Genomic DNA, 266,095 nt, shown 5'->3' on the forward strand with positions numbered 1-266,095 from the left:
GAGTTGATGTCTCGAACATTGTGGTGGGGCAAGTTCTGCTTAAAAACAAACTCTGCGTAACAATGAACCCTACTGTGGTGGGTTGACCCTGGCTGGAAGCCAGGTGCCCACCAAAGCCGTTCTATCACTCCCCCTCCTCAGCTGGACAGGGGAGAGAAAATATAACAAAGAGCTCGTGGGTCGAGATAAGGACAGGAGAGATCACTCACCAATTACGGTCACAGGCAAAACAGACTCAACATGGGGAAAATTAACTCAATTTATTACAAATCAACCAGAGTAGGGTAATGAGAAATAAAACCAAATCTCAGAACACCTTCCCTCCACCCCTCCCTTCTTCCCGGGCACAACTTCACTCCCGGATTCTCTACCAATCCCCCCCAGAGGCACAGGGGGACAGGGAATGGGGTTTAAGGTCAGTTCATCACATGTTATTTTCTGCCGCTTCATCCTCCTCAGGGGCAGGACTCCTCACACTCTTCCCCTGCTCCAGCGTGGGGTCCCTCCCCTGGGAGACAGTCCTCCATGAACTTCTCCAACGTGGGTCCTTCCCACAGGCTGCAGTTCTTCACGAACTGTTCCAGCATGGGTCCTTTCCACGGTGTGCAGTCCTTCAGGAGCACACTGCTCCAGTGTGGGTCCCCCATGGGGTCACAGCCTTCTTCGGGAACCCACCTGCTCCAGCGTGGGGTCCTCCATGGGCTGCAGGTGGATATCTGCTCCACCGTGGACCTCCATGGACTGCAGGGGGACAGCCTGCCTCACCATGGTCTTCACCACGGGCTGCAGGGGAATCTCTGCTCTGGCGCCTGGAGCATCTCCTCCCCCTCCTTCTTCACTGACCTTGGTGTCTGCAGGGTTGTTTCTCTTACATGTTCTCACTCCTCTCTCCGGCTGCCGTTTCCGTCTGTCCCAACTTTTTTTCCTTCTTAAAAATGTTATCACAGAGGCGTTACCACTATCGCTGATTGGCTCGTCCTTGGCCGGCGGCGGGTCCATCTCAGAGCCAGCTCGTATTGGCTCTGTCGGACACAGGGGAAGCTTCCAGCAGCTTCTTACAGAAGCCACCCCTGTAACCCCCCCCCACCCCCCCACCCCCCCCCCCCCCCGCTACGAAAACCTTGCCACACAAAGCCAATACACCTACCCAGGAAGGAACCAAGGTGAAAAGCAGCCGCTAAGCACCCATCAGCACAGACATCAGCAACAGGGCAGGGAGGGAGTGCTGGAGGGTGCACAGTCTCCTGTTCTGATATGCTGTTCTGATACAAAGATCAAACAATGGTCAGGTCTGCAGGGAAGGAGAAGTTACTCCACAAAGGACACCCAAGCCCACCGTCCAAAGATTACACCTAATTGGCCTAATACGTTTGAGTGCCTGCCCGTAGAAGGGGCAAGGATGATAAAAGGGCATGAAATGAAGCCCCAGGTGCTCAAGCCCAATGGAACTGGACCTCTAGGCTGACTGGCCCTCTCAGCTGACTGAACCACCGCTGGACCCAGAACCGGTGAAATCTCTCTCTTTTCCTTTTTCTCTCTGTCTTGTTCTCTCTTTTGTTTTCCCTTTCCATAATCCCTACACCTCATCCCTTTAAGACATAAAACTGTTGACCAAGTCTGGGACTAGGAGTAGTTCCAGCCGCCCCTGGGCCCTGCTCTGAGGAGGAGTCTAGAAAGCAAGGGGGTCTGCTCTGAACCTCGTGACTCAATGGGAGGGCTCTCCTTATTCCCTGAATTGATGTATATGGTTACCACAAGTTACATGATTCACTGAGGTAGTTCCATGCCAATTCCTGTTGTGAGAAACCCCACCACCTACTGTTATACCTCCCAAGTTCAGTTTGCTTCTGTCACGAATAAAATGTTTAACTGATCGTTTGGTGTCGTTTCACCTTAATTTAGCCCGAGTGAATTCCAAATTCAACACAACTCCCTGGTCTGTCCAGCCCAGGTCGTGACAAACATATAGAAAAAGCATGCTGTCACCCCAACAATTCCAGGGAGACACAAATCCCTGCAATGTGCTGGGGCCTGGCCCATGCCTGTCAAGCTATGTTCAACACCAGTCAGTAACCTCAAGGGGAAGAGAAGGTCTCTGGATCTAACAACAAGGAGACAGGCACTGCAGCCCCTCCAGCCCGGGCAACGAGCACTGTGGCCCCTCCAACCCCAGCGATCAGCCATGCAGCTAAACCAGTGAACCAACCCACACCAGTATCAGTTGCCCCCGTACAGAAAAAGAAATACACAAAAAAATTAGTTCGCTTCGCAAAGGATGAAGATGAACCAGGGTCATCACAGGAACAGGAAGAAGAGGCAGAACCAGAGGTAATCACCCAATCCCTATCCCTGAGTGAGCTGTAGGATATGCGAAAAGATTTCAGCCGTCATCCAGGTGAGCACATTATCACCTGGCTACTTAGATGCTGGGAGAATGGGGCTAGTAGCCTGGAATTAGAAGGTAGGGAAGCCAAGCAGCTGGGATCGCTTGCCAGGGAAGGTGGCATTGACAAGGCAATTGGAAAAGAGACACAAGCCATCAGCCTCTGGAGGCGACTCCTGTCAAGCATGAAGGAAAGGTACCCCTTCAAGGAAGATGTCATATGTCAAACAGGCAAGTGGACCACCATGGAGAGAGTTATTCAATATCTGAGGGAATTAGCCGTGCTAGAGATGATTCATGATGACCCAGACAACGCACAATTACCCAAAGATCCAGATGAAGTCCCACGCACACGACCCATGTGGTGGAAGTTTGTACGGAGTGCACCATCGTCCTATGCCAACTCACTGGCAATAATGACCTGGAAAGACAAAGAGGCACTGACAGTGGATGAAATGGCTCGCCAAGTCCGGCAATATGAAGAAAATCTCTCTTTCTCCCTACAGGCCTGCATCTCGGCTGTGGAGAAGCTGTCCGAGGATTTCCAGCAATTCAAAGAGGATATGTCCTATTGCCCACCTGTAAGGACCAATGTCTCAGCTATTAGGAGTGAGCGCTCCTCTGCCCAAGAGAGAGAATATAGAAGGTACACACCGCGAGGTGCCCTGTGGTTTTACTTATGTGATCATGGAGAGGACATGAGGAAATGGGATGGAAAACCTACCTCCGTCCTAAATGCACGGGTACGTGAGCTGCAAGGAAAAACCACCACAAAAGGGGATTCTACCAGGAAAAATGCCGCTCTGGTTTCCAAACAGAGTAGAAGGGCTGATCTTACTTCTGATCCTCTTGAAGGGACTTTTGAGCCAATTTTATGAGAAGTGAGTACTGGATACTCTGACCAGAATTAGAGGGGCCCTGCCTCCAGCCAGGTGGAGGAAAGGGATAACTGGGTCTATTGGACTGTGTGGATTTGATGGCCTGGCACGTTAGATGCACAGGAGTACAAGGCTCTAGTAGACACCGGTGCACAGTGCACTCTAATGCCATCAAGTTATAAAGGGGCAGAACCCATCTGTATTTCTGGTGTGACAGGGGGATCCCAAGAGTTAACTGTATTGGAAGCTGAAGTAAGCCTAACTGGGAATGAATGGCAGAAACACCCCATTGTGACTGGTCCAGAGGCTCCGTGTATCCTTGGCATAGACTACCTCAGCAGAGGGTATTTTAAGGACCCAAAGGAGTATCAATGGGCTTTTGGGATAGCTGCCTTGGAGACAGAGGGCACTGAACAGCTGTCTACCCTGCCTGGTCTCTCTCAAGACCCTTTGATTGTGAGGTTGCTGAGGGTTGAAGAACAACAAGTGCCAATTGCTACCACGACGGTGCACCGGCGGCAATATCGCACCAACCGAGACTCTCTGATTCCCATCCACAAGTTGATTCGCCAACTGGAGAGCTAAGGAGTGATCAGCAAAACTCGCTCACCCTTTAATAGTCCCATATGTCCAGTGCGAAAGTCTAATGGGGAATGGAGACTAACAGTTGACTATCATGGCCTGAATGAAGTTACACCACCGCTGAGTGCTGCCATTCCAGATATGCTAGAACTTCAATACGAACTAGAGTCAAAGGCAGCCAAGTGGTATGCCACAATTGACATTGCTAATGCGTTTTTCTCAATCCCTCTGGCAGCAGAGTGTTGTCCACAATTTGCCTTTACTTGGAGGGGCATCCAGTACACTTGGAATCGATTGCCCCAGGGGTGGAAACACAGCCCCACCATTTGCCATGGACTAATCCAGACTGCACTGGAAAAAGGTGAAGCTCCGGAACACATTGATAATACATTGATGACATCATCGTATGGGGCAACACAGCAGAAGAAGTCTTTGAGAAAAGGAAGAAAATAATCCAAATCCTTCTGAAAGCCGGTTTTGCCATAAAAGAAAGTAAGGTCAAGGGACCTGCACAGGAGATCCAGTTTTTAGGAATAAAATGGCAAGATGGACATCGTCAGATCCAAATGGACGCGATCAACAAAATAGCAGCTATGTCTTCACCGACATAATAAAAAGGAAACACAGGCTTTCTTAGGTGTTGTGGGTTTTTGGAGAATGCATATTCCAAATTACAGTCTGATTGTAAGCCCTCTCTATCAAGTGACCCGGAAGAAGAATGATTTTAAATGGGGCCCTGAGCAACAGCAAGCCTTTGAACAAATTTAACGAGAGATTGTTCATGCAGTAGCCCTTGGACCAGTCCGGGCAGGACAAGATGTTAAAAATGTGCTCTGTACTGCAGCCGGGGAAAATGGCCCTACCTGGAGCCTCTGGCAGAAAGCACCCGGGGAGACCTGAGGTTGACCCCTGGGGTTTTGGAGTCGAGGATATCGAGGATCCGAGGCTCGCTATACTCCAACTGAAAAAGAGATATTGGCAGCATATGAAGGAGTTCGAGCTGCCTCAGAAGTGGCTGGTACTGAAACACAGCTCCTCTTAGCACCCCGACTGCCAGTGCTGGGCTGGACCTTCAAAGGGAGGGTCTCCTCTACACATCATGCGACTGATGCCATGTGGAGTATAAGTGGATTGCACTGATCAGACAACGGGCTTGCATAGGAAATCCCAGTCGCCCAGGAATTTTAGAAGTGATCACGGACTGGCCAGAAGGCAAAGATTTTGGAATGTCGCCAGAGAAGGAGGTGGCACGTGCTGAAGAGGCCCCACTGTATAATAAACTGCCAGAAAATGAGAGGCAATATGCCCTGTTCACTGATGGGTCCTGTCGCATTGTGGGAAAGCATCGGAGGTGGAAGGCTGCTGTATGGAGTCCTATACGACAAGTCGCAGAAACTGCTGAAGGAGAAGGTGAATCGAGTCAGTTTGCAGAAGTGAAAGCCATCCAGCTAGCGTTAGACATTGCTGAAAGAGAGAAGTGGCCAGTGCTCTATCTCTATACTGACTCATGGATGGTGGCAAATGCCCTGTGGGGGTGGTTACAGCAATGGAAGCAGAGCAACTGGCAGCGCAGAGGTAAACCCATTTGGGCTGCCTGTAGGAGTCAGTCAGAAAATCAGCATTGTCTCAACATTGTCATCAGGAACATGAACAGTACGTTACCTGACAATGGCCTGTTTGGAGCGCAGCGGCCGATCCCAAGGACGGAATGCGGTACAAGGCTCCTGGAAGGTACCTGGCTAGAGCCGTTAGAGATAACCGCATAGCTACTGTCAAAAAAAATGGATTGCAACTGTTGCCATAACATCGATGAAGAAATTATGAACTTCAGACGAACTTTGCTTCATTATAATACCAAAACACACCTCCTGGTCGAAGGCTACCCGCCTCCAAGACTTACCACGCCTCGGATACTGACCCTGCGCCTGCGTGATAGCCTCGCTCGAGAAGGGCGGAGATATGATAATTGTATTCTGAGAAGGGCAGAGACTCCTGAGGCAGAGGTGGAGCAAGGTGTGTTACTAAACATAAAAGATGACTTCTGAACAATGGGAATTTGAAGCTTCCCCACCAAGGACCACGATGATCGATGACGCGGCATTAGCTGGACCCGGGACCGTTAGGACGTCTTGAGATCAGCGGTGGTAGCTATAACCTCTCTTTCTCCTCTCTCTAAACTTTACTTTACTTTTCTCCTTTCTTTCACCCATCTCTATCGCGTGCCTCTTCACAGGCAATACAATAAAGTTTTACTGTGTGATTACTGCTATCCCCTTTGGTGTTGGTCACCTTAATTTTGCACTTTCGAGATCGTACCAAACGAACCATCACGAGTCCACCGAGTGGACCGTGACACTGCAGCACTGTGGCAAGACATTGCGTCTTGGCTAGAGAATCTGGTTGTCAAAGTATGTCACATAGATGCTCCCGTACCCAAGAGTCAGGCCACTGAAAAACATCAAAATAACCAACAGGTGGATCAGGCTGCCAAGATTGAAGTGTCTCAGGTGGATCTGGACTGGCAACATAAGGCTGAATTATTTGTAGCTTGGTGAGCCCATGACACCTCAGGCCATCAGGGAAGAGATGCAACATATAGGTGGGCTCGTGACCGAGGGGTTGACTTGACCATGGATACTATTGCACAGGTTATCCATGAATGTGAAACGTGCTGCAATTAAGCAAGCCAAGGGGTTAAAGCCCCTGTGGTATGGAGGGCGATGGCTGAAATATAAATATGGGGAAGCCTGGCAGATTGACTATATCACACTCCCACAAACCCGCCAAGGCAAGTGCCATGTGCTTACAATGGTGGAAACAACCACTGGATGGCTGGAAACATATCCTGTGCCCCATGCCACTGCCCGGAACACTATCCTGGGCCTTGAAAAGCAGGTCTTGTGGCGACACGGCACCCCAGAAAGAATTGAGTCAGACAACGGGACTCATTTCCGAAACAACCTCATAGACACCTGGGCCAAAGAGCATGGCATTGAGTGGGTGTATCATATCCCCTATCATGCACCAGCCTCTGGGAAAATCGAACAATACAGTGGACTGTAGCGTTGCTACATATCAAGGTGCCGCGATTAGATCACTGGTCGGCCCGGACCAGGGAAGAGACAGATAACACACATGGTGTGAGCGCCAACTCCGTCTTTTATTGCGCAGTTAATTCCTTTTATACTAACAACGGTAGGTGGGATTACTGATATGTCATAGGGAGGCGACGACTAGCCTTCTACCTTTCCGTGACATCGCGAGATCTTCCGAACGCCGTACCCTACTTTTCCCCCTCCTCATGTCCAACTAGCTCCTATTGGTTACACACACTATTCACACATTATTCATGCACTGTCCACGCGTCCAGTTGCACTTAATGATTGGTTGTATCAACACTGTACACGCGCATAAACATAAAATATAATTGGTTATACTGACTAAAACATACGAGACTTATCTCAGTCTAATTGGTCAAGATAAACTGCCGAATTGAGGTTGTTTGTGCCAAGTTCTCTTTATCGTGGAATGTGCACCTGTGTTTTTCTAATTGGTATCTTTCTTATTTTTGTCTTTTTGTTTATTCTGTTCAAGGCCTTCTAAAGGCGTCTGGAATGCTCTTGTGACCGTTAGCTAAATATGTTCCCACAACAATTCCCCCTCCCTTTTTCTATTAGAAGAGCATTAAGAGATTTAGTCACCACCGTCCGTGAACTCAGCCCAGCAATCAGTAGGTGCCAGCTTTACGTGGGCGTCCCCACAGAGGCAACGATGGCCTTGCCGTACACCAGCCCGATGCTCTTCAGAAAATCCCGGTATTTGTACATTTGCAGAGGAACAGATTTCAGCACACGTGGCCAGCGGGTGCTAAAATTCGCCTCGGTTGAAACATAGGGAGCCTATGGCACATGCGGTTGCTGGCCAGACGTGCCACACGAGTCATAGCCATCCTGTCTATTGGTTCACGGGCTTTGTGATGTGGTTGCAGTGCACAGAGAATCTTGACCTGTTATGTTGGCTAAGGTGACTTACAAGATCTATGAACACAATTAATTAAACACAGTAAAAGCAACATTATACCTAATAAAATATAGAAGAATAATAGAAACCCCGATTTTTAACAAAGATACAAACCAACTCCTAAGTCCCCATCCCGCAGTTAAATGCTCTAAGCCGAAATGACAGTTTTCTTAATTGCTATAAAGCTCTTGCAGCTCCTTCTTGCCTCTGCAGTTCTGTTATCTTGTTTATTAATTGCTCCAGTGTCAGAAATTCGTAGCAGATACCCAAGACGTCACAAGCCAGGAAAGGATAACAGTAATCTGTAAAGAAAAACACTCAAACACTACGAGGTTAGGGCAGGACGAACCATACGACTAGGGACCAATTTCAGTAGCCCTTCAGGCATCTGTACACAGGTGTACCCCCGCCCGAGGCAACGCAGCTCAAATGGTCCGTCCCATTGGCGTGTCTGGGGATCATGCACATGGACCAACGGGTAGGGGCCTTTCTCTTCCGTACTCGTAAAATGTCGTTGCGCCGTCATCTGGTCCAGGTCCCCCCGAATTGTCTGATTTAATGAAGTTAACGCAGTTAACAGGAGACGCTGTGTACGGAGAACAGGTGAATTATCCCGTAAGCAGGAGGGCTCCGCCTGGTCCCCCTCCCTAAGACGATCTAGCAGGGTCTTTAAGGTTCGATGTGCTCGTTCTACAATGGCCTGGCTGGTGCTGTTATAAGGAATGCCATGTACAAGGGCTATACCCCAGGTTGCACAAAATCGTTTCACCTTTTCCGCAGTATAAGCTGTACCATTATCCGTCTTGATCTGTCGTGGAATCCCCAGTTGGGCTATGCAAGCACACCAGTGTTGTACAACTGCCAAGCTATTCTGCTTCCTGTGCGCTGTAGCGAGAATATATTTACTATAGGTGTCTACGGTTACATGCAAATACTGTAGTGGCTTAAAGGGAGCGTACTCCGGTCCACTCATGTTGACTGCGAGCTACTTATGCTAACTCTAAATAATCAGGCTCAAAGAAATGTTCCCCATTTTCCATGAAAACTCCCACAATTTCCCCTTTTTGTCTTTTGTGCAAGCAAGTTACATGAAATGCTTTTGCAATTATATATTCAACTATTTTTATGATACATGGTACAATCATTACAACTGCTAATATTACAATTAAAATAACTAAGCCATGCATAAGCAAATCATTTAATCATCCCATAATTCCCAAACTTGTTAGCCATCCAGTTAACCCTGTGCCAGTTATCGTGAGCCTTTTACTGTGAATCATATTGATATCGGGTGTTAGTAATGTAAGTCGTCCGAGGCTACATGGCCTCCCATTAAGTTTCGATGGAATTCCTCTCCCACGCTCTATTCCCACAAATTAAGAACATCCCCGTAGGTAAAGCAGCTGGAATAGAAAAAAGAGTGTGATATTCTGGAATAGATATAGTTACACCAAGCTGTAGCATTTCTATATACAGGCAAAATAGCATTTACATTCTGACCCTTTCGAGTGGTGTTATAGGTGTAATTAAACATCACACAGGGATTCATGATAACTGATCTTAACAACTCTAACTCTTGAGGTTCTTGTAATACTTGAGGCAGGTGTGCATACAGCAGGAAAAGTAAACATGGTATCTCCTTGCTGTAGAGTTTTTTTCTCGACAGCGTTGCATCAAACTATGTGTATTTTTTCCCAAATCAAGTGAATCGTCATGGATTAGACAGAGGCATAGAGTTAGAGGGATTAGCAGGAGAAGGAGATACAGGCAGTGCAGCAAAGTCAGGTTCTAAGTTCTGCAAACCCTGGAGAGGGAGTACCAGGCGATTGGGGTGGGGGGGGTGGGGGACGGCGGCGGCACGGCAGCGGCCGCAGCCGCGCAGAGGCCGTGGGAGGCAGCGGCGGGACGGCCGCGGCAGGCAGCGGTGGAGATAATGAGGGATATAAATCCGGCTCTTTTCCAGAGTCCACCCTGCCTGATACAAAAGAATTATTATCAGAATCAGAATCCTGCTCATTAGCGGCCGGCTTACAGACTGCCTCCTCAAAAGCAGTATCAGGTTGTACCCGCCTGCAAAACTTGTTGCAAGGCCGCCACTATCGGACGCGCTTCCCGGTGTTGCTCTCTCTCCAGTACATGGCGTATCATGTTACCTAGGGACGAACCCGCTGGCAAATGAGAGACAAGCGCCGCGCTCTGTGCGTTAGCTTGAGCCCTAGCACATTCAAGCACAATCGCCTCTTTAGCCGTCTCCGGGAGGTTTGCCGCCTGCACAGCAAGCTGAAGCCGTTCTAAAAAGGCAGTAAACCTCTCGGCAATCCCCTGCCGAACTTTCACGCAAGGGGGGGGGTCCGCTCTATCCGTGGCCACGACACGCCCAAGAGCGGCCAAGGCAGTTGTTGCAACTGCCATAAAGTCACGCCCGCACATGCCCTGTGCCTGTGCCTGAGGCGTTGCAAACCGTCCTTCCCCCATGAGCTGCCGAACCGCCCGCCGCAACTCCTCTCATGGATACTGGGGGGGGAGGCGGGCGCATCAGGTCCCGCTGGTGCCGCCTCTGCAGGAAAAACCTCCGTCTCCGCCGCACCCTCCGTGCCCATGTCCGCAATTAAGGACGGACCACTCTGCGAGCCCCGCTCCACGGTCGCCCGCTCCGTCTGAGTCCGACCCGCTGTCCCCGAGGGCTCTGTCCCCGCTGTCCCCGAGGGCGCTGTCCCCGCTGTTCCCGAGGCGGCGCTGCATCCGCAGACACAGCAGCTCGCGCCGCCAACCAGCACGCCTTAGCCTCCCGTACCGCCGCGACCACCTTCCCCCAACTCTGCAATATTTCAGCAGCTCCGCGCTCGGATCGGAGCAAGGACTCCCGAATCTCTCCCCAATTTGGGGGGCTCAAAACTTATCTAGGAGACCCAATGTCTCCCCGGCGCAGCATCCATTGGATGCATTTGCCCGTGGGGCCCCTCCTAATCGAACCGCGGGCACCCACTTCATCAGCTAACTCCTTTAATACCTTAATCGCTTGCGCAAGCCTCATCGTCGCATGTGCGACCGATCACGTTGGGTTCACCACTATGTACCGTTGCTACATATCAAGGTGCCGCGATTAGATCACTGGTCGGCCCGGACCAGGGAAGAGACAGATAACACACATGGTGTGAGCATCAACTCCGTCTTTTATTGTGCAGTTAATTCCTTTTATACTAACAACGGTAGGTGGGATTACTGATATGTCATAGGGAGGCAACGACTAGCCTTCTACCTTTCCGTGACATCACGAGATCTTCCGAACGCCATACCCTACAGTGGACTGTTAAAGACTACATTGAGAGCAGAGGAGGGTGGGACCTTCAAACTTTGGGATACACATTTAGCAAAAGCCACCTGGTTAGTCAACACCAGATGATCTGCCAATCGGGCTGGCCCTGCCCAGTCAGAATTTTTACGTACTGTAGAAGGGGATAAAGTCCCTGTAGTGCACATAAAAAATATGTTAGGGAAGACAATCTGGGTTCCTCCTGCCTCAGGCAAAGGTAAACCCATTCGTGGGATTGCTTTTGCTCAAGGGCCTGGGTGATGCGAAAAGATGGCAAGTCCGATGTGTGCCTCAAGGGGTTTTGATTTTAGGTGAGAATAGCCAATGAATGAAACTTTATGATGTTAGTTACTATATAGCCCTGCCACTGTATGTTATCATTACTATAATTGTTATATGCTATATCCATAGTATTACAGTAAGAATTACTTAGATCAAGCAAGAATGAACTGTGATAAAACTGAGCAAAGCACAGTAGTGATGGAACCAGAACTGACTCCAGCATGCAACAATCCAATGGTGCACACCATCCTCCTGCTGTGTCCAATGTCACCAGCTCACCACACCGCACTGAAGCCCAATCCTGGTCTGCCGACTGAGAGGACTTTGCACCATCCCTCCTGCCCAGAAAGACTGGTATGACAGATGGAGCACAGAGTTGGGACTATATGAACTCATTGGACATTTTATAGGGATGGCCCATAAACTAAGGGAATGATATCTTTATGTGTACATATGTATATCTCAAAAACCAGGAATGGTCATGGTAATTAATTGGGATGTATTGGAAAGTATGGGACCTGAGCATGATGTAAATGGTATAGAATAAGGGGTGGATACTGTCCTGGTTTCAGCTGGGATAGAGTTAATTGTCTTCCTAGTAGCTGGTATAGTGTTATGTTTTGGGTTCAGTATGCGAAGAATGTTGATAACACTGATGTTTTCAGTTTTTGCTAAGTAATGTTTAGACTAAGTCAAGGATTTTTTCAGCTTCTGTGCCCAGCCAGCGAGAAAGCTGGAGGGACAGAAGAGTTTGGGATGGGACATAGCTAGGACAGCTGACCCAAAGTGGCCAATGGGGTATTCCATACCATGTGACATCAGGTCTAGTATATAAACTGGGGGGAGTGTGGCTGGGAGGGATCGCCGCTCGGGAACTAACTGGGCATCAGTTGGTGGGTGGTGAGCAATTGCATTGTGCATCACTTGTTTTGTATATTCCAATTCTTTTATTATTATTATTGTCATTTTATTAGTGTTATCATTATTAGTTTCTTCTTTTCTGTTCTATTAAACTGTTCTTAACCCACGAGTTTTACTTTTTTTCTCTGTTCTCTCCCCCATCCCACTGGGTGTGGGGGGAGCGAGTGAGCTGCTGCGTGGTGCTTAGTTGTTGGCTCGGGTTAAAGCATGACACTACCCCACCTTCCCAGGTGCCCTTGCATAATAGGTATGAGGCTCTGCAAGTGGAACTGAACAGTGACAGGGACGATGGTTCATCTAGCTTGGTGGTGTCACCAAGGTTAAGGTGGCCTATGCCCTGTGTCAAAACTGCTTCTATAAAGAAAAAAAGACAGGTCATTGTCATAGGAGACTCTCTCCTGAGGGGAACAGAAGGCCCAATATGCAGACTGGACCCACTTCTTAGGGAAGTCTGCTGTCTCCCTGGGGCCCGGGTTAAAGATGTGAAGAGAAAGCTTCCTACCCCTGTACGGCCCTCGGATTATTATCCATTATTGATTTTTCAGGTAGGCAGCGATGAAGTTGCAACAAGAAGTCCGAGGGCAATCAAGCGAGACTTCAGGGCCTTGGGATGAATGGTTAACAGATCAGGAGCACAAGTAGTCTTCTCCTCTATCTTTCCATTTGCAAGTAATGATGAGGGAAGAAACAGGAAGACCTAGCTGGTCAATACCTGGCTCTAAGCCTCGTGTCACTGGCAGAATTTTGGGGTTTTTGATCATGGCTCAGTCTACATGACACCAGGCCTGCTGGCAACAGATAGGGTATGCCTGTCTCAAAGGGGGAAAAGGATCTTTGCACAGGAGTTAGCAGGGCTCATTGAAAGAGCTTTAAACTAGATTTGAAGGGGGAAGGGGATAAAACCAGGCTCACTAGAGATAAGCCTGGGGACAGCATGCCAATGTTTGAGGGACAGTGTGCCAGCAAGGTCCTTCAGTCTGCCATCTCAATGGAGGTAGGGGATGGAGATCCACGCGGCAGCAAAGACGCAAGGGTTATCAATGTGTTGGAAACCATGGAAGCGCCTGAGAACAGTCATGTAGGAATTAGGGCTTTTCCCCCAAAAAAGGTGGCAGGATCAATAGCCCAAATGAAGTGCATCTACACCAATGCATGCAGCATGGGCAACAAACAGGAGGAGTTGGAAGCTGCTGTGCAGCTGGAAAACTATGATATAGTTGCAGTCATGGAAACATGGTGGGATGATTCGCACAACTGGAGTGCTGCAATGGATGGCTATAAACTCTTCAGACGGGATAGGCAAGGAAGGAGAGGTGGTGGGGTAGCCCTGTATGTTAGGGAGTGTTTTGACTGTCTAGAGCTTGACAATGGTGATGAAAGGGTCTAGTGTTTATGGGCAAGAATCAGGGGAAAGGCCAACAAGGCAGATATCATGGTGGGAGTCTGTTATAGACCACCCAACCAGGATGAAGAGGCAGATGAAATTTTCTATAAGCAGCTGGGAGAAGTCTCACGATTGCTAGCCCTTGTTCTCATGGGGGACTTCAACTTACCAGATGACTGCTGGAAATACAATACAGCAGAGAGGAAATAGTCTAGGAGGTTCCTGGAGTGTGTGGAAGATAACTTCCTGACACAGCTGGTGAGTGAGCCAACAAGGGAAGGCGCCCCGCTGGACCTGTTGTTTGCAAACAGAGAAGGACTTGTGGGTGATGTGATGGTTGGAGGCCACCTTGGGCATAGTGACCATAAAATGATAGAGTTTTCGATTCTCGGAGAAATAAGGAATATGGTTAGCAGAACTGCCATCTTGGACTTCCAGAGGGCAGACTTTGGCCTGTTTACAGGCCTGGTTGACAGAGTCCCTTGGGAGGCAGTCCTGAAGGGCAAAGGAGTCCAGTAAGGCTGGACATTCTTCAGGAAGGAAATCTTAAATGTGCAGGAGCAGGCTGCCCCTATGTGCCAAAAGATGAGCTGGCGGGGGAAGAAGACCGGCCTGGCTGAACAGAGAGCTTTGGCTAGAACTCAGGAGAAAAAAACCCCAGATTTTATGACCTTTGGAAGAAGAGGCAGGCAACTCAGGAGGACTACAAGGATGTCGTGAGGTTATGCAGGGAGACAATTAGAAGGGCCAAAGCCCAACTAGAACTTAATCTGGCTACTGCCATAAAAGACACTAAAAATGTGTCTATAAATACATTAGCAACAAAAGGAGGGCTAAGGAGAATCTCCATCCTTTATTGGATGCGGGGGGAAACATAGTGACAAAGGATGAGGAAAAGGCTGAGGTACTTAATACCTTCTTTGCTTCAGTCTTCAATAGTAAGACCAGTTGTTCTTGGGGTACCCAGCCCCCTGAGCTGGAAGACAGGGACGGGGAGCAGAATGAAGCCCCCATAATCCAAGGGGAAATGGTTAGCAAACTGCTACACCACTTGGACACACACAAGTCTATGGGGCCAGAAGGGATCCACCCAAGGGTACTGAGGGAGCTGGCAGAAGTGCTCACCAAGCCACTTTCAGTCATTTATCAGCAGTCCTGGCTAACTGGGGAGGTCCCAGTTGACTGGAGGTTAGCAAACGTGATGCCCATCTACAAGAAGGGCCGTAAGGAGGATCCGGGGGACTACAGGCCTGTCAGTCTGACCTCGGTACTGGGGAAGGTTATGGAGCAGATCATCTTGAGTACCATCACGTGGCATGTACAAGACAACCAAGTGATCAGGCCCAGTCAGCATGGGTTTATGAAAGGCAGGTCCTGCTTGACTAACCTGATCTCCTTCTATGACAAGGTGACCCACTTAGTGGATGAGGGAAAGGCTGTGGATGTTGTTTACCTGGACTTTAGTAAAGCCTTTGACACCATTTCCCACAGCATTCTCCTGGAGAAACTGGCTGCTTGTGGCTTGGACAGGTATACTCTTTGCTGGATTAAAAAAACTGGCTGGATGGCCAGGCCCAAAGAGTTGAGGTGAATGGAGTTAAATGCAGTTGGCGGCTGGTCACAAGTGGTGTTCCCCAGGGCTCAGTATTGGGGCCAGCTCTGTTGAATATCTTTATCAATAATCTGGGTGTCGTGGTTTAACCCCAGCAGCAACTAAGCACCATGCAGCGGCTCACTCACTCCCCCCACCTCAGCCAGTAGGATGGGGGAGAGAATTGAGGAAAAAAAAGTAAAACTCGTGGGTTAAGAACAGTTTAATAGAACAGAAAAGAAGAAACTAATAATGATAATGATAACACTAATAAAATGAGAATAATAATAATAATAAAACCATTGGAATATACAAAACAAGTGATGCACAGTGCAATAGCTCACCACCCCCGACCGATGCCCAGTTAGCCCCCGAGTGGCGATTCCCCCCAGCACCACTCCCCCCCCCCGCCCAGTTTATATAGTAAACATGACGTCACATGTTATGGAATACTCCGATTGGCAGATCATCTGATGTTGACTAACCAGGTGGCTTTTGCGAAATGTGTATCCCAATGTTTGAAAGTTCCACCCCCCATTGCTCTCAATGTAGTCTTTAACAGTCCATTGTATCGCTCAATTTTCCCACAGGCTGGTGCATGATAGGGGATATGATACACCCACTCAATGCCATGCTCTTTGGCCCAGGTGTCTATGAGGTTGTTCGGGAAATGAGTCCCGTTGTCTGACTCAGTTCTTTCTGGGGTGCCATGTTGCCACAAGACCTGCTTTTCAAGGCCCAGGATAGTGTTCCGGGCAGTGGCATGGGGTACAGAATATGTTTCCAGCCATCCGGTGGTTGCTTCCACCATTGTGAGCACATAGCACTTGCCTTGGTGAGTTTGTGGGTGTGATATAGTCAATCTGCCAGGCTTCCCCATATTTATATTTCAGCCATCGCCCTCGATTCCACAGGGGGTTTTAACTGCTTGGCTTTCTTAAATGCAGCACGTTTCACATTCAGGGATAACCTGCGCGATAGTGTCCATGGTCAAGTCCACCCCTTGATCATGACCCCACCTATATGTTGCATCTCTTCCCTGATGGCCTGAAGTATCATGGGCCCACTAAGCCATAAATAGCTCACCCTTATGTTGCCAGTCCAGGTCCACCTGAGACACTTCAATCTTGGCAGCCTGATCCACCTGTTGGTTATTTTGATGTTCTTCAGTGGCCTGACTCTTGGGTACGTGGGCATCTACGTGACGTACTTCGACAACCAGATTCTCTAGCCAAGACGCAATGTCTTGCCACAGTGCGTCAGCCCAAATGAGTTTACCTCTGCGCTGCCAGTCGCTCTGCTTCCATTGCTGTAACCACCCCCACAGGGCATTTGCCACCATCCATGAGACAGTATAGAGATAGGGCACTGGCCACTTCTCTCTTTCAGCAATGTCTAACGCTAGCTGGATGGCTTTCACTTCTGCAAACTGACTCGATTCACCTTCTCCTTCAGCAGTTTCTGCGACTTGTCGTATAGGACTCCATACAGCAGCCTTCCACCTCCGATGCTTTCCCACAATGCAACAGGACCCATCAGTGAACAGGGCATATTGCCTCTCATTTTCTGGCAGTTTATTATACAGTGGGGCCTCTTCAGCACGTGCCACCTCCTTCTCTGGCGACATTCCAAAATCTTTGCCTTCTGGCCAGTCCGTGATCACTTCTAAAATTCCTGGGCGACTGGGATTTCCTATGCAAGCCCGTTGTCTGATCAGTGCAATCCACTTATACTCCACATGGCATCAGTCGCATGATGTGTAGAGGAGACCCTCCCTTTGAAGGTCCAGCCCAGCACTGGCAGTCGGGGTGCTAAGAGGAGCTGTGTTTCAGTACCAGCCACTTCTGAGGCAGCTCGAACTCCTTCATATGCTGCCAATATCTCTTTTTCAGTTGGAGTATAGCGAGCCTCGGATCCTCGATATCCTCGACTCCAAAACCCCAGGGGTCAACCTCAGGTCTCCCCGGGTGCTTTCTGCCAGAGGCTCCAGGTAGGGCCATTTTCCCCGGCTGCAGTACAGAGCACATTTTTAACATCTTGTCCTGCCCGGACTGGTCCAAGGGCTACTGCATGAACAATCTCTCGTTAAATTTGTTCAAAGGCTTGCTGTTGCTCAGGGCCCCATTTAAAATCATTCTTCTTCCGGGTCACTTGATAGAGAGGGCTTACAATCAGACTGTAATTTGGAATATGCATTCTCCAAAAAACCCACAACACCTAAGAAAGCCTGTGTTTCCTTTTTATTATGTCGGTGAAGACATAGCTGCTATTTTGTTGATCGCGTCCATTTGGATCTGACGATGTCCATCTTGCCATTTTATTCCTAAAAACTGGATCTCCTGTGCAGGTCCCTTGACCTTACTTTCTTTTATGGCAAAACCGGCTTTCAGAAGGATTTGGATTATTTTCTTCCTTTTCTCAAAGACTTCTTCTGCTGTGTTGCCCCATACGATGATGTCATCAATGTATTATCAATGTGTTCCGGAGCTTCACCTTTTTCCAGTGCAGTCTGGATTAGTCCATGGCAAATGGTGGGGCTGTGTTTCCACCCCTGGGGCAATCGATTCCAAGTGTACTGGACACCCCTCCAAGTAAAGGCAAATTGTGGACAACACTCTGCTGCCAGAGGGATTGAGAAAAACGCATTAGCAATGTCAATTGTGGCATACCACTTGGCTGCCTTTGACTCTAGTTCGTATTGAAGTTCTAGCATATCTGGAATGGCAGCACTCAGCGGTGGTGTAACTTCATTCAGGCCACGATAGTCAACTGTTAGTCTCCAATCCCCATTAGACTTTCGCACTGGACATATGGGACTATTAAAGGGTGAGCGAGTTTTGCTGATCACTCCTTGGCTCTCCAGTTGGCGAATCAACTTGTGGAATGGGAATCAGAGAGTCTCGGTTGGTGCGATATTGCCGCCGGTGCACCGTCGTGGTAGCAATTGGCACTTGTTGTTCTCCAACCCTCAGCAACCTCACAATCAAAGGGTCTTGAGAGAGACCAGGCAGGGTAGACAGCTGTTCAGTGCCCTCTGTCTCCAAGGCAGCTATCCCAAAAGCCCATTGATACTCCTTTGGGTCCTTAAAATACCCTCTGCTGAGGTAGTCTATGCCAAGGATACACGGAGCCTCTGGACCAGTCACAATGGGGTGTTTCTGCCATTCATTCCCAGTTAGGCTTACTTCAGCTTCCAATACAGTTAACTCTTGGGATCCCCCCTGTCACACCAGAAATACAGATGGGTTCTGCCCCTTTATAACTTGATGGCATTAGAGTGCACTGTGCACCGGTGTCTACTAGAGCCTTGTACTCCTGTGCATCTAACGTGCCAGGCCATCAAATCCACACAGTCCAATAGACCCAGTTATCCCTTTCCTCCACCTGGCTGGAGGCAGGGCCCCTCTAATTCTGGTCAGAGTATCCAGTACTCACTTCTCATAAAATTGGCTCAAAAGTCCCTTCAAGAGGATCAGAAGTAAGATCAGCCCTTCTACTCTGTTTGGAAACCAGAGCGGCATTTTTCCTGGTAGAATCCCCTTTTGTGGTGGTTTTTCCTTGCAGCTCACGTACCCGTGCATTTAGGACGGAGGTAGGTTTTCCATCCCATTTCCTCATGTCCTCTCCATGATCACATAAGTAAAACCACAGGGCACCTCGCGGTGTGTACCTTCTATATTCTCTCTCTTGGGCAGAGGAGCGCTCACTCCTAATAGCTGAGACATTGGTCCTTACAGGTGGGCAATAGGACATATCCTCTTTGAATTGCTGGAAATCCTCGGACAGCTTCTCCACAGCCGAGATGCAGGCCTGTAGGGAGAAAGAGAGATTTTCTTCATATTGCCAGACTTGGCGAGCCATTTCATCCACTGTCAGTGCCTCTTTGTCTTTCCAGGTCATTATTGCCAGTGAGTTGGCATAGGACGATGGTGCACTCCGTACAAACTTCCACCACATGGGTCGTGTGCATGGGACTTCATCTGGATCTTTGGGTAATTGTGCGTTGTCTGGGTCATCATGAATCATCTCTAGCACGGCTAATTCCCTCAGATATTGAATAACTCTCTCCATGGTGGTCCACTTGCCTGTTTGACATATGACATCTTCCTTGAAGGGGTACCTTTCCTTCATGCTTGACAGGAGTCGCCTCCAGAGGCTGATGGCTTGTGTCCCTTTTCCAATTGCCTTGTCAATGCCACCTTCCCTGGCAAGCGATCCCAGCTGCTTGGCTTCCCTACCTTCTAATTCCAAGCTATTAGCCCCGTTGTCCCAGCATCGGAGGAGCCAGGTGATAATATGCTCAGCTATACGGCGGCCAAAATCTTTTCACATATCCCGCAGCTCACTCAAGGATAGGGACCGGGCTATTACCTCTGGTTCTGCCTCTTCTTCCTGTTCCTGTGATGACCCTGGTTCACCTTCATCCTTCGCTAAGCGAACTGATTTTTTTGTATATTTCTTTTTCTGTACGGGGGCAACTGATACTGGTGCAGGTTGGTCCGCTGGTTCAGTTGCATTATTGCTCGCCGGGTTTTGGATAACCGCAGCATCTGTCGCCAAGGTTTGGGTAGCAGCAGTGCTCATCGCTGGGGCTGGAGGGACCGCAGTGCCCGTTGCCAAGGTTCGGGTAACAGCAGTGCTTGTTGCCGGGGCTGGAGGGGCTGCAGTGCCTGTTGCTGAGGTTTGGGTAGCCACAGTTCTCATCACCGGGGCTGGAGGGGTTGCGGTGCCTGTCGCCAAGGTCTGGGTGGCCGCAATGCTCATCGCCGGGGCTGGAGGGGCCTCAGCGCCTATTGCCGAGGTTTGGGTGACCGCAATGCTCATCGTTTTGTTGTTAGGTCCAGAGACCTTCTCTTCCCCTTGAGGGTACTGAGTGGTGTCGAACAGGGCTCGATAGGCATGAGTCAGGCCCCAGCACGTTGCAGTGATTTGTATCTCTCTGGAGCTGCCGGGGTGACAGCATACCTTTTCCAAATATTTTACTAGTTCTTCTGGATTCTGCACTTGTTCAGGGGTGAATTTCCAAAACATTGGAGGTGCCCACTGTTCTAGGTACTTGCCCATACTACCCCACACACCCTGCCACTCATCATTATCCAGCCTCGGGGCAGATCTCTGGGTGATCTTCTTAAATAGTTGTTTAACCTTAAACAAGAGCTGAACCACATTCAGGAACATGCTAATTCCCAGCAGTAGGGCTAGGACCGTGCTGGTCTCAACATCCCAAGAGTATTCAAATTTTTCAAAATTCCCTAACACCGTTGTAACTGGACTGAAGGAAAAAGGAGAGGGGAAGAAAGGTACCCCACCCATAGACTGGTTTTCCAAGGAGGAAAGGTAAATGGTATAATTATTAATAGTTTCCCACAGATGGCTCCCACAGTATAAAAGTGACAATGCTGAGTGTAAATACTGGATTAATCCCACAACCGATGACTTTATCATACCATAAACCAGTGTTACACAGTACATCAAAGCGAAAACCTTAATCCACCTCCCATGGATGATAAGCAGCAGAAGAGGGACTACATACAGCAAGCAAGGTGATACATAACAGAACTTTAAAAACCAGAGCAACAACTCTAAGAACACATAAATCAACATAATGACCAGCGACTATTAGACCAATATAATGAATGCTTATAACAAATTTGTTTTAACAAGCTCTGGTCAGGTTTGTTGTTATCTCAACCCTTCGGGCCCCACGTTGTGCGCCAAAATGGACTGTCGTGGTTTAACCCCAGCCAGCGAGTAAGCGCCACGGAGCCGCTCACTCACTCCCCCCCACCCAGTGGGATGGGGGAGAAAATCGGGAAAAGAAGCAAAACCCATGGGTTGAGATAAGAACAGTATAATAGAACAGAAAAGAAGAAACTAAGAATGATAATGATAACACTAATAAAATGACAACAGCAATAATGAAAGGATTGGAATATACAAATGATGCACAGTGCAATTGCTCACCACCCACCGACCAACACCCAGCTAGTCCCCGAGTGGCGATTCCCCGCCCCCTTCCCAGTTCCTATACTAGATGGGACATCACATGATATGGAATACCCCTTTGGCCACTTTGGGTCAACTGCCCTGGCTGTGTCCCCTCCCAACTTCTTGTGCCCCTCCAGCTTTCTTGCTGGCTGGGCATGAGAAGCTGAAAAATCCTTGACTTTAGTCTAAACACTACTTAGCAACAACTGAAAACATCGGTGTTATCAACATTCTTCTCATACTGAACTCAAAACATAGCACCATACCAGCTACTAGGAAGACAGTTAACTCTATCCCAGCTGAAACCAGGACATGTTCTCCATAATTCTTCCAGGAACTGAGGTTAGACTAACAGGTCTGTAGTTCCCTGGTTCTTCCCTCACGCCCTTCTTGTAAATTGGAATAACATTGGCTAGCTTCCAGTCAGCAGGGATCTCCCCAGACTCCCAAGAGCTTTGGTAGATGATCAGGAGGGGTCCTGCTGTAACATCTGCTAGCTCCTTCAGTACTCTGGGATGAATCCCATCAGGCCCCATGGAGTTGTAAATATTCAGCTGATACAGCTGGTCCCTTACAATTTCAGTGTCCACAAATGGAAAGTCACTGTTCCCACACTTGTGGTCCTCTGACTCAGGGGACCGAGCAGCCCAAGGTCTATCAGTATTATTAAAGACAGAGGCAAAAAAAAGCATTGAATGCCCCCACTTTATCTTCAATCTTCATCCCTATTAGTCAGGTGACCATCTTGAACAAGTATCTGTCCAATGTTTTTTTTAGACCTCCTCTTGCTATTAACATACTTAAAAAAGCCTTTCTTGTTGTCTGACACAACACTGGCCAGTTTCCACTCTAATTGAGCTTTGGCCTTTCGTGTCTTCTCCCTGCATATACGAACCATGGCTCTGTAATCTTCCTGCAAAGCCTGACTTTGCTTCCAGAGATCATACAATTTCTTTTTCCTCTTAAGCTCCACGAGGAGTTCCCTGTTCAGCCAAGCTGGTCTTCTGCCCCACTTGCTTGACTTGCGACACAGTGGAATTGTCTGCTCCTGCGCTTTTAAAAGGTGGTTCTTAAACACTAACCGGCACTCATGGACTCTTAAGCCATCAAAAGCAGATTCCCAGGGTAGCTCCCTGAATAGCTTAGTATGCTCCCTTGAAATCCAGGGTAGCAACTCTGCTGACCTTTTTTCCTTTTTTTGTAGTTATACAGACAGCTCCAGAAATGCTCAACCTCTCCTTACTGGAAAGTACATATTTTTAAAACACAAACATAACTTATGGGACCAAGAATGTGACTGTATTCTTTTTAATTTCATTTTGGGAGGATTTCTTTTTGCCAGCTAAAATAGCTGCATTCTTCAAGGGCAGGGCTTGCCTAAGGACTCTGTATTTGTTGCATTATATTACCTGAGGCCTGATGCAGCTGAGCTTAAGATAAGTTTTCTTTTTGTGCAAGTAATGCCTTCTGTCATTTCAAGCTGTTCCTCCAGTCTTGCATACTTGTAAGGTTTCTACAACTTTATTGATTACTGTATAAAAAGTAGAAATCCCTGCATAACAAATAAAGGTAGGATTGTTATTGATCCATTAGGCACCAGGTATTCCTGCTATTAAGAAAGCTTGCTCTACAGAAGTTCATCTCAGTTCTTAGAAATTCTTCATACTTTAGAAAAAACAAGTTTATCCTCTGGCACTCCTCAGTCCTGGATCTCCATTCTTCCCATGGAAATTTCCATAATGTTGTTAATTCTGTACAGAGACAAAAGCTTAAATACAACTTTGGAAGTGCTCTATATTAAGACTATACTGTACAGGAACATCTTTTAACATGCCTCTGATATGCTAGCGCAAAATGAGCTTTTTGATATGTAAACTAATGTGGCATTCAAGTTTTCATCTCCATAACCTCAGTAATACAAGCAAACTGCTTTCCTGTTAAATGTTTTCCATACATTATAGTATTGTATATAACTTTATACACAATCTAAAAGTTGGTGAAAAGGTAAAATGTTTTAAATAAGTTTCTCCAAAGCACTGAAAGTTAAAAATAACTACAAACCAGGATTTTTCTTCAGAATTTTTAATACTTTTCACTTTTAAATACTGGTTTAAAATTTATGATTGTAACATGGAAGAGCCAACTTCTTTTAATTTTTTAAAACTTATCATTAGGATCATAAAGCTATTACAGAACAGTTACACTCTATACATTCAAGGTACTAAAAAAATATGAGTCATGTTTTGAGTCTGTAGATGAACAGTGGCAATTCAAATACAGCATTATCTGTACAACTTGACAAAAATACAGGTGGACAATCTGATTAGTTTAAAGAGAATCTGCACAACTTCAGACAAGCCAGCTCAGCCCAATTAAGTAAAAGGTAATTTTTTTTTCCCGAAGTGCATCACATATTTCACAGATAAATTTATCAAAATAAGATGTTCAGGTTCTCAGACAGGATAACAATGACCATCTCTCATCCTCATTCCCAATACAAGTTCTACCAAGTCATTTCCTTCAGATCTAGTTCAGCAACATCCAAATTCTCCAAACGGACACAGATATTCAGAGAACGATATCTGATGGAGAAGATAGCTATGTTCTCAGCCCTTCAAATTGGTTCAGTTTATAAAAACAGCCATTCTAGAGTCATGAGCTGCTTCTGCAAAGACCACAGCTGTATAAATACTACAGATCCATTAACAGGAAGAAGAGAACTCAGAGTGCACAGATATGTGGCAGTGACTGGAAAGAGGGGTGGGCTCAAGCGACAGGGGAAATTTTATAAAACCATAAAAGGAAGATCCCTTCTGGAAGAAAAGACCTAATGGCTACTTGCACATGGGCAATGTGAGAGGCTGATAGAGAGCTGCCTTTTTTCTTTTTTTTTTTAAAGAGGCCAATTAATACCTATTTCTCAATCTTGCAACTCCTTCCGTATTCTTTAAAAAGCCTCTTGCAACTCTGGGCAGGGCTAGCTGTAGTGAAGTACCAGTGCCTTTATCTAAAAGTAAAATATTCTTTACAAATAGTATCTGTAGTTTAATTTTATTTACAGAATAAACTGCAAAAGTACATCACATTTAGTGCAAATGCAACTAATGATATAAGATTTATATACTGCTTTGTAAACTTTCCACACCTTTGTAAAATAAATCCATCCAATTAAATTAATAAACAGTTGCTTGCTTGTGTTCAACAATTACAAGAAATGGCAAATAAGGAGTTAAACTCTTTATATTTTGGACCTTTTTTTTTTTTTACATTCCCATCAGTGGCTATGGTGGAATGAACCATTGCTTGGTTGATTGTAAAATGATGAAGTACATTTGAGATAAGATTTTTTTTTTATTTAACATCACTATATAAAGTATTCACCAGTGATATAGTAAACGTACAAATTTTCATCTTATTTGCCTTACTAGCATTAACATATAGGCACTTTTCTACATATTCAAATTAATGGAATAACTCTGTAATAAGGCATATTCCATGCACACCGTCAGAAAAAGGCAAATAAAATGGAAGAGTTATGGAGCATGATTACATGTGTTATGCATGATTTCATCGCTATAGAGAAGATGAACAGATAAAGTAGTTTTTTCAACACTGTGCAGATCACATTTAATCATTCACCAAATCTTCATTAAGTTACTATCTTTTATTTATTTTCAGGTACCTACCATACTATATGAAATAAGACTTTCAGTTTTCTTTAAAAAAAAAAAATCTGAAACTTTTTTCTTGAGTTACACGGGTCAGTGAAACACCCAGCAGTCTCCGAAGAGTTTCCAACTACAGGACATGGATAAAAGACCTCAAAGTCAGTACCAGTCTGCCAGAGTCCTCTCTTAATGAGCATCTCCAGAATCAAAGGCAGGCAAATAACTGACATTTAAATTCTCACAGCAACTAGAGGGAACTTTCCAATAAGAACTACACATCCTTATAGCTCTGATGGGTTTTTGATCAAGAGGCAAGTATCAGCGCAACTCATTTTCTACATGAACCTCATAGCATGGCTTTATTAAGATGAGGAAAACACATGCAGGATCTGAAAATAATGTACTCATCCTCATTCTAGGCTGGGAATGTTGTCCTATATAGTCCAAATTACTTCAATAAATATTATAGTGTACCTTCTCACAGCTTCGGGAAAGTCCCAGATATCATGCAAGAAAGCAGTCCACATATACCATGGACAGATGACTTCTAGCTTTCAGGCACCCTCTTGCCCTCTAATACAGAATCTTCCTAGAAATTTCTGGATCATGTTTAACAACAAAAATTCTGTAGCACATATTACATAACTAAAAAATACAATAGAAATATAAAGATATCTGGAAAAAAATAAAGTTTTTCACACTCTTACTCCTTCAGAGCCAAAGATCTTCATAAGAGTAAGACAATAGAAAAGGCAAAGTCATAAGGATACTGACAGCCCTCAATTATTAACTGACATTTTATGTAACAAGATAATTCATTATAGAAACAAACAGCAATGAACTATGATTATACAAAGCAAAACAAAACCTACCAATAAGTCACCTAGGCTTTACTGAACTCCCTCCCTCTCCCCCAAAATACCACATAGATTTTTGTGCATATAAAGCACATACGGTATGCTATATGTGCATTTGTCTTTTGTGCTTTTTAGACATGCACAAAAGCTGTGCACGAGTATCTTATATGTATGTATATCTTATATGTATATGTTGACAGTGAAATTCTGCAAGTTGTTTAAAATTAAAGCAGTAACCCATGTTGGTGATTCAAAGTTGTACACGTTCTGCCTCTTCTAAAACAAGCAAATAAAATAGCCATATACATGTTATCAATACATCTATTTATAATTACACACTGATTCCGCAAGAAACTTTAGGAGAGAGCTAGTGTTAAATATTCAGCCTCATGGTGTTGCAACACTTCTTTACTTCAGTATACAAAGCCTAGAACTTCGGCCATAAAAAGACTGTAGATCCTTCGTTCCAGCATGGAGTGCTCTATGCATGATCACTTCAATGTGGAATGCTCACCCAGTCTTGTTCTGATCACTGCAGGTAAGCAAAGACAAAATATAGTACTGAAAATTTTGAACACTAATAGGAAAACAAGAACTTGTTAAATCCCTTAAATAGTATCAGCACTGCTATTATCATGTTTGAACTGTTGGCTCATGACAGCCATGCTTTAAATGGTTCACCTACACTAGTTCTCTAACAATATACAATAAAAATGTGAATCATTACAGGGCTACCTGTTACAGAAGGATCAAATTACTAAGACTTTTGGAGTCTAACATAATAAATAGAACCTAAAAATAGAGGTAGCCTATGTCATGCATAGAAAAGTGATAAAAACTCATTTTCAGATCATGCTCTAATAGTCAAGCTATCAAATGCTACTTTGTAACAGTTATACATAATGAAGTATACGGCAAGAGTCTACACTAACAAAAATTAAGCAAAGCCTTACTTAGCACAAAGGCTTACGTCTGACAGATTCAGACATCCCCAAAAGTGATCGAGAAATTATTTTCTAATGTCACATCATCATTTAAACATTAATATAATTTTAGATTAGCCCAATGACCTATACCATTAAAATACATCCATTAACTTCAGAAAGCATCTGTAAATCGCTTTTCTTTCTTAGGCTTATCAGAAAGACTAAAAATTTAAGTCACAGTCTTTTAAATACTCTAGTAATTGACACAGGTTTGTCAGAAAAGTTCCATTAATAAAAATCCTAGATCTAAACTATTCTGTCAATATAAAAGAATACTTTGACCTTCATAATATTCTATCAGATATGCAATTATAACTAGAATTTAAGATATCAAAATCTCATGAGGTTCTAGAGAAACTTCAGTATGTATTCTTTTCAGAACAAGTGCCTGTGATAGCTGTGATAGCTGAGAAAAAAAAATACTTCATCCTTTTATACTTCTACATAAATTAAACATGCATGCAAAAACTTGCAAGATGAACTAGTAAAAGTCTACAAAAACTAATGCTTGATAACTTGTGCAGCTCTTATTTTTCATGCTAATAATAAACACAAATTACATGAATGTTTTAAAAAGTATATTGCATACATATATTAAAACTAAGCACTGAATTCATGCTAATTATAAGACATTTCTAGATTGCATACTTCTGTTTGGCTTTAAATATTTACAACAGTGAATCAAGAATAAAAAAAAAAATGTATACCTGCTAATACTAGAATAAAATAGGCTTTCCTGCCGTTTTCTCTTGCACGTATGATGTAAAACGCTTTAAGAATTTTGGATATTCTCGTTTTGCCACTGCCCGTAACACTGATGCTGGTGCCCATCCTCCTGGGTTCACTAAAAGTAGACAGGGAGCCAGACATTGAAATACAGCAAATCTGCTAAAAGCTAGAAAAGAAAACTTAAGTTTGTATTCCTGCAACTCTTTCTGAAGTAACAGGAAAGAATAATCAGCAGAATATACACCCTTACAGCTTGTATTGCAGCACTTTCTACTCTTAATACTCTAATTCAGTCTAGTTCTATGATGTCACTATTTAGAAAACATTAAACATGATGTGTTGTCTTTGGGGAATGCCCAAATGAAAGATGATATTCTTTAAGTACTTCCAAGAAACAACAGAAAGAGAGACTCAAGTTACTTCTTATTTCAAAGAAAATAGAAGTCAGTCTTAACTTTTCAATAACTGCTGCATTTGCCTGCAGAATTGCTAGATAGCCAATGTCTTACAAATTATTTTTAAAGCACTTTAAACAAAATTTGAACTGATTCTAAAATATGCTTAAATTCACAGGTCAAGTACTTTGCTGAAAAAGCTGCCACTTCCCATATAATCACAGTTCAGAATTTGTCAATGAAAATGTATTTTTTAAATAATTGGGAAACTTCTAAACAAGAAACAAAGCAGCTTACCCCAGAGTTTAACATCATATAGTATTATTTGTACAGGATTGAATACAAGTTGCATCACTCCTATACAGCAAAGATTTACTGAACCCATTTTTCATACTTTGATTCTTTAGTAAGCATTGTAATAGGTGGTCCAAAATAATAAGCAGGTGAGATACTCAAAGTGTTTTGTAGCTGCAGGAAAGGAGCTAATAGGTATGTGGTTCCAATACTATAATACACTGCTAAATACTGGGTACAGTAACAATACAGTTTGGATTTGCTAACTTTGCAGTCAATACCAAAGATTCTATCAGTTAAAAAAAATTTAAAATATGTAGACCTGATTATACAGCTTGCAAACATCCTCATACAAAATTTATTTGTCCCTCCTTAATACCGAGAGTAAGAACTGTATCTTTACTATCAGCAGCTTTTCAGCCTAACAAGATGTATAGGGGAAAAAAATTGGCAGCAATACATGAATAAAAAAACCAGACTATTACTGAAACTAAAAGCTTATGCCAAGTCATCCCAGTTGCAGACATTTCTTCTGCCCACCCCCCTCCACCCCAAGGTTCTGTACTTAGGACTGAGCTATACATTACTTTAATTTATTCCTCCCAGAATGCCACACAATGAAAGATCCCATTCACTGATTGATGTAGTACATTAATTCGAGTCTTTTTGACCATGAGGACCACAAGTGTGATCCTATATATAAATTTAACAGAAAACTGCATCAACCTTTTTTTTGCCAGTATTCAGCTCCCCAGAATTAGCATATATCATGAATGTCATACTGAAAAATTTTAGACTTACCATTAGCTACATATGTAATCTTGCATAGGATATTGTCCCTGCTTATTTCCTTGTTCCCTTCTGGTGGGCTTACTAACGTCTGACAAATCATAGCAATATTTATTTTGGCACGGACACAGCGATTATTCAGCTGCCAAAAAAAAAAAAAAGAAACAATTGTAAGCTTCAAACTAAGGTTATTTCAACATACTTGACTGCTAACATTTTAATTTAGTATAAAGTTTAAGACACTCCAAAAGTTGTGTTTCAGGGAGTTTGCATTCTAGTACTACATGGATGTAACATGAATGTGAATGAAATGAAAGGTACATGGTGAATAGGGAAAGAGTTAAACTGAAATGCCTGAATCTCAAGTTTCTGTTTGCTTAATACAGTGAATTATTTCAATTATTGTGACAAGTAAGGAAACATCTAAAGAATAACGCATCAGCATTTACAAATATCAGTTAGTAACTTTTCCCTTGTAAGCAGGCAATGGCATAGCAATCAGCACAGAAACACTCCAAAGGAAACAATCATTGCTATTATCTAACAGAACTAAGGCAGAACTGTGTAAGCTGGAGGTTTAACAGATTCCATATCTTCAGTTATACAAGCCTATTCCCATATCTGACAATACTGAAGAGTTATTGATTTGATTCCATACGAAGTAACCTCAATTCCTTAAAATGTTTTCACATCTCCAGAAATTTTGCTTCCATTTTTCTGCAACACCTTAGATCTGCCAACTGTTGAGATAATGTAAGAAAGCTTTTGGCTCAAAATGCCTTCATCAGATCATTGTATCATCGAGTTGAAACAAACTGTATTTTTGCATACCCCCCTGTCACGACCGGTGCTGGACAGACCAGGGAGCGGTCCTGGTGAGTTCAGAATTCCCTCGGGCTAAATTAAGGTGAAACGACACCAAACGATCAGTTAAACATTTTATTCATGACAGAAGCAAACTGAACTTGGAAGGTGTAACAGTAGGTGGCGAGGTTTCTCACAACAGGAATTGGCATGAAACTACCTCAGTAAACTGTGTAACCTGTGGTAACCACATATACATCAATTCAGGGAATAAGGAGAGCCCTCCCGTTGAGTCACGAGGTTCAGAGTGGACCCCCTTGCTTTCTAGACTCCTTCTCAGAGAAGAGCCTAGGGGCGGCTAGATCCACTCCTAGTCCCAGACTTGGTCAACAGTTTTATGTCTTAAAGGGATGAGGTGTAGGGATTGTGGAAAAGGAGAAAGAGAGAGCAAGACAGAGAGAGAAAGAGGAAAAGAAAAGAGAAAGGAAGAGAGAGAGATTTCACCGGTCCTGGGTCCAGCATTGGTCCAGCTAGCCTAGAGGTCCAGTTCCGGTGGGCGCGCACATGTGGGGCTTCAGTTTGTGTCCTTTTATCATCTCCTTGCCCCTCCTTTGGGCGGGCACTCGAACTCATTAGGCTAATTAGGTGTCATGTGCGGTTTGTGCTTTCAGAACCTTCGGGAAATGGGTTGGTGGGCTTGGGGGTCGTTGGGGAGTAACTTCCCCTTCCCTGCAGACATGAACATTGTTTGATCTTTGGCCATACATGGTGAGCTGCCCTGCTCAGCATATCAGAACATGGAGCTGTGCATCTGCATCCTCCGGCATGCCCTCCCTGTCCTGTTGCTGATCTGTGCTGATCGCCTTCGTTCATTGTTATGCAGGGTTCGCTGTTATGCAAAACTTTCCCCACTACAATGTTTGAGACATTAACTCTTTCAGTCTCTCACACCCCCACCTTACACTAGTATTGCAATACCATCACCACATAATAGAAAAATGGTATCTTAAAAGCAGAACTTGATAGAATGAAAATAACACTTACAGGAGCACTGTCATGTTCCACAGAGAAATTGCACACAATCCATGTTTCAGGATCGTTTTCACTGAATGCTGGTATCCTTCTGATGGCAGACAAATACAGCACATCCCTTTGAGAAGCTGGCCACACCCTCTGCAGAGAAACACCTGAATATAAGCTTTTCCACTTTTGCAAATTAAATACTTACTATCCTTAGATAAAGGAAAAAAACAAACAAGGCAAAACAGGTCAGTCATTTACGTTAAAAAGTTTCTTCAAGTTAGTAATTTCATGCAATTTTCAAAACTGAAACAGAACATAGGTGTTGTACAGATGTGTATCAGGTTATATGGCTACACTTAATTTTAAAAAAATTAAAGCAAATTTTAAGGCCTTTGAAAGGTAGGGAGCCAATATGCAATGACTTTTTCAGTAGACAACCAGGAAGAGGCACTTCCCCTTCTGTTCTCTCAACCTCAGGTTTACATTTTAGTTAATACTTGTAAGCTATAAACTGAACTAGTGGTTAAGTATAAATAGATGCATCTACAGTTATTTATGTCTCCATAAATATGGAGAGAGAGAGAAAAAAAGAGAGCAAGAAATATTTATAACAAATATTTCAAGAAGCTACTACTTTAGTGAGACAGATATGGTAAACTGATATTATCTAAGAGAAAGTTTCAGAAGCAAAGTGTCTGATAAAGTAAAACTATACAGAAGCCATTTTCCTGACACTCAATAGGGGAAAAAAGTCTAGCTTTTACCACAACACTATACAGTTCACACAACTGCCTTATTCAAAAATCAGAGTCTGCTGTTATGGCAGTTTTAAGGTAACCGCATTACTAGTAAAATTGTAAAAAAAAAAAAAAAGGAAAAAAAATTGTTTTAATATTTGAATATACTAATACTTGGAATCATGCAAGATTAAAGATGAATTTGTACACTTCATTCCCATTTTTTTGGAACCTGTTAGGTTACAGTTATTGGGTTATAAATCAAATGAACGTTTTAGTAAAGCTACATCAGAACTGGTTGGGGTAAAAAACCATAATGAAGTTAAAAGAACAAATGTACCAGCAATTATACCACCTCAGAATGCAAATGCATATGTCAACTAATTGTGGTCAACAATAGCTTGAATTATTGCAACAAAACATATGATACAGTGGTATGGGTTTCTTCCTTGTAGTCAGTGTCTATTTATTGCTTCAGTTTGCTTTAGATGACCCTTGCCTTGCTGGCAGTGATATACTTAAGAGATTAAAAACAGTCCTCATTTGTTATTACAAGCTCTATCAGACACATACACAACCAATTATGCTATCAAGCCAAGTTTGAAAAATTGACAAAGTTGCAGTTTAATAGAGAACTTGTTCTGAACTGTTGTTTTGAAAAGTATTTTAAGTTGTTAAGACGTTAAAGTATTTCAGAATAGATCAGAATACATATGCCCCAGACTGTCTCATTAAGGTCTGTATACAGGTGAAGTGTTATTACCTTATGCATCTGGTAAATGATGATTGCATTATCAGCTAAATTTTCTACAACATGGAAATTTTCGATTGTTGCTAAAAGAGGGGAAAAAAAATAATCCATCAGTAAACAGCACAGATATTAGGTCAATGTTATAAACAATATGCTTGCTGATAAACATGCAAAACTTAAGAACTGATTCCTTACTTTCCCAGTCATTACGAACATCGACATTCCAGAAGTAGTGGCAAACTTCATGCCCTGTTACCCCTTTAACAGCATGCGTTGCTTTCAAAGGATCTAAAACTATTCCATTCTCTTCCACCTCTCTTCTGTACACCTATGGCCAAATACAAAGAAAGAAATGCAGAACAGAAATTGTCAAAACTGTTCATGTTTTCATTGTTTAAAGTTTTATCAGCTTTGATAAAAACTTACCTAGAAGACTACTAACACATGAATAATTAATTTGCCATGTCAGTGTTCTCTGGTAACTACCAATGCAGATGTTCTTGCATGGCACTTCACATTAAAATACCAGTATTTTGAGAATCTCTACTCCAAAAATGATTAAGCTACCTTATTCATCACTATGCACAAGAATGCATACAAGCACAGTGGAGTAGCCGACAGTAACTTGCTACCATATAACATTTTCATATATTGAATTTACACACCATTTTGATACCAAGTTTTAAGTAGGAGAAAATGAGAAAAGAATCTGCAAAGACAAAGCTATGGCAGGAGTTGCATAAGATTTTACATGAATAAATATATTAGAAGATGCAGCTCTTGTGGACTCCAGTCTTAACTTAAACAATGCTATTCTCAGAGAGAAGTTTTAACAGCATAACTTGCTGAGTGATAGTATTCAAAGAGAATAAAAATATCTGTCTTCACAGCATATCATCTTATATAATTTAAGCAAAAACCCAAATGCTTACCTTCATTTCTCCTTCTTCTACCACTAGCTGCCAATTGGCATCTCCTCCTACATCTTGCAAGGAATATGTCATATGGTTTTGTACCATCTCTTCCACCTTTAAAGGAAAAAATACACATTTTAAAATCATTCCTTCCATCTTCTTGGGTAGGAGACTGTACAGTATTGGAAGCCACAAGTCAATACTTCAAATCCTGTGCAGGAGCTGAACTTGGACGATAGAACCTTCTATCACAGGTTAAGAACAAGCAGATACTTCTGGCCTTCAGAAACAAAAGCCAAAATCTTGATTCAAATTCCAACTTCATTCTTTCTGGGTACTTCCCTATCCTTCCTTTGCACCTCTAAACTGTCAAAACTCACTATTTCTACCTAAGACAGTTTTATTTCAGCATGTAGGAAATTACTTCAGGTATCTCCAAATAGAATTACAATGCATTGTAAGACTTGAAAGCCAATATTCACTGAAAAGCATTTAAAAAGCTGAAAAATGGGGTGGAGGGGGAAAGAGACAGACAAGCTCTAAAAAAGTGAATGCATATCAAAAGTCATATTGAAACAGCAGTGAAAGAAACAGTCACGAGCAAAGCATGCCTATTCTGTTTCATTGGCATCTTTGCACAGTTGCCAGCTAGAAAAACAGAACAGAAATGCTTACGTTGCAAAAAATTACAATGATGCAGAGACTCCACTATTATAAAATACTCATTTAAAAATTACTTAGCTAGACAGTTGTGTGCTTTTCTTAAAGGCCAAATATTTGATTCATTTTTATCAAGCTATGTGAATACCTTTTTTTTTTTTTTTTGTTCCAAATAATGTGCATGAAAATGGGTGGTGGGACAGGAAACGGATTTTTATTTTAAATCTACAGTCTTATTCTGTTTCTTTTGTTTCCATCCCCCCCATTTCCAAATCCCACTCTCCCCCAAATAAAAATAGAGACAAAAATATAAAGTAACCATTGCTGTGTAATGTTTACAAGTGCTGGAAACAGTTTAATAACTTTTTCCACCTAAAAGGTAGGCGATTACTAAAACTCATCACAGCAAATAATTCCATGTATTTTCCTGAATTACTAGAAATAATTTTTTTAAAAAGGAAAAGCACTGCAAGCAAAGGTTAGTCAATTGACCAGCATACAGATTAGTCTAAGAAGTGTACAATCACAAGATTAATAGCCTGAACCTATAAGTGTTTTTTGCACAACTTACAAAAATATTTTATATGCACACTAGGCTTCATAACCTATAAAACATAACTGAGCAAGTAGTACAAGTATAAAGCAAAAAATAAAGAATACTTAATGACCTTTTTCTGATATGATATAGAATTGAAAGATGTTATTTACTTTTAATTTAAAGCAGTAATTTTGTTTGTACAACGTACTCTTTAGGCAATACACTTAAGACCAGGAAGAAAAAAAGTAATTGAATCAAGTCAAAATCCTCAAAGTACAACATAAAAATAAAATCCTTTCAATAGAAATTCTACTTTATTTTATTTTAACTATAGAATTCTCTACAGAAACACAAGTTATCAGTCCAGTTTTGGGTGTTTTCTTTGATTTTTTTTTTTTTTTTTTTTAGTTATAATGAACTATAAACACTCGCAAGATTTGTGTTTCTGCTTTTAGACAAGGCCATCTTTCCCTGCCACTTACTAATAGGTTTCCTACAAAATATTCTTCTAATTATTTTTTTTCCAGTGACACGATGACAGTACAATCCAAGCCAGGTAAGAATGTGGGCTATTTAAATATTCAATTTACTAGCTCTAGGTCACACTTCTTTCAGAAAGGAATTCTCGCCATGCTCCCAACCTTTATCTGCAACACTTTCAAGGTCCCTATCTCTCTTCTCCCCTAGCTCCTAATCTATTAAGGACAAAGCTGGCTTTTATATGTTTGTTTTGTATTTTGCTGCTTTTTGCTTTATGCTAAATGCAGAGGGAGGAGGGGAATAGCAAAGAAGAGAATGAGGCATCCACAGGAGTGCAATCTAAACAGTTTAAGGCCTTTGGAATTGTTCAGCATTTAGCCTCCTGACTTACTTTGAAAACTTGAAAGGCATTTTTAGTTTGGTTCTCTCCCTCTCTCTCCCGATAGAGTTTCATTCCTGCTAATACAACATCTTTCAGACAGTTTCCCCTTAGGTTTGGGGAAGGAGAGGTATCATCATTGCAGCTTTCAGAGGAGAGTGAATGCTGTTTTTCTCTAACAAGCAATTACTTATACTTCACCAAGTAATTGCAGTGCCTACAACTGCCTTGTGCATACTACCTGTCCAAACTGCGATCTACCTGCTGGTCGTTGTCTGTCAGCCTGCACCTATTTCAGGTACCACATTAGGTAGAGTCAAGATTCACAGCTTCCTTCCCACTGGGGAGGCCACACTATTACCTCTGGGTTCCTGGCAGACTATAGGAATGGTCTGAAAAATACTTGCAACCTCTATCACATGCAGCCTTGGCCTGAACATTAAGTGGGCAGTTCTTCACTTAAAAGGCCCTCAGAACAGCTCAATCTATTTTAAAATCTGATAGTCCTTTAACAGAGGAGAAAGTGATCTGCAAAGAATCTACAGCGTTTTAAGCCCACAACCTCCCACTCAACTGGCAGAGACAAATCAATGCCTTTCTGAAGGCACACTGAAGAACCAGCTCCCATCACAATACATGTTTATACTTCTCAATCTTAAAAACAAAGCTGCAAGTTTCTACTTGACTTTTTACTAATACCAAAATTCCCTTGGTATGAATGAAGTCTAGAAACAAGTCCCATTTATTCAGAATCAAGATATTAGCTTGCCTTTCCAAAAGCCAAATCCTCAGCCTGGGTACAGAGGCCAATTTCCTATTAATAAGGTTGTCCTGGTTTCAGCTGGGATAGACTTAATTTTCTTCCTAGTAGCTGGCATAGTGTTGTGTTTTGGATTTAGGATGAGAATAATGTTGATAACACACTGATGTTTTCAGTTGTTGCTAAGTAGTGTTTATACTAAGTCAAGGATTTTTCAGCTTCTCATGCCCAGCCAGCAAGAAGGCTAGAGAGGCACAAGAAGTTGGGAGGGGACACAGCCAGGGCAGCTGACCCCAACTGGCCAAAGGGGTATTCCACACCATGTGACATCATGCCTAGTATATAAACTGGGGGGAGTTGGCCGGGGGGACGGATAGCTGCTCAGAGACTAACTGAGCATCGGTCGGCGAGTGGTGAGCAATTGCATTGTGCATCACTTGTTTTGTATATTCCAATTCTTTTATTATTATTATTATTATTGTCATTTTATTATTTTTATTATTATCATTATTATTTTCTTCCTTCCTGTTTTATTAAACTGTTCTTATCTCAACCCACAAGTTTTACTTTTTTTTTCCCCCATCCCACTGGGTGGGGGGAAGTGAGTGAGCGGCTGCGTGGTGCTTAGTTGCTGGCTGCGGTTAAACCACAACATCAGGTTTACCATATGGATCCACAAATGTTATCACAGGCATAAGAGATGAAAATGAGAAGGTTCGCATATTTTAGTGACTATGAGTTTCCCTTACATTGAACTGGCCATGTACCCCATAGCCTGATAGACAATCAATTCTATCTTTGAAATCAAACTTGCTTTCTATTACTTGATTTCCCCCCTCCCCCCAAACAAAACCAAACTTGAATTACTAACGTGACTACTGGAGTACCAGTAGATGAGCCTATCAGTGTTGTGCAATATGACCTGCATACTTTTTCCCCTTGCGATAAGTTCAAATTCCAGAAATTAACTGACTGCAGTAGGTTAATGCAAGTGTTGGGATTTCAGTCCAATAAGCAAGTCCTTAAATGTTAGGGTTCTGCTCACAAAGCTGGTGGCAAAGTCTGCAGGTAGTATGATTCCAGGCTCTGGTAATCAAAAGAAAATCCATTCCTTCTATTTGAAAAAGCAGGCTGTTTGTAGTGTTAGTTCATAATCGAAAAAACAAACAAACAAAACCCAAAACAACAGATCCCAGAAGGGAGCCCCATATTCACAATCATATATGGACCACAGCAGAAGGAAACTAATGGCATGAATGCTATGTCTGAATGGATTTTTTGCGGGAATAAAGACCAAACACATGTACTCATTTATCTAATTCAACTCTAAACTATGATCTTCAGAGCAAGCACTTAGAGTAATTTTGTACATTACTGGAATATGTCACCACGACTACATTCACATATTCAGGATGTCAGACATTTTCTGAAGAATAATTGAATGTATTTGAACTCTTCAGTAAAAATTCTCATACCCACAATCTCATTTGTTAACAACATACTTTATGACCTTTCAGTAATAAAACTAGTTGTAGAGGTAAAAATGATAATAGAGAACCTTAACATTTAGTATCTTAGTGTTATTACAAGTGACAAACAAATTTTAAAGACAAAATTAAACCTTTGATTTAAAAGCAAGAAAAACTATTCAATTTGAAGCAAAGACCATCTCCATCCCCCACAAAACAGGTGTTATTTTATTACTTTTATTATAATCAGAAATGCAAAATTTTCAAGTTGTAGGCATTTTTATTAAAGCTACTGAAATCAATCAGTTTCACAAGATTTGGGCCTCTGCACAAGTGATATGCATGCAAGCAGAATGTAAAAAGACAATCATTTAGTATAGGAATAGAGAACTCTTTTTTTTTTTTTGTCTCAACATACTAGTTTAAAGCAAGCAGTGATTTATGTAACAAAAAACCCAAGTTCTAGAGAAGAGGATGAAATACAGCAAAGATATGCAACCCCCACTCTACACATTAATACAGTACCTGGGTGCTGAATCTGTGAACATCAGAGGCACTGACTAGATCAATGGAAGACATGGAGGAAGAGCGACTATAAGGCTACCAGAGACAGACAAAGAAAAAACCAAGAAATCAGAACAAAGGCACAACAGAGCATTCATTACCAACTTGCAAGCACAAGATAATGAAGAAAAGGAAAACAAAAGCATCATAAGCAGCAAGCACAGCAGTGAACGCTGATTTCATGCACCTATTATGTATTGTGCTCCCAGTGTAGCCCTAAGAAGAGCATAGTGTTTCCAGTAACACTAAAAAAAGTCAACTGATCCTAATGCAAGAGACTGGATTTTTAATTTTTTTAAATCAATTAAATGAATTTTGGTGAAGGTATCTTAAAAACAGTGAGGTTAGCAAGTTGGGATTTTTTTTCCTTTAATATAATCTCTGACAAGCTTGATACAAGTCCAGAGTATTCTAGATACTGAAATCGGTATTTTTCTAGCCAAGACAGAAAACAGTCCTTCTATTCCAGCTACTTCAATTGAAAATGAGTAAACCATTGAAAGTTATACTAGAAACACCTAAAAAATTAATAAAATAAAAAAAAATAAATCTTACCTCTCCACATAAAATATTATATAGAAATATGTCAGCCCATTATTCAGAGGAGATCATGAGAAATATCTTACCTTTTGGACAAATCTATGAGTCCCCACAGCAGAATATTCATCTCCAGAAGGTAAGGATGTTGGCCAGTGTAATCTGACCTTTTCACTTTGGGACTGCAACAAAATAGGTTTAATTATTGGTAGTCAGCTGCTACTGGGTGGACTATGAAACAGTGAGGCATCCTCAATCTATATAGTGGCTACAACAACTAATGCTGTCCATGACAGACATGAAGTTGTCATCCTGCTGGAGTTCTCAGGAAGTGAATGGGCCTGGAGACTGAATATCCATTCATGTATACTTCAAGGTGTATTTCCAGGTTAAGCAAAATAGATTGGCAGCATTAAGGATGTTGTATCCGTGTAGTAGTACAACAGTCACTCAAAACTTTTACTTTCTGCTAAGAGACCCCAACATAGATAAACTGTGTTGGGTACTATATGTCCACTAGAAAGTCTTAGAATTCTTAATCAAGTCATTGTATTAGCTATATTCATAAGTTTAAAACCTTTTAAGACAAAGGAGGCACCACTTTGCTATTCCCTCTCATTTTATACACTACTATATATATATGTTCTCATATTCTATATATTTCATCACATGCATTTTATCCCTTTTTGATCCTTGTCACTGAAGTATATTCAAGAAATGAGTTAGAGAAATAGCCAGAGCCTACACAATTTCTTAATAAAAACAAACACTAACAGAACTATGTCTTTCCTATTTCACATACTGCTACAGTCAAAAGAAACTTTAGAGCAATACTTCGGTTTTGAAAAATAGCTGCAGTATTTGATATTCTTATTTGCACAGGGCATCAGTTACATATAAAGATAACAGGACTAATACACTTATTTAGGAATTAGAAACCAGAGACATTCAATTAGCTTAACACTTATACTATCCTTTTCTATGCAAGCTGTGAAGTCACTTTCTCAAAATTAGTGTTAAGCAATGATATTTAACTGTACAAATATTAAGTAGTGAATTCCACCTATAAGTGTCAGCATAAAATATCTAGAGTTTCAGGAGATGCACCCCAGGACTCAGTAAGTCACAGAAGTCTTCCATGAAGTGCCCATCATTAATACATTTTTCAAGTATCAATACCTGTTCTTCCATTTTATCCTGTCTATCGAGAGCAGCTTCAACAGCATCAAAGAATTCTTCTTCATTAATCAGACTATTAGGACCCTCCTAGAGCATAAGAAACAAAACTAGTTCAAAATTTTGGAGACACGAGAGCTCCACTTAAGTTTAACATTAGAAATAGATATTTATATATTATGCATATAAATGACAGAAGGAAATTTCTTCCATAGACCTCAAATATTTTCACCAATATTCTTAAATTACAATTCATCTGAAAACCCTACTTGTTAAAGGAAGTTATTTCCTTTAACTACAATTTATGGGTAGTTCTATAAACAAGCAAAAAACCAGGAAACTGAAGACTGAGTAACAGTGTCAATATGCTTTGACATCAGATTTAGGTTTTAATTAACACATATCTTCTCTTAAAAATGTTTACAGTGTGTCAGTAAAGTAAACATATTAACGTAATTGTGTAGTTAGACTCCTTCCAAGTATTCCAGTGCTTTAGGGTGGATTTCAGACATGTGCTCAAAGCACAAGAAGACAAGACAAAATCCTGGGGATCACTATTGAAAATTCTTGGAAATAACAGTTTAACAATAAAGAGCAGGTAGAGTTGAGTCAACTATTAAAAACTTGTGTCCACTAAGTAAAATGGTAATTTAAGAAAAGTAGGTTTACTGCTTTTATTGTATTGTAAAACAAACTGGTCCAGCAAATTTCAAAAGCCTACTTTACAACAGGGATATCTGGGAGAAGCAGCTGGGTTCATAACCAGGTAGACAAAGTCCAACTTCCTATCCATCTTTTTCTTTTACAGTGCCTCAGTCATAACGGAGAACCTAAGCTCAAGTATCTTTTAAATATCCCAACATATTAGTACTATTTCTCAGGCTATGATTTGTAAGTAGAAACCTGCTTGATTAACATAAATGAAAGGGTCAAGTTCTTAAAAATTATGCAAACTGCATTATAGGTGCATTAGCTTACATTATTCTTCAGAAGGCAGTTTAAGAGCCTTAAAATTTGACTAAATAACCAAACTGAGGAGGAAGCTGCTAAAACATGCAATTTAACAGATGAAGCAGAACCTAAAATCATTGAATTTATCAACACATTTCAAGTGGCGGTGACAAGTTAAAAATCAATTCAAGTTAAACTTAAGATTCTAGGACTGCCTCTGCAGTCAGGGTTTTCATATTTGCATTACATGTCTATACAGCTGACTCAATAAAAAGACTACAAAACTTGCATATGAGCAGTATCAAATGTACAAGAAAAATAATAGAAAAGTCAGCAGAAATATCTGTAAGCAAAATGCTTTAGACAAAAGCAGAATATGGAAACCTGAGGTGAAGACAGACTTCTATTCTCAAAAAATTAAGGATTTAGATTCTTCATTCAGTTTCAGTTTCCAAGGCAGAAAAGTGGCATGAACACACTTGCTGTATTGGGTCTGGCTGAGATGGAGTTAATTCTCCCCAAAGCCAAAGACCTTGATTTAGACACACACACTCCTTTGAGAAACAAACCAATCTTTAAAAGCCTTAGCATTTTTAAAAATTTCAAAAGCAGAATTTGTACCTCATAGTCTGGCCCTCCAAAGTGGGACTTTTTCTTCAGTTCTGTCACAGCGTTTTTGTATGCTTCTTCAATTTTTCTCCTTTTCTCTGTCTCCTGTAAAATTACATGATCATTTGATGCAGCAAGAATGAATTGGCTGATAATAGTAAGCATGCCAATAAATGGAATGACCAGTATAGGGTTTTTTCCCAAGTAACAATTGCAAAGCTGCTGATTTTCTGATTTTATTTGAATGCATGCATTATATGTGCCCATATACATGCATATATAATACAAAGCTTGGGGAGCTAGCTACCTTGAGCATGCCTTCTTTCAGTCATGTGGAAGAAACTAGATCAGCAAGCAAAATCTGGTACCTAGTTTAAGCATAGCTATTCATGGTTTGTTGAGGGTCAGACTTGGTATCTGACAGTTTATATAAACTCCTTGACACAGATGCTTGGGCAGTGATAAAAAAAGGGTGAAAAGTAAGACTGGTAGAAAGCTAACTTGTTGAATGGGGTGAGATACTAGTGAATCACAGCATATAAGCTTGTATCTATAATTAGCTGGCATAGGATCCACGTGAATCATTTTGTGAACTCCATGCAGAGACTAACAACTCAACGTCATTCTCCCATAATAGGTGTGTGACTGTACTAGAGCCACTAATGATGTCTATGTCACTGTATATTTTGAATAAAGAAGTAGTAATGCTGGAATCAGATTAAGCCTAGTATTTCCTCTGCAAATTCTACATACTGCCAGATATTCCCAGAGAAAAAGCTATAAACATTTCTGAAATTCTTGCAGAATTCAGCTTTAGTACATAAGATGTTTCTCTGTTCCCTTTCGGCAACTGGACACCACACACTACTTCTTGCAAATAATAGTATAATTATTCAGCAACCTAATTTGAACTTTAATGATTCAGTGGAAAACCCTTAACAACACTGAAAGGCTGAGTTTACCAACTGGGAATTTGGTGGTAACATTCACTCTGGAACACATGCTTTCCAGTTTCTAAAGAAAAGTTGGAAAAATAAAGCAACAGTTTTGATGCAAAACAAAGTAGTATAGTTCTCCACAGGAAAAAAGCAGCACTTAGATGAAGACAGTATTGCCTTTATCTGTGAATGTAGGCTTTTCCCTTCCTGAAACTATCACAAACAGGTGATAACTGCTAACACTTATGTTTCACAAAATTGTGCAAGTTTACCTATTTTGAAAGTAAATGGAGAGTCCTGAAGATGCATAAAGCATGACTTGAGTGTAAGTCATTGAGAGAAAGCATAGAAGTTTTACCAGAACACTTGGAATGAAAAACAAAAAAAAAAACCCAAAAACAATCCCCCCCCCCCAATCCCCATGCTTTCTGTACTTCAATCTGCAAATTAGTGGTAATTCACATGTGTCAAAAGACAACTCTCCAAATCTGCCAGCTTCTCTTGGCAACAACGTTAAATAAGGCAGAAATTGGGAAATTGTTTGATTGCACAGCAGAAAAATTACTGGTGTATTAAAACTCTGTAAAATTTAATGAGACATTTAAGTTACAATTGTGAAAGGTGAACAAAATAAACTACCCAAACATGTTAATCTTGAAGTAAAATTTAACATTCAGAAGATAAGTTTGCACATTAATACCAATTATTAAGACCAAAGGAAACAAGAATAGAAAAATATTGCTGTAGTCAAGACAAGAAGAAAAGCATCATCACAAGGATTTTGTTGCAAATAAAATAATGGACCAAATACCAGAGATTAAATCCTTTCCCTGTTTATCCATTTTCTTTAAAAAAGTCTATTTTAAAAATACATTCAAGAGGCTTATACTGAAAAATATACTGCACTGGAAAAATAAAAAGTCAAGCTCAAGATCTTAACAGCTAAGAATAAAAGGTCGAAAGCAAAGCTGTAACTACAATTACCTTTAGATAACATTACATGCTTTTGTATTAATTTTATTCTGGCCATCTGACTGTTTTGGTAACAGAAATAAAACTAAATATAGAATTCTAAAATTACAATCACTAAGTGCACTATTTTAGCAGTCTCCTTGAAAATGAAAGATGTTTTTATAATGATTTCTTGCTTTCAAAGGTTTAAAAATAAAGTTTCCAACCTTCAGAATGTAACTTAAAAACCTTTCATTTTTTAAAAAACAGGGTTTCTAGAGAAAGATACTTGCTTCAAGTTCAGCAGACATAAATCTCTCGCATCTTTAGGCTAAATTAGCCCTCTACAAGATGGAGGCTGTATAGTTTTGTGAAGTAGCAGGACTCTCACTAATCACATTTGTGTTTTGCTGTCAAGTAAAACGTGGTTCTGAAGCCAGTGGAGTGAGGAGGCTGGAGAGGGAAGGAGAGCAAGCTGGATTACAACGGTACTTACACTACTTGTAAAACACCCATTGCTTTTAGCCACTGACAGAGATCCTGTTCTTCCTTTGACAAACCTGTACAGCACAGAGCCTGCGGAGTGAATCTGCTGATATACAAAGGACAAACTTCACGCTGCACCTTTCAAGTCTTCTAGCTGGTCTTTTACAGGCACTGGACAGACTTACAAGAGCTTTAAAACCCTCCCAACTAGAACAAACACAAACGGCTGCCCAATTTCATATAATTTTCCCTCTAATCTCTCAGAGAAGATATTCTGAACTTTATCATCTCCCAATATTTACTTCCTTTTCAGAGCAGCGTAAGCATCTATCGAACAAAAGCAAGAGTACAGAGATCAACATCATTCTCCTCCTACATCTATTTATCAGATGACAGAGCAATGTTTTTTTTGCTCAGGCCCATAGTTATAGAAGAGACTTTTACAGAGCCATGTTTAGCCACTAAAACAAGGTAAAAAAAAAACCAAAACAAAAGAAGCCCTACAACTGAAGTGGAATAAATAGCGTTAGCAAAGGTCTGAATACAGTCAACTGCTGTCTTTAAATTCTTGTGCAGGGTGTAGGTGTCAAGGTGTTGGTTGTGGGGGGCTGCAGGAGTGGCCTCTGTGGGAGGAGGCCAGGGGTTGCCCTATGTCAGACACAGCTGGTTCCAGCCAGCTCCAAAACAGACCCACCACAGGACACAGCTGAGCCCATCCACCACATGCGTGGCACCTCTGTGAAAATGTATTTAAGAGCAAAAAACACCCCAGGGAGAGAGGAGGGGGAACAAAAAGTGAGAAACAGAGGGAATGCCAAGGCCAACGGAGGAGGAGGAGGAGTCCAAATAAGCTTGTAACCCCCTTTAAAATGTATTTACTCATGCTGTATGAGGTGGTATGTTGCTGTATGAGGTATCAGTCACATGAGACTCAAAGTGAAATTTAGATTTGAATGTTAACCGCTTGCAGCTAAAAACAAATGCTTTAAAGTTAGTCCACAGAAGAAGAAAAACGTGACAAATAACTAATCTAAACCAATTCAAATTCTATATTAACATATTATTCTGTAATAACATATACTAACCTACTGACAAGAAAAAATTCACTTAATCCATGCTCTAAGCAAAGTCTGATCAGCAAGAGTGAACTGTGTTTGCTCAGCCTGGAGAAGAGAAGGCTTTTGTGGGGGGACTTAATAATAGTCTTCCAATACCTCTGAGGAGGTCATCAAGAAACCGAGCCAGGCTCTTCACAGCAGTCTACAGTAGGAAGATGAAAAACAATAGGCAGATACTGGAATAAGAGCTACTCCAACTGGATATAATGAAAACCTTTTTCACTATAACAACAGTTGAGCAGCAGAACAGGCTGCCCAGAAAGGCTGTGCGGTCTCCAGCCTTGGAGACTTGAAACCAGACTTGATAAAGCCCTGAGAAACCCGGTCTGATCTCAAACCATACTTCCTTTAAGCAGGAGGTTGGACTAGAGGCCTCTTGAGGTCTCTTCCAACCTGAATTACCCTATGATCCTATGAACAAGCTTCAAGTCTTAGGTCTGCTATAATTCCTCCAACTACCTAGATGAAGCAATAATAAATTAAGTGTTGACAGAAGTCACAATACAGTTAGATAGGACCAGGCCTTTGACATATGGACAAAGAAGAGCCAGGAGACAGGGGCAAGGATTCAAATGTGGATGTATTTTGTCTGAATGACTTCATTCTTTGAATTGTGTACCACTAACACATATAGAGTAAGATCTGAAGTGTGATATACACCAGATGGAAACATGTTAAATTACAAACAAGACAACAATGGCTAAAGGACTGTACAGGACACCAGCCAGTGATGGCAGTATTCTAGAAATCAAAGCCTGAAGTACAACCTAGCCATGCTTCTAGCACATCTCATCTGAAGAGAGAAGACACTGCTCCTTTCGAGTTGCTATAGTGGTTGAGTAGGCTTACCATGAACCATCACTGCCATAAGAATAACAGATGTTATAATACCACACACAAAAAATTAACCAATTGGTATAAAACATGACTTAAATTAATCTCTTCAGTCTCCTAAAGGTAAGTGAAATAATTGTATCTTAGACCTTTAAAGTTAGAACTGGTTGTTCTCCTCAGTATTGTCACCATCTCTTATAACAATTAAAACATTTCAGAGATTTGCACATCATTTTGCAAGCCTGGATAATTAGGTCTTTTAGAGGGCTGCAAGCAATACACTTATTACTGTAGAATACTATCAGGTTCTTTATAATTATAAAAAAATATAGGAATACTATCTGAACAAGGGCTGGGAAAAGAAAGAATATGATGAATAATGTTACTGTATCACCAACAGTCAGGATGAGGTTTTAACATTTTATAGGAGTAATAAATGATGAAAGCACCTAAAATTAATAAATGCTGTACATAAAAATAAAAGCAATACCTGGAATAAAAAAAGTTAAAACCAGCTAATTTGAAATTTCAATTTCAAGCTAAAGAAACAATTTTTTCAACAAAGTAAAGGAAAATGATCTTACCTTATCTAGTCTTTTTTGCCAGCTTTCTTCACGTTTTACCATGAGTTCAATACAATGAGAGAGTGTAGCAAGGATTCCAGCAGTAGTTGCCTTGAAAGTTATAGCTTCTCCTTTAAAGTCTATGCCATTAATTCCTTTGGGTGTCACATGTGGAAACACTAAAACCAAACATGAATCATTCACTGATAGCTGCCTTTAACTCAAAGAAGCATTTTACATGTATGCTTTATATTACAACTGTTTGAAGAAAACAGACTTGCTAGAAAGTTAATTTAAAAATAAAAATCAAAAGTGCTAATAATTTTCAGCTATCCACAGGATAAGGAAAGATATTCAAAAGGAGGAACACATCCCTTCAGCTTCATCTTGCTATACTGTATTTCAAGTCTGCTTGTAATGCTGTATTACTCTGCACTCTGCAAATCATGTGGGTGGAGGGAGTGGGAATACTTTATAACAATAGCAGTTTGACAGCTTGAAGTGGGGCCTAATTAACACAGAGCAACCTTAAAACATATCTGATATAGCACTAAGAAAGGAACAATTTCAAAATGCAATCAAACCCAAAAGGTAACATTTCAAGGTTGCTTTAAGCAGGTAACTATAGATTTAAAAACCTCAACATAAAAAGGTATGACATAAAAGTATCAAATGTGTTGAATTATCCAAGTACTGTGGGGTTTTGCAGTTCCCACAACTACTTCATGCTGTCAACCAGGCCATCTGTTGCTAAGCCTATTTAAACAAGTCACTTAATGTGTGACAAAAAGTACCTATTCTATGTCAAACTCATATGTAGGTTGACAGAATAACAAATCAAACACTACACATTAATGTCAGAAAATATTAGAAAGCAGAAGTAACACCCATGTTGAAGCTGACTGAGCCCAGCAAGTTAAAGTAACTCCTGCTATGCCATGGGGCAAGCTAATGACTTATCACCCAGTTGGATATTGCTTTCTTTTCCCGGTCTGTCAGTTTGTCAATGTGCCACTGTTATGGTTTAAAGAGAACAAATAAATATTTGTGTAAATTTATCCAATATCTGTCTGCAAGAGTAAAGCAGAGCTTTCAAGCAGCTCAGTTCTTGTAGGGAAGAGAAATGCAATTGCTGTTCTCTAATGGTAGAGCACAATATCTACACTTAAGGAACAGAAAGCAAGCATCACATGGTCTTAAGCAATGGTTTAAGTCTCCAGAGATTTTATATGTCCTCCTTTCAGAAGGAATCAAACTTTTTCAAACAGATGTTTACACACCACACACTACTTCAAATACCTCAATAAACATACATACTATGGTAGAACACAGCTTATTTTTTTGTTTCATGTTAATCAAGAATACTCCCTAAAAGGTAAAAATGATGGGAGTGAAAGAAAGAAAGATCAATCTGTTTCAGAAGCAATAATGAGCTCTCCTCCCCCTAACAGCTGCAGAGGGAACACAGAAGAGGCTAAAACTGAAAGTGGTATAATCTGGCAAGGAGGCGATGCAGTGGATTCACTGAATAATGAAAACACTTCACTAATGAAAAAAATACAGTTTATACTAATAATATGTCCTGCTGGTGTAGACCATGTTCATGAGCAGGCTTACCAGCACAGCTATGCTACTTATAGATGTGATTTTTCTCTTAAGTACGCAACATGCTAGACACACTGAAGAAATTACCCCTGGCTACAACAGTATAAAATCATTTCAGAAATCTATGGTAGACTGTAAGGGAGATGCAGCAACATAGCCTCATTTCCTGGAAAAAAGCCAGCTTTTGTTCCTGGATATCTTTAGGTCTCAGCTACAACTCATTAATACGTCCATACAGTTTCAGTCATCGTATATTCGAAGTCATTCTTTAATGACTAGTCTCAAAGTAGCAGTGATACATACAGAGTTTGCAGTTTCAAAGTCAGTGTCCATAGTTCCTTTCAGCCATTATAATTCTGGACAAAACCAAACTTGTTTCAGAAAGGCGCAAGGCCTATTTCTTTGAAGATAAGATCACTCAAGATATTCCTTACTGTGGTTGGGAGTATTTTGATTCACTCCTAATCACAGGAGACATTTGTCTTCCCAGAACATGTCAGAAGACAGCCTCAAGCCCTGTCTCGGCAACAGCTGAACTTCAGCACATTAGAAGTATTTGTCAGGAGATTTTTTTCTATTTGGAGAGCCTGAACATCTTTTCTATTCCTTTTTGTCACAACCCAGACTGGACAGACCAGGGAGTCCTGTTTAATTTGAAATTCCCTCGGGCTAAATTAAGGTGAAATGACACCAGACACCAAACGATCAGTTAAAGATTTTATTCATGACAAAAGCAAACTGAACTGGAGAGGCATAACAGTAGGTGGCGGGGTTTCTCACAACAGGAGGTGGCATAAGACTACTTCTGTAAACCATGTAACCATATACATCAATTCAGGGAATAAGGAGAGCCCTCCCGTTGAGTCACGAGGTTCAGAGCAGACCCCCTTGCTTTCTAGACTCCTCCTCAGAGAAGGGCCCAGGGGTGGCTGGATCTACTCTTAGTCCCAGACTTGGTCAACGGTTTATATCTTGAAATGGATGAGGTGTAAGGATTGTGGAAAAGGAAAAGGAAAGAGAGAACAAGACAGAGAGAGAAAAAGGAAGAGAGAAAGATTTCACCAGTCCTGGGCCCAGCATTGGTTCAGTCAGCCGAGGTGTCCAGTCAGCCTAGAGGTCCAGTTCTGGTGGGCTTGCGCACCTGGGGCTTCAGTTTGTGTCCTTTTATCATCCTTGCCCCTCCTTCGGGTGGGCACCTGAACTTGTCAGGTTAATGAGCAGTTTGTGAGCCTTTGGGCTTGGGGGGTCGTCTGGGGAGTAACTTCTCCTTCCCTGCAGACATGGCCATTGTTTGATCTTTGTATCAGAACAGCTTATCAGAACAGGGAGCTGCGCACCCTCCAGCACACCCTCCCCCTCCTGTTGCTGATGTCTGTGCTGATGGGCTTTACACCTTGGCTCCTTGCTGTGCAGGGTTTGTCTTCAAGCAGAACTTGTCCCACCACAATGTTTGAGACATTAACTCTTTCAGTCTCTCACACTTGTTTACACCTTTTTTTCATGTCAGCTACAAGACTGAGTGTTTCAAAATGAAATCTTGCATCAGGAGATCTGTAGGTTCAAGTTAAAGGCTAATAGGAAAGTGTTCTTATCATTGCAACTGCTCTTCTAGCCTGGTGATCAAACTGTATGTAGCCAATTGAAAGAAGCAGCAGTATGATTTTTCTTCTACTTTAACTTCAATTTGAACATCTACCAAGTGGTTCCTTTTTAATTGTCCTGTTTTTAAGCATTTTGTTTTATTTGTGAATTGTTTTCTCTTGCCTTTCTTATAATGGATTTTTCATACCATGCTTTAGCCTTCTTCAATAGCTCTTCAGCCCTTCTCTCCTACACACCTCTATGTCTGTTAGGATAGATCAGTTTTCCCTTCTTGTTCCTACGATGTTATTTGTAATACTTTTCCAGATGTCCCAAACATCACCTGTTTGATCAAATCTGTTTTCCAGTGAAATGGAAGGTTAGTTTTAAAAGAAAGTAAGTAGAAAAACAAAGTTCCTTTATCTTTTCCATTTTATGCCACCTTAACATCTTATGTCACTAAACTAATTCTAAATGAAAGAGAAATGGTTGGGTGCATGACCCATTTATTGATACCTACTGTTGTTGATTTTCTGTGGATAGCAGTAGTATCAATACAATTAGTTTTCCTCCAAGAACAACCTCATTATTTCAGCAATATGTTGGTGAATATTCTTCCTCTATTCAAAGCATAAAAACCCACCACAAATCCCACTGTGTTTTATATCAAATTTCTCTTTCAGCCTCTCTCTATACCATTTACATCTTTGTAGTTCCAGTACAAAACCACCTTCCGTCTTCAAAGAGGTTCCCTTAAGTTTCACCTGTTGCTCTTATTCTTACATAATTTAACCCCAAATACACTCATTTTCCTGAGCAGATGGATGGGAACACTTCTTGATCAAGATTCTACATTCTTAAAATATAATATCCCAATGGGTAAATATGCATCAGCCAGGCTCTCCCTTGGTGCTTTATACAAATGATCAGTTTCAGTTACCGGATTTTCTAATTGGAAAGTGAGCAATAAATTTAAATACCTTCATAGTGCTCTTTTTAACTCTTCACTCAAAGATCCTAGAGAACACAGAAAAGAAAAAGCCTATCCAAAATGTCTTCTTCAGAGCAGTACACAAATCTCTACAGTCATGCTAACTTTCTCCTCCTACCCAGGGAAGGTGCAGAAGGGAACAAATTTCTAAAGACAGTGTGAGTATGGCCCCTTAAATCAGTCTTAAATGTAGTGATTTGAGCACTACATTGGTGCACTAGTGGTTTGAACAGTAGACTCAAACACTCCTCCTTATCATAGTAGGCTAAATAAGAGGTTGAATCCATGCTTCGCACTTCCTGGAGCAGTGACTGCACAACAGCCCCATGTTTAGAATACAGGCAACCACTTCTCAGCTACAGTCAAAAAGACTGTTCCAGTCATTCCAGGACTGGATAGAGACTTCAAGAAGGGAACCTGAAACTTGAGAAACCAAAGAATCTTAACAGCTGCTCTGAGGCAAAGCTTCAGAAAAGGGTGAAGTTTAAGATAAATCTTTCATTATCAGTTAGCCTGAGTAGTTTTCTGCTCAATACACAGGTGTTGTGGTTTAACCCCAGCCAGCAACTAAGCACCATGCAGCCACTCACTCACTTACCCCCCCTAGTGGGATGGGGGAGAGAATCAGAAAAAAAAAAGTAAAACTCATGGGTTAAGATAAAGACAGTTTAATAGGACAGAAAAGGAAGATAATAATAATGATAATAATAATAGAATTAGAATATACAAAACAAGTGATGCACAATGCAATTGCTCACTACTCGCTGACCAATGCCCAGCCAGTTCCCGAGCAGCGGCCCCTGGCCAGCTTTCCCCCTAGTTTATATACTAGGCATGACATCATATGGTATGGAATATTCCTTTGGCTAGTTTGGGTCAGCTGTCCTGGCTGTGTCCCCTCCCAACTTTTTGGGCACCCCCAGCCTACTCACTGGTGGGGTGGTATGAAGAGCAGAAAAGGCCTTGACTCTGCGTAAGCACTGCTCAGCAGTAACAAAAACATCCCTGCATTATCAACACTGTTTCCAGCACAAATCCAAAACATAGCCCCATACTAGCTACTATGAAGAAAATTAACTCTACCCCAGCCAAAACCAGCACAACAGGCATGGGTGTCTCAACCTGAGACACCTACTTCTCCCACTGCATCACTTATGATTCCACTTTAGAGTCTAATTTTTCATTTCTAATCAAGCTTTGCAGCACTCAGCTACTAAATCTTTGATGGATTTAGACCTTAGAAATCAGAGGCATAGAAAAACTAAAATGAAGATAAAGCTTTTAATAGAAATAATTGATGGAAAGTAAATTTAATGGAATCAGGATTCATAAGAACTGGAATTAGAAGTTTTGCAGAAAGCAAAGGGTTGAAGAAATTATTTTCTGTAGTGAGCTATAGTGAGTGAGTTTATATACAGGTACCCATAATACATAGCAATTTCTTAGCACACAAGTTCCTAAAGACTTGATAACAGAACTTTTTACAAGAGGAATGTGGATTATCACTTCAAATTCCTGTTAAACACATGATAAAAAAAATGAAGTCACTTTGTGTTCTAAAATGACCAGATGTACTAAAGATACACTTTCCTAATGACATTCCACATAATGAATGTGTATATATAGCAGATACACCAGAATAACGTAGATATGAAGAAATGTTCTAAAGGTAAATTAAGCTGAAACTCCTACATCATTCTACAAAAATTAAGTTTGACAAAGACATCTTTTTCAAAATGAATCATGCAGTGAAATTAAATTCTCACTTAACATTTTTTAAAGAAGGCTTTTTCAGTTTCCTGAAGTTTGTTCTGACTTAACAGTCCTCAAAAATGTAGACTTTTATATATAAAATAGGGTTAGTGGAACTGTGGACTTGCTTACAGGTGAGTGTTGCAAGCTTGCTTATCTTTGCTGATAAGAGGCAAGAAAGATTTATTCAAAACTTCAGAGTTATACACTACTTAACATCTGAAATCAGCACTACAATTAATCCTTAGCAGAGCAAGCACTTGATATCATTGAAAAAATCTACTCATATGATTAATTCTCTGGAAGTATACTGAAAGCTCCTTCCATTTCCTTTCCTCGTAACAGTTTTGGCAATAATCTAGAAAGAGCACTTAAATACAGCAAGGAAACATGCAACACACGGGGAACTAGAGCCAGTTAAAAAGAAAACAGAAGATAGAAAAGGCTTATTTTGCCCATATATTTTCCAGGTTCTTGAAGAAAGTGTCTACATTTTTAAAAATGCTTTTGGTAAGTACTTCTTTTGGAAATTCCATCAGATTTGAAACTGTACTGCTTCAAAGTTTTGTGAACCAAACTCTAACAAATACTGAATTGTCAACAACTAGAAAATGTAAATACTGAAATAATTTCAGTCAGGAAACAAGAGAAAGTATAAGAAGAATACAAATAGATTTTTAAATGCATACACAACTTCTGGCCTGCCAGAAGTATCAGATTTCTAAAACAGCAAGACTTGCGTGAGTTCTTCACTTTAACTGCATGGATGCAGTGAGTACAATGACTATAACCAGATCATTTAAGATAAGAATAAAAATCAGAATTCTGTTCATCATAACATTGGAAAATACAGTTTAAAAAAGTGCTAAAATTATGATGAGTGAGAATCAGTAACAATGTTGACTTAACCATTATGTAGCCATAGAACTTAGAAAAAAACATAATGGGGCACACCTATCTGGAAAAGCATTGTGCTCTGCCACACTGCTAAAGCAGATAACACTTGCAAGAAAAACTGCAATTGCCTGTTACAAATCTCAGTTCCCAATATCTGAATGATGCAGCCGTTTCAACAGAATTTTGTAGTGGAAATGGCTTTGGACACAGAATAGGAAATTCCAGTTTGACAGGCTTGCATTAATATTTGTGCGAGTTAAGAATAACTCAGATTATCATTCCTTAGTTGCTTTTCATGATTATCTTAACACGAATAAGAACTTCCTGTCACATACATTCAAATAACTATTCTTGTCATTTTCTGCTTAGAAAAGAGCATAAATACCCATCTTGTATCAGGCTTATCATACCATTCATATGAATTTTCAGTGAAAAAGTTGACACACTTACATTTTTCCTTACTGCTGTTACTGTTATGTAAAAAATCCCCATCAGGACGCATTGTAGGGAAATCATCTTCATCATCTTCTACCACTAAATGTGAGAGAGAGAGAGAGAGTGTGTTATGGGAGTGAGAAAGCTTTCCCAATTCTTTAGTGTGCAAGAAAGAACTAAGAGCATCTTCATGGCTAATGGCTAAGCAGCATTTAATATTTTTTCCTATAACAAGTCATGAACCCCCCCCCTTTTTTTTTTTGACCCGAGACCACTATCAACATTACTGTCAGAAACCATCAGGAGACTAACATTTGCTCAGTGTTGAAATTTAGCACTTGATTCGGTGGTAAGAACATCATTATCTCAGTGTTACAACTGGATAAGCAGAGCGCCACAATTGAGCAACTATCTACTCTTTTACACTAGAAAGTTCTCGAAGAAGTGGAATGGTACTTATCTACTGTTTTCTCACTACCAAAAGTTTCAGGCTGCCAGAACAAACGTGGGGATGAATATAAATGCCTCAGGAGAGTGCATGAATATGACAACAAGCTATGCTCTGGGAAGAAACAATTCAGAGATATGTAGACATCCACACCTGAGTCTACTAGGACCTCAAGTGTGCACTCAGTGCTCTAGCTGCAGCCAATACATCTCAGGAGCATTCATTATGGCAGAACCTTTGCCTTTTTAAAAGAATGTATTGTTCCTATCAAAACTAATATCCTATTGTTTTTCAAAATAAAGGTAAGAGACACAGCAGTAAACTAACTTGAATTCATCTTATGGGGGTAAACAATTATTGTTCTATAACATCAAATGCTTAAAAGAACATTTCTTTTATACAGTTGACAGCTACAGGTTAATATTTAAGTTAAGCAGATTTTTATGGGAATCCAACTTCTGAAGTGAAAATAGTTAACATTGTTTATGCAGAAATATCTAGAGAGTAAATTTAAGATACGTATTTTATTTATATGGTATCAAATGCTATAGTAACTATAGGGCTATTACTGTGTAAAAAGTTAAATTCTATGGAGATAAGAGTTTTCAATTACAGTTTTACCTTTATCCCTCTGGAGTTCATCTTTGGAAACTGCATCTGCACAGGCATCAAAGTATTTCTGTAAAGTATCAACTTGTCTACACAAGATGTCTCTAAAGGTTTCCATTTCTGCAAGCTTCTCACGTAAGCTATGGCCCTTCTGAAAACACAAGAGAAAAAAGGCTTAAATGCTTCTACATACTCAGCAATAGTTCAACGCCAAAAAAAAAAAAAAAGGATTTCTGCAATTATGAAGAACAAATTCTTCAAGTACACTAAAGACATTTCAGATATCAGCAGCTATGAAATACTGTTAATGTTAGAACAACATAAGAAACTATATAAAAGTGTTTCTTACTCATTTTGTCCACTGGTCTCAATTTTTCCTCTTGACTGCATCTGCTACTTTAGAGCATTCAATAAAAGCTTATTAAAAACACGATCTTGCATGCTACCAGGTTTATGCCTATTTGCCTGAAAACAGTCAGTTCTAGTTTAAGATCTTTGTTCTAATCTTTACTCCCCTCTTTCTTGTGCTGCTCCTCTTCTGCTCTCCCAGAAGTACAGCCCACCCAAGTTCAAATGTTAAATATTTATACACATGAAACAAGGAAAGACATCATTTGTCAATCAGTATTAATCAAATTTGTTAAGTCACAGAATCAGCATTTCCTTTCATTTAGAAGCCCTGATATTCTCAGAAGTATGCTAGGAAAGGTTAATAAATCTTCCCACAGGTTTGATTTTCTTGCCATTCAAAAATGACACCATAGTTTAAGAGGGACAACTGCATAGAGGCATGAAAAAGCTTCCTGTATGATCTGTTCATCATCACATGCTGAATTACTAATGCTTATAATAAACCAAAGATTTTGGTTTATTTTCCTATAATTGTGTGAATAAGTCTTCACATAGCTTATTTCCTTTCCAGTTGTGTGTGTTATTTACACACCAATACTAAGAAAATGTTATTCACTAACCTTGAATGAAGAGGTGGATGTTGCAGAGTATCCACTTGCTCCAGAAACAAGAGACACCATGGAGCCATGGCGTCGTAAACTTGACTCTGATCCATAGCCAGATTCAGTCTAAAAACCAAACCACACACAAAACTAGAGTGCTGAGGCTTTTAATAAAAAAAGAAATCATGAAAGCAAGTTTAATGTCATCTCCTCTAAAACCAGCCCATTTGTTTCTTGTCAGGAAGCAGCAGGGGCTTAATAACTCAGATTGTTTCTGCAAGTTTAAGATGTTGATGTAGCATCTGTAAAGTTACTATGAATCTATTTCTATAAATCTGGGAAAAAGTAGTTATCTGCAACTTATTATGTGCCCCCAAAAGAACAAGACAACATATATTTAAGGGTACAAAAAAAGGGGTAATGTTTCCATTATTTTGGTATATGTAATCCCTACCAAGCAATTTTCACATAGCATTCGAAAAACCTACAGTACTCTACAATTAATCAAGGAATTAACATGGTTCAGTTCGAAGACAATCAACAGCCTTGGTTAATCCTTCCAATCATTCAAATAGTGCCACTTTAGTTTTAAAAGCAACAAAATAAGTAGAGATCATCAAAAAAACAGATAATTACTGCTATCAATTTTTTTTCTTGTTCCAGACATCTTTAGCAATATTCTTTATACTAGACTGAAATTATTTTTGACAAAGAACAAAAGTCTACATAAAACAAGGTGAGATACTGAAAGCAAGAGGAAGAAGACAAATAATAGTAACTAACTAAATAATGCAAAAATTGAAAAACATCTCTTGATTAAAAGAGCATGAAAAAGATCTAAAAATATTAAGTTTGACAAATGTCCTCACAAGTGAATCAGAAGCAGATACTGAGGAAATGGAAGAAAATTATTTCCCTAAAGGTTAACGTAAAATGGCCCGTGCATGTCAAAGGAGAAGAAAATCACTGAAAGAGAATGTAAGACAGTGTTGGAAAATCTCACTCCCTAACTATTGTATCATTAGTCCTTATAGTATTAAATTGTACGGCATAGTTGAAGCCCTGCCAGCGATTAAGCAGAATTGGGGAAAAAAAAATAAAACTCATGGGTTGAGATAAGAAAAGTTTAATAGAACAGAAAAGAAAAAAAATAATGATAATAATCACAATAAAAAAATGACAATAATAATAATAATAATAGGATTGGAATATACAAGTGATGCACAATGCAATTCCTCACCACCTGCCAACCGACACCCAGTTAGCCCCAAGCGGCGATTCCTTCCAGCCCCACTGCCCCCAGTTTATATACTAGACATGACATCACATGGTATGGAATACCCCCTTGGCCACTTTGGGTCAGCTGCCCTGGCTGTGTCCCCTCCCAACTTCTTGTGCCCCTCAAGCCAACTTGCTGGCTGGGCATCAGAAGCTGAAAAATCCTTGACTTAGTCTAAATATTACTTAGCAACAACTGAAAACATCAGTGTTATCAACATTCTTCTCATACTAAATACAAAACAAAACACTATACCAGCTACTAAGACGACAATTAACTCTATCCCAGCCAAAATCAGGACAGTATCCACCCCTTATTCTATACCATTTATGTCATACTCATTTCCCATACTTTCCATTACATCCTAGTCAATCATCATCACCTTTTCCATCCTTTGATATATATAGAGAGAAAGATACTTAAGTATACACACACAGCAATATAATTTCCTTAGTTTATGGGCCATGATTATAAAATGTTCGTTGAGTTCATTTAGTCCCCGACTCTGGGCTCCATCTGTCATACCAGTCTTTCTGGGCAGGAGGGATGGTGCAAAGTCCTCTCAGTCGGCAGAGCAGGATCGGGCTTCAGTGCGGTGTGACGAGCAGGTGACATTGGACGCAGCAGGAGGATGGTGTGCACCGTTGGATTGTTGCATGCTGGAGTCAGTTCTGGTTCCATCACTACTGTGCTTTGCTCAGTTTTATCACAGTTCATTCTTGCTTGATCTAAGTAATTCTTACTGTAATACTATGGATATAGTATATAACAATTATAGTAATGATAACATACAGTAGCAGGGTTATATAGCAACTAATATCATACAGGTTAATTCTGGCTATTCTCACCTAAAATCAAATCCCCCTGAGGCACACATCAGACTTGCCATCTTTTCACATCACCCACCAAGTGCACCCAGGTCCTTGAGCAAAAGCAATCCCATGAATGGGTTTACCTTTGCCTGAGGCAGGAGTAACCCAGACTGTCTTCCCTAGCATATTTTTTATGTGCACTACAGGGACTTTATCCCCTTCTACAGTATGTAAAAGTTCTGACTGGGCAGGGCCACCCCAATTGGCAGATCATCTGGTGTTGACTAACCAGGTGGCTTTTGCGAAATGTGTATCCCAATGTCTGAAAGTTCCACCCCCCCATTGCTCTCAATGTAGTCTTTAACAGTCCATTGTATCGCTCAATTTTCCCACAGGCTGGTGCATGATAGGAGATGTGATATACCCATTCAGTGCCATGCTCTTTAGCCCAGGTGTCTATGAGGTTCTTTCAAAAATGAGTCCCATTGTCTGACTCAATTCTTTCTGGGGTGCCGTGTCGCCACAAGACCTGCTTTTCAAGGCCCAGGATAGTGTTCCGGGCGGTGGCATGGGGCACAGAATATGTTTCCAGCCATCCGGTGGTTGCTTCCACCATTGTAAGCACATGGCGCTTACCTTGGCGAGTTTGTGGGAGTGTGATATAGTCAATCTGCCAGGCTTCCCCATATTTATATTTCAGCCATCGCCCTCCATACCACAGGGGCTTTAACCCCTTGGCTTTCTTAAATGCAGCACGTTTCACATTCATGGATAACTTGTTGTGAGAGACTGAAAGAGTTAATGTCTCAAACATTGTGGTGGGACAATTTCTGCCTAAAGAGCAACTCTGCATAACAATAAACCCTGCCCAGCAAGGAACCAAGGTGAAAAGCAGCCCCTGAGCACCCATCAGAACAGACATCCTGTTCTGATACAAAGATGAAACAATGGTCACTTCTGCAGGGAAGGAGAAGTTACTCCCCAAAGGACACCCAAGTCCCAAAGGCTCACAAACACCTCATGACACCTAATTGGCCTAATAAGTTCGAGAGCCTGCCTGAAGGAGGCGTAAGGATGATAAAAGGACATGAAATGAAGCTCCATGTGCGAAAGCCCACCGGAACTGGACCCCTCAGCTGACTGGACCCATCAGCTGACTGAACCAATTCTGGACCCAGAACCGGTGAAATCTTTCTCTTTCCCTTTTTCTCTCTTTGTCTTGTTCTCTCTTTCGTTTTCCCTTTCCATAATCCCTACACCTCATCCCTTTAAAACATAACACCGTTGACCAACTCTGGGACTAAGAGTGGTTCCAGCCGCCCCTGGGCCCTTCTCTGAGGAGGAGTCTAGAATGCAAGGGGGTCTTCTCTGAACCTCGTGACTCAATGGGAGGGATCTCCTTATTCCCTGAATTGATGTATATGGTTACCACAGGTTACACAATTCACTAAGGTAGTCTCATGCCAATACCTGTTGTGAGAAACCCCGCCACCTACTGTTATACCTCCCAAGTTCAGTTTGCTTCTGTCATGAACAAAATGTTTAACTGATTGTTTGGTGTCGTTTCACCTTAATTTAGCCCGAGGGATTTACGAATTCAACACGACTCCCTGGTCTGTCCAGCCAGGGTCCTGACACTTGTGCAACAGTATCCATGGTCAAGTCCACCCCTCGTTCACGAGCCCATCTATATGTTGTATCTCTTCCCTGATGGCCTGAGGTGTCATAGGCTCACTGAGCTATAAATAATTCAGACTTATGTTGCCAGTCCAGGTCCACCTGAGACACTTCAATCTTGGCAGCCTGATCCACCTGTTGGTTGTTTTGATGTTCTTCAGTGGCCCGACTCTTGGGTACATGAGCATCTACATGATGTACTCTGACAACCAGATCCTCTAGCTGGGTGTACTGGGTCTGGCTGAGATGGAGTTAATTCTCCCCATAGCAGCCCTCGTAGAGCTGTGCTCTGCATCAGTAGCTAGAAAGGTGTTGATAACACACCAGTGTTTTGGCTACTGCTCAGCAGTGCTGGCACAGCATCAAGGCTGTCTCTCCAACATTTTTGCCCCCACCCTCAACGGCAGGCTGGGGCTGGGCAAGATCTTGGGAGGGGACATAGCCAGGACAGCAGACCCAAACTAACCAAACAGATATTCCATACCATATGACGTCAGCTCAGATATAAAAGCTAAGTAAAGGGAGACAGAAGGGGGGCATTTTTGTCTTCTGGAGCAACCACTACTCGTACTGAAGCCCTGCTTCCCAGGAAGTGGCTAGACATCGCCTGCTGATGGGAAGTAGAAAATAACATCATTTGTTTTTCTTTGCTTTCACGCACGACTTTAACTTTCATTTTATTAAACTGTCCTTATCTTGACCGACGAGCCTTTTGTTATATTTTCTCCCCCCTGTCCAGCTGAGGACGGGGAGTGACAAAGCGGCTTTGGGGGGCACCTGGCAACCAGCCAGGGTCAACCCACCACACCGGGATGCAATATCTTGCCACAGTGCGGCAGCCCAAATGGGTTTACCTCTGCGCTGCCAGTTGCTCTGCTTCCATTGCTGTAACCACCCCCACAGGGCATTTGCCACCATCCATGAGACAGTATAGAGATAGAGCACTGGCCACTTTTCTCTTTCAGCAATGTCTAACGCTAGCTGGATGGCTTTCACTTCTGCAAACTGACTCGATTCACCTTCTCCTTCAGCAGTTTCTGCGACTTGTTGTGTAGGACTCCATACAGCAGCCTTCCACCTCCGATGCTTTCCCACAATGCGACAGGACCCATCAGTGAACAGGGCATATTGCCTCTCATTTTCTGGCAGTTTATTATACAGCAGGGCCTCTTCAGCATGTGTCACCTCCTCTTCTGGTGACATTCCAAAACCTTTGCCTTCTGGCCAGTCCGTGATCACTTCCACAATTCCTGGGCGACTGGGATTTCCTATGCGAGCCTGTTGTCTGATCAGTGCAATCCACTTACTCCATGTGGCATCAGTTGCATGATGTGTAGAGGAGACCCTCCCTTTGAAGGTCCAGCCCAGCACTGGCAGTCGGGGTGCTAAGAGGAGCTGTGCTTCAGTACCAGCCACTTCTAGAGGCAGCTCGAACTCCTTCATATGCTGCCAATATCTCTTTTTCAGTTGGAGTATAGCGAGCCTCGGATCCTCTGTATCGCTGACTCCAAGACCCCAGGGGTCGGCCTCGGGTCTCCCCGGGTGCTTTCTGCCAGAGGCTCCAGGTCCAGGTAGGGCCATTTTCCCCGGCTGCAGTACAGAGCACATTTTTAACATCTTGTCCTGCCCAGACTGGTCCAAGGGCTACTGCATGAACAATCTCCCGTTAAATTTGTTCAAAGGCTTGTTGTTGCTCAGGGCCCCATTTAAAATTGTTCTTCTTCCGGGTCACTTGATAGAGAGGGCTTACAATCAGACTGTAATTTGGAATATGCATTCTCCAAAAACCCACAACACCTAAGAAAGCCTGTGTTTCCTTTTTATTAGTCAGTGGAGACGTAGCTGCTATTTTGTTGATCACGTCCATTGGGATCTGACGACAACCATCTTGCCATTTTATTCCTAAAAACTGGATCTCCTGTGCAGGTCCCTTGACCTTACTTTCTTTTATGGCAAAACCAACCTTCAGAAGGATTTGGATTATTTTCTTCCCTTTCTCAAAGACTTCTTCTGCTGTGTCACCCCATACAATGATGTCATCAATGTATTGCAGGTGTTCTGGAGCTTCACCCTTCTCCAGTGCAGTCTGGATTAGTCCATGGCAAATGGTGGGGCTGTTTCCACCCCTGGGGCAGTCGATTCCAGGTGTACTGGACACTCCTCCAAGTCAAGGCAAATTGTGGACGACACTCTGCTGCCAGAGGGATTGAGAAAAACGCATTAGCAATGTCAATTGTGGCATACCACTTGGCTGCCTTTGACTCTAGTTCGTATTGAAGTTCTAACATATACAGCACGGCACTCCACTCCCCATTAGACTTTTGCACTGGCCATATGGGACTATTAAAGGGTGAGCGAGTTTTGCTGATCACTCCTTGGCTCTCCAGTTGGCGAATCAACTTGTGGATGGGAATAAGGGAATCTTGGTTAGTGCGATACTGCCACCGGCACACCGTTGTGGTAGCAATTGGCACTTGTGGTTCTTCAACCCTCAGCAACCTCACAATCGAAGGGTCTTGAGAGAGACCAGGCAGGGTAGACAGCTGTTTAACTCCCTCTGTTTCCAAGGCAGCTATACCAAAAACCCACCGATACCCCTTTGGGTCCTTAAAATACCCTCTCCTGAGGTAGTCTATGCCAAGGATACACGGAGCCTCTGGACCAGTCACAATGGGGTGTTTCTGCCATTCATTCCCAGTTAGGCTTACTTCAGCCTCCAATACAGTTAACTCTTGGGATCCCCTTGTGACACCAGAAATACAAATGGGTTCTGCCCTTTATAGCTTAATGGCATTAGAGTACACTGTGCACCAGTGTCTACTAGAGCCTTGTACTCTTGTGGGTCTAACGTGCCAGGCCATCAAATCCACACAGTCCAGTAGACCCGGTTGTCCCTTTCCTCCACCTGGCTGGAGGCAGGGCCCCTCTAATTCTGGTCAGAGTATCCAGTACTCACTTCTCGTAAAATTGGCTCAAAAGTCCCTTCAAGAGGATCAGAAGTAAGATCAGCCCTTCTGCTCTGTTTGGAAACCAGAGCGGCATTTTCCCTGGTAGAATCCCCTTTTGTGGTGGTTTTTCCTTGCAACTCACGTACCCGTCCATTTAGGACCGAGGTAGGTTTTCCATCCCATTTCCTCATGTCCTCTCCATGATCACATAGGTAAAACCACAGGGCACCTTGCGGTGTGTACCTTCTATATTCTGTCTCTCGGGCAGAGGAACGCTCCCTCCTAATAGCTGAGACATTGGTCCGTACAGGTGGGGAGTAGGGCATATCCTCTTTGAATTGCTGGAAATCCTCGGACAGCTTCTCCACAGCCGAGATGCAGGCCTGTAGGGAGAAAGAGAGATTTTCTTCGTATTGCTGGAGTTGGCAAGCCATTTCATCCACTGTTGGTGCCTCTTCGTCTTTCCAGGTCATTATTGCTAGTGAGTTGGCATAGGATGATGATGCGCTCCGTACAAACTTTCGCCACATGGTTCGTGTGCATGGGACTTCATCTGGATCTTTGGGTAATTGTGCATTGTCTGGGCCATAATAAATCATCTCTAGCACAGCTAATTCCCTCAGATATTGAATAACTCTCTCCATGGTGGTCCACTTGCCTGTTTGACATATGACATCTTCCTTGAAGGGGTACCTTTCCTTCATGCTTGACTGGAGTCGCCTCCAGAGGCTGAGGGCTTGTGTCCCTTTTCCAATTGCCTTGTTCAATGCCACCTTCCCTTTAAAGCAATCCCAGCTGCTTGGCTTCCCTACCTTCTAATTCCAGGCTACTAGCTCCATTGTCCCAGCATCGGAGGAGCCAGGTGATAATGTGCTCACCTATACAACGGCCAAAATCTTTTCGCATATCCTACAGGTCACTCAGGGATAGGGATCAGGTGATTACCTCTGGTTCTGCCTCTTCCTCCTGTTCCTGTGATGACCCTGGCTCATCTTCATCCTTCACTAAGTGAACTGATTTTTTGTATATTTCTTCTTCTGTATGGGGGCAACTGATACTGGTGCGGGTTGGTACGCTGGTTCAGCTGCAGTGCTGTTCACCAGGGTTGGATTGGCCGTAGTGCCAATCGCCAGGGTTGGAGTGGCTGCAGTGGCGGTCGCCGGGGTTGGAGCAGCCGCGGTGCCTGTTGCCAGGGTTGGAGTGGCTACAGTGCCTGCCGCCTTGTTGTTAGATCCAGAGACCTTCTCTTCCCCTTGAGGGTACTGAATAGTGTTGAACAGTGCTCGATAGGCATGGGCCAGGCCCCAGCACATTGTAGTAATTTGTGTGTCTCTGGAGTTGTCAGGGTGACAGCATACTTTTTCCAAATGTTTGAATGAAGTGTCTGGCTCATAGTTCACAAACAATTTTCACCACGTCTAGTGCACACAGGCGACTCATGGGGGGGTTACAAAAGCGACCCAGCCTTGGGTTGCCTTGATGCCCTGTCTCTGCAGAGAGGACTCACGGGGAGCTGTGTAGACAGCTTAGCCCTGGGTTGTCTGATAAGCCCTAAACTAAACAGGGCAGTGGCTGCACCATTCAAAGAACCAAAACCTGAACTGAGCTTTGACATCCCTTAAGAAATAGTTTGCCCTGAGTCTCAATCCAACCAGTATTCAGTTGCCTGAGGAAGGAAGGTTAAGAAAAACTGGAGGGTTTCAGCTTCAGTTTCAAATTACAACCTTGTGTAGTCAAACAATCACAGACCAACAAAGGAAAGATAAGGGGAAACTCCACTCAGATATACGTAATCCACTCAGGCATCTATCATAATCCACTCAGGCAGTCATACACACCATTCCACAAGTCAGGGGATAAAAACTCTAAGATTCAGGTTGGAAATCCGGGAGTCACTTCTCCAACTATACAGTTGGCTTGTGAAGGAGAGAGACCCTTCCCCCCCTTGATCGGGACGCCGGTCCAGGTAGCTTCCCTGGGATTGAGAGCCCTTACCTGGAGGGGTAAGTGAATATTGTTTATGCTTTAAGTTTGTAAACGCGTGTGTGCTTGTGGTTGTCTGTGAATCGCTTGTGGTTGTAATAGTGTACTACTCTTGCCTAAAAAAATTGCAATAGTGCATTCCTCCATTGTATCTGTAAAACCTGCAATAGTGGCGTGTTAAGTCTGTAAGTGAAGTTCAAATAAATCATTTGCTTGAACCTTGCAGTTAAGTCTGTGAGTGAAGTTCAAGTCGTTTGCTTGAACCTTGCTGTCCTGGGTTCAGCTGGGATAGAATTAATTTTCACAGGAACCTGGGAGGGGGCACAGCCAGGACAGCTGACCTGAACTAGCCAAGGAGCTATTCCATACCATGTGACATCATGCTCAGTATATAAATGGGGAGCGGGCTGGGGGGAGCGCTCTTGGCTTTCGGTGGGGGAAGTGGCGGAGCGTCGGGTTCCGGGTGGTGAGCAGTTGCACTGTGCATCGCTCATTTTGTATATTCTTTTATTAGTACCGTTGTTGTTGTTGTAACTTCTCTTTTTGTGTTGTCCCAGTAAATTGTCCTTATCTCAAACCACGAGGTTCTGGGTGGGGTTTTTTTGGGTTTTTTTTTTCCTTTTCTCCTTTCTGATTCTCCTCCCCATCCCACCGGAGGGGGGCAGGGAGGAGTGAGCAAGTGGATGCGTGGTGCTTTGTTACCGGCTGGGCTGAAACCACGACACTTGCATTTAAGTCTGTAAGTGAAGTTCAAGTCATTTGCTTGAACCTTGCGGTTAAATCTCTTTCTGCCACAATGTTCTACTAGTTCTTCCGGATTCTGCACTTGTTCAGGGGTGAAGTTCCAAAACACTGGAGGTACTCACTGTCCTAGGTACTTGCCCATACTACCCCACACACCCTGCTACTCATCATTATCCAGCCTCAGGGCAGATCTCTGGGTGATCTTCTTAAATAGTTGTTTAGTCTGAAACAAGACCTGAACCACATTCAGGAACATGCTAGTTCCTAGCCATAGGACCATGCTGGTCTCAATATCCCAAGGGTATTGAAATTTTTCAAAATTCTCAAACGCCATTTTAACTAGGCTGGAGGAGAAGGGAAAGGGGAGGAAAGGTGTCTCGCCCATAGATTGGCTCTCCAAGGAGGAAAGGTAAATGGTGTAATTATTAATAGTTTCCCACAGATGGCTCCCGAAGTATAGAGGTGACGACAGTGCTGAGTGCAAATACCGGATTAATCCCATGACCAATAACTTTATCATACCATAAGCCAGTGTTACACAATACATCAAAGCACAAACCTTAATCCACCTCCCAGGGATGATAAGCAGCAGAACACGGACTACATACAGCAAGTGAGGTGATACATAACAGAACTCTAAAAAGGAGTGCCACAACTCTAAGAACTCATAAATCAACATAGTGACCAGCGACTATTAAACCAATATAATGAATGCTTGTAACAAATTTGTTTTAAGATGCTCTGGTCAGGTCTGTCGTTATCTCAACCCTTCATGCCCCATGTTGGGCGCAAAAAAGGATTGTCGTGGTTTAACCCTAGCCAGCAACTAAGCACCACGCAGCTGCTCACTCACTCCCCCCCACCCAGTGGGATGGGGGAGAGAATCGGGAAAAAAAAAAAGTAAAACTCATGGGTTGAGATAAGAACAGTTTAATAGAACAGGAAGGAAAAAAAAATAATGATAATAATATGTAAATGACAACAATAATAATAAAAGGATTGGAATATACAAAACAAGTGATGCACAGTGCAATTGCTTACCACCCACCAACCGATGCCCAGTTAGTCCCCGAGCAGCTATTCCCCCCCCCCCCACTCCCCCCAGTTTATATACTAGATGTGACATCACATGGTATGGAATACCCCTTTGGCCAGTTTCAGTCAGGTGCCCTGGCTGTGTCCCCTCCCAACTTCTTGTGCCTCTCCAGCCTTCTTGCTGGCTGGGCATGAGAAGCTGAAAAATCCTTGACTTAGTATAAACACTACTTAGCAACAACTGAAAACATCAGTGTGTTATCAACATTCTTCTCATCCTAAATCCAAAACAGAACACTATACCAGCTACTAGAAAGAAAATTAACTCTATCCCAGCCGAAACCAGGACAAAAGACTAGCCCTGCCTGATTCTATAATTCTCATATTAGTCTGTGGGTCAAGAACAAGTCTAACATAATAAAAAGAAAATGCTAAAGTTATAAATTATCTTAATACTTAAGTATTTAGACATAACACCTAGTCCCAGATACAGAAAGGAAAATTATATGCATATAGTGCAGCTCTCATCTCAAAAGGCTCAAAGCACTTTAGAAGCAAATTTATATTATGCTAAGAGGTCTGTGCGATTGAGTCTCAAGGAAAGGGCATGTTTGGATATCCAAAAGGATAAAAATTCAGATCACATCCAAGAACTTGTTGAACTACCAACCTCAAGCATGAGAATATACCCTCTCATCATGAGATATCATGACACACTGCGTTCTAACAGGTCAGGACAGGACAAATTAAGTTTCCATACACCCCATATTACTTCTGTGTTAGTTCGTTTATGTACAAGCATTTGAAAAGATACCAGTTCATGTATTTAACCTCCCCAAGTCAATATCCTGTGTGACCACTAGAGGGAAATAGCAAAAAGGAAACAGACATGACTAGGTTACTATTAGTCAAAGCCCAACAGTAACCCTTATCCTCTTTCTGCTTCAGTCCCTGGGCATATAAACCTCATTTTCTTGGCAGACAATTAAAAACAGAGCAGTTTTACCTTTAGCCTTTATAATTACATTTGAGACACATTGCTAAGTGAGGATAAAGTTTTCTGCACAGTATGCAAGAAGTAACAATGACATCTATCGCTGAAAGAATGACAGCAAATTACAAGTTTTAATAGAGATTAATGAAATTAGTCTGAAGTCACACCTCTCAACCAGTTCAAAACAGTGAACCAACTAACAACATGCTAATTTCCAGTTAAGATTGTCCAAAGTCATTAGCACCAAATTAAGCACTTTGACAAATGTTTAGGCACAGATTTCTTAAAACTTCATCTAACATTAAGTAGTTAAACTAGGCTCAACATAATTTAGCTTTAAAAAAGAACGCTTAATATGTGACACAGAAGACTGGACACCTCTGTCTCAAGTACCATGTCCAAGTAGAAGACTTTTCTTCACTTTCAACTGCTCTGCCATTAGTCTGCAGCTGTAAAACATAGAGCTCATCGTGAAAAGGAATTTTATATACCAGCCAGATGAACAGGCACAGGTTTTCTTCATGTACAGAGTATGCATTAAATAGGTTCTCACCAAACTAGTTTTCCCTGTATGCATATGCACTTTGAGAAGCATCAGAAGAAACAAAATTCTGGTTAAACCCTTCCAAACCAGTAAAAAGTCATGCAGTAGTGATACAGAAACATTTCATTTGAAATAAATTATTTACTCCATTCATAACACTTAAGCTTAAGCAGGCTTACTTAGGTGCTTGTAGGACTGTTTTATGCAATGCAACTTTCAGAAATCTAATCTTTGATAATTAAAAATGTTATCTGACATTACACACAGTATCAGTAAACTTATCAGTAAAAATATTAAATTCAACTTAATCTGCCAATACAAAGACACCCCACACACTATCATTACTCATTCATGCGAAAAGAAACAGACTGCTTTTATTTGCTGAAAGCCAACGCTCTCTGTTGAAGACAACAGCAAAAACAACTTCAAGCACAGCACAGGTCTCTACAGTAAGCTGACCTATCCTGCCCTTAAAGGAAAAACTTGGAACTGGTAGAAAAAAAACAGCTCACAAAAGGTTGCTTTCTAGTGCACCAGTGTCGTGGTTTAACCCCAGCCAGCAACTAAGCACCACGCAGCCACTCACTCACTTTGGGTCAGCTGCCCTGGCTGTGTCCTGTGCCAACTTCTTGTGCCCCTCCAGCTTTCTCGCTGGCTGGGCATGAGAAGCTGAAAAATCCCTGACTTTAGTCTAAACACTACTTAGCAACAACTGAAAACATCAGTGTTATCAACATTCTTCTCATACTGAACTCAAAACATAGCACTGTACCAGCTACTAGGAAGACAATTAACTCTATCCCAGCTGAAACCAGGACAACCAGAAGCAAGCAAACCAAAGCATTTAGGTTCTAAAATGCTCCAGACTTTGAAGATAAGCATTATCATCCATTTTATACAGGACTGTAAATACTGTTGGCCATCATTAGGTTGTGCATTAAGCTGTGGATCACCTTTTTTGTTCTTATTGCTTTCCAGAGAGGTAAAAAGTTTGAACAAGACAAAGGATGCCAGTGCAGTGCTAGGTACCAATACAAAAACCTCCCCGCAATAAGCATGAGCTAGAGAATAGTGTACTACTGTTAAAACAAACAGTTTAGTAGCCTATTCTAACTCAGTCTTCTAGTAACTAAACTATCTTTTTTCATTACAGCACCACTGTGTTTTGTACAAACCATAGGAACACTTTCTGCAAGAACTTGCACCTTAACTGCACACTGTACTATTAAAAGTCCGAGCAACTGCAGAAACATACTATATGTATGTCCTCAGAATAAATTATTTTGTAGACCCATATATTCTCTACATACTGCTGAAGTCCAATCCCATTGCTGGTTCCCTTACAGTGGTATATCCCTGCAGAATTTGTCATGAGAAAACTACCTGTGTGTTAAGAGCTCAGGAACTGCTCAAAACACTGATGCCATTGCCTGCAGACACTGGAGTGTGTGTATGGGGGGTGTGGCATAAGACTTAAGGAGAATGGCCATATTCATGCTGTTATCTGCTTTAAATGGCATCACATTAAAAGCTGACTTCTATCCATTGCTAAAGCAAGGGGAGGGAGACTCCCAACTTGATGGTAGGCAAGCAAGGTGTTCCCTGTCCATTCTACACAACAGTGACAAAATTCATATGCTGCCACCAGATCTTCACATTCAGACAGATCTGCATATAGTCCAGTTCAGGCATGATAAAGTAACAGCCATAAAAATTGCAGAAAGGTGAAGCTATGGTATTTTCATCCAAAAGCACTCCAGACTCAAAGCTCCCCCACAGTCTAGGATAGTAAAGGAAAACTTTGCAGATTGCCTGTGTATCATAGGGATCTAAAAAAATAAGACCTTTCTTGAAGCATTTTATAGTGAGACACTATAAATCAATGAGGCTGGCAGAAAACCTTTCCAGCCAGGTGACACACAAGTTTTGCTTCTAATTGCAGCCTCAGGTCACATATTGCAGACTTCCTTTTCATGTGACCAAGCCCAAACACATAACGGAGCATGGGTTTACTCCATGTGCATCACCTGTCTACTCACATGGATACTCCAAAAAGAGGCTATGTATGTCTGGTATTGCTGGCTTAGCACACTTGATCTATTAAAGAAATGAGTCTAGCAGCCACAATGGCCTCTTTTCAAGAATTAAAACACAAGCCAGCCCAATAAGTCTCTGAAGATCAATTAGATACACTTGTACAAACCTTAAGTCCTATGTGTTGTTTGATTAGATTATGGGAAGTATAATCTAATTAGCTGTTGTTGTTTATCTCTGCACTTTCTTTTTACATTTCAAAATAGTAGGTTTACTTAACAGATTTCCTCAAACCTACTAATAACACTAAACAACACACGAAAGCGATCTTTTATTTCCTGCTTAGCCTTGTTTAGCATATTTGGGGGCAGGTATAAACAAGAATGGAAATAAGTAGAAGCCGCACCTTCGAACAGTGCAAGAATAAAGCAAAACTTCAAGGAGACAGTTAAATCAGATCTTTTATTTACGAAGTCTGAAAACTAGCAAATTTGAGGTAATAAAACTTCACTTAGTTAAAAAAAAAGGATCATTTCAAGACAGGAATGAGTCCTTTTGCTGTGAAGTAGAAAATATTATGACATGAGCAAGAAAGAATTTAACTGCTGTAAGCAATGTGGTTTTATCATAGAATCAGAATAACTTAGGTTGCAAGGGATCTCTAGTACCACCCTCCTGCTCAAAGCATATCCAATTAGATATCCAGGCCTCCACTCCATAAGGATGTATTCTTCAGAGAATTATAATATCTACTTTCAAAGCCAAAGTGATTGTTATGAAACATAACTGGAACACACATACAAAGAAAGATTGGGTTGGTCAATATGAAACAAGCTGCATTGTTTATAATTAATCAAGTGTGTTGGGCTGGAATTGACTGAAAGCTTTAGTCCAGCTTTAAACAGTCTCAACTGTAACTACTTATTAATAAAGCTGCAACTTACTGCTGTGGTTGGAACATGGACCCAAGAGTGGTGTTGCCGAAATCCGGAATAAAACTCCTTAACAGCAATGAGAAGTTAAGAAGCAGGCACTCCTTATTGCAGCGCTGGGCACACGGGGGATCGCTCCGGGGGATCGCTCCACCTATCGTGTGCACCTGTCTGGTTTAACTATGCAGGTTAAATACACACCTGTTATACATATTCACTAGATTTCCGAGAAATGTTATACATAATCATTAGTTTCCTGAGAAACTATTAACATATGTAAATGTCCTTTACGCAAGCACGTTGAAGGTCTCTGGTGGTCCTCAGAAGCCCTCTGGTGGTCTTCCATAGTGTATTGGTTTTGTGTGGCAAGGTTTTGGTAGCGGGGGGGGGGTTACAGGGGTGGCTTCTGTAAGAAGCTGCTGGAAGCTTCCCCTGCGTTCGAGAGAGAGCCAATACCAGCTGGCTCTAAGACAGACCTGCCGCCGGCCAAGGCCGAGCCAATCAGTGATAGTGGTAACACCTCTGTGATAACATTTTTAAGAAGGAAAAAAGTTGGGACAGGCGGGATTCGGCAGCCGGAGAGAGGAGTGAGAACATGTAAGAGAAACAACTCTGCGGACACCAAGGTCAGTGAAGAAGGAGGGGGAGGAGATGCTCCAGGCGCCGGAGCAGAGATTCCCCTGCAGCCCGTGGTGAAGACCATGGTGAGGCAGGCTGTCCCCCTGCAGTCCATGGAGGTCCACGGTGGAGCAGATATCCACCTGTAGCCCGTGGAGGACCCCACGCCGGAGCAGGTGGGTTTCCCGAAGGAGGCTGTGACCCTGTGGGAAGCCCGCGCTGGAGCAGGTTCCTGGCAGGACCTGCGGATCTGTGGAGAGAGGAGCCCACGGAGCAGGTTTTCTGGCAGGACTTGTGACCCCGTGGGGGACCCACGCTGGAGCAGTGTGCTCCTGAAGGACTGCACACCGTGGAAAGGACCCACGCTGGAGCAGTTCGTGAAGAACTGCAGCCCGTGGGAAGGGCCCACGTTGGAGAAGTTCGTGGAGGACTGTCTCCCGTGGGTGGGACCCCACGCTGGAGCAGGGAAGAGTGTGATGAGTCCTCCCCCTGAGGAGGATGAAGCGGCAGAAAACAACGTGTGATGAACTGACCGTAAACCCCATTCCCCGTCCCCCTGTGCCGCTGGGGGGGTTGGTAGAGAAGCCGGGAGTGAAGTTGTGCCTGGGAAGAAGGGAGGGGTGGAGGGAAGGTGTTCTGAGATTTGGTTTTATTTCTCATTACTCTGCTCTGGTTGATTTGTAATAAAGTGAGTTAATTTTCCCCATGTTGAGTCTGTTTTGCCCGTGACGGTAAGTGGTGAGTGATCTCTCTCCTGTCCTTATCTCGACCCACAAGCTCTTTGTTATATTTTCTCTCCCCTCCTAGTTGAGGAGGGGGAGTGATAGAGCGGCTTTGGTGGGCACCTGGCAACCAGCCAGGGTCAACCCATCACACATAGTCTTCCTCACTTGTCCGCTTCTTGAACTCTTCTTAGGTGATTCTGCGCAGTACGATTCTTGCCATTATATTAGATTACACAAAAGTACATTCTATGTTAATTCTTTTTCTATGATTGGTCTTCTAATCATACTACCTTATTAATATTCTTATGTTAAAACAATCATTGGTCGATCTCACATAATCCATTAACCGGAACTTTGATCAAAGTAGGGTTTCTAAGCAACAGAACTAAGGTCCATAACGATTTCTTAAAACAAACCACTATAATTAACCAATCTGTGTTAGAATTCTATGGTTAACTGACTGTCAACAATACTTGTATTCTTATGATTATGCTTAGCACATTTTGTAATGTTCCTAAGTCTCTATAACTATGTTGCAAACTTCACACTCCTATCTCACGATTTTGTTTTAATCAAATCTTTATCAAAGTATTTGCAACAGTGGCAAAAGGGTGCCAAGAGAGACAAAGAACTATTTTTTTTCTTTCCTGAAAGGGAAGTTTCAACAGTTTGGAAGTGACAGCATTAAGGTTTGCTGCAGCATATGCTTACGTAGTCAACTGAAACTGCCGATTCACTGGCTTTCTCGGTTATCAAATAGTACGTATAATATGATTGAAATAACCAGAGAACTGCTAAAGACCTGTGTACAGCCCTCATCGGTTAATATTTAAAATAGGGAAACAATAACTAGACATGATTTAGGGTTTAGGAACTAACTACTGGACAATGGGGCTTTATGTTTATGTCAGAAAAGGTAATGGATTGTAGTCTGGTCAATAAACCTTGAAGAACTGCTTGGAACTGCCAAGATTAGGGAAGAAGTAGGTAAAAGGTAATTCCTACAGGGGGAGATCACGACCACCAACTCATTGACCACCTACTCAAAAGAAGACAATGAAGGAAGAAGACAGAGTCTGTGCACTAATTTACATGAGAGGCAAAGAAGAAAGAACCAATCATTAAGGAAAATAACAATGAATATGTATTAGTTAAGCGTATAAATGTGAGAATTTTTGAGACAAGGGTGTGCTGTCTTGAGACAGGCACCCATTCATGTGCATCAATGAAATTAATTTGAAAATACCTCGACTGTGTGTTATTGGCTTGCACACCAGGTAAATGAACCGTTTGTGGGACAACACCCCTAAAGTCTTCTTTCAGGAAATATATAATGTCCAGCAATAAGTGCACTTAGCAAATTTAGTAACATTAAATGACAAGCAATATCATATATATTAAGACTTCCCGATATCAGTGCTAAAATAATGGAATGTGTAAGACAGCCAATCTTGAAAGAACATATTTGATTCAATTTTAAAGAAAGAAACTTTTGTTATTTCCAGTAAAGGACTAATAACTTGAGCAATCCATCTAATCTTCGCCCGAAAGCACAGCTTTTCTACAACATCTACAAGTTTCATTATCAGCATCATAACATACATCAGGGCAAGTAGTACATATCAGCTGAGCAGCCCCAGCTATACTTGCTTACTCAAACCAGCAATTTTAAGGTTATACACAAATCCCCACAAGTTATTTCAGATTACTGGGGGGAAGAAAGATGGACATCTCTTTCTCTGTTCCCCTCCTCCCACACCCCAACATATTCTAATGCCCATGTTCATACCAATCAATATATCTGACATTTAAATATTAGGAGTTAAATATTAAACCTTTCTTCCTCCCCTCCCATTTAAAACAGATATGTTCAAGACACCAGAATTTTGATTCCTCTGCAGTAAGTCCATTCACCTAGATGACACTAAAGAGACAGCAAATGCATATTTTCAAGCTTTATTTGTTTTCCCAGAGAGAAAAAAAAAATCTTTTTATTCTTTTACAATAGAAATTGTATTAGGAGAATTACCTTCAAAGCTTCCAATGAAGGCAAGTGGACACTGAATTAAACAAGCAGGAGATGTCCCAAGCCTTATTGTTCTGTTTTTAAAAGAATTCCCCTTTTCAAAGTCTCCCTCAGCTCTTTAGAGTCATGTTAGCCCCTGCAGCTATTCTCTTTTTTGGGAGGGGCATGGGGGTGTGTGACAAAAGAACCAAAAAGCCAGGAAGGACTTTGAACATTAGCTCTGTTGAATGTTACTGAATATGTATCATTGCTACTTGTGCACCCCACCCATGTGGCTGAGCAGCATCTACTCCCTATGGCTAGGGTGTAACTCTGATCTGTTAATATCAACTCAATGAGTTTCACTCTAATGGAAGCTCACTGAAGAAAACCCACCCCTTACAAAGTCTTTTTAGAAAAAAAAAATTAAAAAAGAGACTGCATTTGGTAGATGAGGCAGAGTATCCAAGATTTTTCTATTAAACTGTTAATGCACAGTACTGTTTAAGCTGATGAGTAATACTTCTGAGTAAACAGCATGCAGATTTATTTAGCAAGTGTCAACTTTTAACTGTTTAACCACTCACTACTTCCACATTGCAGCTCTATACTTTCTGTTCTTGATACAAAGAGCAGCGCTTACCCTGATTTGAAGAGGCATTTACCACTAAAGTCAAGCTTGACACAGGTGTCTCAACGAATGATATTGTTTTCAGGGAGACTGTGCAAAAATGTGCTGCCACTCTGCCACAGAGTGCTTGACTCCTAGAGCTACCATGTATCATTCTGCCAGTTACAAGCACTGACATTCCCCTTATTTCTATGAAATGAAAGTATACATTATCAAAATGATCTACCACAGTTGTTTTCACAAAGTGAATTAATAACACCTTTGAGTTTACTACTAGAGTCCCACTTGTTTATAGAAATGAGACTGGTTATTTACTGCATGGCCAGCTGCATGTTGAGTCTGGTAGCTTAGTTCCTGTCACCTCAAGATTCAGCATTAGACTTGGCACCAAGTTTACTTCAGCCATGTACATAGCCTTTCATTAAATAGCATTCCAAAATATTGATTGACATACTCTTAACGGCTTAGCAGTAGTGTCACAAGCCTTTCATGCTATCTGATATCAAGTTAGCACTTTTCAAAGTGGTTTTTGTTTTATGTTGTTTTGGTTTGGTTTTGTTGTTTTGGGGTTTTTTTCCCCCACATAGTATTGCACCCACAAGGCAATATTCTACTTATTTGCATTTTGGCCTGTAATTTTCAGGCATTCTTTAGACATTTCAGAACACCCTGGGTCACCAATCTGGCTATATGGTGATCAAAAAGTTACTTTAACCTTTAAATACATTTGAATCTTCAGTCAATTAATATATTCAGCTAATTCAAGGGAAAGATAGAAGTATCTTAAGTTCACTACCATTTGGGGGCAGAAGTTTGAAAGGAGAGTTCAAGACCTCTGCTGAGATTATGAAGACTACCTGTTAATGCTCTGACTAGATGGAGGAGAAAACTTTTTAATTAGAAACATATGGCAGTTATCACAGCTTTCATGGATACAAAGATTTAAGATTATCTTAAGTTCACATATGTATACCACTTCAGACTCAGATAAGCAGCTCCCAACAGAATAACAAGCAAGCTCAGCTATCAACCAAGTTACCACTACATGATCTAGCCTTTCCTCAGCCAACCAGTATCCATTCTGACCATTCTTTAGAAAGTACTAGATCAACGAGCACAATCACCAAAGAAACTGAACCCAACCCAAGCAGCACAAAAAATTATTTCTGGAAAGAAACCAAAATCCAAGACAGCAGAGCTGGAAAGACTGAAGTTAATGGAAGAGCAGCAAAAACTTAACACTTGTGTACACTGGAGAAAAATGAAGTTCAAGGTTTACTTGGTTATAGGAAATATTGTACTGCACAAGTACAGGACAGGTAACAATCTGCAGATAGTTCTAGACGTGAATCAGATTTAGTGGTTCTCAAGCAAGAGATTACATACAGATCACTAATATACTAGTATTTTAGGAATACTTTTATCACCAGATTGTTATTCTTTTATTTGTAATTCAGACTTTTCCCCTTTTATCATCACAAACGCTCGGACAGCAAAACACCTGTTACATAAAATGAAAAACACAAGTAACCACATCAGGAATTATTCTGTAAACCTGGATATTTTAACATACAAAGCAAACTGCATTCTAGAAACACTGAAAGATACCACAAACTACATAATTTAGCTGGCTTTTCTTCTATACCAACATTTACCTTCTTTCACAAGGTCTTTCACAAGTACAGTTATTTTAAAGCCTGTTTAAACAACCAACCTTTTGTACTTGCATGCAAGATACAGTTCACTCCAATATCTTGCATCCTGTATGAATATAAGCTATATTAGTACTAGTTGTTAAAGTCATCACAGAAACTAATAGGGTATTCAATACAATCCAAACTGTCAGCATAAAAAAAAAATTGGACTTTGTTGATGTGCTACAGAGCATCAGGCAACAGAACATGACAAACCAAATCAATCTGATAGGAAACAGTAGCTGACACCAAAACTACTTAAGAAACTTGTTCCAACACTTAGGCCACCAATATCAGAGAAAAAGGAGGCCTCATCATCACCCTCCTACAATCCTCACTATGAACTTGTGTGGTGGTGCATTTCTTCCCCCTCCCCAGGCTGATTTACGAACTCGGGAAGGCTTGCTAGGCCTTAGCATAAGTGTAATGAGTCGGGCAGTTAAGTGACCCTTGACTGTGCCAGGAACTCTTACACAGCTAAGACAGGGAGATATGCTGTGCATCTCAAGGACTCCTGCTGCCCGGCGAAGGCAGGGGGGCAGGAGTAGAGATAGACAGTTCTCTTAACAACCTCCAGCCAGTTCTTTCTCATAACAACCTTGAGACATTACAATCCTCCCCTGACCATCTTGGAGCATCCCATATCTATGTTTTGAGTTATTCTCCAACAGTCTTGGAATTTTCCAGTGCAGCTGGGATTCTAGCAATTTGTTAATGATGAAAGTCAATCATCACCCAAACCTATAAAGAGCGGTACCAAGCGAGGCCCTTCGCGCTTTCCTGGACCGCAGCGGGCTGTGACCAGCATCTCCCTCTGAGTGGGATGCCTCTCAGAGCTTGCAAACTTTCCTGTTTGTGAAAATTGGAGGTCTGTCACCGAAAGCCGACACGACCTGGGCTGATTCTCTTCGCTCCTCGAGGCTCGACCCTGCGCCCGTTGAGACGAATGCCGAAGCATTTGACGTGGATATTTTCACTGACGTCGAGGGGAATTTTTAACAGATATACCTCTTTTTCTCTCTCTTTTACTCTCTTATATGCATATCTCTTAGTGTCTTTATGCGTGCGTATGTACTAACCTGAATAATCTATAGCAAGTATATTACAAGTTATTGCTTTTCAAATCTACACTTAAATTACTGTCATGAATTTTATTTGACTGTGAATGAATCTTAGGCTGCTATTATACTCATAATCCCTTTAGATATAAACCGTTGAGCAAGTCTGGGACTAGGAGTTGATCCAGCCACACCTAGACTCCGACAGGAGTTTAGAAAGCAAGGGGGTCTTCTCTGAACCTCGTGACTCAACGGGAGGGTCTCCCCTACTTTTCCATGTTCCCAATCTTTGCACAAATCACAAGAAAGTAATTCTAACTCGATTTTTCTTTGTAATATTTCCTTTTACCCTATTATGTTTTTGGTCTCTATATACATAAGTTTAGTCTGATTCTAACTTAATTTTCCTGTGTGCATTTCATCCATGTAATAGTGAACCTTGCCATACAATTCTGTGAAGTCGCACTTTTATATAAACTTCTATTAAATCATTTTTCTATTGCTAATACAATTGGAGGTGATTCTTTAAGCGATCTGAACCTCTCTTCCCCCCCTGCGACAACTTGAGAAATAAAACCAAGGTTAAACAGTATTTACCTACTCCCATAACTCCTCTGCTTTCCTCTGTCTGCACTGTTGCTTCTGCTCAGGCCAGTCTTATTTCTGAAGTGTTATGGGGGGGGGGGGGGGGGAGTAGGGACAGAGGAACTGGTGTTAGGATGAAATGCCAAACCCCCCCCCCGAAAAAAACAGATTAGGGGACCACATTTTTTCCCCCCTCTTCGGACCTCAGCCACTGCTGCTGAGGAAGCAAATCATTAAAAGAAAAAAATAAAACCACACATTACTGAAATACCTGAACTCCAGGAGAGGAAGTAGAATAGAGTAGAATAGTTCAGTTAGAAGGGACCTATGCTATAATGTGTTTAATGCACCCCAGGATGTGGTTTGCCCTCTTGGCTGCCAGGGCACACTGCTGACTCATATTGAGCCTGCTGTCAATCAGCACCCCCAGGTCCCTTTCTGTAGGGCTGTTCTCCAGCCACTCCTCTCCCAATTTATACTTGTGCCCAGCATTACTCTGTCCCAGGTGCAGGATCTGGCACTTGGACTTGTTAAATTTCATACCATTGACAATTACCCAATGCTTCAATCTATCTAGATCCCTCTGCAAGACCTCTTGTACCTTGAGAGTGTCAACAGCACCTCCCAGTTTAGTATCATCAGCAAACTTGCTAATGGTGCATTCAACTCCTGCATCCTGATCATTGATAAATATATTGAATACAACTAGCCCTAGGACTGAACCATGAGGAACACTGCGCTGGTGACCAGTTGCCAGCCAGATGTAGCCCCATTCACTACAACCCTTTGAGCCCTGCTGTTCAGCCAGTTCTTCGCCCAGCACACTGCGTACCTGCTCATCCCACAGTTAGACAACTTGTCCAGAAGGATGCTGTGAGGGACAGTATCAAAAGCCTTACTAAAATCCAGAAAAAACACATCCACTACCCTTCATCCACTAGGCAGGTGACCTTATCATAGAAGGATATCAAATTAGTTAAACAGGACTTTCCCTTTGTGAACCCATGTTGCCTGTGCCTGATGATTGCATTGTTCTTTAAATGCCTTTCAATAGTACCCAGTATAATGTTCTCCATAATTTTTCCAGGAACTGAGGTTAGACTAACAGGTCTGTAGTTCCCTGGTTCTTCCCTCATGCCCTTCTTGTAAATTGGAATAACATTGGCTAGCTTCCAGTCAGTGGGGAAGTAGTGGAAGATAACTTCTTGTCACACTGCTACATCATACTACTCCACAGGTAGCATTTTACCTCATGTCCTTCATACTGTTTACCCAGAAGCTGATTTCTATTACCAATTGATTTAAACAATCTGACATTAGCTCAACCTTTTAGAATTGGAAGAATTAAAATGGTTTGAGGGAGCTCCTTTAAGAGCACTCTGTGGTGCTTGGGTGTTGGTTGGTTTTTTTTTAATATATATTTAAGATGCTTCTCTAGTGCATAACACTACGATACTGTTTTTAGCCACTGGGAGTTTTGCTTTTGTATGGTGTTGCACTCATGTTTGACTAGGAAAAGCCCACATCTACCCCTTGTCCTCTCTTCAGATACCTACCTACTGCCTTTTTTGCTTCAACATCACAATTACTGTTAGCAGTAATATTTTTTCAGTACCTAACAGCACATTCAATACCTCCTTCAGAACAGTACTTTGACAAGAGAAAACAAAACATGCAGATGACCTTAAGAGTGAAATTAATGACTCTTAGTACTTTGTGCATAAGTAAACAGTCAAATTTTTTTTTTTAGGTTAGGTGGAACCCCCCACGCACATTTTAGATGGTTAACAAGCATTTTGTAAAAATTTCAAGCTGATAATTTTTTTTCACAACAATATTCTAAAGCACCCTTATTAATTGCAATCAAAATTGAGCTGTTTAAAGTTTGCTCTGCAGTTTTCCAAATGAATCTATGAGCTAGGATCCACATTCAGGAAAGAATCTTTTCAAAACAAAATGTCCCAAATCTAGTTTACTTGTTTGGAAATGTATCAGTGTTTAACAAAGAAAGTAAATCAACTGTTTCAATACTTATAGCTAAATTTGACTTTATTAGCCTGCTAAATGCAACTTTTTGGTTCTTCACCATCTTAACTAGATCCATACTTAAAGCAATACAAAAAATTAGGATATAAAGTATCTTACTGAGTTTGTTTTGACAACTGATAATTTTTAAAAAAGAACCAAGTTAAACTATATTAAGAATCTCACAAAATTATAATTACTTACAAGCTAAACTATCTTTGACATGCTGAGGCTACCACATCCCCTCCCCCCAAGCTATTTGGGGAAAAAAGTTGCTAGAAAAGAGACGCTATTTTATAAGTTTTACTCTTCCTGATTTTTCTCTATAATCCTTATTCTAAGCAGCTGACTCCTCTCCCAGTGTCTAATCAACACTAAAAACAATGCAGTCTTTGCTCTTTCAAGGTAGCCACAGGAGAATGCCTTTCACAGTCGGGCTTTGAAATTCATGCCTCTGGCTCTAGATATAAACACCTTGTATACCATCACTTCAAAATGAAAAAGGGAACCTATCTACTCCTGACATGCCAAAATTATTTGATATATAGATATCCCTCTGGAGAAAGATCTTTTCCAGTTTTACACACTGTACTGGGTTTGTGTGGTGGGGTTTTGGTAGTGGGGGAGTGGCTACAGGGGTGGCTCCTGTGAGAAGCTGCTAGAAGCTTCCCTGGCTCCAAGTTAGACACACCTCTGGCTAAGGCCGACCCAATCAGCGATGGTGGTAGCGCCTCTGGGATAACAGATTTAAGAAGGGAAAACCTGCAGCAGAGAGGGAAGTGGGATGTGAGAGAAACACCTATGCAGATACCAAGGTCAGTGAAGAAGGAGGGGGAGGGGGTGCACCAGAGGAATTGATTCCCCTGCAGCCCATGGTGAGATGGCAGGCTGTCCTCCTGCAGCCCATGGAGGGTAATGGTGGAGTACATGGCCTCCTACAGCCTGTGGAAGACCCCACGCTAGAGCAGGTGGCTGCACCCAAAGAAGGCCGTGACTCCATGGGAAAGCCCGCGCTGGAGCAGTCTGCTCCTGAAGGGACTGCACCCCATGGAAGGGACCCATGCTGGAGCAGTTCGTGAAGGACTGCAGCCCATGGGAAAGGCCAATGCTAGAGAAGTTCGTGGAGGACTATCTCCTGTGGGAGGGACCCCACGCTGGAGCAGGGGAAGAGTGTGAGAAGGAAGGAGCTGCAGAAACAGCATGTGATGAACTGACCACAACCCCCATTCCCCATCCCCCTGTGGGGGGAGAAGGTAGAGAAAACCAGGAGTGGAGTTGAGCCTGGGAAGAAGGGAGGGGTGGGGGGAAGGTGTTTTAAGATTTGGTTTTATTTCTTATTACCCTACTCTGACTTTGACTGTAATAAATTAAATTAATTTTCCTGAGTCGAGTCTGTTTTGTTTGTGACTGTAATTGCTGAGTAATCTAACCCTGTCCTTCTCTCGACCCACGAGCCTTTTGTTATATTTTCTCCTCCCCATCCCACCAGGGGGAGGAGTGAGCAAGTGGCCCCACAGTGCTTTGTTGCTGGCTGGGCTTAAACCACTACACACACACACAAGACAGGAAATGTAAGCTCAACATGACTTAAAACAGTATTCCATTTGATAAACACAAGATTTTGAAAATCCAAGACTTAAAACACTGTCAATTTATTTTGCTGAAGAGTCACACAGTCAATAATGAACACATACAGAATCTGTGTGGAAAACTTTAAACTAAGATGGAACAAAATAGGACAAATGTAAGTTGATGCAGAGTTTCTCATGAAACATTCTTTTCTAAACATTCTCAGCAAGTTTTCAACTCTAGTATTAGATCAATGTTACAAAAAATCATTATCTGAATTTCAAGAGTTAAAAAAACCATTTAAGTTAATTTCTAGAAATAAGTTTATTTATCCAGATACTTCTCACAACAAACAGCCATTCACCCCCTCATCTATACCTTTGGGAAGCAATGCAAGTTTATAAGCTAACATATCAACTCTACCAGAGTGGAGGGTAAAGAATGAAAACTTTGGGTAAGTTTAATACATGTAAAGAAATGACTTTCCACTTCAATGAAAAAGTAAATCTTGTTTATTCATACTACATAGAACACATTAATTTTATTTATTAGAAGTTACATACTGCAGAAGTCCATGTCTTCTACATGTAAACCCAGACATTTTCCTCACAGTTTCTCACCGCACAGAACTAACAACATTTAAGTTGGTTTCTCTAATCTTAGGTTAGAAATTCCATACTCCATTTTCAAACCACATGTGCTGGTTTTGGCTGGGATAGAGTTAATTTTCTTCATAGCAGCTAGAATGGGGCTATGTTTTGGATTTGTGCTGGAAACAGCGTTGGTAATACAGGGATGTTTCTGTTACTGCTGAGCAGTGCTTACACAGAGTCAAGGCCTTTTCTGCTTCTCACACCACTCCACCAGCGAGGAGGCTGGGGGTGCACAAGAAGTTGGGAGGGGACACAGCTGGGACAGCTGACCCCAACTGACCAAAGAGATATTCCAGACCATATGACATCATGCTCAGTATATAAAGCTGAGGGAAGGAGGGGACGTTTGGAGTGATGGTGTTTGTCTTCCCAAGTAACTGTTACGCGTGATGGAGCTCCGTTTTCCTGGAGATGGCTGAACACCCGCCTGCTGATGGGAATTACTGAATGAATTGCTTGTTTTGCTTTGCTTGCGTGCGCAGCTTTTGCTTTACCTATTAAACTGTCTTTATCTCAGGCCACGAGTTTTCTCATTTTTACCCTTCTGATTCTCTCCCCCATCCCACTGTGAGGGAGGTGAGGGAGCAGCTGTGTGGTGCTTAGTTACCGGCTGGGATTAAAACACGACACCACAGTAGAGACCAGGAGCCTTGAGTTCCTCAGCAATATACACTGCCATTAGATCCATCTAAGATAAAGGTCATCAGCCATACTAGACTTGACTATCTGTTAGGGTAGGAGAACAGCGAAGCTTCCTAATGAAACACACCCTTACAAACAGATATTTTACAGATAAATGTCTGCTCAGTACGCATGGCAGTACATCCCGCCCCCCCATCCTGCCAGCAGGAAATGAAACTTCTCCAGGCAGGGAGAAGGGGAAGGAAACCCTGGAGGCTGCAGGTTGAAATTTGAACTGGCCAATCGAGATGCACCAGGTACACCGAGGTGACCCTCCTAGCCAATAGGATTAAATGACCACGGGTCAGATTCGACAGGGGTATAAATGGGGTCCCGCCGGAGGACATGTGGGCAGTCCTCCTCGGAGCAGCTGGTCTGCAGTCGGGGACTCCCCCTTGGGTCGGGGCACCGCCCCAGGTAACTCCTCGAGGGAGAGAGCCCTCAGCTTTTAGGTGAGTGATATGCGCATTTTGAGCCACCACTTTAAATCTTGGGGATTCTTAAGTCAGCCGTGTAGTATTAATTCTCTTACATCATTTTGCCTGTGGTTTTATAAAATGTTACCGGACTTCTAACTAACTTTTGCTGAAGAATAAATCTGAGTTTTAACACCTGTTGGATTTGGTTAGTCGTGCATACGTAACATTTTAAATTGGCGTAGTCGGCAGGATGGTGTTAATGGAGGAATTATTACGGAGGCACGGCTGCAGCCCTTCTCCCCCAGGTCTGGACTGGGCGAAGGAGAAGTGGTCCGACCCAGCAGCAGTCGTGGAGAGAGTAGAACTATGCCGCGGAAGTAGTCCGCGAGACAGCAAAGGCAGTGTGTATGCCCTCCTGAGCGCCTGCTGGATTCAAGCACAGAACCAAAAGAGTGATTCTGCTAAAAGGCAAGGGGAAATAGATTATTTGAAGGTGGAATTGGAGGAAAGGGACGTGCGGCCCCTTATTGAAACAGAAGGGCACGTGGGTCCGCACGGTGGGAGCCCCCGGAGCGCTGTTTGCACGGCCCCTTGGTCGGGACCCGAGCTCGGCGAGTTGCAAGCTAAGTTTTCGCGCAAGCCGGGTGAAACCGAAACTGAATATTTGTGGAGAGTTTCTCTAACGGGGAGGATCGGATACTGTTGAGTGATGATGAAGCGAGAGGTTACTGGGGACCGGGAGTGTTTCTGAGTGCTGGACCGGCAGGTGATCAGTCGATAACATCCCGAGTAGCCTACTGGGCTGGGGGTGTGGACCCCAAGGAGAGAGGAGAATCTGTTACTATCCGGGCAAAGGGACTGTCGGAGTTAACGGAGGGCAGCAGGAAGGTCCGCCCAGCCGGTTGTAAACCCCGCCCCGAGCGGTCTCGAACTCGCGGTCGGTCGGGTCGGAACTACGATCCCGGAAGGAACGCTCTCTGGCGGAAGGCACCGGCACTGGGGGCAGCCCGAGCCGTGCTGCACGGGCAGTCCGCCGGCGGCGTCCGGGAGTGGGATTGCTGGAGGGGAAAGCTGGAGACCCAAGGGAAGCGCCAGCAACCCCGCCCCCTTGGGAAGAGAAACGGGACCCTTTCGCGGCACTGCGAGAGGAACTGGACAGGCTAAAAAACTAGGAGCTGCGGTTTGGGGTTCAGGCCGCCCAATCCGCATGGTGAATACCTGCCAATGGTCTGCTGATAAAGAGCCTTATATACACATTCCTGTGGGCCCAAAACAGATAAGTTTGGAATTCTTAATCGATACAGGAACCCAAGTTAGTGTTTGAAATGATCTACAAGCTAGTGAGCTGGGAATTAGGCCATCAAGAAAGGCTATAAACATTAGAGGAGTAACAGGGGCAACAGAAAAATGCCCCATAGCTCGAACCCAACTTTGGCTACCTGGGGAAAAAAGAACGACAGCTGTGGAGGTGGCTTTAAGCCCCTATGAGGGAAATATACTGGGATTTGATGTGCTGGCAGGCAGACAATGGGACCTACCCAATGGCAGGGTGTGGAGCTTTGGGGGCAGGGAGGCAGAGGCTATTCATGTGAGAACCTTGCAGGTTGCTCCTGCACTACCGCAATCTAAGGTAACCCATGTCCCTCAATACCCGTTGCCAGCCGCTGCCAAACAGGGCATTTTGGAAGTAATTAATGATCTGGAGAAAAGAGAGATCATCAGTTGCACACGTTCTCCTTACAATTCCCCTGTTTGGCCAGTCCGTAAATCAGATGGAAGGTGGCGACTAACAACTGATTATAGAAGATTGAACAGTAATACCCCACCATTAACTTCTGCTGTCCCAAGTATTACCTCAGTGATTGCCCACCCTCTCTATGACTTGCTCTGACAAAACAGAAAATGGGATTTGACTTTGCAACATATGGAAGCCCTTAACACTCTGAAAGATGAGCTTAAGGCTTATCAGAAACTAGGTCCATTGCACCCACGAGATCCTTTAAGGGTGGAATGGGGATTCGCTGAACATGCCTCATACTGTGGTGTGTTTCAAAAGGGGCCACAGGGACCAGCTAGACCATTATTATTCTCCTCCACTGCATTCAAAGAAACGGAGCGATGATATTCAGATTGGGAGAAGGGGACTCTTTCCCTCACTAGAGCAGTTAAGGAGACTGAAAAGCTGCGTACCTCACAGGATGTTATAGTACAGGGTCCTTTCCCTCTCTTAAATTCAATCAGTGGGTCACCTCCTCTGGAGGGAGTAGCCCAAAAGGCCACAGTAAGGAAATGGTATGCATAGCTAGAAGGGATAAGCCAATTGCTCCCACTAAAAGAGGGTCCGACTAAGGTTTTCAAACTACAGCAACCTGTAAACCCTGACCCAGCCTTGCTGGGTCAACCGTATAAACCTTCTCCAATTGAGGAGGCACCCGAATTTGTGGCAAGCTCAGATGTGCAGGGAGTGTGGTTCACGGATGCATCTGCCTATCGAGTGGGATCAAAGGGGTGCTATTGGAGATTGGTACTGGGAAGACAGTTGAAGAAGAGGGTGAAGGTAGTGCACAAGTAGGAGAACTATGGGCTTTATTACTGGCCATAGAGAATGGTGCTACCATCGTCTATACTGACTCTTACGCAACCTTTAAGGGTGCTACAGAGTGGTTATGTCAGTGGGAATCTAGTAAGTGGGAAGTAGGTCATGCAAAAGTGTGGAGGACAGAGGACTGGCAACATCTCCTGGTAATAGGGAGATCCCGACCTTTAAAGGTGGGATGGATGAAGGGACATGCTTGGGATGGAATCAGCAGGTGGACCACCTGGCCCAAATCAGGATGGTCACCAGTGAGAAGGAAGATTGGGATAGACTAGCAGAATGGTTGCATATCAAACAAGGCCACTCAGGGAAAGCAGCTCTCCATTATGCATGCTAATCTTGGGGTTGGCCAATGTCTATGAAAACCTGTGAAGCAATTCTTACAGCTTGCCTGCAATGCTGAATAAGGCTTAAAGCTAATCACCCAAACTAAGCTCTGGCGCAGCATATCAGACAAGGCAAGGCTCTTTGGAGCATGTGGCAGATTGGTCTTCTGAGACCATCTCATGGGAGTGGAAAGACTCACCACATCAGTGCCCGGTGGATAATCCTGGACTTCTAATCCTGTGACCCGGTTTTAAGACCGAGGCCTAGTTTGTGCTTTCTTACAGGACCATGAAGGAACGAGTCATTCCAGTCCTTTTGCTGACAGTGATGACGGTGACAGGCGTGGATGTTGAAGATCTGGATGATAATGTCGTGGCAAAATGATGGACATTAATATATCGCGAGTCCTTGACCTCGCATGAGAGCAATGTAACAATTATAGTTGGTCACCAGATGTGACTATATCCTCCAACTAACCCATGGGATAATGGGGTGGAGTTAGAATGGTACTACACTACGCTCTGAAATTCCACGGAGGCAACTGTTTCTGCTACAGGGACCAACTGGTTGGGAAAAGTTTTGATATGTTCAGATTTTCTTTCACGGGATGGGACACCAGCCTTGTCTAATCTTTAATAATGCTTGTAATTATGACTACTATAATCTATATTGCAATAAGTTCTATCAAACGTGTGGTAGTAAAGCCCGTACTAACGGTTAAGTATACTCCTTTAAACTGTCCATACACTGAATATTCCTGTGTTCGATATTCCACTTTAATTCTAGACCAGAAGGGAACGATGACCCACAATGAGCGTCAAACTCACCAAACTGCACCCCCTTTTAACTTTGGAGGCAAGAGGTGACTGTACCACCACTCCAAAGAAACCAGTCAAATCATGACTGTGGTCACGGGGTGGATTGTGGCAGTACATCCCACCCCCCCCATCCTGCCAACAGGAAATGAAACTTCTCCAGGCAGGGAGAAGGGGAAGGAAACCCTGGAGGCTGCAGGTTGAAATTTGAACTGGCCAATCGAGATGCACCAGGTACACCGAGGTGACTCTCCTAGCCAATAGGATTAAATGACCACAGGTCAGATTCAACAGGGGTATAAATGGGGTCCCGCCGGAGGACATGTTGGCAGTCCTCCTTGGAGCAGCGGGTCTGCAGTCGGGGACTCCCCCTCGGGCCGGGGCACCACCCGAGGTAACTCCTCGAGGGAGAGAGCCCTCAGCTTTTAGGTGAGTGATATGCGCATTTTGAGCCATCACTTTAAATCTTGGGGATTCTTAAGTCGGCCGTGTAGTATTAATTCTCTTTACATCATTGAGCCTGTGGTTTTATAAAATGTTACCGGACTTCTAACTAACTTTTGCTGAAGAATAAATCTGAGTTTTAACACCTGTTGGATTTGGTTAGTCGTGCATCCGTAACAGTATGTTTAATGAAACATAGAAGAAAGGACTCCTGGTTACATGCAAACCATTTCCTCATTTGCCTCGATGGTCATTATCACTGTCTTAGACTTTTCCCCCTGTATTGGGTTTGAGTGGCAATGTTTTGGAAGCAGGGGGGCTACAGGGGTGGCTTCCATGAGAAGATGCCAGAAACTTCTCCCATGTCCGACAGAGCCAATGCCAGCTAGCTCCAAGACAGACTGTCCTGGTTTCAGCTGGGATAGAGTTAATTGTCTTCCTAGTAGCTGGTATAGTGCTATGTTTTGAGCTAGGTATGAGAAGAATGTTGATAACACACTGATGTTCTCAGTTGTTGCTAAGTAATGTTTAGACTAAGTCAAGGATTTTTCAGCTTCTCATGCCCAGCCAGCAAGAAGGCTGGAAGGGCACAAGAAGTTGGGAGGGGACACAGCCAGGGCACCTGACCGAAACTGGCCAAGGGAGTATTCCATACCATGTGACATCATGTCTAGTATATAAACTGGGGGGAGTTGGCCTGGGAGGGATCGCTGCTTGGGAACTAACTGGGCGTTGGTCGGCGGGTAGTGAGCAATTTCATTGTGCATCACTTGTTTTGTATATTCCAATCCTTTTATTATTATTATTGTCATTTTATTATTGTTATTACTATCATTATTAGTTTCTTCCTTTCTGTTCTATTAAACTGTCTTTTTCTCAACCCACAAGTTTTACTTTTTTTCCGATTCTCTCCCCCATCCTACTGGGTGGGGGGGGGAGTGAGTGAGCGGCTATAGTTACCAGCTGGGGTTAAACCACAACACAGACTTGCCGCTGGCCAAGGCTGAGCCAGTCAGCAACAGTGGTAGCACCTCTGTGATAACATATTTAAGAAGGAGAAAAAATTGCTGTGCAACAGCAGCCAGAAGAGAGGAGTGAGAATACGTGAAAGAAACAACTCTGCAGGCACCAAAGTCAGTGAAGAAGGAGGGGGAGGAGGTGCTCCGGGCGCCAGAGCAGAGACTCCCCTGCAGCCTGTGGTGAAGACCGTGGTGAGGCAAGTTGTCCCCCTGCAGCCTATGGAGGTCCATGGTGGAGCAGATATCCACTCTGCAGCCCACGGAGGATGCCATGCCAGAGCAGGCTCCTGGCAGGATCTGTGGCCCCATGGAGAGAAGCCCATACTGGAGCAGGTCTTCTGGCAGGACTTGTGACCCCCATGGGGGACCCATGCTGGAGCAGTTTGTGGAGGACTGTCTCCCATGGGTTAGACTCCACACTGGAGCAGAGGAAGAGAGTGAGGAGGAAGGAGCAGCCGAGACAAAACGTAATGAACTGACCGCAATCCCCATTCCCCGTCCCCCTGCACCGCTGGGGGGGGGAGGAAGGAGGTAGAGAAAATTGGGAGTGAAGTTGAGCCCAGGAAGAAGGGAGGGGTGGGTGGAAGGTGTTTTAAGATTTTTTTTTTTTATTTCTCATTATCCTACTCTGACTTTTGATTGGCAATAAATTAATTTCCCCAAGTCAAGTCTGTTTTGCCCATGATGGTAACTGCTGAGCGATCTCCCTGTCCTTATCTCAACCCACAAGCCTTTCATCATATTTTCTCTCCCCTGTCCAGTTGAGGAGGGAGAGTGATAGAGCAGATTGGTGGGCACCTGGCATCCTGTCAAGATCAACCCACCACACCCTCCTTCAGTTCAGGGAGATTAATAAGCATTTTAGAAGCTGTACTTGAGATATTTAATCTGGTCAGCATTTAAGAACCTCAACGCAAGAAAAGACTAATGCAATGATAATAATAGAGCAGCAAATTCTAACATTTTTTATGCTTGAACATTAGATGTTTTACATTTCTCAGCTACCAGCTACTCGTTGGTGTTGCTAAGCAGTAAGTTTTTCTAAGTCTGCTCATACTCAAATTTAATACAAAGTTCATTTTAAACCAGTGTTTTCTCTGTTCAGAGCACAATGAAAAAGTCAAAGTTTCAGTCTTTCATACTCTAAAGATAAACCACCTTGTGATATGCTACAGTAATTCTCTAACATACTTTTGTTAGCAAACAGCTTAAGCAGCCTACTAGAACTACCTACCCACTCAATAAGCAAAGAGCTTAAAAAACAAAATAAACCCAGTACTTTATATAGCAATAGACTCAAGTTAATCAAAATGACTGCTTAGTACAGGAAACAGTTTCCTCTCTCAATTTTATTCAAATTATTATGTATCAGTTCAAGAACCTAGTTCTGAAACAAAAACAATTTTTATCTGATAACAATAGCTTGTCAAGGAACTTTTGCTTGAGTTATGGTAATCTGACCAGGAATGTTCCTTTAGAAAATTTCAGAATAAGCAGATAAAAATCTGAGCTTTTCAGTGAAACAGGATATTTTGCCTCATAGAAGTCCAACTTCTATTCTCAATCAAGTGTTTATATCTAAAGCTTCCACAAGAGCTGAAGAAAAATTAAAGGACTGGTAAAAATTTACTTAAAACTAAGGATCATTGAAGTGTCCTTCGTACAAATTCAATGAAAAATGGGATGAATTTCCAGCCTCCAAGAAAATATATTTTTCAGATCCTATCAATGTTATTAAGAAGCAGTACATTTTTTTCCCAGAAAGATGTATATAAATTATAGGAAAACATAGCACTAACCACCCAATTTGGAAAATATCTTATTGAAACAAGACATTTGGAGACACTTTCTCTAAGACAAATTAATGATAATCAGACTGAAAACTGGATTTAGACATTTCTGGTTTATGTTTAATTACATCAAACACCTATTTATGTGCATACAGCACTTTTCCAAGGCTTCTGGTGTTCAGATTCCTATGTATTTTAGCAAGAACAGTTAGTAGGAACAGATGCACCTCCAGTGGAATTATCCAAGAAACCTCTCATTGCACTCAAATGTGAAGACAGAGATCGGGTACAAATTATTATTATTTTTTTAAGAACCACCAAATTCTTGCAAAGTATGAAAGTTTAAACTGTCCAAACCAAAATCAATATTAAAAGAAGCCTTTTTTTAAAGTGGAAAAACTGCATAATTAATCAGGCTTCTCCACAAAAGGAGGTAATTTTTGGAATGCTAGAACTCATGCTCCTCAACACTCATTAATGATCTGAAAAGGAGGTTGAATAAGATGACTTAAGTTTACCAATAATACCAGACAGAAAAACCAAAGCAAACAGATACCTCATGATAGTGGCTGGGCAGTAAAGCAGGAGAAGAAAATTCAGTGGTGATGCATGCAAGATTTTTTTTTTTTTTTTTACAAGTGACACAGAAAAACAATTCCAAATTTACATGTACAATGGCAAAATCTAAACTATTACCACTCAATACTTCCATATTATAAATAGGTGGTTCCATAAAATTGCCAGCTCAGAACTCAGCAACAGTTAAGGACAGCCTTAGAAGAAGGAAAAGAACAGCATGAGAAAAACTCCCCTTTGAGGTCATGCCAAGTTCCAGAACAGGATATGGGTATTTTCCTCATTCATTCCTTCATGGTAGCATGCAATGACCCAGACTGCATTTCTGCTTAGCTAGACTTCCAGTTAAGTTCTGCAATTCACTAGCTAAATCATTCACCAAACCTAGTCTGAATTTCAGCCCAGGGTTATCAAGTTCCACATCCCCATCACCCCATGCCTGAAGACCCTCATGCCTGTAAAACAGTTTTTGAAATGCCAGCTCTACAGATGTGTAATCCAGCAACTTGTTTGGTATATCCTCTTGAAGCATTTCTGAGGTACTGCAAGAGTAACAAATTGCAGTATTTTTGTCTCAAAGACACTCCATGATTAACTTTGTATTTTTTCACTAGACTACAGAAAAGAATCCTGGTTTTGAAACTTAATTTTGTATGTTTTAACGTTACCTCTGCATCAAAGTTAAAGCAAAATGCCAAGCTATAAAAGGACTAATATTCTAATTGAGATGAATTTTTTTTAGAGGACTATTATCAAAAGACAGCACTTTAAATTTAAGAGCATCTACTGCTTATTGTAAGGATTGTCCAATAAAAGGTGAAAATTCCTAATTACATATAATACTTACATAAGCAATATTTCAAGAAGCTCAAGGTAAAAATATGTACCTACTTGGATATCTATTTTACTTTGCTTTCCTGTAACACCGATGAATTATTGTAAAAGGAATTAAGGGATATCTCTAGATCAACTGCCCTTGTCCTTATGGGTGATTTTTAACTTCCCAGACATCAACTGGGAATATCATACAGCAGATACAAACAGATCCAGGAAATTCCTGAAGCACATCGAAGATAACTTCCTGGTGCAGGTACTAAGGGAGCCAACTAAGAAAGGTGCCCTGCTAGATTTGTTGCTTGTACACAGAGAGGGACTCGTGGGCAAAGTGGTGATTGGTGGCTGTCTTGATCACAGTGACCACAAAGTAGTTAAGTTTCAAATCGTTGGAAATAGGAGAAAAACTTCCAGCAAAACTTCAACCCTGGATATGGGGAGAGCAGATTTTGGGCTGCTGAAGGAGCTAGTTAGTAAGGTCCCCTGGGAATCTGCTTTTGAAGGTATTGAGGTCCATGAATGCTGGTCACTTTTTAAGAGCCATCTCTTAAGAGCACAGGAGCAGGCCATTCCAAAGTGTCAGAAGTCAAGCAAGTGGGGCAGAAGGCCGGCTTGGATGAGCAAGGATCTCCTTCTAGAACTTGGCAGAAAAGGAAAGTGTATGGACATTGGAAGCAAGGACAGGCGACACGGGAGGACTACAGAGATGCTGTTCGCCACTGTAGGGAGAAAATTTGTGTGGCCAAAGCTTGATTACAGTTCAAGTTGGCCAGCACTGTGAAGGACAACAAAAAGGGCTTTTTAAAATACGTTAACAGCAAAAGGAGAATCAGAGATAACATTAGTCCGTTGCTTGATGAGGTCAGTCACCTCACAAATAAGGACGTAGACAAAGCGGAGACATTTAATGCCTTCTTCACCTCTGCCTTCAAAACCGATGATGGGCCCTGAGACCCCCGGAGCCCTGTGTTGTAAGACCATGACTGGGGAGATGATAAACTCCCAGCTGACCCTGAACTTGTTCAAGACTTGCTGCTCCAGCTGGATGTGCATAAGTCTATGGGGCCTGATGGGATTCATCCTAGGGTACTAAAAGAGCTGGCTGATGTCATTGCAGGACCTCCCTCCATTATTTTAACGGTCTTGGGAGTCTGGAGAGGTCCCAGTCAACTGGAAGCTGGCAAATGTTGTCCCAATTTTCAAGAAGGGTAAGAAGGAAGACCCTGGTAATAACAGGCCTGTCAGTCTCACTTCAGTGCCTGGTAAAATTATGGAGAGGGTTATTCTGGGAGTTACTGAAAAACACTTGAGAGACAACGCTACCATTGGTCATAGCCAACACGGGTTCATGAGGGCAAAGTCCTGCTTAACTAACTTAACTTCCTTTTATGACAAGGTCACCCATCTAGTTGACCTAGGGAAGCCAGTAGATGTAGGGTTTTTTTGGATTTTAGCAAAGCTTTTGATACTGTCTCTCACAGTATCCTTCTGCACAAAATATCAAGCACACAGCTAAGCAAGTCCATAATACGTTGGATGAACAATTGGCTGATGGGTCGGGCTCAAAGAGTTATAGTAAATGCGGTTACATCAGACTGGCAGCCAGTCACCAGCAGGGCTCCCCAGGGCTCAATTTTAGGGCCAGTGCTCTTTAGTGTTTTTATAAATGATCTGGATGCAGGAATCAAATGTACTTTAAGTAAGTTTGCCAGTGATACTAAATTAGAAGGAGCTGTGGACTACCTTGAGGGTAGAGGAGCCTTGTAGAGAGATGGGCAATCACCAACCATATGAAATTTAACAAGAGCAAGTGCTGGGTTCTCCACCTGGGACAGGGTAATCCTGGTTATACATACAAATTGGGGGATGAGAGGCTGGAGAACAGCCCTGTGGAAAGAGATCTGGGGATTTGGGTTGATGGCACGTTGAATATGAGTCAACAGTGTGCCCTGGCAGCCAAAAAAGCCAACCGGGTCCTGGGGTGAATCAAGCACAGCATAGCTAGCTGGTCAAGGGAGGTGATTGTCCCCCTCTATACTGCACTGGTGCGACCCCACCTCAAGTACTGTGTGCAGTTTTGGGTACCTCAATATAAGAAGCACATCAAACTATTAGAGTGTGTCCAGAGGAGGGTGACCAAGATGGTGAATGGTCTCGAGGGCAAGACTTATGAGGAGTGGCTGAGGTCACTTCGTTTGTTCAGCTTGGAGAAGAGAAGGCTGAGGGGTGACCTCATCGCAGACTACAACTACCTCAAGGGGGGCAGCAGAGGGGGAGTGTCCTGGTTTCAGCTGGGATGGAGTTAATTGTCTTCCTAGTAGCTGGTACACTGCTATGTTTTGAGTTCAGTATGAGAAGAATGTTGATAACACTGATGTTTTCAGTTGTTGCTAAGTAATGTGTAGTCTCAAGTCAAGGATTTTTCAGCTTCTCATGCCCAACCAACAAGAAGGCTGGAGGGGCACAAGAAGTTGGGAAGGGACACAGCCAGGGCAGCTGACCCAAAGTGGCCAAGGGGGTTGTCGTGGTTTAACCCCAGTCAGCAACTAAGCACCACGCAGCCGCTCACTCACTCCCCCCCCCACCCAGTGGGATGGGGGAGAAAATCGGGAAAAGAAGTAAAACTCCTGGGTTGAGATAAGAACGGTTTAATAGAACAGAAAAGAAGAAACTAATAATGATAATGATAACACTAATAAAATGGCAACAGTAATAATAAAAGGATTGGAATGTACAAATGACGCGCAGTGCAATTGCTCACCACCCGCCGACCGACACCCAGCTAGTCCCTGAGCGGCGATCCCCTGCCCCCACTCCCCCCAGTTTCTATACCAGACGTGACATCACATGGTATGGAATACCCCATTGGCCACTTTGGGTCAGGTGCCCTGGCTGTGTCCCCTCCCAACTTCTTGTGCCCCTCCAGCTTTCTCGCTGGCTGAGCATGAGAAGCTGAAAAATCCTTGACATTAGTCTAAACACTACTTAGCAACAACTGAAAACATCAGTGTTATCAACATTCTTCTCATACTGAACTCAAAACATAGCACCGTACCAGCTACTAGGAAGACAGTTAACTCTATCCCAGCTGAAACTAGGACAGGGGTATTCCATACCATGTGACATCATGCCTAGTATATAAACTGGGGGGAGTGGGGGTGGGGGGATCACCACTCGGGGACTAACTGGGCGTCGATCAGCAGGTGGTGAGCAATTGCATTGTGCATCACTTGTATATTCTAATCCTTTTATTATTACTGTTGCCATTTTATTAGTGTTATCATTATCATTATTAGTTTCTTCTTTTCTGTTCTATTAAACCGTTCTTATCTCAACCCAGGAGTTTTACTTCTTTTCCTGATTTTCTCCCTCATCCCACTGGGTGTGGGGGGAGTGAGTGAGAGGCTGCATGGTGCTTAGTTGCTGGCTGGGGTTTAAACCACAACAGGGAGGTGTTGATCTCCTCTCTCTGGTGACCAGCAATAGGACACGTGGAAATGGAATGAAGATGTGTCAGGGGAAGTTCAGATTGGACATTAGGAAAAGGTTCTTCACTGAGAGGGTGGTTGGTCACTGGAACTGGCTCCCCAGGGAAGTAGTCACAGCACCAAGCTTGTCAGAGTTCAAGGAGCATCTGGATGACGCTCTTAGTCATATGGTTTAGTGTTAGGTAGTCCTGCGGGGAGTTGGACTCGATGATCCTTATGGGTTCCTTCCAACTTGATATATTCTATGATTCCACCTGTATAACCCAGATGCAGAAGTTGCATTGTGCCAGGTATTGTAGTTAAACTCAACACCTTGGAGCAGTGCCTATCTTGTATCTGAAAACATAACAGATGTTTTGTGTGCTACATACTTTAAAAATACCTGACCTTCAAGCCCTTTAGGTAAAATGAAAGTAACAGAGTTCGTTGGAAGAGATAAGGCATAGATCAATAAAGCTGAACCAAAATGCTGATGAACAGTAGGGCCTTAAAAGACAAGGAGACAAAAGCCAGTAATCAGATACAGTAAAAGCAGCCAAGTGATGAAAGAAATGAGCCTAAAAACCAGAATGATAACCTAGGAGAATGGACTCTAAGACTAAAAAGTTTAAAATCTAGGACATCTAGATAAGAACCAATTCAACAATCAGTGAAAGAAGATGGACAAAACCATTAAAAAGTCACTCAAACATAATGAAAGCTTTTTCTTTTTCAAGCTAGAGCTCAAGAAAGGTTCACAGTTGTTAGCTCCTAGTTCTCTAAACTCTTATATACGAAGGATAAGCAAATCAATTCCTTTGGAACATATTTAACACACTGCTTCAATCTTGCAGCTTTTATCTGTCATAAATACCTTGAGTACTTTAATGACTGTACAGTGAAACTTACAACTGTCCACAAGCACCACCAGATCTAATGAGGGAGTGAGAAAGGAAATAAAAAAAAAACCCATACCTTGTGTTGTTCTATTGCATCTACCCACTGTTGTCTGTGGTCTGGGTCCTGAGCTCGGACGTACCAAACGCTATCATTTACACTAATATCAAATCTGCATTCATCAAAGTCATGGGGCTGTGAAAGAAAAGAGTGTAAGAATAGCTAAAATTATCAACATGATCAACAATATCTCACACTCTAAAATACTGTAATTAGAAAAACCGATTTATACTGCCTTGAACTCATCCTAAATTCTAAACTCTGTTTTATGTAGCTGTCTTAAATAATAAGCTAACATACGCTTCCATAATGAAAAATGCCAGTCTTCTGAAACAAAAAAATCTGTTTAATACATTCTTATTAAACAAAATTGTCATAAAAATGTTCCACACGAACAGTGACCAAAACGTCACACTTCCAAAGGAATCCTTTAGCAAAGTAACTAGTGGACACAGCCAGGAAAATACACTTTTATTTTAAATTTCAAAGCAGGAAAAAAATTAAAGTTATTGCTATCAATATTAAGTTTAGATAGAAGGAATACATACATCATAGCAAAAAAGCATCAGGATAGAACCATAAAAGCAAACTATAGCAAAATGACAACGAACTAAAGGAAGCTGTGGCACCCTCTGCCTCAACTATCTTCACTAAGACAGGACTGTCAGATATTGGAAGCAACATGCAATCCCTTCCCATATTACCACTCAAATGCATCATCTTTCAACTCACATATCTCAAATACTAAAAAGCTTTTACTAGCATTACAGTGAAGCTAGTAAGGAAAGTACAAGGGAACAAAACAACCATATAATCTGCCCTGTAACAACGTGAGTTCAAAATTACTCCCTAGCACACATCCAACACAGCACAATTTTTTTCCCCTTCATTGGAAACTATTCTTAACGAAACATAACACAAGTATAGCTGAACACCTTTTTAAATTTGAATACAAAGACAAGTTACACATATGTTGTGGTTTCAGCTGGAATAGAATTAATTGTCTTCCTAGTAGCTGGTACAGTGTTATGTTTTGGGTTCAGTATAAGAAGAATGTTGATAACACTGATGTTTTCAGTTGTTGCTAAGTAATGTTTAGACTAAGTCAAGGATTTTTCAGCTTCTCATGCCCAGCCAACAAGAAGGCTGGAGGGGCACAAGAAGTTGGGAGGGGACACAGCCAGGGCAGCTGACCCAAAGTGGCCAAGGGGGTATTCCATACCATGTGACATCATGTCTAGTATATAAACTGGGGGGAGTTGGCCTGGGAGGGATCGCTGCTTGGGAACTAACTGGGCATTGGTCGGCGGGTAGTGAGCAATTTCATTGTGCATCACTTGTTTTGTATATTCCAATCCTTTTATTATTATTATTGTCATTTTATTATTGTTATTACTATCATTATTAGTTTCTTCCTTTCTGTTCTATTAAACCGTTCTTATCTCAACCCACAAGTTTTACTTTTTTTTTCCCGATTCTCTCCCCCATCCCACTAGGTGGGGGGGAGTGAGTGAGCAGCTGTGTGGTGCTTAGTTGCTGGCTGGGGTTAAACCACGACAGTCCTTTTTTGCGCCCAACATGGGGCATGAAGGGTTGAGATAACGACAGACCTGACCAGAGCATCTTAAAACAAATTTGTTACAAGCATTCATTATATTGGTTTAATAGTCGCTGGTCACTATGTTGATTTATGAGTTCTTAGAGTTGTGGCACTCCTTTTTAGAGTTCTGTTATGTATCACCTCACTTGCTGTATGTAGTCCGTGTTCTGCTGCTTATCATCCCTGGGAGGTGGATTAAGGTTTGTGCTTTGATGTATTGTGTAACACTGGCTTATGGTATGATAAAGTTATCGGTCATGGGATTAATCCGGTATTTGCACTCAGCACTGTCGTCACCTCTATACTTCGGGAGCCATCTGTGGGAAACTATTAATAATTACACCATTTACCTTTCCTCCTTGGAGAGCCAATCTATGGGCGAGACACCTTTCCTCCCCTTTCCCTTCTCCTCCAGCCTAGTTAAAATGGCATTTGAGAATTTTGAAAAATTTCAGTACCCTTGGGATGTTGAGACCAGCATGGTCCTATGGCTAGGAACTAGCATGTTCCTGAATGTGGTTCAGGTCTTGTTTCAGACTAAACAACTATTTAAGAAGATCACCCAGAGATCTGCCCTGAGGCTGGATAATGATGAGTGGCAGGGTGTGTGGGGTAGTATGGGCAAGTACCTAGAACAGTGAGTACCTCCAGTGTTTTGGAACTTCACCCCTGAACAACTGCAGAATCCAGAAGAACTAGTAAAATATTTGGAGAAAGTATGCTGTCACGCTGGCAACTCGAGAGAGACACAAATCACTGCAACGTGCTGGGGCCTGGCCCATGTTTATCAAGCCCTGTTCAACACCACTCAGTACCCTCAAGGGGATGAGAAGGTCTCTGGATCTAACAACAAGGCGACAGGTACTGCGGCTACCCAAACCCCGGCAATCGCACTGCAGTCCCTCCATCCCTGGCAACAGGCACTGCGGTTACCCAAACCCCGGCGATCGGTACTGCAACTGAACCAGAGAAACCAACCAGCACCAGTATCAGCTGCCCCCATACAGAAGAAATATACAAAAAAATCAGTTCGCTTTGCAAAGGATGAAGATGAGCCAGGGTCATCACAGGAACAGGAGGAAGAGGCAGAACCAGAGGTAATCACCCAGTCCCTATCCTTGAGTGATCTGTGGGATACGCAAAAAGATTTCGGCCGTCGTATAGGTGAGCATATTATCACCTGGCTGCTCCGATGCTGGGACAATGGGGCTAGTAGCCTGGAATTAGAAAGCAGGGAAGCCAAGCAGCTGGGATCGCTTGCCAGGGAAGGTGGCACTGACAAGGCGATTGGAAAAGGGACACAAGCCCTCAGCCTCTGGAGGCAACTCCAGTCAAGCGAGAAGGAAAGGTACCCCTTTAAGGAAGATATTATATGTCAAACAGGCAAGTGGACCACCATGGAGAGAGGTATCCAATATCTGAGGGAATTAGCCATACTAGAGATGATTCATTATGACCTGGACAACCCACAATTACCCAAAGATCCAGATAAAGTCCCATGCACACGACCCATGCAGCGAAAGTTTGTATTGAGCACAGCATCGTCCTATGCCAAATCACTAGCAACAATGACCTGGAAAGATGAAAAGGCACCAACGGTGGATGAAATGCCTCGCCAACTCCTGCAATACGAAGAAAATCTCTCCTCCTCCCTACAAGCCTGAATCTCGGCTGTGGAGAAGCTGTCCGAGGATTTCCAGCAATTCATAGAGAATATGTCCTATTCCCCACCTGTATGGACCATTATCTCAGCTATTAGGAGTAAGCATTCCTGTTGTAGTTTAACCCCAGCCAGCAACTAAGCACCACGCAGCCGCTCACTCACTCCCCCCACTAACCAGTGGGATGGGGGAAAAAAATCAGGAAAAGAAGTAGAACTCCGGGGTGGAGATAAGAACGGTTTAATAGAATAGAAAAGAAGAAACTAATAATGATAACACTAATAAAATGACAAAAATAATAATAATAAACGGATTAGGATATACAAGTGATGCACAATGAAATTGCTCACCACCCACTGATCGACGCCCAGTTAGTCCCTGAGCAACCATGCCCCCACCACCACTCCCCCCAGTTTATACACTAGATGTGACATCACATGGTATGGAATATCCCGTTGGCCATTTTGGTTCAGCTGCCCTGGCTGTGTCCCCTCCCAACTTCTTGTGTCCCTCCAGCCTTCTTGATGGCTGGGCATCAGAAGCTGAAAAATTCTTGACTTAGTCTAAACATTACTTAGCAACAACTGAAAACATCAGTGTTATCAACATTCTTCTCATACCTAACTCAAAAACATAGCACTGTACCAGCGACAAGGAAGACAATTAACTCTATCCCAGCTGAAACCGGGAGAGTTTCTCTGCCCAAGAGAGAGACTATAAAAGGTACACACCACGAGGTGCCCTGTGGTTTTACCTATGTGACCACGGAGAGGACATGAGGAAATGGGATGGAAAACCTACCTCCGTCCTAAATGCACGGGTACGTGAACTGCAAGGAAAAGCCACCACAAAAGGGGATTCTACCAGGAAAAATGCTGCTCCAGTTTCCAAACAGAGTAGAAGGGCTGATCTTATTTCTGATCCTCCTGAAGGGAATTCTGAGCCAATTTTATGAGAAGTGAATACCGGATACTCTTACCAGAATGAGAGGGGCCCTGCCTCCAACCAGGTGGAGGAAAGGGATAACTGGGTCTACTGGACTGTGTGGATTTGATGGCCTGGCACATTAGACACACAGGAGCATAAGGCTCTAGTAGACACCGGTGCACAGTGTACTCTAATGCCATCAAGTTATAAAGGGCAGAACCCATTTGTATTTCTGGTGTGACAGGGGGATCCCAAGAGTTAACTGTATTGGAAGCTGAAGTAAGCCTAACTGGGAATGAATGGCAGGAACACCCCATTGTGACTGGTCCAGAGGCTCCGTGTATCCTTGGCATAGACTACCTCAGGAGAGGGTATTTTAAGGACCCAAAGGGGTATCGATGGGCTTTTGGTGTAGCTGCCTTGGAGACGGAGGGCACTGAACAGCTGTCTACCCTGCCTGGTCTCTCTCAAGACCCTTCAATTGTGGGGTTGCTGAGGGTTGAAGAACAACAAGTGCCAATTGCTACCACAATGGTGCACCGGCGGCAATATCGCACCAACCGAGACTCTCTGATTCCCATCCACAAGTTGATTCGCCAACTGGAGAGCCAAGGAGTGATCAGCAAAACTCGCTCACCCTTTAATAGTCCCATATGGCCAGTGCGAAAGTCTAATGGGGATTGGAGACTAACAGTTGACTATCGTGGCCTGAATGAAGTTACGCCGCCATTGAGTGCTGCCGTTCCAGGTATGCTAGAACTTCAATACGAACTAGAGTCAAAGGCAGCCAAGTGGTATGCCACAATTGACATTGCTAATGCGTTTTTCTCAATCCCTCTGGCAGCAGAGTGTTGTCCACAATTTGCCTTTACTTGGAGGGGCGTCCAGTACACTTGGAATCGATTGCCCCAGGGGTGGAAACACAGCCCCACCATTTGCCATGGACTAATCCAGACTGCACTGGAAAAAGGTGAAGCTCCGGAACACATTGATAATACACTGATGACATCATCGTATGGGGCAACACGGCAGAAGAAGTCTTTGAGAAAGGGAAGAAAATAATCCAAATCCTTCTGAAAGCCGGTTTTGCCATAAAAGAAAGGTGAAGGGACCTGCACAGGAGATCCAGTTTTTAGGAATAAAACGGCAAGATGGACATCGTCAGATCCCAATGGACGTGATCAACAAAATAGCAGCTATGTCTCCACTGACTAATAAAAAGGAAACACAGGCTTTCTTAGGTGTCGTGGGCTTTTGGAGAATGCATATTCCAAATTACAGTCTGATTGTAAGCCCTCTCTATCGAGTGACCCGGAAGAAGAACGATTTTAAATGGGGCCCTGAGCAACAGCAAGCCTTTGAACAAATTAAACGAGAGATTGTTCATGCAGTAGCCCTTGGACCAGTCCGGGCAGGACAAGATGTTAAAAATGTGCTCTGTACTGCAGCCGGGGAAAATGGCCCTACCTGGAGCCTCTGGCAGAAAGCACCCGGGGAGACCTGAGGTTGACCCCTGGGGTTTTGGAGTCGAGGATATCGAGGATCCGAGGCTCGCTATACTCCAACTGAAAAAGAGATATTGGCAGCATATGAAGGAGTTCGAGCTGCCTCAGAAGTGGCTGGTACTGAAACACAGCTCCTCTTAGCACCCCGACTGCCAGTGCTGGGCTGGACCTTCAAAGGGAGGGTCTCCTCTACACATCATGCGACTGATGCCATGTGGAGTATAAGTGGATTGCACTGATCAGACAACGGGCTTGCATAGGAAATCCCAGTCGCCCAGGAATTTTAGAAGTGATCACGGACTGGCCAGAAGGCAAAGATTTTGGAATGTCGCCAGAGGAGGAGGTGGCATGTGCTGAAGAGGCCCCACTGTATAATAAACTGTCAGAAAATGAGAGGCAATATGCCCTGTTCACTGATGGGTCCTGTCACACTGTGGGAAAGCATCGGAGGTGGAAGGCTGCTGTATGGAGTCCTACACGACTAGTCGCAGAAACTGCTGAAGGAGAAGGTGAATCGAGTCAGTTTGCAGAAGTGAAAGCCATCCAGCTAGCGTTAGACATTGCTGAAAGAGAAAAGTGGCCAGTGCTCTATCTCTATACTGACTCATGGATGGTGGCAAATGCCCTGTGGGGGTGGTTACAGCAATGGAAGCAGAGCAACTGGCAGTGCAGAGGTAAACCCATTTGGGTTGCTGCACTCTGGCAAGATATTGTGTCCCGGCTAGAGAATCTGTTTGTAAAAGTATTTCATGTAGCTTCTCAAGTACCCAAGAGTCAGGCCACTGAAGAACATCAAAATAAGCAACAGGTGGATCAGGCTGCCAAGACATGGCTCAGGTGAATGTGGATTGGCAACATAAGGGTGAGCTATTTATGGCTCAGTGGGCCCATGACACCTCAAGCCATCAGGGAAGAAATGTAAAATATGGATGGGCTTGCAACTGAGGGGTGGACTTGACCATGGATACTATCGCACAGGTTATCCATGAATGTGAAACATGTGCTGCAATTAAGCAAGTCAAGTGGTTAAAGCCCCTGTGGTATGGAGGGCGATGGCTGAAATATAAACATGGGGAAGCCTGGCAGATTGACTATATCACACTCCCACAAACTCGCCAAGGCAAGCGCCATGTGCTTACAATGGTGGAAGCAACCACTAAGTGGCTGGAAACATATTCTGTACCCCATGCCACCACCTGGAACACTATCCTGGGCCTTGAAAAGCACGTCTTCTGGCAACATGGCACCCCAGAAAGAACTGAGTCAGACAACGGGACTCATTTCCCAAACAACCTCATAGACACCTGGGCCAAAGAGCATGGCATTGAGTGGGTATATCACATCCCCTATCATGCACCAGCCTGTGGGAAAATTGAGCGATACAATGGACTGTTAAAGACTACATTGAGAGCACTAGGGGGTGGAACCTTCAAACATTGCATATTGGCTTTGTGTGGCAAGGTTTTGGTAGCAGCGGGGGTTTACAGGGGTGGCTTCAGTGAGAAGCTGCTGGAAGCTTCCCCTGTGTCCAACAGAGCCAATACCAGCCGGCTCTAAGACAGACCCGCAGCCAGCCAAGGCCAAGCCAGTGATAGTGGGAGCGCCTCTGTGATAACATATTTAAGAAGGAAAAAAAGTTGTGGGACACACAGAAATGAGAGCTGGAAAGAGGAGTGAGAACATGCAAGAGAAACAACCCTGCAGACACCAAGGTCAGTGAAGAAGGAGGGGGAGGAGGTGCTCCAGTTGCCAGAGCAGAGATTCCCCTGCAGGCCGTGGTGAAGACCATGGTGAGGCAGGCTGTCCCCCTGCAACCCATGGAGGTCCACAGTGCAGCAGATATCCATCTGCAGCCCGTGGAAGACCCCACGCCAGAGCAGGTGGGTGCCCGAAGGAGGCTGTGACCCCGTGGGAAGCCCACGCTGGAGCAGATTTCTGGCAGGACTTGTGACCCCTTGGGGACCCACGCTGGAGCAGTGTGCTCCTGAAGGACTGCACACCGTGGAAAGGACCCATGCTGGAGCAGTTCGTGAAGAACTGCAGCCTGTGGGAAGGACCCATATTGGAGAAGTTCGTGGAGGACTGTCTCCCAGGGGAGGGACCCCTCGCTGGAGCAGGGGAAGAGTGTGATGAGTCCTGCCCCTGAGGAGGATGAAGCGGCAGATATAACGTGTGATGAACTGACCGTAAACACCATTCCCTGTCCCCCTGCGCTGCTTGGGGGGGGGGGGGGTGTGTAGGTAGAGAATCTGGGAGTGAAGTTGTGCCTGGGAAGAAGGGAGGGGTGGAGGGAAGGTGTTCTGAGATTTGGTTTTATTTCTCATTACCCTACTCTGCTTGATTGGTAATAAATTGAGTTAATTTTCCCCGAGTTGAGTCTGTTTTGCCTGTGACGGTAATTGGTGAGTGATCTCTCCTGTCCTTATCTCGACCCACGAGCTCTTTGTTATATTTTCTCTCCCCTGTCCAGCTGAGGAGGGGGGAGTGATAGAGCAGCTTTGGTGGGCACCTGGCATCCAGCCAGGGTCAGTCAACCCACCTCACATTGGGATACACGTTTAGCAAAAGCCAACACCAGAGTTAGTCAACACCATAGGATCTGCCAATCAGGGTGGCCCTGTCCAGTCAGAACTGTTACTTACTGTAGAAGGGGATAAAGTCCCTGTAGTGCACATAAAAAATATGTTAGGGAAGACAGTCTGGGTTACTCCTGCCTCAGGCAAAGGTAAACCCATTTGTGGGAGTGCTTTTGCTCAAGTAACCACAGGAAGATAACAGCCTCTAAGGTTAAGGCAAATGATGCGATCTGAAAGACCATAAATATTGATTCCTCATGCCAAAGACAAGACTACACATGTTAATTCTTTACAACATAAGAACTGCTCTGTGAATACATTCATCTTGCAGACAACTAAAGCCCTATGGATCACTCGTGAAATACTGCACAGAAGAAAACCTTGTGTCATGCACAACAATTCAGTGTCAGGGAGAATTATTTTCTATGGATCTGGAAATCAGAAGCTACTTACACATAATACACAATCTTTCTTCTTTAAATATACTAAGGAGGAAGAAAAGTACAACAGAAGCCAACTAGCAAACCAGGTGGTGAGTAGTTGCACTGTGCATCACTCATTTTGTGTATTCTTTTATTAGTACTATTGTTGTTGTTTTAACTTCTCTCCTTGTGTTGTCCCAGTAAACTGTCCTTATCTGAACCCAGGAGGTGCTATTTTTTTTTTTTCTTCCTCCCCCCCTTTCTCCTTTCTGATTCTCCTCCCCATCCCACCGGAGGGGGGCAGGGAGGAGTGAGCCAGCAGCCTTGTGGTGCTTTGTTGCTGGCTGGGCTTAAACCACACCACCTATTTACCATCTTATAGTACTTATTAATTGCCTATTTTCCATATTTTTCTGGCAAGTGAAGTCACATCCATTATTTCCTTCCTTTTCCTCTGCATTTTTTTAAAGACAGGCTCTACCATAAGAATCCTGAATTCAGTTAACATGAAAGTCTAGTTCTCTAATATACATTTTACCAAGAGCAAATAAAACTTCTGAATCACGTGACCTGTTCTTTTCTTAACCCAGAACAAGTCAAGTTGTTGCTGATTAACCCTTTTCTCAACCAAGAATGAGTTCATATTTCATTTTCATTGATAACTTGGCAGACAAATATGTAATTTTTTGGTATCTCATCTGTTACATTCTCCTCCCCACTGAGCTCTGGACAAACTTCCTTCATTTCCCTCTTGCTATAAATGTTTTTATTGTTTTCTGTAGCTGTATCTAGCAGGGACTGTAATGAACGGGTTAACTTTGTTCATGAAATCAAGGAGGGGGAAGAGACACATTGAGAGTTAACATATGCCTGGTGTAAATAACAAAGCTTGCTTAAGTGATGCGTAAAGGTCTGGGGGAAAGAACAACAGCTATAACTTACTAGATAAGGAGGGAAAAGAACAACAGCTATAACTTACTAGATAAGGAGAGGAAGGACAACAGCTGCAATTTACCAAGACTGTATTTCTCTACATCAAAAGACATTCTACATCTAAGGATACTTATCCTTGAAAAAATTTACCGAATCTGCATAGTAACAGACCTGCACGAATGAAGAAAGAAGCAGCAGGACAAGGCGGAGACTTACAAGAAAGGGGTACATGAAATGTATATAAGGAATGTAACGGTAACATAAAGTCGTGAGCCTGTGGCGGAGCATTGCCTCCCCGGCCGCCCAGTGCTGTTTTGCTCTCTTATCGCTTGCTAATAAATTCGATTTTTTTATCCAATACAAATTGGCTCCTCCAATTTGTCACGAGCGTTTATAACAGGGACCACAAAGCATTATTCACCACTTCTCAGGTCTGTGTTTTATTCTTCTAACATCCTCCTCAGACTAGTTTGAGCCTCTGCTTACACTTATTTCAAGTTTTTCCATTTCTCTTCCCTTTACTTTCTTCCTGTAGATCTCACCTCATTTCATTTAGATCTCCTTTTCTCTGAAGTTCACTGTTTCTAGCCTAGTATTCACTTTCCTCCATATGCTCAGAAGGGATTATAAAATGGTAGTTCTTAGCCAGCCACCTGACAAGACATTGCAGGAAAAACAGCGATTTTCAAGTGTAACAAGCTAAGGACCCGTGTTGAGGCCAGGATATGTCCTACTGCCCTTTCACAAGCAAGACAAGGCAAGAAAGAGAGGAATGTTTTAGTCACACAGGGAAGCAGAAAGCAAGTAGGAGTCACTATCTACCCTCAGGACCTAAAGCAGGTTGGAGAACTTCAGCTGCTTTTTCCTAACACCCCCACCCCTCAGCAGCCTCAAGCCGCATATACAAATTGAGAGGGCACCAGGGAACAAAACCCAGACTGACATGACACTGAATGAGAGCACTTGAAAACCTTTATAGAGTTTTCAAAGGTGAGTTTGGCAGACTTTTAAGATTCTGTGGCAGAGGCAGCCTGTGTGTGCACCAAGGACTTCTTCTAGAGCCAGCGTTTCAAAGAAAAACAACTAAATCATAATTCCATGCAATAATATGCTGCAGGAAACAGGCCTCTGACATCGCCAAACATCCTTTCTGTATGCCTCCTAAAGCTTTCTTCCAAGGCACCTGCAGAGAATCCTGCTGAAATAAAGGCAATTGCAAGTATTCAAGTGTCCCAGATTTTTCTGTGTAAAACCAACTGATACTAGCTCTTAAATTCTAAACAAGCAGTTTACATGAAGAAACATTTACTTGGCTACAGTTACTGAGGAAGTCTGTAGCCAGCTCAGGTCTCATGAGTCATAGCTGACTGCATTGCCACAAAATCCTTCCTGCTATACAGCTCTCAAGCCTGAGGTATTCATGAAACAAGCTTCAGTGGTATCTCCTTGAAAAATATTGGTTCGAGTGCTTAAGGCAAATCACACAGGGAGGTTTAAGTATTTTTCTATGGTTCATAACCTTCAAGAGTACTCCATGGGGGGGGGGGGAACACTTGAAGAAACTTTTGCTTCCTAAACCAGTCTCTCTCACTACTCTAAATGGTATTTCTTTTCTCTACAGAGGAAAGCCAGGGCAGTTCACAGCAGATCCAACTCAAGTCTGTACATTGCAACTATTAAGTGTGTTTGTGCTGCTATCCCCATTGCAGAACTAAAACTTATCTACATTGAAGTTAATTTAAAATTTTAAAGGGGTTTTTTTTGTATTAAGAAAATACTGAGCAGGGCACTAGGACACAAGACAAAAAATACAGGCCTACAGAAAACAAGAATCACCATTCTTTAGTTCCCTCAGGCAGGAACAGCACTAGCATAAATGTGACAGAGGCTGTTATCTATCTTAGCTCCACCAGTTCACAGTTATTAACAAAACAATACCATATACTACTATGAAGATAACTGCAGCTTACAATACACCAGTGTTATATACTATAACAACATACAAACTGAGTGAATACAAACATTGTGCTCACCTAAATCAGCCATACAAAACTATTTATCCCTGAAACTTTGACATACCAATTGTTATTGAGGTTTTTTGTGATGCCAAGAAGTCTTTTTTTTAATACAAGATTAAGAAAAATTTAGTATAGCTGCACATTGATTTTGCCCACAGCTAAATGTGCAAACCTGTCCAGCTGCTGAATATAATTCTTGATATTTCACTATACTCTTGAATTTCTAAATTCCAGTCATATTTAAGCCATATTCCATGAAACTTCTAATGCTAATTTTCACATTCATCCTGCTAGAACACCAGATTATTTACTTTTCTGCAGACTGAGTTATCGCAGTCATAAGATTTCATACGAGAACTATATTCATAAAGAGTAATTTTACAATGAAAGCAAATATTAAGTACTACCTGTTTTATTTCCTCTAATAGAACTATTGCAAAATTGTGAGAAATCATTGGTTTAGAAAAGGCATTTTGTAAAGCAATGCATTTTGGTTTACTTAGCTTTTTTCCTCTTAAGAGAACTGTGTAAAACCTATCTGTGTTTTAACAACTAATATTATGCTTAGTAAGAATTTTACCAGACAAGATAGGTCTAAAAACATGGTCTCTTGTGCCCTTGAGAAACAAAGACAAAACTAGAAACACAGGTGCAGGGGGATGGGGGTTGCAGTCAGTTCATAACACTTCAACTCTGCCACTCCATCCTCACGTTTTTCCCCTGTTCCAGCATGGTTCCTCTCCATGGCTACAGTCCTTCAGAATAAACCTGCTCCAGCGTTGGCTCTCCACAGGCTGCAGCCTCCTTCAGTGCATATCCAGCTGCTGTGGTGTGGGGCCCTCCACAGGTCGCAGGGAAATGCCTGCTGTACAGTGGTCTCCCTCCAGGGGCTACAGGGGATCTCAGCTCAGCGCATGGAGCACCTCCTCCTGCTCTCACCGCAGCGCCGTTTCTCACACTTTTTTCCTCGCTCCTCTTTCTCTCACGCTGCTGCACAGCGTTTTTGCCTTTTCTTACCTGTTTAGCCCGAGGCACCACCACAGTGGCTGAGGGGCTCAGCTGTGCCCTGCAGTGGGTCCACTGGAGCCAGCTGGAACTGGCTGTGTCCAGTGCACAGCAGCCCCAGCCTCTCCTCACAGAGGCTGCCCTGAAGCCCCCACCCTTGCCACATACACCCAATGCAATTATAAAAGTGCATAAAGATCCTTTTTTCTCTACGAGTTATTTTTGAAGACACTTGGCTTTGGAAGTATAAACATTAAAGTTACTAAATAAAGTCATTAATTTTGCAAGGTTTGGGGTTTTGGATTTTTTTTTAATATCATTAACTGTCCTAGATCTAATTGTCAGGGTGGAACAACTTAGAGAAAGTGATGTACTTAAGGAGTGATTTACTTAAGACCACCACAAAGGTCTTGTGAAATAAGATACCCTTTGTATACACAAGGTATGCCTTGCTAATGACTGGGCCCCTGAAGAAGAAATAAAAGACTGATAAAAAGGGAACATCCTACCCCAGGAGGCACCGAAAAGTTGAATAATTGCTAATAGGCATGAAGTCAGCAAAAATCTTTGATAACCGGAGGAAAGGTAAAGGCGGCAGGGGGAGATCACGACCACCGACTCAATTCAAGACCAAAAGACTTACCCCCCAACGTCCTTGAGCATGCGCTGTAGAATAAAAGAACACTGTATCTTTAATTCAAAGCGGGGAAACTTTAGCCCAATAGAAACTGTGCTAGATAAGCGACTACCAGTAATAGTTTTGGGGAAGAACTTTGGAAATTGAATACGTATAACTGAACTGTATAAATTGCTTGCCCATTTAGGCATGAGGGGTGCTAGTTTTCTGGATTACCACCTAGCCCCTGTTATAAACGCTCGTAACAAATTGGAGGAGCCAATTTGTATTGGATAAAAAAATCGAATTTATTAGCAAGCCATAAGAGAGCAAAACAGCACTGTGCGGCCGGGGAGGCAACGCTCCGCCATAGGCCCGCAACTTTATGTTACCGTTACATTCCTTATATACATTTCTTGTACCCCTTTCTTGTAAGTCTCCGCCTTGTCCTGCTTCTTCTTTCTTCACTCGTGCAGGTCTGTTGCTATGCAGATTCGGTAATTTTCTCAAGGATGAGTATCCTTTGATGTAGAATGTCTTTTGACGTGGAGAAATATAGTCTTGGTAAATTGCAGCTGTTGTCCTTCCTCTCCTTATCTAGTAAGTTATAGCTGTTGTTCTTTTCTCTCCTTATCTAGTAAGTTATAGCTGTTGTTCTTTCCCCCAGACCTTTACGCATCACTTAAGCAAGCTTTGTTATTTACACCAGGCATATGTTAACTCTCAATGTGTCTCTTCCCCCTCCTTGATTTCATGAACAAAGTTAACCCGTTCATTACAGCCCCCATCTTTGCATAAACATGAATTGGAATAAAATACCTCAGCTCTGTGTGTATATAGGCTTTTCGTACACTGGGTAAACGACCCCACCTGTGGGACAACAAAAGCATTATACTTCATCGTTTATCATACATTTTATTCAAAATATACTGAAAACCCAAGAGATGTGGCAAGTCCTAATTCACTTAATTTGCAATTTTTTTTTTTCTCCCCTGAAACAAAATCCAAGTAGATCCACAAACCTGGGGAATATGGGTCAGCCAAAATTCACAATACAAAATTCTGGTTTCCCTTTTTGAATTCCAAAATCCAGGCAAAACCTAGTAGAAACATTAGACTAGGATGTCTTGTCTTTCCTTGCTGTTATTCTTAAGCAGTAAGAATCCACTTTAGTTACATCAGCTAGCTGTATTTTTTACAGGATATAGGAAAGCATTATTGCAAACAAGTAAATGAGACCACTTTGTCTACCAAAACAGTGATGATCCTATTAAGTGACAAAACATGGGACATCTAATCATTCTACGCTTTGTTCATTACAACATTAAAAAGAAAAACTTTCTCATAATGACACATTTACATGTACAGAAAAATCTTATCAAAGAAAATAGGCTTAAAAATATAAAAGCCTGTTCAGTGTTTTTACATGCTTTGCTACTACCCAAATATTTCACTTCAGATCTTATGTTAAGATATTTGCCTTTCAAAATATAATGAATACTGCTTTTTCTTTTAAACAGTAATTGTCTTTTCAAACCTTGGCTGAAGTAGAGGCCCACTACACCCATGAAAGCAGAAGCACACTAAGCAGAATTTAATATTAGCTTGCTAGCACACTGTGCAAACTTTAAAATTAGCTTGGTGTCGTGGTTTAAGCCCAGCCGGTAACAAAGCACCACGCAGCCGCTCGCTGGCTCACTTCTCCCTCCCCCCCGCCACGGTGGGATGAGGAGAAGAAAATATAAAGGCAGGCTCGTGGGTCGAGACAAGGACAGGGAGGGATCACTCACCACTTATGGTCACGGGCAAAAGACAGGCTCAACTTGGGGAAGAAACAAAAGCAATTTAATTTACTACAAGTCAAATCAAAACAAGGATATTAGGAAGTAAAACCAAACCTTAGAACACCTTCCCCCCACCCCCTCCCTCCTTCCTGGCTCAACTCCACTCCCAGTTCTCTCTACCTCCTCCCCTCCCCCCGGCGGCGCAGGGAAACAGGGGGTGGGGGTTGGGGTCAGCTCGCCACACACTGTCTCTGCCGCTCCTTCCTCCTCAGGGGGAGGACTCCTCACTCGTCCCCTGCTCCACCGTGGGGTCCCTCCCACAGGAGACAGTCCTTCACGAACTTCTCCAACGGGAGTCCTTTCCGCAGGCTGCAGTTCTTCACGAACTTTCCTGGTGTGGGTCCTTTCCGCGGGCTAATCTTCAGTCACAAACTGCTCCAGCACAGGCTTTCCCATGGAGTCACGGCCATCTTCGGGAGCCTCTGTTCCACCGTTCACCTCCATGGGCTGCAGGGGGACAGGCTGCTGTCTCACCACGGGCTGCAGGGGCATCCACCTCCTCAGGCGCACCTCCTCCCCCTCCTTCTTCACTGACTTCGGTATCTGCATAGGTGTTCCTCTCACATTCCAATCGCCCTACTCACTGCAGGTTCCCCTTCTTAAATCTGTTATCCCAGAGGTGCTACCACCATCAATGATTGGGTCGGCCTGGGCCAGAGGCGGGTCTGACTTGGAGCCGGGGGAGCTTCTAGCAGCTTCTCACAGGAGCCGTCCCTGCAGCCCCCTCCCCCACTACCAAAAAAACCCCTGCGCCACACAAACCCATAACACTTGCTTTAATCCATTGCAAAGAAGCCCTCTCATCTCAGAATCACCTTTTTAAGTCTGGAACAAGCACATAATGTATGTGTTACTTCTGCAGTTAAACCACATTTTAAACTTGAAACCCACAGTTCTCAAGAATAAACCTAGTGAATCTGCATACCCAGCAAAGATGTTCAGATGCAGGAGTGATCATATAAAAAATATTTTTAGTATTTGTGTGGAATCAACTATCCTATACTCCTACAGTACCCAATTTGTTAATTAATATTTTATTCAGTTATTTTCCTGACAATAATGTGGAATTACTATGTAGTATCAAGTCATGCTGTATTAGTTTATATGCGAACACACCTCTGATGCATGCTATTCCCAAGTGCCCACTGAAAAACCCATGACTTGCAATAGCAAAATCTACAATATAACAAATGTGCACTTGAAATATCAGCTAAACTTTGATCAAAGACATGGAATGGCACTGTGAAATATATTAACCTGATTCGTGTCAATATAAAACAATGATAGGGCCGCATGGTGAAATGTGACCCTCTCTGCATATGTAATCTTTAACCGTTTTGCTTGATCTTGTATAACCGTAGGCCTAAGGGAAGTAGGAGAGTATGTATATAGTTCTTGCTTCCTGCAAAAGCCATATAACAGTAGGGAATTACAAAAGTTGGAAACGAAATAAAATCAGACATCAAGTAGAAATCGAAAAATACTTTACATGGTCTCTTGGAAGTAGCGGAATCCTATAGTTGCAAAAGAATTTGCAAAGGTTTAAAGAAAAGGGGGGGGATTGATATAGAGAACAAACTGCTTATTGCTTAATGATTGTCTCTCTGTAACTTTACATACCAAGGACTGGTGTTTGTCAAGGATTAAGCCTGTCAGAGACTGGTACTTGGGAATGACGAGCAAGAAGGAACCAAGAGCGATCACAAGACTTAATTAAGTGTTCGATGAATTTACGATCTTGTTAAGAAAGCACAAGTAGAGGCCTTGCTTGAATAGATAAGGCCAGAAAAGATAAGAACTCCTGCCTTTTGTTCCCATCCTTGTAGATAATTTAGCTTAAACTAACCATATGGTGCTATACCACTAATGAGAACTTAGATAAGAACAACACTAACAAGCACTTAGGTATCAAAACATGTAAAGGACCATACTGCGCAGAATCACCTGAGGAGGGTCAAATAGCGGACAAGTGAGGAAGACTATGGAAGACCACCAGAGACCTTCAATGCGCCTGCGTAAAGGACATTTACATATGTTAATAGTTTCCCGGAAAACTAATGAATATGCATAACATTTCTCAGGAATCTAGTGAATATGTATGTAGAACCTGTACTTAACCTGCACAATTAGACCTGACGGGGTGTGTCCCTTGGTAGAGCAGAGGCTCCCGGTGCACCCAGCGCTGTTTGCTTGCCTCTATTCATGTAATAAATTGTAAACTTTAATTAGAATCCTGTTTTGGACATGATCATTTTTCACAGCACTGTGTTACTAGAAGAAATAAGGGCAAGACTGAAATAGTTGTAAAACAGCATGTGCACACAGCCACTGCCTGCAGTGATCTACCATTGACTGTGGATACCCTATGTAAAAGCTCCATGGATTAGGGAAGGGGTGTGAACAGATTTAGATATACACTGCGAGAAATGAGGATATAACCAATGGGCCTGTCTTGTTTGAACACAGTCTGAAGAACCCTAAGCTTTATTAAAATCATAACTTGTTGTCCCAGTTTCAGCTGGGATAGTTAATTGTCTTCCTAGTAGCTAGCACAGTGTTGTGTTTTTGAGTTAGGTATGAGAAGAATGTTGATAACACTGATGTTTCCAGTTGTTGCTAAGTAATGTTTAGTCTAAAATCAAGGATTTTTCAGCTTCTGATGCCCAGCCAGCAAGAAGGCTGGAGGGACACAAGAAGTTGGGAGGGGACACAGCCAGGACAGCTGACCCAAAGTGGCCAATGGGGTATTCCATACCATGTGACATCATGTCTAGTATATAAACTGGGGGGAGTGGGGGTGGGGGGGTATCAATGCTCAGGAACTAACTGGGCATCAGTCAGCAAGTGGTAAGCAATTGCACTGTGCATCAATTGTTTTGTATATTACAATCCTTTTATTATTATTATTGTAATTTTATTGTTATCATTATTATTTTCTTCCTTTCTTATTAAACTGTTCTTATCTCTTGTGTTTAGTTGTCATGGTTTAACCCCAGCCAGGAACTAAGCACCACACAGCCACTCACTCACTCCTCCCCACCCAGTGGGATGGGGGAGAGAATCAGAAGGAAAAAGGTCAAACTCAAGGGCTGAGATAAAGACAGTTTAATAGGTAAAGCAAAAGCCACACACCCAAGCAAAGCAAAACAAGGAATTCATTCACTACTTCCCATCAGCAGGCGGGTGTTCAGCCATCTCCAGGAAAGCAGGAGTCCATCACACATAACAGTTACTTGGGAAGACAAACTCCATAACTCCGAACATCCCCCTCTTCCTTCTTCTTCCCCCATCTTTATATACTGAGCATGACGTCATATGGTCTGGAATATCCCTTTGGTCAGTTGGGGTCAGCTGTCCCAGCTGTGTCTCCTCCCAACTTCTTGTGCACCCCCAGCCTACTCACTAGTGGGGTGGTGCGAGAAGCAGAAAAGGCCTTGACTCTGTGTAAGCACTGCTCAGCAGTAACTAAAAATATCTCAGCATTATCAACACTGTTTCCAGCACAAATCTAAAATATAGCCCCATACTAGCTACTATGAAGAAAATTAACTCTATCCCAGCCAAAACCAGCACATTAGTGCTAGCTATCAGTTAATGACTCCAGGATGAGAGATATTGGAAATGGAAGCATGCATGTTGTCACCTTGGTGGGAATTAAACCAGATAACTGAGTCCCCTGCAGAAAAATGCAAATTGTGCTTCTCGGGTATCCATGAGGAGCAAAATATTTTCAATATCCACCAACATCATACATTAGCCATGGAAAAAAAAAAAAATCAGAATTATAGCACCTGGAAAAACATCAGCTTAGAATTGATATGAAATCACTGAGTTAAACTCATTAGGAATCCCGTCATATACAGGAAGAAGTTAGTTATTAATCAGGCAGGAAGCAAGGCAACTTCATATCAACTTTAGAGAATGCAGAAACCCCATGTATCATTTTTTTTTAGTTTTAAGAGAACAGTCAAATACAGGAACAGGAATCACATACACTGCTGCACCCCTAAAATCACTATTTGCATACTGATTAGCTGTCTTTTTGTTATATCTCATACTGTGTACTGCAGTATGCCATGGAAGATCCAAAAGCTGTACATACACCAACAGTCCAATATGGATTTCACAAGAAAACCATGAGGCAACACCCAGACAGGATACTCTACCCTAACAGCAAAGCCATGCTTTGCAGCAGTACTGTTGAGCTGTCAGAGAGAGTACAGCACTCTAGACTCAGACTCACAGTGATGGGAATGGAGAGTTCCCATCCTATGAAAGCAGGGGAGCCACAGCTAAGAGCAGAGGCCTGCCATACCCATGAAAGCAGCACACTAAGCAGACTTTAAGATTAGCTTGCTTTGAATCCAAACATAAGCAACTTAATACAACTGTATAAGCATTTCTATAAATACAGTACTACCATTACTAACAACATGCCACAAGCCTTATACTAACTATGCAAGGCCCCAGTGCTGATCTGTAAGGCTCATTATAAACTTGTTATGAAAACTGGCTCAGTGAACTAGAGCTTGGTACCAGGTGTCTCATTATGACATGAAATTTAAGCATGAGTGTATTGGGTTTGCATGGCAAGGTTTTGGCAGCAGGGGGGCTACAGGGGTGGCTTCTGTGTGAAGCTGCTAGAAGCTTCCCCCATGTCCAATAGAGCTGATGCCAGACAGCTCCAAGACAGACATGCCACCAGCCAAGGCCAAGCCAATCAGCAACGCTGGTAGCGCCTCTATGATAACATTTAAGAAGGGGAAAAAGTTGCTGCGCAACATTAATTTCAGATGGAGAGAAGAGTGAGAATATGGGAGAAAAACAACTCTGCAGACACCAAGGTTAGTGAAGAAGGAGGGGAAGAAGGTGCTCCAGGTATCAGAGCAGAGATTCCCCCAAAGCCTATGGTGAAAACCATGGTGAGGCAGGCTGCCCCCCTGCAGCTTATGGAGGTCCATGGTTTTAGCAGATATCCACCTGCAGCCTATGGAGGAACCCACACTGGAGCAGGTGGACGCCCAAAGGAGGCTGTGACCCTGCGGGAAGCTCACGCTGGAGCAGGCTCCTGACAGGACCTGTGGAGAGAGGAGCCCACGCTGGAGCATGTTTGCTGGCAGGACTTGTGACCCCACAGGGGACCCACACTGGAGCAGTCCATTCCTGAAGGACTGTACCCTGTGGAAGGGACCCATGCTGGAGCAGTTCATTAAGAACTGCAGCCCATGGGAAGGGCTCACATTGGAGAAGTTCATGGAGGACTGTCTCCCATGGGAGAGACCCCACACTGGAACAGAAGAGTGCAAGGAGTCCTCCCCCCTGAGGAGGAAGGAGCAGCAGAAACAATGTGTGATGAACTGACTGCATCTCCCATTCCCCATCCCCCTGTGCCACTTGGGGGGAGGAGGTAGAGAACTCAGGAGTGAAGTTGTGGCCAGGAAGAATGGGGGGGTGGGGGGAAGGTGTTGTAAGATTTAGTTTTATTTCTCATTACCCTACGCTGATTGGATTAGTAACAAATTAAATTAATTTTCCTCAAGTTGAGTCTGTTTTGTCCATGACGGTAATTGGGAAGTGATCTCTCCCTGTCCTTATCTTGACCCACAAGGCTTTTGTTATATTTTCTCTCCCCTGTCCAGCTGAGGAGGGGTAATGATAAAGCAGCATTGGTGGGCACCTGGCATCCAGCCAGGGTCAACCCACCACAATGAGATAACAAAGGCCTTGAAAATATGGACACAGGCTAAAAGCAAAAGCCCCAGAACCAGAAACAACTCCTTAATGGTAAATTACTGGTCAGTGAAAAAGCACAGCCTACAGAGCTGGGAAGACTGCTTTTGCTCTAAGCAGCAGCAGCTACACAAGGGGCAGAAAAAAAACCCAAAAACCAAAACAGCTGAGCAACAGGGCAATGCACCTGCTGCAGCCTGGGAAAGTAACAGCCCCCCCCCCCCCCCCCAACATCACATAGGATGTAGTCCAGGAGGAGGAGCCAAGGATTAAAAATCGCCTAGAAAATCATTTTGTAAAAGATCCCAAATTGGGGCAGGGTTGGCAGAAGATGCCTATTTCAATTCTGCCCCGTCCTGTTGGCTGTGTCCCACCCCCACCCTCCATTAAGGAGCTCTCCAGTCAGGTCACCTTGACCTCAGCAACTAGGACCATCAAGAACAAAGATATCAAACTAGATATATGGCATTGGCTCCATGGTACTGCATACTTGCAGCTAATTTAGGATATAAGTGTTAAAGACTTGACTGCATTGAATACATAATGATAATGGTTAGTGCGTAAGAACCAATGTATAGTGATAATTAACATGTAAGAGCTAATTATAAGCACAAGGCATGTTGCTAACAAATGTCAGCCTAAAAGCTTTAATTCTAAAGTTTAAAATTGACCTGACGTCAGTCTAAACTCTCTCATCACAACTATCTCCAATTCCTTGAGAGATATATATATAAAAAATTCTATTTGTGTACATATATATCTATATATGCACACATATTTAGCTGTGAAACAACTTTTCTCCTGCAACTTAAAGTTTTAAGAATATATTAGACACTAGTCACAATGCAATCTGGATTCTTAAGTGTCTGGAGACATGGGGTAGCAAATTCTCTTCAACTGGTCCTTGTCGGGGTATGTAGCGAATCTGCCGAATGCCTGACGGTGCATGAGCAGCGTGACCTTGAGCAGCTTGTGGTGTATCCTTGAGAGTCTGGAAAGTCCTGAGCAAGAAAATGATAAGAAGAACCGTCTTGAGGAATCCGCAGCAAAACTGTTACCCAATCATGAATTGTTAGTTACTAACTAAACCAATCATATATGAACACATACTCTGAAGAAGGTTATAAAAAGGCTTGTTAGAACAATAAAGTAGCCATTTTGGCACAATCTGATGTTTGTCGTGTCCGTCTCTACTGCGACAAATGGTGACCCCGATCGTGCGAAGTGATCATTTAAAGAACGTATTTTGGTACTAGATAGAAATATAGCGGCAGCGGGGAGAGCTGCGGAGACGGAGCCTGGTGAAGCTGAGAGCAGAGGGAGTCTGCTTGGTCCAGACCTGAACTTCGACACCCAAAAAGGTGAGCCACCGGGGACTAAACTGTTAGAATGGGGCAGCAATTAACAAAAGAAGAGGAGACAGTTTTGTCTACCTGGAAAGCCCTATTAAAAAGAAAAGGGGTTAAAACCACCGAACAAAACCTGAAAAAGATTTTGATATGGAGTAAGATGCATGGCTTTGAAGCCACAACAGTTATTGCATTCAGTGTGAAGTGCATGGCAAGCAGTAGGATGGAAAATATTGGATGAGATCTCTAAAGGACAGAAAGAGGCATGTGAGTTGGCGATTATATTATGGCATCTATTAAGCGAGACCCTGAAGGAATGGAAAGCAGAATGTGAGGCGAATGATGAGCAAAAGAAAGATGAAAAACCAGAAAGTGTTAGAAAGGAGAAAGATTGTGGCCAAGGAACAAATGAAGCCGATGCCGCAGCATCAGCGGTAGCAGGCAGGAAACCCCTCACGGGCAAAAGCAGATCATGCCCTCGTCCACCTTCTTCTCCTCCGCCATTAAATATTTTACAGGGCGATGAGGGGCCCTCCCCACCCAGTGGTGCAGCAGCGGCACCTAGCGGTGCAGCAGCAGAAGGGGTGACCCCATCGGCCCCCCCCCCGAGGAGGAACATACGGCGAATCCGGCGAACAACACAGAGCCGGAAAGTGAGAACAAAAATGAAAGTGAGGAAGAAGCTTTAACTGCTGCTATGCAAGCTCTGCATCTTACAGATAAAACCATAGTGAAAAAAGCCCCGCCATGGACTCTCCCTCCATCCACAATAACTGTAGTCCCAAGATCTCCTGATCAATTTTGGGAGCGAGTTAGGAAATATGCTGCCGAAGCTGGCAACTGGGATCTAGTTGAATGCCTCAGCCCGTGCTCTCCTATACCAGCATGTCTGAAGCCTGTAAACATAACAGCAGAGGCTCCTAGTATATTTCCTGTTTTCAAAGCTGCTGCAGGCGCAAATCAGCACGATGAGCACGATCCAATTGGCTGGAAAGTGGTGCAGGATTTGCAGAATAAAGCACAAAAATTTGGAATCAATTCTCCTGAGGTGATGCAACTTATTCGAATAATCAGCACGGATCTGCTGTGTCCATATGACATTACACATCTCGCACAAGTGCTGTTTCAGCCCGTGCAGTTGCAAGTGTTTCAATCTACTTGGAGGCAGATGGCACGCACAGCAGCGCAGAATAATTTGCGGCTGCCACAGGGTGATCCGAGGCTTGGCCTTGGAGAGGATGCTTTACTTGGTGAAGGGCCGTTTAATAACCCTCAACTGCAGGCTACATGGCCTCCGATTGTTCTCAAACAGGCACAGCATATAGGAATTACGGCATTAAAGCGAACCATGGAACTAGCAGCTCCGAAGCAAAAATACATTGCTATCCACCAAGGCCCCAGAGAACCCTTTTTACAGTTTGTAGAAAAAATATCTGCCGCACTGGAAAAACAGGTAGAAGATGAGGTGTTAAGACAAATGCTGTGCAAACAGCTAGCAAAAGATAATGCTAATGAGGACTGTTAAAAGATAATACAGGCTTTACCAGGAGATCCTTCTATTCCCAACATGGTGGCCGCATGCTCTAAAGTTGGGACAGTGGAACATAAGGTGGCCGCCCAGTCGGCAGCGCAAGTGGCTGCCCTAGCTACTGTTATGAATATGAGAAATTCAGGGAAATGCTTTGGGTGTGGCAGAGAAGGGCACATAAAGGCAGCTTGTCTAAACAGAACATCACCAGGTAAACAACCGGTGAACGTCCCACCAAAGATTAATTGCAACAAATGTGGAAAACCAGGACATTTTGCAAAACAATGTCATTCCAAATTTCATATTAATGGGCAGCCACTACAGGGAAACCACAAGAAGAGCGCGAGAGGGCATGCGAGGACAACAAATCCCCTCCCAGCAGCCAGCCAACTCCCCTCTGTGAACAATTATCAGCTGCAACACCTGGCTCAGCAGGGTTGGATGTATCCACCGCCAACACAATAACTATAGTCACAAAAGACATCGTTAAGGTCCCTCTTGATGCAAAGGGTCCTATAGGACGAGGACTGAGTGCATTGCTACTGGGAAGATCAAGTAGCACGTTAAATGGGCTAACTGTGCATGTAGGAGTTATTGATGCTGATTTTACAGGTCAAATTTGTGCACTGGTTTCAACCCCCTACCCACCAGTAACAATCCCAAAAGGTACTCGCATTGCTCAACTTATTCCTTTTTCGAGTTGTGTTTCAAAAGCAGAACAGCGCCTGCGATGCGATGGAGGCTTCGGCTCTACGGGACCCCCTCAAGTCTGCTGGTCTCAGACTGTTTCATCATCCCGACCACATATGACGTGCACGCTGTCGAATCACGGACGATCGCCGACCACAGTAAGGCTTGCGGGGCTCCTGGACACTGGAGCTGATGTGACTGTTATTGCTGATTATCTGTGGCCATCCACCTGGCCAACAGAGGATGCGGGTATAGGGGTAGTGGGGCTGGGAGGATCCTCACGAGCAAGGACAGCAGCCACAGCAGTTCTGATTACCAATCCTGAGGGCCAACAAGTAGTCATTAAACCATATGTGACGGCAGGTCCCCTCAATTTATGGGGGAGGGATTGCTCGTTGCAATGGGGGGTGAGAATTACCACAGATTTTTAACGGGGGCCACTGTGCTGCAGGGTGTTAGACAACCCACGCTTGTTTTAACTTGGTTAACAAATAACCCTGTGTGGGTGGATCAGTGGCCCCTACCAATTGAAAAATTAAAGGCCCTGCAAGAATTGGTGGCAGAACAACTAGCTGCTGGACACATTGAACCCTCTCAGAGCCCATGGAATACTCCAGTGTTTGTCATAAAAAAGAAATCAGGAAAATGGCGATTTTTGCATGACCTGCGGCAAGTCAATGCTGTCATGGCCACGATGGGGGCTCTGCAACCAGGCATGCCTTCACCTGCCATGATCCCTCAAGATTGGGAAATCATTGTCATGGACCTTAAGGACTGTTTTTTTACGATACCATTAGCTTCCCAAGACAAAGAAAAATTTGCATTTTCTGTGCCTTCTATCAATCATGCAGAACCAGCAAAAAGATCTCATCAATGGAGAGTTCTGCCACAGGGCATGAAAAATTCGCCAACAATTTGTCAATGGTTTGTAGCACAAGCTTTGTCACCTGTAAGGGAAAAATTCCCTACTAGTTATTGTTATCATTATATGGATGACATTCTGTTAGCATCAGACAACAAGGAGCAGTTGAATGACATGGAGAATTTGGCCAGGAATTCGTTACAACAATATGGATTAGTTATTGCCCCTGAAAAGGTACAAAGAATAGAACCCTGGAAATATTTGGGAATGACAGTTACAAGCAAGCAGGTTGTGCCCCAACCTGTGAAACTCAACCTTGAGGTTAAGACACTCAATGATGTACAGAAACTGATGGGATCCTTGAACTGGATCAGGCCCTATCTTGGACTGACCAATTTGCAGTTGCAACCTTTATTGGAATTATTAAAAAATTCCACTGATCCAACAGAACCCAGAATATTAAATAAGGAAGCGTTAAATGTAATTCACATGGTGGAACAATGCATATTTGTTTCTCGAATAGATCTGTTTCAATTGGTACAATTCTTTGTACTAATTGACAAAACTGTGCCGTTTGGTGCTTTGGTGCAGTGGAATTCTGAGTGGGATGACCCATTACATATTTTAGAATGGATGGTTTTATCATTCCGGCCATGAAAAACTGCTCCTGGATTGTTTGAACTTATTGCTGATGTAATCATAAAAGCCAGAAAACGATGTTTAGAACTAACAGGATGTGATCCAGCTACGATTGTTTTACCTGTTCAAAATTGGTATTTTGAATGGTGTCTGGCAAACAATTACGAGCTGCAAGTGGCCATGGCGGGTTTTCAAGGGCAAATATCGTATCATCTACCGTCACACCCGCTACTGAACTTTGCTCGAGAAGTACCATTTGGTCAGAAAAATCTAAACCAGCCAGAATCTGTGAAAGGCCCCACTGTCTTTACAGATGGCTCGGGAAAAACAGGTAAAGCAGCAGTAGTATGGTATGAGAAGAACAACTGGAACAACAAAGTAGTATATCAAAATGGTTCTCCACAAGTAGTAGAGCTGCGTGCAATGGCTGTTGCCTTTTCTATTTTTTCTACTCCTGTAAATATTGTAACTGATTCAGTGTATGTAGCTAACTTAGTTTGTCACCTAGACAAAGTGGTTTTGACCATGTCAGACAATCAATTATTATTTGATGTGCTTTTAGAACTCTGGAAAGGTATTCAACTACGGACAGAACCTTATTTTATCATGCACATCCGGAGTCATACCACTTTACCAGGATTTTATACGGAAGGTAATGCCAGAGCGGATGCTCTTGTTTCTGCTATGGCTCTGAGTACTGTTCCTAACCTGAAGCAACAAGCTGTATTATCACATCAATTTTTTCATCAAGGTTTTCGAGCTTTACGACAGCAGTTTGATTTGTCCCATACTGAAGCTCGCTCCATTATAGCTGCCTGCCCTGATTGTCAAGGAACTCACACTCCAGTGTATTTTGGTACTAATCCCAGAGGTATGCAGGCTTTACAGATTTGGCAAACTGATGTTACTCATATAAATGAATTTGGCCAACAGAAATATGTTCATGTTTCTATTGATACTTATTCTCATGCTTTGGTAGCAACAGCACATAATACAGAAACAGGAAAAGATGTGATTCGACATTTGCGGAAGGCTTTCTCTATGCTTGGGGTGCCACACCAAATTAAAACGGACAATGGCCCAGCATATGTTTCACAGAAAGTTCAAACATTTTTTAATTTGTGGGGTGTTACTCATGTTACAGGAATTCCCCACTCCCCGACAGGACAAGCAATTGTTGAGCGTGCACATGGCACGTTGAAGCAGCAGCTTCAAAAACAAAAAGGGGGAATGATTGGGGAACCACCACAGGCATGTTTAGATAAAGCAGTTTATGTTCTTAACTTTCTCCATTATGGGGATAATTCTTCTCTACTTCCTCTTTTTCAACATTTCTCTTCTCTTTTTTCAACACAGAATTTACAAAAAGGCATCAAAGTACATGTTAAAGATTTAATTACTGGTCAGTGGAGTGGACCATGTGAGCTATTAACCTGGGGAAGGGGTTATGCTTGTGTTTCCACAGATGCCGGTCCTCGCTGGGTTCCTGCTCGGTGTGTTCGGCCTGTATTGGAACCTGCCTCAGGGTGAAGGATGGGTGGTCTCACAACCTAAACAAAATGTTTGGGTCACTTTAGCAAACATGACACATCAGGACACCATGTGTCTCGCCACCGCAAGCCCTGAAAATCCATTTTCTACATGCTTGGTAGGAATACCCGTGGACACATGGCCGAACCCACTGCAGATCCCGAATCTCTGTAGTTCTCCAGAAAATTGTACAAAAAACTGGGATGGTGTGTATGCACACCTCTCGCAGGTTACCTAGGAACCCCAAGAGTTAGAATTACTAGGATCTGTAGTGATGGATGCTTGTGTATTTTTTAATTACTCTTATAACAATACTGCTCGCCGAGGCCAAAATGTTAATGCAACTAGTATTCTTTATCGCAATGCAACTGCGTGGTGTAATTACACCACACCTAATGCTTCACGATCCTCTGTTGCTCCTCTTGCGCTACCTCCTGGTGTGTTTTTAATCTGTGGAGATCGTGCCTGGGGAGGCATTCCATCTAAATTGAATGGAGGCCCGTGTAGCCTCGGACGCCTCACGTTATTAACACCAAATGTGTCAATGATTCTGAACATGACTTGAAAACATAAGCAAGTCCAAAGGACTGTTCATCAGTTTAGCAGTTCCTGTCAAGATAACATTGAATTCTGGAATCGAGGCCAGATCATAGCAGCCTCCATATTGGCACCAGGAGTTGGCGTTGCAAATGCCTTAAGAACTTTAAATAAGTTGGGATGTTGGCTTAGCAAACAAACTAATGCTACCTCTTTAGCTTTAAGAGGCCTTCTAACTGACATTGATAGCGTTAGACATGCTACACTACAAAATAGAGCTGAAATTGATTTTTTGCTTTTAGCACAAGGACATGGTTGTGGTGAGTTTGAAGGCATGTGTTGTATGAATCTATCCGATCACTCAGAATCCATTTACAGTAGTATTCAACAATTAAAGAAGGAAGTCAGGAAGTTGACAAAAAGCGATGAGTCAGATTGGCTAGCAAAGATGTTCGAGGGTTGGGGATTGTCTGGATGGTTGATATCTCCGCTCAAGACTGGGGGGGGGTAGCGATCTTGATTGTAATAACTGTGCTCCTAATGTTGTCCTGTCTTCTCAGCCTTCTGCAAAGGGCCCTGCAGAGGGCCGCTGGAGCAATATTTTTAGCACAAATACAAAAAGGGGGAATTGTCGGGGAATGCAGCGAATCTGCCAAATGCCTGACGGTGCATGAGCAGCGTGACCTTGAGCAGCTTGTGGTGTATCCTTGAGAGTCTGGAAAGTCCTGAGCAAGAAAATGATAAGAAGAACCGTCTTGAGGAATCCGCAGCAAAACTGTTACCCAATCATGAATTGTTAGTTACTAACTAAACCAATCATATATGAACACATACTCTGAAGAAGGTTATAAAAAGGCTTGTTAGAACAATAAAGTAGCCATTTTGGCACAATCTGATGTTTGTCGTGTCCGTCTCTACTGCGACAGGTCCTCTTAACTGGGGAATGGTAAACTTCAACTGAGTGGAAAGACATGCCAAACAGACTAAGAAGTGGCTGAAGCCTGCCAGAAGATTTGATCTAAACCACATTGATTAGAATTCATGAGGAACACAGCAAAAGCAGCAAATGAAGTTTATGTCTAAAGGAGAAGGCAAAAAGATGAACTCTGAGAAGCAGAAACAACACTAAAGAAGTCATCTGTGAAGAACTACTGTGTGTATGAACAGAAGCAAAAGGCTGATGAGTTAGCAACTTTAGGATGCAGCAAAACAGGAGATGGCCTGGTGCACCTGCATGTTAGTAGATATTTGTGGCAATACACTCTCCCCAGCAGGAAACAAAACTTCTCCAGGCAGGGAGAAGAGGGGGGAAAAAAACCTAAACCCTAGAAGCCACAGGTTGAAATTTGAACTGGCCAATCAAGACATGCCAGGTACACTAAGGTGACCTTCTTGGCCAACAGGGATTAAAATGACCACAAATCAGATTCGACAAGGGTATAAATGGGGTCCCACCAGAGGACATGTTGGAATCAGTCCTCCTCAGAGCAGCAGGTCTGCAGTCAGGGACTCCCCCTTGGGTCAGGGCACCACCCAAAGTAACTCCTCAAGGGAGAGCACCCTCAGCTTTTAGGTGAGTGATATGTGCATTTTGAGTCATCACTTTTAAGGATTCTTAAGTCAGCTGTGTAGTACTAATTCTCCTTACATCATTGAGCCTGTGGTTTTATAAAATGTTACCGGAGTTCTAACTAACTTTTTACTGAAGAATAAATCTGAGCTTTAACATCTGTTGGATTTGGTTGTGTGTGCATCCGTAACAATATTAAAAAGAGTATTCTGACCCTTTTACTTAGCATTCCAGGAATGCATATCAGAAAGTGAGGTCTGGTATTACACAAATTCTCAGTAGAGATGTTAAAAGTGTCATTAATGGCTATCACAATACAGATTTTATAGTCAACAGCAGGTTGCCTAGCAGGACTGTTGAGCAACACTACAACCCTGGAGGGGGGTGACATACAAATGAACCATATCCACTAACAGTAAATCAATCTTAGGAAGATTCATAGAAATTCAGATTGAGCAAGAATAAGGATTGCAAATATCACAGAAAAAATTGCTGAGGTATATAACCATAGCTTTAACACCAAATGCAAACACTGGAATTATTTAAGGCTTGGTATAGCATCTGAGAGAAGTGTTCCACAGCATGAAAATGCTCAGATGTAACCCATGAGCAGGAATTATGATCCTGAAGTATATGTCAAATCATGAACACTGTTAAAACTTAATTCTTTTAATAAAAAAGTGGGGGAATGATATCCTAACTGATAATAAGAAGTTGACAAAAATACTGTTGGATTACAGCCCTAATTTCAAGTGTGTAGTAACATATGGTTATATTCAAGTACTAAAGCTGAATTCTTCAGCAATATTAAGTAATCCCAAAATATTTGATTATTTAATACACATTACTGATTTTTTTTCCACATCTTGTTCATATTATGACAAAGAATTCCATAATGATTAACCATCTCACTTAAGCTGATCTGAATGCATATTTTTCCACTTCTGACTTAATTTCCTCAATACATACTAAGGAAGAAATCTTCCATTTCTCCACCCAGCCAAATAATTGCTTTTTGCTTGCTAAGGATATTAGCACTCTATAGCACTTTAATAAATACAGGACAACATTATGACATTTTCACTTTGAACATCAACTCATCCATTTCTGGTTCAGATAACTCAAAGACTGTAAGATTCATATACAAATTTGTACAGAGGATGTGAATGCTAAAAATAATTGTCCAGGAGTATCCCATGTTCCAAGCAACTTCTGCCTGCCTCACCAACACCAGCCCCATCTCATTATCTCCTAGGCATCAACTCTTTCTCTCCCTCACCCTTCTGTTGATCTTTGGCATTTTCCTCTCCAGAATACAATCACCTCAGTCCTTTCACATCCTGACCACACTTGCCTCTGTAGGGATGGCACACCATGAAGCCACTAGCTCACTCCTTCCCCCCCCCCCCCCCCCCATAAAGAAAAGCTCATGGGTCAAGACAAGGACAGGGAGGGATCACTCACCACTTATGGTCACGGGCAAAAGACAGGCTCAACTTGGGAAGAAACAAAATCAATTTAGTTTACTACAAATCAAATCAAAACAAGGATATTAGGAAGTAAAACCAAACCTTAGAACACCTTCCCCCCACCCCTCCCTCCTTCCCAGCTCAACTCCACTCCCAGTTCTCTCTACCTCCTCCCACTGGCAGCACAGAGGAACAGGGCATGGGGGTTGGGGTCAGTTCATCACACATTCTCTCTGCTGCTCCTTCCTCCTCAGGGGGAGGACTCCTCACTCATCCCCTGCTCCACCGTGGGGTCCCTCCCACAGGAGACAGTCCTTCACAAACTTCTCTGGCATGGGTCCTTTCTGCAGGCCGATCTTCAGTCACAGACTGCTCCAGCACAGGCTTTCCCATGGAGTCATGGCCATCTTTGGGGGCATCCAACTGCTCTGGCATGGGGTCCTCCATGGGCTGCAAGTGGGCATCTGCTGCACTGTTCACCTCCATGGGCTACAGGGGGACAGGCTGCTGTCTCACCACAGGCTGCAGGGACATCACCTCCTCAGGCACACCTCCTCCCCCTCCTTCCTCACTGACCTTAGTGTCTGCATAAGCTTTTCTATCACATTCCAATCACTTCCCCCACTGTAGGTTCCCCTTCTTAAATATGTTATCCCAGAGGCACTACCACCATCATTGATTGGGTCAGCCTTGGCCAGAGGCGGGTCCAAATTGGAGCCAGGGAAGCTTCTAGCAGCTTCTCACAGGAGCCACCCCTGCAGCCCCTCCCCCACTACCAAAAACCCCACCACACAAACCCAAAACAGCTGTCTAGAATCTCCATTCAGATTTCTCTCCCATTTAGCCAAGATTTTCCACCAGTCTGGATGTAACTATTTGATTATTTAAGGCACACACCAAAGCCTAAAAGTACTAATTGCCTTGTGTCCTAAATGAACCCCTATCTAGTTAGGGCTTGTATTCTATGTCTTCATTTATTCAAATCATCTTTTTAGTAGCAATTAAGGCCAAGGAAGCACTTTATCAAGTTACAGAAAATTAATTAAATGCTCATCACTTCATACTAAAACAGATTGTTTTCCAACCTTAGACAGTTGGAAACAATATTTCCCCATGCAATTAGCAATTATTACAAATTTACTGCTATGGTATTTCTGCCCAGGGCATGGATTTATAGCTTAGCTTTTTTAATAAAAGCTTTCACCAACTAAAAGCTAACAGTTCCCATTCAACTTAACTAGCAGCTGACAGAATCAAACCTATCAGTAGATAAAAGTCACAATGACATCATCCTTTTGTGATAAGCAGGTCTGTTAGCAAGATCAAAGTTCAGAGCAGTAGCTAGAAAGAGCTAATCCAAAGTTTACCCACATTAATCCTCCAAGCAGGTCCACTTCTATACACTACCACTCCAACTGCTTCTGAAATTCTTTTAAATTGTATAAAATATGAAATGTAACAGTAAGACACCAATGCACTATTAACATCATGGTGAATCTTTGAAAATCTATTTTGCAAGAGATGATTCTTCATGCTAAAAGTGTTTTAAAACAATACTACTAAGAATATGTTTAGCACTGACATTCCCTTCAATTAAAATACACATCTTTAAAACTTAAATATTTGTAGAGTTTAAAATTTCTGTGAAAAAAGCTCTCACAGGAAGCTTCTGTATCTGTTTAAATTGACAAATGTATGAAGCATGTTAACTTGTCGATCTATTTTTAAAGATGTCAATCTGTACTTCTCACAAGTGCCCAATTATTCATGGTGGCCAGCATCATACTATAAATAAACCAGAAATACTGCTAGACAGAGGAAGGAGGGTTGTTCAACTAATAGTATCTTTAAAAAAGTGGGGAAAGTTTTTTATTATTAGCAGCTGATTACTGGAAAGAACTGTCTCATTCTTTCTTCAGACTATGGTGTAAGAAAATGAGAAGGTCAAAATTGGAAACTACCAGTTTAGCTCTTTCATGTATAGTGTTCTTGTTCTTTTGGTAAACCAGAACTAAAACATGTTTATTCCAGCCTTAATTTATAACATGAATATTTATTAAATTCTTCACAATAGCAATTTATTGTTATTTAGAAAAAAAGTTCAGACAATTCACTAGGTTGTCTGTCTCAGGCAGACTTCAGTTTTCTATCTTCTTGTCTGTCCCAAGCTCCAGATATCCACAAGCAATAGATAATCAAGAAATCCACCCTTTCAGAAGTCCATTCTGAAGGGGAATGGCTTGCAACTTGTATATTAATATAACACATCATTACTGCCTTCATTAAGCAACGGTTCTCTCCTATTACTGTTTCTGGAAACAAACTAGTTTACTAAAACTATCTCCATTATGCAAACTGTATTCATTACTCAATCCTAGTCCAGGCATTTTGACAGAACTGTCTAAATGTCTCTTTACAACACAATAACAACAAAATGTTCTAAAAAAGACTAATATCAATAGTATATTTCCATTAAGATTTTTACATGAGTATGCATCATCTCAGTATAACCAAAACCAAGGAAAGTCATTGCATCGCAGTTATTGCATCTTGTTTAAGCTACCAAATTAGAAATCAAAAAGTTTTTCTACATCAGCAATGCAGAAAGTAAAATGAAAACCAACTACTGGATTAAAGCAACATGGCAGGTATGAATCCTATCTGAATAAAAGCTCAAATTTAAGTTGGAACATAAGCTTTTTGAATTCAGCTGGTTTCAGCTGGGATAGAGTTAATTGTCTTCCTAGTAGCTGGTACACTGCTATGTTTTTGAGTTCAGTATGAGAAGAATGTTGATAACACTGATGTTTTCAGTTGTTGCTAAGTAGTGTTTAGACTAATGTCAAGGATGTTTCAGCTTCTCAAGCCCAGCCAGCAAGAAAGCTGGAGGGGCACAAGAAGTTGGCACAGGACACATCCAGGGCACCTGACCCAAAACAGCCAAAGGGGTATTCCATACCATGTGACATCACATCTAGTACAGAAACTGGGGGGAGTGGGGGCAGGGGGATCGCCACTCAGGGACTAGCTGTGTGTCGATCAGCGGGTGGTGAGCAATTGCACTGCGCATCATTTGTACATTCCAATCCTTTTATTATTACTGTTGTCATTTTATTAGTGTTATCATTATCATTGTTAGTTTCTTCTTTTTTGTTCTATTAAACCATTCTTATCTCAACCCACGAGTTTTACTACTTTTCCCAATTTTCTCCCCCATCCCACTGGGTAGGGGGGAAGTGAGTGAGCGGCTGCGTGGTGCTTAGTTGCTGGCTGGGGTTAAAGCACAACATTCCTGTATAGGTAGTCACCTCTAGTGACAAAAAAAATGAAGTGCACACATGGCTGAATTTAAGCATTCTTAAAAGTTATCAAGCATGACATTTCTCTAAGCATTTTTCAAGATCCATGCAGAAGAACTGTCCTAACCAGCCAAGTCCTTTCTGGAAAAACCCTAGTACTCATAAGATAAACACTTCAGTGTTAAGAATTTGTAAACAGGTTTGAAGAATCTATTAATATAAATTACCACCAGGATTAAATTAGTGCTGGCCTTTCTGTGAAACTGCCTGTGGGGGGGGCGCACAGCAGATAAACAGGAAGGTACCTCATGAGGTTAAGTTATTCTATGCATACCATGTATATAGTACAAATCCCTCTGTACAAAAGCAGCAATGGCACTATCAGAATAGACAGTAATCAAGGCAAAAACAATACAAGCTGAAAGGTGAGTTTCCCTGGAAGTTGGACTTCAAACTCTACAAAGCATTTCTGTGTGTTCTTTTAACAACAGACCCTAGACCTTCTAACTCCAAAGCTGAATCCCACAGATCTACCACTACAGGACTGCCATCAACATTGACAGCCAGCTGAATATGAGCCAGCAGTGTGCCCAGGTAGCCAAGAAGGCCAACGGCATCCTGGCCTGTATCAGAAATAGTGTGGCCAGCAAGAGCAGGGAAGCGATCATCCCCCTGTACTCGGCCCTGGTGAGGCCACACCTTGAGTACTGTGTTCAGTTTTGGGCCCCTCACTACAGGAAAGACATTGAGGTGCTGGACTGTGTCCAAAGAGCAACAAAGCTGGTGAAGGGTCTAGAGAACAAGTCTTATGAGGAGTGGCTGAGGGAACTGGGGTTGTTTAGTCTGGAGAAAAGGAGGCCGAGGGGAGACCTTATTGCGCTCTACAACTACCTGAAAGGAGGTTGTAGCGAGGTGGGTACTGGTCTCTTTTCCCAAGTACCAAGTGATAGCATGAGAAGAAATGGCCTCAAGTTGGGCCAGGGGAGGTTTAGATTGGATATTAGGAAACATTTCTTCACCAATAGGGTTGTCAGGCATTGGAACAGACTGCCCAGGGAAGTGGTTGAGTCACCATCCCTGGAGGTATTTAAAAGACATGTAGGCATGGCGCTTTAGGGACATGGTTTAGTGGTGGAGTTGGCACTGTTAGGTTTATGGTTGGACTCGATGATCTTAAAGGTCTTTTCTAACCTGAATGATTCTACGATTCTTTGAATTGGAAAATGATTATTTTAGAAAAGGTTCTTGTGTCTTAACAAAATATCTACTTTGCCCTAGTCATTTTATTTCCAGTAACAAACAAGAAAACAAAGAGAAAACATTGAAAATGTTAACAAACCATTAACTATATGACTTAATTTTTAGAAACCATAGAGTACAAATAATTTTTATTGTTACTTGAATTTGAATATTGTTAGTATTTTTGTATTTTCCCTCCTTAGAACTCTTCAGCCAATTCAAATTCCTGGGTTTTTTCCATGTTCTTTCTGAGATAACATACTTCATCTTGTGGATACCACAACAGGGAATTAAAAATAGGGGGGAAAAAAGGGAAAGATTTATTAAACTCCTTACAATCCTGTCTGTGAGTACTGAAACCTCTGGTGTGCTTTTTGATTTCATTGGTGTCGTGGTTTAACCCCAGCCAGCAACTAAGCACTACGCAGCCGCTCACTCACTTCCCCCCACACCCAGTGGGATGGGGGAGAAAATCGGGAAAAGAAGTAAAACTCCTGGGTTGAGAAAAGAACGGTTTAATAGAACAGAAAAGAAGAAACTAATAATAATAATAAGACTAATAAAGTGACAGCAGTAATGATAAAAGGATTGGAATATACAAATGATACACAATGCAATTGCTCACCACCCGCTAATCGACGCCCAGTTAGTTCCCGAGCCCCCTGCCCCCACTCCCCCCCAGTTTATATACTAGATGTGACATCACATGATATGGAATACCCCTTTGGCCACTTTGGGTCAGCTGCCCTGGTTGTGTCCCCCTCCCAACTTCTTGTGCCCCTCCAGCTTTCTCACTGGCTTGGCATCAGAAGCTGAAAAAAATTCTTGACTTTAGACTAAACATTACTTAGCAACAACTGAAAACATCAGTGTTATCAACAGTCTTCTCATACTGAACTCAAAAACATACCACTGTACCAGCTACCAGGAAGACAATTAACTCTATCCCAGCTGAAACCAGGACAATTGGAAATCGTCCTTATTTGTGGTATTACTGAAAGATGGATCAAGACCTCTAAAATGAGACTTAAATATGAGAAAAGACAAAATGAAGGAGAAAAGGAGGCTGAGAGGAGACCTTATCACTCTCTACAACTACCTGAATGGAGGTTGTAGTGAGGTGGGTAATGGTCTCTTCTATTAAGTAACTAGTGATAGGACAAGAGGAAATGGCCTCAAGTTGCACCAGGGGAGGTTTAGATTGGATATTAGAAAAAATTTCTTTACTGAAAGGGTTGTCAGGCATTGGAACAGGCTGCCCAGGGAAGCGGTTGAGTCACCATCCCTGGAGGTATTCAAAAAGCACGTAGACAAGGCACAGGACATGGTTTAGTGGGCATGGTTGACAGTTGGACTCTATCTTAAAGGTCTTTTCCAACCTAAACGATTCTATGATTCTATGAACATCCAACTCCTAACCATGTACATAGAAGTCCCCATTGAAAGCATGACTTCAGGAATTAAAGAACTAGAGTTTTACAGTAATGAAGGATATCTTTAAAAAACATTATCCGTCTCTGACAATCAACTGCAGCAGTAACTTAGGACATCCAAGCTAGAGTAATAGAACAAAGCTTAAATCTGTGCATATATCAACTTTTTATAATACCCATAATTTCTTCTCATCCCTTAACCACATAGCAGAAGAGCTTTTAACTTGAGTTCAAGCCTCTACTCTGTTATCTTATAAAACACCTTCGAGGTGTTTTTCATTATCTGGCTAAAAGCAACTCAGCATCATATATTAACTTTCATTGTCCTCCTTCATAACTTAATTCACATGGCTAGTTCTTGACGGTTCATTACTTGATGTAATCCAGTGAATATACAATAAATATTGATCCTTTAGTCTTCTGTTCCAGAGAAATCAGCTTTTCTCAGTCCCAGTGTTTAATATAGTGAGTAGCCCAACTAGACCCCATGTTTTCCATTCAATTAAAGACTACTGTCACAAGAACCTACCTGTTTTGGAGATATGACATTATAATTCTACGCTTAAAATACCTAAAGAAGCTACTTTAATGAGCTAATTTAACAAGTCTTCCTCTCATTAATTAAAGAGGGGAGAGACAAGTGTCATTTTATAAAATATCCCTGTAGAATTATCTATCCATCTCTGCCCAATGTGATAGGAATGCTAAAACAAGATCAGAAAGGACTATGGCTTTCCAAATGCAGCATTCACATTTCTTAATTCATACTATGAGTTATCATTAGGCTTATCTTCATTGCTGGAAGTACAGTAAGACTACTCAGTGAGAGCAGCTTTCCAAATTTATGCTTACACATCAATGAAACATGGACATTCTATACTACTAGTAGCATTAATTATACACAGAAAATCATTATGTCCCCCATCGAAGACAAACATGCATACCTAATCTGAGCACCTAAAAGAAAGCTTCACAAGAATCCAATCCCCCCTTTCCTACAAGGAAACATTACAGCCATCAACACCATCTCATACCACTCATGCCCCGCTTTGTACTTAAGGAGAACTCCTGGTTAGGAGATAGGTAGTTACTATGCCTGACTCTGGATTAGCAAGATCAAGGAAAACTAAACTTACAGTATAGCAGAAGACTGTCAAAAAATATTCAAGATGAAGATCCCAACTACATCAGATCAGTGCTACTGAACATTAAGTCAGTAAGAAACCTGACTTCCCTTCTCTACCAAAGTAATCACAAGACATACGGTAATTAATAAGTTCCATTGATAGCAAGAGTAGCTTTCTATTATCATATCAACATTTATTTTATCAACTATTGGTGTTTTCCTATGCATTTAAATACATGCTAGTAAGATTATAGTTAGCAAGACATTACAAGAACATGAAAATAAAGATTAACTATGTACCTCAGGAAGAATATTTTAAACAATTATCTTTGAGCAAAATTCATTTTCTACTATTGAAAACATAGGTTTTTTAAAAAACTATTCAATTTGCTACCAAACAACTATCAAACCAGAAGCATTCATTCTAAAACTCTGGCCTAGAAGAATAACTTCTGAAAAATAAGAGAACCACATGGCAGTTTCAGAAGTAAATTTCTATATCCTAGAGACACATGAAATGATCTAATAGTATTCCTGAACCTCTAATACTTACACAGCAATCACTAACTGCAGCTAGAAATAATTAACAGGAGTTTACCAGGTTTCACAGATGCCATTTCAAACTACAATCAAGCAATTAAACTGTCAAATACCACTCACAATGCATGATCCTGAACGAAAATGGAACAACTAAAACATCTGATTGATTATTAGAACTTTGCCCACTTTTTATTCTTTCTCAATGTATTCAAGAAGCTCAAGAACTGGAAAAAAAAACCCCAAACACCAAAAAACCCACAAAACACCAAAAATTCAACTCCAAGTTACCAGATGTAACAAGTGCCAGATAAAAGAGAGGAAAAAAGCTATCTGCAAGAAGTTTCAGTGTTACACACTTCCTAGTCAAAAAGATAAGGAGCTCACCAACTTCCCTTCACAAAGCACAATATACCAAAACACTCCAGAAGCAATATCAGCATCACTATAATCTCTCTGCCACCACAACTGGAATTCAAGCTGCTGAGTTGTGCTCTACAGCACACTTCCCGACATCCCTTGGCCTACCTCCTTGTCACCACCTTCCTGTCTCTGCCTGGTTGGTATGTTAAGCCTCTTACTAGTGAATGAGACACCTTTTTGGAAGTCCTTATCAGAGGCTGGTACCTCTACAGACCACCAGAAGTACACTTAAATGAGCACTTCTAGATGCTGTTGCTATGCACCATATATTCCTGAATAAGTCAAATCTTGAGCAAGTTTTAAAAGTTTAAGCAGTTTTAAAAAGAGCTTTAGAAGAAATGAGGTAATCTGTTTTACTTTTTAGATGACTGCAATACCTCTCAAACATCTAAATGTAAAAATCTGCTTTTTCTTCACAATCTTTTTTCCAAAATACATAAAGTTGATGTAATCAATCCAGTCTTTTTTTTTTTCCAAACACAAATAGAATTTTTTTAAAACACATTTTGAAGCTGAATATTAGTAAGAAAAGGAAACTTGTCATCCTCAATTCACTTTGAAAGCAAAACATTTGGTGGAATAAGAACATAAATAGTAAGATTTAATACTACTGCTCTAGGAAGTTATGTGCTAGACAGAAATCCAGCTTCCCCCCCCCCCCCCCCCCCCCCCAAGTCAAATAACTGGACTGACTATTTAATGGTAACACAGAAAAGCTACAGCATGCTTTTTGGCAAGCATTATTCATAATGCATATCATAATTCTGAAAGCTACAAAAAGATTTTTTTCTTTATCTTCTAAGGCCAATTCATCTTTATGAGATTTCACTTATATGTAGGCTCTTTATTCTTACCAGCATAATACCAGATCTTTTAGCATTAGGCAAAACCAGCACCACACTTTAGAGGAGGAAACACACAGTAGAACATTTTCTTTCCAAAATGTTGTACAGAGTCATGTTCAGAAAGTACAGTCAAAGAAATACTACCCTCTCTTTGTAGTGCAAAGTGTAAGGACTGTGATGGATGTTGCCTCCTTTGGGAAGTTGGTCCACGGTCTTAGGCTGACCCCTGGGAAAACTCTGCCTCCTCCAGAAGCAAAGTGTATCCCTAACCACAGAAACCTCTAAGATAAGAGATGAAAAGCTGCTTACTGCAGTCTCAAATGAGAACAGCTTGTTTTCTTATTAGTAACTCCTTGCCCTGCTCCACAGCGTTGCACTAATATCACTAACTTTAATATTAAACGACCTAACAGAATTTGCCATACCCATATTTGCTTTCACCAGACGTTAGCCTACAAATATGTAGCACCCCAAAACATGAAAAGATGGCAATACTGAAATAGCACTTACTGTAATCACAGCCTTTCTCAAACAGATAGATCCTCTGCAGCCATATTCCGTTTCATCTTCAGACTTGTAATAACTGAGTGTGTTGCTTTTCAGAACTACCCATCGATCCTGCCACCCATGAATGTAGTTGGTCCACTGTAAAAAAAAAAAAAAAAAATCAGCTAATAGAAAAATAACAATAAAAATAGTTTGGCTGATATTTCTCAGGCTTTCAAGCACCAGGAGAAAAAAAAGCAACTTCTATAAAAGTTCTTCCCAATTGAGAACTTTTATTCCTCTTCTGCCCAGAGCTCCCTAAAATCATTTTACAAACTCCTGAAGATACTGAAGTTGTTTCAAATGAATAACAGATGTCTTAACTGCATTGCTTAGGCCAGTTAAAATAAAGGTAATAAACATACTGATGACAAATTAAGGGGGGGATAAAACATTAATCACTAAGGTGAGTTTAGTCATTTGGTTTAAAGTCTGGAGTTAGATCAAAGCCAAGCTTAAGCAGAACATGAAATAATTTATTTCTTATAAAAGTTAATTTCTACAACAATGATTTTATTAAAGTATCTAGTTCTCTTCATATAAATAGAAACATGCCATTATCCCACCAGTACAGTATATAACTACTATAGTGCCTAGAGCAATCAGTTCTTTATCAATTTAATATTGCCCATAGATATTGCTTTAGGTTTTAATTCCTAACCACTTTCTCATTAAGATGATACTTGCTTATAAGCAGACATCCAATCATCCTTTTGTTATTCAGATTTTTTTTTTTCCTAGGGACTCCACATCCATACATGGAATAAAAGTGATACTCCAGGAACAAGTCCTGGATTCATCCTACAAAGATCTAGTTAGAAGTGACTAAAAGTTCTGATTATTAATCTTATTATTTGAATCATCATCTCAACAATACTGAGCTGTACTTTGTAGAATCATATGACACTGATCAGAACTGTTCTATAACTGGCTACACACTGGTGCTTGGTCTTCAATCACAGTGCAAAAATGATAAATTACATTAAAATGGAAACAAAAGCACTGAAAATTTTATCATGCAAGCACTTCTTTGATCATGACAACTGTTCTTTGACAAAAAGCTCCAAGAAATAAGTTTAAAATGTCTCTTTTTGCATTTAATTCCAACCATTATTCACCATTTTTATAACATATAAATAGGGGGAAGAAAGTGGACTAACAGGCTCATTTCTACATTATACTACACATATTAGTTAATACATGTCCCATAACAGCATGTTAACTCTATTAATAACAAGAGGAGGTCTACAGAAAGCAAATTCTATAGCTGAGAAATTCCTAACAATTTTCAAGCGTAAGACCTAGATTTGCTCCCCAAAGATAAAGCCCTTAATACATCGAATTGCTAAGTTTAGTATTTCTTAAAGAAAGCCTCAGCTGTGCTTAGTACATAAACTGGTAGCACAAGCTGTCATGGAGGTATATTATTTCCTGCCTTCCTCCTTTTCCAGTCTCTCATATTCCCAACTCCTCCCAGATGCGAAAGGCAGAGTCCAAAGTATCTCGGAGCAAGGGACAGGGAGGAAAGCACCTTTCCTTCTTTGACACAGTTAAGTGAGGTAAATATAGCAGTCAATCTTGCATTTGCTGTTGCAATCAAAGCATGCCATGAATTAAAAGACTCCTTTAAAGTATATGGGGTAGAAACAAGGTTTTGGCAAAGAATAGACCACTGGTTCAAGCATCTAGATTCTTGTGTGTCATGGTTTAACCCCAGCCAGCAACTAAGCACCATGCAGCCTCTCGCTCACTCCCCCCCCCACCCAGTGGGATGGGGGAGAAAATTGGGAAAAGAAGTAAAACTCCTGGGTTGAGAAAAGAACGGTTTAATAGAACAGAAAAGAAGAAACTAATAATAATAATAAGACTAATAAAGTGACAGCAGTAATGATAAAAGGACTGGAATATACAAATGATGCACAATGCAATTGCTCACCACCCACTGATCGATGCCCAGTTAGTCCCTGAGCCCCGATCCCCTGCCCCCACTCCCCCCAGTTTACATACTAGATGTGACATCACATGATATGGAATACCCCATTGGCCACTTTGGGTCAGCTGCCCTGGCTGTGTCCCCTCCCAACTTCTTGTGCCCCTCCAGCCTTCTTGCTGGCTGGGCATGAGAAGCTGAAAAATCCTTGACTTCAGACTACACATTACTTAGCAACAACTGAAAACATCAGTTATCAACATTCTTTGCATACTGAACTCAAAACATAGCACTGTACCAGCTACTAGGAAGACAGTTAACTCTATCCCAGCTGAAACCAGGACATTGTGCTTCAAGACAGACACTTCCACATTGAAGTTCTTTCTTTGTATCCACCTTAAAATGGTAAGCAGGAAGTACAATGGGAAAAAAACCTGGAGTTCTGAAACATTTAGAGACCAGCAGGACACACTTCTAATAAGATTCCTTTACCAAATTCCCTGCTTCCTTCAAAGCATCTCTCTTTACCAAAGGGCAGAACAACTGAAACACTACTAAGCACACAGAGAACTGCAGCCTACTTAAAAATGTAATTATACACAATAAGTTATTAAAAATAAATATTTCTTTATTAGAAATGGTATGCTACCATTTCAATTAGTTTGTCTCAAGTCTTACTGAGGCATCAACTAGCAAAAGGTAAACTTATCCCTCAAGCATATTCACTGCAACAGGTTTCACCATACTTGACTATTTGGATTACATCACATGCTTTCACAGAAAAGGCAGCATCAGCTACACTCAGCACAATCATCCAGAAAAGTTTGCACGTACCTACGCTACAGAATGTCAGAAGCAGCCATTGCTTCACCTGCTACACCAGTAAAAAACAGCACTGGGACTTATTAGATAAGATCTTACAGATGAGAGCCAAGGCCCTTTTCTCCTAACTGTTCCTCCCATCTCTGGGCTTAGAAACATTTTCAAGACTGGAAGGAGTTCACAGAGTCCCTCACAAAAAGCAGAGTACTGGCCCCGTTATAGCTGTTTTCTCAGCATCCAAGGCCTGTTTACGATCTCAGTATTCCATGACCTGTACCTTCTACACTAGCCCATGCTTGGCCTTATTGTGTAGGAAAGAAATTCAAAACATAGTGCTTTAATTCAAAAGATATTTCAACATTACTCTGAATGTACTTTCTGTTAAAAAAAAATTTGCTTTTAAACTTAGTAATTCAACGTTCAATTTTAAAGCACTCCTAAAGTTTCCCAGTATCATCCAACACATATTTGCAAGTCATCTTATTTTCAGTGATAAAAGAGCAAAAAGCGATGTTTATTTTTAAAAGGGGAAAACAAGCTTTAGTGCCATTTTCCTTCCACTTCTCCCCACCTCCCGTATCTCTTGCTGCAGGGGTATTTTATTGCCCTGTTTTGATACTTGGACTAAAGGTTGTGCCGCTCCTGTGCTGGGGCCTGCTCCTGGGAAGCGACCACGGGTTGCGCCTGCCTTCAGGTGCCCAGTCCGCACCCGGGCCCGCCGCCAGCTTCGGCCATAAGCCTGAGGAGTGGGGAAGACACCCTCCCCGCGCGGACCCGGCCGCCCCCTCGCAGGCCTCGCTCTCCGAAAGCTCACACCAGGCAGCCAACGGGCTCGGTATGGGAGTAGGGGGCGGCAGGGACTCCCGGGCCGGGCGCCGACGCCTGCCCCAGCCGCCCGGCCGGGGCTGAAGCCGCACCCGCGGCTCTTCCCCGAGAAAGTGTTTCCTCACGCCGCCTCTCATGGACGGGCGGGCGCTGCGCAGATGCGGGGGTAAGTACACGAGCCCGCCCCCCCGAGCCCGGCGAGGATGTGCTAGTGCCCCCGGCTGAGGGAGGGGACGCGGGCAGTTCGCGCCGGACCGGCTGCCTAGCAGGCTCCCCGCTATCAGGTGGTGGCTGCTTCACCTGCGCCTCCCGCGGCCCCACCAGGCCCCTCCGCTGGCACCAGGGAAGGCGGGAGCCTCGGCCTGATCTTTCGGAGCGGGGGGGAGGAGACAGGCGGACGGGGCTGACGGCCCTCGGCCAGCTGCGGGAGGGGGGGAGCCGTAGTGCGGCGCGGAGAGGGGAAGTGAGAGACCGCCAGGCATAGGCTGCGGGAAGGAGGAAAGGCAGCTTACCTTGCTGAGCACCCCACAGAGCTCAACAGGCAGCCCGAGCTCGGTCTCGGGGTCCTCCTCGGAGCCGGAGGAATTCCAACTCTGATTGTCCGACATAGCCGAGTAGGGAAGAGCCGAGCAACCCCCGCCTACAGCAGCCTCAGCCTCCTGCTGAAGGGACGGAAGCAGTGGGCTCTACCTGAACAGCACTACTTCGCGCCCGCAGTGCCACCAGCGCCGGCCGCCCCTGCCAGCGACCGGCCGGCGCCGAGGCACGCAAGCTCAGGCTTTCCCCTTACCGTAGCTCCACGGCCCCTACCCGCGATAAGAGCCACAACATAGAGGTAGCGAGGAGAGGAGAAACGAATATGTATCTGCGTACCGCGCACCCCACTTAAAGCGCGGTCGCCACCACCATCTTACGTAAGGCGGGTGCTCTGTGCCACTATTTATCAGCTCCGCCCTTCGCCTTCCCTCCCAGTCCCACTAGCTCGGCCGCGCGGCGCCTGCTGGGAGTTGTAGTCTTCTTCCATGCAGCAATAAGTCTGGCCACAATTGATTCTCGGAAATGTAGTCCGCTGCAGCGGCTGTTTCCCTCTTGTCGGCAGGTAGCCGCCATCTTGGTTTCGTTGTTTCTGCCGCGCTAGTGGTGGGTTTCGTCTCCGTAATCCGATGAAGTGGGGAGCTTCGTTCCCTCCACCACTGGGCGAGGACAGCAGTGCTGGTTAGAGCAGTATTTGTTGGGGTTTTTCTTTTATTTGTTTTGATTGTTTGTTTGTTTGGGATTTTTTTGTGGGGTTTTTTTGGGGGGGAGGGATGAGGGAGGACTCTTCCTTTAGTAAGGTGAAGCGTTTCTTCGGCCCTACTCGCTTTCTAGTGTGAGAGAAGTGGTATCGCCTTCCTTACCCGAAGCCAACAGGACTTAGGGGAGTGAGCGGTGTGAAAAATGATCATGTCCAAAACAGGATTCTAATTAAAGTTTACAATTTATTATATGAATAGAGGCAAGCAAACAGCGCTGGGTGCACCGGGAGCCTCTGCTCTACCTAGGCACACACCGTCAGGTCTAATTGTGCAGGTTAAGTACAGGTTCTACATACATATTCACTAGATTCCTGAGAAATGTTATACATATTCATTAGTTTTCCGGGAAACTATTAGCATATGTAAATGTCCTTTACGCAGGCGCATTGAAGGTCTCTGGTGGTCTTCAGGAGTCCTCTGGTGGTCTTTCATAGTCTCCCTCACTTGTCCGCTATTTGACCCTCCTCAGGTGATTCTGCGCAGTATGGTCCTTTACATGTTTTGATACCTTAGTGCTTGTTAGTGTTCTTATTATCTAAGTTCTCATTAGTGGTATAGTACCATATGGTTAGTTTAAGCTAAATTATCTACAAGGATGGGAACAAAAGGCAGGAGTTCTTATCTTTTCCGGCCTTATCTATTCAAGCAAGGCCTCTACTTGTGCTTTCTTAACAAGATCGTAAATTCATCGAACACTTAATTAAGTCTTGTGATCGCTCTTGGTTCCTTCTTGCTCGTCATTCCTAAGTACCAGTCTCTGACAGGCTTAATCCTTGACAAACACCAGTCCTTGGTATGTAAAGTTACAGAGAGACAATCATTAAGCAATAAGCAGTTTGTTCTCTATATCAATCCCCCCCCCCTTTTTCTTTAAACCTTTGCAACTATAGGATTCCGCTACTTCCGAGAGACCGTGTGAAGTATTTTTCGATTCCTACTTGATGTCTGATTTTATTTCGTTTCCAACTTTTGTAATTCCCTACTGTTATATGGCTTTTGCAGGAAGCAAGAACTATATACATACTCTCCTACTTCCCTTAGGCCTACGGTTATACAAGATCCAGCAAAACGGTTAAAGATTACATATGCAGAGAGGGTCACATTTCACCATGCGGCCCTATCGTTGTTTTATATTGACACGAATCAGGTTAATATATTTCACAATCCCCCATTTCCTTTTTTATGGTATTGATTCGTGTTTTCATTTTCAATCGTGTTAACACTTGCTGAATTGGTATCACTCTCGGATCTTCTTTTGTTTTTATGATCATTAGGGAATTGGCCTTTTCCAGATTCTGGATCAACAGGTACAGCAGATATCTGCATTCCTTGTATAACCGAATGTATTAGTCTAGTAAAACAAGGTATTAAACATGGAATTATTAACAATCCTCCACATATTCCTAATACAACTATCCCAATTTTATTGAGCCAATCACCGTTCATAAAGTCTCCCCATAATCCCCCTAGGTTAATTCCGTTCCAAGTCTGAACTGGGACATGTGCAATTTTCTTCATTTCCGTTACAAGTTCATTCACAGCTTTTCCTTCATCATCAATTTCTAAACAACAATTACTAAGATTAAATTTTCCACACACACCCCCTTCCTGTGCTAACAAATAATCCAAAGCTAAGCGATTTTGATACAAAGCCGTTCTCATCTTGGTATTTTGTTTGGCAATTAATCCAAGTGCATCTCCAGTTTTATTTACTATTATTTCCACTACAGCTTGTAACCTTATTATTCTATTAAGCATATATATTGGGGTCCTATAGCCCCAAGATCCGTCTTCTGCCCATGTAGCTGGATCATAATAGGCAATAATTCTCTCAGGAGGCCATTCGTTATCTTTCCAATTCCCAATTTGCAGGTTTCATTTCTGACGTCTTTTTCCTAACTCATTGGCCTCTGCATATATTTGAACTCCTAGTCGCTCTCCTTGATTTATGGGTAATAGGAAAAAACTGGGTCTTATAGTTCCTAATACACAGGACCCTGTCCAATTCTTTGGCAAATATGCATAAGCTAATCTGCCACAAATCCAATAATGTCCTTTAGGGGTTGGCCAACCATTTGGTATATTCGTTCCATTTGTCCAATTTTTAAATTGATTATTTATTTCCAGTGGGTTTCCCCACCTATCCCAATTATTCCGTGTTTCATTCCATAGAAAACCTCCTTCACACTCCAGGTTACCTACTTGCCTTCCATCATCCCTTAGGTTTTGCCAACAACTCTTCCCAATTATACTCGTTTGAAGCACCCATTGTTGTTTCCTGTTATCCTTTCCCACTGTTTTCCATACTTGGGGATTACTTATGTTGCTCTCCATGGCCTCCCATGGCCATCGTTCACCTTGATTTGTTCCTCCGCAAACATAGCAATTAGTCACTTTTAATGATTTAGCGATATTTTCTGCAAGGTTTACAAATAAATTTTTAGCAACTGTGGGAATTTCATATTTTACTCCTGTCTATTTCATGATAAAAGGAGTTAAACAATAATCGATGTTGTATTGATTCTCTAGACTTTTCTTTGATCTGTAAATTCAGGACAATGCCTGGGTCCCCTCCTGTCCCATAGATTTTAAGCCCAAGGTAAACTATTTGTTTCTGTTTCCAATTTTCTGGGTTTTTAATAGTTATGTTGACAGGATTACAGCTACGGGTGGTGCAGTTTTTACCTACAGGCCCCGCGGTTATGGAGGCCTGTATTTCCCCACAATGACTTTCGTATCCCCAGTTTTGGGTTGCCCAACACACACACCCCCATCCCCTCCTGCCACATAAGTGGGCAGATTGATATCTTGCTGTTTCAGAGCGCCGGTAGTTTGCATTAATTTGACAATGCCCGGCTCCTGGACATAAGTACTTTGGTTGTTCTGAATAATATTTTCTCCACTCTACACTCCCACAATTTGTGTCTGGGTCGTCGTCAATTGCATCACATGCATCGAAGGATACCCAGGCGGGTATGGTTGAATTAGTAATTCTTTTACTTGATCCTATTAATCTCCCATTTTGATCATTTGTTCTAATCTCGACCTAATATTGATAAGGGAGTTCCTTTGGATCATAGCATACAGTTCTGTTTTCTTCTCTGCATAGAGCATACCGGGTTTGGTTATAAATGCAGCTTCCAATTTTCTGACCCTTGCAGTCATAGATAGTATGATATACTAAGGTTAGGGAGCTTATTCGTCCCCTTCTAGTGGTCACTATACATTGACTGCAGTTGTTTTCAGTAGCCAGGGTCAAAGAACTCACCCCAAGTAGAACTAGAAGAGGTCTGGTAAGGGCCATAGTGGTCGGCGGTTATAGCCCTGAGGGGTTGCAGCCCTTGGCAGACCCTTTTAGCCGCACCACCGGTTCCCTATCCAGTCTTGCCCTCTTCCTTAAGAGGTGGTCTGTCCTAAACACTCAAGGGATTATAGGGTCAGCTCTTAGTCCAATTTGTGTGCTATGTTCCAAAAGTTCAGTGTCTTTTATAGGTATCAATGCTTAAATGATCCCCATTATTGTTTTCCCTGGTAGGAATTAAAAGTTTTTGTATATATTATATAGAAATAGTCATAATAAAATTCCCACAGCAATTTATCTTATATTACTACAACCCTGTTAGTTCGACAACAAAAATATCTTTTTCTTGTTAGTATTTCTAATTGATTAATATGTCTACATCTAATACAAAAAGGAGTTAGTGTGGTCACTAAATATACTTCTTGTGATCCGTTATAATGGATTATATATTTCCCACAGTAATAACAATGACAAATAAGATACAAACTGCACCGGCGACAAATTGGACAAAGCTGAGTACTAGCTCGACTCGGGGTTCTGCTGTCCCGCGTCGTCAGTTGGGGTACTCCTCCCATACAACAATGGTTCCTCCCACGGCCTCAGCCAACGAGCTGGGATTCACTTGGGTCTGGAGTCTGTAAGGATACACATATACCCCTACCAGTCAATTGTAAGGCCTCTTCAAGTTCGTTTGATGGTTAGTTTAGTTTCTCCTGGCTCAGATGTCATTTTCCACTCCTTCACTGGACCTTTTATTCGTGACACGTGCGTCCATCCTTTTTCAGCAGTTCTCACAGCTGTTTCTGTAGTTAATAAAACAAGAAAAGGTCCTTCCCAGAGGGGAGATAAGTTTTCTTCCTTCCATGTTTTTATTAGAACCTTATCTCCCGGTTTTAATTGATGAATTGTAAATCCTAGAGGTGGTGTTTGAGCCAACATCCCAATTTCTCTTAGTTCCTTTAATCTTTTCCTGATAGTGATTATATATTCTTGGATATTTTTATCTTCAACTACATTATTCCCCAGAGGCATCCCATGAGAATAAGGCATACCATATAACATTTCGTATGGTGATAATCCAGTCTCACTGTGTGGCTTCGTTCTTATATTTAAAAGTGCCAATGGTAAACATTTTGTCCAAGGCATTTGGGTCTCAATCATTAATTTAGCCAACTGTTGTTTTATTGTTTGATTCATCCTTTCTACTTTCCCTGAGCTTTGTGGATGCCACGGAGTGTGGTATTCCCACTGAATACCTAATGATTGACATAATATTTTTATTACTTTGGAAGTGAAGTGTGTGCCTTGATCAGAGTCAATGTACTGGATTATCCCATATCTAGGTATCAAGTGTTCTAATAGAATTTTTACCACCATCTGTGCCGTAGCCCGTGCTACGGGGTAAGCTTCTACCCACCGTGTTAGATGATCTACTATTACCAATAAATATTTTATCCTCCCTACCTTGGGTAATTCAGTGAAATCAACTTGTACTCTCTCAAAAGGTCTGTATGCTGTTTTTCTACCTCCCGTAGCTACTTGTCGAAACGCTTTCTTATTTATTTTTTGACAGGTTAAACAGCCTTGTGTAATTTGTTTTGCTATTTCAAAAATCCCAATACAGCCAAATTGTTTAAGGAAGTGATCACTCAATGCCTTTGTACCCCAATGTGTTTGCGCATGCAAACGTCCCAATATTTGTCTGGCATACGCTTTTGGCAACATTTCTCGTCCGTCGGGCAGTGTCCATTTTCCTTGTTCTAACTTAGCTCCTATTTTTTTTAATTTTGTTTGTTCTTCAGGGGTAAACTACTTCTCTCCTTCTTCCCGTCTTTCTTCACTGGTATCCCCCTTGGTTTGTATTACATTAATTTTAGCGACCTGAGTCCTTAGGGCTGCTTCCTGGGCCTCTTTATCTGCCAAATTATTTCCTCTGGTTCGGTAATCTAATCCCTTTTGGTGTCCTCTCACATGTACCACTGCTATCTCTTTTGGTTCTCTTAATGCCCTTAAAATTTTTACTATTAATTCTTGATGTATAAGATTTTTCCCTTGAGTATTAATTAAACCTCTTTCCTCCCAAATTTTTCCAAAAGTGTGGACCACCCCATATGCATATTTAGAATCTGTAAATACGGTCCCACTTTTTTCTTTTAGTAACTCCAGGGCCCTGCATAGGGCGTACAGCTCACAGGCCTGAGCTGACCACGATGGACTCAGAGGTCCTGATTCCACAAGCTTTAAGTCCTTATTAATTATTGCATATCCTGATTTTCTCCTCCCTTCTACCATTCGGGAGGAGCCATCCACAAACAGTATTTCTCCTTTTTCTAATTCAATATCCCTTAAATCTGGTCTCACCTTGATTTGGGTCTCAATTACTTCTAAACAGTTATGTTGTAATTCTTCTGATGGTTCCCCAAACAAAAATTGTGCTGGACTCTGAGCAGAGGTCACTTTTAATTCCAGGTCAGGGGAATCCATTAGTATTGCTTCATACTTTAGGACCCGGCTATCCGTTAACCATTTTTCTGCTTTTTGTTGTAACACATTTCTGACATTGTGTGGGGTGTACACCTTTAAAGGAGCATTGAAGGTAATTTTTCTAACTTCCTCTATTAATAATGCCGTAGCAACTAAAGCTTGGAGACAAGCGGGCCATCCTCTACTTACTGGATCAAGTAACTTAGAACAGTACCCTATGGGTTTTTTTATTCCTGCCCAGTCTTGAGTAAGAACTCCATATGCTGTTTGGTTTGACGTATTCACAAAGAGATGGAAAGGTTTTTCTAGATCTGGGAGGCTCAATACAGGCGCTTGTATTCATGTCTTTTTTATTTCCTCCAATTTTTGGTCATCTTCTGTAGACCACTTAAGTTGGTTGTTAGTTAGTTTTTCGTACAAGAATTTTACCTTTTCGCTATAACTTTCAATCCATGGTCTACAATATCCTAATAATCCCAATATTTGCCGAATTTCCTTTTTAGTCTGTGGAGGTCTCAAGGATAGTATCCCAGATACCCTGTCAGGATCTAACTTTTTCCTTCCTTTACTCAGCCAATGTCCTAAGTATTTTACTTCCTGTTCTACAAACTGTAATTTTGATCGGGACACCTTTAATCCTTTTTCCCCTAGGAAGTTTAACAATTTAATGGTAGCTTCTCGGGTCTCCTCTTCAGTTTCTCCTGCTATTAATAAGTCGTCCACATATTGCAATAATTTCACCTCCTTGGGTAATGTGAAATCTTGTAATAATTTTTCTAAAGTTTGTCCAAATAGATTGGGTGACTCTGTAAACCCCTGTGGTAGCACAGTCCATCTTAATTGTTGTTTTCGTCCGGTTGTGGGGTCTTCCCACTCAAAAGCAAAATAATCTCTAGATCCCTCATCCAGAGGGCAGGCCCAAAAAGCATCCTTTAAATCTATCACACTATACCAAGTATGTTTGGGAGATATATGACTCAGTAAAGTATAAGGATTTGCCACAACAGGGAACTTAGTAATTGTTCGCTCATTTACAGCTCTCAAATCTTGTACCATCCTGTATGACCCATCCGGTTTCTTTACTGGGAGGATGGGTGTATTATGAGGTGACATACATGGTTCTAAAGTTCCTTTTTCCAGAAGTCTGTCAACTACAAGTTTTAACCCTTTTCGACCCTCCATTGGTATAGGATATTGTTTGACTCTAATTGGACGATGCGGATTTATTATTTGAACATTTAGGGGGTCCATTTCTATCTTTCCAATTTCCCCCTCCCTATACCATACTGAAGGGTTAATGGCTTTTTCATCTTCTTGTGTTAAGAGTATATAATTCAATCTGCAACTTATCCCCTTGACTTTGAATGCCTAAGTTTAATTTCAAAATCAAATCCCTTCCTAATAAATTGTATTCCGCTTCAGGGAGCAAAAGTAAATCATTAAGGCAAATTTTCTTTTCTGTTTCTACTTCTACATCTTTTAAAACAGGTACTTTAAAAGGTTCCCCTTTTGCTCCTACTACTGACATATAACCCTTCCCTTTTTCTATTCCTTTTGGAAGTTTTTGAATAGTGGATTTTTCAGCCCCTGTGTCCACCAAAAATAAAACTTCCTCCTTATGGGGACCAATTAATAATTTTATCAAGGGCTCCGTTGATGTTGAAGTCCCCAGAAGATATAGCCCCTGACACCCCTATTCTTCTTTGAATATTTTTTCATCTTGTTCCCGCTTACGACAGTTCCTCTGAACATGTCCTTTTTTGTTACAATAATAACAAACTGGAACTGTAAATCTCTCTCGATAAGGCTGTCCCCTGGGTGTTTTCTCTATTCCTTTTTTTCTTCTCTCCCCGGACGGGGTCTTATTTTTTTGACCTTCTCTTACTGCTGCTACAAAGATCTTAGCTTTTGCTTTTTGTTTTTCCCCATCTCTCCTAACATATACTTTCTGTGCTTCCCTAAGTAACTCTTCTAATCCTCTTTCTTGCCAGTCTTCCAGTTTTTCTAATTTCCTTCTTATGTCCCCCCAGGATTTAGCCACAAATTGTGTTCTAAGGAGTGCGGTTCCAGCTACTGTATTCGGATCAATTCCAGAATACATTTGTAGACTTTTCTTTAATCTTTCCAACCATTCTGTTGGAGATTCATCTCTCCCTTGTTGTTCATTAAAAGCTTTATTAATGTTTTGCCCTCGGGGAACCGCTTCCCTTATTCCCTGTATAATTAATGTTCTTAAATCCCTCATATTCTGTCTTCCTTGGGGTTGCTGATGATCCCAGTGGGGATCCACATTTGGCCATTTTTGGTCTCCCGGGGGTCCCGCCTGATTCTGTCTTTCCCAAATTCTCATCCCAGCTTGCCTAATCATTCCCTTCTCCTCAGCAGTAAATAAGATCCCTAAAATGGACTGTATTTCTTCCCAGGTATAAGTATTGGGGCCTAGGAATTGGTCTAGTTTTTCAGCTACTCCGAGGGGATCATCCAATAGGATCCCCATTTCTTTCTTAAAATTTCTTACATCTGTGGTATTTAATGGGACTGCCACAAACCCGATGCCTCCTTGATTGCCTCCGAGGGGTACCTCTCGTAAGGGATATAAAGAAGCTCACTCAGATACGGCAGTCCTACTTCTGGTACATGCAGCCGGAGGTAGTTCTAATTCCGGTGCTGTTGGTGGTGGAGGCAGGGACAATGGTGGTACTGGTGGGGGTACTATGGCCACCTGAGGGGGAGCCACCGCCGGAGGTAGATTGTTAAGGTATGGAGGCGGCAGGTTATCTAGTGGCTCCCATTTATCATCTTTTTCTTTCTCTTTTTCGTTTGTATCTCCTTCTTCTCCCTTAAACTTCTCATCTGTTTTTAATGTAAGTATTGAGGCTGGAAAAGGACATGAAGTCCTGATCCATAATCCTGCATAATCACTTTCCTCCTGACTAAAAGGTTCCTTTGAGTTAACATATATATATAAAGCCTGGCAAATCCAGTCTTCAAAGGATCCAAAAATGGGCCAAAAGACATGTGGTCTTAAAGGCTCCTTTGGCCATTCAATCATGCAATATTGAATCAATTTTAATTCACTTTTCCCTTTTCTGGGGCCCCTTTCATTCCAATTTTTAATCATTACTCCTAATGGACTTTCTGATGGTATATCTGGTAATTTGCTCCCTTTCTTCTGGTCCTTGGTCTTCGATTTTGTCTGACCCATCTTAGGAATTTTACTGTGGCAATTCCTACAGCCCTTGGTCACCGGTAAGAGTGTCTTGCAGGGGGTTTTAGGACCTATCACCCACCCACGAATCCTATAGGAGTCACTTCGGTCCTTCACCGGCCAAGTCCCTCGCGGGAGATTGGAACCGCGGTTAGAAGACCTCCACAATCGCTTCGAAACTAAGTTTCGTCTCAGTCACACTCTTACACACATACAGGTGACCGAATCCCACCCAACCGAACGGTATACCCCTTAAATACTTACGACTCCGTCGTCTTCGTTCGGATCTTCGCGCGCAGAATTACGGGCAAAATAAACTGCTGCAGCCGGCAAGGGAGCTCAAAAAAATCAAATTCTTTGCTTGCCCCTATTCAGGTTCAGGATGGCGTTAGTCCCGACCCGACCCGATCAGGAGCCACCAAATGGTGGGGCGCCCATCCTAGATTAAGTCAGAATTCAGGAACTAAGACCATCCCGGACGAGCCCTCAATTGTGAAAAATGATCATGTCCAAAACAGGATTCTAATTAAAGTTTACAATTTATTATATGAATAGAGGCAAGCAAACAGCGCTGGGTGCACCGGGAGCCTCTGCTCTACCAAGGCACACACTGTCAGGTCTAATTGTGCAGGTTAAGTACAGGTTCTACATACATATTCACTAGATTCCTGAGAAATGTTATACATATTCATTAGTTTTCCGGGAAACTATTAGCATATGTAAATGTCCTTTACGCAGGCGCATTGAAGGTCTCTGGTGGTCTTCAGGAGTCCTCTGGTGGTCTTTCATAGTCTCCCTCACTTGTCCGCTATTTGACCCTCCTCAGGTGATTCTGCGCAGTATGGTCCTTTACATGTTTTGATACCTTAGTGCTTGTTAGTGTTCTTATTATCTAAGTTCTCATTAGTGGTATAGTACCATATGGTTAGTTTAAGCTAAATTATCTACAAGGACGGGAAAAAAGGCAGGAGTTCTTATCTTTTCCGGCCTTATCTATTCAAGCAAGGCCTCTACTTGTGCTTTCTTAACAAGATCGTAAATTCATCGAACACTTAATTAAGTCTTGTGATCGCTCTTGGTTCCTTCTTGCTCGTCATTCCTAAGTACCAGTCTCTGACAGGCTTAATCCTTGACAAACACCAGTCCTTGGTATGTAAAGTTACAGAGAGACAATCATTAAGCAATAAGCAGTTTGTTCTCTATATCAATCCCCCCCCCCTTTTTCTTTAAACCTTTGCAACTATAGGATTCCGCTACTTCCGAGAGACCGTGTAAAGTATTTTTCGATTTCTACTTGATGTCTGATTTTATTTTGTTTCCAACTTTTGTAATTCCCTACTGTTATATGGCTTTTGCAGGAAGCAAGAACTATATACATACTCTCCTACTTCCCTTAGGCCTACAGTTATACAAGATCAAGCAAAACGGTTAAAGATTACATATGCAGAGAGGGTCACATTTCACCATGCGGCCCTATCGTTGTTTTATATTGACACGAATCAGGTTAATATATTTCACAGCGGCAAACCTTTCTTTTAACAAAAATAGTGGCCACGGAGGCCGCAGGAAGGAGTAGGAGGTGCTGCCGGCTCCTGGGTGAGACATGCGCCCCCCGCAGGTAATGCGTCTGCCGTCTCCGCAGGGCTGGCTGGCACCTGCACTACTCCCTAGGTCCCCGGGGCGAAGAAGCTGTTGAGGCCTTCGCCCTGCGGGTAGCGGTGATTACGGGTAAGGTGCAGCCTGCCAAGTAGCCGCGCTGTGCGGCTGTGGGTGGGCTCAGCAGCCCGCTCCTTCCCGGCTGCTGGGGCACCTCTGCATCGCCCTCTTTCGTTTTGCTTCACCGGCTCAGCCCAGAGGCGTGTTACGAGCAGAGCGGAAAGTGGTGGTCAGCAGTCTGACTCAGTGAGGTAGTGGTGTCCTTTTATTTGCCTAATATTTTCACAGTTTAGGCAACGAAACGATAAATATTTTTTTTCTTCAGAACTCTGAGATATGTATCCTTGCCGATATTTATGGGTGGAGAAATATTGCAGAAAGGGTTAAAAAAGAGGTAGTTGAATGTATCACTTCACAACTTATGAACAGATGTAGTGGGACTGGCCCATCTTTCTCATGATTTCTTGAAAAAAAAAAAAGTGTGTTGAATAGTGTTAGTTGAGGAAACTTTGGTTTTGGAACACACACGTCTGGTTATATTGTAAGAGCAATGTTGTAAAATTGTATTTTCTCTGACTTCCTCCTTGTGACAAATAATGTGTAACTTTTCCATGTTATGCTGCTTGAAAGTTTCCACTGAGGGATTATTATTTTTTTTAAAGAGCTCTTAGTGTTGTCCCAAAACTTGTGGGATTGTCCACCCAGTGTGCAAGCCAATAACACACAGAGTTGAGGTATTAGCTGTTTATTGCTGGTTCTGCACAGAAAGGGGTGCTAAAGGATATCCCTGCAAAGCTAGCACACCCAGCACTAAAACAGTCATTCATTTATACATTGTAAATTAGCACAATTACCATACTCATTGTTTATCAACCTTTTACTGGTGCCCGTAATTCCATACCTTAAAGCTGATTGGTGTATAGTGCCTTGTCTTCATTTAAAGGTGCAGCATCTTTTAATTTTACTGTGCAAGCTCAGTGGGTGAGGGTCTTCAGGTGGAGGTAGGTATCCTAACTTCTAGAGGTGTGGTCTTCATATTGTAATTAGTTGAGTTCACCTAAAGGGCACATTTTCATGCAGTATAGCCAAGCTTCTTGGGCAACCAGCCCACTAAAGTTTCTGGTTCCTAGTTTTAGGTCGATTTGTTCCTTCTATTCCATTGTCTTGTCAAGAGTTACTTACCCAAGTGATTTACATTGATTACTTATCTTTTGTTCCCTAAGTTTATAAAAAATTACAACCATAAAGATTTCAATATCATTAGTATTGACATAACTACTTATATGTGTTCTCCATTTATGTGGTAGCTAAAAGTTAAATAATATTAGTATCAGCTCAAAGTCTCTGATATAAAGATATTTAGAATTAATGCAGTATTGAGAGTGAGTGGTAAAGCAGCATCATTGTCTTAATTAGAAATAAAGGAGAGTTACAGACATCTTAATACTTGTGTAATCACTGGAATGCACAGAAATGTTTTTATAGAATTCTGTTGTGGGCGCTATTTTTGATAGTTTGCTAACAAAAAGTTGTTGAGAAACTATGTTCTTTGATTCACCAGCTGTTTGGAAAGAAACCAAGATATCTTTTCTTAGTGTCTGTTGCAACGTACTGCATCTGTTAAGCAAGCAGAGAGGCTGAGTTTTGTATATATTGATATGTATAAGAAAAATTTATAGTTCTTTTCTGCAGTATGTTGATGAGGTTAAGTGGTACCACCTGTAAAGGCAGTTGTGTTTTCCCCTTTAAACTCTGAATAAACTTCTTTCTCTATCCTGAATGAGAGCAGGAGATGAAGAGACATGTCTGAGCCAAGCCTTTTGGCAATGGTAGTGATGCATACTTACATAGCCATGCATTCTCATACTTTTGGTCTAGGACTGTCCACTTAGTTCCAGAAGTAGCTTTTTTTTTTTTTTCTCTTTAGAATATAGATTAACTCAAACAGGTGTTAAAAACTAAAAATGCCAAGGATAGATATTCTTTCAGGTTGTTTAGCAGATTCATCCTTGCTAGAGAGAGTATTTGTTTAATGATTAATTCTAGCTAATATTTTGTAACCAGAAATTTAAATGAATAAATACTGGATGCTAAAAGGTTTACCTCTTCAACTTTTCACATAATGCTTCGTCTGTTCTAACTGATACGTTTTTTACATCTGCCACATCCTCCTAATATGTCTTATTTTTTCCATAATGGCACCAGCTTATGTTCTTCCAATGAGCGTATCAAGATTGCGAATACCTAAGTGTTCTCTTCTTTCTAATGTTCTGACCATCTTTTTCATGTATAACTTGCTGTCTATTACTCTTAATGAGATCAGGCCATGTATACATTAGCAAGAATGTGGTGCAGTGAAAATAGATTTGTAAAGGAAAGATTTTGTGCTGAGGACCTAAAGTTTATCCTGTATATGCTTTAAGAGGTGTTTCTTTAGACTAGCACTAGTCTGGTCATGTGGAGGGAACCTTTGTTAGCAGTTGGAATGTGTCAGGTGTGCTCTGGAAGCACAGTCTTCCAGTATAATTTAGTTTGAAAGGGATCTGTTTTGCCTGCTCCAAGACCAATCTGGGATGCAAACCAAAGCCATGGGAAATAGAGGTGATCAAACTGATATGCTGATGTAGACCGCTCACTCCTCTCTACCTCCTTCTGTCACCTCCCAATTTCTCAGGACGATGACTCAGATTTGTTGATTCCCAGGTCAGGATTAAGGTGAAACACCACCAGGGATCCTTTAACTCACAAAACTCAACTTTTATTCACTCACAACAAGAATTGGCATGCTCACAACAAGAATTGGCATGAAACTACGTCAGTAAACTGTGTAAAATGTGCTAACCATACATCACCAAATGTACTACAGGCCTTGCTTATTTGGGGATCAGTTCAGGGAAGACAATAAGGAGATCCCTCCTTTTCAGTCACAAGGTTCAGAGTGGACCCCCTTGCTTTCTAGACTCCCTCTCAGAGAGGAGCCTAGGGGCGGCTAGATCCACTCCTAGTCCCAGACTTGGTCAATGGTTTATGTCTAAATAGATGAGGTGTAGGGATTACGGGGGAAAAAAAAAAAGAGATATGAGAGAGACAGAGAGAGAAAAGAGAAAGATTTCACTGGTCCTGGGTCCAGCGTTGGTCCAGTCAGCCTAGGGGTCCAGGTCTGGTGGGTGCGCGCATGTGGTGCTTCAGTTTGTGTCCTTTTATCATCTCCTTGCCCCTCCTTCAGGTGGGCACTCAAACTCATTAGGCTAATTAGGTGTCATGCACAGTTTGTGCTTCCAGAACCTTCGAGAAATGGGTCAGTGGGCTTGGGGGTCCTTTGGGGAGTAACTTCTCCCTCCCTGCAAGTACGACCATTCTTTGAACAGCTATCAGAACACAGAACTGCATACCCTCCAGCAGGCCATCCACACCAACTTCTCCCCTGCAGTTCATTGCTATGCAGGGTTTGTTGTTATGCGGAGTGTGCCATCAAGCAGAACTTGCCCCACCACAATGTTTGAGACGTTAACTCCTTCAGTCTCTGACACCACCCCGTGGCTCAAACATTTGACTGGACTGAGTTGTGGAGGTCGTCTTCCACAGTAGTAATCTTCACATGTCAGACAGAAGGAGAGAAAGAGGAGTAGAGGAAAGCAAGCAGGGTAGTCATACATTGCATAATTGCAAGGCCAAGCATTAAGAACAAAAAATCCACATAACATGAGTCCAATGCTAACAAGCCATTTTCCCCACCCCGAGTCCCAAGGATGTTAGGAGAGAGGTTGGCAATGATCCTCCGTTAAATGGTCTCTTGGTTACATAGCTTGGAAAAGTTCTCCAGTCTTGTCTGTAACTTCTCTCATCTTTTCGCGCTTCTTCTAAGGAAGTAGTTGCGTTCTGTATGGCAAGACGACATTCTCCATCTGTTAGATTCAGCATCCCATGTACCCCATGTTCTTTTAACAACAACATCACAAGATCCAAGGTTTCCTCCTCAGGGAAGAAGATAAATCTTTGAATAGTCAGAGGGAGGCTTTTAGAGTCGTGAAAGGTCCCCTGGAAGCGTCGTTCCAGGAGCAATTTGGTTTACCAGCTTTTTCACAAGATTGGTGATGTTTAGATTAATGAGGCCGAATCGAATTCCTTTGTACAAACACCTTGATCGTTATTATTCCAGAGGTGCATAAAACCTTGAATCAAATTCCAAGCTAAATCTGGAGAATCTTTTCCCTGTCCTCCAGTGGAAAGGATCAGGATGAGGGAGAAGGTTCCCCAAAACACTTTTCCCTATAATAACAGACAGAAATTACAAATAACAATAAACTGATAACACAAATAACAATTAATATAGTCAGGACTCGCATGGGTCCCTTGCTGTCTTTCTCTGTTTCTCTTTGGTTCTACAAAGTGAAAATATAAAGCATACATAGATTAAAATGAGGGTATTATCCATCTCATGTGGATTCGGTGTTCTTTTCTATGTGCATTGGTTGCTGTCCATGCATACAAGTTCAAAGGGGTTTTCAATGTCATAGGTATTTCCCCTACAGTAGGTAAATCTACCAGAACAGGTTATCTGGGATAGTGGAGCGGGTGTATTGCATCTTTCTTATCTCCCCTTCCTGGAAGTAGGGAGGGGGGCTTTGGGCAAAATGCAGTCAGTCTAGGACATCCATTCACCCCCCAGCGGCTATTTAATTTTGTGACTGGGTCTGGCACTTGTTGCGGCCGTCCTGATTTGTGGGGTTTTAGGGTTTGTTTTAGAAGTCCATTAGTACGCTCCACTATCCCATTTTCTTGAGGGTGTGGAAAACCCACTGTATTTCTTCATTGTGTACCTACTCTTGGACCAACCTGGCAGTAAAGTAGTTCCTGTTATCTGATTGGATTGATTGCTGTTATATGATTCTTTCAGCTTCCTGCAAAGCTAGGCTAACTATAAAGAGGCCTTTTTCCCAAACTGAATACCGTTTTCCTGTATCTTTGAAACTGTACAAATAGAATCTGATAGGTCAAGTTGCGCCTTTTGGTCCGCATTGCCACATATGTATGGACAGTCTGTAAATTGCAAAACCCCACTCGATGTGGAGTGGATCTGTTGGGTGTATTGGCCTGTTATGGGTTTGTGTGACGCATTTTTTTTTGGTAGCAGGGGAGGGGGCCACAGGGGTGGCTCCTGTGACAAGCTGCTAGAAGCTCCCCTGGCTCCAAGTTGGGCCTGCCTGATACCGAAAAGCCGGTCGAAGAAACTCTCTAAGACTCGTTTTGGAGTTTTAGAAAGCAGGCATTCTTTATTGCAGCGCTGGATGCACGGGGGATAATTCCACCTAGCGTGCATGCCACAGCTTTAGCACTAACAGGTTATATAGAATAACTAATTACACATTAATCAGATTAGTATACATAAAAATGATTGCAACTGATTAACTTAGTACTGCCTACATCCGATCATGTGCAATGAAGGATCCATTTGAGTCGAAGGGCTGCTTTTGCAACCACTGACCTATTTGAAGTTCTTGTTGGCTGTCCTTGAAGTCTTTATTCTTGTCCTTGTTCTTTGATCTTGAAGCTTAATGCAGTTTCAATCACATGTGGTCAGTTTCAACATTGTTATCATCTAGCGTACAGGAACATCTAGTCATAATAGCCAAGAACTGCAAAACTTAGGAGTAACTGCCTCTACTAGTTAATTGCTTGGCTAAACTTTTGTCTATTGTTTCAATCATAGTGTTAGTATAAGATTTCTAATAATTATTTACCAAATCTCACTTTTACAGTCACCTAGCAGCAAACCAGTTTGCACGGCTGGTACAAAATATTAAAACCATCAAAATATTTAGACATACCATACAGAATGTATGGAGATATGCTATTACACCTCTGGCCCAGGCCAACCCAATCAGTGACAGTGGTAGCACCTCTGGGATAACAGATTTAAGAAGGGGAACCTGCAGTGAGTAGGGCGATTGGAATGTGAGAGGAACACCTATCCAGATACCGAAGTCAGTGAAGAAGGAGGGGGAGGAGGTGCGCCTGAGGAGGTGGATGCCCCTGCAGCCCATGGTGAGACAGCAGCCTGTCCCCCTGCAGCCCATGGAGGTAAATAGTGGAGCAGATGCCCACCTGCAGCCCATGGAGGAGCCCATGGCAGAGCAATCAGATGCCCCCGAAGATAGCCGTGACTCCATGGGAACGCCCACACTGGAGCAGTTTGTGACTGAAGATTGCCCCGCGGAAAGGACCCACACCAGGAAAGTTCGTGAAGAACTGCAGCCTGCGGAAAGGACTCCCGTTGGAGAAGTTCGTGAAGGACTGTCTCCTGTGGGAGGGACCCCACGGTGGAGCAGGGGACGAGTGAGGAGTCCTCCCCCTGAGGAGGAAGGAGCGGCAGAGACAGTGTGTGGCGAGCTGACCCCAACCCCCACCCCCTGTTTCCCTGCGCCGCCGGGGGGAGGGGAGGAGGTAGAGAGAACTGGGAGTGGAGTTGAGCCAGGAAGGAGGGAGGGGTGGGGGGAAGGTGTTCTAAGGTTTGGTTTTACTTCCTAATATCCTTGTTTTGATTTGACTTGTAGTAAATTAAATTGCTTTTGTTTCTTCCCCAAGTTGAGCCTGTCTTTTGCCCGTGACCATAAGTGGTGAGTGATCCCTCCCTGTCCTTGTCTCGACCCACGAGCCTGCCTTTATATTTTCTCCTCCTCATCCCGCCGTGGCCGGGGGGAGGGAGAAGTGAGCCAGCACACGGCTGTGTGGTGCTTTGTTACCAGCTGGGCTGAAACCACGAGATGGCCCTAAGGCCTGATATACCCCGGCCTCAAAGATTAACAGCTTCAGAGCTTCCTCGTGAATGCGGGTCCAGTCCCAAGCAGCTCTTTTGCGTGTTAAGTCATAGAGGGGCTGGGCTATGATAGAGAAATCGGGAACATGTTTCCTCCAGAATACTAGCGAACCTAGGGCATGTTGGAGTTCTTTCTAATTTGCAGGCATTTTCACTAGTTCAAGGATGGTCGACGTTTCGGGGAGAATGCTCGCTGTTCCTCCCCTCCACCAGATACACAGGAGCTTCACTTTGGAAGATGGGAGTTGTATCTTTTCATCTGGAATTTGGAGTCCAAATTTTTCTAGGTGAGCAATTATCTCTGCTTGGGTCTGTCCCACTACTTTGGTATCAGGGCTGCCAATCAATATATCATCAATATACTGGTATACCTTAACCCCTTCTGCAGGAGTGATTTTGGCAAGCTCTTGAGCCAATGCATAATGAGCCATTGTCGGCACCTGTGGATATCCCTGGGGGAAATGTGTAAAAGTGAATTGCATGCCTTCCCAAGTAAAAGCAAAGCGATCTCTGTCTGCTTCCTGCAAAGGGACCATAAAGAACAGATCTTTTACATCAATTGGAAATACTAATTACTAATTGTAATACAAAAATTTTTTTTTGAGTGTCCTGGTTTTGGCTGGTATAGAGTTAATTGTCTTCCTAGTAGCTGGTATAGTGTTATGTTACCAGTCTTTCTGGGCAAGAGGGATGGTGCAAAGTCCTCTCAGTCGGCAGAGCAGGATTGGGCTTCAGTGCAGTGTGGCAAGCGGGTGACATTGGACGCAGCAGGAGGATGGTGTGCACTGTTGGATTGTTGCATGCTGGAGTCAGTTCTGGTTCCATCACTACTGTGCTTTGCTCAGTTTTATCACAGTTCATTCTTGCCTGATTAACTGATTCTTACTGTAGTACTATGGATATAGCATATAACAGTTATAGTAATGATAACATACAGTGGCAGGGTTATATAGCAACTAATATCATACAGGTTAATTCTGGCTATTCTCACCTAAAATCAAATCCCCCTGAGGCACACATTGGACTTCCACCTCCTTTCCCATCACCCACCAAGTGCACCCAGGTCTTTGAGCAAAAGCAATCCCATGAATGGGTTTACCTTTGCCTGAGGCAGGAGTAACCCAGACTGTCTTCCCTAGCATATTTTTTATGTGCACTACAGGGACTTTATCCCCTTCTGCAGTACGTAAAAATTCTGACTGGGCAGGGCCAGCCCGATTGGCAGATCATCTGGTGTTGACTAACCAGGTGGCTTTTGCGAAATGTGTATCCCAATGTTTGAAAGTTCCACCCCCCATTGCGCTCAATGTAGTCTTTAACAGTCCATTGTATCGCTCAATTTTCCCAGAGGCTGGTGCATGATAGGAGATGAGATATACCCACTCAATGCCATGCTCTTTGGCCCAGGTGTCTATGAAGTTGTTTGGGAAATGAGTCCCATTGTCGGACTCAATTCTTTCTGGGGTGCCATGTTGCCACAAGACCTGCTTTTCAAGGCCCAGGATAGTGTTCCAGGCGGTGCCAATGGGCACAGGATTGAGACGGGGAGCCAAAGGAACCTTAGTAGATATAGTAGATATATGGATGTAGATAGGAACTGTTTAATAATTATCTAGCTTATAATGAAGTATAAAGAAATTTCAATAGGGGTAGACATGGCCCAAGGGGATGAGAGGTGATGCTTAACGTTTGCATTGTTGAGGCTAGCTGGGGCAGGAGATAGTCCCTGATAAGAAGCAGCAGTCAACCCCAAGAACCAGCCAAGACCAGCCTTGTGATTTGGATAAATGCCAAGGAGCGACTGAGTCTGCGCAGGGACAGAAGGTTAAGAGTTCACCGCGAAGACGACATACAGCCTTCATCTTCACAACCACCAGACAACCACCATAAGGAGGCACTGTGCAAGCGCAGTTGAGAGGAGACTATGGAAATGTCTTCCTGGAGCTAATTTTAATATGAAGTGGGGATAGGTCATGCCTATGTATAGGCGTATTGCGAAACTCTATGTATATGTAACACTTGATGTGGACACATATTTAGCTAACGGTCGCAAGAGCATTCCAGACGCCTTTAGAAGACCTTGAACAGAATAAACAAGAAGACAAAAAAAGAAAGATGCCAATTAGAACACAGGTGCGCATTCCACAATAAAGGGAACTTGGCACAAAGAACCTCAATTCGGCAGTTTATCTTGACCAATTAGACTGAGACAAGTTTTGCATGTTTTAGTTGGTATAACCAATTATGTCCTATGTTTATGCGCGTGTACAGAGTTAGTATAACCAATTGTATCTTATGTTTATGCGCGTGTACAGTGTTGATATAACCAATCATATTTTATGCTTGTGCGCGTGTACAGTGACTTTTCAGAATATGTGACTATAAGTATGTGTGTGTTTTAGCAATAAAGGGTTGTCTGTTGTCTGCTCTCAAGATTACAGGCGTCCGTCTACTTCAATCTCCTCAAATGGTGACCCCGACGTGACTGCGGGCCGAGAAAACGCTGGAATTGCTGGAAGTGCGTCCGGAGGAGACTCTAGCCGAACCATCGTCTAGCCAGCTGGACTGAGCGGACAGCCTTCTCCCGGGAGATCAATCACCCTGCTCGTTTGGAAGTAAGGTGAGCGGCTAGAAGGATTAAAATGGGTGACCAGATGTCTGTGGAAGAAGGGGCAATTGTACAAATGCTTTCGCATATCCTCTCCATGAGAGGGATTAAGTATGATTCAAATACTTTACGTATGATGCTGAAGTGGCTTAAGGACCATGGTGCCCCCACTTCGAATGTAGAAGTCTTTGAAATTAAAAATTGGGAAGAAATGGGAAAAGTAATTTGGGACTTGGTATCGCGTGGGGACATGAAGGCTCAGAAAATCTCCGCTACGTGGAGATTGGTGCTGGAAACATTGAAAGCCCTTAAGGCAGAAAAGGAGGTGGCTGCTGCTGTAAAAATTTCAATTGAAGATACCCCGGAAAAAAAGAAAAGTGTGTGTGGCGAGGTGGTAAATAATTCGGACAGTGATGAGCAATTAAACACCGAGGGAGATGTCATTAATGGAGGCAACGATCAACCTTTAAGTAACCTGCCTCTCGAGCAGAGACCTATCCCCTCTGCACCTCCCTATGAGGCAGATACATCCCCAGGAGAAGCTATAAAAAAGTGATGGAAGGACATAAATGATAAAATGTTAACCGAAGGTCTAAATCCTGTGGCTTTTCCAGTTACAGTCAGGCAGAATGCCCCAAACGTGTGGCAACCTTTCAATTGGGATTTAATAAAAGAAGTACAGAAAACAGTAATGGCTAATGGACTGTCTGCTCCGTTTAGTCAGGCGTTATTGGAGAATATATTTTCTGGTCAAATTTTAACGGGCTTTGACTGTACACAATTGGCTACAATGATTTTAACCCCAACTCAGCGTCTATTATGGAAGGTGAAATGGTGTGATGGGTTGACCCTGGCTGGTTGCCAGGTGCCCACCAAAGCCGTTCTATCACTCCCCCTCCTCAACTGGACAGGGGAGAGAAAATATAAAAAAGAGCTTGTGGGTCGAGATAAGGACAGGAGAAATCACTCACCAATTACCGTCACGGGCAAAACAGACTCAACTTGGGGAAAATTAACTCACTTTATTACAAATCAACCAGAGCAGGGTAATGAGAAAGAAAACCGAATCTCAGAACACCTTCCCTCCACCCCTCCCTTCTTCCCGGGCACAACTTCACTCCCGGCTTCTCTACCAACCCCCCCAGTGGCACAGGGGGACGGGGAATGGGGTTTATGGTCAGTTCATCACACGTTTTCTGCCGCTTCATCCTCCTCAGGGGGAGGACTCATCACACTCTTTCCTGCTCCAGCGTGGGGTCCCACCCACGGGAGACAGTCCTCCACGAACGCCCTCGTTGTCATAAAGGGAGACATTATGCTAACCAATGCAGATCTCGTTTCACAAGTGAAGGTGTAGCTCTGTGTATTGGTTTTGTGTGGCAAGGTTTTGGTAGCAGGGCGGGTGTTACAGGGGTGGCTTCTGTAAGAAGCTGCTGGAAGCTTCCCCTGCGTTCGAGAGAGAGCCAATACCAGCTGGCTCTAAGACAGACCCACCGCCGGCCAAGGCCGAGCCAATCAGTGATAGTGGTAACGCCTCTGTGATAACATTTTTAAGAAGGAAAAAAGTTGGGACAGGCAGAATTCGGCAGCCGGAGAGAGGAGTGAGAACATGTAAGAGAAACAACCCTGCGGACACCAAGGTCAGTGAAGAAGGAGGGGGAGGAGATGCTCCAGGCGCCGGAGCAGAGATTCCCCTGCGGCCCGTGGTGAAGACCGTGGTGAGGCAGGCTGTCCCCCTGCAGTCCATGGAGGTCCACGGTGGAGCAGATATCCACCTGTAGCCCGTGGAGGACCCCACGCCGGAGCAGGTGGGTTCCTGAAGGAGGCTGTGACCCCGTGGGGGACCCACGCTGGAGCAGTGTGCTCCTGAAGGACTGCACACCGTGGAAAGGACCCATGCTGGAGCAGTTCGTGAAGAACTGCAGCCCGTGGGAAGGGCCCACGTTGGAGAAGTTCGTGGAGGACTGTCTCCCGTGGGTGGGACCCCACGCTGGAGCAGGGAAGAGTGTGATGAGTCCTCCCCCTGAGGAGGATGAAGCGGCAGAAAACAACGTGTGATGAACTGACCGTAAACCCCATTCCCCGTCCCCCTGTGCCGCTGGGAGGGTTGGTAGAGAAGCCGGGAGTGAAGTTGTGCCCGGGAAGAAGGGAGGGGTGGAGGGAAGGTGTTCTGAGATTCGGTTTTCTTTCTCATTACCCTACTGTGGTTGATTTGTAATAAAGTGAGTTAATTTTCCCCAAGTTGAGTCTGTTTTGCCCGTGACGGTAATTGGTAAGTGATCTCTCCTGTCCTTATCTCGACCCACAAGCTCTTTTTTATATTTTCTCTCCCCTGTCCAGCTGAGGAGGGGGAGTGATAGAACGGCTTTGGTGGGCACCTGGCAACCAGCCAGGGTCAACCCATCACACTCTGCCACCTCGAGGTACCCCATCACCGGGAAACTACAAGAAGAGTGCGAGGAGCGGTGCGATGACCCCAACAGCTCTGAAAGGATCCCAGAACGGCGCCAAGAAGGATGTCTGGCAGAATTGCCAGCCCGAACAGCTGGAAGTGCCGGAGTGGATGTCTCAACAATAGAAACCATCTTACTATGGAACTCTCAGGTACACCGTGTGCCAGTAAATGCACAAGGACCATTAGGTAATGGGCTTAGTGCCCTGTTGTTGGGACGGTCTAGTATAACATTACAAGGGGTTTTTGTGCTTCCCGGGGTGATTGATGCAGACTACACAGGTCGCATTTATGCTATGATTTGGACGCCATCTCCACCAGTATCGGTACAGGAAGGAAGCAGAATTGCACAGCTAGTCCCTTTTAAAGCAAATGTACCATGTAAGGTTAATCAACAGCGTGGCAATGCAGGGTTTGGATCTACGGGATTAGAAGCTCAAATTAGGTGGTCAATGGAGATCAATAAAACAAAACCTAGTATATCAGTAGAGTTACAAAATGCAAAGAACAGGCCAGAAAAAATAAAATTGCAAGCATTAGTGGATACTGGAGCAGATGTAACGGTTCTGTCGTGGGAGGACTGGCCTGTTACTTGGGAGCTTTCTGAGATGGATTCGAAACTGTTCGGTGTGAGAGGATTGTCAAAAACTCGACAAAGCAAATATATGATTCAATTGATTTGTCAAAATTCAGTTTCTTATATCAAACCTTATGTAACCAATATCCCTATGAACCTGATAGGCAGGGATGCATTAAGTCAAATGGGATGTGTGCTTAGTACAGGAGACAATTTTGTGGCGCGGCCATTGACGGGCGACCATGCCTAAAACTGAAATGGAAAACAGAGGAACCGGTTTGGGTAGATCAATGGCCGCTGACTGAATCTAAGGTCGCCATCTTGAAACAGTTAGTACAGGAGCAATTGGAACAAGGGCACTTGGTGAATACCACGAGCCCTTGGAATACACCAGTTTTTGTCATTCCAAAAAAATCTGGGAAATGGAGACTGTTGCATGATTTAAGAAAAATAAATGAAGTAATGGAAAATATGGGAGCCCTTCAATTAGGGTTACCCATGCCTACTATGGTTCCACAAGGATGGAACATTTTGATTATTGATTTAAAGGATTGTTTCTTTACAATATATTTAGACCCGAAAGATGCGGAAAAATTTGCCTTTTCTATCCCCACCATAAACAAACAGGAACCCATGGAACGTTATCATTGGGTAGTTCTGCCACAAGGAATGAAAAATTCTCCAACCATATGCCAATCCTATGTATCCCAAGCTCTAAAGGGGTTTAGACAACAAAATCCAGACTTGATTATTTATCACTATATGGATGATATCTTGATAGCAGGGAAAAGAGAGTTATGTGAAAAGCTCAAAGAATTGACTACACAATTGTCTGATTTTGGTTTAAAAATAGCACCAGAAAAGGTACAAAAAATGCAACCATGGAAATATTTAGGCTGGAAGATTTTAGAATAAACTATAGTTCCACAAAAACTGGAAATTACAGACAAGATTGAAACATTGAATGATGTGCAAAAATTACTGGGGACAATCAATTGGGTTCGAACACTGTTGGGAATAGATAATGAGCTTCTGACCTCTTTATTTGAAATGTTACGAGGCGACACTACCTTAACGGCACCTCGACAATTGACCCCTCAAGGTAAACAAGCATTACAACAGATAGCAGATATAATATCCCAGAGTCAGGCTTTTAGGATTGAAGAAAATCTTGACATTAATCTTAGCATTTTAAACCAAGAAAAACAACCCCTTGGGATCATATATCAATGGGAGGGGAGTCACAAAGACTTGTTAATAATAGAATGGATCTTTTTAGCTCACCAGGCCCGAAAAACCATATTTTCTCGAATTGAAATTATTTCAGAATTAATTATAAAGGGGAGACGTCGGATTATTGAGATTTGTGGACAAGAACCACACACGATTGTCGTTCCTTTGACTCAAGGATATTTACAATGGTGTCTACAGAATAGTCTAACTTTACAAATTGCTTTTGCAGATTTTGAAGGAAAGATAGATATTCATCTTCCTGCACACAAAATGTTTACCTTGCTACAAAATATACAACTAGAAGAAAAAGAATTGTGTGCAGAGTTACCTACTGATGGTCCTACAGTATTTACGGATGGCAGTGGAAAAAACAGGAAAGGCAGTAGTAGTTTGGAAAGAAGGTCAGGTATGGAAAAATCACATTGTCACATGTGAAGGCTCCCCCCAAGTGGTAGAACTTCAAGCTGTAATAGAAGTATTTAAAAAGTGGCAGGATGTTGAGGTCAATATTATTGCTGATTCTTTATACGTGGCAGGTGTAGTAAAACGCTTGAGACGGGCTTATTTGAAAGAAATTGATAACATCACATTGTTTGAAAAATTTAAGATGTTGCTATTTCTGTTAAACCAACGGACAAAGTGTTATTATATAATGCATGTGCGAAGTCACACCAGTTTGCCTGGATGGATCACAGAAGGGAATAAACGAGCTGATTTACTAGCTAATCCTGTATGGACTGGGCCACCCCCCAATAAACTTCTACAGGCACATGGAGCTCATAGTTTTTTTCCACCAACCAGCGAAAGTATTAGCCAAACAGTTTCAAATTTCTATAGCAGATGCCAAAGCCATCATTCAATCCTGTGCTGAGTGCCAGAAATTATCTGGGCACGGAGATGGCGCTGTAAATCCTAGGGGTCTGCAATCCTTGCAATTGTGGCAGACTGATGTGACTCATTTACCAGCTTTTGGAAAATTGTGTTATGTTCATGTTTCTGTTGATACATATTCCTTGATGATATGGGCCACAGCACTTGTGGGTGAAACAAGTCGACATCTACAAACACACTTACGACAAGCATTTGCAATAATGGGTGTCCCGGCCCAGATAAAACCAGATAATGGACCATGTTTTATAGCACAACGGACTCAGGAATTTTTTCAGCAATGGGGAGTTACTCATATTACCAACATTCCTCATTCTCCCACAGGTCAAGCTATAATCGAACGTACTCATAAAGTATTAAAAGATTTTTTAAAAAAACAAAAAACGGGGGAATTAGGGGAACCTCCTTCAAATAGACTCATGAAAGCAATATATGTGATGAATTTTTTGACTCTGCGTGGAGAGTCAGTTGTTCCCCTTGTAGTTCAGCATTTTCAAACAATGAATAGTGGGATTCAAAATATTGATAATGGGTGGAAAGTCTGGGTTAAAAATATTGAGCGTCAGCAATGGGAAGGACCTTTTAAAGTAATAACGTGGGGCCGAGGTTATGCTTGTGTCATTACAGAAAATGGGCCAAAGTGGATTCCAACTAAATGGATGAAACCTTGTGCTGAGATTGATATGGAACACACTGACTGTAGTAAGCAGCATGACAGTGACACCGGTGATTGATCCACATCGTTTAACACCGTGGGACAGTAAGAATGTTTGGGTGACAGTGGCTAAAGCTATTAATCAAACCTCTTTTTGTGTGTCTTTTATTCTTATGTATTTTATTAGGTATAATGTTGCTTTTGCCGTGTTTAATTAACTGTGTTCATAGGTTTTTGCAAAGGGCAATACAACATGTTGTTAATTGTCAAAAAAACAAAAAAGGGGGAATTGTGGACACATTTAGCTAACATTAGTTGCAAGAGCATTCCAGACGCCTTTAGAAGACCTTGAACAGAATAAACAAGAAGACAAAAAAAGAAAGATGCCAATTAGAAGAACACAGGTGCGCATTCCACGATGTTATAGACGCTCGTGACAAATTGGAGGAGCCAATCTGTATTAAATAAAAGATCGAATTTATTAGCAAGCGATAAAAGAGCAAAACAGCGCTGGGCGGCCGGGGAGACAGTGCTCCACCACAACCTCGCGCCCAAACAGGGGAAGAGCCTCTTTATTTATACAGTCTTTTTAGTCCCTGATATGTGATGGCTGGCTGGTATCTTCGGTATCTTGTGCCATCAGGTGTTAAGTGGTCGTAATTTGCCTTCTGGTGGTTGTTGGGATGAAGGCCGAAGTCTTCCTCAGCTGTTCTTTAGGTGACTCAAGTCCCATTCATGCTCTGTAAACGTCTCTCTACATATGCTAATCATCGGTACTCATGGTCTTAGATAAGTGAAGAATATCCCTACCTCCACATGCGATTTCATGAACAAAGTTAACCCGTTCATTACAATCCCCCCTTTTCTATTTTATCCTGATTTTGTTCATTAAATCGATCTAATACTTCTTTTGCCCGTCCGAGGATAGGATTAATTCCTTCATCCTCGATTTGTTCATATTGTTTTCGTAGCAGCATTAAGTGTGCAGCTTCTAAGCGCCCTTTAACAATAGCGATCACTTTATTAAAAATGCATGGCCTAACAAGCAAATACCACAGTAACATCATCCAAACACGGATTGCTGGTGGGGTTTCCTAAGGAACACCAGTGGGTGTCGATGTCAATTCCTGATTATCTCTTTGCCAGGGCATACCTGGTCGGGCTCCCAGAGTCCATTCCTCCTCTCGAAGTGTCTGTTTTTCGTCATTACCCGCCGATGATCTCACGGTGTACTCACACTCCCTTTTTCGTACGCCTCTGCCTACTTCGCCTACTCCGGTGCCTGGAGCAGCGAGGTTTCTCATCTTCTTGGCAGCAGTCGTACTTCTTAAGGGCGTGTTTTCCACTTGCAAAAGCCCTTATGGGATTTAGCTCCTCCCCGGGAACTGTGTAGAATATTTTATATTACCTGGGAAATGACAAGACACTCGCAGGATTCAGGGTTATAGGAGTTTCGGGTTGGTTAGGGATTTCCTGTAGCTACCCCACCCCCCCCTCCGTAAGGCGGACGTGTTTAGTCCCCTTCTCCTTGGGTACACTGGGTACAGCCGTCCCTAAATGGGTGGCTGTTCCTGCAGTGTGTCCACCAGCATTCCTTATACAAATTTTATTTAAGAGTAGACGCTATTCTAGTGATAACGTCTAGCTCGCTTCCACGCGAATTTGATAGCACACCGCCTTATAGTTTCAGGTACTAATAATTCCTACCCACAAATTAGTCTATTAATTTCCACTCTATTCAATTGGTCTTCACGGGAAATTGGTACTCTCGACACTTCATACAATAATAATGTCCCCTTCTAGAACTACAATACCATTTCTGACCGTGTAGTTACAAAACACCCAACTCTAATGGTTATGGTTACGATGTTTTAAACATGGAATCTCGCTAAATATTCCGGTGGTCTAGGGACCTTAGTCCCCACTTTACAATAAAAAGGTAAGTACATAAAAAGGTAAGTACTGAGGAGTTCCTGCTAATTTATGTATATATACCAGCTCCGCTGGTTTGATGAGGTATCCGTTCTGTACGCCAAGGAGTAAAGTTCACCACCTGTAAATTCTCTCCAGGTGATACCTGGAACCACTGGTATAAACTAGGTTTTACCATTCTTTCAAAAGGATTTATTCATTCATGCAGTTCTTTTTTTAACCTTATCACTAGTTTTAAGTTCTCTGAAGTCTTTGTTACTTCCCACTGATCTCTGGGTAAAGGTCCTTTAATTCGTGAGGTGTGCGTCCATCCTCGTTTTGCAGTCCGGACAGCAGTTTCTGTGGTAAGTAAAATAAGAAAGGGCTCCTCCCACCTAGGAGTGAGAGAGGATTCTTTCCAGGCTCTGATTAATACCATATCACCTGGCTTTACTGAATGTATGGATATATCTAGGGGTAGCCTCTGTACCACCATTCTCTTCTTTCGCAATTTCTCTCTCCTTTTCATCAGCTGAACAATATAAGGGTTAATACTATCTTCATCTAAAGTAGGGTAATTGGCTGGGCATTCCATCATAGGGCATGCCATATAACATTTCAAATGGGGAAATTCCAGTATTCGTTCGGGGCTGAGTCTGAATATTTAATAAAGCAATTGGCAAACATTTTACCCATGACATTTTGGTTTCTATCATTAACTTAGTTAATTGTTTCTTTATTTCTCCATTCATTCGTTCTACTTTCCTGGAGCTTTGGGGGTGCCAAGGTGTATGGAACTCCCATTTAGTTCCAAAGGGGGCTAGAGCTTCTTTTACTACTTTGGAAACGAAATGTGGGCCTCTATCTGAATCAATAGTTTCAATATTTTCATATCACGGTATGATATGTTCCAAAAGTATTTTTACCACTGTATTGGCAGTTGTCCTAGCAGTAGGGAACGCCTCGACATAGTGAGTGAGGTGGTCCACCAATACAAGTAAGTGTTTATATCGCCTTACTTTAGGGAGATCAGTAAAATCAATCTGTATTTTGGCGAATGGTCGGTGTGCTAATTCCCGTCCCCCTTGTACTTTTTTTCTAAGATGCTGCTTATTGATCCTCTGACACTTTAGGCACCCTTGTACGATTTTCTTGGCTACATTATAAACCTCAATACACATGTACTTTATTGCGAATTGATCAACCAGCGCTTGGACACCCCAATGAGTCTTTGAGTGCATACCTCTCATTATTTTCCATGTTAGTGCTTTTGGTAATACTTATCTCCCATTGGGTAGTTCCCAATTACCTTCTTTTTCCACTACTCCCATTTCCTTCAATTTATCCATTTCTGGTTTACTAAACTGTGGGCTAAGGATTTTTGCCGGCGTTTCACCTGCCAGCGGGGTGATGGTCACAGCAAGTAGTGCTGCCGCCTTGGCTTCTTGGTCAGCAAGATTATTCCTTCGAATTTCGGGGGTTGTTCCTCTTTGGTGTCCCTTAACATGTATTACAGCTATTCGCTTGGGCCCTCTTATTGCTTGTAGAATTTTGACAATCAGTTTCTCATGAACTAAACTCCTTCCTTGAGAATTAATAAGTCCCCGTTCCTCCCAAATTTTTCCAAAAGTGTGTACCACTCCATATGCATATTTTGAATCAGTGTACATGGTTCCTTCTTTGTCCTTCAAAAGTTTCAATGCCCTAAGTACTGCATATAACTCACATGCTTGCGCCAACCAACTAGGACTGAGGGGTCCAGATTCCTTTACTTTTAGGCTCCCCTCGTCCACAATTGCATATCCTGACTTCCTTTTCCCTGCTATTACTCGAGATGACCCATCAGCGAATAGCTTTTCTCCCTCCCCAATTCTACCTCTTCTAGATCTGGCCTAATTTTTGTTTGTTGTTCTATGGTTTGGAGGCAATTATGTGTTAACTCTTCTTCAGGACCTCCATACAAAAATTGCGCCGGGTTCTGCAAGCTCGTTGTTCCGATCTCTAATTTAGGGGAATGGATCAGGATCCCCTCATATTTTAAAAGCCTAGCATCGGTGATCCATTTTTCAGCCTTTTGTTGGAGAACTCCTCGAATATTATGGGGGGAGAACACCTTTAATTCACTTCTAAATGTTACTTTATTCGCTTCTTTCACTATCAGGGCTACAGCAACGACTGCCTGTAAACAGGTGGGCCACCCTCTACTGAGGGGGTCTAATAATTTGGAAATATACCCTACAGGTTTCTTTTTCCCTGCCCACTCCTGGGTTAAAACTCCGTATGCTGTCCCCTCCTCAGTGGCCACAAATAAATAACAGGGTCTCCTCACATCAGGCAGACTCAAGACAGGGGTGTTAACTAGATCAGCCTTGAGACTCTCTAATCTCTCTTCATCCTCCGGGGTCCATTTAAGCAACCCATCCATAGTTAACTTTTGATACAAAAATTGTGTTTTCGCACTAAAGTTTTCAATCCACTGTCTACAATAACTAAATAGCCCCAACAATTGTCTAATCTGTCGTTTACTCCTCGGGGCTTTCAGTGATAAAATTCCATTTATTCGTTCGGGGTCCAACTTCTTAGTCCCCTTGCTTATCCAGTGTCCTAAATATTTCACCTCCTTTTCCACAAACTGTAGTTTTGGCCGTGATACCTTGAGGCCTTGAAGGCCCAAGAAATTTAACAACCGTATGCTTTCTTTTTTGACTGTTTCTTGATTTTTCTCCTGCTAACAATAAGTCATCCACATACTGTATTAGTACAACCCCATCCTGCAGTTGGTATTCCCATAGAACCCGTTCTAGGGCTTGTTCAAATGAGTTTGGGGATTCTGTAAACCCCTGGGGGAGTACAGTCCACCTTAACTGTTGTCTCCTATCAGTGTCTGGGTCTTCCCACTCGAAGGCAAAATAATCTCTACATTCCTCCTTTAGAGGGCATGACCAGAATGTATCCTTAAGATTTATTACGCTATACCATTGGTTCTCGGGTCCCAATTGACTCAGCAGGGTGTGTGGGTTTGCCACTACCGGGAACCAGCTGACAGTCCGTTTATTGATTTCCCTTAGGTCATGCACCAACCGATAGCTACCATCGGATTTTTTTATTGGTAAAATCGGGGTATTAAAAGGGGACATGCAGGGTTCGAGTACCCCCTTTTCCAATAGTCTCTCGATCTCAGGTTTTAGTCCCCTTTTTCCTTCATTAGATAAGGGATATTGTTTAATTCTCACTGGAATCTCGGGGTTCTTAACAACCACCTCAAATGGTTCAATATCCAGTTTTCCAACCGTTTCAGGAGTATACCACACTTCGGGGTTAATTTGTTTCTCGGCCACCTCTGTAAGGGGACAAAGCCTAATTTTTAACTCTTCCTCTTCCACGTCTACTCGAATCCCCATTTCTATGATTAAATCCCTACCTAATAGGTTATATTCCGCTTCAGGTACTAACAAGAGCGTTCCAATTCTGCATCTGCAACTTGATTCTACCGCCACATCTTTTATCACGGGGACCCTGAAAGGTTCCCCTTTTGCTCCAATTACATTAACTTTATCCTCGGATATTTTACATCCCGGAGGTAATGATTGTACAGTAGACCTTTCGGCTCCGGTATCTACAAGAAAGGCCACCTCCTGGCGCTGAGGACCCACTTTTAAAGTTATCAAGGGCTCCTTCTTACCGGGGGTCCTCAGCACATAGAGCCCCTGACCCCGCTAATCCTCCTGGGACATTTTTTCATCCTGAATCCTTTTTCTACATTCTCTCTTCATGTGTCCTTTCTTCTATGGTAAATAATATGCCCAGGATAGACTGTAATTCATCCCACGTGTACAAATTTGGTCCCAAGAATTGATCTAGCCTCTCGGCTACCCCCAGGGGATCATCTAACAAACTCCCCATTTCTTTCTTAAATTCCCTTACATCCCCTGTATTAAGGGGAACTGCCACATACCCCGTTCCCGGTCCCCCCTGTCCATCCCCACCAGGCACTAACATTTCTCGAAGAGGAAACAATCTTTCCTCTCCTCTCCTTATTTTATTGCGTGCAGACCTTCTGGGAGGGGGTGTCGGGGTCGAGGAATTAGGTTCCGAATCTGACCCTTCCTGGGCCTGGGCTATTTCCTGGCCTTGGAGTGGGTCCTGAGGAGGAGGGGCCTGAGGGGCAGAGGGAGGGGGCCAAAGGGGGTACTCATCATCTTTTCGAGATTTATCTGGTCTGTTTTCCCTTAAGGCAAAGAGGAATGACAGTTCCCAGGATTGGGAAATCCATAAGGCAGCATATTCACTTTCCTCTGGGTTGGCTGGTGGTCTCTTATTGTTTACCCATATATTTAATTGTTGACACACCCAATCCTCAGAGGACCCGAACACAGGCCAGAGTACATGAGGATTGCTGAGAGGTTTTCCACCCCAAATCTCAATACAATAACTAATCATCTTTTCCTTAGACCTATCTTTTCTCCTTGGTGAACTGTCCCAATATCTTAACATCAGGCCTAGGGGACTATCCGGGGGTATGTCTGGTAACTTATTTCCCTTCCCCATCCCCATGGGTCCAGAGGGCTTGCTTTTCCTCTGCCCCATCTTCCGAGGTGCCTTTATCCACACACACACTCACTTCCCCTCGGTCGTGACTCGCTCCCTCGTGGGCTACGAGAACTGCACTACTGGAGGGTCCGCACTCGTGTGATCTCAGAGAGACCTCTCACACAATCGCACCTCGGGATAACCACCCCAACCAAACGGCTCACGCTTTATATACTCACCCACTCCCGGGGTCTTCGTTTGGTCTTCGTGCACAAAATTTAAGGGGTCCAGCAGGTTCTTTTGCTCAGTTATCGTAATTTAGAGGGGTTCGTGGGTCCAGGGTATGGCGGCGGCACCTCTTCAAGACGGGGCTATCCGGGGATAGGGCGCCTCCCCGCTTGCAAGGGTCCGCACCAAAGAACCTGGATCCGAGTCACGGCACCAAGTTTGTTAAAGACGCTTGTGACAAATTGGAGGAGCCAATCTGTATTAAATAAAAGATCGAATTTATTAGCAAGCGATAAAAGAGCAAAACAGCGCTGGGCGGCCGGGGAGACAGTGCTCCACCACAACCTCGCGCCCAAACAGGGGAAGAGCCTCTTTATTTATACAGTCTTTTTAGTCCCTGATACGTGATGGCTGGCTGGTATCTTCGGTATCTTGTGCCATCAGGTGTTAAGTGGTCGTAATTTGCCTTCTGGTGGTTGTTGGGATGAAGGCCGAAGTCTTCCTCAGCTGTTCTTTAGGTGACTCAAGTCCCATTCATGCTCTGTAAACGTCTCTCTACATATGCTAATCATCGGTACTCATGGTCTTAGATAAGTGAAGAATATCCCTACCTCCACATGCGATTTCATGAACAAAGTTAACCCGTTCATTACACACGATAAAGGGAACTTGGCATGAAGAACCTCAATTCGGCAGTTTATCTTGACCAATTAGACTGAGACAAGTTTTGCATGTTTTAGTTGGTATAACCAATTATGTCCTATGTTTATGCGCGTGTACAGTGTTGATATAACCAATCATATTTTATGCTTGTGCGCATGTACCGTGACTTTGCAGAATATGTGACTATAAGTATGTGTGTGTTTTAGCAATAAAGGGTCATCTGTTGTCTGCTCTCAAGATTGCAGGTGTCCGTCTACTTCAATCTCCTCACTTGACTGTATAAATTTGAAACGAACTGCCGAGTCAGGCGCGCACGACTTTGGTGGGACTACCCCCCGTGCTGCCCAGCGCTGAATGAACATACCTACTTTACAATCTCACTGATTGTGGAGTCTGTTTCCGCACGTCAGGATATGTTTCCAGCCACTCGGTGGTTGCTTCCACCATTGTAAGCACATGGCACTTGCCTTGGCGAGTTTGGGGGAGTGTGATATAGTCGATCTGCCAGGCTTCCCCATATTTATATTTCAGCCATCGCCCTCCATACCACAGGGGCTTTAACCGCTTGGCTTGCTTAATTGCAGCACGTTTCACATTCATGGATAACTTGTGCAATAGTATCTATGTGTGAGGGACTGAAAGAGTTAATGTCTCAAACATTGTGGTGGGGCAAGTTCTGCTTAATGGCACACTCTGCATAACAAGGAACCCTGCATAGAAAGGAACTGCAGGTGAAAAGAAGCCGATCAGCACCCATCAGCAACGGGAGGGGGAGGGCTTGCCAGAGGGTGTACAGCTCCTTGTTCTGATGTGCTGTTCTTATGTGCTGAGCAGGACAGCTCACCATGCAGGGAAGGGGAAGTTACTCCCCAAAGGACCCCCAAGCCCAACGGCTCACAAACCTCTCATGACACCTAATTAGCCTAATGAGTTCGAGTGCCCGCCCGAAGGAGGGGCAAGGATGATAAAAGGTCACAAACTGAAGCCCCACGTGTGCAAGCCCACCAGAATTGGACCCCTAGGCTGACTGGACTCCTCCATTGACTGAACCAACACTGGACCCAGGACCTGTGAAATCTCTGTCTCTTCCTTTTTCTCTCTGTGTCTTGTTCTCTCTTTCCTTTTCGTTTTCCATAATCCCTACACCTAATCCCTTTAGACATAAATGATTGACCAAGTCTGGGATTAAGACTGGATCCAGCCCCCCCTAGGCTCATCTCTGAGAAGGAGTCTAAATAGCAAGGGGGTCTGCTCTGAACCTCATGACTCAACAGGAGGGCTCTCCTTATTGTCTTCCCTGAACCAACTCCCAAATAAGCAAGGCCTGTAGTATTGTGGTAGGTTGACCCTGGCTGGGTGCCAGGTGCCCACCAAAGCTGCTCTATCACTCCCCCTCCTCAGCTGGACAGGGGAGAGAAATTATAACAAAAGGCTCGTGGGTCAAGATAAGGACAGTTTAATAAAGTGAAAGCAAAGGAAAACATATGATGTTATTCTCTACTTCCCATCAGCAGGTGATGTCTGGCCACTTCCTGGGAAGCAGGGCTTCAGTACACGTAGTGGTTGCTCCGGAAGACAAAAAATGCCCCCCTTCCATCTCCCTTTACTTAGCTCATATCTGAGCTGATGTCATATGGTGTGGAATATCTGTTTGGTTAGTTTAGGTCAGCTGTCCCCTCCCAAGATCTTGCCCAGCCCCGGCCTGCTGTTGAGGTGAGGAAAACGTTGGAGAGAGAGCCTTGATGCTGTGCCAGCACTGCTCAGCAGTAGCCAAAACACTGGTGTGTTATCAACACCTTTCTAGCTACCAATGCAGAGCACAGCACTACGAGGGCTGCTATGGGAAGAATTAACTCCATTTCAGCCAGACCTAATACAGAGCAGTTGAATACTTGAGTACAATTCCATTCAGGGGCATATTCTCCATCCTTGGGATTCATCATAATCTCTTCATACTGGTTGCTAGTATTTATAAATTGTTCTGTTCTGTCCATTTAAAACACTGTGGACTAAGGTTCATAGCTATCTTTTGACCATATGTCTCAGTCCTGTTATCTTCCATAGGGCTTCTCCAATTTGTTGGATCCTTGGGTGTAGGAGAGTTAGCCTTTGGAGTAGCTCAAACTCTCCTGTCCCAGATCTTCCAGTTTATGTATGAGGAAGATAAGCCTGTCTCATAATCACTACCTGGAATATACGTCTCATTCCATATGAGGTAGCAAGTCGCATTTGCTTTTAAGTTTTTGCTTAAGTTTACCAGTGGTGGCTCTTTCCATGCAAGAATTCCCCATTCTACTGGATTTTTGCTGGAATGTGGAATTGGTATACAAGTAGTAATACTCGTAGTGTTTTGTAATTTGCCAAACCCCTGAATCAATTTCAAAATTAAATTATCTTCCAATCCCTTAGTTTTTTAGTGTCATTAAGTTAATGATGATTAAAATTTTGGATTCCATATTCCTATCAAAATCATGAACAGTTTATCACAATAGTAAACAAAAATATATGTGCCCTGCTCCCAAGTACAATTTATGAACTAACCCTTTTAAATTTTAGATGCAGAGAATTCTCTTCCTGTTTTTCCACAATCCACTTATCTGGAGGGAGTCCCTTCTTGATCTGAGTATAATGGATCCAGGGTCCCACTCCATTAAGTTTGACTGCAGTATATGTGGTTAGGAGAACTTGAAAGGGTCCTTTCCAACGTTCCTTCAGATGTTCATCGTTCCAGGTTTTTAAATAAACCCCATCTCCTGGCTGAAATTCATGAACTGCAGTATCCAGGCCCAGAGGCGTCCTTAATTGTAGATACCTGTTAAGAGAAGACAGAACCTTCCCTAGAGAAATCACATATTCTTTAAGATATTGTTTCCCTATTAATTCTATAGACCCTGCCTCATGATTCATGCTTTGATAAGGTTTCCCATACGATATCTCAAAAGGGCTAACCTTTTCCTTAGATCTTGGTGTAATTCTCACTCTCAACAATGCTAAAGGGAGAGCTTCCAGCCCTTTCAACTGAGTTTCCTGACAAATTTTATTCAATTGTCTCTTAATTGTTTGGTTCATTCTTTCTACTCCCCCACTAGACTGCAGCCTCCATGGGGTACGCAAGTCCCATTTGGTTTGTAAAAATTTGGATACCTCTTGGACTATTTCTGCTACAAGGTGCGGTCCTTGATCTGAGGAGAACCCTCCGAGTACCCTGAATCTCAGAATGATTTCTTTCAATAAAACCTTTACTACTCCCCTTGCCTTGTTGGTGCGACATGGGAAAGCTTCGGGCCATCCTGAAAAAGTATACACAATCACCAGTAGATATTTATATCCTTTACAATTAGGTAGTTCAAAAAAATCGATTTGCCAGTAATCTGCAGGTGTATAACCTTTTCTTACCTCTCCTGGGGGAGCCTTTTCTGAATTTTAGGATTATTTTTTAAACAAACAACACATTTCTGTACAATCCTTTTAGCTACTAACAACATATTAATTCCCACAGCATAGCGTCTGGTTGCCTCAAGCAAAGCTTCAACTCCCATGTGTGTACTTTTATGCATCCTTTCCATTAGCTCCTTCATTATAGGACAGGCAATGGTTCCACTCCTGTTTCCTTCTCCAAAGTCACAACAGCATACCCAGCCTTCCATTCCCCTTTATTTACAAAGCTACTTCCATCAGTGAATAGCTCCCAATCAGGATGTTGTAGAGGGGAGTCCTTTAAATATATGCAAGAATATGCTTGCTCGATGGTCTGTAAACAATCATGTGTTAATCCTTCTTCTTCTCGAGAGGGCAACAATGATGCTGGATTTAAAGTATTAGATATTTTCATTACCACATCCTCTTGTTCAAGCGATATCACTTGATATTGTACCATCCCGTGATACCGAAAAAGCCGGTCACGGAAACTCTCTAAGACTTGATTTTGGGAGTTTTAGAAAGCAAGCATTCTTTATTGCAGCGCTGGGTGCGTGGGGGATCGCTCCACCTATCGTGCACACCATCAGGCCTAATTGTGCAGGTAAGTACATGTTCTACATACATATTCACTAGATTTCCGAGAAATGTTATACATATTCATTAGTTTTCCGGGAAACTATTAGCATATGCAAATGTCCTTTACGCAGGTTGCATTGAAGGTCTTTGGTGGTCTTCAGGAGTCCTCTGGTGGTCTTCCATAGTTTTCCTCACTTGTCTGCTACTTGACCCTCCTCAGGTGATTCTGTGCAGTATGGGTCCTTTACATGTTTTGATACATCTTATCCTAAAGAATGCACGTTAGTCCTGTGGGAGCAGCTCGGAACACCTGGCATTTGTTTTCAAGAGTGACCGTTAGAATTTGTTGTGCTGCACGTTTGCCAAGCCTTTGAAGAACTAGTTTCACAAGGTCAGGTTGGAGGATGGCCTTGTGTAGGCCTGGGAAGATGTGGCTGAAGACAGTCACGAATATGTGTATGGAATGTTTTTATCTTTAACTGTTCTGAGGACTGGCAAACATCCCAGCTGAGCCAGATATGCCCTCCTGTGTAGTAGTATTGGCTGTATGCCGTTAGTTCTTTCTAGACCTTTGTTGATACATATATAAGTTTGATCCTTTTGTGAAATAGGGGGAATCTTGCACAGAGAGCTTGAGCGCTTGATTCAGTCGCCGCAGATGGTGAGCCCGACATGATCAAGAGAAGACGACAACGTGATCAAGAGAAGATGACGACGCAATTAAGAGAAGAAAACGACGTGATTGAGAGAAGAAGAAAAGAGGTGATTCCCCTTCACTGCGGAGACCACGCAATCTAACAGGGAGAGTTTCTGAAGTGGCCACGACTCCGAGAAAATAGGTAACAGCAACCCCTGTGGAACGGGTGAGTTGCGAGATTGCGGTAGCATGGCTCAATCAGTTTCCCAGGAGCATAAGCTCTACTTAAACATTTGCAGCAGATTTTACGGGCCTCTGGGTATAAAATAACAGAGGGGACAATTGCTTCACTTTAATATGGGTAAAGGATAATTGTAAACTGGTTTCCCACAGAGGGAACTTTTGATAGCAAGGTTTGGGAAAGAGTTGGGGAGCATTTACAAACGCGAAAAACTTTGGCCTTTGGTGTATCAGAAAATTTAATTATGACATGGAGATTTATTTATGCTGCGCTGATGCATTTACAGCCGGCAGTGAAAATCATACCAATACAACCTGATACTGCTTTTGAGGAGACAGTTTGTGAGCAGGCCGCTAATGAGCAGGATTCTGATTCTGATAATAATTCTTTTGAATCAGGCAGGGTGGACTCTGAAAAAGAGCTGGATTTATATCCTTCATTACCTCCACCACCGCCTGCACTAACACCATTAACGCACCACACCCTGCCGGCAGGCAGGCAGCGGGCGGGCAGCATGGGCTACGTGGGGTTGCCGACCTCACCACCACATACAGGTCCCCTCCGTCTCGCCGCTGCCTCCTGCCGCTTTTGCACCCACTTTGTTTGTGCCAAAATAGTACAACAAGTAAGTACGATCCTAAAAATAGATTGGCAATTGCATACCCCATATAGACCTCAGGCAAGTGGGCAAGTGGAAAAAATGAATCATTTGATCAAACAACAAATAGCAAAAATCAGTCAGGAGACTAACTTAACGTGGCCCCAATCTCTCCCCTTGGCACTGCTTAGAGTGAGGGTGAAACCAAAAACAAAGGACAATTTAAGTCCCTTTGAAATACTGTATGGAAGACCGTACTTGTTTCAGTTTACAGGGGAGGACATAACCCCAGCAAGGTATGGGATATATATATAATTATATGATCTCCCTCCAAAAGCAGCTAGAGAAAATAAACAAGCAAGTTTTAGGAGCTAGAGCTGGAGGATTAGATCAACCAGTTCATTCCTTTAAACCAGGTGATTATGTGTATATAAAGACTTTTTCAGGACAACCCTTGGAGGAGAAGTGGGAAGGACCTTATCAAGTCTTACTGACGACTTTCACTGCTATCAGGATCAAAGAACAGCCTGCCTGGATCCACTATTCGAGAGTGAAGAAAGCACCCGAGAAACCATGGACGGGTCGTCCCTACAGGGCCCACAACTCTGTGGTTCTCCAAATCATGATGGTAATGGAGGCATTACTTGGCTCAAATGGAGCTCGATGGCACTCAAATACACATTTCGCTTTAACCCAGAATATCTCTAGGATTCTGAACAAAACTGATTGTTGGGTATGTACTCACTTAACAGAATACGGAGGAAAAGGACTCCCTTTAATTGGTATTCCGGTACCAAGGATCATTCCTGGGCGAGGTCTTTGGGAAAATACTTCATGGAATACTAACAATGATGAGATCTGGAAGTTAGAAATAACTAGCCCTGAGACACCGGAACCTTACTGTACATGCATAAGGAGATGTAATCCCCCTAAGGGACAAGGGAAGATTGACTGTATGGTGGAACATATGTGGGGAATCATACCGTTTGTAATAAGACACTAGACATTGGGACTTCAATCTCTGTTAATACTACAGCATGGCCAGTGCTGGAAGGGAGAGGGTGGTTACTGGCTATGCAACGACACTGCTCGGAAAGTGTTACCTAGAGATTGGATGGGAACATGTACCTTGGGAGCAGTGATTCCAAATATAACTATACATAATTCCCCACTAAAAGGAACACCTCTCCTAAGGGCTAAACGAGATATTGAAAATCCTTTAGTAAGAAGGCCCACTGCCTTCCATAGTTTTGCCCGGTGGTTCCTTCCATGGTTGGGAGTAATGTGAACTGGAAAAAGCCATTGTCAATATATCAGCAGTAATAGAGAACATCGAAAATCGGACAATAGATGCGATAAAGCACTACAACTAGAGGTATCTAGCCTGTCTCAGGTCGTGTTACAAAATAGAATGGCATTAGATATGTTGTTAGCCTCCCAAGGTGGAGTATGTACGATCGTAAATGCTAGTTGTTGTATGTATATAGATCAAAGTGGAAGAATTTCTACAGACCTGGAAGAGATTAAGAAACAAACTGCAGTTTTACACGAGGTAACGAGAGATGACCTAACATGGGGGTTTGAAGAGATGTGGAACAAATTAACATCATGGTTACCTAATTTTGGTTGGTTAAAGCAAATTTTTGTTATGATCATTGTCCTTTTGGCATTGGGAGTATTGATCTGTATCATGATAAAATGCTTTATGTTGGCACTGTCAAAATACTGTAAAAAGCTATGAAGATTGGAAACGAAACAAAATAAGACACCAATTAGAAACAGGGAAATACTTTGAATCTTTCAAAGAAGATGAAAATCTGTGACAGGCGGAAGAATCCGCCTAAGCATAAAGAAAAGGGGGGAATTGATGCAGAGGCTGACACTAGGCCTAGTAGATGCAGAAATAGAACGTATGCTTTGACTCAGTGTATTGTCAGATAAAGGACTTCGGAATTTGTTAGAAGATTAACAACTGTCTTCATAAGTTGATTTACGTAGACAAGCCAAGGACATAAGCCTGTGTATGTAATGATATGTCTTGTTTGTGGAGGTATCCTGTGTGATAAGGGGAGATGTTCTGTCTTTTGTGATGTCTGAGCTAAAGTTAGGAGATAAGCAGAGAAGTTGTTTGTGAGGCCCAGAAGAGGAGCATACTGCGCAAACTCATACAACAAGGGTCAAACAGTGGACAAGTGAGGAAGACTATGGACGACCACCAGAGGACTCCGGACGACCACCAGAGACCTCCAATGCGCTTGCGTAAAGGACATTTACATATGCTAATAGCTTTTCGGATAACTAATGACTATGCATAACATTTCTCGGAAATCTAGTGAATATGTATGTAAGGCATGTATTTAACCCATACAGTTTAAGCTCGTGGTTAAGCACGTTGGAGGAGCGATCCCCTGTGCTTCCAGCGCTGCAATAAAGAATACTGAACTCCATCACCGAATGCTCAATTTGTGAAACAATCTGGCGACCATGAAGGGACCCACTCTGCTCGGCTGCAGGACCCGCTGAGAACAGGACTCCCTAGGGTACCCCCGGGATTTCCGGAGGCACTCCTCGCCTCACTCGGATCACTGCGGGAGCAGACAAGGACACCATCTAAAGGAGTGTGAGGTATTCTTTATTTTGTATCTTTGGGTTTGGGACCGGTCATTTGTAAAGCTATCCATAAGTCATAAGACTAACTTATGCAGGACAGCGTATGCCAGGTAGCCGATGCTCTTGGTATGCATTTGGTTTGATACGTGTTTGGGCACTTTTGTTGTGCACTTTGTGTGCTTTAGGTTTGGTTTGGTGCCCACTCATGTACTTTTGGTTTTGATCTTTCGGCTAACTGAATGTGGTAAACAAGCATCGGAATTGGATTATGGATACTGTTTGTGAGTTCTGAGTTAAAACTGTGTCGAAACGGTAAATTGAATGATTGAGTGAGTGAGAAGCAGCTGCAGGGAGTGTGTGAAATTCCGATCCGCAGTTCGTAACTCCGTGGGAGGTATGGCCGGAGACGAATGAGGTGTGATTGATTCACTGATGGTTTGGGATGTGAACTCGTACATTATTATTTTAGTTATAAGTCTGAGTTTGATTGTCTTACTTGTCTTGTGGTGTTGTTATTGTAAGAAATTCCCTGTTTGGTGTATTATATAAATGTGGATATATGAATGGTGTCTTTTGCATCCGGGAAACGAGTGTAGATCTATATATATATCCTGGAGTGTGTGTGGTGTAAACAAAGGTTGCAAATAGGTTGTGGAAAGGATATTGACTGCCCTAAGTGTTGGGTCTGGACTTCCTGGGACAAGAGGGAGAGAGCTACGTACGTAGTGGAAATAATTTGTGGTTGGGCAGACAGAAATCAGGGTGAGTAATATGGGAGGGAAACAGAGCGGTGGAATATTGAAAAAGAGCCCCTTAGGTTGTATCCTGGCACATTGGAAGGAAATCAGGGGACCTCCAGGCGGAAGCGTGGACAAAAAGACCTTAATTAAATATTGCAACCAGTGGTGGCCTTTATATAGACTGGACAGTGGCAAAGTGTGGCCTTTTAATGGAACTTTGAATTATAACACATTGCTACAGCTGATGTTATTTTTTAAGGCGGGAGGGAAAATGGGATGAAGTTATATATGCGGATATGTTTTTCACTTTGAGAAATCATCCAGAATGGCAAAGAGAGTGCGGAGTTAATATAGCTCCGCAAGACCCACTTGTGCTAGCAATGGAAAAGGAAAAAAGAGATTCTGAGAAATTGAAGAGATGTTGTTCAGCCTGAACAGATGTTGTTCAGCGGAGGCTCCTCCGAGGAAAGTGCTCGGGGCGCGCCGAGGGGCGTCCGCTCCGCAGTCGGTCCCGCAGCTGAGCAGAGAGTCTCCTGGCTGGCTCGCCAAACTGACATGCAGAAAACAGACTCCACAATCAGTGAGATTGTAAAGTAGGTATGTTTATTCAGCGCTGGGCAGCACGGGGGGATAGTCCCACCAAAGTCATGCGCGCCTGACTCGGCAGTTCGCTTCGCAAAGCACCTATACATAGGCATGATCTATCCCCGCTTCATATTAAAATTAGTTCCAAAAAGTCACAAGGCCGGTCTTGGCTGGTTTTTGGGGTGGACTGCTGCTTCTTATGAGGGACTATCTCCTGCCCCAGTCAGCCTCAACAATGCAAATGTGAAGCACCACTTCTCATCCCCTTGGGCCATGTCTACCTCTACTGAAATTTCTTTAACTTCACTATAAGCTAGATAATTATTAAACAGTTCCTATCTACATCCATATATCTACTATATCTACTAAGGTTCCTGTGGCGCCCCGTTTCAGTATATTGAAGATATTGATAATGGGAACAGGACAGTCAAGTGAACTCCCTAAAAAAATCACCTCTGGGGTATATTTTGAAGCACTGGAAACAGCTGGGGGGTGTCCTGGGTGGTAACATGCGGAGAGAAGATTTGATTAAATATTGTAATCATTGGTGGCCTCTGTATAAGCTTGACGAAGGGGAAAAGTGGCCTGTGAATGGGACACTAAATTATAACACCATGTTACAACTTATGTTATTTTTGAGACGTGAGCAGAAATGGGATGAAGTTATGTATTGTGATTTGTTCTTTACCTTAAAGAATCATCCTGAGGGGAAAAAGGATTGTGGAATTAATATGCCACCCAGCGATCCTTTCGTGCTATCTTTAGAAAAAGAAGGAAGAAAAAATGGTGACAATAAACCAAAAGGTGTTGTTCTGCATGTAGTATTGGGCAAAGTTGTTTAAAGTTATACAAGCAAGAACGAGAGGATGATACTGATATGATAATTGGATCTCAAAGGGCCCCACCTAGAGCTGCTCCCAGAAATAGTGATGAAAGAGAGCCCATGAATAGTCCTGTCACAGGGGGAATGAGAGCTAAACAGAGCGAAGTTATTCAAGCTCCTCTTCATCAGGCGCTTGGGACTGAGGGTGTGGCAACTGTTAAAGTACCCTTTTCTATTGTGGATTTAAATAATTGGAAAATAGCAGCTGGGAGCTATCGGCGAAAACCCTCATCAAACAGCCCATGCTTTTGAAACAATGATTCAGACTTAGGATCCTGATTGGAAAGACATACATAATAATGGATATACTTTTTGATAGTGCAGAAAGAGAAATGATCTGGAGAGCTGCTAAAACCCAGGTAGAAGCACAAGTGGCTTCTGGAGTATTACAGGGAACAGTGGAACAAAATTTTCCATCTACTGATCCCAAATGGGATCCTAATAATTTGTCTCAGAGAAGACTGCTACATCAGTATCAAAATGGGTTCTATTTGGAATCAGAACTGCTATGCCAAAGGCAACTAACATGTCTAAATTATATGAAATTAAACAAGATAGAAAAGAGTCTCCCACTGAATTTCTAAGCAGATTAAAAGATGCTGCTAGTGAGACAAGGGGAGTCAAAAGAATCTCAGTAGACATAATAAAGGGGGATGAAAGATGATGTTTAGCGCTTACATTGTTGAAATTAGCTGACATAGAGACAGTCCTTGATAAGAAGAGCTGGTCCTAAGAACCAGCCAATAGGTAAAGACAGTTCTGATAAGAAGCAGGAGCAGGCCCCAAGAGCCAGCTAAGACTGGTCTTGCGGCTTGGGTGAATACCAAGAAATCACTGAGCCTGCGCAAGAAGAAAGGTTACTAGCGGTGACGAAGAGGAGTCATCTATCTTCATCTCTGCGACCACCAGACGACCACCATAAAGAGGCACTGCGCAAGCGCAGTTGAGAGGAGACTATGGAAATGACCTCTTGGAGCTAATTTTAATATGAAGCGGGGACAGGTCATGCATATGTATAGGCGTATTGTGAATATGTAACACTTGACTGTATAAACTTGAAATGAACTGCCGAGTCGGGCACGCACGACTTTGGTGGGACTACCCCCCCGTGCTGCCCAGCGCTGAATAAGCATACCTACTTTACAATCTCACTGATTGTGGAGTCTGTTTTCCGCACATCAGTTTGGCGAGCCAGCCAGGAGACTCTCTGCTCGGCTGCGGGACCGACTGCGGAGCAGACGCCCCTCGGCGCGCCCCGAGCACTTTCCTCGGAGGAGCCTCCGCTGCCAGCCGCTCACCGCGGGAGCGGACAACGACCTCCTGAAGCCGCGGACCAAACGGTATGTTTCACAGAGGGAGCCTGTAAAGGTACAGGCCGGGGCAGCTGGTAAATCGCGCAGAGATGTCTGGCGTGCAGCGTAGTCCCCGTATGGGAGGAAGGTACCCTGTATGGTAACAAGGGGGGATTTGCTGAACGATAGAGCGGCCGCCAGCGATCTTGGGGGTAGATCGAGCAAATCCGGGGTGACCGCTGCATCCCAGTATCGGGAGCCAGGACGGACCTGTCGATGACTGGTATATAAGAGGCAGGAGAAGGGTAAGCGGACCCCCTCGCAATTGCGTTTGGTACATTTTTGCAGCTGCTGAAAGGTTGTCAACTGGAGCGATGATTGTATGATGTGAATGTTTGGAAGTTTATGTTAAAGATTTTGTGTGGGTGTGTGGAAATGATATGTTGAAATTTATAGGTGTATGTATGTTTGTTAATGTGTGAATGTCTTTACGTCTTAATAGGGGTGATTCCCTGTTTTGTATGTGGGCTTGCAACTGGACTATATAATAGCAATTAGCATCCGGCTTGGGTTTTGTTGAAGTGTAAATCTTGTGGGAGGAGGTGGTACTGTACATCTAACAGACAGAAGAAACCAGACTGCCTTGAGTGTTTTCCCAAATTCCACACTTCTATGATGGGAAACAATCAAGGAGGAGTATTGAGGAAGAGTCCTTTGGGTTGTGTAATTGCCCACTGGAAAGATATTGTTGGGACCGGAGGTACGGAAAGTAAAAGAACCTTATTAAATACTGCAATCAATGGTGGCCGTTGTATAAGTTAGAAGGTGATGCTAAGTGGCCACTTAATTGGGTCAATAGATTATAATACTCTATTACAACTAATGCTGTTTTTTAAGGGAGAAGGAAAAATGGGATGAGGTTTCGTATGCAGACATGTTTTTCACCCTCCAAAACCATCCGGCAGTGGCAAAGGGACTGTGGAATGGGTACCCCCACAGGACCCCATGGTGCTTGCACTTGAGCGAGAGAACAACAAGGAGCTTAGAGGTAAACTGAGGCGGTGGTGTTCGGCATGTAGTATTGTACAAAGATGTACTAAGGCAAATAAAATCCATCAGGTACCAGAACAAGATCTAACTGATTTGTTTAAGCCTCCCCCTTGATCACAGGAACAGGATGCAGACTCGGATAGAACTCCAACCCCCCCGGACAGCCCTGTATCTTCCCGTACTAGGAAGAAAAACTACCTCAAACAGCTTTACAAGCACCTCTCCGAGAGGCGGTGGGGCCGGATGGGGGACGATGTTAATCAAAGTACCCCTTTTTCTACTGCTGACCTAGGGGAATGGGAAAAGGTTGCAAAAGATTATAGGGTGATCCGATAGGTGTAACTAAGCATTTCCAATTTATTGTAAAACAGCATAACCCTGATTGGAAGGATATACAGCTATTACTGGAATATATGACTGAGACAGAGAAAGAGCTGATTTTAAAAACAGCAGGGAACCTAGCTGAAGACCATTATAAGATTACAGGAGGGGACATTAAGGAATATTTCCCTCTCCAAGACCCAAAGTGGGATGTTAATAGATCTGCACATATGGAAAGATTGCAGGGGTATCAGGAGTGGATTGCAAAAGGAATGGAGAGGGCAATCCCCAAAACTATAAATTGGTCAGCTTTATATGCAGTTAAACAGAGTCCTTCCGAGTCTCCATCTGAATTCCTGGATCGACTGAGGGGTGTAATGCGCCACAGCACACCACTAGATCCTGGGTCAGAGGTAGGAATACAACAATTAGTCTCCCTGTTTTTGGGTCAATCTACAAGGGATATAAGGCGTAAACTTCAGAAATTATGACCTACAGAGAGTAGGAATTTAGAAACATTGTTGGATGAAGCATGGAGAGTATTTAGTAACAGAGAGGAAGGATATAGGCAAGGGCAAAGAAATTATGGCTGTTATCCAGAGAAGAAAGAGGAAGAGGGCCTAGACGAGACTTGCCCCGACTGGGCAAGGATCAATGTGCTTTGTGTAAGAAATTGGTCATTGGAAAAAGGAATGCCCAAGGAACAAGGAGGATCAGAGGGCTCAAACAGGAAGAACGGTAGCCCATTTGAAGGGAGATTGACGGGAACCTGGGGAATCTACCCTAGCGGATCCACTGGTTATAATTAAGCTAGGGAAAACACAACAAGAGGTAGAATTTTGGTAGATACAGGAGCAACATACTCGGTTCTGAATCAAGCTTTGATGCCTGGGAGATGATTATGTCATGGTGAAAGGAGCGACTGGCCAAAGTGAAAAGGCATATTTTTGTAAACCTTTAGAATATAAATTAGGAAAACAGTGGGGCATTCATAAATTTTTATATATGCCCAACTCCCCAAAGGCACTTTTGGGAAGGGACTTGTTGGAACAATTGGGAGCAAAAATTGTATTCGAAAAGGGAGAAATTACTCTGGAGGTAAAAGATCAGCAATATGTTCAAATATTGAGCCTAACCTTAACCAGTCTCCCCCTAGAAGGAAGCATTAACGAGGACATCTTAAACCAAGTGTACCCAGGGGTATGGGCTACTGATGCACCTGGAAGAGCGAAAAGTGCTCCACCTGTTGAAGTTAGGATCAAGGAAGGCCAAAAGCCGGTAAGAATTAAACAATATCCCCTAAAGAAGGAAGACAGAGAAAGAATCCGGCCAGTGATAGAAAAATTTTTGCATTGGGATTATTAAAAGAATGTGAGTCTGAATTCAATACCCCTATATTACCTGTTCGGAAGCCCGATGGGTCATATCGGGTGGTCCAAGACTTACGGGCGGTGAATAAGATAACTGAAGATCTTTACCCAGTAGTGGAACCCATATACCCTGTTGACTGTATTAACACCTGAATTGACTTGGTTTACTGTTTTAGATTTGAAGGATGCTTCTTTTGCCTCCCTCTCCATGAAGCCAGCCAAAAATTATTTGCATTTGAATGGGAAAACCCCAAAGTGGTCGAAAGACCCAGCTCACTTGGACGGTGTTGCCACAAGGATTTAAGAATAGTCCTACCATTTTTGGCAATCAGCTTGCGAAAGACTTAGAATCCTGGGAAGCCCCGTCTGAGGAGGGGAAGCTGTTGCAGTACGTGGATGATATCCTGATCGCCACCAAAACAGAGAAAGATTGTATGACGTGGACGGTGAGTCTGTTGAATTTCTGGGACTCCAGGGGTACCGGGTATCCAAGAAAAGGCACAGGTAATGCAACGCAAAGTGAATTATTTGGGCTATGAAATTAGTGCGGGACAAAGAACTTTGGGACAGGCCCGTAAAGAGGCAATATGTCAAACTCGGAGACCTCAGACAGAAAGAGTTACGGACTTTTCTGGGAATGACGGGGTGGTGCCGATTGTGGATCTATAATTATGGATTGCTTGTTAAACCACTGTATGCGCTGACAGCCACTGAGCAGAAACACCTTGAGTGGAACAAGGAGACCGAACGAGCCTTTGAGCTACTGAAAAAGGCTTTGATGTCGGCCCCGGCCTTAGGACTCCCAGATGTGAGTAAGCCATTCTTCTTTACTCCCATGAGAAGCAGGGCATTGCCCTGGGAATATTAGCACAAAACCTGGGTCCATATCGACGGGCAGTTGCCTACTTCTCTAAGCAGTTAGACACGACTGCAAAAGGTTGGCCTGGATGCCTGCGGGCGGTTGCGGCTGTGATACTGAATATACAGGAAGCCCGAAAGTTTACTCTGGGCCAGAAAATGACTGTTTGGTGTCTCACACAGTATCAGCAGTACTGGAAGCAAAGGTGGACATTGGCTCTCTCCACAAAGATTCCTGAGATATCAAGCTATATTGGTAGAGCAGGATGATGTGGAGATTGTAGTCACTAACATTGTAACCCAGCTTCTTTTCTCAGCGGGAACACAGGAGAACCGGTACATCATGACTGTTTGGAAACCATTGAAGCAACATACGCCAGTCGCCCAGACCTGAAAGACAGCCCCATGGAAAACGGGGAAACGTGTTCACAGACGGAAGCAGTTACGTCCTAAATGGTAATCGACATGCGGGATATGCCGTCACCACCAGCCAAGAGGTAATAGAATCAGGGGCTTTGCCCATGAACACTCCGCACAGCAAGGCAGAAATAATTGCTCTAACCCGCGCCCTGGGTTGGCCCAGGGCAAAGTTGTGAACATTTATACAGACTCAAAATATGCCTTTGGAGTTGTACATGCACATGGAGCAATTTGGAAGGAGAGAGGACTACTGAGTTCTCAAGGGAAAAATATCAAACACGCAGAAGAAATTCTGAAGTTACTGGAAGCTGTCCACTCCCTAAGAAAGTAGCAATTATGCATATTAAGGCACACCAGAAAGTGAGCTCAGATTTGGAAAAAGGGAATGAGCTGGCGGACAGAGAGGCAAAACAAGTGGCCAAAACAAAGGTAAAAACAGAAGGGGCTTTAATTCCTGATAGGCAGATCTCCCTAGAAGGTAAGCCAGAATACACCAAGGAAGATCAGAAGCTCATTACAGATTTAGAAGGGTCATATAATGAGAAGGGTGGGCTCATACCCCACAAGGAAAGCTAATCTTCCCTCTTGCTTACTGGCATTTGATACGGGAGGAACATAGGAAAAGACATTGGGGAACAGAGGCTCTGTATAATCATTTGATAAGAGAAATTGTGGCTAGAAATTTATACACCACGGTGAGACAGGTGACTCAACAGTGTGATCTTTGCCTCCAGACTAATCCTAAGAATACCCCCAAGCCAGAAATGGGCCAGATTGGAAAAGGCAATGGGCCTGGACAACAATGGCAAATTGATTTTACAGAACTTCCAAGAAAAGGGGGGTATCGATATTTATTGGTATTAACTGATACCTTTTCAGGTTGGCCAGAAGCATTCCCAACAAGAACGGCTAAAGCTCGGGAGGTAACTAAAATACTAGTACAAGAGATAATACCATGTTTTGGGGTTCCAGCAACCGTATCCTCTGACAGAGGACCACATTTTGTCTCATTTTTGTACAACAAATTAGCCGCCATTTAGGTATAGATTGGCAGCTTCATACTCCATATCACCCCCAGTCGAGTGGTCAAGTGGAAAAAAATGAACCACTTAATCAAACAGCAAATTGTGAAATTAGGACAAGAAGCAAATTTGACATGGCCTCAGTCTCTCCCTTTAGCCCTTCTGCGTATACGAACAAGACCAAGGGCGAAAGAAGGACTGAGCCCCTTTGAAATTCTGTATGGACAACCCTATGGGATACAGAGAGGGGTGTCTGTACAAGGGGGATGAAATTATGACTTCTTACATGGTAGCATTAGGTAAGCAACTTAATAAAATCAGGAAGCATGTGGTAGGGACTCGAGGGAGAGGTTTGGATGGGCCTGTACATAATATACAACCAGGAGATTATGTGTATATAAAGTCTCTTACAGAAAAAACTCTGGAGCCGCAGTGGGAAGGACCATTTCAAGTATTACTTACCTCCTTCACCGCGATTAGGATCAAGGAACAGAGCGCCTGGATCCATCACACTAGGGTGAAGAAGGCACCCAAAGGACAATGGACTTCACAAGAAAAGGGACCTTTGAAGCTCAAATTTGTAAGACATTGATTGTCATGCTCCTCAGTTGGACCTTGCCCAAGGGGCAGGCTTGGGATCGAAATACTTATTTAAATATGACAGAGAGTATCTCAAAAGTACTAAATTTATCAGATTGTTGGGTATGTAATCCCCTTCCTCAGGGGAACATGGAACTCCCCTTTCTAGGAGTCCCAACCACAAATTGGACATCTCTTATTAAAGATGGGCCAGACAGGAATGGATTATGCCTTTATGGAAAGGGAAATACCCAGCGGGGACCCAGCTTTGATCTGGAGGTACCTGACCCTAAAGAGGTCTTAATTACTGGCCGTTGCTTAAATATTACTGATAATATTTGGGGAGACATGGATAATTGTAGCCTTGCAGAAAATCTGGGAACTTTTGATAAAGGAAAATTAGAACGTCTTGGACTGAACTTAACTATCAGTTTCTATTATATCCGGAAACCAAAGAGGGGCCAGAAAAGAAGGGGCAAGAACAAGATAGAAGGGAGACACATCTCGGTCCAAGATGCAACACAGGGCCCGGATACTGGTGGCTCTGTGGGGATGGCAGGGCCAGAAAGAGTTTACCCCAGAACTGGAAGGGACACTGTGTTCGGGGGTACCTTGCACCTCAGATCAGTATATTCGAGGGAGCTTCGCCTCCCCGAGGGTTTTTGAGAACACCTTGGCTCCGTGTAAAACGGACTGAAAACCCACTAATTATTCGAGGTACTAGGTACCATAGTTTTGTCCGATGGCTAATCCCCTCTTTAGGGGTAAGCGAGTTGGAGAAAGCTATCGTGAATATATCTGCTACATTAGAGGTTATAGAAAAAGCTACAATTGATGCAATTCAAGGGCTGCAACTGGAAATACAATCCCTAAGTAAAGTAGTACTCCAAAATAGAATGGGATTGGACATGCTTTTAGCAAAAGAAGGGGGCTTATGTGTAGTTATAAACCAAACCTGCTGTACCTATATCAATCAAAACCAACGAATTGAAACAGATCTTGAAGAGATATGGGAAAAGACTAGAATACTACATGAAGCTTCCCAAGATGACACTTCTTGGGACTTGACAGACATATTAGAAAAATTAACCTCCTGGTTGCCAGATTTGACATGGTTGAAGCAATTGTTTGTCACTATAATAATCATTATTCTCTTGTCTGTGGTTCTTGGCATAGTGGTTCGATGTGGCTTTTTGTGCTGTAGGAGTACAGGACTCTTACAGTGAATGGAAAAAGAATCAGTTACGACGAAAACTCGAGACCAACAAATACTTTGAGAAGATGCTAGATAGGGAGATAATGTATTAGAAGTACTAGGATTAGATATAGTAAAAGAATTTACTATTTTCTAGAAAAGGGGGGACTGAGACAAGGGGAGTCAAAAGAATCTCAGTAGACATAATAAAGGGGGATGAAAGATGATGTTTAGCGCTTACATTGTTGAAATTAGCTGACATAGAGACAGTCCTTGATAAGAAGAGCTGGTCCTAAGAACCAGCCAATAAGGTAAGACAGTTCCTGATAAGAAGCAGGAGCAGGCCCCAAGAGCCAGCTAAGACTGGTCTTGCGGCTTGGGTGAATACCAAGAAATCACTGAGCCTGCGCAAGAAGAAAGGTTACTAGCGGTGACAGAGGAGTCATCTATCTTCATCTCTGCGACCACCAGACGACCACCATAAAGAGGCACTGCGCAAGCGCAGTTGAGAGGAGACTATGGAAATGACCTCTTGGAGCTAATTTTAATATGAAGCAGGGACAGGTCATGCATATGTATAGGTGTATTGTGAATATGTAACACTTGACTGTATAAACTTGAAACTAACTGCCGAGTCGGGCACGCACGACTTTGGTGGGACTACCCCCCGTGCTGCCCAGCGCTGAATAAGCATACCTACTTTACAATCTCACTGATTGTGGAGTCCGTTTCCGCACGTCACTAGGAAATATACTAATATGGATCCTGAGTCTGAAGAAGGAAAAGCTCAGTTGGCTCCTTTATTTATAGGACAATCCTCTGATGATATCAGAAGAAAATTACAAAAATTACAAGGAGCAGATTCTCGAGATTGGGGAAAATTATTAGAAGTTGCTCAGGTGGCATATAGAAATAGAGATGAATTACAGAGTAAAATGAATGCAAGGTTAGTAGCTGCTCTGAAAGTAGGAGCTGGCATGGTGAGACGGGGAACCAAAAGAACCTTAGTAGATATAGTAGATATATGAATGTAGATAGGAACTGTTTAATAATTATCTAGCTTATAATGAAGTTAAAGAAATTTCAGTAGAGGTAAACGTGGCCCAAGAGGATGAGAAGTGGTGCTTAACGTTTGCATTGTTGGCCCAAGAGGATGAGAAGTGGTGCTTAACGTTTGCATTGTTGGCCCAAGAGGATGAGAAGTGGTGCTTAATGTTTGCACTGTTGAGGCTGACTGGGACAGGAGATAGTCCCTGATAAAAAGCAGCAGTGACTCCAAAGAACCAGCCAAGACCGACCTTGTGATTTGGACAAATGCCAAGGAAAACTGAGTTCTGCGCAGGGACAGAAGGTTAAGAGTTCACCGTGAAGAAGACATACAGCCTTCATCTTCACGACCACCAGACGACCACCATAAGGAGGCACTATGCAAGCGCAGTTGAGAGGAGACTATGGAAATGACTTCCTAGAGCTAATTTTAATATGAAGCGGGGATAGGTAATGTCTATGTATAGGCATATTGCGAAACTCTATGTATATGTAACACTTGACTGTATAAATTTAAAGTGAACCGCCAAGTCAGGCGCGCACGACTTTGGTGGGACTAACCCCCGTGCTGCCCAGCGCTGAATGAACATACCTACTTTACAATCTCACTGATTGTGGAGTCTGTTTTCCGCACGTCAATTGGACGAGGGAGAGGAACTGGATTGGGGTCACCAGTGGGATTAAACCAGCCCCTGGGACCGAATCAGTGTGCATACTGTAAACAAGAAGGACACTGGAAAGGGGAATGTCCCCTGAGACCTACAAGGTCACAAGTGATCCCAATTTCGACCACACAATCTTAGCAAGTTCCCCCTTTCTTGGGAAAGTTGAGTGAAAGTATCTGACGGGGACTGGAGGGGAGTCTCCCAGCAGAACCTCTGGTTACAGCTAATCTGGGAGAACAGAAAACTGAATTTTAGTTGACACTGGAGCCACCTTTTCAGTTTTAAATACCTTAGAGGGGGAATTAAGTTCTGAAGTAATTAGTGTTGTTGGTGCGATAGGTGAACGAGAGACTAGACCCTTCTTTAAACCTTTGACAATGAAATTAAGAAAGCAATGGATCACTCATCAGTTTCTGTATTTGCCAATTTCTCCTAAACCCCTGTTAGGGAGAGACCTACTTGAGAAATTGGAAGCAGAAATTAAATTTAAAAATCGTGAGATTAAAATTTTAATTCCAGAAACTAAACATATCGAAGCAGTGGCTTTGTTGTTACAGGACAGTTACCGAAAGCAGAAGATCATACCAGTTGAAGTAAATAATGCTGTAATTCCAGTCATCTGGGCTGGGGAAGTTCCTGGTAAATCCAAAAGAGCAGAGCCTGTGAGAATTGATTAAAGCCAGGTTCGAGTCCAGTAAGAATTAAACAATACCCCCTAAAACTGGAAAGTCGGAAAGGGTTAGTACCAATAATACAAAAATTTCTAAAGTACAAATTGTTAATAGAATGTGAATCCAAATATAACACCCCGATCTTGCCTGTTAAAAAGGCTAATGAAAAAGATGACAGGCTAGTTCAAGACCTCAGAGCAATAAATCAAACAGTACAAGATATTCACCCGGTAGTAGCAAATCCTTGTACTTTGTTAACAACCCTAACAGAGAAACAAGAATGGTTCACGGTGTTAGACTGAAAAGATGCCTTGTTCTGTATTCCCTTGGATCCCAATAGTCAAGAGCTTTTTGCTTTTGAATGGGAAAATCCTGAGACTGGGAGAAAAACACAATATACATGGACAGTCTTGCCTCAAGGCTTTAAGAACAGCCCTACCATTTTTGGAAATCAATTGGCATGAGAATGAGAGATTTGGAAGAAAGACAATAATCAAGGAATCTTGTTGCAATATGTGGATGATCTGTTAATTGCAGCTGAGACAGAAGAACAATGCACAAAGTTAACTATTAGCCTTTTGAACTTTTGGGGAATCAGTGGATATCGAGTGTCAAAAGAAAAAGCCCAAATAACCCAGAGACAAGTAACTTATTGGGTTTTGAAATCCTGAAAGGACAGAGACAATTAGGAACTGAGAGAAAGGAGGCAATTTGTCATCTCCCCGAACCTAAGACTCTAAAAGAATTGTGAGCCTTTCTGGGAATGGTTGGGTGGTGTCGCCTGTGGATTGGAAATTATGGCTTGCTGGTCCGACCTTTATACAAGCAGCTCAAAACCTCAAGCAATGGATTGATTTATAGATTGGACTGATGCCAGGAAAGCTGCTTTCAAAGAACTAAAACAGGCTCTAATGGAGGCACCAGCCCTAGGCCCGCCAGATCTCACAAAGACATTTGAACTCTTTACTCATGAAAGAAGAGGTATAACTCTGGGTGTCCTGGCCCAATATCTGGGACCAAGTCGGCGAGCTGTGGCCTACTTCTCAAAACAATTAGACAATGTGAGTCTGGGATGGCCTGGTTGTCTGAGAGCCATCGCTGCAACTGTGCTATTGATCCAGGAAGCTCATAAAATCGCCTTAGGACAAAGAATTACTGTGTATGTTCCCCATATGGTAATCACTGTGCTCGAACAGAAAGGGGGGCATTGGTTATCCTCTAGTAGAATGCTGAAATACCAAGTGGTGTTGCTGGAACAAGATGATGTTTACTTAAGAACTACTACTATCGTTAACCCTGCTGTGTTTTTAACAACTGATCAAGTTGAAGGAGAATTGGAACATGACTGCCTGCAGACAAGTGAAGGAGTTTACTCCAGCCGACCGGATCTCCGAGATGTGCCACTGGAAGAAACAGATTGGGAACTATATACCAATGGAAGCAGTTTCATCTGTAAAGGAAAATGTTTATCAGGATATGCGATAACCACTACTGAGAAGGTAATTGAATCACGAGCTTTGCCTTCGAATGTATCTGCCCAAAAGGCTGAATTGATAGCTCTTACTCGAGCACTGGAACTAAGTCAAGGAAAGCGAGTCAACATTTGGACAGACTCAAAGTATGCTTTTGGAGTAGTACATGCACATGGAGCAATATGGAATGAAAGAGGACTGTTATCTGCACAGGGAACCACCATTCAGCATGCAGAACAAATACTGAAATTGTTAGAAGCCATTCAAAAGCCAACAGCAGTCACGATAATGCACTGTAAAGCACATCAGTCAGGTAGGACTGTCCCCGAAACAGGGAACCGATTGGCTGATAGAGCTGCTAAAGAGGCTGCAGAAAAAGGCATCCTAGCACTAGTTCCAGAGAAAAGTGTAAATTTGCCTAAAGATGCTCCAAATTATAATGAAAAAGATGAAGAATTATTTATTAAATTGCAGGCTAATAAAAATGAAACAGGGTGGGCTGTAACACCAACAGGTGAAATAATAGTCCCACCCGCAATACTGAGAGAAATTGCCTGGGCTGAACACAACAAAGTACATTGGGGAACAGAAAACCTTGCTAAGCATTTACAAAAGTGTATTTTGAGTAGAGATATGACAAAAATTATTCAAATAATTACAATTGGATGTGGAATTTGTATACACAATAATCCCCAAACCAGTAATAAGATTACTTTTGGAATTACGAAACGAGGAAATTCTCCAGGAAGATACTGGCAAATTGATTTTACAGAATTGCTTCAAAAAGAGGGATACTGATATATCCTAGTTCTAGTTGATACCTTTACTGGGTAGCCTGAAGCTTTCCCTTTTCACACCAACAAAGCAAGAGAAGTAATCATTATCGTTGTTATAATCTGTGTTGCTTTTAGCTGTCTTAAATGAGCTGTGACACAATCTATGTTCAAGTGAGACTACTAAAAGAATTAGTAGCCTCAAACAGAAAGGGGGGGATTGATAGCATATGTCCATACATTTCATGTGGTTTGTTCAAACTTTTATGGTTTTAATATTTTGTACCTTCTATGAAAACTGGTTTGCTGCTAGGTGACTGTGCAAGTGAGATTTGATAAATGATCATATATTAACATTACGGTTGAAAAAATAGACAAAGGGTAACCGGGGAGATAATTACAAAAGTGTAGTCAAGTGATTAACTAGTAATTATTCATAAGTTTTGCAGTTCTTTGCTCTTATGACTAGATGTTCCTGTATGCTAGATAAGAACAATGTTGAAACTGACCACATGTGATTGAAACTGCCTTAAGCTTCAAGATCAAAGAAACAAGGACAAGAATAAAGACTTCAAGGACAGCCAGCAAGAACTTCAAATGGGTTGGTGGTCATAAAAGCAGCCCTTCGACTCAAATGGATCCTTCATTGTGCATGATCGGATGTAGGCAGTACTATGATAATCAGTTACAATAATTTTTATGTGTATGTATACTAATCTAATTAATATGCAATTAGTTATTCTATATAACCTGTTTGTGCTGAAGCTGTGGTATGCACGCTAGGTGGAACTATCCCCCGTGCATCCAGTGCTGCAATAAAGAATGCCTGCTTTCTAAAACTCCGAGTTTCTTTTACCGGCTTTTCGGTATCAGTATGTGAGCTGATATTCAGAAAAGTCACTCAGGTCAACACAGAGATAGGTATGTGAGCAAGGAAACCCTGCTATTAAACCTTGATATTAAAACTTGCAGAGCTGCTTAGTCCACTTAAAGTTGTGTTTTATTGCCTCCACAAATTCAGCCCATACAAATGTTTTAAGATCAAATTTATAAAGAATATCTTATAGTATTCCAACCACACACATAACTGTATTCTACCACTTCCAATGCATATCCATAGCTTTCAAAAGAAATACAGTTTAGATTCTATCAGCTGTCAGAAGAAAACATATCTTCAGATGACTTATTGAACTAGGAACAATATGGAACTGTACAAAATTCCCTGCAGCAAAATTTCAGCAAAGTAAAAAAAATAATATATTAGTCTTTACCTTAACTCATCTGTGAGAGACTGAAAGAGTTAATGTCTCAAATATTGTGGTGGGACAAGTTCTGCTTAAAGACAAACCCTGCACAGCAAGGAGCCAAGGTGAAAAGCCCATCAGCACAGACATCAGCAACAGGAGGGGGAGGGTGTGCTGGAGGGTGCGCAGCTCCCTGTTCTGATAAGCTGTTCTGATACAAAGATCAAACAATGCCCATGTCTGCAGGGAAGGAGAAGTTACTCCCCAGACGACCCCCCAAGCCCAAAGGCTCACAAACTGCTCATTAACCTGACAAGTTCAGGTGCCCACCCGAAGGAGGGGCAAGGATGATAAAAGGACACAAACTGAAGCCCCAGGTGCGCAAGCCCACCAGAACTGGACCTCTAGGCTTACTGGACCCCTTGGCTGACTGAACCTACACTGGACCCAGGACCGGTGAAATCTTTCTCTCTTCCTTTTTCTCTCTGTCTTGTTCTCTCTTTCCTTTTCCTTTTCCACAATCCCTACACCTCGTCCCTTTAAGATATAAAACCGTTGACCAAGTCTGGGACTAGGAGTAGTTCCAGCCGCCCCTGGGCCCTGCTCTGAGGAGGAGTCTAGAAAGCAAGGGGGTCTGCTCTGAACCTCGTGACTCAACGGGAGGGATCTCCTTATTCCCTGAATTGATGTATATGGTTACCACAAGTTACATGATTCACTGAGGTAGTTCCATGCCAATTCCTGTTGTGAGAAACCCTGCCACCTACTGTTATGCCTCTCCAGTTCGGTTTGCTTCTGTCATGAATAAAATGTTTAACTGATCGTTTGGTGTCGTTTCACCTTAATTTAGCCCAAGGGTGTTATAGACGCTCGTGACAAATTGGAGGATCCAATCTGTATTAAATAAAAGATCGAATTTATTAGCAAGCGATAAAAGAGCAAAACAGCGCTGGGCGGCCGGGGAGACAGTGCTCCACCACAAGCTCGCGCCCAAACAGGGGAAGAGCCTCTTTATTTATACAGTCTTTTTAGTCCCTGATACGTGATGGCTGGCTGGTATCTTCGGTATCTTGTGCCATCAGGTGTTAAGTGGTCGTAATTTGTCTTCTGGTGGTTGTTGGGATGAAGGCCGAAGTCTTCCTCAGCTGTTCTTTAGGTGACTCAAGTCCCATTCATGCTCTGTAAACGTCTCTCTACATATGCTAATCATCGGTACTCATGGTCTTAGATAAGTGAAGAATATCCCTACCTCCACATGCGATTTCATGAACAAAGTTAACCCGTTCATTACAATCCCCCCTTTTCTATTTTATCCTGATTTTGTTCATTAAATCGATCTAATTCTTCTTTTGCCCGCCCGAGGATAGGATTAATTCCTTCATCCTCGATTTGTTCATATTGTTTTCGTAGCAGCATAGAATGTGCAGCTTCTAAGTGCCCTTTAACAATAGCGATCACTTTATTAAAAATGCATGGCCTAACAAGCAAATACCACAGTAACATCATCCAAACACGGATTGCTGGTGGGGTTTCCTAAGGAACACCATGGGTGTCGATGTCAATTCCTGATTATCTCTTTGCCAGGGCATACCTGGTCGGGCTCCCAGAGTCCATTCCTCCTCTCGAAGTGTCTGTTTTTCGCCATTACCCGCCGATGATCTCACGGTGTACTCACACTCCCTTTTCGTACGCCTCTGCCTACTTCGCCTACTCCGGTGCCTGGAGCAGCGAGGTTTCTCATCTTCTCGGCAGCAGTCGTACTTCTTAAGGGCGTGTTTTCCACTTGCAAAGCCCTTACGGGACTTAGCTCCTCCCCGGGAACTGTGTAGAATATTTTATATTACCTGGGAAATGACAAGACACTCGCAGGATTCAGGGTTATAGGAGCTTCGGGTTGGTTAGGGATTTCCTGTAGCTACCCACCCCCCCCCCCGTAAGGCGGACGTGTTTAGTCCCCTTCTCCTTTGGGTACACTGTGTACAGCGTCCCTAAATGGGTGGCTGTTCCTGCAGTGTGTCCACCAGCATTCCTTATACAAAATTTTATTTAAGAGTAGACGCTATTCTAGTGATAACGTCTAGCTCGCTTCCACGCGAATTTGATTAGCACACGCCTTATAGTTTCAGGTACTAATAATTCCTACCCACAAATTAGTCTATAATTTCCACTCTATTCAATTGGTCTTCACGGGAATTGGTACTCTCGACACTTCATACAATAATAATGTCCCCTTCTAGAACTACAATACCTTTCTGACCGTGTAGTTACAAAACACCCAACTCCTAATGGTTATGGTTACGATGTTTTAAACACGGAATCCGCTAAATATTCCGGTGGTCTAGGGACCTTAGTCCCCACTTCACAATAAAAAGGTAAGTACATAAAAAGGTAAGTACTGAGGAGTTCCTGCTAATTTATGTATATATACCAGCTCCGCTGGTTTGATGAGGTATCGTTCTGTACGCCAAGGAGTAAAGTTCACCACCTGTAAATTCTCTCCAGGTGATACCTGGAACCACTGGTATAAACTAGGTTTTACCGTTCTTCCAAAAGGATTTATTCATTCATGCAGTTCCTTTTTCTTCCTTATCACTAGTTTTAAGTCCTCTGAAGTCTTTGTTACTTCCCACTGATCTCTGGGTAAAGGTCCTTTAATTCGCGAGGCGTGCGTCCATCCTCGTTCTGCAGTCCGGACAGCAGTTTCTGTGGTAAGTAAAAAAAGAAAGGGCCCCTCCCACCTAGGAGTGAGAGAGGATTCTTTCCAGGCTCTGATTAATACCATATCACCTGGCTTTACTGAATGTATGGATATATCTAGGGGTAGCCTCTGTACCACCATTCTCTTCTTGCGCACTTTCTCTCTCCTTTCATTCAGCTGAACAATATAAGGGTTAATACTATCTTCATCTAAAGTAGGGTAATTGCTGGGCATTCCATCATAGGGCATGCCATATAACATTTCAAATGGGGAAATTCCAGTATTCGTTCGGGGCTGAGTCTGAATATTTAATAAAGCAATTGGCAAACATTTTACCCATGACATTTTGGTTTCTATCATTAACTTAGTTAATTGTTTCTTTATTTCTCCATTCATTCGTTCTACTTTCCCGGAGCTTTGGGGGTGCCAAGGTGTATGGAACTCCCATTTAGTTCCAAAGGGGGCTAGAGCTTCTTTTTACTTTGGAAACGAAATGTGGGCCTCTATCTGAATCAATAGTTTCAATATTTCCATATCGCGGTATGATATGTTCCAAAAGTATTTTTACCACTGTATTGGCAGTTGTCCTAGCAGTAGGGAACGCCTCGACATAGTGAGTGAGGTGGTCCACCAATACAAGTAAGTGTTTATATCGCCCTACTTTAGGGAGATCAGTAAAATCAATCTGTATTTTGGCGAATGGTCGGTGTGCCAATTCCCGTCCCCCTTGTACTTTTTTCTAAGATGCTGCTTATTGATCCTCTGACACGTTAGGCACCCCTGTACGATTCCCTTGGCTACATTATAAACCCAATACACATGTATTTTATTGCGAATTGATCAACCAGCGCTTGGACACCCCAATGAGTCTTTGAGTGCATACCTCTCATTATTTTCCATGTTAGTGCTTTTGGTAATACTTGTCTCCCATCGGGTAGTTCCCAATTACCCTCTTTTCCACTACTCCCATTTCCTTCAATTTATCCATTTCTGGTTTACTAAACTGTGGGCTAAGGATTTTTGCCGGCGTTTCACCTGCCAGCGGGGTGATGGTCACAGCAAGTAGTGCTGCCGCCTTGGCTTCTGGTCAGCAAGATTATTCCCTCGAATTTCGGGGGTTGTTCCTCTTTGGTGTCCCTTAACATGTATTACAGCTATTCGCTTGGGCCCTCTTATTGCTTGTAGAATTTTGACAATCAGTTTCTCATGAACCAAACCCCTTCCTTGAGAATTAATAAGTCCCCGTTCCTCCCAAATTTTTCCAAAAGTGTGTACCACTCCATATGCATATTTTGAATCAGTGTACACGGTTCCTCTTTGTCCTTCAAAAGTTCCAATGCCCTAAGTACTGCATATAACTCACATGCCTGCGCCAACCAACTAGGACTGAGGGGTCCAGATTCCTTTACTTTTAGGCTCCCCCCGTCCACAATTGCATATCCTGACTTCCTTTTCCCTGCTATTACTCGAGATGACCCATCAGCGAATAGCTTTTCTCCCTCCCCCAATTCTACCTCTTCTAGATCTGGCCTAATTTTTGTTTGTTGTTCTATGGTTTGGAGGCAATTATGTGCTAACTCTTCTTCAGGACCTCCATACAAAAATTGCGCCGGGTTCTGCAAGCTCGTTGTTCCGATCTCCAATTTAGGGGAATGGATCAGGATCCCCTCATATTTTAAAAGCCTAGCATCGGTGATCCATTTTTCAGCCTTTTGTTGGAGAACCCTCGAATATTAGGGGGGAGAACACCTTTAATTCACTTCCAAATGTTACTTATTCGCTTCTTCCACTATCAGGGCTACAGCAACGACTGCCTGTAAACAGGTGGGCCACCCTCTACTGACGGGGTCTAATAATTTGGAAATATACCCTACAGGTTTCTTTTTCCCTGCCCACTCCTGGGTTAAAACTCCGTATGCTGTTCCCTCCTCAGTGGCCACAAATAAATAAAAGGGTCTCTTCACATCAGGCAGACTCAAGACAGGGGCGTTAACTAGATCAGCCTTGAGACTCTCTAATCTCTCTTCATCCTCCGGGGTCCATTTAAGCAACCCATCCATAGTTAACTTTTGATACAAAAATCGTGCTTTCGCACTAAAGTTTTCAATCCACTGCCTACAATACCCAAATAGCCCCAACAATTGTCTAATCTGTCGTTTACTCCTCGGGGCTTTCAGTGATAAAATTCCATTTACTCGTTCGGGGTCCAACTTTTAGTCCCCTTGCTTATCCAGTGTCCTAAATATTTCACCTCCTTTTCCACAAACTGTAGTTTTGGCCGTGATACCTTGAGGCCTTGAAGGCCCAAGAAATTTAACAACCGTATGCTTTCTTTTCGGACTGTTTCTTGATTTTCTCCTGCTAACAATAAGTCATCCACATACTGTATTAGTACCCATCCTGCAGTTGGTATTCCCGTAGAACCCGTTCTAGGGCTTGTCCAAATAAGTTTGGGGATTCTGTAAACCCCTGGGGGAGTACAGTCCACCTTAACTGCTGTCTCCTATGAGTGTCTGGGTCTTCCCACTCGAAGGCAAAATAATCTCTACATTCCTCCTTTAGAGGGCATGACCAGAATGCATCCTTAAGATCTATTACGCTATACCATTGGTTCTCGGGTCCCAATTGACTCAGCAGGGTGTGTGGGTTTGCCACTACCGGGAACCGGCTGACAGTCCGTTTATTGATTTCCCTTAGCTACCATCGGATTTTTTTACTGGTAAAATCAGGGTATTAAAAGGGGACATGCAGGGTTCGAGTACCCCCTTTTCCAATAGTCTCTCGATCTCAGGTTTTAGTCCCCCTTTCCCTTCATTAGATAGGGATATTGTTTAATTCTCACTGGAATCTCGGGGTTCTTAATAACCACCTCAAATGGTTCAATATCCAGTTTTCCAACCGTTTCGGGAGTATACCACACTTCGGGGTTAATTTGTTTCTCGTCCACCTCTGTAAGGGGACAAAGCCTAATTTTTAACTCTTCCTCTTCCACGTCTACTCGAATCCCCATTTCTATGATTAAATCCCTACCTAATAGGTTATATTCCGCTTCAGGTACTAACAAGAGCGTTCCGATTCTGCATCTGCAACTTGATTCCACTGCCACATCTTTTATCACGGGGACCCTGAAAGGTTCCCCTTTTGCTCCAATTACATTAACTTTATCCTCGGATATTTTACATCCCGGAGGTAATGATTGTACAGTAGACCTTTCGGCTCCGGTATCTACAAGAAAGGTCACCTCCTGGCGCTGAGGACCCACTTTTAAAGTTATCAAGGGCTCCTTCTTACCGGGGGTCCTCAGCACATAGAGCCCCTGACCCCGCTAATCCTCCTGGGACATTTTTTCATCCTGAATCCTTTTTCTACATTCTCTCTTCATGTGTCCTTTCTTCTACGGTAAATAATATGCCCAGGATAGACTGTAATTCATCTCACGTGTACAAATTTGGTCCCAAGAATTGATCTAGCCTCTCGGCTACCCCCAGGGGATCATCTAACAAACTCCCCATTTCTTTCTTAAATTCTCTTACATCTCCTGTATTAAGGGGAACTGCCACATACCCCGTTCCCGGTCCCCCCTGTCCATCCCCACCAGGCACTAACATTTCTCGAAGAGGAAACAATCTTTCCTCTCCTCTCCTTATTTTATTGCGTGCAGACCTTCTGGGAGGGGTGTCGGGGTCGAGGAATTAGGTTCGAATCTGACCCTTCCTGGGCCTGGGCTATTTCCTGGCCTTGGAGTGGGTCCTGAGGAGGAGGGGCCTGAGGGGCAGAGGGAGGGGGCCAAAGGGGGTATCTCATCTTTTCGAGTTTATCTGGTTGTTTTCCCTTAAGGCAAAGAGGAATGACAGTTCCCAGGATTGGGAAATCCATAAGGCAGCATATTCACTTTCCTCTGGGTTGGCTGGTGGTCCTTATTGTTTACCCATATTTAATTGTTGACACACCCAATCCTCAGAGGACCCGAACACAGGCCAGAGTACATGAGGATTGCTGAGAGGTTTTCCACCCCAAATCTCAATACAATAACTAATCATCTTTTCCTTAGACCTATCTTTTCTCCTTGGTGAACTGTCCCAATATCTTAACATCAGGTCTAGGGGACTATCCGGGGGTATGTCTGGTAACTTATTTCCCTTCCCCATCCCCATGGGTCCAGAGGGCTTGCTTTTCCTCTGCCCCATTTCCGAGGTGCCTTTATCCACACACACTCACTTCCCCTCGGTCGTGACTCGCTCCCTCGTGGGCTACGAGAACTGCACTACTGGAGGGTCCGCACTCGTGTGATCTCAGAGAGACCCTCACACAATCGCACCTCGGGATAACCACCCCAACCAAACGGCTCACGCTTTATATACTCACCCACTCCCGGGGTCTTCGTTTGGTCTTCGTGCACAAAATTTAAGGGGTCCTGCAGGTTCTTTTGCTCAGTTATCGTAATTTAGAGGGGTTCGTGGGTCCAGGGTATGGCGGCGGCCACCTCTTCAAGACGGGGCTATCCGGGGATAGGGCGCCTCCCCGCTTGCAAGGGTCCGCACCAAAGAACCTGGATCCGAGTCACGGCACCCAGTTTGTTAAAGACGCTTGTGACAAATTGGAGGAGCCAATCTGTATTAAATAAAGATCGAATTTATTAGCAAGCGATTATAAAGAGCAAAACAGCGCTGGGCGGCCGGGGAGACAGTGCTCCACCACAACCTCGCGCCCAAACAGGGGAAGAGCCTCTTTATTTATACAGTCTTTTTAGTCCCTGATACGTGATGGCTGGCTGGTATCTTCGGTATCTTGTGCCATCAGGTGTTAAGTGGTCGTAATTTGCCTTCTGGTGGTTGTTGGGATGAAGGCCGAAGTCTTCCTCAGCTGTTCTTTAGGTGACTCAAGTCCCATTCATGCTCTGTAAACGTCTCTCTACATATGCTAATCATCGGTACTCATGGTCTTAGATAAGTGAAGAATATCCCTACCTCCACATGCGATTTCATGAACAAAGTTAACCCGTTCATTACACACGATAAAGGGAACTTGGCATGAAGAACCTCAATCGGCAGTTTATCTTGACCAATTAGACTGAGACAAGTTTTGCATGTTTTAGTTGGTATAACCAATTATGTCCTATGTTTATGCGCGGTGTACAGTGTTGATATAACCAATCATATTTTATGCTTGTGCGCATGTACCGTGACTTTGCAGAATATGTGACTATAAGTATGTGTGTGTTTTAGCAATAAAGGGTCATCTGTTGTCTGCTCTCAAGATTGCAGGTGTCCGTCTACTTCAATCTCCTCACTTGACTGTATAAATTTGAAACGAACTGCCGAGTCAGGCGCGCACGACTTTGGTGGGACTACCCCCCGTGCTGCCCAGCGCTGAATGAACATACCTACTTTACAATCTCACTGATTGTGGAGTCTGTTTCCGCACGTCAGGATATGTTTTCCAGCCACTCGGTGGTTGCTTCCACCATTGTAAGCACATGGCACTTGCCTTGGCGAGTTTGGGGAGTGTGATATAGTCGATCTGCCAGGCTTCCCCATATTTATATTCAGCCATCGCCCTCCATACCAACAGGGGCTTTAAACCGCTTGGCTTGCTTAATTGCAGCACGTTTCACATTCATGGATAACTTGTGCAATAGTATCTATGTGTGAGGGACTGAAAGAGTTATGTCTCAAACATTGTGGTGGGGCAAGTTCTGCTTAATGGCACACTCTGCATAACAAGGAACCCTGCATAGAAAGGAACTGCAGGTGAAAAGAAGCCGATCAGCACCCATCAGCAACGGGAGGGGGAGGGCTTGCCAGAGGGTGTACAGCTCCTTGTTCTGATGTGCTGTTCTTATGTGCTGAGCAGGACAGCTCACCATGCAGGGAAGGGGAAGTTACTCCCCAAAGGACCCCCAAGCCCAACGGCTTCACAAACCTCTCATGACACCTAATTAGCCTAATGAGTTCGAGTGCCCGCCCGAAGGAGGGGCAAGGATGATAAAAGGTCACAAACTGAAGCCCCACGTGTGCAAGCCCACCAGAATTGGACCCCTAGGCTGACTGGACTCCTCCATTGACTGAACCAACACTGGACCCAGGACCTGTGAAATCTCTGTCTCTTCCTTTTCTCTCTGTGTCTTGTTCTCTCTTTCCTTTTCGTTTTCCATAATCCCTACACCTAATCCCTTTAGACATAAATGATTGACCAAGTCTGGGATTAAGACTGGATCCAGCCCCCCCTAGGCTCATCTCTGAGAAGGAGTCTAAATAGCAAGGGGGTCTGCTCTGAACCTCATGACTCAACAGGAGGGCTCTCCTTATTGTCTTCCCTGAACCAACTCCCAAATAAGCAAGGCCTGTAGTATTGTGGTAGGTTGACCCTGGCTGGGTGCCAGGTGCCCACCAAAGCTGCTCTATCACTCCCCCTCCTCAGCTGGACAGGGGAGAGAAATTATAACAAAGGCTCGTGGGTCAAGATAAGGACAGTTTAATAAAGTGAAAGCAAAGGAAAACATATGATGTTATTCTCTACTTCCCATCAGCAGGTGATGTCTGGCCACTTCCTGGGAAGCAGGGCTTCAGTACACGTAGTGGTTGCTCCGGAAGACAAAAAAATGCCCCCCTTCCATCTCCCTTTACTTAGCTCATATCTGAGCTGATGTCATATGGTGTGGAATATCTGTTTGGTTAGTTTAGGTCAGCTGTCCCCCTCCCAAGATCTTGCCCAGCCCCGGCCTGCTGTTGAGGTGAGGAAAACGTTGGAGAGAGAGCCTTGATGCTGTGCCAGCACTGCTCAGCAGTAGCCAAAACACTGGTGTGTTATCAACACCTTTCTAGCTACCAATGCAGAGCACAGCACTACGAGGGCTGCTATGGGAAGAATTAACTCCATTTCAGCCAGACCTAATACAGAGCAGTTGAAATACTTGAGTACAATTCCATTCAGGGGCATATTCTCCATCCTTGGGATTCATCATAATCTCTTCATACTGGTTGCTAGTATTTATAAATTGTTCTGTTCTGTCCATTTAAAACACTGTGGACTAAGGTTCATAGCTATCTTTTGACCATATGTCTCAGTCCTGTTATCTTCCATAGGGCTTCTCCAATTTGTTGGATCCTTGGGTGTAGGAGAGTTAGCCTTTGGAGTAGCTCAAACTCTCCTGTCCCCAGATCTTCCAGTTTATGTATGAGGAAGATAAGCCTGTCTCATAATCACTACCTGGAATATACGTCTCATTCCATATGAGGTAGCAAGTCGCATTTGCTTTTAAGTTTTTGCTTAAGTTTACCAGTGGTGGCTCTTTCCATGCAAGAATTCCCCATTCTACTGGATTTTTGCTGGAATGTGGAATTGGTATACAAGTAGTAATACTCGTAGTGTTTTGTAATTTGCCAAACCCCTGAATCAATTTCAAAATTAAATTATCTTCCAATCCCTTAGTTTTTTAGTGTCATTAAGTTAATGATGATTAAAATTTTGGATTCCATATTCCTATCAAAATCATGAACAGTTTATCACAATAGTAAACAAAAATATATTGTGCCCTGCTCCCAAGTACAATTTATGAACTAACCCTTTTAAATTTTAGATGCAGAGAATTCTCTTCCTGTTTTTCCACAATCCACTTATCTGGAGGGAGTCCCTTCTTGATCTGAGTATAATGGATCCAGGGTCCCACTCCATTAAGTTTGACTGCAGTATATGTGGTTAGGAGAACTTGAAAGGGTCCTTTCCAACGTTCCTTCAGATGTTCATCGTTCCAGGTTTTTAAATAAACCCCATCTCCTGGCTGAAATTCATGAACTGCAGTATCCAGGCCCAGAGGCGTCCTTAATTGTAGATACCTGTTAAGAGAAGACAGAACCTTCCCTAGAGAAATCACATATTCTTTAAGATATTGTTTCCCTATTAATTCTATAGACCCTGCCTCATGATTCATGCTTTGATAAGGTTTCCCATACGATATCTCAAAAGGGCTAACCTTTTCCTTAGATCTTGGTGTAATTCTCACTCTCAACAATGCTAAAGGGAGAGCTTCCAGCCCTTTCAACTGAGTTTCCTGACAAATTTTATTCAATTGTCTCTTAATTGTTTGGTTCATTCTTTCTACTCCCCCACTAGACTGCAGCCTCCATGGGGTACGCAAGTCCCATTTGGTTTGTAAAAATTTGGATACCTCTTGGACTATTTCTGCTACAAGGTGCGGTCCTTGATCTGAGGAGAACCCTCCGAGTACCCTGAATCTCAGAATGATTTCTTTCAATAAAACCTTTACTACTCCCCTTGCCTTGTTGGTGCGACATGGGAAAGCTTCGGGCCATCCTGAAAAAGTATACACAATCACCAGTAGATATTTATATCCTTTACAATTAGGTAGTTCAAAAAAATCGATTTGCCAGTAATCTGCAGGTGTATAACCTTTTCTTACCTCTCCTGGGGGAGCCTTTTCTGAATTTTAGGATTATTTTTTAAACAAACAACACATTTCTGTACAATCCTTTTAGCTACTAACAACATATTAATTCCCACAGCATAGCGTCTGGTTGCCTCAAGCAAAGCTTCAACTCCCATGTGTGTACTTTTATGCATCCTTTCCATTAGCTCCTTCATTATAGGACAGGCAATGGTTCCACTCCTGTTTCCTTCTCCAAAGTCACAACAGCATACCCAGCCTTCCATTCCCCTTTATTTACAAAGCTACTTCCATCAGTGAATAGCTCCCAATCAGGATGTTGTAGAGGGGAGTCCTTTAAATATATGCAAGAATATGCTTGCTCGATGGTCTGTAAACAATCATGTGTTAATCCTTCTTCTTCTCGAGAGGGCAACAATGATGCTGGATTTAAAGTATTAGATATTTTCATTACCACATCCTCTTGTTCAAGCGATATCACTTGATATTGTACCATCCCGTGATACCGAAAAAGCCGGTCACGGAAACTCTCTAAGACTTGATTTTGGAGTTTTAGAAAGCAAGCATTCTTTATTGCAGCGCTGGGTGCGTGGGGGATCGCTCCACCTATCGTGCACACCATCAGGCCTAATTGTGCAGGTTAAGTACATGTTCTACATACATATTCACTAGATTTCCGAGAAATGTTATACATATTCATTAGTTTTCCGGGAAACTATTAGCATATGCAAATGTCCTTTACGCAGGTGCATTGAAGGTCTTTGGTGGTCTTCAGGAGTCCTCTGGTGGTCTTCCATAGTTTTCCTCACTTGTCTGCTACTTGACCCTCCTCAGGTGATTCTGTGCAGTATGGTCCTTTACATGTTTTGATACATCTTATCCTAAAGAATGCACGTTAGTCCTGTGGGAGCAGCTCGGAACACCTGGCATTTGTTTTCAAGAGTGACCGTTAGAATTTGTTGTGCTGCACGTTTGCCAAGCCTTTGAAGAACTAGTTTCACAAGGTCAGGTTGGAGGATGGCCTTGTGTAGGCCTGGGAAGATGTGGCTGAAGACAGTCACGAATATGTGTATGGAATGTTTTTATCTTTAACTGTTCTGAGGACTGGCAAACATCCCAGCTGAGCCAGATATGCCCTCCTGTGTTAGTAGTATTGGCTGTATGCCGTTAGTTCTTTCTAGACCTTTGTTGATACATATATAAGTTTGATCCTTTTGTGAAATAGGGGGAATCTTGCACAGAGAGCTTGAGCGCTTGATTCAGTCGCCGCAGATGGTGAGCCCGACATGATCAAGAGAAGACGACAACGTGATCAAGAGAAGATGACGACGCAATTAAGAGAAGAAAACGACGTGATTGAGAGAAGAAGAAAAGAGGTGATTCCCCTTCACTGCGGAGACCACGCAATCTAACAGGGAGAGTTCTGAAGTGGCCACGACTCCGAGAAAATAGGTAACAGCAACCCCTGTGGAACGGGTGAGTTGCGAGATTGCGGTAGCATGGCTCAATCAGTTTCCCAGGAGCATAAGCTCTACTTAAACATTTTGCAGCAGATTTTACGGGCCTCTGGGTATAAAATAACAGAGGGACAAATTGCTTCACTTTTAATATGGGTAAAGGATAATTGTAACTGGTTTCCCACAGAGGGAACTTTTGATAGCAAGGTTTGGGAAAGAGTTGGGGAGCATTTACAAACGCGAAAAACTTTGGCCTTTGGTGTATCAGAAAATTTAATTATGACATGGAGATTTATTTATGCTGCGCTGATGCATTTACAGCCGGCAGTGAAAATCATACCAATACAACCTGATACTGCTTTTGAGGAGACAGTTTGTGAGCAGGCCGCTAATGAGCAGGATTCTGATTCTGATAATAATTCTTTTGAATCAGGCAGGGTGGACTCTGAAAAAGAGCTGGATTTATATCCTTCATTACCTCCACCACCGCCTGCACTAACACCATTAACGCACACACCCTGCCGGCAGGCAGGCAGCGGGCGGGCAGCATGGGCTCCGTGGGGTTGCCGACCCTCACCACCACATACAGGTCCCCTCCGTCTCGCCGCTGCCTCCTGCCGCTTTTGCACCCACTTCGCCGCTGCTGCCTCCCGCGGCCTCTGCGCCCGCCCCACCGCTGCCTCCCGCGGCCTCTGCACCCTCCACGGCCGCCACCATGCCGCCGCCGTCCCCCACCCACCCATCCCAATCGACTGGTACTCCCTCTTCAGGGTTTGCAGAACTTAAAACAGAACCTGGCTTTGCTGCACTGCCTGTATCTCCTTCTCCTACTAATCCCTCTAACTCTATGCCTCTGTCTAATCCTGTGGCTCCCGCTTTACAGCGGTGCGGAGAAAAAACTGTAGTGCCTTCAGCTCTGCCTTTAACAGACTTCTTTGATGCTAAATGTGACAATTCACTTAATGATTTGGGAAAAAATACACATAGCTTGATGCAACGCTGTCGAGAAAAAGCTCTACAGCAAGGAGATACCATGTTTACTTTTCCTGTTATATACAAACCTCATAATCCACCACAGAATGATGGTTTACCTTATGAAATGATAAAAGAATTACAGAAATCAATTCGTGAAAATGGGTTACACAATTCATTTACAATGGGACTAGTGGAAACAATTGGAGGCACTTATAGTATGACTCCTTGGGACTGGAAATTGCTTATGAAAACGGTGTTGACTTCTGCTCAGTATTCTGTAGGGCAGTTAGAATACAATGATTTGTCAGTGGAACAAATTATGGAAAACTTGTCATCAGGGATAGCTATAGATCAAAACATGTTACAAGGAACAGGCCCTTACATTACACCTCAGGCACAAGCAGCTTTGCCAAAGCAAGTTTTCGATCAAGCCACTCATATTGCAATCATGGCATTACGACGCGTACCCGAAACTGGGCAAGGTACCACTTCATTTGCCTCTATACGACAGGGCTCTCAGGAACCGTACATATCTTTTATTGATCGCCTTCAAGCTGCGATAACACGGCAGGTAGAAAATCAGGAAGCTGCAAAAGCATTATTATTTCAATTGGCTTATGAGAATGCAAATACAGACTGTCAGGCTGCACTGAAATCAGTTAGAGGAAGAGCTACTGACATTGGGCAGTATATTAAGATATGTCAAAATGTAGGGACAGACACTCATAGAGTTAACATGTTAGCTGCTGCACTGTCACAGCAACTAAATGTTAATCAAGTTACTGTAAAATGCTTTGAGTGTGGAAAATTGGGACACATGGCTAAGCAATGTCCTAAACGGCAGAAATCCAAATGTGATAAACCTCCAAATCAATTGTGCCCTCATTGTAGTAAAGGATATCATTGGGCGAATCAACATAAATCAAAATTTGACAAAGAAGATAATCTCTTCCAGGGAAACTACAGGAGGGGCGCGAGACCCGGTGCCCCGCAAACCAGCAGGGTCTGGAATTCAGTGCAGGCATCACTAACCGATGGGACTGCTACACAAACAGGCAGCCTGCAAGAACCATCTATGACCTCCAGCCCACAACTACAGGGAGTGCCGGGCTGGATTTGGCAACAGCAGGCGACCTCTCAATAAAAGAACAGAGAATTTATATTGTGGGGACTGCAATATTTGGACCTTTGCTTGATGGCATGTTAGGATTAATAATTGGACGATCTAGTGCTACGACGCAGGGAATAATTGTATACCCTGGAGTTATTGATTCAGATTATCAAGGGGAAATTAAAAACATGCTAGCTTCAATGCAAATTCCGTGTACAATTCTAGCGAACACAAAAATAGCTCAATTAATATTGCTTCCTTGTTGGGTACCTCAAAAAGTGCAAAATAATCGAGGTGACGGTAGCTTTGGTAGCACCGGGAGACCTTTTGTATTATGGTCACAGGAAATAACACAGCAACAGCCGATTTTAAAATTGCAAATTGAGGGTAGATGGTTTTCGGGATTGCTAGATACCGGAGCAGATGTTTCTATAATATCAAAACAGGACTGGCCAACTTTGTGGCTGTTGCAAATAGCTCTTTCTACAATTGTTGGTATAGGAGGCACTCGACAGCCCATGCAAAGTGCCAAACTTTTGTCAGTAAAGGGGCCTGAGAAGCATGAAGCATGGATTCAGCCTTATGTACTTGACTCATCTGTAAATTTGTGGGGCAGAGATTTATTGAAACAATGGCACATTACCCTAACCACAGTCAATTCAAATTTATCCTAAGGGTCACTGATGTAAAACCCCTGCTCAAACTTACGTGGCTAACCTCTGCGCCTGTTTGGGTCGATCAGTGGCCGTTAAAAGGGGACAAATTGATACAAGCACATAAATTAATTCAAGAGCAGTTGCAGCAGGGACACATTGTCACTTCAACTAGTCCATGGAACACACCAATTTTTGTTATTCCAAAAAAGTCAGGAAAATGGAGATTATTACAGGATTTAGGAGCAATAAATGCAGTGTTACAACCTATGGGGATTACCCAGCTGGGAACACCAAATCCTGCAACGATCCCTAAAGAGTGGTAATTACAAGTCATTGATTTAAAAGACTGCTTCTTCACGATTCCTTTACATCCTGATGATTGTGCATGTTTTGCCTTTTCAGTGCCTAGTGTAAATAACGCCGAGCCTATGCAGCATTATCAGTGGACAGTGCTACCTCAGGGCATGATGAATAGTCCTACTATCTGTCAGATAGTAGTTGCTGCAGCTATTCAGCCAAGCCGAGACGCATTTCCAAATGCTATAATATATCATTATATGGATGATATTTTAATTGCAACAGAAACAACACAGTATTTGGAAAGTGTTGTGCAACATCTTGTAAATTCTTTGCACACCTTTGGACTTCAAATTGCTACAGAAAAAATTCAAACGATGCCGCCCTGGAAATATTTAGGGTGGATTCTTACAGAAAGAACAGTACAGCCTCAATCATTAAAGTTGCACACAGATATACGAACTCTGAACGATGCTCAAAAATTATTAGGAACAATAAACTGGGTACGACGCATGTTAGGTATGACAACTGAGGAATTAAGTAATCTCTCTAACATTCTGAGAGGTGATCCTGATTTAACATCACCACGGATCTTAACTCCAGATGCCAAGGAAGAGTTAAATTTAGTTTCACAAAAGATATCTACGTTACAAGCCCATAGAAGGGACTTAACTTTACCTGTTGATGTGTATGTCATACAAGGTCCAAAACAACCTTTTGCTATTATAGGACAACATGATAAAGTCGCTCAGAAAATTTTATATTTGGAATGGGAGTTTCTCTCTCACACTTTCAAGAAAACTATTGCACAGCCTTTAGAAATGATTGTGACTGTGCTACAAAAAGCACGGTCACGCACTCAGTGTCTCATTGGTTTTGATCCCGATACCTTGTATCTTCCTTTTTCAAAACAAGATTTTGATTACCTTTTTGTTCAATCACAATCACTGCAAATCGCATTGGCCGACTTCACGAACAAAATTTCTTTCTCACTGCCTAAATGTAAATTACTGCAAAACCTTCATACATTAAACATCAAACCACAGATGATAGTATCAGATACTCCTATTGTTAATGCTCGTACAGTTTTTGTAGATGGCTCTGGAAAAACTGGAAGAGGTGTAGTTGCCTGGCTAGATAATGGAGTATGGCAGAAATCTGTTGTTTTGTTACAAGGTTCCATGCAGCGTGTGGAATTACAGGCTGTTTTACACACTTTAGCTTTATTTCCATCGGAACCACTCAATATTGTTTCTGATTCAGAATATGTCGTCCGTGTTGTACAGCGATTACCAGGATCTTACTTAAAGGAGATAAATGATGAAGACTTATTCAACAAATTTTTGGAATTGCCAACTTTTTTAAATAAAAGAGCTTATCCTTTGTTTATTTGTCACATTAGGTCGCACACTGTGCTGCCAGGACCTTTGACTAAAGGCAATGCCGTGGCTGACTCTTTTACTGTTGGCACAGTGCAATTCCACTCTGCCATGCCCTCTCATTCCTTTTTTCACCAAAATGCTGCAGCATTGCAAAAGATGTTTAATTTGAACAAAAGCACAGGCTAAAGATATAATTCGTTCTTGTCCAGATTGTCAAAGAGTTTCTTCTGATGCAGTGAGCATTGGAGTTAACCCACGTGGTTTACATTCTAATGCCATTTGGCAAAGTGATGTTACACATGTATCTGCCTTTGGCTCCTTGAAATTTGTGCATGTTTCTATTGATACCTTTTCCTCTTATATTTGTGCTACTGCTCATTCTGGAGAAAGGGCACGTGATGTTCAATGACATTGATCACGATGCTTTGCAATTATGGGGGTTCCTCAAACCATTAAAACTGACAACGGTCCAGGGTATGTAGCTAAATCTACTCAATTATTTTTGCAACAGTGGCAGGTATCCCATGTGACAGGAATTCCACATTCACCTACTGGACAAGCAATAATTGAGCGTGCGCATCATGCTTTAAAGTCCATGTTGCATAAACAAAAAAGGGGGAATATGCCACCACAAGAACAGCTAGATAATGCTATGTTTACTTTGAATTTTTTAAATCGCTCACCAGACTTAATGGCCAGCACAGCGATAGATCAGCATTTTAAAACTCCTGATTCTATTTCACACAGACCTAAAGTACTGTATAAGGATCCTTTTAGTGGACCTGGTTGGAATAGACCTGTGGAACTAATCACTTGGGGGCGAGGCTATGCTTGTGTTCTTCTTCCCACAGGAACCAAGTGGATTCCAGCTAAACATGAGAAGCCATATCATGAGCCGGCGAAACCACTCGGACAACCCAATCCCACAGATGAAGACTCTGAATTTGAAGGAGGAGAGACGAATGAGGAGGAAGCAGCGCATCGAGAATGAAAAAGCTATCACATAGGGACATTTGAAGAGAATGCAACAACAAGCTAGCGTGATGATGCAACGTGTATCCTACTCCAAAGAACACCTTTTTTAGCATACCTGGCAATAGTGGCCAGCAACAGTATTGTAAGAATTCTGATCTTTTTTCTTTGCGGGGTCACTGTGGCTCAGGTGCAGCATTTTTAATGGGCCCACCGAAGGTGTTGCGCCTAAGCCACGGTGACTATATAAAAAAAACATTCCTTGTATAAGTTTGAACCTGACACAGAATCACAAAGATTCGGTGATGATATGTACTTCACATCCTTATGTTTTTGTAGCAGCTCAATTTGTAGATATTGCTTTATGTAACCATGCTTTTGAAACTAATCTGAATTAAAACCTTACTTATTAGAATATATCTGAACTAAGTCTTACAGTAATCATGCCAATATGATGTTGTGCTGAATTGTGGATCTGTCGTGGTTTAACCCCAGCCAGCAAATAAGCACCATGCAGCCGCTCACTCACTCCCCCCCTACCCAGTGGGATGGGGGAGAAAATCGGGAAAAGAAGCAAAACCCGTGGGTTGAGATAAGAACGGTTTAATAGAACAGAAAAGAAGAAACTAAGAATGATAATGATAACACTAATAAAATGACAACACCAATAATAAAAGGATTGGAATGTACAAATGATGCGCAGTGCAATTGCTCACCACCCGCCGACCGACACCCAGCTAGTCCCCGAGCGGCGATCCCCCTGCCCCCACTCCCCAGTTCCTATACTAGATGGGACATCACATGGTATGGAATACCCTGTTGGCCACTTTGGGTCAGGTGCCCTGGCTGTGTCCTGTGCCAACTTCTTGTGCCCCTCCAGCTTTCTCGCTGGCTGGGCATGAGAAGCTGAAAAATCCCTGACTTTAGTCTAAACACTACTTAGCAACAACTGAAAACATCAGTGTTATCAACATTCTTCTCATATTGAACTCAAAACATAGCACTGTACCAGCTACTAGGAAGACAATTAACTCTATCCCAGCTGAAACCAGGACAGGATCCCTGTAAATATGACCAAATCGTGGGAAAGGGAATCAGAATTAAGTCAATTATCAAGGCTTTTAAAGCGGGCAATTAGTCACCCAAAACGATTTATAGGATGGTTCATTGCCTTTATAATATCAGCTATCATTATTGCAGCTACTGCTGCCGTTGCTACCACGGCGCTTGTGAAATTCATTCAGACTGCTCACACAGTAGCTAATGTATTAGAAAATGTTATGGCTGAAATGAATACCCAGGTACAAATTGATCAATAATACTAGCATGATTGGATGCTTTGGAAGCAGTGGTAATTTGGCTTGGAGTGTATTGGGTTTGGGTGTAAAGGTTTTAGTAGTGGGGGGTTACAGGGGTGGCTTCTGTGGGGGCTGCTGGAGGTTTTTCCCTGTGTCTGACAGAGCCAATGCCAGCTGGTTCTAAGACGGACCTGCCGCTGGCCAAAGCTGAGCCAATCAGTGATAGTTGTAGCACCTCTGTGTAAAAAAAAAAAAAAAAAAAGGAGAGAGAGGGAGAGACAAAAAAAATAATAATAAAAACAAAACAGCTGGAGAGGGGGAAGAGAAAAGGGGTTGCAGAACACACAGAAATGGCAGGTGAAGAGAAGAGTGAGAACATGTAAGAGAAACAACCCTGCAGACACCAAGGTCAGTGAAGAAGGAGGGGGAGGAGATGCTCCAGGCGCCGGAGCAGAGATTCCCCTGCAGCCCATGGTGAAGACCATGGTGAGACGGGTTGTTCCCCTGCAGTCCATGGAGGTCCACGCTGGAGCAGATATCCACCTGCAGCCCGGGGAGGACCCCACGCTGGAGCAGGTGGGTGCCCGAAGGAGGCTGTGACCCCGTGGGAAGCCCGCGCTGGAGCAGGATCCTGGCAGGACCTGCAGAACTGTGGAGAGAGAAGCCCATGGAGCGGGTTTTCTGGCAGGACCTATGACCCCGTGGGGAACCCACGCTGGAGCAGTGTGCTCCTGAAGGACTGCACGCTGCAGAAAGGACCCATGCTGAAGATCTTCGTGGAGAACTGTCTCCCGTGGGAGAGATCCCACACTGGAACAGGGGAAGAGTGTGATGAGTGCTGCCACTGAGGAGGATGAAGTGACAGAGATAACGTGTGATGAACTGACCGCAAACCTCATCTCCCATTCCCCTGTCCAGCTGTGGAGGAGAGAGTGATAGAGTAGCTATGGTGGGTGCCTGGTGTCCAGCCATGATAACCCATCACATAGAGATAGACAAAGTGCATTATAAAATAGAATGAAATTACATTGTGATTGGGAATTTCAAAAACAAGGGCTCTGTGTAACTCCTTTACAAAGGAAAGAAAGGGTATGTGATTGGAATTAGGTGAAGGCGCATTTACAAGGTGCATTTGCTACTAATATTGCAGAAGAGATCTAAGATCTTGCACAGATATTACAAGATCAAATGGGAAATACACAAAATTAGCAGAATAAGGTGTTTTTCAAAGAATTGTCTAATAGTGTTAAATGGTTAAATCCAAAAACATGGTTTGAAGGTTTAAATCTGTGTATCTGAATTTGTATTGCTATTGGAGGGTTATTAATCATTTGCGTGTTTGCAGCAATCAGAATCATCTGGGGAGCATGTAGGGAACACCGTTCGGAAGATCTCGCGATGTCACGGAAAGGTAGAAGGCTAGTCGTCGCCTCCCTATGACATATCAGTAATCCCACCTACCGTTGTTAGTATAAAAGGAATTAACTGCGCAATAAAGGACGGAGTTGGCACTCACACCATGTGTGTTATCTGTCTCTTCCCTGGTCCAGGCCGACCAGTGATCTAATCGCGGCACCTTGATATGTAGCACTGCTACATAGTGGTGACCCCGACGTGATCGGCCGCACAGGCGACGATGAGGCTTGCGCAAGCGATTAAGGTATTAAAGGTGTTAGCTTATGAGGTGGGTGCCCGCGGTTCGATTAGGAGGGGCCCCACGGGCGAATGCATCCAATGGATGCTGCGCCGGGGGGACATTGAGTTTCCTAGATAAGTTTTGAGCCCCCCCAAATTGGGGGAGAGATTCGGGACTCCTTGCTCCGATCCGAGCGCGGAGCTGCTGAACGATCGCAGAGTTGGGGGAAGGTGGAGCAGGTGGTCGCGGCGGGACGGGAGGCTGAGGCGTGCTGGCTGGCGGCGCGAGCTGCTGCGTCTGCGGGTGCAGCGTCGCCTCGGGAGCAGCGGGGACAGCGCCCTCGGGGACAGCGGGGACAGAGCCCTCGGGGACAGCGGGGACAGTGCCCTCGGGAACAGCGGGGACAGCGCCCTCGGGGACAGCGGGTCGGACTCAGACGGAGCGGGCGGCCGTGGAGCGGGGCTCACAGAGTGGTCCGTCTTTGATCGCGGACATGGGCACGGAGGGTGCGGCGGAGACGGAGGTTTTTCCTGCAGAGGCGGCACCAGCGGGACCTGATGCGCCCCCCCCCCAGTATCCATGAGAGGAGTTGCGGCGGGTGCTTCGGCAGCTCATGGGGAGGGACGGTTTGCAACGCCTCAGGCACAGGCACAGGGCATACGCGGGCGTGACTTTACGGCACTTGCAACAACTGCCTTGGCCGCACTTGGGCGTGTCGCGGCCATGGATAGAGCGGACCCCCCTTGCGTGAAAGTTCGGCAGGGGATTGCCGAGAGGTTTACTGCCTTTTTAGATCGGCTTCAGCTTGCTGTGTAGGCGGCAAACCTCCCGGAGGCGGCTAAAGAGGCGATTGTGCTTGAATGTGCTAGGGCTCAAGCTAACCCACAGAGCGCAGCGCTTGTCTCTCATTTGCCAGCGGGTTCGTCCCTAGGTAACATGATACGCCATGTACTGGAGAGAGCAACACCGGGAAGCGCGTCCGATAGTGGCGGCCTTGCAACAAGTTTTGCAGGCGGGTACAGCCTGATACTGCTTTTGAGGAGGCAGTCTGTAAGCAGGCCGCTAATGAGCAGGATTCTGATTCTGATAATAATTCTTTTGTATCAGGCAGGGTGGACTCTGAAAAAGAGCCGGATTTATTCCCTCATTACCTCCACCGCTGCCTGCCGGCCTCCCGCCGCTGCCTCCCGGCCTCTGCGCGGCCGGGACCGCTGCCGTGCCGCCGCCGTCCCCCACCCCCCACCCCAATCGCCTGGTACTCCCTCTGCAGGGTCTGCAGAACTTACAACGGAACCTGGCTTTGCTGCACTGCCTGTATCTCCTTCTCCTGCTAATCCCTCTAACTCTGTGCCTCTGTCTAATCCATGACGATTCACTTAATGATTTGGGAAAAAATACACATAGTTTGATGCAATGCTGTCGAGGAAAAGCTCTACAGCAAGGAGATACCATGTTTACTTTTCCTGTTGTATGCACACCTGCCTCAAGAAATGCAAGAACCTCAAGAGTTAGAGTTGTTAGGATCAGTCATCATGAATCCCTGTGTGATGTTTAATTACACCCATAACACCACTCGAAAGGGTCAGAATGTAAATGCTATTTTGCCTGTATATAGAAATGCTACAGCTTGGTGTAACTATATCTATTCCAGAATATCACACTCTTTTTTCTATTCCAGCTGCTTTACCTACGGGATGTTTTTAATTTGTGGGAATAGAGCGTGGGAGAGGAATTCCATCGAAACTTAACAGGAGGCCATGTAGCCTCGGACGACTTACGTTACTAACACCCGATATTAATATGATTCACAGTAAAAGGCTCACGATAACTGACACAGGTTTAACTGGATGGCTAACAAGTTTGGGAAATACGGGATGATTAAAGATTTGCTTATGCATGGCTTAGTTATTTTAATTGTAATATTAGCAGTTGTAATGATTGTACCACGTATCATAAAATAGTTGAACGTATGATTGCAAAAGCATTTCATGTAACTTGGCTTGCATAAAAATAATTAAAAAAAAAAAAAGAGAGAGAGGAGAGACAGAAAAAAAAAAAATTAATGAAAACAAACGGCTGGAGAGGGGGAAGAGAGATGCGGTTGCGGAACACACAGACATGGCAGCTGAAGAGTGAGAACATCTAAGACAAATAACCCTGCAGACACCAAGGTCAGTGCAGAAGGAGGGGGAGGAGATGCTCCAGGCGCCGGAGCAGAGATTCCCCTGCAGCCCGTGGTGAAGACCATGGTGAGACGGGTCGTTCCCCTGCGGTCTATGGAGGTCCACGCTGGAGCAGTGTGCTCCTGAAGGACTGCACGCTGTGGAGGGGACCCATGCTGAAGATCTTCGTGGAGGACTGTCTCCCGTGGGAGAGATCCCACGCTGGAACAGGGGAAGAGTGTGATGAGTGCTGCCACTGAGGAGGATGAAGTGACAGAGATCATGTGTGATGAACTAACCGCAAAACCTCATTTCCCGTTCCCCTGTCCAGCTGTGGAGGAGAGAGTGATAGGATAGCTATGGTAGGTAACTGGTGTCCAGCCAGGATCAACCCATCACATAGACAAAATGCATTAAAATATAGAATGAAATTACATTGCAATTGGGAATTTCAAAAACAAGGGCTCTGTGTAACTCCTTTACAAGGGAATGAAAGTGTATGTGATTGGAATTAGGTGAAGGCACATTTGCAAGGTGCATTTGCTACTAATATTGCAGGAGAGACCTAAGACCTTGCACAGATATTACAAGATCAAATGGGAAATATACGAAATTAGCAGAATAAGGTGTTTTTCAAAGAATTGTCTAATACTGTTGAATGCTTAAATCCAAAAACATGATTTGAAGGTTTAAATTTGTATATCTGAATTTATATTGCTATTGGAGAATTATTAATCATTTGTGTGTTTGCAGCAATCAGAATCACCTGAGGAGCAGTACGAGGATTGCGTCAGTTCGAAGCTAGAGTCCTCGCTGCCTTCCTCGTGAATCTGATGTTCCTAAACAAAAAAGGGGGCGATGTGGGAGCAGCTCGGAACACCTGGCATTTGTTTTCAAGAGTGACCGTTAGAATTTGTTGTGCTGCATGTTTGCCAAGCCTTGAAGAACTAGTTTTACAAGGTCAGGTTGGAGGATGGCCTTGTGTAGGCCTGGGAAGATGTGGCTGAAGACAGTCACGAGTATGTCTATGGAATGTTTTTATCTTTAACTGTTCTGAGGACTGGCAAACATCCCAGCTGGGTCAGATATGCCCTCCTGTGCTAGTAGTATTGGCTGTGAGTCGTTAGTACTTTCTGGATCTTTGTTGAAACATATATAAGTTGGATTCTTTTGTGAAATAAAGGGAATCTTGCACGAAAAAAAAAAAAAAAAGGGAAATTGTGGGAGATTTCATAGAAAATGGGGGAACATTTCTTTGAGCCTGATTATTTAGAGTTAGCATAAGTAGCCCGCAGTCAACATGAGTGGACCGGAGTACGCTCCCTTTAAGCCACTACAGTATTTGCATGTTACCGTAGACACCTATAGTAATATATTCTCGCTACAGCGCACAGGAAGCAGAATAGCTTGGCGGTTGTACAACACTGGCGTGCTTGCATAGCCCAACTGGGGATTCCACGACAGATCAAGACGATAATGGTACAGCTTATACTGCGGAAAAGGTGAAACGATTTTGTGCAATCTGGGGTATAGCCCTTGTACATGGCATTCCTTATAACAGCACCGGCCAGGCCATTGTAGAACGAGCACATCGAACCTTAAAGACCCTGCTAGATCGTCTTAGGGAGGGGGACCAGGCGGAGCCCTCCTGCTTACGGGATAATTCACCTGTTCTCCGTACACAGCGTCTCCTGTTAACTGCGTTAACTTCGTTAAATCAGACAATTCGGGGGGACCTGGACCAGACGACGGCGCAACGACATTTTACGGCTACGGAAGAGAAAGGCCCCTACCCGTTGGTCGTGTGCGGTGATCCCCAGACACGCCAATGGGACGGACCGTTTGAGCTGCGTTGCCTCAGGCGGGGGTACGCCTGTGTACAGATACCTGAAGGGCTACTGAAATGGGTCCCTAGTCGCATGGTTCGTCCTGTCCTAACCTCATAGTGTTTGAGTGTTTTTCTTTACAGATTGCTGTTATCCTTTCCTGGCTTGTGATGTCTTGGGTATCTGCTACGAATTTCTGACGCTGGAGCAAAATAAACAAGATAACAGAACTGCAGAAGCAAGAAGGCGCTGCAAGACCTTTATAGCAATTAAGAAAACTGTCATTTGGCTTAGCATTTAGCTGCGGGATGGGGACTTAGGAGTTGGTTTGTATCTTTGTTAAAAATCGGGGTTTCTTTTATTCTTGTGTATTTTATTAGGTATAATGTTGCTTTTACTGTGTTTAATTAATTGTGTTCATATATCTTGTAGGTCACCTTAGCCAACATAACAGGTCAAGATTCTCTGTGCACTGCAACCACATCACAAAGCCCGTGAACCAATAGACAGGATGGCTATGACTCGTGCGGCACGTCTGGCCAGCGACCGCATGTGCCATAGGCTCCCTATGTTTCAACTGAGGCAAATTTTAGCACCCACTGGCCACGTGTGCTGAAATCTGTTCCTCTGCAAATGTACAAATACCGGGATTTTCCGAAGAGCATCGGGTTGGTGTACGGCAAGGCCATCGTTGCCTCTGTGGGGACGCCCACGTAAAGCTGGCACCTACCGATTGCTGGGCTGAGTTCGCGGATGGTGGTGACTAGATCTGCTAATACTCTTCTAATAGAAAAAGGGAGGGGGAATTGTTGTGGGAACATATTTAGCTAACGGTCACAAGAGCATTCCAGACGCCTTTAGAAGGCCTTGAACAGAATAAACAAGAAGACAAAATAAGAAAGATACCAATTAGAAAAACACAGGTGCATATTCCACGATAAAGAGAACTTGGCACAAACAACCTCAATTCGGCAGTTTATCTTGACCAATTAGACTGAGATAAGTCTCGTATGTTTAGTTAGTATGACCAATTATATTTTATGTTTATGCGCGTGTGCAGTGTTGATGCAGCCAATCATTGAGTGCAACTGGACGCGTGGACAGTGCATGAATAGTGTGTGTAACCAATGGGAGCTAGTTGGACATGAGGAGGGGGAGATGTAGGGAACACCGTTCGGAAGATCTCGCGATGTCACGGAAAGGTAGAAGGCTAGTCGTCGCCTCCCTATGACATATCAGTAATCCCACCTACCGTTGTTAGTATAAAAGGAATTAACTGCGCAATAAAGGACGGAGTTGGCACTCACACCATGTGTGTTATCTGTCTCTTCCCTGGTCCAGGCCGACCAGTGATCTAATCGCGGCACCTTGATATGTAGCACTGCTACAGGAGCAGTACGAGGATTGCGTCGGTTCGAAGCTAGAGTCCTCGCTGCCTTCCTCGTGAATCTGATGTTCCTAAACAAAAAAGGGGGATATGTGGGAGCAGCTCGGAACACCTGGCATTTGTTTTCAAGAGTGACCGTTAGAATTTGTTGTGCTGCACGTTTGCCAAGCCTTTGAAGAACTAGTTTCACAAGGTCAGGTTGGAGGATGGCCTTGTGTAGGCCTGGGAAGATGTGGCTGAAGGCAGTCACGAGTATGTCTATGGAATGTTTTTATCTTTAACTGTTCTGAGGACTGGCAAACATCCCAGCTGAGCCAGATATGCCCTCCTGTGTTAGTAGTATTGGCTGTATGCCGTTAGTTCTTTCTAGACCTTTGTTGATACATATATAAGTTTGATCCTTTTGTGAAATAGGGGGAATCTTGCACAGAGAGCTTGAGCGCTTGATTCAGTCACCGTAAGTCCTTAAAAAAAATGCTTGTTAGTGCTCTTATTATCTAAGTTTTCATTAGTGATGTAAAACCATATGGCTAGTTTAAGCTAAATTATCTACAAGGATGAGAACAAAGGCAGGAGTTCTTATCTTTTCCGGCCCTATCTATTCAAGCAAGGTCTCTGCTTGTGCCTTCTCAACAAGATCATAAATTCATCAAACATTTAATTAAGTTTTGTGATTGCTCATGGCTCCCTCTTGCTCATTCTCATTTTCTTGATCTTTCAACCTTTACTATATCACCTTCTCGGAAACAGCCAGTGATGTCCCTTTTGTTCCAAAACAGCTATAACTGCATGTGGCACATAAACAGTGATTATCTGTCCCATTGTTAACTTTCATGCCTCCTGTATTAACATCGCTGCTGCAGCTACCACCCTCAAGCATCCCAGCGATCCAGAGCTTACGCTATCCAGTTGTTTCAAAAAGTAAGCTACTGGTCTTTTCCAGTCCCCTAAAGTTTGCACAAGCACTCCCATCACTTCATGTCCTTGCTCATGCACATAAAGCTCAAAAGGCTTCGTCAAATTGGGGAGGCCTAGTGCAGGGGCCCTCATAAGAGCAACCTTTATATCATCAAACCCTTTTCGACATTCCGGAGTCCATTCCAACACTTCTCCTGGTCCTTTAATAGCCTCATACAAAGGTTTAGCCATCAATCCAAAGTTAGGTATCCAAAGGTGACACTACCTGGCCATTCCAAGAAATCCTCTTAACTCTCTTTTTGGTTTGGGTGGGGCAATCTGACAAATCACTTCCCTGCTCTCAATCCCCAGTTTTCTTTCTCCTTGAGAAATTTCAAAACCAAGTGTGGCAGTACACTCCCCCCCCCCCCCCCCCCCCCCCATCCTGCCAGCAGGAAACGAAACTTCTCCAGGCAGGGAGAAGGGGAAGGAAACCCTGGAGGCTGCAGGTTGAAATTTGAACTGGCCAATCGAGATGCACCAGGTACACTGAGGTGACCCTCCTAGCCAATAGGATTAAATGACCACAGGTCAGATTCAACAGGGGTATAAATGGGGTCCCGCCGGAGGACATGTTGGCAGTCCTCCTTGGAGCAGCTGGTCTGCAGTCGGGGACTCCCCCTTGGGTCGGGGCACCGCCCCAGGTAACTCCTCGAGGGAGAGAGCCCTCAGCTTTTAGGTGAGTGATATGCGCATTTTGAGCCACCACTTTAAATCTTGGGGATTCTTAAGTCAGCCGTGTAGTATTAATTCTCTTACATCATTTTGCCTGTGGTTTTATAAAATGTTACCGGACTTCTAACTAACTTTTGCTGAAGACTAAATCTGAGTTTTAACACCTGTTGGATTTGGTTAGTCATGCATCTGTAACACCAAGATGGATCACATTTTTCTGTGCAATCTGAGCCTTTTTCTAAGACACTCAATATCCAGCCAGCCCTAAAAAGTTCAATAATCTAATAGTTGCTGCTTTACACCCCTCAACAGTATTTGCCCCCAACAGGATGTCATCCACATATTGTAGCAAGGTAATTAATGAGTTCTTACCTTGCCATTGTTCCAATTCCTTTTCTAGTACATTACCAAAAATGGTGGGGCTATTCTTAAATCCTTGGGAAGTACTGTCCAACATAGCTGCACCTTCCGTTCCGTTGTAGGACTCTCCCACTCAAAGGCAAACAGGCTTTGACTCTGTTCTTCCAGAGGAATACAGAAAAAGTCCTATTTTAGGTCCAGAACGGCTTCGCTCCCTGTTTTAATTCCACTTTCACCAGTTCGGCTGATTTAGCTCTTCCAGGCCTCTCTGTTGCCCACACAAAGGGGACCACCGCATCCATAATTTTGGAGGGGATTTCAACTTGTTCATTCTTCATGTTCTTGATTCCCATTGATTCCTGTAACATATAAACTTTTGCTTCCCCAGGCATTACTCTGAGGAATATGCACTTGAATTTTGTTTTGGTTTTTTTTTTTTTTCAAAAGTTATCTGTGCTCCCAATTTATTTAGTAAATCCCGTCCCATAGGAGGTAATGGACATTTGGGCATATACAAAAATTCATGCGTCAATGTTTTATTTCCAATTTCACACATCATAGGTTGGAGAAAGGGCCTAACCTCTTGCTTTCCCTTGGTACCAACCACCGACATAGAGAACTTACTCATAGGTCCCTTACAGCTATATAACATAGAATAAGTTGCCCCTGTATCTACCAAAAATTTAACAATTATTTCATTCCACAGCTTGACTGGAACCAGGGGCTCGGCTGGGGAATTAAACTTCTCAGTCCCCAGTCCCTGTCAATCAGAATCCTCTGTACCGATCATTAATAAATCGGCCTCAGGGATAGGGGCAGAAGGGGGAGACCAAGTCGGTCTTTTCTTCAGACATTCATTTTTCCAATGTCCCCTTTCTTTACAAATGGCACATTGGTTGAACCCCAAAGGGGTTCTGTTCTCAATATTCCCCCTCCTCCCATTCCCTTCCACACTCCCCCTCTCGGGAAACCCCTTCCCCTGGAGGATGTTTGTGCTTGGTAAATGCTGCTGCTAAAATAGTGGCCTTTTGCTTCGATCTTTAGTTTCTCCTTTTGTTTTTCTTTTTTTTTTTTCTAAATCTTCTCTGTTATTATATACCTTATAAGCAATCTCAATCAGTTGAGATATTGTCATTCATTAACACGTTTGAATCAAATACTGACAATTTGCATTTCTTGTTTCATAATCATTTCTAAAGCAAAGAACATATCCACATATGGGATTTCATCCCACTTATCTTGCCTTCTGAAAAACAACATTAGCTGTAAAATGGTATTAAAATTCAAAGTTCCCATTTCTGGCCATTTTCTTCTTCATCTAATTTATACACTGGCCACCACTGAGTACAGTATTCTTTTAATTTCTTCCTTGTTAGGGGATCTCCACCAAACTTGTTCCAATGTTTCAAAATACAACCCAGTGGGGAAGCTTTAATTATTCCCCCCCTTCCTCAGAGGAAGCTGAGTTTCCCATTTGTAAATATTCTCCAATATAACCTTGACGTGCGGGAAACAGACTCCACAATCAGTGAGATTGTAAAGTAGGTATGTTCATTCAGCGCTGGGCAGCACGGGGGGTAGTCCCACCAAAGTCGTGCGCGCCTGACTCGGCAGTTTGCTTCAAATTTATACAGTCAAGTGTTACATATACATAGAGTTTCGCAATACGCCTATACATAGGCATGACCTATCCCCACTTCATATTAAAATTAGCTCCAGGAAGACATTTCCATAGTCTCCTCTCAACTGCGCTTGCACAGTGCCTCCTTATGGTGGTTGTCTGGTGGTTGTGAAGATGAAGGCTGTATGTCGTCTTCGCGGTGAACTCTTAACCTTCTGTCCCTGCGCAGACTCAGTCGCTCCTTGGCATTTATCCAAATCACAAGGCTGGTCTTGGCTGGTTCTTGGGGTTGACTGCTGCTTCTTATCAGGGACTATCTCCTGCCCCAGCCAGCCTCAACAATGCAAACAGCATCACCTCTCATCCCCTTGGGCCAACAATGCAAACATTAAGCATCACTTCTCATCCCCTTGGGCCATGTCTACCTCTACTGAAATTTCTTTAACTTCATTATAAGCTAGATAATTATTAAACAGTTCCTATCTACATCCATATATCTACTAAGGTTCCTTTGGCTCCCCGTCTCAACCTAATACAACAATTTAAATCAACCAACAGTACCAAAAATACAAGTACACCAAACCAAACCCAACCCAACTCTCTACCTGCTCCGGTCATCACCGTACTAATGCAGGAGAGATAAAATACCTCCAACCAGCAGCTGCAATTAATCCACCAATCCATACCTTAAACAGATACGCTTTATAATATCAAAATAGCAATGTCTCTACCCTGGTTCCAATCAATCACTTACCACCCACCAGGGCATCGCAAGAGGAGTCCCCGGAAAAATCCTCCAGTGCATGCTGGAGTCCAGCTCACGGTTCCTCCAGCAGTAGCAAGCATTGATCGAAATCCAGTTTTAAAGTCCCATCTGGGTCGCCAAAACTGTTACCTGATCAGAAAGTAACTCCCGAAACACACAAACTATGTTTAGAGAGGAGACATTGCTTTATTCTGCGCAGGGTGCAAGGTGGAAGATTTCCGCAAATCGAGCACACCTACTGAGGTTTTCAGTCCATACTTATACACTATAGTTAAAACACCATGCCTATCTAATACATATGTTCTGCCTAACTATTGCATATTCATTATGTTGAGCAAGCATGACATGTTGTTCTCTTGAGCAATCATCCCAGAGTCTTCTACACCTGCGTGGGGGTCTCTGGTGGTCTTCGGTGGTTGTTTGGGGAAGAATACCCCTACTCCTTTTGTCCTTTCATGGTCATGCATCATCTGAGGACATCAGGGTCTTTGTTTCTCTTGCTTGCCAACCCCTCATTTCTCAATGCCGAAGGAGGATGTATGTCCTTAATTAGCAAGTCTGTGACTCTGAAATGTCCATTATCTGGTGCCTTGACTATTATCCAAACACTCCTTAAGCATCCTCTATTGTAAGCAGAATCTTAAACTAGATAAGCTTTACCTTGAGTACACATAATCTAAACAGTCCTTGAATAGCAGGCATATCATACTTCTCATGTTTTAGTTTTTTTTTTCTTTAAGCTATCACTGCCTTCTTACTTGTTAATCAGTCTTTTGAAGGCTTGAGGCAACATTGGTACATGGTCTGCTGGGGACCATAGCTAAATGACCCAGTTTAGAGAATTTGACTTTGGCAGCAGTTTAGTACAGAATCTTGCAGACAAATTCTTGGCAGTGCCCCTTGCTGTACACAGATAAGCATGCAGTCTTGGCTATGGCTTTAGGGCCCTTCTATAGATGCTACATAATAATTGTTTCTGTGCCATATATGAAATGCTTTACTTTTTTTTTCTTTTATTCCCCTAGGGTAAAACTGTTACCTTGAAGCTAAAGAATGTGAATTCTGAAGTAAAAACAAGAGCTTCATCTGTGCTGTCTTATGTTTCTACTGAGGAGGAAATATTTGCTGTTGCTAAAGACTAGTTAGGAACAGAAATTGATAGTGTTGCTCCTCGCCCTTTATGGATAAGACTTATGGGTAAAATATTTCAAACTCGTTCTTCCTTTTCAGAGTTAGAACTTACAGTCTATCAAAGTAATAGACTTTACTCTAAAGTAAAATTGGTATAAATGGATTTATCCTTTCTCCACCACCCTGGTAGTTTGTGCAAAGTGAAACAGCTCTGGAGTGCTGAATAGTGACTCAGGAATGTTTTCCTAATTGAGGTTGTACTTTTCCTACCACCTGTTAGCTCTGGAAAAACATACACATGGACATGAGAATAGAATCTTAACGCATAGCAGTGCTTAATTCTACTGCCTTAAAAGAGCTTTTAAATCTGCTTTGCACCACAGCAACAGGTAGTTTCTGTCCATAAACTCTTTTAGAAGTAAATGCTTTAAATAAAAGTGCTTATAGATCTGAAGATGCTATGTTCTGCAAGAAATCTGAAAATTTGTCAAAAATAAATTCTGTGTTCTAAGACCTGTGTGTTTCAGATGCCTATACATTCTGTTTGAACCATTCAGTGATATGTAAAACTTATTTGTCTATAGTATTAGAATGTGCTGAAAATAAAATATTTTGATGGAGAAATTTCATGCAAAACTGTCTTTCAGACTGAATTCTACATAACCGTGTTAAGTTTATAGCTTCACGTTATGGTACAATCAGTTAACACTTCATGGGTATTGAAATTAATAATATAGTTGGGCAAGTGTTCAGGTCTGATAAAATTTTATGAACCTTATAATCCATTGGCATCATTTGCAGGTAGTATAGCCTCTGTGGTGGGTTGACCCTGGCTGGGTGCCAGGTGCCCACTTCCTCATCATCTAGATCACTGTAGATGACTTCCAGCACTGCTAACTCTCTCAGGTACTGGATGCCTTCATCTGTGGTAGTCCACTTTTCTGAGGAATTCACAAGATCTTCCTTGAACGGATATCTTGCCCTCACACTTGAGAGGAGCCGGCTCCAGAGACTGCAAATTGCTGCCTCTTTTCCAATTCCTCTTTCAATTCCCCGGTTTCTAGCGAGGGATTCCAGCTGTTGGGCTTCCTTGCCTTCCAGTTGCTGACTGTCAGCCCCGTTATCCCAGCATCGGAGCAGCCAGGCAGCAATCCGCTCAACTGGCTGGTGGCTGTAGTCTTTCCGCAAGTCCCGAAGTTCTGAGGAGGTCAGGGACCGGGTAGTTTCCCCTTCCTGTTTAAGTTCCCTCACTCCTTCCTCCAATTTCTTTATTGAAGGACCAGCTTCTAGATTAAGGCTTTCCTCTTCTTCTTCTTCCCTTACTAATCGATGGTATGGACCTGTTGATCTCCTTGTCCACTGTTTCTTTTTCACTATTGGGGCAATTACTGTGGTTGTTGTTGTTGTTTGGGTCCCTATCTCAAGCATGGTGTCCTCAGATGCAGTCTGGGTCCCTGCCTCAACCATGGTCCTCTGAGAGTGTTGAACTATGGCTCGGTAGGCATAGGCCAGGCCCCAGTACAGTGCGAGAAGCTGCTGGTTTTCATTGGGATAGGCAAGGCACCCTTCTATCAGGTGGCGCGCCAGTTTGCCAGGGTTACTTGCCTGTTCAGGTGTAAAGTCCCAGATTATGGGAGGTGATAACCGTCCTAGGAATCTGCCCAAATCCTTCCATATACCCTGCCACCCAGGGACCGGTCGCTTGAGGGCACATCGGTATTGTCTCACCCGAAACTTGTCTTCTCTTATACCAGGATGAGACCAGATTCCACAATACCCATAATATACCACCAGTATTAATTATTAGTATTGAACAGCTCACATAAGGGTGAACAAGGACCTCGGGAGCCTGCATAATAAAACCATTCACATCAATGCCCGGTAGGGAGAGGGAGATGTGTTCCCTCATCTCCTCCACAAGATAGCTCCCACAATACAGCAAAACCATCAGTGCCAGGACAAAGCACATAGATATTATTTGTATTAGCATGTTCCCGAGTTCCTTCATTCTCCCCGCAAGATCGCTCCCACAGCACAAAAAAGCCATTAGTGCCAAGGCAAAGCACACAGCCATTATTTGCATTACCATGTTCCCAAGCTCAGCAAGGTAGAGATAAGCAAGCAGCCAACAAGCTCCGTGACCTGCACAGGAGCTTGCCACTTAATAACTAGCTATAGCACGCTTAATGCAAAACTGCCGTTGTCTTGCCCCACGTTGGGCACCAAAAAGGACTGTGGTGGGTTGACCCTGGCTGGGTGCCAGGTGCCCACCAAAGCCGCTCTATCACTCCCCCTTCTCAGCTGGACAGGGGGGAGAAAATATAACAAAAGGCTCGTGGGTCAAGATAAGGACAGTTTAATAAAGTGAAAGCAAAGGTCGCGCGCGAAAGCAAAGAAAAACAAATGATATTATTCTCTACTTCCCATCAGCAGGCGATGTCTAGCCACTTCCTGGGAAGCAGGGCTTCAGTATGCGTGGTGGTTGCTCCAGAAGACAAAAATGCCCCCCCCTTCCGTCTCCCTTTACTTAGCTTTTATATCTGAGCTGACGTCATATGGTATGGAATATCTGTTTGGTTAGTTTAGGTCAGCTGTCCTGGCTATGTCCCCTCCCAAGATCTTGCCCAGCCCCAGCCTGCCGTTGAGGGTGGGGGCACAAATGTTGGGGAGACAGCCTTGATGCTGTGCCAGCACTGCTGAGCAGTAGCCAAAACACTGGTGTGTTATCAACACCTTTCTAGCTACTGATGCAGAGCACAGCTCTATGAGGGCTGCTATGGGGAGTATTAACTCCATCTCAGCCAGATCCAATACACCTCTGCTTAGAGATAAAATGCACTTCTGATAGCATATATCCATACATTCTGTGTGGTATGTCTAAATATTTTGATGGTTTTAATATTTTGTACCAGCCGTGCAAACTGGTTTGCTGCTAGGTGAATGTAAAAGTGAGATATGGTAAATAATTATTAGAAATCTTATACTAACACTATGATTGAAACAATAGACAAAAGTTTAGCCAAGCAATTAACTAGTAGAGGCAGTTACTCCTAAGTTTTGCAGTTCTTGGCTATTATGACTAGATGTTCCTGTACGCTAGATGAGAACAATGTTGAAACTGACCACATGTGATTGAAGCTGCCTTAAGCTTCAAGATCAAAGAACAAGGACAAGAACAAAGACTTCAAGGTGTATTGGTTTTGCTGGCAAGGTTTTGGTAGCGGGGGGGGTTACAGGGGTGGCTTCTGTAAGAAGTTGCTGGAAGTTTCCCCTGTGTTCGAGAGAGAGCCAATACCAGCCGGCTCTAAGATGGACCTGCTGCCGGCCAAGGCCGAGCCAATCAGCGATAGCGGTAACGCCTCTGTGATAACATTTTTAAGAAGGAAAAAAAAGTTGGGACAGGCAGATTCGGCAGCCGGAGAGAGGAGTGAGAACATGTAAGAGAAACAACTCTGCGGACACCAAGGTCAGTGAAGAAGGAGGGGGAGGAGATGCTCCAGGCGCCGGAGCAGAGATTCCCCTGCGGCCCGTGGTGAAGACCATGGTGAGGCAGGCTGTCCCCCTGCAGTCCATGGAGGTCCATGGTGGAGCAGATATCCACCTGTAGCCCATGGAGGACCCCACACCGGAGCAGGTGGGTTTCCCGAAGGACGCTGTGACCCCGTGGGAACCCTGCGCTGGAGCAGGTTCCTGGCAGGACCTGCGGATCTGTGGAGAGAGGAGCCCACGGAGCAGGTTTTCTGGCAGGACTTGTGACCCCGTGGGGGACCCACGCTGGAGCAGTGTGCTCCTGAAGGACTGCACGCCGTGGAAGGGACCCATGCTGGAGCAGTTCATGAAGGGCTGCAGCCTGTGGGAGGGACCCACGTTGGAGAAGTTCGTGGAGGACTGTCTCCCGTGGGTGGGACCCCACGCTGGAGCAGGGAAGAGTGTGATGAGTCCTCCCCCTGAAGAGGATGAAGCGGCAGAAAACAACGTGTGATGAACTGACCGTAAACCCCATCCCCGTTCCCCCTGTGCCGCTGGGAGGGTTGGTAGAGAAGCCGGGAGTGAAGTTGTGCCCGGGAAGAAGGGAGGGGTGGAGGGAAGGTGTTCTGAGATTCGGTTTTCTTTCTCATTACCCTACTGTGGTTGATTTGTAATAAAGTGAGTTAATTTTCCCCAAGTTGAGTCTGTTTTGCCCGTGACGGTAAGTGATGAGTGATATCTCTCCTGTCCTTATCTCGACCCACAAGCTCTTTGTTATATTTTCTCTCCCCTGTCCAGCTGAGGAGGGGGAGTGATAGAACGGCTTTGGTGGGCACCTGGCAACCAGCCAGGGTCAACCCATCACACAAGGACAGCCAACAGAATCTCAAATGGGTCGGTGGTCGTAAAAGCAGCCCTTCGACTCAAATGGATCCTTCATTGCGCATGATCGGATGTAGGCAGTACTAAGTTAATCAGTTGCAATCATTTTTATGTATATGTATACTAATCTGATTAATATGTAATTGTTACTCCATATAACCTGTTTGTGCTGAAGCTGTGGTATGCACGCTAGGTGGAATTATCCCCCGTGCATCCAGCGCTGCAATAAAGAATGCCTGCTTTCTAAAACTCCAAAATGAGTCTTAGAGAGTTTCTTCGACCGGCTTTTCGGTATCATTTTGGCACCCCAGATGAGACAAGGCTTCTGAGACTCAACAGACGTGGGATCGCAGGACCTCCAGCCGGCACCGAGATTTCTTGGGGAGACCCTTGTTCCCCGTTCCCCAGGCTCACAAGCCAAGACCACTGGTAAGATTTTATTCAAAGGCATTCTTTTGATTAACCTGGTTCTGGTATTCTGGTCTGGTACTCTTACCTGTAAGCCTGACTAAGAGAAGTCAGCAAGGAAGACGTATAAAAGGATCCTTAAAAATCTTGTATTCTGGTAGAAGTACTTCTCTCATAAAGTGTAGTTGTCTCGCTGATTGAAGACAGAGATACCCATCTGGTTTGGCTTCTGAGAATTGCTCTATTCGGTACTTTGATTAAGGCTTTGGGATTTGACTATATATTTTGGATTTGACCGTAGATCTCTGATTAACTCTGCTTGGTACTTTGACTTAGGGTCTGATATTTGACTTTCCGATTTTTGATTTTTGTATATTGAAGGTATTGATAATGGGAACAGGACAGTCAAGTGAACTCCCTAAAAAATCACCTCTGGGGTGTATTTTGAAGCACTGGAAACAGCTGGGGGGTGTCCCGGGTGGTAACATGTGGAGAGAAGATTTGATTAAATATTGTAATCATTGGTGGCTTGACGAGGGGGAAAAGTGGCCTATGAATGGGACACTAAATTATTACACCATGTTACAACTTATGTTATTTTTGAGATGTGAGCAGAAATGGGATGAAGTTATGTATTGTGATTTGTTCTTTACCTTAAAGAATCATCCCGAGGGGCAAAAGGGTTGTGGAATTAATATGCCACCCAGCGATCCTTTCGTGCTATCTTTGGAAAAAGAGGAAAAAAAAAAAGGTGATAATAAGCTCAAAAGGTGTTGTTCTGCATGTAGTATTGGGCAAAGATGTTTCTATTGTGGATTTAAATAATTGGAAAATAGCAGCTGGGAGCTATGAGGGAAAACCCTGATCAAACAGCCCATGCTTTTAAAGTTATACAAGCAAGAACGAGAGGATGATACTGAAATGATAATTGGATCTCAAAGGGCCCCACCTAGAACTCCTCCCAGAAATAGTGATGAAAGAGAGTCCATGAATAGTCCTGTCACAGGGCGAACGAGAGCTAAACAGAGCGAAGTTATTCAAGCTCCTCTTCATCAGGCACTTGGGACTGAGGGTGTGGCAACTATTGAAGTACCCTTTTCTATTGTGGATTTAAATAATTGGAAAATAGCAGCTGGGAGCTATCAGGGAAAACCCTGATCAAACAGCCCATGCTTTTGAAACAATGATTCAGACTCAGGGTCCTGTTTGGAAAGACATACAAGTAATAATGGATATACTTTTTGATAGTGCAGAAATAGAAATGATCTGGAGAGCTGCTAAAACCCAGGTAGAAGCACAAGTGGCTTCTGGAGTATTATAGGGAACAGCGGAACAAAATTTTCCATCTACTGATCCAAAATGGGATCCTAATAATTTGGCTCAGAGAAGACTGCTACATCAGTATCAAAAAGGGTTCTATTCGGAATCAGAACTGCTATGCCTAAGGCAACTAACATGTCTAAATTATATGAAATTAAACAAGATAGAAAAGAGTCTCCCACTGAATTTCTGAGTAGATTAAAAGATGCTGCTAGGAAATATACTAATATGGATCCTGAGTCTGAAGAAGGAAAAGCTCAGTTGGCTCCTTTATTTATAGGACAATCTTCTGATGATATCAGAAGGAAATTACAAAAATTACAAGGAGCAGATTCTCGAGATTGGGGAAAATTATTAGAGGATGCTCGGGTGGCATATAGGAATCAAGACGAATTACAGAGTAAAGTGAATGCCAGGTTAATAGCTGCTCGGGAAGTAGGAGCTGGTGTGGGACGAGGCAGAGGAGTTATTCCTCGAGGAAGGGGATGTGGTCGAAGAATGGGACGAGGGAGAGGAACTGGGTTGGGGTCACCAGTGGGATTAAACCAGCCCCTGGGACCGAATGAGTGTGCCTACTGTAAACAAGAAGGACACTGGAAAGGGGAATGTCCCCTGAGACCTACAAGGTCACAAGTGATCCCAATTTCGACCACACAATCTCAGCAAGTTCCCCCCTTTCTTGGGAAAGTTGAGTGAAAGTATTTGACGGGGACTGGAGGGGAGTCTTCCAGCAGAACCTCTGGTTACAGCTAACCTGGGAGAACAGAAAATTGAATTTTTAGTTGATACTGGAGCCACCTCCAGTGCATGCACGCTAGGTGGAACTATCCCCCATGCATCCAGCGCTGCAATAAAGAATGCCTGCTTTCTAAAACGAGTCTTAGAGAATTTCTTCGACTGGCTTTTCGGTATCAGTGAGGTTTGAAGCTAAAGACAAGGTAGCAAGTATTATGTTTTTATTGAACTGTGTATTAACCTGTATTAAACTGTGTGCTTTTATTGAAAATATTAAAATCTGTAGGATTCTGAATCTTGTGGTGCATGAATTGTTAGCCTGTGCTACTATAGCACCTTACAGTTACACTCATTCCTCCCCTCATCCCTTATGATTACAGCTACTGATGTACTTAAGAAGTGATATACTTAAGGAGTGATGTACTTAAGGAGTGATGTACTTAAGAAGACCACAAAGGTCTTGTGAAATAAGATACCCTTTGTATACACAAGGCATGCCTTGCTAATGACTGGACCCCTGAAGGAGAAATAAAAGACTGATAAGAAGGGAACATCCTACCCCAGGAGGCACCAAAAAGTTGAATAATTGCTAATAGGCATGAAGTCAGCAAAAAATCTTTGATAACCGGAGGAAAGGTAAAGGCGGCAGGGGGAGATCACGACCACCGACTCAATTCAAGACCAAAAGACTTACCCCCCCACCGTCCTTGAGCATGCGCTGTAGAATAAAAGAACATTGTACCTTTAATTCAAAGCGGGGAAATTTTAACCCAATAGAAACTGTGCTAGATAAGCGACTACCAGTAATAGTTTTGGGGAAGAACTTTGGAAATTGAACATGTATAACTGAACTGTATAAATTGCTTGCCCGTTTAGGCATGAGGGGTGCTAGCTTTGCGGATTACCACCTAGCCCCCATCTTTGCATAAACATGAATTGGAATAAAATACCTCAGCTCTGTGTGTATATAAGCATTTCACACACCGGGTAAACGACCCCACTTGAGGGACAACACTACCTGTTGTCACACCTTTGCTTAGGAGTACTAATGAGAACAGTGAAATAGAGAGGCCCAATCTCAACAGGTGCTCACGTATACAAATGGAAATCAGAAAATATATGGCAGAGATCCCCAGAACACCAGCTGGACAACAAACTTGGGCATTTGCAGGCTGCTCCCTAGGTTCACTTGTAGGCAGTATGATTCTTGACAGCTCCAATCTCTTGCTTGGATCTGCATACTACAATGTAAGAGAAACAGGGATGTGATAAACCATCACGAAAAATAATTCCAACTTGGATCAAGCTACAGGCAGATAAATTTATGCCCAAACTCTGTCATGCTGATGTTCCTGCCTGTAGAATTACTGCCACTTCAAAGTGTAACTTCAGCAACTTTGAGAACAAAACAGCATAAGCAAAAGTATTTATATATTCCCAATAGGAATGTTTCTAGAAATAAAGATTTTATGAGACACCCAGGCCAAACAACTAATAAACAAAATGGGTCACCGTGATATCCAACCACAGTAAGACATTCTGTAGACAAGATATTTCAAAACTCAAAAGTAAATTAAGATATTACTATAGATAGCAGTAAACAGATTTGAATTGAAAATGCTATTCTACAACCTAAGTTTTTAGGTACTGAGGATTTAAAAGATAAACTTGAGCAATTCTTGTTCTTAGGGGGGGCATCTCTATGGCTGTCCCACTTATGCCAAGCATACTCATTACAGATAAATGCTTTGTGGTCATGCATATGCTGTCTTCGTTCCTTTCTTCAGAAGCGGTGGAGAGAAAAACATTAAGATCACAGAAACGTCATCCTTTTTCTCTATCATCCATAACTAAAAGAGAAATTCAAGATAAAGTATCAATATCTACCTTAAATGAGATATAATTACACTACACAAAAAAATCTCATCTGCTGCCATCCTAGATCATTCATGTGCTTCAGGACTGTGGATATAGTAAGCATGAAATGGCTCACACAGAGGAAATAATTTATACATTGTTAAACACAGGCAAGCTATAAAGAAATTTCCAGATGCTAATGAAAGCAGATTTTTAAGTTAAGTCCAGTTATATAACACACACATATGCTGAGAAAAATGCAAAACAGAAGCATCACTTACACAGTCTTCTCCACAAGAACTGAGAAGAAAAATCATATCACAGAAGTTTATGACAATACTTAATCTCATATTGAAGGCCATCTTCAAATAAAAAAAGTAATAAATGTGGTATAAGAAACTATAAGGAACAGAAAAAAATGCTTCTGCTTTGAATTACAGTAAATAATTTACATGGAAAACATTAAAATAATCTCACCAAGCACTTTCTGTAAAAATAGAGAATCATCTTTCCAAAAGGTACATTTTACATGTATCTCAAAAGACAGAAATTTCTGGCTTTAGAATCATATTGTGAGTTTTATTTCCACATTAACATACTCCATGATTTTAACTTCATGACACTTGAAGATAATTCTATGACAGTTTTGTTTTGGTTTTTTTAAACAGATGGTAAGACAACTTCCAAGGCTAAGCCAAACTAACTACATTTGTTCAAGCACTTACAGTAGTTTCCTTTTTTGATAAATAATGCATAAGTAAAAATACACATTTTAAAGAAATACACACAAAGATGAGATAATACTCAGATTCTACACTTTATTGAATCAGACAGATGCAAACTAATAAAGGGACAGGTGTTCACTTCCTAAATAGCAGTGGTAGCTTAAGTCATTGCTCCTTCAGTGGCTTTTATATCTTTCTGTCATGGTTTAACCCCAGCCAGCAACTAAGCACCACAGACGCTCACTCACTCCCCCCACAGTGGGATGGGGGAGAGAATCAGAAGGGCAAAAGTGAGAAAACTCGTGGGCTGAGATAAAGACAGTTTAATAGGTAAAGCAAAAGCCACATGCGCAAGCAAAGCAAAACAAGGAATTCATTCACTACTTCCCATCGGCAGGCAGGTGTTCAGCCATCTCCAGGAAAGCAGGGCTCCATCACGTGTAATAGTTATTTGGGAAGACAAATGCCATAACTCTGGACGTTCCCCCCTTCCTTCTTCTTCCCCCAGCTTTATATGCTGGGCATCATGTCATATGGTATGGAATATCCCTTTGGTCAGTTGGGGTCATCTGTCTCAGCTCTGTCTCCTCCCAACTTCTTGTGCATCCCCAGCCTAGTAGCTGGTGGAGTGGTGTGAGAAGCAGAAAAGGTCTTGACTGTGTAAGCACTGTTCAATAATAACTAAAACATCCCTGTATTATCAACACTGTTTCCAGCACAAATCCAAAACATAGCCCCATACTAGCTACTATGAAGAAAATTAACTCTAGCCCAGCCAAAACCAGCACACTTGCCTACCAGAAGTTTCCAGCTCCCACCTCTGTCAGGAGAACAGCTCACGCTGAATGCTAACTGACCTGGTTTAGACCAACTGAGTCAACTTATGTAGACTGAACTACTCCAGCTGATTTGGTCCAAAGCAGATTAGGGAGCATGACATGAATTCCAATGACAAAGCTGTGGATACAGTGGCATCTGGCAAACAAACAGATGAGCAGGTAGAGATGGTGAAATCATTCCAGCAAGTTTGGAAGCAAAAAAGCACATTCTGGACTTAGCCTGGGCATCTAAAACATACCAGGTACACATTTGTTTGTTTAAAAAACAAGCTAACCCCCAATACATTTAAACAACAGAAGAGATGCTTCTATAGTAGCAATTTCTTTTAAAGATCTTGCAATTTAAAAGCATTTTATATTTCATCAAGGGTTTGTCATTGTTTGCATAACTTATAAGAAATATCCTATTGTTACCAAAAAAGCTGGTCAAAGAAACTCTCTAAGACTCGATTTTGGAGTTTTAGAAAGCAGGCATTCTTTATTGCAGTGCTGGGGATCGCTCCACCTGTCATGCACACCATTACCTACAGCAAGCAAAATTTATATTGTTCTAGTCATATGCATATTCATGTTATCATTTACATAGTGTCCACCCTTTGGACATGCGCAGTGTGGGTCATCTCTTTCTCCTAGTTAGCTCGCCTTGGCAAGTTTTAATTACAAAAACTCAGCAGAACTCAAAGCTTATCATCAGGGCCCAAGGCTTCTTGTCTGTTGATGCACATCAGGCCCCGAGGCCTCCTGTTTGTTGGTGCCTTTAGCACATACCATTGACAAAGCTCAAGGTTTTCTTATCCAATTAGTACATACCAAAATTTCAAAATTATTCAAGCAAGCAAAAGTTCGTCACTACAGCTATACAGTGACGTTTTCCTTCTCATGCCTTTATTCAAGGCATCACTATCATCATAAATTATTTGCCTGATAAATATTTAAATATAATAAAATGTCTACATTTAAGCAATTTGGTGTGAAAAGAAAAAAATCTAGAGTATTTTAAAAATTTGCACTTTACGACTCAATGAAACTTTCCCATCAACCAAATCTCTGAAACAATCCAGGTTGAAGATGTTTTTATTGATTTTCAATTAAATTAGAGCAGCCTTACAAACACCTTTCTGAACATGGTTGGGGGTAGCAAATATGCTATTTACAGAAATGAGTAGTAGTTTCTATGTCACCGTTCCTGCAAATGAGAATGCACTGTATAACTACCATCTCATTCATAAAACTACTTTCTAATTAAAACTGATTTGATATTTTTTAAATAAAAATGTTCACTCTTTCACAGGCCTTACTCAAATTAACTTGTTGCAAAAAATCTCAAAGCCCTGAAAAGTTCAAAGTATACTATTACCAAATTATTTTCATTACACAAGCAGATAATTTGAATAATCAAATGTATCTTCATGTGCGTACTCACCAACTCTGTTTGAATTTTCTGTATTATAAGTCTTAGTAGGAAAATCATTTTTTTCTGTCAGCTCCTGGATAAGGCCTTTAAGCAGACATCCACATATCTGTTAAATGATATAAGACTGGTGGTTTTCTGTTCTGAATTACAAACTGGACAAACAAGAAAATTGTCGTCTTTGGCTTCAAAGAAACAGGATGATCTAGTTCCTTCTGTATGTTCAGCCTTTTCAAAATAGTCTCCATTCTCTTGTGAAATTCTTTTGGGGAAGAGACACTGTTTCATACACACATTTCTAGCAATATCCCTAAGATTGCTAGGCTGTCTTTCTCTGTGAGGTTTATCGGATATTATCTGAATGAATTTTTCTGTGCTATTGCTAGCACAGTTGTCAGATGTACTTGCAAACTGGCCTGTTCCTGCTAATTGATCTGTTTTATTTTTTTGACATCCATCAACATTTTCATTTTTACAGCATGGAAAAAAGTTAAGTGTATTTTCTCTTGAATTGTCATTCTTGGATATTTCCACAGTATCTTTAACAAGAGTCCCATCAAGGCACTTGTCTATATGCCCATTAAGCTCTTCCAAATTATTGCTGCTTTGCTCCTCAAAGCAAACAGGGCAGGTGAAGATCTTACACACATTAGAATTCTGTAAGTAAGTCTGTGACTTTGTTTCTTCCACAAAATTTGCTGATAATTTCCTATCATCATGAAAGAGTTGCTTACCTATAGTTTCATTTGGCGAGATTCTCACTGTTTAGTTGCCTTGCAGCTCGCTTCTTATCAAAAAAACTCCCTCTAGGAGATGCTTCTGAATTTTTTGTGAAATATTCTTGGTTGGATTTCCCTGGCTGAAGCCTAAGAAAACCAATTACTTTTCCTGACTTTAAGAAACTTGTAATACATTTTGTTGGTATTTCTTCTCTTCACTTAGAAATCCTGATACTCGCAACACCTAATGATGAAAAGCAAAGTATTTATAATAACAATTTTATGAAAATTTGATACTAATATTTAACACCTTTTGAGGTATACATCCACTCAATAGAAGTGATACTGAAAAGCCGGTCGAAGAAACTCTCTAAGACTCATTTTGGAGTTTTAGAAAGCAGGCATTCTTTATTGCAGCGCTGGGTGCACGGGGGATAATTCCACCTAGCGTGCATACCACAGCTTCAGCACAAACAGGTTATATGGAGTAACAATTACATATTAATCAGATTAGTATACATATACATAAAAATGATTGCAACTGATTAACTTAGTACTGCCTACATCCGATCATGCGCAATGAAGGATCCATTTGAGTCGAAGGGCTGCTTTTACGACCACCGACCCATTTGAGATTCTGTTGGCTGTCCTTGAAGTCTTTGTTCTTGTCCTTGTTCTTTGATCTTGAAGCTTAATGCAGTTTCAATCACATGTGGTCAGTTTCAACATTGTTCTCATCTAGTGTACAGGAACATCTAGTCATAATAGCCAAGAACTGCAAAACTTATGAATAATTACTAGTTAATTGCTTGGCTAAACTTTTGTCTATTGTTTCAATCATAGTGTTAGTATAAGATTTCTAATAATTATTTACCAAATCTCACTTTTACAGTCACCTGGCAGCAAACCAGTGTGGGAGAATTTGTGGGAGAAATTGTGGGAGGACGAAGGAAACTGCACAAGGCACAACTGTTGTTGTAAGTTTACTAACTGCACAAAGGCACAATTATTATGGGCTCGCTGAAGAATGCACAAAAAGTAGAACAAGGTCAGGCATACTTGACTGATAACAGGAGGGCGATGTGACTGAAGACAGAGTGCAAGACAGCATGCAGGTGGAGGAAACTATTCGCGTGATTAGAGGACTTTATCCAATTAGACTATTGTTTAAGCGCGTGAACGGCACATGTTAACCAATCAACAAATGGCTTATGCGTGAGTAGATACTAGAAACATATATAAGCGAGTGTTGCGCAGTTAATAAACAGAGAAATCGTTTGATCCACAGTATCTGTGTTGGTCCGTTTTCTCCCCAGGGCGAGTCCCTGGCGATGTGTCGTTTTCCCTAGATTGTCGCAGCGGAGAAAGTGCGACAAACCAGTTTCCACAGCTGGTACAAAATATTAAACCCATCAAAATATTTAGACATACCATACAGAATGTATGGAAATATGCTATCAATTCCCCCCTTTCTGTTTGAGGCTACTAATTCTTTTAGTAGTCTCACTTGAACATAGATCGTGTCACAGCTCATTTAAGACAGCTAAAAGCGACACAGATTATAACGACGATAACTATTTCTCTTGCTTTGTTGGTGCGACAAGGGAAAGCCTCAGGCCACCCAGTAAAGGTATCAACTAGAACTAGGATATATCAGTATCCCTCTTTTTGAGGCAATTCTTTAAAATCAATTTGCCAATATTTTCCTGGAGAATTTCCTTGTTTTGTAATTCCAAAAGTAATCTTATTACTGGTTTGGGGATTATTACGTATACGAATTTCACATCCCATTGTAACTGTTCGAATAATCTTTGTCATATCTCTACTCAAAATCCACTTTTGTAAATGCTTAACAAGGTTTTCTGTTCCCCAATGTACTTTGTTCTGTTCAGCCCGGGCAATTTCTCTCATTATTGCGGGTGGGACTATTATTTCACCTGTTGGTGTTACCGCCCACCCTGTTTCATTTTTATTAGCCTGCAATTTAATAATTAATTCTTCATCTTTTTCATTATAATTTGGAGCATCTTTAGGCAAATTTACACTTTTCTCTGGAACTAGTGCTAGGATGCCTTTTTCTGCAGCCTCTTTAGCAGCTCTATCAGCCAATCGGTTCCCTGTTTCGGGGACAGTCCTACCTGACTGATGTGCTTTACAGTGCATTATCGTGACTGCTGTTGGCTTTTGAATGGCTTCTAACAATTTCAGTATTTGTTCTGCATGCTGAATGGTGGTTCCCTGTGCAGATAACAGTCCTCTTTCATTCCATATTGCTCCATGTGCATGTACTACTCCAAAAGCATACTTTGAGTCTGTCCAAATGTTGACTCGCTTTCCTTGACTTAGTTCCAGTGCTCGAGTAAGAGCTATCAATTCAGCCTTTTGGGCAGATACATTCAAAGGCAAAGCTCGTGATTCAATTACCTTCTCAGTAGTGGTTACCGCATATCCTGATAGACGTTTTCCTTCACGGATGAAACTGCTTCCATTGGTATATAGTTCCCAATCTGTTTCTTCCAGTGGCACATCTCGGAGATCGGGTCGGCTGGAGTAGACTTCTTCAATTGTCTGCAGGCAGTCATGTTCCAGTTCTCCTTCAACATGATCAGTTGTTAAAAACACAGCAGGGTTAACGATAGTAGTAGTTCTTAAGTAAACATCATCTTGCTCCAGCAACACCGCTTGGTATTTCAGTATTCTACTAGGGGATAACCAATGCCCCCCTTTCTGTTTGAGCACAGTGATCACCATGTGGGGAACGTACACTGTAATTCTTTGTCCTAAGGCGATTTTATGAGCTTCCTGGATCAATAGCACAGTTGCAGCGATGGCTCTCAGACAACCAGGCTTTCCCAGACTCACATTATATAATTGCTTTGAGAAGTAGGCCACAGCTCGCCGACTTGGTCCCAGATATTGGGCCAGGACACCCAGAGTTATACCTCTTCTTTCATGAGCAAAGAGTTCAAATGTCTTTGTGAGATCTGGCGGGCCTAGGGCTGGTGCCCCCATTAGAGCCTGTTTTAGTTCTTTGAAAGCAGCTTTCCTGGCATCAGTCCAATCTATAAATCCATTGCTTGAGGTTTTGAGCTGCTTGTATAAAGGTCGGACCAGCAAGCCATAATTTCCAATCCACAGGCGACACCACCCAACCATTCCCAGAAAGGCTCACAATTCTTTTAGAGTCTTAGGTTCGGGGAGATGACAAATTGCCTCCTTTCTCTCAGTTCCTAATTGTCTCTGTCCTTTCAGGATTTCAAAACCCAAATAAGTTACTTGTCTCTGGGTTATTTGGGCTTTTTCTTTTGACACTCGATATCCACTGATTCCCCAAAAGTTCAAAAGGCTAATAGTTAACTTTGTGCATTGTTCTTCTGTCTCAGCTGCAATTAACAGATCATCCACATATTGCAACAAGATTCCTTGATTATTGTCTTTCTTCCAAATCTCTCATTCTCATGCCAATTGATTTCCAAAAATGGTAGGGCTGTTCTTAAAGCCTTGAGGCAAGACTGTCCATGTATATTGTGTTTTTCTCCCAGTCTCAGGATTTTCCCATTCTAAAGCAAAAAGCTCTTGACTATTGGGATCCAAGGGAATACAGAAAAAGGCATCTTTTAAGTCTAACACTGTGAACCATTCTTGTTTCTCTGTTAGGGTTGTTAACAAAGTATAAGCATTTGCTGCTACCGGGTGAATATCTTGTACTATTTGATTTATCGCTCTGAGGTCTTGAACTAACCTGTAATCTTTTCCATTAGCCTTTTTAACAGGCAAGATTGGGGTATTATATTTAGATTCGCATTCTATTAACAATTTATACCTTAAAAATTTTTGTATTATCGATACTAACCCTTTCCGACTTTCCAGTTTTAGGGGGTATTGTTTAATTCTTACCGGACTCGATCCTGGCTTTAAATCAATTCTCACAGGCTCTGCTCTTTTGGATTTACCGGGAACTTCCCAGCCCAGACGATTGGAATTACAGCATTATTTACTTCGACTGGTATGATCTTCTGCTTTCGGTAACTGTCCTGTAACAACAAAGCCACTGCTTCAATATGTTTAGTTTCTGGAATCAAAATTTTAATCTCTCCATTGCGGCGATGAAAGAGACACTCGGGACGACGACAAGATGGTTCTGAAGCAATGGCAAAAAGACCTCTTTATTGTCTCTTAGAGCATATTTATATGTTACTAAAACAGGAGCGCATATCTGGCTCAGCTGGGATGTTTGCCAGTCCTCAGAACACTTAAAGATAAACACACACTCCACACGCATACTCGTGACTGTCTTCAGCCACATCTTCCCAGGCACACACCAGGCAGTCCTCCAACCTGACCTTGTGAAACTAGTTCTTCAAAGGCTTGGCAAACGTGCAGCACAACTGTCCTAGTTTCAGCTGGGATAGAGTTAACTGTCTTCCTAGTAGCTGGTACGGTGCTATGTTTTGAGTTCAGTATGAGAAGAATGTTGATAACACTGATGTTTTCAGTTGCTGCTAGTAGTGTTTAGACTAATGTCAAGGATTTTTCAGCTTCTCATGCCCAGCCAGCGAGAAAGCTGGAGGGGCACAAGAAGTTGGCACAGGACACAGCCAGGGCACCTGACCCAAACTGGCCAACAGGGTATTCCATACCATATGACGTCCCATCTAGTATAGGAACTGGGAAGTGGGGGCGGGGAATCGCCGCTCGGGGGACTAGCTGGGTGCCGGTCGGCGGGTGGTGAGCAATTGCACTGCACATCATTTGTACATTCCAATCCTTTCATTATTGCTGTTGTCATTTTATTAGTGTTATCATTATCATTATCCGTTTCTTCTTTTCTGTTCTATTAAACTGTTCTTATCTCAACCCGTGGGTTTTGCTTCTTTTTCCCGATTTTCTCCCCCATCCCACTGGGTGGGGGGGGAGTGAGTGAGCGGCTGCGTGGTGCTTAGTTGCTGGCTGGGGTTAAACCACGACAGTCCATTTTGGCGCCCAACGTGGGGCCCGAAGGGTTGAGATAACGACAAACCTGACCAGAGCTCGTTAAAACAAATTTGTTATAAGCATTCATTATATTGGTCTTATAGTCGCTGGTCATTATGTTGATTTATGTGTTCTTAGAGTTGTTGCTCTGGTTTTTAAAGTTCTGTTATGCATCACCTCGCTTGCTGTATGTAGTCCCTCTTCTCCTGCTTATCATCCGTGGGAGGTGGATTAAGGTTTTTGCTTTGATGTATTGTATAACACTGGTTTATGGTATGATAAAGTCATCAGTTGTGGAATTAATCCGGTATTTGCACTCAGCATTGTCACCTTTATACGGCGGGAGCCATCTGTGGGAAACTATTAATAATTATACCATTTACCTTTCCTCCTTGGAAAACCAGTCTATGAGTGGGATACCTTTTTTCCCCTCTCCTTTCTCCTTCAGTCCAGTTACAATGGTGTTTGGGAATTTTGAAAAATTTGAATACTCTTGGGATGTTGATACCAGCACGGTCCTAGCCCTACTGCTGGGAATTAGCATGCTTCTGAATGTGGTTCAGCTCTTGTTTAAGGTTAAACAACTATTTAAGAAGATCACCCAGAGGTCTGCCCCGAGGCTGGATAATTATGAGTGGCAGGGTGTGTGGGGGTAGTATGGGCAAGTACCTAGAAAAGTGGGCACCTCCAGTGTTTTGGAAATTCACCCCTGAACAAATGCAGAATCCAGAAGAACTAGTAAAATATTTGGAAAAGGTATGCTGTCACCCCGGCAGCTCCAGAGAGATACAAATCACTGCAACGTGCTGGGGCCTGGCCCATGCCTATCGAGCCCTGTTCGACACAACTCAGCACCCCCAAGGGGAAGAGAAGGTCTCTGGACCTAACAACAAAGCAATGAGCACTGCGGTCACCCAAACCCCGGCAATGGGCGCTGCGGCCCCTCCAGCCCCGGCGACGAGCATTGCGGCCACCCAGACCTTGGTGACAGGTACCGTGACCCCTCCAGCCCTGGCAATGAGAACTGTGGCTACCCAAACCTCAGCAACAGGCACTGCAGCCCCTCCAGCCGCAGCAACGAGCACAGCAGCTACCCAAACCCTGGCAACAGGCACTGCGGTCCCTCCAGCCCCAGCGACGAGCACTGCTGCTACCCAAACCTTGGCGACAGATGCTGCTACCCAAACCTTGGCGACAGACGCTGCGGATATCCAAAACCCGGCGAGTGATACTGCAACTGAACCAGCGGATCAACCTGCACCAGTATCAGTTGCCCCCGTACAGAAAAAGAAATATAAAAAATCAGCTCGCTTAGCAAAGGATGAAGGTGAACCAGGGCCATCACGGGAACAGGAGGAAGAGGCAGAACCAGAGGTAATAACCCGGTCCCTATCCTTGAGTGAGCTGCGAGATATGCGAAAAGATTTTGGCCGCCGTATAGGTGAGCATATTATCACCTGGCTCCTCCGATGCTGGGACAATGGGGCTAATAGCTTGGAATTAGAAGGTAGGGAAGCCAAGCAGCTGGGATCGCTTGCCAGGGAAGGTGGCATTGACAAGGCAATTGGAAGAGGAACACAAGCCATCAGCCTCTGGAGGCGACTCTTGTCAAGTGTGAAGGAAAGGTACCCCTTTAAGGAAGATGTTATATGTCAATCAAGCAAGTGGACCACCATGGAAAAAGGTATCCAATATCTGAGGGAATTAGCTGTGCTAGAGACGATTCATCATGACCCGGACAACCCACAATTACCCAAAGATCCAGACGAAGTCCAATGCACACGACCCATGTGGCGGAAATTTGTACGGAGCGCACCATCGTCCTATGCCAACTCACTGGCAATAATGACCTGGAAAGACGAAGAGGCACCGACAGTGGATGAAGTGGCTCGCCAACTCCGTCAATACGAAGAAAATCTCTCCTCCTCCCTACAAGCCTGCATTTCGGCTGTGGAGAAGCTGTCCGAGGATTTCCAACAATTCAAAGAGGATATGTCCTATTGCCCACCTGTAAGGACCAATGTCTCAGCTATTAGGAGTGAGCGCTCCTCTGCCCAAGAGAGAGAATATAGAAGGTACACACCGCGAGGTGCCCTGTGGTTTTACCTATGTGATCATGGAGAGGACATGAGGAAATGGGATGGAAAACCTACCTCGGTCCTAAATGCACGGGTACGTGAGCTGCGAGGAAAAACCACCACAAAAGGGGATTCTACTAGGAAAAATGCCGCTCCAGTTTCCAAACAGAGTAGAAGGGCTGATCTTATTTCTGATCCTCTTGAAGGGACTTCTGAGCCAATTTTACGAGAAGTGAATACCGGATACTCTGGCCAGAATTAGAGGGGCCCTGCCTCCAGCCAGGTGGAGGAAAGGGATAACCGGGTCTATTGGACTGTGTGGATTCGATGGCCTGGCACGTTAGACCCACAGGAGTATAAGGCTCTAGTAGACACCGGCGCACAGTGCACTCTAATGCCATCAAGTTATAAAGGGGCAGAACCCATCTGTATTTCTGGTGTGACAGGGGGATCCCAAGAGTTAACTGTATTGGAAGCTGAAGTAAGCCTAACTGGGAATGAATGGCAGAAACACCCCATTGTGACTGGTCCGGAGGCTCCGTGTATCCTTGGCATAGACTATCTCAGGAGAGGGTATTTTAAGGATCCGAAGGGGTATCGATGGGCTTTTGGTATAGCTGCCTTGGAGACGGAGGGCACTGAACAGCTGTCTACCCTGCCTGGTCTCTCTCAAGACCCTTCGATCGTGGGGTTGCTGAGGGTTGAAGAACAACAAGTGCCAATTGCTACCACGACGGTGCACCGGCGGCAATATCGCACCAACCGAGACTCTCTGATTCCCATCCACAAGTTGATTCGCCAACTGGAGAGCCAAGGAGTGATCAGCAAAACTCGCTCACCCTTTAATAGTCCCATATGGCCAGTGCGAAAGTCTAATGGGGAATGGAGACTAACAGTTGACTATCGTGGCCTGAATGAAGTTACGCCACCGCTGAGTGCTGCCGTTCCAGATATGCTAGAACTTCAATACGAACTAGAGTCAAAGGCAGCCAAGTGGTATGCTACAATTGACATTGCTAATGCGTTTTTCTCAATCCCTCTGGCAGCAGAGTGTCGTCCACAGTTTGCCTTTACTTGGAGGGGTGTCCAGTACACTTGGAATCGATTGCCCCAGGGGTGGAAACACAGCCCCACCATTTGCCATGGACTAATCCAGACTGCACTGGAAAAAGGTGAAGCTCCGGAACACCTGCAATACATTGATGACATCATTGTATGGGGCAACACGGCAGAAGAAGTCTTTGAGAAAGGGAAGAAGATAATCCAAATCCTTCTGAAAGCCGGTTTTGCCATAAAAGAAAGTAAGGTCAAGGGACCTGCACAGGAGATCCAGTTTTTAGGAATAAAATGGCAAGATGGACGTCGTCAGATCCCAATGGATGTGATCAACAAAATAGCAGCTATGTCTCCACCGACTAATAAAAAGGAAACACAGGCTTTCTTAGGTGTTGTGGGTTTTTGGAGAATGCATATTCCAAATTACAGTCTGATTGTAAGCCCTCTCTATCAAGTGACCCGGAAGAAGAATGATTTTAAATGGGGCCCTGAGCAACAGCAAGCCTTTGAACAAATTAAACGGGAGATTGTTCATGCAGTAGCCCTTGGACCAGTCCGGGCAGGACAAGATGTTAAAAATGTGCTTTATACTGCAGCCGGGGAGAATGGCCCTACCTGGAGCCTCTGGCAGAAAGCACCCGGGGAGACCCGAGGTCGACCCCTGGGGTTTTGGAGTCGAGGATATCGAGGATCCGAGGCTCGCTATACTCCAACTGAAAAAGAGATATTGGCAGCATATGAAGGAGTTCGAGCTGCCTCAGAAGTGGTTGGTACTGAAACACAGCTCCTCTTAGCACCCCGACTGCCAGTGCTGGGCTGGATGTTCAAAGGGAGGGTCTCCTCTACACATCACGCGACTGATGCCACGTGGAGTAAGTGGATTGCACTGATCACACAACGGGCTCGCATAGGAAACCCCAGTCGCCCAGGAATTTTAGAAGTGATCACGGACTGGCCAGAAGGCAAAGATTTTGGAATGTCGCCAGAGGAGGAGGTAACGCGTGCTGAAGAAGCCCCGCTGTATAATAAACTGCCAGAAAATGAGAAGCAATATGCTCTGTTCACTGATGGGTCCTGTCGCATTGTGGGAAAGCATCGGAGGTGGAAGGCTGCTGTATGGAATCCTACACGACAAGTCGCAGAAACTGCTGAAGGAGAAGGTGAATCGAGTCAGTTTGCAGAGGTGAAAGCCATCCAGCTAGCGTTAGACATTGCTGAAAGAGAAAAGTGGCCAGTGCTCTATCTCTATACTGACTCATGGATGGTGGCAAATGCCCTGTGGGGGTGGTTACAGCAGTGGAAGCAGAGCAACTGGCAGCGCAGAGGTAAACCCATTTGGGCTGCCGCACTGTGGCAAGATATCGCATCCCGGCTAGAGAATCTGGTTGTAAAAGTACGTCACGTAGATGCTCACGTACCCAAGAGTCGGGCCACTGAAGAACATCAAAATAACCAACAGGTGGATCAGGCTGCCAAGATTGAAGTGGCTCAGGTGGACTTGGACTGGCAACATAAGGGTGAGCTATTTATGGCTCGATGGGCCCATGATGCTTCAGGCCATCAGGGAAGAGATGCAACATATAGATGGGCTCGTGACCGAGGGGTGGACTTGAGCATGGACACTATTGCACAGGTTATCCATGAATGTGAAACATGTGCTGCAATTAAGCAAGCCAAACGGTTAAAACCCCTGTGGTATGGAGGACGATGGCTGAAATATAAATTTGGGGAAGCCTGGCAGATTGACTATATCACACTCCCACAAACTCGCCAAGGCAAGCGCTATGTGCTCACAATGGTGGAAACAACCACCGGATGGCTGGAAACATATTCTGTACCCCATGCCACTGCCCGGAACACTATCCTGGGCCTTGAAAAGCAGGTCTTGTGGCGACATGGCACCCCAGAGAGAATTGAGTCAGACAACGGGACTCATTTCCGAAACAACCTCATAGACACCTGGGCCAAAGAGCATGGCATTGAGTGGGTGTATCACATCCCCTATCATGCACCAGCCTCTGGGAAAATTGAGCGATACAATGGACTGTTAAAGACTACATTGAGAGCAATGGGGGGTGGAACTTTCAAACATTGGGATACACATTTAGCAAAAGCCACCTGGTTAGTCAACACCAGAGGATCTGCCAATCGGGGTGGCCCTGCCCAGTCAGAATTTTTACGTACTGTAGAAGGGGATAAAGTCCCTGTAGTGCACACAAAAAATATGTTAGGGAAGACAGTCTGGGTTACTCCTGCCTCAGGCAAAGGTAAACCCATTCGTGGGATTGCTTTTGCTCAAGGGCCTGGGTGCACTTGGTGGGTGATGCGAAAAGATGGGGAAGTCCGATGTGTGCCTCAAGGGGATTTAATTTTAGGTGAGAATAGCCAGAATTAAACTGTATGATACTAGTTGCTATATAACCCTGCTACTGTATGTTATCATTACTATAATTGTTATATGCTATATCCATAGTACTATAGTAAGAATCACTTAGATCAAGCAAGAAAAACTGTGATAAAACTGAGCGAAGCGCAGTAGTGATGGAACCAGAACTGACTCCAGCATGCAACAATCCAACGGTGCACACCATCCTCCTGCTGCGTCCAATGTCAACTGCTCGTCATACTGCACTGAAGCCCAACTCTGCTCTACCGACTGAGAGGACTTTGCACCATCCCTCCTGCCCAGAAAGACTGGTATGACGGATGGAGCCCAGAGTCAGGAACTAAATGAACTCAATGAACATTTAATGAACATAACCCATAAACTAAAGGAATGATATCTCTGTGTATGTGTATATATATATATATATATCATTGTTCATATGTCTCAAAGTGATAGATAAGGTGTTGATGATTGACCAGGATGTAACTAAAGGTATGGGAACTGAGCATGACGTCAATGGTATAGAATAAGGGGTGGATACTGTCCTAGTTTCAGCTGGGATAGAGTTAACTGTCTTCCTAGTAGCTGGTACGGTGCTATGTTTTGAGTTCAGTATGAGAAGAATGTTGATAACACTGATGTTTTCAGTTGCTGCTAGTAGTGTTTAGACTAATGTCAAGGATTTTTCAGCTTCTCATGCCCAGCCAGCGAGAAAGCTGGAGGGGCACAAGAAGTTGGCACAGGACACAGCCAGGGCACCTGACCCAAACTGGCCAACAGGGTATTCCATACCATATGACGTCCCATCTAGTATAGGAACTGGGAAGTGGGGGCGGGGAATCGCCGCTCGGGGGACTAGCTGGGTGCCGGTCGGCGGGTGGTGAGCAATTGCACTGCGCATCATTTGTACATTCCAATCCTTTCATTATTGCTGTTGTCATTTTATTAGTGTTATCATTATCATTATCCGTTTCTTCTTTTCTGTTCTATTAAACTGTTCTTATCTCAACCCGTGGGTTTTGCTTCTTTTTCCCGATTTTCTCCCCCATCCCACTGGGTGGGGGGGGAGTGAGTGAGCGGCTGCGTGGTGCTTAGTTGCTGGCTGGGGTTAAACCACGACAACAACAAATTCTAACATTCACTCTTGAAAACAAATGCCAGGTGTTCTGAGCTGCTCCCACATCTCCCCCTTTTTTGTTTAGGAACATCAGGTTCATGAGGAAGGCAGCGAGGACTCTAGCTTCGAATCGATGCAATCCTCGTACTGCTCCCCAGATGATTCTGATTGCTGCAAACACACAAATGATTAATAACCCTCCAACAGCAATAAAAATCCAGATACACATATTTAAACCTTCAAACCATGTTTTTGGATTTAACCATTTAACACTATTAGACAATTCTTGAAAAACACCTTATTCTGCTAATTTTGTATATTTCCCATTTGATCTTGTAATATCTGTGCAAGATCTTGGATCTCTCCTGCAATATTAGTAGCAAATGCACCTTGTAAATGTGCCTTCACCTGATTCCAATCACATACACTTTCATTCCATTGTAAAGTAGTTACACACAGCCCTTGTTTTCGAAATTCCCAATCACAATGTAATTTCATTCTATTTTGTAATGCACTTTGTCTATCTCCATGTGATGGGTTGACCCTGGCTGGATGCCAGGCGCCCATCAAAGCTATTCTATCACTCCCCCCTCCTCAGCTGCACAGGGGGACGGGGAATGGGGTTTACGGTCAGTTCATCACACGTTATTTCTGCCGATTCATCTTCCTCAGGGGCAGGACTCATCACACTCTTCCCCTCCTCCAGCGTGGGGTCCCTCCCACAGGAGACAGTCCTCCACAAACTTCTCCAATGTGGGTCCCTCCCACAGGCTGCAGCCCTTCATGAACTGCTCCAGCATGGGTCCCTTCCACGGCGTGCAGTCCTTCAGGAGCACACTGTTCCAGCGTGGGTTCCCCACGGGGTCATAAGTCCTGCCAGAAAACCCGCTCTGTGGGCTCCTCTCTCCACAGATCCGCAGGTCCTGCCAGGAACCTGCTCCGGCGTGGGGTCCTCCATGGGCTGCAGGTGGATATCCGCCCCACCGTGGACCTCCATGGGCTGCAGGGGGACAACCTGCCTTGCCATGGTCTTCACCACGGGCTGCAGGGGAATCTCTGCTCTGGTGCCTGGAGCATCTCCTCCCCCTCCTTCTTCACTGACCTTGGTGTCTGCAGGGTTGTTTCTCTTACATGTTCTCACTCCTCTCTCCAGCTGCCATATCTGTGTCCCCTGCACACCCCCCCCCCCTTTTTTTTTTTCTTTTTTCTTTTTTTTTTTCTTTTCTTAAATATGTTATCACAGAGGCGCTACCACTATCACTGATTGGCTTGGCCTTGGCCGGCGGCGGGTCCGTCTTAGAGCCGGCTGGCATTGGCTCTGTTGGACACAGGGGAAGCCTCCAGCAGCCCCCACAGAAGCCACCCCTGTAACCCCCCTGCTACCAAAACCTTGCCACACAAACCCAATACACTCCAAGCCAAATTACCACTGCTTCTAAAGCGTCCAATCGTGCTAGTATTTGTTGATCAATTTGTACCTGGGTATTCATTTCAGCCATAGCATTTTCTAATACATTAGCTACTGTGTGAGCAGTCTGAACGGATTTCACAAATGCCGTGGTAGCAACGGCGGCAGTAGCTGCAATAATGATAGTTGATATTATAAAGGCAATTAGCCATCCTATAAATCATTTTGGGCAACTAATTGTCCGCTTCAAAAGCCTTGATAATTGACTTAATCCTGATTCCCCTTCCCACAATCTGGTCATATTTACAGGGATCCACAATTCAGCACGACGTCGCATTGGCATGATTACTGTAAGATTTAGTTCAGATATATTCTTATGAGTAAAACAGCTAAAATACCAAGGTTGACTCAGATTAGTTTCAAAAGCATGGTTACGTAAAGCGATATCTACAGATTGAGCTGGTACAAAAACATAAAGATGTGAAGTACATATCATCACCAAATCTATGTGATTCTGTGTCAGGTTCAAACTATACAAGGAATTGTTCTTTCGATAATCACCACGAGCTATTTGTCCTTTTATAAATGGCATACCTGTCACCCATGACTTCATGAAAAAAGGTCCAGTATTATTATTATACTGAGCTTGTAATACTGGCCAAGACAATCCTCCCTCGGACCATTTCAGGAAATAATAAGTATGTGTGTCATTGACACAGATCCATTCTTTCTTTTCTCCTAGTGGGCCAGGAGGTAGTAACCATACCCCTCCCGACCATTTTGTGTCATTACTAGAGACAGGAATCTCTGAATCCCACCATGTTACTGGCCTAAACAAGGGAGGGTCAGTAACATGGTGTGACGGTCTGACAAATTATAGTCAATGTCTCAAACATTCATTAAAGAACTTTGGTGGAGAAAACGGCCTCTGTAAAAACGCTGGAGTTCTGTGAACAGGACAATGTGGCCAGAGGAGAGGGCCCCACAGAGGGTGGGACCGCACTTCTCCAAAGCCGCAATTCCTTATCTTAAGTGACCAGGAGAAGGAGCACAGCATATGCGCCTGGAGGAGGAGGCCCCACGGAGGATGGGACTGTGCTTCTATCTTAAGCGGTCATGCCAGCAGGGAAAAAGAGGCAACTCCGCAATGAACCCCCCCCCAAAGCTCACCAACTGATTCCAGAGAACCCCCGGGAACTGTGCATGTCAAGACCATCAACTAACACACTATAAAAGAAGGGAGAACGAGTTCTCAGTGCGCGCCCTCCGGAACTGGATCTCTACGCTGGCTGGACCAACGCTGGACCCAGGACTGGTGAAACCCTTCTCTTCTCTCTTTCTTTCTTTCTTTCTCTCTTTCTCTCTCTCCCTCTTTTCCTTCTCTCTTTTCCACAGTCCCTACACCTCATCCTTTTAAACATAAACTGTTGACCAAGTCTGAGACTAGGAGTGGATCTAGCCGCCCCTGGGCTCCTCTCTGAGAAGGAGTCCAGAAAGCAAGGGGGTCTGCTCTGAACCTCATGACTCAACGGGAGGGCTCTCCTTCTGATACATTTCATGTTCCTTTTTCCATTTCTTTTTCTACACCTCCCTTCTCTTCTCAAACAGCGACTTAACGACATGTTGCAACGTTCATATTGATAAGTTCACTTGTACTTGGGCAAGGTTATCTAGGTTGAATAAATGTTGATTGTTGTTTGAACTCCCCTGGTCTCGTTTCACCTTAATTCTGACAAAGGAAATCCACGAACCTGAGTCGCTCCAACTTTGGGACGCGACACATGGGCCCAATAAAAATGTTGCCTGAGCCATGGTGACTATGTAAAGACAAAGGATCAGAATTCTTACAATACTGTTGCTGGCCACTATTGCCAGGTATTCTAAAAAAGGTGTTCTTTGGAGTAGGATACACGTTGCATCATCACGCTAGCTTGTTGCTGCATTCTCTTCAAATCTCCCCACGTGATAGCTTTTTCATTCTCGATGCGCCACTTCCTCCTCATTCGTTTCTCCTCTTTCAAATTCAGAGTCTTCATCTGCGGGATTGGGTTGTTCGAGTGGTTTCGCCAGCTCATGATAGGGTTTGACGTGACGAGCAGGCAGCCACCTAGGTCCTGCTGGTAGAAGAACACACGCATACCCTCTTCCCCAAGTTATTAGTTCAATAGGACCAAGCCATGAGTTACTTACTAATGGATATAATACTTTTGGTCATTCTGTAAACTTCCCGTGTTCACCAGAATAATGCTATTCCATGGGTGTGACAGATTGTTGAGAATTCACATTTAAAAAATTTAAGGTATAAATTGCATTGTCTAATTGTTCCTGTGGGCTCATATTCCCCCTTTTTTGTTTTAACAGCATGTTTTTTAAGGTCGCATGGCTGCGTTCAATTATACCTTGTCCTTGTGGGTTATAGGGTAGCCCTGTGACATGAGCTATACCCCATTGTTGCAGAAACAATTGTGTGCTTTTAGCCGTGTAACCAGGCCCGTTGTCTGTTTTTATTGTTTTAGGAACCCCAAGAATTGCAAAACAACAGGTCCAATGTTTTTTTAATATCTTTTACCTTCTTCCCTGTGTGTGCAGATGCACACAGCGCTCCAGAAAAGGTATCTACAGATACACGTACATACTTAAGACGGCCAAAAGAATTTACATGGGTAACATCTGTTTGCCATATTTCATTAGCTTGTAGGCCTCGAGGTGTAACACCACTGGGAAAACTGTGTGGTGTCAGTCGCTGACAATCAGGGCAAGAGCGAATAATGTCCTTGGCTTGAGATAAAGAAATCTTAAATTGTTTGCGCAAGCCAGCAGCATTTTGGTGAAAAAAGGAATGAGATGCTCTCGCATAATCAAATTGTAATACAGCTACTGTCAATGAATCTGCTATTGCATTACCTTTTGTCAAGGGTCCTGGTAAAGTGGTATGAGATCGAATGTGAACAATAAATAAGGGATGTTTTCGATGGGAAATCAAAGACTGAATTTGAAAAAGCAAATCAAAGAAATCTCTGTCATTAATTTCTTTCAGAAAGGCACCATTAATACGTTGGACAATATTAACAACATACTCAGAGTCGCATACTATATTTAAGGGCTCATGTGAAAACAAGGTGAGGGCATACAAAACTGCCCAGAGTTCAATTTTCTGAGTAGATCCGTCATGTTTTGTTACTGAATGTTTCCACTCATTGTTGTCATGCCACGCTACAGCTGCTTTTCCTGTCTTTCCGGAGCCGTCTACAAAAACAGTTCTAGCATCATTAATAGGTTTCCGTTGAACAATTACATCTTCAGCTAGAGGTAAATATATTAAGTTATGTAAGAATTTATCGGGTGGATAGGAAAATGTAATTCTGCCTACAAAATCAGCCAATGCAATCTGAAACTGTTCGGAATTTTCTAAAAGGAATTGATAATTAGAGGTAGTGAGCGGCAAATGAATTATTTCTGGATCATAACCGGTAATACTTTGCACCCGAGTACGGCCTTTCATTATAAGAAGAGCATACAGTTCAGCTGGAGTAGTGATTGTTTTCTTTAGCGTGTTGGGGAGAAAAATCCATTCCAAATAATATACTTTGTTTGTAATTTCTAGCTGTCCTATTAATCCAATTGGTTGGATGCTCTGTCCTGAGTACAAAGAAACGGACAGGCAAAGAACTCCTTATGCGATCTGCTTTCATCTTTGAAATGTGTTCAGTAACTAATTTCAGCTCTTGCTCTGCAGCAGAGGTCAATGTTCGCTTCGAAGAGAGATCGGAATCACCCTTTAATAAATTAAAGAGATTCGACAGATGATGATTAGCTAATCCGAGCATAGGGCGAACCCAGTTAATAGCTCCTAACAGTTTTTGTGCATCGTTGAGGGTGCTGATTTGTACATTTAGTTTTAGTGTCTGAGGTTTAACATGTCGTTCAGGTAAAACCCACCCTAGATATTTCCAGGGCGGCATGGACTGAATTTTCTCTTTTGCAATTTGCAATCCATGAGCTTGAAGTGCTATCAGTAATTGTTCTAAGGTTTGATCAATATATGTTTGTTCTTTAGCACTGATGAGAATATCATCCATATAGTGATAAATGATACTAGAAGGGAACTGTTGTCGAACGGGTGCCAGAACGGCAGCAACATACATTTGACAAATCGTAGGGCTATTCATCATTCCTTGTGGCAACACAGTCCACTGATATCTATCCATTGGCTGTGCATTATTTACAGAAGGCACAGAAAAAGCAAAATGTTCGCAATCTTCAGGATGGAGAAGGATAGTGAAAAAGCAATCTTTTAAATCAATTATAAAAAGGTTCCAATCTGCTGGTAAAAGGGTAGGATTTGGGATTCCTGGTTGTAAAGATCCCATTGGTTGCATTACTGCATTAATAGCTCTCAAATCATGCAGTAGTCTCCATTTCCCTGATTTTTTAGGAATAACAAAAATGGGGGTATTCCATGGGCTATTAGACCGAACAATGTGCCCTGTTTGAAGCTGTTCCTGGACTAGTTGTATGGCATGAGTTAACTTTTCCCCTTTTAATGGCCACTGATCAACCCAAACTGGTTTTTCTGTTAACCATTTCAGTTTGAGCAGGGGTTTAATGTCAGTGACCACTACAATAAATTTGACTTTTCCGTGGTTAATGTCATGTCCCATTGCTGCAACAAGTCTCGTCCCCATAGATTCATGGGTGTTTGCATTACATAAGGTTGAATCCATGCCCCCTTTTTTTCAGGGCCAGTTACTGCTAACAAATGAATGCTCCGAAGTGGTACTTGCAACCCCCCTATTCCTGTGATGGTAGTATGTACTGGTTCTAAAGGCCAATCAGGTGGCCAAACATGTTGAGAAATAATCGAAACATCGGCACCTGTATCTACTAGTCCCGAAAAAGTTTTTCCCTGTATTTGAATTTCTAATGTGGGCTGTTTTGTAGTAATAGCTTTTGTCCAAAAGACATTTTCATTTGTGCTACCAAAAGTTCCCTTCACCTCGGGGAACTTCTTTTGAATTTGAAACCCAATATGGAAATAAAAGAAGCTGAGCAACTTGTTGTCCTGGCTGCAGAACGTGATAGCCAAACAGGACGGTAATCATAATTTTTAATTCTCCTTGATAATCAGAATCAATAACGCCTGGTAGTACTAATATACCTTGTTTGGAAGTACTAGAGCGTCCTAATATTAAGCCAACCATGCCTTTTGGAAGGGGACCCCAAATTCCAGTACTAACTACTTTTATTTCATTCGGTGTATTTAATACTACTTCTGTGGTAACTGCCAAGTCCAACCCGGCACTTCCTGAGGTTGCTGAGCATAGGTCTGTGACTCTGTGTCGTTTGAGTTGGTTAACAACTGATTTGTCTGCACCATATGAGGCGGGGCCCTGTAATTTTGAGGGGCGCAGGACCAGACGCCTCTTCTCCCATTTCCCGAGAACGGGCGACCATCTTTATTAAATTTTGAGCGGCACTGATTGCTCCAATGATAACCCTTTTGGCATCTAGGACATAATTGAGTTGGCTTTTTGTCTCCTGGTTTTTGTCATTTTTTGGGACAGTTTTTACTGATATGTCCCTCTTTTCCACAATTGAAACATTTCAGAGAAGTCTTCTGTAATTGAAGTTGTGATATCGCAGCTGCTAATGCGGACGCACGGTGAATTTCCGTGCCTATATTTTGACATACCTTTATATATTCACCTATGTCAGTAGCCTTGCCTTTAATGGGCATTAGTGCCACCTGACAATCGCTGTTAGCGTTTTCAAATGCCAATTGGAATAACAGTGCATTAGCAGCTTCAGCATTATCAATTTGTCTTTGAATTGCATTCTGCAATTTGTCAATAAAGGATAGATAAGACTCTTGTGAACCCTGTCGAATTGTAGCAAAAGATCCTGCTCGGTTTCCTGTCTCAGGCACTCGCTTCCACGATCGAGTGGCAATCGGGGAAGCTTGTGTAAAAAGTCAACGATCTTGTATGACTTGATTTTGAGGGCTAGTAAATTGCCCTGTTCCCATTAACATATCAATACCAATAGGAACACCATTCCCTAGATTTTCCATTGCCTGCACGGTAGCTAATTCGTGGTATTCTAATTTCCAAACAGAGTACTGTGCTGAGGGAAGCACTGTTTTCATTAATGCAAACCAGTCCCAAGGTGTCATTATATAAGAATTCGAGATAGCATCTACAATTCCAACTGCAGCCGTGCTCTGTAAACCATTTTCCTGTATGGACTTTCTTAATTCTTTAAAGACCTGATAAGGCAAGCCATGGTGAACAGGGTTTTGATTTTGGCAAAATATTACAGGGAAAGCGAAAGTAGTAAGATCTCCTTGTGACATAGCCTCTTCCCTGCACCGCTGTAAAGCAGGAGCCACAGGATTAGACAGGGGCATAGAGTCAGAGGGATTAGCAGGAGAAAGAGATACAGGCAGTGCAGCAAAGCCAGGTTCTGTTTTAAGTTCTGCAAACCCTGGAGAGGGAGTACCGGGCGGTTGGGGTGGGTGGGTGGGTGGGGCGGCGGCGGCACGGCAGCCGCAGAAGGCGGTGGTGGGGCGGCGGGACCTGTATGCGGTGGTGGGGGCCGGCAACCCCGCGGAGCCCATGCTGCCCGCCCGCTGCCTGCCTGCCTGCCTGCCTGCTGGCAGGGTGTGTGCATTAACGGTGGTGGTACGGGCGGTGGTGGAGGTAATGGGGGATATAAATCTGGTTCTAGTTTGGGGTCCACTGGAGCCAATGGAATAATATCATCAGAATCATGGTTATTATCACCATCAGCCTCAGGTTTTTGTTCCGCATCAGTCTCAGAAGCCTTTAACGGTTGTAAAGCGGCAAAAAGGAATTTCCACGTTACAATAGCTGAATCGGGAATTGCAAGCCCTAGCTCCTTTCTCGTTTGAAAGTGCTCCCCCACTCTTTCCCAAAGCTTTATATCAAAGGTACCATTCTGCGGAAACCAAGTACAATGTTCTTTTACCAAGAGCAATAACTGTTCTAGTTGCTTTTCAGTAAGCTTATATCCTGCTGCACAAACTTTTTGTTGCAAAACCTTTAAGTATAAGCGATGCTCTTGTGATACAGCTTGTCCCGTCGTGCTATTCTACACAACCCCGTAGCTTTTCTGTTCAACGGACGCTACTGTTCCTTATTTCTAAGGAATTGTGGCCACAATTACTCACCCGTCAGGTTGCGGGTCGCCGGAAAGTTCCTCTGAGCCTTCTTCACACCCCTGGAGCCTCACACGGGGCACCAAAAATGCAGCGATGAAAAAGGCACTCGGGATGACAACAAGATGGTTCCGAAGCAATGGCAAAAAGAACTCTTTATTGTCTCTTACAGCATACTTATATGTTACTAACACAGGAGGGCATATCTGGCTCGGCTGGGATGTTTGCCAGTCCTCAGAACAGTTAAAGATAAAAACATTCCATACACATACTCGTGACTGTCTTCAGCCACATCTTCCCAGGCACACACCAGGCAGTCCTCGGACCTGACCTTGTGAAACTAGTTCTTCAAAGGCTTGGCAAACATGCAGCACAACAAGTTCTAACGTTCACTCTTGATTCAAATGCCAGATGTTTTGAGCTGCTCTCACGCTCCATTTTTAAATTTAATTTCTGCCTCTAAGTTCTCAAGTAGATCTCTTCTTAAGAAGGGTTTAGGAGAACTTGGCAAATACAGAAACTGCTGAGTGACCCATTGCTTTCCTAATTGCATTGCTAAATATTTAAAGAAGGTTCTAGCTTCTCATTCATCTGTTGCACCAACACCACCAATTTCTTCAAAACTTAAATCTCCCTCTAAGGTATTTAAAACTGAAAAGGTGACTCTAGTGTCAACTAAAATTCAATTTTCTGTTCTCCCAGTTTAGCTGTAACCAGAGGTTCTACTGGGAGACTCCCCTCCAGTCCCCGTCAGATACTTTCACTTAAAAAGAACAAATCTACATATGCCACTTCATTTACTCTCTCTCCTACAAAACAACATTAATTGCAATATAGTTTTATAACTCAAAGTTCTGTTCGTTGACCAGTTTTCCTGCAATTCACCCCAATGTGCCAATACACTTCCCAACGGTGATGTTTTTGGTATCTTTTCATCAGCAGTTATATTTCCTGCACTCTCAAACAATTTTGCTAATGCCATTATACTTATATACATTCAAATACCAAATATCAAATACCAAACAAATGCAAATGACAATTGTCCCAAATACACAAAGTCCAACCCAGCAATAGCTTTCGCTTATGACTTATGGGCAGACGCCTAGGCTTCCAATGCAAATGGGTATCCTCTGAGCCCCAACCCTGCGAAGCTTTTGCCATACCTTACGGGCAGGCTATCCACACAAATTCCGAAGAAGTGCCTTACCCTTTTTTTTCCAGGGAACATCGTGAGGAGCTTTGTGAGTCGAGGGCAATGGTTCTCCCCGAGAATACCTCGGTGCCGGCCGGAGTTCGATCAACACTCGATCTCATCCAGTCTCAGTCGCAAGGTCCCATCTGGGTCACCAAAACTGTTACCGAAATCCGGAATAAAACTCCTTAACAGCAATGTGAAGTTAAGAAGCAGGCACTTCATTTATTGCAGCACTGGAGACATGGGGGATCTCTCCTCCAAAGGCGTGTCCAACTTAGTATCAAAATCCATCAGTTTTTATAGACTTTTTCTGTCAGGTCATTGTTCCATAAGCTCTTTACATAAAAATGCATACTATGCTCGTTCTTAAATTTAACCTTTATAATGATTGGTCCTTTGATTATATAACCTTATCAATATTCTTATTTAAAAGCAATCATTGGTCAATTTCACTTAGCTCTACTGATTGGAATCTTTGATACTCAAATCAAGATGGGAAGGGTAAGGGGGTTTCCAAGCAGCATAACTGGTGTCCATGATGGTTTCCTTAGTTTCTTAAAACAAAACATAGAAAACCCAGTAACTTCCTGGTGAGGTTTCTATGGTTAGCTATTTCAAACTTTAACAATATTAAGGTTCCTATAGTCACACATAACACAGTTCCTAAAGTTTCTATGGCTACATTTCAAACTTAACAATCCTATACATTATGCTTCACAATTTTACTTCTTAATCAAACCTAACTCTTCTATGTGATTAAATTTTGATTTCTTTACCAGAATATTTGCAACAATACCATAAGCCAGTGCTACACAGTACATCAAAGCGAAAACCTTAATCCACCTCCCACGGATGATAAGCAGCAGCACAGGGACTACATACAGCAAGTGAGGTGATACATAACAGAACTCTAAAAACAAGTGCCGCAACTCTAAGAGCCAATAAAACGACATTGTGCCCAGCGACTATTAAACTAATATAATGAATGCTTGTAACAAATTTGTTTTAAGATGCTCTGGTCAGGTTTGTCATTATCTCAACCCTTCGTGCCCCACGTTGGGGGCCAAAAAGGGCCGTCGTGGTTTAACCCCAGCCAGCAACTACACCACGCAGCCGCTCACTCACTTCCCCCCCACCCAGTGGGATGGGGGAGAGAATCGGGGAAAAAAAAGTGAATCTCGTGGGTTGAGATAAGAACAGTTTAATAGAACAGAAAGGAAGAAAATAATAACAATAATAAAATTATAATAATAGTAATAATAATAAAAGGATTGGAATATACAAAACAAGTGATGCACAGTGCAATTGCTCACCACCCACCGGCCGATGCCCAGTTAGTTCCCAAGCAGCTATCCCCCCCAGGCCAACTCCCCCCAGTTTATATACTGGACATGACGTCACATGGTATGAAATACCCCTTTGTCCAGTTTGGGTCAGGTGCCCTGGCTGTGTCCCCTCCCAACCTCTTGTGCCCCTCCAGCCTTCTTGCTGGCTGGGCATCAGAAGCTGAAACATCCTTGACTTAGATTAAACATTACTTAGCAACAACTGAGAACATCAGTGTGTTATCAACATTCTTCTCATACTGAACCCAAAACATAGCACTATAATATCTACTAGACAGAAAAAATAATTCTATCCCAGCCGAAACCAGGACAGCAGGGAAATAAGAACCCTTCAGTTCCCTAAACTTTCTAACACATATGAAATGGTAA

The 266,095-nt window shown here is 43.1% G+C and overlaps 1 protein-coding gene and 3 long non-coding RNA genes across 10 annotated transcripts; 1 reads left to right on the forward strand and 3 right to left on the reverse strand.

Moving 5' to 3' along the window:
- Window positions 1–24,610: 24,610 nt before the first annotated feature.
- LOC121232777 (ceramide transfer protein-like) lies at window positions 24,611–141,357 on the reverse strand. Of its 7 annotated transcripts, none has more exons than XM_041121219.1 (19): window positions 140,890–141,357; window positions 140,592–140,738; window positions 136,467–136,601; window positions 96,062–96,178; window positions 55,592–55,699; window positions 54,633–54,771; window positions 53,579–53,662; window positions 46,324–46,481; window positions 41,425–41,517; window positions 39,856–39,942; window positions 38,766–38,858; window positions 38,101–38,175; window positions 33,308–33,403; window positions 32,571–32,703; window positions 32,388–32,458; window positions 30,909–31,037; window positions 29,073–29,202; window positions 27,561–27,748; window positions 24,611–26,399 (listed from the first exon to the last, which is right to left on the reverse strand). In XM_041121219.1, the coding sequence occupies exons 1-18, from the start codon at window positions 140,908–140,910 to the stop codon at window positions 27,570–27,572; spliced, it is 1,995 nt and encodes a 664-aa protein (XP_040977153.1). In that variant the 5' UTR covers window positions 140,911–141,357; the 3' UTR covers window positions 24,611–26,399; window positions 27,561–27,569. The 7 variants fall into 7 exon arrangements, with proteins under 7 accessions (XP_040977153.1, XP_040977154.1, XP_040977152.1 ...); XM_041121220.1 differs by having other exon boundaries at window positions 27,561–27,697; window positions 140,592–140,741; XM_041121218.1 differs by having other exon boundaries at window positions 140,592–140,741.
- On the forward strand, window positions 86,309–95,154 carry LOC121232811. The gene is made up of 3 exons (XR_005931701.1): window positions 86,309–86,586; window positions 93,748–93,751; window positions 95,143–95,154. It is a non-coding gene; the product is annotated as an uncharacterized LOC121232811 (long non-coding RNA).
- Window positions 141,358–145,103: 3,746 nt separating the features above from the next.
- LOC121232803 lies at window positions 145,104–150,789 on the reverse strand. Its single transcript, XR_005931693.1, has 2 exons — window positions 150,632–150,789; window positions 145,104–145,478 (listed from the first exon to the last, which is right to left on the reverse strand). It is a non-coding gene; the product is annotated as an uncharacterized LOC121232803 (long non-coding RNA).
- Window positions 150,790–175,503: 24,714 nt separating this feature from the next.
- On the reverse strand, window positions 175,504–199,330 carry LOC121232817. Its single transcript, XR_005931707.1, has 3 exons — window positions 199,295–199,330; window positions 178,221–178,225; window positions 175,504–175,617 (listed from the first exon to the last, which is right to left on the reverse strand). It is a non-coding gene; the product is annotated as an uncharacterized LOC121232817 (long non-coding RNA).
- Between the last annotated feature and the right edge of the window lie 66,765 nt (window positions 199,331–266,095).

Source organism: Aquila chrysaetos, chromosome W (assembly GCF_900496995.4).
Source record: "Aquila chrysaetos chrysaetos chromosome W, bAquChr1.4, whole genome shotgun sequence".
NCBI lineage: Eukaryota > Metazoa > Chordata > Aves > Accipitriformes > Accipitridae > Aquila > Aquila chrysaetos.

Bases quoted from the DNA above. Each gene is read 5' to 3' on its own strand.
- LOC121232777 (XM_041121218.1), bottom strand. From the start codon at position 140,910: ATGTTGTGGCTCTTATCGCGG. The intron at 53,663-54,632 runs GTAAAACTGTAA...TCTCACATTTAG, and splicing joins TGAACTCCAGAGGGATAAAG to TGGTAGAAGATGATGAAGAT. The intron at 27,749-29,072 runs GTAAGTCTAAAA...TTTCTTTTCTAG, and splicing joins GATTACATATGTAGCTAATG to CTTTTAGCAGATTTGCTGTA.